This window comes from Paramisgurnus dabryanus, chromosome 24 (assembly GCF_030506205.2).
Source record: "Paramisgurnus dabryanus chromosome 24, PD_genome_1.1, whole genome shotgun sequence".
NCBI lineage: Eukaryota > Metazoa > Chordata > Actinopteri > Cypriniformes > Cobitidae > Paramisgurnus > Paramisgurnus dabryanus.
This window is the reverse complement of record NC_133360.1, coordinates 21,320,322-21,608,679: the sequence shown is the minus strand read 5'-3', so window position 1 is coordinate 21,608,679 and position 288,358 is coordinate 21,320,322. Positions and strand designations below refer to the sequence as shown.

General features: G+C 37.4%; 5 protein-coding genes and 6 long non-coding RNA genes across 14 annotated transcripts; 9 read left to right on the top strand and 2 right to left on the bottom strand.

The window, feature by feature from the left end:
• The first annotated feature begins 4,509 nt into the window (after positions 1–4,509).
• LOC135740906 (uncharacterized) lies at positions 4,510–6,389 on the top strand. The gene is made up of 2 exons (XR_010529302.1): positions 4,510–4,870; positions 5,067–6,389. It is a non-coding gene; the product is annotated as an uncharacterized lncRNA (long non-coding RNA).
• Positions 6,390–44,554: 38,165 nt separating this feature from the next.
• LOC135740896 (uncharacterized) lies at positions 44,555–46,139 on the top strand. Its single transcript, XR_010529289.2, has 2 exons — positions 44,555–44,810; positions 45,279–46,139. It is a non-coding gene; the product is annotated as an uncharacterized lncRNA (long non-coding RNA).
• A 19,368-nt stretch (positions 46,140–65,507) lies between these two features.
• Positions 65,508–66,434, top strand: LOC135740897 (uncharacterized). The gene is made up of 4 exons (XR_010529290.2): positions 65,508–65,713; positions 65,795–65,941; positions 66,031–66,096; positions 66,174–66,434. It is a non-coding gene; the product is annotated as an uncharacterized lncRNA (long non-coding RNA).
• Positions 66,435–74,886: 8,452 nt separating this feature from the next.
• On the bottom strand, positions 74,887–76,239 carry LOC135740899 (uncharacterized). 2 transcript variants are annotated; one of them, XR_010529292.2, is made up of 4 exons: positions 75,608–76,239; positions 75,380–75,526; positions 75,225–75,290; positions 74,887–75,147 (listed from the first exon to the last, which is right to left on the bottom strand). It is a non-coding gene; the product is annotated as an uncharacterized lncRNA (long non-coding RNA). The 2 variants fall into 2 exon arrangements; XR_010529291.2 differs by lacking the exon at positions 75,608–76,239 and having other exon boundaries at positions 75,380–75,601.
• A 36,561-nt stretch (positions 76,240–112,800) lies between these two features.
• LOC135740900 (uncharacterized) lies at positions 112,801–114,221 on the top strand. Its single transcript, XR_010529293.2, has 4 exons — positions 112,801–113,564; positions 113,647–113,794; positions 113,884–113,949; positions 114,024–114,221. It is a non-coding gene; the product is annotated as an uncharacterized lncRNA (long non-coding RNA).
• Positions 114,222–121,647: 7,426 nt separating this feature from the next.
• Positions 121,648–123,048, bottom strand: LOC135740901 (uncharacterized). Of its 2 annotated transcripts, XR_010529294.2 has the most exons (4): positions 122,305–123,048; positions 122,075–122,222; positions 121,920–121,985; positions 121,648–121,845 (listed from the first exon to the last, which is right to left on the bottom strand). It is a non-coding gene; the product is annotated as an uncharacterized lncRNA (long non-coding RNA). The 2 variants fall into 2 exon arrangements; XR_012335905.1 differs by having other exon boundaries at positions 122,075–123,048.
• Positions 123,049–130,530: 7,482 nt separating this feature from the next.
• Positions 130,531–135,462, top strand: LOC135740878 (uncharacterized). Its single transcript, XM_065259428.1, has 3 exons — positions 130,531–130,711; positions 130,805–131,372; positions 133,789–135,462. Exons 1-3 carry the CDS (start codon positions 130,550–130,552, stop codon positions 134,808–134,810), a joined length of 1,752 nt encoding a protein of 583 aa, XP_065115500.1. The 5' UTR covers positions 130,531–130,549; the 3' UTR covers positions 134,811–135,462.
• Positions 135,463–145,058: 9,596 nt separating this feature from the next.
• Positions 145,059–150,643, top strand: LOC135740881 (uncharacterized). The gene is made up of 3 exons (XM_065259434.2): positions 145,059–146,749; positions 146,846–147,284; positions 148,183–150,643. The coding sequence occupies exons 1-3, from the start codon at positions 146,579–146,581 to the stop codon at positions 149,190–149,192; spliced, it is 1,620 nt and encodes a 539-aa protein (XP_065115506.1). The 5' UTR covers positions 145,059–146,578; the 3' UTR covers positions 149,193–150,643.
• A 1,139-nt stretch (positions 150,644–151,782) lies between these two features.
• atpv0e2 (ATPase H+ transporting V0 subunit e2) lies at positions 151,783–153,134 on the top strand. Its single transcript, XM_065259454.1, has 4 exons — positions 151,783–151,999; positions 152,149–152,196; positions 152,437–152,536; positions 152,640–153,134. The coding sequence occupies exons 1-3, from the start codon at positions 151,896–151,898 to the stop codon at positions 152,528–152,530; spliced, it is 246 nt and encodes an 81-aa protein (XP_065115526.1). The 5' UTR covers positions 151,783–151,895; the 3' UTR covers positions 152,531–152,536; positions 152,640–153,134.
• An 811-nt stretch (positions 153,135–153,945) lies between these two features.
• hoga1 (4-hydroxy-2-oxoglutarate aldolase 1) lies at positions 153,946–229,069 on the top strand. Its single transcript, XM_065259446.2, has 8 exons — positions 153,946–154,067; positions 154,463–154,677; positions 155,815–155,943; positions 221,674–221,801; positions 222,504–222,638; positions 224,500–224,596; positions 228,334–228,467; positions 228,739–229,069. Exons 2-8 carry the CDS (start codon positions 154,476–154,478, stop codon positions 228,892–228,894), a joined length of 981 nt encoding a protein of 326 aa, XP_065115518.1. The 5' UTR covers positions 153,946–154,067; positions 154,463–154,475; the 3' UTR covers positions 228,895–229,069.
• A 16,428-nt stretch (positions 229,070–245,497) lies between these two features.
• lcor (ligand dependent nuclear receptor corepressor) lies at positions 245,498–287,888 on the top strand. Of its 2 annotated transcripts, none has more exons than XM_065259427.2 (7): positions 245,498–245,644; positions 275,290–275,355; positions 278,409–278,488; positions 279,011–279,134; positions 281,866–282,204; positions 282,333–282,429; positions 285,711–287,888. In XM_065259427.2, the coding sequence occupies exons 1-7, from the start codon at positions 245,548–245,550 to the stop codon at positions 286,762–286,764; spliced, it is 1,857 nt and encodes a 618-aa protein (XP_065115499.1). In that variant the 5' UTR covers positions 245,498–245,547; the 3' UTR covers positions 286,765–287,888. The 2 variants fall into 2 exon arrangements, with proteins under 2 accessions (XP_065115499.1, XP_065115498.1); XM_065259426.2 differs by having other exon boundaries at positions 281,863–282,204.
• Positions 287,889–288,358: the final 470 nt, after the last annotated feature.

Here is a 288,358-nt window from a genome sequence, read left to right as displayed (position 1 = left end):
ATATTATATATGTAAAGATCGTGTTGCATTAAGATATTTTGCAAATTTCCTACCGTAAATATATCAAAACTTTTATTTTTATGATTTGGACGCAGTTCTAAGGACTTCATTTGGACAACTTTAAAGGCAATTTTCTCAATATTAAAATGTTTGCGTCCTATAGTAACTAGCTATACGCATGCGCTGCTGCGCTAGAAATTATAACGCCATCATGCAATAGATAGACGCATCTCCGCTCACGTCAAGCATAAACGTATGAAAGCACTCGCTCCACCACTGTGTTGAGTTTTTTCGTCTGATGGACTTACCAAACTTTGTTCTGCCGAACGTGTTGCCGCGGAAAAACAGGATGGACATCAAAGCTGTATTTGTACTGTTCTTTCTCGCTACTAGTAAGTAAATTACAGTTCGTTTATTCTTGTGTTTAACTCAGCCAGCACCACACTACAGCCAGGGCCGGATCTAATGGGCATTATGGGCACGTGCCCAGTGGCCCACGCGCAATTCGGGCACAAGCGACGGGAGAAAATAAAATGTAAAACCGAATTGTTAATTCTTTAGATTAGCTATTAAAGCGCAAATAACCCCGCGCTGAATCGAGCGGACTGTGTGTGGCAGTAGTCTTTGTAATGGGGTGACCCTTTTTCTTGTTGGGGTTTTTCTTTTTCGTTCCTGGTGGATGGAGTTGGGCGGAAGTTAAGCTCACGGCCCCTTTAAAAACCGCGGAGTTTTCCTTCCATTTCCTTTTATCCTCTGGCATGGTATGTGGGTTGCGTTCGTTTGTGTCGCAATAATTATTTATCATGCGTTAAGCATTGAGCGCTGATTCAGTGGCGTAGACCTGCATAAGGGGGAAATTCCCTTTACCTCTCGGCTTGGGCCTGTGGAAGTGCAACTGCATAAATTAAGGTACATTATTATACTGATATGGTGCTGCATGTTTTTTTTAGTTGTGCCGTTTAATGATGATTCATTTATATAGTGTGATCAAGGCAGTATTGGTGGTTTGTTCACCGTGTGATCAAGGTAGTGTTGGTGGTTTGTTCACCGTGCTTAACGAGGGTCAGTCAATTGTGCTGCAGGTAAGTTTGTGACTCTTCTAAATCGTTTGCTAACTAAAGATGTAATTTTCCTCTGTGGTTAATGATCAAATTGGGTGAATATTTTATGGAATCTGCCCGCTGTTGCTTTGCTGCTGCGGGGCGTCGTGTTACTGTGATCCGTGGGCTGCGCGCTGGAGATTGGAGAGTGCGCGCTCCAGTCCCATTGACTACTTTAAAAAGACGCATGTTTATATGCGCTGAGCTTTATATGAATGAGTTTTATGCGAGCGTGAGCCAGGGCGAGTGTGTGTTTGAATGACTACCCAGGTAAAAAAGTAGTATACTTTAGTGTATTAGAAATATGATTGAAGTACATGAAGTATAAAACAAGTATGCTTCTACTTGTTGTACTTAATTTAAAGAGTATTTAATATGTACTTTTTAAAAGTATACTTCCAAAAAGATGTAATTAAGTTCAACTTAACAGTCCAAAAAATAAGTATACTAATTTACCAGTAATTCAATTATTTTTAAAATGTACTTTTGGAAAGTATACTTCAAAAAAGATGTAATTAAGTTCAACTTAAGAGTCGAAAAAATAAGTATACTAATTTACCAGTAATTCAATTATCTTTTAAGTGTACTTTTTGAAAGTATACTTCAAAAAATATGTAATTAAGTTCAACTTAAGAGTCCAAAAATAAGTATACTAATTTACCAGAAATTCAATTATCTTTTAATTGTACTTTTTGAAAGTATACTTCAAAAAAAGATGTAATTAAGTTCAACTTAAGAGTCCAGAAAAATAAGTATACTAATTTACCAGTAATTAATTTATTTTTTAAATGTACTTTTTGAAAGTGTACTTTGTTGTCAATGTATTTTAAATTGTATAGAAGTTTATTTTTTTTAAGTGTATTAAATTTGACATACTTAGAGTGACAATTCAATATACTTATGGGAAGTATATTTTTTGGAAATTAATTGTTAATTTACTTTTTTAAAGTGTACTATGATCTCACTTCATTAGAAGTGTGACTTCTGTACACTTTATACGGTACACTCTAAAATAAGTGTATTTTTAGTTGCATATCAGAGTACTTTCATAAAATACGTTAGAATAATAAAATGTATACACTGCATCAAAAGAGCTGTATCCGGACAAATACGGATGGGAAATCCCTGCTAAACTTTAGGTTTGCCAGATAAATGAGGCAGAGTGCTTGGAAACGTACTCAGAAGTAAACTCGTGAAACATCCAGAAACCTTGTGTATAGGAACTGGTGGAAGTTTCCAGGAATCCTCAAAGCTGGATGTGAGGAGTGCTGTTTGTGAGGTGTGAAGGGTTAATGACAGAGGTGCTGTCTCTGTTTTCAAAGCTGGGTGGGAGGTTCGAGGCAGCACATAACATAAAAACTGGATAAAAACATTATATATCTACAAGTGCGTTTACTAAATACATGTATTATTATGCTAATGTGATTTAATTGATAAAGTTTTTTTTATTTAAGAAAATCTGAGCATCACTGAAAATAACTGTCAACATGTTTGTCAACTAAACATGTTTTGTAAACGTTACATTTTATAAAAATATTTTATATTTTTATTATTGATAAAGTATAAAGAACAAATCCGTGTGAAAACGCAGATTATAAAAAGTACATAAAGTGCCAGCAGAGGATCCAAAATAATGAAGAAAAAAAAAACATTTGAAACATCCAATGCATCTTGGAACTCGTAGTCAAATTTACATCTGCAGCATGTGAACGCCAGGGCAAAAGACTTCAATTCCCAGAATGCACCTGCACCCACCCATTCATTCCCACCAATCAGGATCAACGGCATTATTCAAACCGCTACTGAGTGACTCGGTTTTCGTTTTCATGCTAAACAGTATGGCTGAGGTAAGTTTGACTTTCATTCCTCTACATCGCGCAGATCTGTTCCGTATTTGTTCCTATTATGTTCTTCACTGTGATTATTTTTGTCTTTATGCGAGAAGTGTTTTAATTTAAAGCACACACAGGAAACATTAAGAGTATACACTGTGACTGTACACAGTAACTTAACGTTAGTAAGTTCAACATGCGGTTTTTCAGTGAGCAAAGTTACATGCAAAATGCCTGATAAACGAATCAATTCGATGTTTAAAACTTAAATAAAACTGCAAGATTACTTGTGTTGGAGATGTTCAGCTAACTGTAGCAAATGGCTCTTTCTGCTATTTTAAACGATATAGACGATCTCTTGTTGTTTAAAAGCTCATTGCTGTAGTTCTGATGGATGCTGCTTATTTTGCAAGCCTGTTTTAATAGCTTTATTCTGTTTAGTAACCAACTTAAGCCAGCTTCACGTTAAGTTTAAGATAAACTAACGTTAGATGCTGTTGTAAAGAAGCTTGGAGTCAAAATATATTTTAAAGTTGTATGATTGCCTTCTTTTTTAATATGATGTCTATCCATGTTTGTGTTTACAGAGGTCATGTACCATGTGGTCGACCTTGCTGCTGCTGAAGAGGTTTCTGTGTTAAAATGATGTAAGTTTAATCATTAATCTTGTTTTAATTCATGCCCATGTCATGCTGGCTACCAGTCAAATATCGCATACAATTAAAAATACTATTAATCACCTATAAAACCTTAAATGGCCCAGCACCTTCGTATCTTAGAGAATTAATATCAGAATACAATCCAACACGTACACTGCGGTCGCAAAATTCTGGTCTCTTAATTATTCCTAGAATATCAAAAGTGTCTAAGCTCTGAAATGATTTGCCAACTGATGTCTGTGAATCAGACACAGTCAATCACTTTAAATCTAAAGGGACACTTCACCCATTTGTATTAAAGGAATAGTCTACTCATTTTCAATATTAAAATATGTTACTACCTTAACTAAGAATTGTTGATACATCCCTCTATCATCTGTGCGTGCACGTAAGCGCTGGAGTGCGCTGCGACACTTCGATAGCATTTAGCTTAGCCCCATTCATTTAATGGTACCATTTAGAGATAAAGTTAGAAGTGACCAAACACATCAACGTTTTTCCTATTTAAGACAAGTAGTTATACGAGCAAGTTTGGTGGTACAAAATAAAACGTAGCGCTTTTCTAAGCAGATTTAAAAGAGGAACTATATTGTATGGTGGAACAGCACTTTTGTGAGTACTTCGACTCGGCGCAGTAACACCCTCCCTCTCCCATTATGAGAGGAAGAAGGGGAGCGGATTTTTCAGGCGAGTTGAAGTACTCCCAAAAGTGCTATTATGCCATAAAATATAGTTCCTCTTTTAAATCCGCTTAGAAAAGCGCTACGTTTTATTTTGTACCACCAAAATAACTACTCATCTTAAATAGGAAAAACGTTGATGTGTCTGGTCACTTCTAACTTTATCTCTGAGTGGTACCATTGAATGAATGGGGCTAAGCTAAATGCTATCGAAGCGTCGCAGCGCACGCACACAGATGATAGAGGGATGTATCAACAATTCTTAGTTAAGATAATAACATATTTTAATATTGAAAATGAGTAGACTATTCCTTTAAGCCTAGTATCTTTAGAACCCCAGTCATGTTTTTGAATGTTCGTGCATCATTTCCTGAGACAGGAGAAATACAGATTTCAGTGTTGCACTTTCTTCTTTCAATGATGTAAAAATCATCATTTTGCATCATTGAAAGAAGGAAGTCCAATATCTTTGTTGAGGGGGTGAGACTACAAACACCCCTTTTTCAGTCAAATAGGCACCAAATTCGAAATGTATGTTACATTTCCACTACAAATATGAGACACTTTCAATAAAGATTAATGTTTCTACGGGTGAAATGGTCCATTAAAGCAGTGGTTCTCAATCTTGTTCCTGGGGACCCCCTGCTCTGCACATTTTGTATGTCTCTCTAACCTGACACACTTTGCTTAGTTCATGGAGCTCTCATCTAATGAGCTGATGATTAGAGTCAGGTGTGTTAGATAAGGAATACATACAAAATGTGCAGAGCAGGGGGCCCCAGGAACAGGATTGAGAACCACTGCATTAAAGGATAATTCTGCCATTTAACACTTTGAGTCTCATTTCCAAGAGAAGTCAATGGAACTTTACAAAATGCCAAATAAAACACGACAGAAACTGTATTTTGCTACACTACTTGTTTTTAATCATCAACGAAAACCACAAACCACTCGGTTTTAAAAATGAACGTTAAGTGTTGTTTTAATGACATGCTTGTGCATGGCCCTTGACCTCCATTCTGAAGCAGTCAAGAGACGCTTCTAAACAAGTCAAAAAGTCAAGACATGACCCATTGTCAAAATTTCAGTGACCATCACTGTAGTTCATCCAAAACAAACCAGAAATGAGACTCAAAGCGTTTAATACCGGAATTATTCTTTAAGACTTTTTTCTTTAACAAAGCATTCACATATTTTGACTAGTATATTATACTTATCTCGCAAAAGTTAGCTTGTACAGAACAAAGCATTCACATAACTTGTCTAGGTAATTTACTAATGCCGCAATAGCTAGCCTGTCTGGAACCGAGCATATATTAAAACACAACACTGTGTAACACTTGCATTACATGTGAATGGCCCCTACACTAATAGGATTTTGTTTCTCTCTCCCTGTCTCGTCCTCAAACCCGAGGACATTGAGACAAACGGACCAGTTCCGGCTGCCGTGGAGGTCAACACACCACTGATCTACTGGCTGCCCTTCAACGTGATGCCCAGCCGATGCCTGACCACCGACGGAACCCGCTAAATCTCCTTATCCGTTTACATCCCATATATATATGTGTATATCTTTTCCTCCTAGGACTTTTTGTTCCTCCCTGAGGTTTTTCTCCTAGGGGTTTTTCAACCTCGGGGAGTCAACCAACATTGGCTTAACTTAGCACCCTCTTTTATACGAGACATTATTAATTTGCTCGCTTGTAAAGTTTATTCATAGCCGCTGTATTTTGCTACTTATATTGTCTGTTGATTTTTCTATGTTTCCCCTGCTTCTTTTAATGTAAAGCTGCTTTGAAACAACTACAAATTGTGAAAAGCGCTATATAAATAAAATTGAAATGTCTCTTTCCTGTTTTACAGATGCAGTGAGGGAGTGATTTCCCAACATCGAGGTGGCAGAGATCCGGGACCTTCTACGGAGGAAGTGCAACAATGCCAGTTACAAGGCCTCCAGTAGTTCAAATCAGAGCTAGATGTGCATATAGTACAAGTTGTTCGCAATTGTTCTCTTCCCGGCATTTCAAAGAAAGTCGACTGTTTAAGGTTCCCATTTTGCCAATATCTGTTTTGTGTGTTACTTTTGTGTCAATAATAAAGATCCTTTTTTGAAATGCAGTTTGTAATCTGTTTGTGTGCATTTGAACTGAATTTTTATATAATACACTTGTAGTGTAATTGCAATATTCATGCTTAAGTATAACAAAATGGGGATAAAAGTACAAATTAAATATACTTAAAATATAAAAATACACTATAATAATATTGCACTGAAAGTACGTCTTTATGATATTTAGGTTGTAATTGAACTTCACTTTAAAAACATTATTATTGTCATAGTGGGACACTTTAAAAGCACTAAAAATAGTTAGGAAGTGCATTTGTAGAGCACTTGAAATATTACAGAAGCATACTAAATTAACATAGTTTATACTAATTATAAGTATGATAGCAGTATGCAAAAAATGTACTTAAACGCAACTATAATTTGTGCTGCAATGGCTTTTTAAGTGTATTTCCATTAAAATGGCAATACAATGCAATTGTACTGTAAGTGTGCTTAATTACTCATGAATCTTGATTTTCAGGAGTGTATTTTAGTGCACTTGAAGTTTAAAAAAAGTTGTTCCATTTTAGCATACTATTTACACTTGAAGTGTAATCAAATAGGTGTTAAGTTGAAGTTAATACATAATTGAGTACACTTAACTATACTTGGATTTGACGAAAATAGTACAAAATCTAGAAAATATACTTAGTACACTTTTTTAAAGTATATTTTTAATATAATTTTTTTTCACCTGGGTATATTGTGCGTGTTGGAGTGACGATACTGTGCGTGGTTGGGTTATTACATTGTGTGTGCGTTTGAGTGACTATATTATGTGTGTATGGTGAGAGTGGTTTTTGAGTAATCTATTATTGTTACTTTTTCAGCATGAATGTTGTTTTCTTTCGTTTTGTTTCTTTTTGTTTTGTCAACTGTGTGGAATATTGTGAGTATTTGTTATTGAATAAGTTGTTTTGGTATACTGCCAAACTGTACTTGTATTAGTCTTTTTATTTCATTTTTGTTTGCTTGTTGCTTGTGGGTTGCTTGTCAATCGTGTCGAGTTCTGTGAGCGGTTATTAGCACTGCTCTTATCTATTATCAATCCACTTATAAAGGGTATTTGGTTGCTGTGTTCAGGAGGATTTATTTTTACTTTATAATTTGGTTTGGTTATTGTGTGGATTGTGAGTTTGGTTATACAATTGCATGAGGGTGTGAATTTAGGTTAGATTTAATTTATTTGAATTCTTATTTTTTTCTTTCATTTCTCCTCCCCAAATGCTAATTTATCCAATGGGATATTGATATTGGTCCGAGATCCGATTTTACAAGTTACTATTTGTATGACATTAAGAGTGTGTGTGTGCGTGCGTGCGTGAATGTTGTTGTTGTTTTTATAAATTGTGTATTTTTCCCCAAAAATTGTTTTTGGGTTGAAATTATATTTTTATATTTTCTGATAGTAAATAAAGATAGGACAAGCAGAGATGTGTACATTCCATTTGTTTGGAAACCTGTATTTAGGGCATTTATAGAAAAATATTATATTAGGAGGGTTTAGCCTCCGCCCACATCTTCATAGTTTAAGTTCAGAATATCAGACAGTCCATTACTTTTCTTCATCTATCCGGAATTTGTGAATGTCCCGTAAATGACGCGAATCAGTACTGCTCTGACAGCCTGGTAAAGTAATAATTTGTATAAGAAATCATTTGTACTGCGTATGTGTCGAACGGAGCCGTCCGCGCTTGTCCGTAGTTGAGTATGGTTTGGAAGCTGCGCGGAAACGCGCGCATGACACAAAATGCGGAAAGTTTGTCGTATTTGCACTTTTTCCTCTGCATCTGTGCGCAACAGTGCAACACACATCGCCAACAGACAGACAGGTAGGCAGGAGATCTTAACAGGTCGTATTCCAGCTGTGTTTTTCTTGACTTGTGGGGAGGTCAGTGGAGATCAAATGACTTAACTACCAGTACCTCAGTTTTTCAGCTAATTATCCAAAAGACAATTTTTGTCTTGCTAACATGACTCATAATACGTTTTCTAAAGTGTAGATAAAAGCTAAGTGGGAGCGCGAAGCAGAAATTAAAAAAGGAAAATGACATCAGAAACGCAGAAAATGTAAAGTATAAACAGTGGTGTAGTCTACGTGATACGCAGGCATCTGCGCGATCCGATCCGCGTATGAAATCAAATTTCTATAGTGGTGCGAAAGTGACTGGGGAGCAGACTGGTGTGGCCCCACAAGAACCCACAGGCGAGTGACAGCAAAGTACCGCGAGAGCGATTGCAGTTATCATATGGAGAAATCTGCTTTGAATCGCTCTCGCGGTACTTTGACATCGCCAAGAGGTCTGCTTAGCGCCAAATGAAGTCGAACCTGCAGTGTAGCTGCTCACGCAATACTGTAAACAAACCGACCATGTGGAGAAGTGAACGAGTGGAGCAGTGCACAACATAAAATCCGGAGAGTTCACAACACACATGTGAGTAAACAACATTTAAATCATCAATCCAGTTTATTACTTTATCTGGAGGTAAGGCTCCAATAAAATAAAATAAGCCGGTTGATGTTCAGTTCAGACTTGCAAATTAAAGATCATTTTCTTCACTTTGGTTTGGGTGTCTAATATTAGGCTATACGATGGTGTTGTAATAATAATTAAGTAAAAGCCTATTTTCATTTTTAGACAATGGTAGTAGTAAATATGGGCGACATACTGTCAAAATGATTGATGATGACCTTTGACCTCAGGGGAGGGGCTAACCTTTGACCTGCGAGGGAGGGGCTGACCTTTTGACCTGCGAGGGAGGGGCTGACCTTTGACCGGACCACCCACGTCGTGAACCTTTGACCTCCGGGGAGGGGCTAACCTTTGACCGGACCTCCCACGTCGTGAACTTTTGACCGGACCACCCACGTCGTGAACTTTTGACCGGACCTCCCACGTCGCGATGAACTTTCGAACCGACCGCCCACGTTGCTCTAAACTTTTGAACCGACCTCCCGCGCTGCTCAGAACTTTTGAACCGACAGCCCACGTAGCACTGAACTTTTAACCGGACCGCCCACGTTGGGTTGAACTTTTAACCGGACCGCCCACGTCACGTTGACATGTTTACGTCCGGGGTTATCTCTGGGGTACGTTAAATCATGTCCTCCTACGATAAAACAATAAAAACAGTGTTTACACAAGCGGTCTTCATTAAAACACATTCCAGGCTCCCATCATAATTTATATAAGGTGGGGGGCCCCAATACGTCTAATAAAAGCCGGGAAAATCACAGTTACGAAAATCACAAACATGGATAGCCCGTACAGATCGTGCGATACTACGGTGAGTGCTGAAAAACTTTAACTTTTAACATGCGCCATTTTGCAATGCGTGACATCATTATAAGCTGCCTCTCTTCAAATTATTTTGATCAGGGGATGAATAGCTTCATTAAATAAAAATTTTTGGTAAACCATCAAAGAAATTAAGTGTTCTTTCTTTTCTTTTAAACGTCATCCTGGCTTATAAGGCTATATTCATGGTGAGAATAAGCTGTAATTATATAAAGTAAGATTAGAAAATATGTTTTAAATGAACTTTCTCTAATAATCTTAGCACTATGTATGGATACGACTGATTAAAAAACATGCTCAAAAGTATCAACATAATAAAAAAGGTTTCTCACAGCGGCAGATGAAATACAATCTAAAAGAATAAAGAACAACGAATTCTGTCAAGATGAACATTTTGTAGGATTTTCTCTAGAGAGTAAAAATCTATGTGTAATTTTTAAATGTCCTATTCTGCATTTTGTACAGATGACCTGTTTTTCAAAACAGAAATTATGTTTTTTCAAATAAACTGTTCAATACAAAGATATGGTCTTCTGCCACTTACACAGATCGTAGTCCTTAAAGTTGCATTCCTGAGAGATGCTTCCACTCTGAATCGTAAATCGTTATGGCAGTGCCCGGGTGAGGACCGAGATATTTTGTTTTTTAACTCGTAAAGCATGTCCAGTCCTCTTGCGATAGCAGGACAGTGTTTATACAAGGGGCCTGCATTATTGCAGATTGCGTTGCTTTCATCATACTAATAAGTACAGCATAAGTAAAGACAAAAAGATACATATTACAAAACATTACCCGTCTAAAAACTGAGACTTTTAACTTTAGGTTATTAGTATATTAGGTTTAGTATAGTTTTCAGACTTTCAGAAAGAACTCATCAACTTAAAGAATAAAGCACTTATCAATTACATTTATTTTAATCTCAAAAACACATTTTCGTCTAGTATTTATTATTGCACCTGAAATACAAGTACCTGAGACATGCTCACACTCCTTAGCCAAAACACTAAAACTTTTAGTGCTTTTGTATTTAATATAATATTTAATAATATTTGACAAATTACCCCATACAAGACAAACAAATTAGATGCATTCAATGAACACAACATACAAGACAAACAAATTAGATGCATTCATTGAACACAACATACACAATCTTACTTCATTATGTGCTTTGATCCCCTCATGCCTCTGTCTCTGCTGTTCTCAGTTAGTAATGTCTATAAGACAGAAGTTAAAAATCAAACTACTTACACATTTAAATTTAAAGTCTATTAAACTCACACTACTCTTTACCCAGAATAACATGTACTACTTTCGTGGTGACAAAGCGAGGTACATGATTTCTTCAATTTATATAAACACAAGTAAACTTTTTATTGTAAAATAATCAAATAAAAGAGTAAGACTAAAGACATAGGCTAACTGATGATCCTTACATATGAAATACCCGCACAAAATCATCTAGGTATATTCTTAAAGCGACGTTGGTTTTGTTACACCATAATATAAGAAAAATAAATCAGTAAAGATTCACTTTGCTATCATTTCCAACTAATGTTGATGTATTGTGTTGTACGCAAAACATCTGAACTTCAGTCAGCTTTTCGGGGAACTGAGCATTATTTTACTTTTTAAAGATTCCAACATCTAGTTGATTTTGAAAGATTCCGACATCTAGCTGATTTTTAACCTTTACCTATACATGTTGCTTGGTTCACTGTAAACCCGGCATGCTTACCGTTATGTTTACCTTTAAATGACAGAGAATATAATAGCACTTACCCCATAAAAACAAAAAATGTCTTCACAGAAAACAGTAACAAACCATCTGATAAATCGAGTGTTGTAGAACAACGAGTGAAATCTATGTGTTAGTTCAGATTAAAAATACCTCGCTTTATTATATACAGCTCCACAAGGCAAAACAAAGATCTCACGTAGTCCATCATGTTACACCGGCAGTTTGATTATTGTGACTTCTGTGTCCTTTAGTGCGCTAGGGGCATTATGGGAAATGTAGTCATTTTCACAAGGCGAATCGAACGCTGTATTTGTTAAAGGTGCATTGTGATACTTTTAAAAAAAGATCCTTGACAAAAATGCTAAATAATATACATATCTATATTATCAGTGGTGTATAAGGACCTTACATAATGAACTGAATTGTTTTTATTACCTAAGAACGAGCAATTTTCATGGAAGTCACCGTCATAATCAGTAGCCCTAATCGTACAAACTGCTCTACAGAGCATGCTTCTTCCCTACGTTGTCTCAGACGATGACATGTTTGTCGTGCGACAGCTACCATATGGGTTTTAAAATTGAAGTCTTTTGCAATTTACAATCTCACCACTAGATAACGCTAAATTCTACACACACCACCACGTTTCCAAGATGCATTACGATCTAAGCCATCGCACTGGGAGAGAGAGTACATAGTGAGACATATTATTTACCATTTTATTTGTTGTTGTTGACACAATTTAATGTAAAGTCTAAGATTTTATTAATTTATAAAAAATAACATCTTAAAGATAACTATTAGGACTGAAACTAAAAACCAGCGTATTAGCTGTGTACATTATGAAACTGATTTTATTTAATGTGTTTTACAAGTTAAGAAAAATTGAAGAGTTCCACATGAGAAGCAAGAAATCCTTTTCCTACGGGTGTGTAGAGCGAAGAGGATAATAGAGAAAATAAAGAAAAATGTGTTTTACCATGAAAGACCTTTCTTACTGACACTTTAATATTCTATAGCTTCATGACTCACACCGCTGACTACGTGATGGGGGGCGTGCGAATTGCTGTGTTTAGAAGGGACGGGTCAGGATTTATAGGTTTCAAATCAGAGCCTGAAACTTGGAGCTCTCACACCTCAGATACGACGCTCTGGCATGTTCGTATAGCAGCATATTTGAAGGCTACTTTCAGGAATTCTCCAGTAAATTGTTTAAAGCAAAGTTTTTAACACGGTATAACTCAACTGTGCAGGATTCAAGGAGTTGGAGACGCTATTTTTGAGGATGCTGCAAGGACGACCGGAAGCTTAACAAAATCAGGGAGAGACTTGTGGACGAACATTGTGTAAAGTTGTCTACGACACTGGATTCTTGAAAAGAGAGCACAAATGTCACTTGAGCGTGATCACAAACGCAAGACGGCATACGTGTGCGGTCCTCCGGTTTTTAAAGAAATGCTTTCAGAACACTACAGGAGCGCGCTTGTTAATCTTTTGTGTGCGGTAATATCTGCAGACGCGGATGTGTGCTTGCCGCAAAATTACTGCAAAACTGATGCCGAGCGTGTAACCAACCTCAAGAAAAAAAGAGATGTCGTAAAAAATCTGGACAAGTCTTTTGATAAGATGGTTCAAGTGTCTGTTAACGCCGATGAACCGATCAATGTGTTCATCAAAAAAGCCCTGAATGCTATGTATGAATGTAATGATGAGGAGTTTGTCATTGCTGACATCCTCCTCATGTCTGCATATGTAATAGATGTATGTGTTGCCGTAGCGACAAAGAAAGACCAAATCAATGTGCGTGAAATTGTTGAAATTGCTGTTGACTTTATAATCGACAAAGGTCTTGGCGCATGCACAGACTTTCTATTGTATCTAGACAACATCATAACCTTTGGTGATGATTGAAAACAATGCGAGTTCCTGGGACACATCGTACACCTGAAAACACATTCACTTTTTCACGACCTACCTTTAAACATTTGAACATGGTCTTTTAATTTTTCTTTACATTCTTTCCACCTATAGGCTGTTTATTTGATAAGTTCTGGTTTTAGCTCTTAGAAAGTTTCTGATAAATGTCTGTGTGAAATGTTACCACTACATTCGGTCATTTGGACATTTAGACATCTTGTTCATACAAAGTGCGACACTTGTTATGTTATGTAAAAATAAAAGTGACTTGCATCAGTATGAAAAGCTAAATCCCCATGCATGACCTGATACAAATTTGGTGATTTTGTTATTTAGTGATTTTTACATAGACACGCCAGTTACTTTGCATAAACTATATAACTCTATGAAACTTGTGCTTCAATAACTGAATCATCATTTCAAAACTTATCAGGCCCATTTTAAGCACATTACAACATACATTCATTTATTTACCATTCGTAAAACATGCGTAGTTGCAACACTACCATTCAGTTAGACTTTACATTTCTAGACTGTGTTTTTTCTCAAAGGTTGCTTATATTTACAGACAACACACTACACCCAAGTGTATCTTAACAATGGCAAACAGGAATAACAACGTTTGCAAACAAGTGTAGTTAAGCACTTTGATTTTTGACATGATTCAAAGAAAGCAACAGTGAATTCAAAGAAAGCAACAGTGAATCATCAAAACGTTGCTAGTTTTTTAGCTTCCGAAAGTTTACATTTTTACTTGCAAACAAACCAGGAACATTATTCATCTGAACACTTTCTGCTCATGTTAAATTTCTTCTGTATATCTTCTAAAGATAAATATGGTCATTGTCCTTGGGTTTTCTCAGATTTCATAAACCTTTGAAACCTTCTTTGTCTTAATGCCATCAATGTATTTATTACTTATCCGTTATTTGCTATACTGTATGTCATATTTTTGAGTTTACACCATTCATTTTTACAGAAAGTTTCAGAAACTCACATTTACATGGAATTATGATACATTTTACTTTTAATGATCTCCAGGAGTGAGTGCTGGTTTAACAGGGGTAAGCTGTTATCATGCCACAATCCTGAAGGTTTATAAGCCAAACAAGAGTCCTTCAACACATCATATTGATTTCGTTTAACTGAAAAACTGTAAAATTATGTCATAAGTTTTGTCATATGATAATGATATGATGTTTTATCTTTCAGGTGGTTGTTGAAGTATTTTGGCACAACTGTTTATTCCAATCTTTAATCAGCCATACATGACAAGAGTTTTTTGTTTTTGTCTGAAGCGAAATTAAGCATCTAATCTACAACATCACACTGTAAATGTATAAAAAATTATACAAACCATCCTTAACACAATATACTGAAGATGCTGTAAAGTGTTTAATCACATGGTACTGATATCACATGATACATTTTCAAACAAATTCAAAGTTACACTTCACTATGTTCGCATCACAATTTACAAGCACTTAAACACTGTCTGGTTTAGTCTTATTTTTAAGCGCATTGATACCGTTACACTTAGCATGCACCGCACTTAATGTTGAAAGATTACTCAGTACACGTTGTAATGTTTTAATCACTTGGTACTGATTTTACACGTTTTACATTTTCATAACAATTTATACTCTACTTTTCACCGTCTCCACTGTTTCACAATAACAGATTTAGTAAGTATATACTTCACTATGTTGTGGAGTTGTTTTAGTGCCATTTTTAGAGGTAAGCTGCACATTAACTTGAGTACTGTACTTACTGTGAGTACCGTGTTTTTTGGTATCTGTACTTTACTTTATTATTTTCTAGAGAAAAAAAAAATCCTTTAACAACGGTGTTGTTTAATTGTTGTAGCATTTTTGTACGTAGTTCTCTCAATACATTATGCCTCTGAAGCAACCTACTGAATACACTGACTAGTTTGTAGTCAGTTATCTTTGGAATAACGAGCTTGATGAACGATACACACCCTATAGAAATTAAACAAAAACAAGGTCGTTAATAAAGGCATCTCCACTTTTTATTTAAAACTATAAAAGTTACACGATAGAAAAAGTCTTACACTCATTTACATTTGAACGAAAAATATCTTACTTTTCACGTCAATATAACTTAAACAGGTACTTGGGTGTCAAAAGTTGTTACTCTGTTTGAGGTTTGAAAGTCAGCGGATGATTTTTGAACACTAATCGGTGATGTCAAAATAGGCAAAGGTGATTATTTGACACAGTGCCTACCAGTGGTCATACTTAATAAAGTCTACTGCAGTTTTCTGAAAAGATTAAACATTTGTTTCATTCTAAATGTTTGTTTGTTTATATCACAGCCTTCAAAACCTAGCCTTTACCCTGTGTAAAGTATGTAAAGTTTTAATTTATGCTAAAATCTTAAATTGGATATTGTCGGTCTTTCATAGCTACAGATTCTATTATGTTAAGTGTAACGATTTAATTATTTTACCTGCGAGTGACTTATGTCAGGTTCAACAATCACAATAGTTACATTTGGCTTCGCAAAAGAATGCACGCTGTGACATAACGACCCAAAGAGAGCACGTTGCACCTCTCCTTATCAGTTTACACTGGCCTGGTATAGATGCCAGCATTAAATTCAAAACTCTGCTGTTAGCCTAAGACAACCGCACCCAATACCTACACTCACTATTCATACATACTCAAGTTGCTTGCCGGCTTCAAAACCCGACTAAAGACACATCTCTCAACTATACCCAGACCCTGGAATACTAAGCACTTATTTCTATTTCACCTCTCCTTTCCTCACATATTCTTTCCTATCAATAAATAAAAATTGTTTACAATATGTTAAGTTAACTGAGAGTATAGTTTTTAGAACACTTTTGCTCTTTTGTTGATTTCATTGCTACTGTTGCTCCTGCTAAATAATGAAATGTAAATGTTATGTGGTCTAACATGCAAGTATAGATGGTTTCAGCAGTAACAACATAAACAAGCGGCTTCGGGGTCTTCACATAACTTCCGGTAAACTCTGCGAAGATTAAATAACAACAAAGTCCTTTTAAAGTGGTTTATATATATATATATATATAACAAGCAAAATAAACAACACATAGATTACATAGGACCCCAAAACATTATTTTCGACGAGGTATTTCTTTAATGGTTCAGTATCTGCAACTAGTCAAAACAATAAATAAACAGAAAACGGAAGTAAAGTTCGGACCTGACGCTTATTGCGTCACCGCAAGTTCGCCCGATAAAACGGTCTATAGGACTAACTTGAGTTCATTTAAATACTTGTTTAATAGTTACAAATATTTTTCAAATAAAAAACATGATATAAAAGAAAGGTTTTTATATTGTATTAATTTGACAAGATAAAGATTAAAACATGTATGAAAGGGGTTGACTTAATAACCCTATCTATGTTTTGCGTGCCAATGTAATTATTGTGATTGTTGAACCTGACATAAGTCACTCGCAGGTAAAATAATTAAATCGTTACACTTAACATAATAGAATCTGTAGCTATGAAAGACCGACAATATCCAATTTAAGATTTTAGCATAAATTAAAACTTTACATACTTTACACAGGGTAAAGGCTAGGTTTTGAAGGCTGTGATATAAACAAACAAACATTTAGAATGAAACAAATGTTTAATCTTTTCAGAAAACTGCAGTAGACTTTATTAAGTATGACCACTGGTAGGCACTGTGTCAAATAATCACCTTTGCCTATTTTGACATCACCGATTAGTGTTCAAAAATCATCCGCTGACTTTCAAACCTCAAACAGAGTAACAACTTTTGACACCCAAGTACCTGTTTAAGTTATATTGACGTGAAAAGTAAGATATTTTTCGTTCAAATGTAAATGAGTGTAAGACTTTTTCTATCGTGTAACTTTTATAGTTTTAAATAAAAAGTGGAGATGCCTTTATTAACGACCTTGTTTTTGTTTAATTTCTATAGGGTGTGTATCGTTCATCAAGCTCGTTATTCCAAAGATAACTGACTACAAACTAGTCAGTGTATTCAGTAGGTTGCTTCAGAGGCATAATGTATTGAGAGAACTACGTACAAAAATGCTACAACAATTAAACAACACCGTTGTTAAAGGATTTTTTTTTTCTCTAGAAAATAATAAAGTAAAGTACAGATACCAAAAAACACGGTACTCACAGTAAGTACAGTACTCAAGTTAATGTGCAGCTTACCTCTAAAAATGGCACTAAAACAACTCCACAACATAGTGAAGTATATACTTACTAAATCTGTTATTGTGAAACAGTGGAGACGGTGAAAAGTAGAGTATAAATTGTTATGAAAATGTAAAACGTGTAAAATCAGTACCAAGTGATTAAAACATTACAACGTGTACTGAGTAATCTTTCAACATTAAGTGCGGTGCATGCTAAGTGTAACGGTATCAATGCGCTTAAAAATAAGACTAAACCAGACAGTGTTTAAGTGCTTGTAAATTGTGATGCGAACATAGTGAAGTGTAACTTTGAATTTGTTTGAAAATGTATCATGTGATATCAGTACCATGTGATTAAACACTTTACAGCATCTTCAGTATATTGTGTTAAGGATGGTTTGTATAATTTTTTATACATTTACAGTGTGATGTTGTAGATTAGATGCTTAATTTCGCTTCAGACAAAAACAAAAAACTCTTGTCATGTATGGCTGATTAAAGATTGGAATAAACAGTTGTGCCAAAATACTTCAACAACCACCTGAAAGATAAAACATCATATCATTATCATATGACAAAACTTTAAGTGACGATTGTACTAGTTAAACATTATTCGTTTTCTTACTACTGTTTTTACCATTTGAACTGGTCTGTACATAATTTTACAGTTTTTCAGTTAAACGAAATCAATATGATGTGTTGAAGGACTCTTGTTTGGCTTATAAACCTTCAGGATTGTGGCATGATAACAGCTTACCCCTGTTAAACCAGCACTCACTCCTGGAGATCATTAAAAGTAAAATGTATCATAATTCCATGTAAATGTGAGTTTCTGAAACTTTCTGTAAAAATGAATGGTGTAAACTCAAAAATATGACATACAGTATAGCAAATAACGGATAAGTAATAAATACATTGATGGCATTAAGACAAAGAAGGTTTCAAAGGTTTATGAAATCTGAGAAAACCCAAGGACAATGACCATATTTATCTTTAGAAGATATACAGAAGAAATTTAACATGAGCAGATCAAAACTATGAAAACAAAAGATTGTCTAAATAAATACAACAAAGACATAGGTTTGGTGAAAGTGTTCAGATGAATAATGTTCCTGGTTTGTTTGCAAGTAAAAATGTAAACTTTCGGAAGCTAAAAAACTAGCAACGTTTTGATGATTCACTGTTGCTTTCTTTGAATTCACTGTTGCTTTCTTTGAATCATGTCAAAAATCAAAGTGCTTAACTACACTTGTTTGCAAACGTTGTTATTCCTGTTTGCCATTGTTAAGATACACTTGGGTGTAGTGTGTTGTCTGTAAATATAAGCAACCTTTGAGAAAAAACACAGTCTAGAAATGTAAAGTCTAACTGAATGGTAGTGTTGCAACTACGCATGTTTTACGAATGGTAAATAAATGAATGTATGTTGTAATGTGCTTAAAATGGGCCTGATAAGTTTTGAAATGGTGATTCAGTTATTGAAGCACAAGTTTCATAGAGTTATATAGTTTATGCAAAGTAACTGGCGTGTCTATGTAAAAATCACTAAATAACAAAATCACCAAATTTGTATCAGGTCATGCATGGGGATTTAGCTTTTCATACTGATGCAAGTCACTTTTATTTTTACATAACATAACAAGTGTCGCACTTTGTATGAACAAGATGTCTAAATGTCCAAATGACCGAATGTAGTGGTAACATTTCACACAGACATTTATCAGAAACTTTCTAAGAGCTAAAACCAGAACTTATCAAATAAACAGCCTATAGGTGGAAAGAATGTAAAGAAAAATTAAAAGACCATGTTCAAATGTTTAAAGGTAGGTCGTGAAAAAGTGAATGTGTTTTCAGGTGTACGATGTGTCCCAGGAACTCGCATTGTTTTCAATCATCACCAAAGGTTATGATGTTGTCTAGATACAATAGAAAGTCTGTGCATGCGCCAAGACCTTTGTCGAGTATAAAGTCAACAGCAATTTCAACAATTTCACGCACATTGATTTGGTCTTTCTTTGTCGCTACGGCAACACATACATCTATTACATATGCAGACATGAGGAGGATGTCAGCAATGACAAACTCCTCATCATTACATTCATACATAGCATTCAGGGCTTTTTTGATGAACACATTGATCGGTTCATCGGCGTTAACAGACACTTGAACCATCTTATCAAAAGACTTGTCCAGATTTTTTACGACATCTCTTTTTTTCTTGAGGTTGGTTACACGCTCGGCATCAGTTTTGCAGTAATTTTGCGGCAAGCACACATCCGCGTCTGCAGATATTACCGCACACAAAAGATTAACAAGCGCGCTCCTGTAGTGTTCTGAAAGCATTTCTTTAAAAACCGGGGACCGCACACGTATGCCGTCTTGCGTTTGTGATCACGCTCAAGTGACATTTGTGCTCTCTTTTCAAGAATCCAGTGTCGTAGACAACTTTACACAATGTTCGTCCACAAGTCTCTCCCTGATTTTGTTAAGCTTCCGGTCGTCCTTGCAGCATCCTCAAAAATAGCGTCTCCAACTCCTTGAATCCTGCACAGTTGAGTTATACCGTGTTAAAAACTTTGCTTTAAACAATTTACTGGAGAATTCCTGAAAGTAGCCTTCAAATATGCTGCTATACGAACATGCCAGAGCGTCGTATCTGAGGTGTGAGAGCTCCAAGTTTCAGGCTCTGATTTGAAACCTATAAATCCTGACCCGTCCCTTCTAAACACAGCAATTCGCACGCCCCCCATCACGTAGTCAGCGGTGTGAGTCATGAAGCTATAGAATATTAAAGTGTCAGTAAGAAAGGTCTTTCATGGTAAAACACATTTTTCTTTATTTTCTCTATTATCCTCTTCGCTCTACACACCCGTAGGAAAAGGATTTCTTGCTTCTTATGTGGAACTCTTCAATTTTTCTTAACTTGTAAAACACATTAAATAAAATCAGTTTCATAATGTACACAGCTAATACGCTGGTTTTTAGTTTCAGTCCTAATAGTTATCTTTAAGATGTTATTTTTTATAAATTAATAAAATCTTAGACTTTACATTAAATTGTGTCAACAACAACAAATAAAATGGTAAATAATATGTCTCACTATGTACTCTCTCTCCCAGTGCGATGGCTTAGATCGTAATGCATCTTGGAAACGTGGTGGTGTGTGTAGAATTTAGCGTTATCTAGTGGTGAGATTGTAAATTGCAAAAGACTTCAATTTTAAAACCCATATGGTAGCTGTCGCACGACAAACATGTCATCGTCTGAGACAACGTAGGGAAGAAGCATGCTCTGTAGAGCAGTTTGTACGATTAGGGCTACTGATTATGACGGTGACTTCCATGAAAATTGCTCGTTCTTAGGTAATAAAAACAATTCAGTTCATTATGTAAGGTCCTTATACACCACTGATAATATAGATATGTATATTATTTAGCATTTTTGTCAAGGATCTTTTTTTAAAAGTATCACAATGCACCTTTAACAAATACAGCGTTCGATTCGCCTTGTGAAAATGACTACATTTCCCATAATGCCCCTAGCGCACTAAAGGACACAGAAGTCACAATAATCAAACTGCCGGTGTAACATGATGGACTACGTGAGATCTTTGTTTTGCCTTGTGGAGCTGTATATAATAAAGCGAGGTATTTTTAATCTGAACTAACACATAGATTTCACTCGTTGTTCTACAACACTCGATTTATCAGATGGTTTGTTACTGTTTTCTGTGAAGACATTTTTTGTTTTTATGGGGTAAGTGCTATTATATTCTCTGTCATTTAAAGGTAAACATAACGGTAAGCATGCCAGGTTTACAGTGAACCAAGCAACATGTATAGGTAAAGGTTAAAAATCAGCTAGATGTCGGAATCTTTCAAAATCAACTAGATGTTGGAATCTTTAAAAAGTAAAATAATGCTCAGTTCCCCGAAAAGCTGACTGAAGTTCAGATGTTTTGCGTACAACACAATACATCAACATTAGTTGGAAATGATAGCAAAGTGAATCTTTACTGATTTATTTTTCTTATATTATGGTGTAACAAAACCAACGTCGCTTTAAGAATATACCTAGATGATTTTGTGCGGGTATTTCATATGTAAGGATCATCAGTTAGCCTATGTCTTTAGTCTTACTCTTTTATTTGATTATTTTACAATAAAAAGTTTACTTGTGTTTATATAAATTGAAGAAATCATGTACCTCGCTTTGTCACCACGAAAGTAGTACATGTTATTCTGGGTAAAGAGTAGTGTGAGTTTAATAGACTTTAAATTTAAATGTGTAAGTAGTTTGATTTTTAACTTCTGTCTTATAGACATTACTAACTGAGAACAGCAGAGACAGAGGCATGAGGGGATCAAAGCACATAATGAAGTAAGATTGTGTATGTTGTGTTCAATGAATGCATCTAATTTGTTTGTCTTGTATGTTGTGTTCATTGAATGCATCTAATTTGTTTGTCTTGTATGGGGTAATTTGTCAAATATTATTAAATATTATATTAAATACAAAAGCACTAAAAGTTTTAGTGTTTTGGCTAAGGAGTGTGAGCATGTCTCAGGTACTTGTATTTCAGGTGCAATAATAAATACTAGACGAAAATGTGTTTTTGAGATTAAAATAAATGTAATTGATAAGTGCTTTATTCTTTAAGTTGATGAGTTCTTTCTGAAAGTCTGAAAACTATACTAAACCTAATATACTAATAACCCAAAGTTAAAAGTCTCAGTTTTTAGACGGGTAATGTTTTGTAATATGTATCTTTTTGTCTTTACTTATGCTGTACTTCTTAGTATGATGAAAGCAACGCAATCTGCAATAATGCAGGCCCCTTGTATAAACACTGTCCTGCTATCGCAAGAGGACTGGACATGCTTTACGAGTTAAAAAACAAAATATCTCGGTCCTCACCCGGGCACTGCCATAACGATTTACGATTCAGAGTGGAAGCATCTCTCAGGAATGCAACTTTAAGGACTACGATCTGTGTAAGTGGCAGAAGACCATATCTTTGTATTGAACAGTTTATTTGAAAAAACATAATTTCTGTTTTGAAAAACAGGTCATCTGTACAAAATGCAGAATAGGACATTTAAAAATTACACATAGATTTTTACTCTCTAGAGAAAATCCTACAAAATGTTCATCTTGACAGAATTCGTTGTTCTTTATTCTTTTAGATTGTATTTCATCTGCCGCTGTGAGAAACCTTTTTTATTATGTTGATACTTTTGAGCATGTTTTTTAATCAGTCGTATCCATACATAGTGCTAAGATTATTAGAGAAAGTTCATTAAAAACATATTTTCTAATCTTACTTTATATAATTACAGCTTATTCTCACCATGAATATAGCCTTATAAGCCAGGATGACGTTTAAAAGAAAAGAAAGAACACTTAATTTCTTTGATGGTTTACCAAAAATTTTTATTTAATGAAGCTATTCATCCCCTGATCAAAATAATTTGAAGAGAGGCAGCTTATAATGATGTCACGCATTGCAAAATGGCGCATGTTAAAAGTTAAAGTTTTTCAGCACTCACCGTAGTATCGCACGATCTGTACGGGCTATCCATGTTTGTGATTTTCGTAACTGTGATTTTCCCGGCTTTTATTAGACGTATTGGGGCCCCCCACCTTATATAAATTATGATGGGAGCCTGGAATGTGTTTTAATGAAGACCGCTTGTGTAAACACTGTTTTTATTGTTTTATCGTAGGAGGACATGATTTAACGTACCCCAGAGATAACCCCGGACGTAAACATGTCAACGTGACGTGGGCGGTCCGGTTAAAAGTTCAACCCAACGTGGGCGGTCCGGTTAAAAGTTCAGTGCTACGTGGGCTGTCGGTTCAAAAGTTCTGAGCAGCGCGGGAGGTCGGTTCAAAAGTTTAGAGCAACGTGGGCGGTCGGTTCGAAAGTTCATCGCGACGTGGGAGGTCCGGTCAAAAGTTCACGACGTGGGTGGTCCGGTCAAAAGTTCACGACGTGGGAGGTCCGGTCAAAGGTTAGCCCCTCCCCGGAGGTCAAAGGTTCACGACGTGGGTGGTCCGGTCAAAGGTCAGCCCCTCCCTCGCAGGTCAAAAGGTCAGCCCCTCCCTCGCAGGTCAAAGGTTAGCCCCTCCCCTGAGGTCAAAGGTCATCATCAATCATTTTGACAGTATGTCGCCCATATTTACTACTAATGGTAGTGCATTTGTATGAGCATTTAAATATTTGTAAATCAAAATACATCTGATGACAGTTAGAATTTGAAGTATTGAGTATATTTACTCTATATTACAGTAATATATTCTGTATATGACCATATTATGGTGATCCTGGTGTCGTGATGATGGGGCCCTTGAATATTGTTGCCCAGGGTATAACAAAGTGTTAATCTGGCCCTGCTAATGAGGTAATCGGGTGTAAAGGATTAGGAGAACAAAACACAACACAAACAAAACACATCAAGAAATGAAAATTAAGCAAAAATATGAGTTAACTTAAGATGAAGACAACATAAGTAACAAATATGAAATAATAAAGAGACAAAAAATACAAAGCGTAGTCATCATAAGAACATAGAAAACACATCATAAAAACACTTTTACACGTACATGGTTATTTTTAAAAACTGAGAAATTTACCTTCGTTTGTGTCCCTCGTTTACACACAAACGGAGAACTCCCCTCTGAAACCGATTGTTTCTTAAAACTCCAGAGAGTGAATGACAGCGCAGTCTTCTGGCAACAGTGTGTTTTTAAATATTTCATTGCTTTCTGTTAAATTGCTTAAAGTCATGACTTTTTAAAACACACTTGGCATCACATTCATGATTTTATGGTAAAATATTTGTTTTTGCATCAATCCACGAACATTTAAACCATAAACAATGTGCGGTGTGCATGCTTAAACTTGTTAACATGGGCACTGCTCACGATTGCTGTGATAACATGGAATGTCGATGTACAGATTCAGCAAGTATTTGAGAATGCCAAGTTTTCCAAAGACAGGAAAAACGCTAAACCTATAAACGACAAAGTAATCGAATTTATAGTCCTCAAAGACCAACCTTTTTCTATGGTAGAGGATCCGAATTTTCTTCTCTGATGTTTTCATCTCTGCCTTACAATTTGGTTGCCACACACGTTCATAATTTCGACAACAATGAACAACAAAAGTTTCACCACGGACATTTGGACATCTGATTTAAGTCCGGTCAGTATGCTTAGCTTTACGGCTCAGTGGTTGGATGAAACGGTTATTATGAAAATTATAGTATAAAAATATAAACTTATTGGCTATCGGTATCGGCCATTAGGAGGACCTAATTAGAGGTTATCGGTATCTGTCAAATTGTCTCCTATCGTACATCCGTAATGTGAAGAGAGCATTGTGATGCTTTTTGCAAATTGGGACCAGTATTATATTAATAAATTAATGTTGGCTACATTACTCTTACATAGTAGGGTTGCACAATATACCGGAAATCTATCGCCATTGCGATAAGTGTGTATGCAACATACATATTGCAGGGATAACTGCGATAACTTGCATTTATTTTATGTGTCTATCATTTGTGTGTTGCATGCTTAGATTGTCCAAATTACACCAATCAGAAGGTGTTTCCCACACATTTACTTTAATTGGGCAGCTCTTCTAAGTATATTAACAACCGCCCATGTATATCTGGCATATTTTTGTCCGTGATAATGACATTATGCGTGCGAGCACGTTGTCTTTTCCGATTAGTTCGCTGTGCGTTCGCGTGCTCTCTGTTTCTCGATGAATTGGGTGCGCCAATAGACTGTAAAAATATGGGCGTAGTGTCCGTGACGTCACCCATTGGTTTGTGAAGGTCGTTTTTGAATCTTAAAGTAGGCATTGCCTACTTTAGACTGGACCAATGCAAATATCAAAGAGGCTTGTGTTTGTAGTGCTCACTTCATTTGAGGTAAGTCATCATGTTTCAGCCCTGTTAGATTAAATTATAAAGCCTGGATGGTATGAACAGTTTGACCCCATGCTGCGCGCGCACCCGATAGTCATTCAATGTTTACAGACCTTGAAGGGGTCTATAGCGCATGTGCAGTCTCAAGCGTGTCTATGGCGATGAAAACTGACTCTTGTTTATATAAAGTCACGGCCATGCGCTGCTTTTTCTTTCTCACATTTTTATAATATAATAATTAATGAACCATCTTTTTATATCTAAAATGTTTGCTACAAAGATGGTAGCAAATAACCAATGTTAATTTCAAGCCTATTGCACTGAATGAGCAATAAAAGCTCAATTGGCCAAATAACCTTTATCATGACTATGAAACTGCTACAAACACTTTATTCATCATCTCCCTGCTGGGAAAAAACAGCATACCAGCAAGCCCAGCATACATTGTGTTTTGGTGCTGATTTGCTAGTGAACACCAGCTAAACCAGCACCAAACCAGCACTAGCACCAGCATACCATGCCGGTCATACAAGCAAGATCAACATGTTGTGTTTTGGTGCTGGTGACCACCAGCTAAACCAGCATCAAACCAGCATAGACCAGCATAATTCCCATGCTGGTCCATGCTGGTTTGATGCTGTTTTTTTCAGCAGGGATACAGGCTAAACAAATTAAAACATCAGCAATGTACCTTCTACGAGCTTCCTCGATGGATATTTATGACGATTTTGAGTTTGCAGCTGCCTCTGTGTGATGATCTGTAGCACAGGCGCGCACTCGCTCCTAGCGGTTGCATGCGCAGAACAGCAAAACTAATGAAATGCCTCATAAACTACCCAGCTAACACACGACGTACCAGTTACGTAATTTATTGGTCGTTTTTGGTAATTTCATGACTTACCAGCTGGCAACGTAACTGTTACGTCCTAGGGAGGTAATTTCATTACCATTAGAACCAAATCACCACGTCGCCAGTACGGACTCCTTACGTCGCAAGATAACCAAGTACGTCCCAGTTACGTAATAAATTGGTAAAATTTTGGTAATTTCATAACTTACTGGCAACGTAACTGTTACGTCCTAGGGAGGTAATTTCATTACCATTACAGTACCAAATCACCACGTCGCCAGTACGGACTCCTTACGTCGCAAGATAACCAAGTACGTCCCAGTTACGTAATAAATTCGTACTATTTTGGTAATTTCATAACTTACTGGCAACGTAACTGTTACGTCCCAGGGAGGTAATTTCATTACCTTTACAATTATATAAACATTCATTTCCTTTTCTATTTAGGTTAGCTTATTAAAACTGTTCAGTCTCAAAGTTTCCCTTAAATAAGTCAAAATAGCTTAAATACACACGAACTGCCATTTACATGGGAAACATGAAACAGCACGCGCCTCCCGCCCAGCTGAACTTGACCAGAACGCGCGATCGCGCGTGCACAGCAGAACCGCGTGACAGGAGTCAGGACCGGTCGTTTCTCTGAACTGAGACCCGTTTAAATTTCACAATAACTTATTTAAGTTGCTTAAGAGTTATAAACAACATTTTAACATACTTAATAAGGCTCACAGAATCTCGCCCGACAGTATAAACCGCGTTTTATGCTGCACTAACAGGAAGTTCATCTGACAGGAAATTTAGTTTTTTCAGGTAAGACACTACTTCACAAATTCAACAAATAAAACGATATTTATGAAAACGTGTAGATGTTATTTAACCTTTATTTATTTTATTGTCTTTATTTTAAAGTTTTGTGGGACATGTTTGGTGTTTTGGACTGGTGAAGGTTAGTGCAGCGTTACCCTGGCAACCGGAACATGAAGAGGACAATCTCTCACTTTCTCCGTCTGACAAAACGCCTGCACAATTCAGAATTTTAAATTATATGGAGAATCCAGATTTAAATGTTTATTTTAACATATATGCTTATTTAAATGTTTGTAATGTAATGTTCATGTTCAATAAAATGAAGTATTCCATCTCGGAGTCTGTCATTCATATGTTATGGTAAGTCTTTTAGTTATGGGCAAATAAGGACAAAGTTAAATTAGTTAGCCTACTGCAGATGTCCGCCCAAAGAATAATAAATAAAAGATTTAAATTACTAACTGGTTACCAACATAAAACTTTCAATCCATTACGTTGTCACGACGTGCCCACGACAGGCAGATTACGTTGCGAAGTTACGTGCAGGCGACGAATCCAGGAATTTCACTTTTCCGGTCGCCACGACGTAACTCGGTTCGTCGCCACGACGTAAGTTTGGTCATCATATTACGTCGACGTTACGTAACAGTTACGTATTTGTGTTAGCTGGGTAGTTATTCTTTTTCATCGAAATGACCTGCACTTTGCGTTATTCAATATTATTTTCGAATAAATCGTTTTTACAAATTAATAAAACTTCAGAAAAATATATTTGATAGTTTGGTAAAAATATTAAGAATATTTAAATATTACTTTTAGGGGGATTAAGATGACAGACAGGGTGGCTAAAGCCCCCCTAAAAAGGGTCTAGAACCGCCCATTCTTGACATAAAGTACGCTATAAAGTGAGGGGGGAGAGGAAAGTTGGAGTTTTCCGTGTTCGGCTCAGCTGAGGGCTCAACGCTAAAGTGGCTTTATTATCCGTAGGGTTGTGTGAAAATTAATATTAACTGTGTGTTTCTTTTTCGTGTTTAAAGAATTTACCTAATCAAAGCGTAGAATTGTTCATTGTGTTACTGATCTATTGTTAAGTTTCTATTCTATCACCACTCAGTATGTAACCTTTTCTGTAAACCGCTTTTCTGCGGTCGATGATGCTTAGCCCCCTAGGGCAATCACGAAATTACGTACCTTTAGGCACGTATGGGACCAACGTGAAAATGTCACGTTTTGCCGCGTTTGGGCCTGTATATCAAGCAGTGGCTAGAACCGGACCTGTATGGCCGTAATTTCTATAGAGCTGTTAATTTTCTCTACTAAATAATCTGTTTACCTATGTTAAATTTCTTCTTTAACCTTTGTGAGTAAGGAGGGAATGCCATTTTGTTTTGTAAGACTTTTTCTATTGTTTTTGTTTAGAGAGGGAGTCGCTCAAACTGATTTTGCCAAGCGGTTGATGTCCTCAGGGCAACATATTAACCAAACCATAACCAAATCCTAAAATCAGAGGGACATGATAAGTGAAAAACAATAGAAACAGCTAATCCTTCTTTTTGTTTTTTGGGGTTTTCCCCTCCCCAGACCTTTTTGTTTGTGTGCTGCCCACAGATTTTTTTTTCTAACGAAAAAAAACGAAATAATAAAATGCAAGTGGGCTTGCTAAAACGTTAAAGGTGTGTGTGTTTAAATTACTAGTTGCCTTGAGACCTAGTGCCGGCTTTCTCTCCACACCACACGTTTTGTTATACTCTAAAAAAAATGCAAGATTATTTTTAATCCATGTGTTGGATCAAAAAGGAACGATCATAGCCCATTGTGCTATAAGTTTAATTATTAGGTTGTTGCTTACAATTTTATCCATGATATTCCATGACTTGGACAGAAAAATATAAAATTCCATGACTTCAATGTTTGCAATAGGCTTTTTAATATTCCATGATATTCCAGAAATTCAATTTCCCGTGGGAACCCTGTTAAATCTTCAAGAATAAGGTAAGAAGACGACAGTTGAAATGCTGACCGCTTAAAATAGACAATCAAACATAAATCACCGGTAGAGTAGGTTGTTTGTTGAATGTTTTTGGTGCTATTCGGCTGATGTTCTCATTCACTTTTGAGAGAAAAGTGTAAACTATGTGTAAACTATGAGGTTTTAGCATTAACACAAATACTTATTTACCGAGATCATTCAGAAATCAAAGTTTGTACATAAACAACAGAATACGCAGGCTGCAGAAGCAATAGATCAAACTGATACACATTCTCTGCTTTTGATGCGTAAACAATTAATGCATCAGGACCAGGCTCATCACTTAACACTTACAATGATCTTAATATGATCACATTAGAGTTGGTGAATTGTATATGTTAAAACAGGTGAAAAAATGAAATGTGATATTCTGTACTTTTGTCTCATTCACCCTTTAATGTTTAGACATTTCTTGACTTCACAGCTAACAGAGCAATTTTCTCTTTATTGTTAATGTTGAGGCACTGTAGGCACCTACCTACTTTATTCATGCACGTTATTAAATTTTTGTTTTTTATATAATGTATTATAATCTAAAGTACACTCTAAAAATTAATGTGTTAAAAACAACGCAATCACTGTTAGTTTTGGGACAACAAACTAAATGCGTTGTCCCAAAACAGGCATCTCAGGTATATTTTCTAGCAATAGCCAAAAATACTTTGTATGGGTCAAAATTATAGCTTTTTCTTTCATGCCAAAATCATTAGGATATTTTATATGTAAAGATCGTGTTGCATTAAGATATTTTGCAAATTTCCTACCGTAAATACATCAAAACTTTTATTTTTTGCATCATATAGTAACTATACGCCTGCGCGCATGCGCTGTCACAGTCACCTTGAAATGATGACGCCGTCATGCATAGATAGACCCATCTCCGCTAACGTCAAGCATAAACGTATGAAAGCACTTGCTCCACCGCTGTTTACACCGCTGTGTTGAGTTTTTTCGTCTGAGGGACTTACCAAACTTTATCCTGCTGAACGTGTTGCCGCGGAGAAACATAATGGACATCAAAGCTGTATCTGTCCTGTTCTTTCTAGCTAATTGTAAGTAAAGTTATTTAGTTATTACTGGTCTTTACTTTTTTAGGTGCACTGAAGTACTACTAAAGTTAAACTTGACTTTTAATTATTATAGCATAACTTTACAACTTTACTTAACTTACAAATGTACTAGTATTTATGTGTAGTTTTAAAAAGTGTCTTTTTTACCTGGGATCTAATGTATTCTTTCTTAACCTTTTTTTCCATTTTACAATTTGACCATCATGAGGCTCTCCTGAGTTTTGCCAATTGGTTGATGTCCTCAGGGCAACATATTGTGTTGACCCAAGGACAAAATATTTCTAAATAAAACCTAAACCCACCCTAAACCACAACCCTAATAACCAAACCATAAAATCAGAGGGACATGATTAGTGAAAAACAATGATCTAGAAACAGCTAATTCTGGTTGTAAGCTTAAACTTAAAACAAACTGTAAACTTATTTCTTAAATCTGATCAACATCAACATCAACATCTGATCGACAATCAACATCAGGACATCAACCACTTGGCAAAATCATGAGAGCCTTGAGGGCTAACTGTTGATTAAGGGTGGATTATTGTTTTTATTCTTAAAACTATTTAATACTTGCGATAGCTTTACTGTTTTACGTTTGGGGTGTTAACATAGACATATTTTGCATATTTAATTTAAACCCAATTGTTCTTCATCTTTGTACCAGAGTTATTTTCTGTGTTTTGATAGTGTTGATAGTGTTGATAATCTCAGACACTATTATAATGATTACTGCAGTGCTTTTGTCTTACCAAATAAAGTAGGCTACCCTGCAATAACGTGCCTGCGCAGAATGATGCGCCATATTTGATTACTGTCCGTTTAGTGACCCCACCCAATAGTAAGGTACCGGAAACTTAGGCTATACTGTTTGTGAGATTTGGCAACCAGTACGAATAATAAATAACCATTGCCTTATAAGGAAGTGAAACTGCGGTTGGATCTGATCATGTAATCGTTGTTTAAAAATGCTCTCTTTCAGACTTTTGCCTAATTTATTTGAATGGTTTGTTGTTCAGATCATTCCAGCGTCAAATCTTAGTCTTAAAAATGTTCTCACGTCTATTATTTCAACTGGCTAAATTGGCTGGCAGCCCAAAATAGCTGAATGTTAATCTGTATGTAAAGCACATCATAAACCCGCATTTTTATGCGGGTGACGGATATATACGTCATAAAATATTTTAATACGAACGAATATGTGTCGAATGCGAACACAACAACCTAATAAATCATTGCTATTAATTTGGCTTCTATTTATATAAAAACAATATTTTTCACTAAAATATAACGCAGGTGCGCATGCAGTTACGTTTTCCACATTACACTTTGGGGATGAACTGTTGACTAAGGGTGGATTATTTTTTACGCAACAACGCTTATTATTGTACTCATTTTAGTAAGCAATATTATGAACAAGAACTTTACAAGATACTGAACTAGAATTTTGAATGTTTTCAGGATGACTTTGTTAACTCCTAAATTGAATTTTAATAGCCTGCTTAATACTGTTCTGTTGAGATAGCTTTCCTGTTTTACGTTTGGGATGTTAACATAGACCTATTTGGCATATTTAATTTAAACCCAATTGTTCTTCATCTTTGAGTTATTTTTTGTGTTTTGATAGTGTGAATACGGTTGATACTCTCACAAACACGATTACTGCTTTTGTCTTACCGAATGTATAGGCTATCCTGCAATAACCTGCCCGCGCTGAATGATGCGCTTTAATTGATAACTTTCAGTTTAGGTGCTGGACTGGTCACCAAGTGTTGCCAGATATTAGTAAGAAAAACAAACAAAAATAATAGGTCAATCTCTCTAAGTGCACCTGGGATAGAGGAGAGGTGTTTCTGTGTACGGTGAAATGTGAACAAATATAAAATATCACATTAATGGAAGATTGGGAAATGGACAATTGGGCCAGTGTGTTATTATTATTTTTTTTTTTTTTGCCAGTGTGTTAAAGAACAGGGGTTTTCAAACCTGTCCTGGAGGACCGTAATTGCACATTTTGCATGTTTTCCTTTTGTGACACACCTCATTCAGTTATCTTACACACCCAGTTCAGGTCTTGCAGTCTCTACTAATGAGCTTAATATGTAAACCAGTTGTGTCTAATGAGGGAGACATGCAAAATGTGCAGTACTAGTGGTCCTCCAGGACAGGTTTGAAAACCCCTGTTATAGAACAGCGTTTCTCAACCCTGTTCCTGAAGGCAAACCAGAAGTGCACATTTTGGATGTCTTTCACTCATCTTTATTTTCGATATGTTGACTTTATTCTTAAAATATTACAGCTTCATTTCTGTTTTTTTTTTACTTTTTCTCAAAAAAATAGTTTAATCGCACTACAATGACTTTTATATCAACATGTTTTTTTTTTTTTTAGCTTGGCCCTAATCCTCTTTGGTAGATATCCTTATTTTCCCGCTAAGCCTGTACTAATTTACTGATAGGTGTATTTAGGTGTATTTGAATAGCAGGAGTTAGAAAATGTGTTTCGAGTCGATTGGTTGTAGCCTACGATTTCTAGTTCAATCTTAACGAGATCTTATATTATACCAATTATACCCTAACCCGTACCCCAAGTGAAGTTTAAATTTTGAGGACTTGACATAAATACGCTATCGTCATGTAAACAGACTCTAAACATAAAATATTCAATAATAGGCTTAAGGGAACAGGGTTGGGAAACACTGATGTATATGTTCTGTCTGACAGTGACCCCTAGTGACATTAATTGAAATTACTATTCGAAAAACCATATAGATTTATTAGAAATACTATAAACAGAAATACGAACGACAGACAGATATAGTATATACATATTTTTTATTTTAAATAAATTATGTAAACATGTAATTTGCTCTTTTTTTAAATGATCGTTCTTTTATCACATATGCTCCTAAAAATAGGATAGGCCTATATTAATGTCAGGTGGAGAAATCGCTTGAAAAACATACTGTACGCCATGTTACTTGTCAATATAGGTAATTACCACCCGGCTGTATATAAGATATTTGACCAATACATTTAAAAACAAATTTTATTTAACAAGAATCAGTTCATTTTGAAAAATCTGTTTTGAAATGTTATATAATGCAGTTCATGAAAAGTAGTCTCTGTTAACAGTGAACATACGAAAACAGAATCTCCATCAATGCCCCATTTTGCATTTACACTCTAAAAAAATGCAAGATTATATTTAACCATGTGTTGGAACAAAAAGGAACGATCCTCCTAGCCCATTGTGTTGTAATTTTAACTATTGGGTTATTGTTGCTTACAATTTTATCCATGATATTCCATGACTTGGACAAAAAATATAAAATTCCATGACTTCAATGTCTGCAATAGACCTTTTAATATTCCATGATATTCCAGAAATTCCATGACCTGTGGGAACCCTTTTAAATCTTCAAGAATGAGGTCAATTAATTAAGAAGACGACAGTTGAAATGCTGACCGCTTAAAATAGACCATCAAAGATAAATACATGGTAGAGAAGGTTGTTTGTTTAATGTTTTTGGTGCTATTCGACTGATGTTCTCATTCACTTTTGAGAGAAAAGTGTAAACTATGTGTAAACTATGAGTTTTTAGCATTAACACAAATATTTATTTACCGAGATAATTCAGAAATCAAAGTTTGTACATAAACAACAGAATACGCAGACTGCAGAAGCAATAGATCAAACTTATACACATTCTCTGCTTTTGATGCGTAAACAATTAATGTATCAGCACACAGCTCATCAACAATGATCTTAATATGATCACATTAGAGTTGGTGAATTCTATAGCCTATGTTAAAACCCCCTTTAAAAAAATGAAATGTGATATTCTCTACTTTTGTCTCATTCACCTTTTAATGTTTAGACATTTCTTGGCTTCAGCAATTTATTGTTAATGTTGAGGCATTGTATGCACCTTCCTTCTTTATGTATGCACACATTATTACATTTTGGTGTTTTATATAATGTATTGTAATCTAAAGTACACTCTAAAAATTAATGTGTTAAAAACAACGCAATAAGTGTTAGTTTTGGGACAACAAACTAAATGCGTTGTCCCAAAACAGGCGTCTCAGGTATATTTTGTAGCAATAGTCAAAAATACTTTGTATAGGTCAAAATGATAGCTTTTTCTTTCATGCCAAAAAACATTAGGATATTATGTAAAGATCATGTTGCATTAAGATATTTAGCAAATTTCCTACCTTAAATAATATCAAAACTTTTATTTTTGTGATTGGATGTAGTTCTAAGGACTTCATTTGGACAACTTTAAAGGCAATTTTCTCAATATTTAATCATATGGTAACTAGTTATACGCATGCGCTGCTGCGCTGTCATTGACGCCGTCAAGCAAGATTGAGCCGTCTCCGTTCACGTCAAGCATGAACGTATGAAAGCACTCGCTCCACCGCTGTGTGTTGAGTTTGTCGTCTGAGGAAATTACCAAACTTTGTCCTGCCGAACGTGTTGCCGCGGAAAAACAGAATGGACATCAAAGCTGTATTTGTACTTGTCTTTCTCGCTACTTGTAAGTAAAGTACAGTTCGTTTATTCTTGTGTTTAACTCAGCCAGCTCCACACTACAGCCAGGGCCGGATTATCCAATGGGCATTATGGGCACATGCACAGGGGTCCACGCGCAGTTTTGCCCCAAGCGACGGGAGAAAATAAAATGTAAAATCTAATTGTTAATTATTTAGATTAACTATTTAAGCGCAAATAACCCCGCGCTGAATCGAGCGGACTGTGTGTGGCAGTAGTCTAAGTTCAGAATGAGAAAAGCAGAAGCGCTTTTATCAGACAGTCCATTATTTTTCTTCAACTATCCTGAATTTGCATGTACTGTAAATTACGCGCATCAGTGCTGCTCAGACAGCCTGGTAAAGTAATCATTTGTTATAGAAATCATTTGTACTGCGTATGTGTCGAACGGATCTTCCGCACTTGAGTATGCTTGAAGATGCGCGGAAACGCGCGCGCGACACAAAGCAGCAAGAAAACAATTGTCTTTTGGATAATTAGCTGTAAAACTGCCCTTACGAAAATTAACCATGGTTTTACTACAGTTAAAACCAAAAAACCATGGTTACTGTAGTAAAACCATAGTAACTACAAAATAACCATGGTTTTGACAATCATGGTTTTCAAAAACCATAGTTAAACCATAGTTAGTGTAGTAAAACCATGGTTTTGATGATAGTAATCAATACACCAAAAAACCATGGTTACTACACTTTTACCACAATATAACCATGGTTAATTTTCGTAAGGGTGATGCTGCGTTCCAGGCAACCTGTAACCCGTAACTCACGACTTCAAAACCACGACTCTGAACTGGGAGTACATCGATCTAGTACGAGGTCACGGGTGGGAAGTCACGGGTTTGACTGCCGTTCCAGTGCACTTTCACCGGTAGAAGGTTGTAAAAACACGGGTTACTGGCTGCCTGGAACGCATAGGGTCGTGAGTCGTGGTTTTGAGGTCGTAACTCACGAGTTTAAAAACCTGCCTGGAACGCAGCATAAGGTACTGGTAGTTAAGTCATTTGATCTCCACTGACCTCCACACAAGTCAAGATCAACACAGCTGGAACACTACGACTGTGTGAAGAGCTCCTGGCTATCTGTCTGTTGCAACCAACCCATGTGTTGGTCTGTCTGTCTGTTGGCGATGTGTGTTGCACTGTTGCGCACAGATGCAGGAAGGAAAAGAGGGCAAACTTTCAGCGTCTGCCTATGACTCATAATCATTTTAACACTTTGGGGATGAACTTATGACTAAGGGTGGATTATTGTTTTTATGCAACAATGCTTATTATTGTACTCATTTAAGTAAGCAATATTATGAACAAGAACTTTACAAGATACTAAACAAGAACTTTGAATGTTTTCAGGATGACTTTGTTAAAGTCATCCTGAGTTTGAATTCTTGAATTCTTAATACTTCTTAATACTGTTCTATTGACATAGCTTTACTGTTTTACGTTTGGGGTGTTAACATAGACCTATTTGGCATATTTAATTTAAACCCAATTGTTCTTCATCTTTGTACTGGAGATTTTTTCTGTGTTTTGATAGTGTTGATACTGTTGATACTCTCACAGACACTATTATAATGATTACTGCAGTGCTTTTGTCTTACCGAATATAGTAGGCTTGCAATAACCTGCCAGCGCAGAATGATGCGCCATATTTGATTACTGTCAGTTTAATTCAGGGATGGGCATTCCTGGTCCTGGAGGGCCACTGTCCTGCAACTTTTAGCTCCAATCCTAATCAAACACACCTGAATGTCATTTCCAAATCATACTGAAGCCTTTGATTGGGATTTTCAGTTGTGTTTGATTAGGGTTGGAGCTAAACTTTGCAGGACAGTGGCCCTCCAGGACCAGGAATGCCCACCCCTGGTTTAGGTGCTGGTCACCAAGTGTTGCCAGATATTAGTACGAAAAACAAACAAAAATAACAGGCCATAAAGAACAAAGTAAGTTCAAACCTTTTCTTTCAGAAATAAATCAGAGAAAAGAATATAACTTAATGAGTTAATAGTCACGTTCCTCAAATGTCATAATAAAATGTCATCTTCTTTGCAAATCATTTAGTTCTTTTTGTACATTTCTGTAACACCGTTATTTTTAAATGAATGAGTCGTGTAATAAGCTTTTTTGTTTCACTGTAAAATATAAAAGTTATCCTCACATCAACAGTATTAGTGACCATTCGATGATTTTAGTAAATGGGTGCGTTCTTTTATTCCATTTAACTTTACGGGCAAATATGATGATTATATCAAATACAAACCTAACATTATCATCACCATCATATGAATAACATCTTAGCAAAATATCAGTTTCTACAAAATTAACAAAACAAAAACAAAAATCAGTTTTTCTTTATATAATTGAATCTTAGAACACTCAAATAAGTTATTGATGGTCTCAGGGGAAATCATTTAATAAATGTTGTGAACTGAGGACTACAATGTCAACTTAAAATGGTTGCCCTCAACCTTTAATAGTAAGTCTGCATGGGTGAGGTCACAGCAGCGTATACATTTTATTTACGTTTAATGGTATTGCAAATTCTTTATAATTTTTGTAAAAACACATTTTAGAGGTTTCAACAACTTACACCTCCCAGCATATAAACGCGCGAAAATTAAATGTTATTAAGCGGCAACATTCACAAACCAAAGTTGTACCGGAAACTTAGGCTATACTATTTGTGTGATTTGGCAACCAGTACAAATAATAAATAACCATTGCCTAAGACAATAAATCTGTGGTTGGACGGGACCTGATCATGTAATCGTTGTTTAAATATGCTTTATTTCAGACTTTTTTCATGCCTAATTTATTTGAATGGTTTGTTGTTCAGATCATTCCAGCGTCAAATGTCAAATCGTCTTAAAGGGTCTGACTGGGAACAAAATTCGGCCCTGGCAATTTTCTCGTGGAACAGCCCACAACTGGACCGACGACACCCCCCTCCCACCACTTAAATCACCCCCCTAACCCAATGATTTATTGAACATTTATATTAATTTCACAGTAGTTAAAATTCAACCACCCCAAACTCTCTTTGCCATGAACAAAGCTGACACTGTTTTGTCAAAGCACCACAAAAACACTTTACTATTTTTGCACTGATATATGAAGCAATACTTGTGTAGATAACCCCTCTTATCAAACTCTATTGAATACAATAATATGTAAAGTATATTAATGATAGAAAGTGCAGGTCTACAGATTATAAAAGTGACCGGTGTTATAATGGTTTATGTAGCTTTCTTCACTTTCTATTAGATGGAGCAGAAGCAGTAAAAGTGCCTCTCTTTCTATTCCTCTCTTGCAGATTAAAAGAGCTTCATCCACTCATTATGTCAGATTCAAAATTCTACTTGCTATCACTGTGACAGGTGACTTTACATTACAGCTTTGCGTTTTTATATCTTGAGTCAGTGTATAAGGACTGTTTGCCCATTTGAGCTATAATTGCTCGTTTAGTGCAATGGGCTTGACATTAACATTGCTTATTTGCTACCATCTCTTATATCTAAAATGTTTGCTCAGAAAGCAAAGATGATTTATTAATAATATTGATAAAAATACGAAAAAGAAAGTGCATTGTGACTTTCAAAACAAGAGGCAGTTGATACAGCCATATAAACCAGAGGCACGCTTGAGACTGCACATACGCTTTAACGCATTAGCGCCGACTGACTCTGATCATGGACCCGAAGTAATTAAACTGGACAGACCCAGACCCAACTGCTCCTTTAAATATAGACCCGGAAGTGTACGGGTCCTCTGTGAAGACCTCTATGCCTGGCTCACACTACAGGATTTTTAAAATCCTGGCAGATTATGAAATCTGGTTGCAGCACATACATAAAGAGAATCTTGTCAGATATTCTTCTCTCAAATCTTAAACATGCTCACACTACAGGATTTAAAAATCCTAGTGCATCACACACTACAGGATAAGCACTTCACGTCACCTCAGGAGAAGAAGGAATGAAAATTATGACACATTTATTATGATTTCTTTTTAAATATTTACATTTGCTAGCAGCTTTCTATTTGAAACCTAGGCGATTTCTCCTCCTCAGCTCTTGTTTATGGCAACGACATGATATGTGTTATGCAGGCAGTGTTTGAATGCATACTGTAGCTGTGTGCACAATAGCACCAACTCAAGTCTAATCCTCATGCAAGATTTATTAAATTTAAATACATCCATTTAAAAGCATATTTTAAATATAATTGGCTAGCCTATATATCACTATTTTTTGCACATTTAGTAGTTACTATTAAGTGATGTAGGCTGTTTCTATTAATGCTCTGTTTCTTCCTAACAGGAATATTATTGTAGGTTTATTATAAACTCAATAAAGCAGGATTTGATCTGCATGCTAACAAGCTGCCGTAGCAATTGACTCAAATGGTGGTCGAGCAATCTGCAGCGCGATAAGGGTAAAATCTATAAAACTACTGTAAATCCGACCGTGGTCAACAGATTCTGTTGTTTTTAAGATATTTTAGAGAATGTTTATAAAAGAGTGAACAACGTGAATCAAGCAAGGAATTAATTTCGATATTTTAAATAGTCTGTCTGCCCGACGAGCTGCAGTTGTGGCGGAATGAAAGTAGAATGAAACACTTGACTTTCACAAACTGTTTCTCCGGCTGCGCTGTCTACCCGTACTGCAGCTTGTTTTGCGGTCCCGAAAGCTGTCAATCATCTCCGTCTCTCAATGATTGTTGTGAAGGTACTGACGTAATTTTCCGGATTTAAAATCCTAAATATCAAACATGTTTGATAAGATCGGGGCGGCCCCGATTTGCTTGAGAGCATATCGGAAGGTGTAAGTTTAGACTTTTAAACGTCTCACAGTCACATTACATGATAATCCGGGCCGAACTTCGGAGCCGATCAAGGTCCATTGCCCGATTTTCCCTCGGATTCTCGGGAGGGGAAAATCGGGGCATACAACTCTGCTCAAGTTCATGGACACATTGGCCCTCATTTATCAAAAGTGCGTACACCAAATTTCCAGCATACACCTTGCGTACACCCAAAACCACGGTGACTTTGAGATTTATCAATATGGACGTTGGCGTACGGCACGCTCAAATCCTACGCCAGCTCAGGAGGTGGTGTACGCACATTTTGAGTTAGTGCAGAAATGCGCAAAAACTTCCTAACACCACAGAACGTAGCCTACTGACAAACTAAAATATATGATATATTATGACCCACTGTAAAAACATAGTAATTATAGACTTCAGTGTTTATTTTTATGCAACAATGTTCAATGTTTAATTTGTAAGACTTTACCAAAGCATTTGTTTGTATGCATATGTATTCCTTCAGTTGAGAGCCTGTGCGCTTTACCTGATGTTTCAGAACGAGCATGTGAACGGAGCTTAGTGGGAGCGGAGCGTTGAGCGGTGCGGTGTTATTAACGTGCGTGAAGTTGGCCCCCCACCCAACGCAAAACGTCGGCAAAATATGCTCAATCGTTTGTGCTCCGTTTGTGCCGCAAAAATTTTCGTTTGTGCTGCTTTGGTTTTTTAGATATTAAAAGAACATTTATAGGTCATACAGAGGTCACTCAGCCCCCTACATTCTCAAAATTCACCCAAAATAGTCTTAAACGTTTGTGCTTCGTTTGTGCTGGTTTGTGCAGGTAAAATTTTCGTTTGTGCTGCTTCGGTTTTTATCATATTTGACATTGAATTATGGTGATGACGTCACTCAGCCTCCCGCATGCTTCAAGTTCACCCAAAAACTATTCTTTTTCTATTGTGCTACGTTTGTGCTGGTTTGTGCAGGTAAAAATGTCGTTTGTGCTGCTTCGGTTTTTATAATATTTGACATTGAATTATGGTGATGACATCACTCAGCCTTCAAGTTCACCCAACAACTATTCTTTTTCGATTGTGCTACGTTTGTGCTGGTTTGTGCCGGTAAAATATTTGTTTGTGCTGCTTCGGTTTTTATAATATTTGACATTTGAATTATGGTATTGTTAATTTCAATAAAGTCTATAGTCAATAGAGTCTGATGTTATTTCTTTGTTTTTTTTTTTTTTTGCTTAACAATGTTCACACAAGTATAAAGATGGAGAAAGACTTAAACCTTTTCTGAAGGCTTAAAATACTATTTATCTGATTTCTGGTTATCGCCTAGGGGTGACCCCGAATAGTCGAAGATTCGATGATAGGAGAACCCTGATTCGACTACCAATCTCACAGTCGAATCGCCGCAGATGTGTTATGAAATGAGGATCCTTTAATTTTGGCCGTATATGGGTGCACACATTATCTGATTTCACATATAACAGCTTTCTCCCAATATATTAATATACAGCATATTATTATAATTCTGCAAATAATTTGTGAATTATCAGCTTTCAATAAATATTTTTAAAATGCGTTAATAAATCCAGCAACCCCTGTGACCGAGCTATACGTCCATAAGAGGTTCCTATGTTAATAAACCATTGCCTCTTTGTTTTTACATTTAAAAGAAAAAGCTGGAAATTCTGGCTATACTTTCATTCTTTTAATAATTTCTTCATTTTATTTTATTTATAAATCACTCTGGGTTATCTGATGTATCTATTTGGCTTGTGTTTTGTTTTCGTGCACTTGAGGCATTTTGCACATTTGTTCTGCAGTTTGTTACTTCTGACCTTATTTTATTTAAAAAATTGTATTTATTATAAACGTAAATTCTGATCTAATTTAAGTCTGTACATTTTGGATTGCTTTTCGTTGTATAGATTTTGCACTATTGCGTGCTGGCCATGCTTGCGCATGCAATTTAGCCGAACGTGCTAGGTTCTCTGCGTCTGATGTTTAGAAGTTCATCAAACTAAACATTAAAAAACGGATGTTTTCGACGGGTATAAGTTTTTAAAATGTATTTAAAACATAGTGGTTATCTTGTCAAAAGTTAAACTACCAAATAGGCAAGCCATTTCTTTAAATTTCCGTGATGAAACGGAAAATATCTGCACCGAACCTATATTTATGCCTGACACGACTGTCTTTCTTGTGATTTAATATTATGGTGTTCACTTTCAAATGATAGAAAAGAGATTCCTGAAATAAATTTATATCATCAGTTGTTTCTGTATCTAAAGTGAATGGAGATGATCAAAGTGAAAGCAAGCAGGTATTTCTGTGCTAATAACGCGTAGTGTCTATAAAATAATTAATTTCAGTGTTTTTATGAATTGTATATAAAGCTTAGTTTTTATAATTTGCAGTAACAATCACAAATTATTTGTCATTTGTCGTTTTTTTTTTGGTCATGACTGCTTTGACGCGCTTAATCTCCAAATTAAATAAAAACACTGAATTAGCCGAGGTTTCCAAGGCAGGATCACCTTTGTTATATTTTTAGGTTTAGTTATCAAAATGTTTTGTGTGATGTTCTGTAGATCGTCGCTTTAAAATGTTATGAGGAATAATTAAACAAATGTTGCCTTACATTTTACCTTGAAAATATATAAATGCATCGTCAGTTTTGTCGCGTTTATCACTTGAAAGACAGTTTTTGGTCACTTTATCAGAAAGTTGTTTATGTGTGCTGCTTGTGAAAGAAAATAAAAGTTATCAATTTGTACCTGGTCTGACCCCCTCCCAACCATAATCATCACCATAATTCAATATCAAATATTATAAAAACCGAAGCAGCACAAACGAAAATTTTACCTGCACAAACCAGCACAAACGAAGCACAAAAGTTTAAGACTATTTTGGGTAAATTTGGAGCATGTTGGGGGGCTACGTGACCTCAGTATGACCTATAAATGTTCTTTTAATATCTAAAAAACCAAAGCAGCACAAACGAAAATTTTTGCGGCACAAACCAGCACAAACGGAGCACAAACGTTTAAGACTATTTTGGGTGAATTTTGAGAATGTGGGGGGGCTACGTGACCTCAGTATGACCTATAAATGTTCTTTTAATATCTAAAAAACCAAAGCAGCACAAACGAAAATTTTTGCGGCACAAACCAGCACAAACGGAGCACAAACGATTGAGCATATTTTGCCGACGTTTTGCGTTGGGTGGGGGGCCAACTTCACGCACGTCTCCGACGTTACATGTTTGATTCTTTTTAAATCTTTGCCCAAGGCAGGGCAGCGCTTAGTTGATTTTGGTGCTACTGGGTTGCAAAATTCTGTGAATTTTCAAGGCTGGAAACTTTCCATGGGAATATATGGGAATTAACAGAAATAAACTGGAGTTTAAAAATAGCAGAGTTGCCTATTAACAAGGAACTTAAATGAAGTTAAAACAATCTTGCAGAATAATTTGGTTTACAACAACAAGATTTAATGCAATTTCAGTTGAATTTCTCCACTGCACATTCTTCACATGCACACAGCAAACTGCTTACTAAAGGACCATTGAGGCCAGACCCCTGCATGTACTTACATTCTTCCATAACATGCACAGATCGGTTTTTTTTAATCCTGCACACAAAATAATGTCAAAATGACGATCTTTGCATGTATTCACGTAAATCACATAAATTTGTTTGAAACTTTATTGTGCTGTCTGTAAGCTAGTGTGCAACAAAATCATACAATTGTTAAGACAAATACACTGACTAAGAAAACATTAAGGTAAGAAAATGAAAAAAACGTTGTGTCTAAAAATGCCCCCCCCCATACACACACAGTCACTCACCCTGAAAAGAAAAAATCCACCATTTATCACTTTTTTTAATGTTTCATATAACTTGTATTTTCTTGACTCTCTTCTTCAGGTCAGTGTGTTGCTAAAATGGATAAAGTGGAGAAAGCTCAGAGGGTGAAAGAGGGAGATCATTTGTCTTTAAACACCCGTCCTATTGTTTTTGACAGAGCAGGAGATCAGATCATCCTGCATTTTGAAAAAAATGTGATAGCTCACTTTAGAGCAAACGAGAGTCCCTCAATAAAGGATGAAAGGTTCAGAGACAGGCTGAAGTTCAACCAAACGACTGGAATTGTCACCATTGAAAACCTTAACAGTACAGACTCTGGACTTTATGAACTACAGAAGATCATTGGTGGTAAAACATCATGGGAGAATTCCACTGTCACAGTCAATAGTAAGTAAATATTGTTTTATTATTAATGTTATGTTATGTACAACATGTGTGATGGCAGAGAGAAAAACTAGGATTTCAGATAGGCTATTTTTCTACTAAATTGTGTATCTGTTATTTTTGTAAAGTTTAATAACTTGCTCTTTGAGAATCAAATCACTTTCCATTGTGTGCTGAAGTTTTTCCTGGTTCATGATACTGAATTGTACGGAGCCCCTAAGGGGACATGGAGCAAAAATTAGCTGTTTTGCAACAGATAGGGGCGGTTTCCCAGACAGGGATTAGACTAGTCCTAGACTTGAACACTTTTAAGAGCTCTCCAAACTGAAAATAACTTGCACTGACATATCTTAAAATACATCAGTGCCCTCTGTTTTACCTCAAAATGCACACAGGTAATGTTTTTAGTAAGGCATGTTTGTTAAAACTAGTTATATTTCCTAATTAAACTAAGGCCTAGTCCTGGATTAAGCTAATCCTGGTCCGGGTAACCGCCCCATAGTGTAGGCCAGAGTAAGCCAAAATTACATATTTAGGGGTACATGTTAAATATGGTTATAATGTCCTCATTTGTAATGTAATGTAATGCTATAGTTAAGTGTTATGCATATGAGTAAGCCACAAGAGGGCACCAAAGTGTAAGCTATGTAAAACGCGTTTGCGTATATGTGTGTCCTCTGTAAGCCACCGTATTCTTCACCTTATTTTTCACGACAACAAGGGCGGCGCCATTTCGCTCATTTTGTCAACGTTCTTCCGGCCGCATAGACGATGAGCAGCTGAGGCAGTGACTGAAGGCGACGTGTTAAGCTTAAAAAGCTCACTCGAGCGCCTTTATGTTTCTTTCTTATCAATTTTAAGCCAACTGAGGAACACCCTTATCCCAAGTATTGGTTCGACTACGATGTTCCGGTAACTTTAAACCACGCCTGGTGTTGAAAAGGTGGCCAGTTTCAGGTAAGCTATCTTAGCTAACTTTGTGCTCGTTCGCCTAAAGTTAGATTTGTGATGTCCGTTCTACAAATAAACTTAAGATCAGTAACGTTAGTTTATAAAATGCAACTATTTGAATGGTTTTAATTGTCCACCTATATTTTTATATTTACGATAGTAACGTTACAACAGTATATTATGGTACATTGCATTCTTACAGTAGCCCATGTGATTCCTACAAGTTACTGAGATTTCAGAGGCTAGAATGTCAGTTCATTTCTCATTCAGATATTGATAATGACCTTGAAACAACGTATTATTTAACACTGAAGTTAAAGGTTGTGTGTATAATGTTTCTGTCTCTTTTTAATGCATCTCTCTCTCACACACTGTTCTGTTTAAGTATGGGTGCCATTTATATATTAATTCTCATGATGCAAGTTTATTTTAAATACTAACATAAAACTGTTTATGGTTATATTGTTTTCACAGATGCATTGATGTTTAGTGATGCAGTGGACAACTGTGAGGATGATACAATCAACATGTTCCTAAACTGTGATGCAGAAACACAATGGGAGCATCTATCCGTCTCTGACCACAACTACACTTTAAAATCACAACTCAACCTGAAGCAACCTACATCTGATATGGGAAAACAATGGTGCAGTTTCCCTGACAGGGCTTATGCTGGTCCCAGGCTAAAATGCATATTTGAGCTACAATAATTTAAAAACACCTTTTACTGACATACCTCAACATATATTAGTGCCATTGTTTTGTCACAAGATGCGCACCAGTCTTGTTTTTTGTAGGATTTGTTTGTAAAAACTAAAATGTCCTAATATAATTAAATCCTAGTCCTGTAAACCCTGTCCGAGAAACCGCTTCAATGCTTCTGCTTCAATGTGTTGAGCTGGCACAAATGTACATATCTCTACTGAGAAACAACCATCTTTGGTTCAGCTTTACACAGGGTTGATATTGCATCCATTACACAGTCGCCAAGCACTTTACCAGTACATACACCAACAGCTTCCAGATATACGCTTGGGATCAGCTCCTGATGACTCCGATAAAGCTGTGTCTTAATTTATTGCAGGGTGGTCTTGCTTTACCTGTTGTAAAGTTACATTAAACCTTCATATGTGATCAGATGTCATGCAGTGATATTAAACATTTACAGTGTGATCTGATGTTGTGCATTTATATTAAACCTTTACAATGTGATCAGATGTTGTGCAGTTATATTAAACATTTACTATGTGATCAGATGTAACCTGCCATGCAGTTATATAAACCTTTACAATGTGATCAGATGTTGTGCATTTATATTAAATCTTTACAATGTGATCAGATGTTGTGCATTTATATTAAATCTTTACAATGTGATCAGCTGTTACCTGTCATGCAGTTATATTAAACATTTACTATGTGATCAGATGTAACCTGTCATGCAGTTATATAAACCTTTACAGTGTGATCAGATAATATCTGTAAGTAATTTCTTAAACCGTATGTGAGCTTTAGAGATTCCACTTAAAAGGATTTTAGTCTCATGATTTGAAGGAATAAGTGTTGGCAAGTTTGCAAATGAATTCTATCATGGTACCACATAAAAACGAAATAGTTTTTGGACTGGCTAAGGTGCACATTTGCTATAAAAAAGACGAAATCACTGTGTAAATATTGGTAGACATACTTTTAATAATTTTTAATGCTGCTCCATCAACTCCTGACAGGACGAGGTAATTAAATATGCCAGGTTACTTGCCGCGGCCGCTTCATATCGTCTAACCACGAGACGATTGATGGGACAATATAAGACTTTCCAATCGTCGTATGAAGTTTTAACCGTGCTCCTAATTTAGAACATTTACAGCAGTAGCGATATTTGTCATTTCACTAAAGTTATAGTGAACTACAAACAATCTTCTAACCACCAAACTAACCACCGAATGCACTGTGCCATATTAGCAGCGGAAGTCGGTTGACAAAATGCGGAAGAGCGAAGAATTAAAAAGGGGCGTGGCGGAATAAGGTGAATAGGGTGTGTGTGTGAGAGCTGCTCCGACCGTGAGAATGATGTGTCGGCAGCCTGTTAATAAATATACTTAAAGATTAATCTCCATCCTCATCATTTACCTCCGAATGCATCGCTAGCTGCAACAGTAGCACAACCCAACAGTACATTTTGCAAATATTACAGGTAGGCCTAATACATTAATAAAAGATATATTAATACTATATTCTAAAACATAAAAGATAAGGGAAAGCATGTTGTTTTAAGAGATTAGTTCATAGTAATTTTTTAACAAACTTTAATATACTGTATACTTTATGATGCACTGTAAGTCGCTTTGGATAAAAGCCTCAATATTTTCATAAAAATAACAATATTTAATCTGTGTTAAATACATTTAACAACATATGACACTCTTAACCCAATGCAGGGTTTCTAAATTGATGCTTATACATTTTAGTCAAGGAACCTAATGTCAAGTACTGTAGTTTGGTAGTCCAACAATTATCTAAATATGACATAACAAATAACCGATTTAATGATTTTAAACAGATTAATTGTCAGTGCAGTATTGACATACAGCGATGGCCGCGCAAATTGTAATTTCAAGCCCTGCGATAAGTTATTAACATAATTTACAAGTTCCTGTTATTTAAAAGTGCTCACTTTGGTTGACGCCTTCGTTGGAAACTGTAGCGGGACAGGCATCTCTGTCGGCATCCTCTCTGACTTGGGGTGTGTGAGGCGGATGTAGCAGACGATTGCGCGGCTAGGCAATCATTAGCTGAGCTCTCGCCATAAATTACAAAATATCAATTTCTCAGTTACGCCGCCGCCACCCGTGCCTGACTGCGGTCAGGCCACCCTCCACTTTGAAAAAGACAGTCAAACTAGCCCTCACGTTTTTTTTCTGTGTGCACATATATTAGGCATTACGGTAAATGCACGAGAGGAATAATTTCAAAATAAAAGTTTCTCACTTAATCTGTTGATATTTCTGTTGCATTCTGTGTGTATTTTAAATCGTTGCTTGGGTATTATGGGTGGTTTCTAGGCTGTTTCTGTTGCGTTCTGTGTGGTTGCTAGGGTTCTGTAAGTGGTTGCTAGGCTGTTTCTGTTGCATTCTATTTGGTTGCTAGGCTTTTTCTGTTGCATTCTGTGTGTATTTAAATCGTTGCTTGGGTATTATGGGTGGTTTCTAGGCTGTTTCTGTTGCGTTCTGTGTGGTTGCTAGGGTTCTGTAAGTGGTTGCTAGGCTGTTTCTGTTGCATTCTATTTGGTTGCTAGGCTTTTTCTGTTGCATTCTGTGTGTGTTTTAAGTCATTGCTAGGGTATTATGGGTGGTTGCTAGGCGGTTTCTCTTGCATTTTTTGTGGTTGCTAGGCTGTTGCTAGGGTTCTTTAAATTGTTGCTAGGGTATTATGGGTGGTTGCTAGGCTGTTTCTGTTGCATTCTGTGTCTGTTTTAAGTTGTTGCTAGGGTATTATGGGTGGTTGTTAGGCGGTTTCTCTTGCATTTTGTGTTGTTGCTAGGCTGTTGCTAGGGTTCTTTAAGTGGTTGCTAGGCTGTTTCTGTTGCATTCTGTGTGTGTTTTAAGTGGTTGCTAGGGTATTATGGGTGGTTGCTAGGCTGTTTCTGTTGCATTCTGTGTGGTTGCTAGGGTTCTGTAAGTGGTTGCTAGGCTGTTTCTGTTGCATTCTATTTGGTTGCTAGGCTTTTTCTGTTGCATTCTGTGTGCGTTTTAAGTCATTGTTAGGGTATTATGGGTGGTTGCTAGGCGGTTTCTCTTGCATTCTGTGTGGTTGCTAGGCTGTTGCTAGGGTTCTTTAAATTGTTGCTAGGGTATTATGGGTGGTTGCTAGGCTGTTTATGTTGCATTCTGTGTCTATTTTAAGTTGTTGCTAGGGTATTCTGGGTGTTTGCTAGGTGGTTTCTCTTGCATTCTGTGTGGTTGCTAGGCTGTTGCTAAGGTTCTTTAAGTGGTTGCTAGGCTGTTTCTGTTGCATTCTGTGTGTGTTTTAAGTGGTTGCTAGGGTATTATGGGTGGTTGCTAGGCGGTTTCTCTTGCATTCTGTGTGGTTGCTTGGCTGTTGCTATAGTTCTTTAAGTTGTTGCTAGGGTATTATGGGTGGTTGCTAGGCTGTTTATGTTGCATTCTGTATCTGTTTTAAGTTGTTGCTAGGGTATTCTGGGTGGTTGCTAGGCGGTTTCTCTTGCATTCTGTGTGGTTGCTTGGCTGTTCCTAGAGTTCTTTAAGTCATTGCTAGGGTATTATGGGTGGTTGCTAGGCTGTTTCTGTTGCATTCTGTGTCTAAGTCTTTGCTATGGTATTGTGGGTGGTTGCTAGGCTGTTTCTGTTTTATTCTGTGTCTGTTTTAAGTCGTTGCTAGTGTATTATGGGTGGTTGCTAGGCTGTTTCTATTGCATTATGTGTCTGTCTAAGTCGTTGCTAGAGTATTATGCGTGGTTGCTAAGCTGTTTATGTTGCATTCTGTGCGATTGCTATGCTGTTTCTATTGCATTCTGTTTCTGTTTTAAGTCGTTGCTAGGGTTTTATGTGTGGTTGCCAAGCGGTTGCTCTGGCATTCTGTGAGGCTACTTGGCAGTTGCTAGGGTATTATGGGTGGTTGCTAGGCTCTTGTTGTGGCATTCTTGTTGGATGCTATGCTATTGCTCTTGTTTTCTGGGTGATTGCTAGACTGTTGCTAGGGTATAATTAGTGATTGCTATACTGTTGATAGGGTGTTATTGGTTATTGCTAGGCTGTTGTTGAGATATTATGGTGGATTACTGTGAGGTTGCTAGCATATTAAGGGTGGTTGCTGGGCTGTTGTTGTGACATTCTATTTGATTGCTAGGCTGTTGCTAGCCTACGGTATTTAAATTGGTTGATAGGGTATTGTTATGGTTTTCTTGGTGATTGTGAGGTGAGGCTGTGGCTTTCCTAATGATTGATAAACTTTTGCTAGGGTATTTTAGGTGGTTTATAAAATTGCTAGGCTGTAGAGGGTGGTTGACACTGAACTGCTATGCATTTAATAGAGAGTCAGTAAAAGAAAACAACCTGTTTCCACAGAATCATTCCACTTCTATATACTAGTACACCATCTCAGGTTGTCACTCCTGCAGTATCACCACAGTCTGATATGCTGTTTTTAAAATAGAGAGCTCTAAGAAGTCCTATAAACTTGCTGTATTTTCTATACATTTGGTTAGATGTTAAAGGGAAACTACCTGTTTCCACAGAATCATTTCACTTCTGAATGATAGTACACCATCTCAGGTTGTCACTCCTGCAGTATCACCACAGTCTGATATGCTGTTTTTAAAATAGAGAGCTCTAAGAAGTCCTATACACCTGCAGTATTTTCTATACATTCGGTTACATGTTGAAAGGAAACTACCTGTTTCCACAGAATCATTCCATTTCTAAGTGACAATACACCATCTCAGGTTGTCACCACTGCAGTATCATCACAGTCTGATATGCTGTTGTTAAAATATATAGCCCTGAGGTATCATACACACTGTATTTTCTATAAATTCAGTTAGATGTTAAAGGTAAACTACCTGTTTCCACAGAAACATTCCACTTCTAAATGATAGTACACCATCTCAAGTTGTCACTCCTGCAGTATCATCACAGTCTGATATGTTATTGTTTAAATATAGAGCCCTAAGATACCATACACACTCTGTATTTTCTATACATTCAGATAGATGTTAAAGGGAAACTACCAGTTTCCACAGAATCATTCTACTTCTGAATGATAGTACACCATCTTAGGCTGTCACTCCTGCAGTATCATCACAGTCTGATATGCTGTTTTTAAAATATAATGCTCTACGATGTCCAGTAAACTCTGTATTTTCTATACATTTGGTTAGATTTTAAAGGGAATCTATCTGTTTCCACAGAATCATTCCACTTTTAAATGATAGTAAACAATCTCAGGATGTCACCACTGCAGTAACATCACAGTCTGATATACTGTTTTTAAAATAGAGAGCTCTAAGAAGTCTTATACACTTGCAGTATTTTCTATAAATTCAGTTAGATGTTAAAGAGAAACTACCTGTTTCCACAGAATCATTCCACTTCTGAATGACAGTACACCATCTCAGGTTGTCACTCCTGCAGTATCACCACAGTCTGATATGCTGTTTTTAAAATAGAGAGCTCTAAGAAGTCCTATAAACTTGCTGTATTTTCTATACATTTGGTTAGATGTTAAAGGGAAACTACCTGTTTCCACAGAATCATTTCACTTCTGAATGATAGTACACCATCTCAGGTTGTCACTCCTGCAGTATCATCACAGTCTGATATGTTATTGTTTAAATATAGAGCCCTAAGATACCATACACACTCTGTATTTTCTATACATTCAGATAGATGTTAAAAGAGAACTACCTGTTTCCACAGAATTATTTCACTTCTGAATGATAGTACACCATCTCAGGTTGTCACCACTGCAGTATCATCACAGTCTGATATGCTGTTTTTAAAATAGAGAGCTCTAAGTAGTCCTATACACTTGCAGTATTTTCTATACATTCGGTTATATGTTAAAGGGAAACTACCTGTTTCCACAGAATCATTCCATTTCTGAATGATAGTACAACATCTCAGGTTGTCAATCCTGCAGTATCATCACAGTCTGATATGCTGTTTTTAAAATATAGAGCCTTGAGCTATCATATACACTCTGTATTTTCTATACATTTGGTTACATGTTAAAGGGAAACTACCTGTTTCCACAGAATCATTCCACTTCTGAATGATAGTAAACCATCTCAGGTTGTCACTCCTGAAGTATCACCACAGTCTGATATGCTGTTTTTAAAATAGAGAGCTCTAAGAAGTCCTATAAACTTGCTGTATTTTCTATACATTTGGTTAGATGTTAAAGGGAAACTACCTGTTTCCACAGAATCATTCCACTTCTGAATGATAATACACCATCTCAGGTTGTCACTCCTGCAGTATCATTACAGTCTGATATGCTGTTTTCAAAACAGAGAGCTATAAGATATCATATACACTCTGTTTTTTCTATATATTCAGTTAGATGTTAAAGGGAAACTACCTGTTTCCACAAAATCATTCAACTTCTGAATGATAGTACACCATCACAGGTTGTCACCCCTGCAGTATCATCACAGTCTGATATGCTTTTTTTAAAATAGAGAGCTCTAAGGAGTCTAACACATGCAGTATTTTCTATAAATTCAGTTAAATATTAAAGGGAAACTACCTGTTTCCACAGAATCATTCCACTTCTGAATGATAGTACACCATCTCAGGTTGTCAATCCTGCAGTATCATCACAGTCTGATATGCTGTTTTTAAAATATAGAGACTTGAGCTATCATATACACTCTGTATTTTCTATACATTTGGTTACATGTTAAAGGGAAACTACCTGTTTCCACAGAATCATTCCACTTCTGAATGATAGTAAACCATCTCAGGTTGTCACTCCTGAAGTATCACCACAGTCTGATATGCTGTTTTTAAAATAGAGAGCTCTAAGAAGTCCTATAAACTTGCTGTATTTTCTATACATTTGGTTAGATGTTAAAGGGAAACTACCTGTTTCCACAGAATCATTTCACTTCTGAATGATAGTACACCATCTCAGGTTGTCACTCCTGCAGTATCATCACAGTCTGATATGTTATTGTTAAAATATAGAGCCCTAAGATACCATACACATTCTGTATTTTCTATACATTCAGATAGATGATAAAAGAAAACTACCTGTTTCCACAGAATTATTTCACTTCTGAATGATAATACATCATCTCAGGTTGTCACCACTGCAGTATCATCACAGTCTGATATGCTGTTTTTAAAATAGAGAGCTCTAAGGAGTCCTATACACTTGTGGTATTTTCCATACATTTGGTCAATTGTTAAAGGGAAACTACCTGTTTCCACAGAATCATTCCACTTCTAAATGATAGTACACCATCTCAGGTTGTCACCCCTGTAGTATTATCACAGTCTGATATGCGGTTTTTAAATTAGGGGGCTCTAAGATCACATATACATTCTGTATTTTTATAGATTCAGTTAGATATTAAAGGGAAACTACCTGTTTCCACAGAATCATTCCACTTCTGAATGATAATACACCATCTCAGGTTGTCACTCCTGCAGTATCATTACAGTCTGATATGCTGTTTTCAAAACAGAGAGCTATAAGATATCATATACACTCTGTTTTTTCTATATATTCAGTTAGATGTTAAAGGGAAACTACCTGTTTCCACAAAATCATTCAACTTCTGAATGATAGTACACCATCACAGCTTGTCACCCCTGCAGTATCATCACAGTCTGATATGCTTTTTTTAAAATAGAGAGCTCTAAGGAGTCTAACACATGCAGTATTTTCTATAAATTCAGTTAAATATTAAAGGGAAACTACCTGTGTCCACAGAATCATTCCACTTCTGAATGATAGTACACCATCTCAGGTTGTCACCCCTGTAGTATTATCACAGTCTGATAAGCTGTTTTTAAATTAGGGGGCTCTAAGATGTCCAGTAAACTCTGTATTTTCTATTAATTCAGTTGGATGTTGAAGGAAAACTAACTGTTTCCACAGCATCCTTCAACTTCTGAATGATAGTACACCATCGCAGGTTGTCACCCCTGCAGTATCATCACAGTCTGATATGCTGTTTTTAAAATAGAGAGCTCTAAGGAGTCTAACACATGCAGTATTTTCTAAAAATTCAGTTACAAATTAAAGGGAAACTACCTGTTTCCACAGAATCATTCCACTTCTGAATTATAGTACACCACCTCAGGTTGTCACCCCTGTAGTATTATCACAGTCTGATAAGCTGTTTTTAAATTAGGGCGCTCTAAGATGTCCAGTATACTCTGTATTTTCTATTAATTAAGTTGGATGTTGAAGGAAAACTACCTGTTTCCACAGCATCATTCCACTTCTGAATGATAGTACACCATCTCAGGTTGTCACTCCTGCAGTATCATTAGAGTCTGATATGCTGTTTTTAAAACAGAGAGCTCTAAGATGTCATATACACTCTGTTTTTTCTATATATTCAGTTAGATGTTAAAGGGAAACTACCTGTTTCCACAAAATCATTCCACTTCTGAATGATAGTACAACATTTCAGGTTGTCAACCCTGTAGTATTATCACAGTCTGATATGTGGTTTTTAAATTTGGGGGCTTTAAGATCACATATACACTCTGTATTTTTTATAGATTCAGGTAGATGTTAAAGGAAAACTACCTGTTTCCACAGAATCATTCCACTTCTGAATGATAGCACAACAACTCAGGTTGTCACCCCTGTAGTATTATCACAGTCTGATATGCGTTTTTTAAATTAGGGGCCTCTATGATCACATATACACTCTGTATTTTCTATACATTCAGTTAGATGTTAAAGGGAAACTACCTGTTTCTACAAAATCATTCCACTTCTGAATAACAGTACAACACCTCAGGTTGTCACCCCTGCATTATCACCACAGTCTGATATGCTGTTTTTAAAATGGAGAGCTCTAAGGTGTCCAATAAACCCTGTATTTTCTATACATTCAATTAGATGCTAAAGGGAAACTACATGTTTCCACAGAATCATTCCACTTCTGAATGATAGGACACCATCTGAGGTTGTCACTCCTGAAGTATCATAACAGTCTGATATGTTGTTTTTAAATTAGGGGCCTCTAAGATTTCATATACACTCTGCATTTTCTATTCATTCGGTTAGATGTTAAAAGGAAACTACCTGTTTCCACAGAATCATTCCACTTCTGAATTAGTAAGCAAATAGACAGTGTTTTGTAAATTTTTTCCACTTTGGTATCTGTGATGATACTGCAGGAGTGACAACATGAGATGTTCACTTCTGAATAATAGTAGGAATGATTCTGTGGAAACAGGTAGTTTCCCTCTAACATCTAACGGAATGTATAGATAATACAAAGTATATATGACATCTTAGAGCCCCCTAATTTAAAAAACACATATAAGTCTGTATTAATAGTACAACATCTCAGGTGTCACCCTTGTAGTATCATGCAGAAATAGAATGATTCTGTGGAAACAGGTAGTTTTCTTTTAACATCTAACCTAATGTATAGAAAAGACAGAGTGTATATGACATCTTAGAGCTCTCTATTTTAAAAAAAAGCATATCAGACTGTGATGATACTGCAGGAGTGACAACCTGAGATGGTGTACTATCATTCAGAGTTGGAATTATTCTGTGGAAACAGGTAGTTTCCCTTTAACATCTAACTGAATGTATAGATAATACCGTGTGTATATGATACCTCAGGGCTTTATATTTTAACAACAGCATATCAGACTGTGATGATACTGCAGTGGTGACAACCTGAGATGGTGTACTATCATTCAGAATTGAAATAATTCTGTGGAAACAGGTAGTTTTCTTTTAACATCTGACGAAATGTATAGAAAATACAGTTTGTATATGACATCTTAGAGCCCCCTAATTTAAAAACAGCATATCAGACTGTGATGACACTGCAGGAGTGACAACCTGAGATGGGGTACTATCATTCAGAGTTGGAATTATTCTGTGGAAACAGGTAGTTTCCCTTTAACATCTAACTGAATGTATAGATAATACCGTGTGTATATGATACCTCAGGGCTTTATATTTTAACAACAGCATATCAGACTGTGATGATACTGCAGTGGTGACAACCTGAGATGGTGTACTATCATTCAGAATTGAAATAATTCTGTGGAAACAGGTAGTTTTCTTTTAACATCTATCTGAATGTATAGACAATACAGAGTGTGTATGGTATCTTAGGGCTCTATTTTTAAACAATAACATATCAGACTGTGATGATACTGCAGGAGTGACAACCTGAGATGGTGTACTATCATTCAGAAGTGAAATGATTCTGTGGAAACAGGTAGTTTTCTTTTAACATCTAACCGAAGGTATAGACAATACCACAAGTGTATAGGACGGCTTAGAGCTCTCTATTTTAAAAACAGCATATCAGACTGTGATGATACTGCAGTGGTGACAACCTGAGATGGTGTACTGTCATTTAGAAGTGGAATGATTCCATGGAAACAGGTAGTTTCCCTTAAACATGTAACTGAATATATAGAAAATACAGTGTGTATATGATAGCTCAGGGCTCTATATTTTAAAAATAACATATCAGACTATGATGATACAGCAGGAGGGACAACCTGAGATGGTGTACTCTTATTTAGAAGTGGAATGATTTTGTGGAAACAGGTAGTTTCCCTTTAACATGTAACTGAATGTATAGAAAATACAGTGTATATAGGACTTCTTAGAGCTTTCTATTTTAAAAACAGCATATCAGACTGTGATGATACTGCAGTGGTGACAACCTGAGATGGTGTACTATCATTCAGAAGTGGAATGATTCTGTGGAAACAGGTAGTTTCCCTTTAACATCTAACCGAATGTATAGAAAATTCCACAAGTGTATGGGACTTCTTAGAGCTTTCTATTTTAAAAACAGTATATCAGACTGTGATGATACTGCAGGAGGGACAACCTGAGATGGTGTACTATCATTTAGAAGTGGAATGATTCTGTGGAAACAGGTAGTTTCCCTTTAAACATCTATCTGAATGTATAGAAAACACAGTGTGTATATGATAGCTCAGGGCTCTATATTTTAAAAACAACATATCAGACTATGATGATACTGCAGGAGTGACAACCTGAGATGGTGTACTATCATCTAGAAGTGGAATGATTTTGTGGAAACGGGTAGTTTCCCTTTAACATGTAACTGAATGTATAGAAAATACAGTGTGCATATGATACCTCAGGGCTTTATATTTTAAAAACAGCATATCAGACTGTGATGATACTACAGGTGTGACAACCTGAGATGGTGTACTATCATTCAGAAGTGGAATGATTTTGTGGAAACAGGTAGTTTCCCTTTAACATATAGCCGAATGTATAGAAAATACTGCAAGTGTATAGGACTTCTTAGAGCTTTCTATTTTAAAAACAGCATATCAGACTGTGATGATACTGCAGGAGTGACAAAATGAGATGGTGTACTATCATTTAGAAGTGGAATGATTCTGTGGAAACGGGTAGTTTCCCTTTAACATGTAACTGAATGTATAGAAAATACAGTGTGTATGATACCGCAGGGCTATATATTTTAACAACAGCATATCAGACTTTGATGATACTGCAGTGGTGACAACCTGAGATGGTGTACTGTCACTTAGAAATGGAATGATTCTGTGGAAACAGGTAGTTTCCCTTAAACATGTAACCGAATGTATAGAAAATACTGCAAGTGTATAGGACTGCATAGAGCTCTCTATTTTAAAAACAGCATATCATACTGTGACGATACTGCAGTGGTGACAACCTGAGATGGTTTACTATCATTTAGAAGTGGAATGATTCTGTGGAAACAGGTAGTTTCCCTTAAACATGTAACCGAATGTATAGAAAATACTGCAAGTGTATAGGACTTCTTAGAGCTCTCTATTTTAAAAACAGCATATCAGACTATGATGATACTGCAGGAGTGACAACCTGAGATGGTGTACTATCATTCAGAAGTGGAATGATTTTGTGGAAACAGGTAGTTTCCCTTTAACATATAGCCGAATGTATAGAAAATACTGCAAGTGTATAGGACTGCATAGAGCTCTCTATTTTAAAAACAGCATATCAGACTGTGACGATACTGCAGTGGTGACAACCTGAGATGGTTTACTATCATTCAGAAGTGGAATGACTTTGTGGAAACAGGTAATTTCCCTTTAACATCTTAACGAATGTATAGAAAATACTGCAAGTGTATAGGACTTCTTAGAGCTCTCTATTTTAAAAACAGCATATCAGACTATGATGATACTGCAGGAGTGACAACCTGAGATGGTGTACTATCATTCAGAAGTGGAATGATTTTGTGGAAACAGGTAGTTTCCCTTTAACATATAGCCTAATGTATAGAAAATACTGCAAGTGTATAGGACTACTTAGAGCTCTCTATTTTTAAAACAGCATATCAGACTGTGATGATACTGCAGTGGTGACAACCTGAGATGGTTTACTATCATTTAGAAGTGGAATGATTCTGTGGAAACAGGTAGTTTCCCTTTAACATCTAATCTAATATATAAAAATACAGAGTGTATATGATACCTCAGGGCTCTATATTTTAACAACAGCATATCAGACTGTGATGATACTGCAGTGGTGACAACCTGAGATTGTTTACTATCATTTAGAAGTGGAATGATTCTGTGGCAACAGGTAGTTTCCCTTTAACATCTAACCGAATGTATAGAAAATACCACAAGTGTATATGACTTCTTAGAGCTTTCTATTTTAAAAACAGCATATCAGACTGTGATGATACGGCCAGAGTGACAACCTGAGATGGTGTACTATCATTTAGAAGTGGAATGATTCTGTGGCAACAGGTAGTTTCCCTTTAACATCTAACCGAATGTATAGAAAATACCACAAGTGTATATGACTTCTTAAAGCTTTCTATTTTAAAAACAGCATATCAGACTGTGATGATACGGCAGGAGTGACAACCTGAGATGGTGTACTATCATTTAGAAGTGGAATTATTCTGTGGAAACAGGTAGATTTCCTTTAACATCTAACCAAATGTACAGAACATACAGAGTTTACTTGACATCTTAGAGCATTATATTTTAATAACAGCATATCAGACTGTGATGATACTGCAGTGGTGAAAACCTGAGATGGTGTATTATCATTTAGAAGTGGAATGATTCTGTGGAAACAGGTAGTTTCCCTTTAACATCTAACGAATGTATAGAAAATACTGCAAGTGTATCGGACTACTTAGAGCTCTCTATTTTAAAAACAGCATATCAGACTGTGATGATACTACAGGTGTGACATCCTGAGATGGTGTACTATCATTCAGAAGTGGAATGATTTTGTGGAAAGAGGTAGTTTCCCTTTAACATCTAACTAAATATATAGAAAATATTGACTATAGCAATGCTCTGTCAATCCCCTGAACAACCCAAGCAACTAGTAACACTAGCAACCACCCATAATACTGTAGCAACTACCTACCATTCACTCACAGACACTGTATTAAATGCATATCGTTCTGTGTCAACCACCCTGAACAGCCTAGCAATTTTATGAACCACCTAAAATACTCTTGCAAAGAACACCCTAGCAACAGTATAGCAGCCACCCATTATACCCTAGCAACGGTCTAGCAATTACCCAGAAAACAAAAGCAATATCAGCTACCAACCAGAATCATACAACAGGCTAGCAACCCCCCATAATACCCTATTAACTGCCAAGTTACCCCACAGAATGCCAGTGCAACAGTCTAGCAACCACCCATAATACCGTAGCAATTGCCTAGCAACCACACAAAAAGCCAGAGCAACATCCTAGCGACCCTCATATTTCCATAGCAACCACACAGAATACCAGAGCCACAGCCTAGCAATCACCCATAATACCCTAGCAACAGTCTAGCAATCACATGGAAAACCATAGCTATACTCTAGGAACAGCCTAGCAACCACATATAATGCAACAGAAACACCTTAGCAACCACCAATAATACCATTGCAATGACTTAAAACAGACACAGAATGCAACAGAAACAGCCTAGCAAACACCCATAACACCCTAGCAACTACTTAAATCAGACACAGAATGCAACAGTAACAGCCTAGCAAACACCCATAGTACCCTAGCAACAGTCTAGCAATCACATAGAAAACCATAGCTCTACCCTAGCAACTACTTAAAACCCTAACAAAAGCATAGCAACCAACCAGAATGCAACAGAAACCGCCTAGCAACCACACATAATACCCTAGTAACGACTTAAAACACACAGTGAAAGCAACAGAAACAACCTAGCAACCACACATAAGACCCTAGCAACGACTTAAAACATACACAGAATGCAACAGAAACCGCCTAGCAACCACACATAATACCCTAGCAACGACTTAAAATGCTGCATGGGGCGGCAGTGGCCTAGTGGTTCATGTAGGTTGTCTACAAACCGGAAGGTTGGTGGTTCAATCCCCGGCTCCACTGGACCAAGTGTCGAGGTGTCCTTGAGCAAGACACCTAACCCCAGCTGCTCCCGACGAGCTGGCTTGCGCCTTGCATGGCTGACACCGCCGTCGGTGTATGAATGTGTGAGTGAATGGGTGAATGTGAGGCAAAATTGTAAAGCGCTTTGGATGGCCATTGGTCTATGAAAGCGCTATATAAAATGCAGTCCATTTACCATCCATTTACCATAAAACACACACAGAATGCAACAAAAACAGCCTAGCAACCACAAAGAATGCAACAGAAACAACCTAGCAACCACTTAAAGAACCCAAGTAACCACACAGAATGCAACAGAAACAGCCTAGAAACCACCCATAATACCATAGCAACCACTTAAAACACACACAGAATGCAACAGAAACAGCCTAGCAACCACTTAAAGCACCCTAGCAACCACACAGATTGCAACAGAAATCGCCTAGCAACCACCCATGATACCCTAGCAACCACTTAAATCACAGAGAATGCAAGAGAAACTGCCTAGCAACCACCCATAATACCCTAGCAACGACTTAAAACACACAGAGAATGCAAGAGAAACAGCATAGAAACCACCAATAATACCCTAGCAACGACTTACAGTGTGCAACAGAAACAGCCTAGCAACAACTTAAAGAACCCTAGCAACCACACAGAATGCAAGAGAAACAGCCTAGCAACAATCCATAATACCCTAGCAATTACTTAAAAGAGACACAGAATGCAACAGAAACAGCCTAGCAACCACACAGAATGCAACAGAAACAGCCTAGCAACCACTTAAAGAACCCTAGCAACCACACAGAATGAAAGAGAAAAGGCCTAGCAACCACCCATAATACCCTAGCAACGTCTTAAAACAGACACAGAATGCAACAGAAACACCCTAGCAACCACCCAGTATACCCTAGTTACAACTTAAAGAACCCTAGCAACAGTCTAGCAACCACACAGAATGCAAGAGAAACAGCCCAGCAACAACCCATAATACCATAGCAACGACTTAACAGACACAGAATGCAACAGAAACAGCCTAGCAACCACTTAAAGCACCCTAGCAACCACACAGATTGCAACAGAAATCGCCTAGCAACCACCCATGATACCCTAGCAACCACTTAAATCACAGAGAATGCAAGAGAAACTGCCTAGCAACCACCCATAATACCCTAGCAACGACTTAAAACACACAGAGAATGCAAGAGAAACAGCATAGAAACCACCAATAATACCCTGGCAACGACTTACAGTGTGCAACAGAAACAGCCTAGCAACAACTTAAAGAACCCTAGCAACCACACAGAATGCAAGAGAAACAGCCTAGCAACAATCCATAATACCCTAGCAATTACTTAAAAGAGACACAGAATGCAACAGAAACAGCCTAGCAACCACACAGAATGCAACAGAAACAGCCTAGCAACCACTTAAAGAACCCTAGCAACCACACAGAATGAAAGAGAAAAAGCCTAGCAACCACCCATAATACCCTAGCAACGTCTTAAAACAGACACAGAATGCAACAGAAACACCCTAGCAACCACCCAGTATACCCTAGTTACAACTTAAAGAACCCTAGCAACAGTCTAGCAACCACACAGAATGCAAGAGAAACAGCCCAGCAACAACCCATAATACCATAGCAACGACTTAACAGACACAGAATGCAACAGAAACAGCCTAGCAACCACCCATAATACCCTAGCAACGATTTAAAATACACACAGAATGCAACAGAAATATCAACAGATTAAGTGAGAAACTTTTATTTTGAAATTATTCCTCTCGTGCATTTACCGTAATGCCTAATATATGTGCACACAGAAAAAAAACGTGAGGGCTAGTTTGACCGTCTTTTTCAAAGTGGAGGGTGGCCTGACCGCAGTCTAGCACGGTATAACCAGACTCTCGTACGTTCATTTCATTTGTACAGAGAGTCTGGCCACGCTCCATTGCAAAGCGTTACTTCCCTTAAGGAGGGTCCATTGTTGAAGTTTAAAACTAGTGGATCTGCCCAGAGTCACTCAGGATCTGCCAAAGCCAATCGCTAACATGTGGTCGTGACGTATATCATGCAACGAAACCGTCCGGAAACAACAAGTCAGAATAATCAGACAAACAAAACTTAGCAAACCTGGTTCTTGCTCCGGCTTTAACTTCTGTTTATTCGGCAGTTTTGCAACAACGGACCGAATAGCTTTTCTCACATCTTTCTCCGCTGCCATTACTGAACTACAACTCAAACTGACGCACGACCTCAACGTCATCGTTCTTAGCCACCCCCATCTGTTCGCTGATTGGTCCTGCAGATTTTTGCAGGAGAAAACGAAACTATAGAGCCATCCCAGACGTACTGCTGAAGCGAAATGAAAAATAAGCGGAAGCACGTAGGAGGGCGGACCCAGGCTACCGCCACCCCGCCACTGACATTTGGCGCAGCTCCAACACGTGACCGTGACGTCTAACGCATTCAATTCGGCTCTATACTATAGGATTTTGGCCAGACGGCAGGCGAGCGTATACACGTTAGCTCTCATGTCTGTTAGCTAATCAATCAGCAGAAAGTTCAGCTTTCACACCCCATACTGAGCTGCTGGCTAACAACGCTGATGTTGATTACTATCGTTAGCTTGAACTGCTAGCTAAAAAGGGGGATGTAGCATTACGAGGTTGTTTGTAACTCTGAAAAATACATTTTCAGTAGTTCCCTTCATCTTTCCTATTAATGATGGCAGGCACTGAACCAGGTAGTGATTGACAGTTCTGTAATCCAATTGCATTGGGCATTGTCAGATTGACAGCAACCTAGCCCAATTGCGTTTGGCGAATCATATTTCAATCCATAGAGACAGAGTGCAGTTATGCTAATTTGAAAACCACGCCCACCGGGGGAAAACAATCCAACCGTCTCCATTGACTTTGTATTGCGAGAGGCCGCCTCCTTGTCATTTCTGGCTTATAACAAAATGCAGAATAATGTCTAAAAGCTGCTGTGAGACAAGATGTACAGCAAACAAGCCAAAAACCCCAGAAATAAGTTTTTTTTAAGCTGTCGAGCTGTAAAACCCAGCCTTTCAGGAGAAAAAAGTGGATCGCCGACTACGTTTCCCTTTAGTGGGCGCAGTTCTACTAATAGGAGTACTATGAAAAGTTGCCTGTTTTCCACTTTTGTGTCTTTAAACGCTCGTTTTTTGAGGTCGACAGCTTATTTCTGGGCTTGTGCTGCAGGTCATAACACAGAAAGCAGACTGCCAATATACATTTGTGTTAACAAGCTCGAACTATGTTTTTAAAATAAAAAGTATCAGAAAGGAAAAAACTCCCGCACACTATCATATACTTGCAATTTAAAAAAATATTTATTCACAACAACGTTTCGGTCTCACGACCTTCATCAGGTAACAATACCTGATGAAGGTCGTGAGACCGAAACGTTGTTGTGAATAAATATTTTTTTAAATTGCAAGTATATGATAGTGTGCGGGAGTTTTTTCCTTTCTGATACGACCTAATTGTTGGTCTTTTTTCCTACGCACCTATTCACTACAGGTGTGCGATGGAGTTTGTTCATTAAAATAAAAAGTATAAAAGCATACAAACTCCAAAACATACACAAGCATAATGGACAATCTTTATGCCTTACAGCAGGTAAACATTTATGTAATATGGTAAAACTAATAATATACCATGCAGTATAAAATAAGTAGTACTGTAGTACTTAAAGACACACAATTTCAATGTTTACAGTTTTTTTAAATAAACAAGCTGTTTTGATCATGTACATTTAAATTATATTACATTAGGGATGTCTGCAGAATTATTGTGCACAATAACTTATGTCTGCACAATGATTTTTCATAATTCCTTATAATTTTTTTAAGTTTAAGCGTTAAGATTTTACTAGAGAGATGATGTTTCTGTACTACACATAAATTATAAACCATTAAAATCCATTGAGAAATGTAAATGTTATTGTGTTCAGAAAAGCCACAGTTCCCTATTTTAGTACACCCCAAAAACAAGATTAATACGTAAAAGTCCACAAAAAGCCCTCTTTAAAAGAAACATTACACCTTTATGAGACTACATCTTTGATTTATGCAACAACAACAAAAAAATGTTCCGCTACTGTACAGTATAGAGATCTGTTACTCTCTACCCTTCATTGTTGTTATTGCATTGTAAAAGCAGACATGACCAGTAAGTTAACTAATGACCCTTTATCTTTGTCCATTACAGAACCTACAACTGGGGAAAATGAGCCGGGACCTGGGGTGGGACCTGGGGGGGGAACTGTGGTGGGAGCTCTGCTGATGGTAGCTCTGCTGGTGGGATCTCTGGCTTATTACTGCCGTAAGAAAAGTGGCTACAGAAATTGTAGCCCTAGAATTCGCTATGGCAAGTATTAATTACACTCTTAAAAAGAATGGTGCTAAATAAAAAAGTGGTTCACTGGCTCGTAATCATAAAGGGAACTGTGTAGCACTTGTGTAGAACCCTATTGTGCTATATAGAACCATATCTGGTGCTATATCACCCCGTATGGTTCTTCCTAGGTGCTATATAATTTTTTTTTGAGTGTAATGCTCTGTAGATGTCTGTCTACACAAACAGCTAAGTAGTCATTTATTTTATTTTTCTATCCAGTTTGGTTTAAAGGGATAGTTCACTTTAAAATGAAAATTCTGTCATAATTTACTCATCCTCATGTTGTTCTAAACCTGTATGAATTTATTTTTTTCTGATAAACACAAAATATATTTTGAGAAATGATGGTAAACACACAGCAGTAAGTGACCATTGACTTCCATAGGAGGAATAAAAATTTGATGAAATTTAATGTGTACCGTCAACTGTGTGCTTACCATCAATTATCAAAATATTTTCTTCATCATTCATAACAATACGTTCAAAATATTTGTTTTCCTATATGGAAGTCAAAGGTCACTTACTGCTGTGTGTTTACCATCATTTCTCAAAATATCTTTTGTGTTCATCAGAAAAAAATAAATTCATACAGGTTTAGAACATGAGGATGAGTAAATGATGACAGAATTTTCATTTTAAAGTGAACTATCCCTTTAATGATTCACACCTAAGTAGTTGTATGGGGGCAGCATTCGTCAAACTTTTATGACCCCCTCCCCCACCCGGTGACAGTTGCTGTCTGACAGGTCGTTTTTATGACCCCTTTGACAGGGGGGCGGGACCATCAATCAAAATCTGTACAAGTTGTCAACTTTAGACAGAAAGTATTTAATGGTTTTATTGCCGGTCATTTAGAGTGATTGTTTTTCCTGAGTGTGTTTTATGTCAAGCGTATGGTGTCATGTTTAATGACGGCTCGTGTTTCGACATTTGCTGTCTATCACCCCTCCCTTTTCGACCCGTGCGAGTCTCACCACTGCGTGTCACACTACGGGTGTGTTGTTGAATCTAAAGTTTTGCAACAGCATAAGTTTATTTAAAGGGAATCACTAATCACATATATATATATATATATATATATATATATATATATATATATATATATATATATATATATATATATATATATGTAATTAGATGTATCTGGTTAAACTTAAAGGCCGATATTTTCTATCGAACTAGTCTATTTTCTGTTCAGACACAAAGTTTTCTGATGGTGATATTATGTCAGTGTGTGTTTGTGGGGGGGTCGTGTGCTGTAATCTTTGAAAGTTTATGACCGAACCTTTATTGGGGAGCGACAAGAGATCTCCGGCATCAGTTTGGATGGAGCAGAGCTGTTATACTCAAGTCTATTGGTATGTATGTGTTTCGCTGTGTTCGTTTCATTATTTTGTCTGATTATTTAAAAACTAAAAATTCGATCTCTGGTCTTGCAGCGAAATTGTCTAAGCTGGTATTTACTATTCCTGGTAAATCGCGGAGAAGAGTGGAATGAACAAAAAAGTCAGACCGTGACTAGAACCACCAGCAGCGTAACAAGGAAATCTTGGAGCAAAGAGACGCCGAGTGGCTCGTGTTGTCCGGTGTGTATTTATTTAATCCTGTTACAATAGATTTAAACAAACTGGTTTGTTTTAATATTTTCTAATAACATGTGTTATCTGTTTTAAAGGTTTGGATATCAGCGGCAAAGCGAACGTTGCGTGTACTATTGCAAAATATATAGCGGATCTCCACGGTACGTTTATATTGCATAAGAAAAAAGTTGTTTTATTTAGATATTTGTCCTAATAACTTGTTTTTATCTGTTTACAGGTTAGGATACAGAACACAACGCTTTGGACGTATCTTTAAAAAAGAGAAAAATCAGAGACTTTTTGGATTTGTCTGGGACATTTTAAACATTTTGTGGCAAATTGGATTTAAAACGTTTCGGATACTGGATACATGTGTTTGATTTGTCCACAGAGCTTGTTTAAGACGTCTTCACCTCATTTTAGGGTTTATTTTTAATTAAAGGCTTCTTAAAACATGTGTGAAAATGTGTATATTATACAATGAGTATTATATTGACTGCTCTGACAAAAATAAATTATTATTTCAGATTTTAGGTCAATTGACTGCGTGTGTTTTATGTCAAGCGTATGCTGTTATGTTTAATGACGGTTCGTGTGTGACAGCTCGTGTTTTGGCATTCGATGTCAGCTCTCACCCTTCCTCCCTCCTTCTCACAAGCATGCATTCTTTCACAGGGGTGCGTGTTGTAAAGCGAGTAGAGATTTCTAAAACTCAAAGTGGAGTCAAATAATTCCCCATTACGGTATCAAAAAAGTAAAGGTTTATTTTAGATTTAGACAGATCATGAACAATGCTATGATTAAAACTGTTTTTTGTAACATCACAAGTTATTTAATTAAATATTCCGTATACGTGTATAGTTTAAGCAATGACCTGTGCCATATCCTTAGGCGCCGTCAATACTACAATATTTAGACGATAGTCTAAACTAAATAAAATTTTAAACGGTTTCAGGAACTCCGTGAATCTTTTCATAACCTGCTCTATAGTTTCACGCGTATTAAAGATCCGGCGGTGCCTGACAAAGCGCCGGGTGTGTGTTCATATATGCCGTTTTAAATTAACCTTAATAAAATGTAATTCTGTCCACTATGGCAAAATATGAGTTTTTTTTAGATTTAGGGGAATCTTTAACCAAGGCTATGATTAAGACATATGTATACGTGCACCGATGGTGACAGAGAAACTTATAGCTGACGTTAATAAACTTTTTAAATGTTTTTAAGACGTCTACAACTCATTTTAGGGGTTTATTTTTAATTAAACGCTTCTTAAAACATGTGTGAATATGTGGATATTATACAAAGAGTATTATATTGTCTGCTCTGACAAAAATAAATTATTATTTTAGATTTTAGGAAAAATGATTGTGTCTATCTTATAAATACAACTTGATATATACGTTTGTTTTGTCAAGAGACTTTTTAAAGTCACGCAAGAATAAAATCTTTTAGTTGTAATTGGTTAACATTAAATGTACTATTATCTATTTAACTATAAGCTATATTTTTCTGATCAGATATTTTTCTGTTTCTGATGATGGTCTTATAACAGTGTGTGGGGGATGATGATGGCTGTTCACAGCAGGTGGCGGGATGTAAACTAGGGTCTTTTTAAAACTGTAGTGGTAAAAATGTAATAGCACACTGACAAAAATAAAGCATTTGGTTGTAACAAATTATTTAATGAAATATTCAGTATGTGTATAGCGATGAACGGTGTCAAAATCACCGGGGTCCCAACAATACTATAGTCTTTAGACTAAAGGGTATTTATTTTAATATAAATAAAATCTTAATCTTTTCGTGCACAATATTCTGATCAAGCCATTAGATTGTGTTCCAGCGTTTACAATAGAGAACATACGCGGATGCGTGTTCATATACACCGTTAAGAAACTTTAAAACGATTAAAAAATTCATATCTTCGGGGTTTTGTTTTAAATTAATGACATCTTAAAACCAACTGGGAATATGTGTTTATTACACAATAAAATGTAATTCTGGCCGCTCTGACAAAATAAGGGTTTAATTTTAGAATTAGGGAATTCTTTAATCAAGTCCCTGATTAAAACACATGAATGCGCGAACCACAGTTGCCAGAGAACGTACGCTGAGGTGCTCTTATGGCGTTAAGAACCTTTTTATTGTTTAAGACATTTTGACCCCATTTCCTGGTTTTGGTGTCCGCTGTGGATCCCATTCCCAAATCTATGTGTTTATTATACAACAAATGCAATTCTGTCAGCATTTCTAGTTTAGAACGCCTCTGATTTAAACATGCGGGTTTTAAAATGAAACGGCCATGTGACCTTTATGACAAAAGCTATTCGATCTTAATTTTTTGTTTTAACATCCAAAAGTTTTTATACACATTCCATAATTAAACATCTAGGTGTGTATGAGTAAGTTTATATCTAATGTCACACGAGCAGCACCAAATCGCGCTTGTGTCTCTGTGTGTGCATACAGGCTGTTTATGTGGGGGCGTGTTTATGAGCCCGTGTCTTTGCAAGGTGTGTGTGCGTGTGTGTGTGTGTGTGTGTGTGTGTGTGTGTGTTTGCATGTGGGTCTATGATGTCTCTGTTTGTTACTAAAGTTTTGACATTAAGTCTGTGTCCTCATTGACAATAAGTAAGGGTTTTTAGATGTAGGCTTCATTACACAGATACTGATTAAATCATGTTATCCATTATTTGCGATTTAAAGAAACTTAAAAGGTTTAAGACATTTTATCTCACATTGTGGGGTTGTTTTTTAATTAATGTAACCTTAAACCCCTCTGTTATCCATTTAGGGAACAATAAAATGTTAGCAAATATTATTTATCAAAGTTGACGATGTTATAAGCCAGGATGTCACTAACGTGACAACAAACATTTATTTAAAGACAAAACATTTTAACAAATTGCCATGGCTTACAGAGACACACTAGACTTAATAATAAAAATAAAAATATACTATTCGAACATCCTAACCTGATATTAGGTTAGATTAGGTTTAAGGTCAATCAGCGTCTTTAGCTTTACAACTTACAGCACAAAACCCCCCCAATGACAGGATTTTTATGAAGTGAAGCAGACCCTTGGTATGCCTGTGGGGTTAGGTTCAACTAAGGTCAACATCTATCAGTGCATAATAAGCAAACATGAAATTATATTTTACCTATGGTTTGTTAATGATGTTGCTAGGTTCGCGTATTTTTTCTGAAACAAACTTTTCTTTTCAATCTTAGACAGTCTTCATACGTTTGTCTTTCGATAAGTTGTTCATAGTTTTTCTTCGATAGTGTCAACTCATGTCTGAGATTTGTAAATTTTATCATATGTTCTTACATGTGTATTTTCTGAAACAAATTTATGCTTTTCAAACTTAGGTAGTCATCATACTTTTGTCTTTCGATAAGTTGTTCATAGTTTTTTATGTGGTAGTGTCAACTTATGTCTGAGATTTTGTAAATTCATCAGATGTTTCTTACGTGTATATTTTCTTAAACAAACATTTTTTGTTTTTCAAACATAGCTAGGATACACACTTTTGTCGCCTCAAACACTTGATCAAAGTTTTTTCTTCGTTAGTGTCAACTAATGTCTGAGATTTTGTAAATTCATCAGATGTTTCTTACTTGTGTATTTTCTGAAACAAACTTTTCTTTTCAATCTTAGACAGTCTTCATACGTTTGTCTTTCGATAAGTTGTTCATAGTTTTTCTTCGATAGTGTCAATTCATGTCTGAGATTTGTAAATTTCATCATATGTTCTTACATGTGTATTTTCTGAAACAAATTTATGCTTTTCAAACTTAGGTAGTCATCATACTTTTGTCTCTACATACATTTGTTCAAAGTTTCTTGTAGCTAGTGTCAACTGATGTCTGAGATTTTGTAAATTCAACAGATGGTCTTACGTGTGTATTTCTTAAACAAACATGTTGCTGTTCAAACTTAGGCAGAGTTCATACGTTTGTCTTTTCATAAGTTGTTCATAGTTTTTATTTGTTAGTGTCAACTAATGACAGAGATTTTGTAAACTCATCAGATTCAAACAAAACTCATTCATTTCTGTAGTTTATGTAACACCTTGTCAAACTCTTAAAGGTAGTACTAACTGTTTAAAACAACAATGCAAAGTATTTTAGATTTACTTGATAAATCTTTTACATCAAAACAAACTAGGATAGCAATATGGCTGAATCTGTAACAGGTGATACCACCAATAGCGTGTTGTACATAACAAAGTCTGCAAAATAATAAAGATTGATTAGGTTTTTATTTAGTAAACCTTTTAACATAAAGTGTAGAGTCTTTTGTATGTAACAACAAAGATGCGATGAAACAACGCAAAACAAGAGAGGATGCATACATCTACAAATGGGGCAATGTTTGAAATAGTTTCCCCGTATAGCCTCTAAATTCGGGACCAATAGATTAAAGACATTGCCCCATTTGTAGATGTATGCATCCTCTCTTGTTTTGCGTTGTTTCATCGCATCTTTGTTGTTACATACAAAAGACTCTACACTTTATGTTAAAAGGTTTACTAAATAAAAACCTAATCAATCTTTATTATTTTGCAGACTTTGTTATGTACAACACGCTATTGGTGGTATCACCTGTTACAGATTCAGCCATATTGCTATCCTAGTTTGTTTTGATGTAAAAGATTTATCAAGTAAATCTAAAATACTTTGCATTGTTGTTTTAAACAGTTAGTACTACCTTTAAGAGTTTGACAAGGTGTTACATAAACTACAGAAATGAATGAGTTTTGTTTGAATCTGATGAGTTTACAAAATCTCTGTCATTAGTTGACACTAACAAATAAAAACTATGAACAACTTATGAAAAGACAAACGTATGAACTCTGCCTAAGTTTGAACAGCAACATGTTTGTTTAAGAAATACACACGTAAGACCATCTGTTGAATTTACAAAATCTCAGACATCAGTTGACACTAGCTACAAGAAACTTTGAACAAATGTATGTAGAGACAAAAGTATGATGACTACCTAAGTTTGAAAAGCATAAATTTGTTTCAGAAAATACACATGTAAGAACATATGATGAAATTTACAAATCTCAGACATGAATTGACACTATCGAAGAAAAACTATGAACAACTTATCGAAAGACAAACGTATGAAGACTGTCTAAGATTGAAAAGAAAAGTTTGTTTAAGAAAATACACAAGTAAGAAACATCTGATGAATTTACAAAATCTCAGACATTAGTTGACACTAACGAAGAAAAAACTTTGATCAAGTGTTTGAGGCGACAAAAGTGTGTATCCTAGCTATGTTTGAAAAACAAAAAATGTTTGTTTAAGAAAATATACACGTAAGAAACATCTGATGAATTTACAAAATCTCAGACATAAGTTGACACTACCACATAAAAAACTATGAACAACTTATCGAAAGACAAAAGTATGATGACTACCTAAGTTTGAAAAGCATAAATTTGTTTCAGAAAATACACATGTAAGAACATATGATAAAATTTACAAATCTCAGACATGAGTTGACACTATCGAAGAAAAACTATGAACAACTTATCGAAAGACAAACGTATGAAGACTGTCTAAGATTGAAAAGAAAAGTTTGTTTAAGAAAATACACAAGTAAGAAACATCTGATGAATTTACAAAATCTCAGACATTAGTTGACACTAACGAAGAAAAAACTTTGATCAAGTGTTTGAGGCGACAAAAGTGTGTATCCTAACTATGTTTGAAAAAACAAAAAATGTTTGTTTAAGAAAATATACACGTAAGAAACATCTGATGAATTTACAAAATCTCAGACATAAGTTGACACTACCACATAAAAAACTATGAACAACTTATCGAAAGACAAAAGTATGATGACTACCTAAGTTTGAAAAGCATAAATTTGTTTCAGAAAATACACATGTAAGAACATCTGATGAAATTTACAAATCTCAGCCATGAGTTGCCACTAGCGAAGAAAAACTATGAACAACTTATCGAAAGACAAACGTATGAAGACTGTCTAAGATTGAAAAGAATAGTTTGTTTAAGAAAATACACAAGTAAGAAACATCTGATGAATTTACAAAATCTCTGACATTAGTTGTCGCTAGCGAAGAAAAACTATGATCAGGTGTTTGAGGCGACAACATGTGTATCCTAACTAAGTTTGAAAAGAAAAGTTTGTTTCAGAAAAAATACGCGAACCTAGCAACATCATTAACAAACCATAGGTAAAATATAATTTCATGTTTGCTTATTATGCACTGATAGATGTTGACCTTAGTTGAACCTAACCCCACAGGCATACCAAGGGTCTGCTTCACTTCATAAAAATCCTGTCATTGGGGGGGTTTTGTGCTGTAAGTTGTAAAGCTAAAGACGCTGATTGACCTTAAACCTAATCTAACCTAATATCAGGTTAGGATGTTCGAATAGTATATTTTTATTTTTATTATTAAGTCTAGTGTGTCTCTGTAAGCCATGGCAATTTGTTAAAATGTTTTGTCTTTAAATAAATGTTTGTTGTCACGTTAGTGACATCCTGGCTTATAACATCGTCAACTTTGATAAATAATATTTGCTAACATTTTATTGTTCCCTAAATGGATAACAGAGGGGTTTAAGGTTACATTAATTAAAAAACAACCCCACAATGTGAGATAAAATGTCTTAAACCTTTTAAGTTTCTTTAAATCGCAAATAATGGATAACATGATTTAATCAGTATCTGTGTAATGAAGCCTACATCTAAAAACCCTTACTTATTGTCAATGAGGACACAGACTTAATGTCAAAACTTTAGTAACAAACAGAGACATCATAGACCCACATGCAAACACACACACACACACACACACACACACACACACACACACACACACACACACACACACACACACACACACACACACACACACACACACACACACACACGCACACACACCTTGCAAAGACACGGGCTCATAAACACGCCCCCACATAAACAGCCTGTATGCACACACAGAGACACAAGCGCGATTTGGTGCTGCTCGTGTGACATTAGATATAAACTTACTCATACACACCTAGATGTTTAATTATGGAATGTGTATAAAAACTTTTGGATGTTAAAACAAAAAATTAAGATCGAATAGCTTTTGTCATAAAGGTCACATGGCCGTTTCATTTTAAAACCCGCATGTTTAAATCAGAGGCGTTCTAAACTAGAAATGCTGACAGAATTGCATTTGTTGTATAATAAACACATAGATTTGGGAATGGGATCCACAGCGGACACCAAAACCAGGAAATGGGGTCAAAATGTCTTAAACAATAAAAAGGTTCTTAACGCCATAAGAGCACCTCAGCGTACGTTCTCTGGCAACTGTGGTTCGCGCATTCATGTGTTTTAATCAGGGACTTGATTAAAGAATTCCCTAATTCTAAAATTAAACCCTTATTTTGTCAGAGCGGCCAGAATTACATTTTATTGTGTAATAAACACATATTCCCAGTTGGTTTTAAGATGTCATTAATTTAAAACAAAACCCCGAAGATATGAATTTTTTAATCGTTTTAAAGTTTCTTAACGGTGTATATGAACACGCATCCGCGTATGTTCTCTATTGTAAACGCTGGAACACAATCTAATGGCTTGATCAGAATATTGTGCACGAAAAGATTAAGATTTTATTTACATTAAAATAAATACCCTTTAGTCTAAAGACTATAGTATTGTTGGGACCCCGGTGATTTTGACACCGTTCATCGCTATACACATACTGAATATTTCATTAAATAATTTGTTACAACCAAATGCTTTATTTTTGTCAGTGTGCTATTACATTTTTACCACTACAGTTTTAAAAAGACCCTAGTTTACATCCCGCCACCTGCTGTGAACAGCCATCATCATCCCCCACACACTGTTATAAGACCATCATCAGAAACAGAAAAATATCTGATCAGAAAAATATAGCTTATAGTTAAATAGATAATAGTACATTTAATGTTAACCAATTACAACTAAAAGATTTTATTCTTGCGTGACTTTAAAAAGTCTCTTGACAAAACAAACGTATATATCAAGTTGTATTTATAAGATAGACACAATCATTTTTCCTAAAATCTAAAATAATAATTTATTTTTGTCAGAGCAGACAATATAATACTCTTTGTATAATATCCACATATTCACACATGTTTTAAGAAGCGTTTAATTAAAAATAAACCCCTAAAATGAGTTGTAGACGTCTTAAAAACATTTAAAAAGTTTATTAACGTCAGCTATAAGTTTCTCTGTCACCATCGGTGCACGTATACATATGTCTTAATCATAGCCTTGGTTAAAGATTCCCCTAAATCTAAAAAAAACTCATATTTTGCCATAGTGGACAGAATTACATTTTATTAAGGTTAATTTAAAACGGCATATATGAACACACACCCGGCGCTTTGTCAGGCACCGCCGGATCTTTAATACGCGTGAAACTATAGAGCAGGTTATGAAAAGATTCACGGAGTTCCTGAAACCGTTTAAAATTTTATTTAGTTTAGACTATCGTCTAAATATTGTAGTATTGACGGCGCCTAAGGATATGGCACAGGTCATTGCTTAAACTATACACGTATACGGAATATTTAATTAAATAACTTGTGATGTTACAAAAAACAGTTTTAATCATAGCATTGTTCATGATCTGTCTAAATCTAAAATAAACCTTTACTTTTTTGATACCGTAATGGGGAATTATTTGACTCCACTTTGAGTTTTAGAAATCTCTACTCGCTTTACAACACGCACCCCTGTGAAAGAATGCATGCTTGTGAGAAGGAGGGAGGAAGGGTGAGAGCTGACATCGAATGCCAAAACACGAGCTGTCACACACGAACCGTCATTAAACATAACAGCATACGCTTGACATAAAACACACGCAGTCAATTGACCTAAAATCTGAAATAATAATTTATTTTGTCAGAGCAGTCAATATAATACTCATTGTATAATATACACATTTTCACACATGTTTTAAGAAGCCTTTAATTAAAAATAAACCCTAAAATGAGGTGAAGACGTCTTAAACAAGCTCTGTGGACAAATCAAACACATGTATCCAGTATCCGAAACGTTTTAAATCCAATTTGCCACAAAATGTTTAAAATGTCCCAGACAAATCCAAAAAGTCTCTGATTTTTCTCTTTTTTAAAGATACGTCCAAAGCGTTGTGTTCTGTATCCTAACCTGTAAACAGATAAAAACAAGTTATTAGGACAAATATCTAAATAAAACAACTTTTTTCTTATGCAATATAAACGTACCGTGGAGATCCGCTATATATTTTGCAATAGTACACGCAACGTTCGCTTTGCCGCTGATATCCAAACCTTTAAAACAGATAACACATGTTATTAGAAAATATTAAAACAAACCAGTTTGTTTAAATCTATTGTAACAGGATTAAATAAATACACACCGGACAACACGAGCCACTCGGCGTCTCTTTGCTCCAAGATTTCCTTGTTACGCTGCTGGTGGTTCTAGTCACGGTCTGACTTTTTTGTTCATTCCACTCTTCTCCGCGATTTACCAGGAATAGTAAATACCAGCTTAGACAATTTCGCTGCAAGACCAGAGATCGAATTTTTAGTTTTTAAATAATCAGACAAAATAATGAAACGAACACAGCGAAACACATACATACCAATAGACTTGAGTATAACAACTCTGCTCCATCCAAACTGATGCCGGAGATCTCTTGTCGCTCCCCAATAAAGGTTCGGTCATAAACTTTCAAAGATTACAGCACACGACCCCCACACAAACACACACTGACATAATATCACCATCAGAAAACTTTGTGTCTGAACAGAAAATAGACTAGTTCGATAGAAAATATCGGCCTTTAAGTTTAACCAGATACATCTAATTACATATATATATATATATATATATATATATATATATATGTGATTAGTGATTCCCTTTAAATAAACTTATGCTGTTGCAAAACTTTAGATTCAACAACACACCCGTAGTGTGACACGCAGTGGTGAGACTCGCACGGGTCGAAAAGGGAGGGGTGATAGACAGCAAATGTCGAAACACGAGCCGTCATTAAACATGACACCATACGCTTGACATAAAACACACTCAGGAAAAACAATCACTCTAAATGACCGGCAATAAAACCATTAAATACTTTCTGTCTAAAGTTGACAACTTGTACAGATTTTGATTGATGGTCCCGCCCCCCTGTCAAAGGGGTCATAAAAACGACCTGTCAGACAGCAACTGTCACCGGGTGGGGGAGGGGGTCATAAAAGTTTGACGAATGCTGCCCCCATACAACTACTCACCTATCATATGGTAGATTTTTTCAACTGGTCTGTTAGTCTTTTGGTTCATAGATATGGGGAATATGATGTACAAAATACAAAAAAAGATTTTATTTCCTTAACTTTTATTATAAAATATCAAATGCTGTGCTCTTAATCAAAATCTCAGTCAAATGAAACCATTGCATTGTCACCAGCTTTACACATAGAAAAAGAAGCTCGCTGACATGTCAATGAACATATTAAGCTATAATATGAATATCTGTCATTTTTGGTTTGTTAGATAAACATCTGTCTTTAAAGAACTGAACAACATACACATATAAAGTAATGATTGCTGTCACATCTGCCTCCGCTCTTACAGTCACTGGCAAAAGCATTGGCAGTGGCATAGATTTTGTGTTTTGCAAAGTTTGCTGTTTCAGTATTTGTAGACTGTTTTTCCATGTTTGGTATACTGGAAAACAATGATAAGCATATCATATGTTTTATAGGCTTTTATTGGAAAAACATTTAATATATTCACAGAGTCAATATTTACAGTGTTGACCTTTATTCTTCATAACCTCTGCAATTTGCCCTGGCATGCTGGATATTAGCTTCTGGGCCAAATCCTAGTCTGACGGGATATCAGTCTATTCCTTATTAGTGCATGGATTTGATCACAATTTGTGGGATTCTGCTTGTCTACTTGCCTTTTGAGGATTGACCATAGGTACTGTATGAGATTGAGATCCGGGGAGTTGTCTGGCCACAGAACCAGAATTTCAATGTAATGATCTTTGAGACACTTCATTATCACTATTGCCTCATGACATGGTGCTCCACCATGCAATGCATACTTGAAATGTGTCCTCTGCATTACACCCATCCTAGTGAGGAGTGAACACACGCACTGCAAGTCATGAACACACACAGAGCAGTGGGCAGCTATCTGAGTGCCCAGGAAGCAATTAGGATTAGGTGCCTTGCTCAAGACCACCACAGTCGCAACCCAGCAGCCGTAAGACTTGAACCAGCAACTCTCAGGTTACAAGCCTAACTCTCCAACCACTAGGCTACAGCTGCATGGATCATCACCAAAATCCTCCTAGATTGTTGGGAGAAATTTGCTCACGCAGGATGTTTTGAAGCCATTTTTTATTCATGGCAGCGTTTTTGGGCAGAATCATGAGAGAGCCCACTACCTTGGTTAAAAAGCAACCCCACACATCGATGGTCTCAGGATGCTTCACTGTTGACACAACACAGTACTCATGGCATTCACCTTTTCTTCTCTGGGCAGATCGATTTTCCAGATGTCCCAAACCATCGGGATATGATTAGTGAAATGTTATCTAGTCATTTTGTGCCAGGGCCAAAAACAGCGAAATTTGGGTTTTTTGAAAAGTTCATTTTTGGGGGAAATTAAGCTTTTTGCAATTTTTTCACATACATACAGATTACTCTGCACAATAATCTAAAAACATACATGTCAATGAACACCACAACAGCTTAAAGAGTAAACTTTGCCACACACAAAATTAGCTTGAGTGAACTGGAAATGTATATTCATTATGCATTTATAAATGTTGTGTCACTTAGTTTATGATCTCAATTGTGAGGAAAGTATTGTCTGTATTTGTTGAGGAGTGCCCCAGTACACACAATTATAACTTGCCATTTTTGCATAGGTCAGGCTTCAAGGGATGAAACAGAGCTACAGGAAGGTAAGAATCAATCCTATTTGCATTCAGTCTGTCTGTCTTACAAAAGGACAAATCAAGATTTAAAACAGCTAACAACTTACAATCCGTTTTCCTTCTCCAGTCGTTTCCACCGAGGATAGAGATCTACTTAACAGTAAGAAACCATACAGCTGTGTGAACTGTACCTGTGTTTTATTATAAAATCTGTGTGTGTTAATTTGTACAGTAGTCTGTGTATTTTTTTTTTCATGATGCGTTTTGAATATTCACACAGATTGCATTTATAAATGTTGTGTCACTTAGTTATGATCTCAATTGTGAAGAAAGTTTTGTGTGTATTTGTTGAGGAGTGCCCCAGTACACACAATTATAACTTGCCATTTTTGCATAGGTCAGACTTCAAGGGATGAAACAGAGCTACAGGAAGGTAAGAATCAATCCTATTTGCATTCAGTCTGTCTGTCTTACAAAAGGACAAATCAAGATTTAAAACAGCTAACAACTTACAATCCGTTTTCCTTCTCCAGTCGTTTCCACCGAGGATAGAGATCTACTTAACAGTAAGAAACCATACAGCTGTGTGAACTGTACATGTGTTTTATTATAAAATCTGTGTGTGTTAATTTGTACAGTAGTCTGTGTATTTTTTTTTCATGATGCGTTTTGAATATTCACACAGATTGCATTCATAAATGTTGTGTCACTTAGTTTATGATCTCAATTGTGAAGAAAGTTTTGTGTGTATTTGTTGAGAAGTGCCCAGTACACACAATTATAACTTGCCATTTTTGCATAGGTCAGACTTCAAGGGATGAAACAGAGCTACAGGAAGGTAAGAATCAATGTTATTTGCATTCAGTCTGTCTGTCTTGCAATAAGACAAATCAAGATTTAAAACGGCTAACAAATTACAATCAGTTTTCCATCTCCAGTGTTTTGTTATAAAATCTGTGTGCTTTATTTTATACAGTAGCCTGTGTATTTATTTATGATGCGTTTTGAATTTTCACACAGTTTCCACAAAAAACAAAAGAGAGATTTCACAGGGGACAAACTCCGTATTGATGAATGAGGAGGAAAATAACAGCAGTAATGTGTTAAGCCTTGACTGTAATGAATTCCGCGTCATCTGCCCTCACTCACCGGAGATGGAGGAGCTGGAACACGAAGCAACATCGAAAGCTTGAGTCCTGAATGGTCTGGGGGAAAGGATTATAGTGTCCCTGATTCATTACCCACAGTAGATGGCGGTAATAATCTTTGCTCCAAGAAGAAGAAGAAGAGGCACATCCACTTGAGACGCGCGCGCGATCAGCGAAGTCTCGTTTCGTGATGCGAGGCAAAGCGCGATCGGTTTCATCGGGGCATGATTTGGATAATGTGGAGGTGGGTCAAGATGGCGACCGTGTAACACTCATGTGCCGGAGCTCTGCTTTAATCTTATAGTTAAGCTAAGACGGAACGTGTAAAAGGGCATAAAACATTAACATTAAAGCAACACTATGTAGTTTCCATGTAAAAATGACTTACAGCTCCCCCATGTGGTTGAAAAGCAACAGTGCCTGGTATCAGACACTCTTCTGCAGGCAGGGGGAGGGGCGGGGCTGTGTTTCTTACCATCCACCACCACTTTCAGAGTGTGGTTGTAGCAGCTAGGAGGTTGCTCAGGTTGCAGCAACAGTACAATTTGTCCAGTTAAAAGTTGTTCTATCACTGAAATATTTTTAGAGACATTATTTAAAGGTAAAAAAACTACATAGTGTTGCTTTAACGTATTTATTGATCTGAGCAAGTTTTTCTTACTTTTCAACGATTGCGATGGAAGGAGATAAGAATACCAGAGCCTGCCATGCACTCTTACGCGAGGAAATCTCTGGATTCTGCGCTCAAAGGAAATACCTCAGGATTTAAGATTCCCTTACCCGAAACTCCTAAACCACCTTCTAAAAAATCTAAAATGGGTGAAAGAACGGCGTCGGATACCCAGATGGTCTCTAACTCGCACCTGATGGAAGTTTTGGAGAGAGTTGAAAAAATGCAGCTGGAGTTTTTGAATCGTATGGTGTCCATCGAGACTACCGTGAAGGAAAACAGACTCGTTAAACAGTGTGACGGAAGCGATTGAGTTTATGAACAACCAAGTAGAAGAAGTGACAACCAAGGTGAGCTCTTTACAAAACAAAGTGGAATCGCTCGAAAAAGAGAACTGTGTGCTACGTGACAGATGTGAGGAAATGGACACGTATAAACGGAGATGGAATCTGCAAGTGGCCGGCATTCAGGAGCAGAGAGGAGAAGATGTCCGGAAAATCCTAATCGACCTGTTCGGCATAGTTTCACCAGAGATCGCTGACCAGCTCTCACACGCGGTTGACATAGCACATAGACTGGGTCCACGCTCGGTAACTTACCGTGGAATAAAATATCAGACGTAACAGATTTTTGTATTCCGCGTAATGTGCGCGTTTTCAACTTGGCATTCCTACATGTTAGACTGAGTGTGACAGAGAAACGGGAAATAATCCACCAACAAATGAAAGAGTAATTTCTGAAATTTCATAATAAGCACTGAGGTGCAGGTCTCTCTCTCTTTCGCGCGCGCGCTCGCTCTCCCTGTGCTCGTGCCTTCTCTGGCATGCAGAAGTCTCTCCAACTGTGCGCAAGATACTGTGCCGCCAAATAAAGAAAGGAGTTCCCGAACATATTAATGCTGTTCGTTGTTATAAAGTTTAAGTTTACTCGCGTTTATATCAGTGACGCGTGCGCAGCTGTTGCGATGTAGTTTGACGCGATGTTAGCTCACAGTACATCTGTTGGTTTAGAAAGACGACGCAACGGTAAATGTGCAAGTCAAAGCGCGACAAGACCATCTCAAATGATCATCCCCTGATCGCACCATTCATATTTATAATCTCCTTATCTAAAGATCTTATATACATGTATGTTCCCTGTCTGTTTTGTGCATATTCATACGTGTTCGTTTTACATGCTTATGTATGCATAAATACTAAATACAATGCATAGGCTACTATATCTTCAATAGCCTACAAAATAAATAACTGATTAAAAAACCACATTCTGTCTATAAGACTTATCTTTTGTTTACATTAATGCATTTTTACTTTAAAACTAACTTTAACTTCTTATATTTTTAAAACTGTTCTGAGCATTTAGTTAGTGAGTGGCAATTTTCTGCAAATTTGTATATTCCAAAAACTATATAGACATAAAGCTTATAAACATATATACTCTCACACAAGTTGCTGTGTGTGGTTGTTAAATAAAGTGTCTTGTGTTTATGCTGAAGTGGGCTCAGTGATATGTTAATAATGATATTATGGTGTTTTCTGGGTCAAAGAGGGAAAACTCACTGTTGTATGTATTGAAAGAAACTAATGCATTTTGTCATGTAGATTACCTAGATATTACACTTTTTTTTAATGAGACTATAAATTGAGGGTATGGGGGGCCTCCAAAACCTCTCAGCCCCAGGGCCTCACATTAGGTTAAGGCGGCCCTGAGTAGGCTGTATATTTGTATATGAGCCTAGTCATAAAAGAACAGCAGACCGTATGATAGCAGCAGACCTTCTTGAAGCGATACGAATTGAGGTATGTTAAATAATCTGCTAAAGTTATTGTTGTTGATTGTATTATAATGATACATTTATTATTTATAAACGATTGATGCGATATACTGCCATTAATTATAAGTAACCATTGTTTCTAACACTGTTCAACCTTTGCTTTATTTATTTTTATCAATGAGCGAGAGCACTTTGGTAGCAGGATAAAAAAACATTCAAAGAAGAGTTGCAAACCATAGGAGAGTCATCTACAGGAGTCATGCTGTTAAGAAATAACCAATTAAGTCATGGTGTTAATATATTTTTTTTTGTGAACCACAATATTGTCTCTTTCTTTTAAATGACCCTTGGAATTTTAGAAAAGTTACATTGTGTTTGTCTTCATAAAATGCTATGTAGGACACGTTTTGTAGCTGTATGACGACCTATTGTGAATTGTACAGCAGATATTTCATTTAGGATCCATATGATTACACAGTACTTTATGTTTAATGGCCTAAATATGGTTAATATCTAAATGTAACTTAATATAAATTCACAACATCATATATCAGTCAGTCTCTTGTATATAAAAACGGTTTTTAAATAAATATAACTAGTTAAGTGTGACGTCATCATGCGCCGCTTCTGGGTCCAATCGATTTCAAATGCCACAGGAAAACACGCTATATACACTCGTATCATAATGCAAAACTATTTAAACCCATGATCCTTATTTTTTTCTCTCCAATAATAAAAAGCAAGATGACCATGTTATACTTCCCACATTTCATTATTACATACAGTCTCAGACTCTTCTTCATCACAAAATTCACATAAACCTGTTTGATGGTTCTCTATTCTATGTAAATTTAATCCACAGTGTCCAATTCGAAGTCGAGATATGAGAAGACTTCATTCATTCATCAACACAAATGCCGTTTCTCAAGCCGCAAGGTTGCATACGTCATCAAGCCTGGTTTATTTAAGATAACTGAGCATATTTTCACAATCCATAAGCATATTACAACAATTTACGATTAACTAAGAATATTAGTCAATTAATAACTGTTAATATTCTGATTTAGTCGTGATGACGTATGCAGCCTGCAAATGCGACCTTCCGGAGGCTGCAGCCTTCGGATTGAGAAACGGCCAAGGAGTGCGTTCCATTCGCACTTGCCCTCGGGTGACCGTACATAATAGTATATTTACATTCACATTCACATATTACACATTTAAAAGAAAATTTGCTTTGTAAAGTGTGTTATGATGTTTGGCTTCTCCTTTAAGATTTTTTTGTGGTAAAAGTGTAGTAAAACCAAATTTCCTTAAGGGCACTTTAGGTATACATAAATGTGTGTCACTTTGTAAATTTTTTATGTTTAAATGTATACATTTTGAAGACAACGTTACTGCTTTCCATTTTGATGTGTTCGGCTTCCCATATTCGGACGTGCCTTGATGCCTTAACGTTGCCTTAATAATGCGTGATGCCAGCTATTGCTTTGTTATTGCGTGTTTCTGTGACGAGAATCATGTGATATAAGAGGTAAGACGTGAACTTGAGCCCAAATGTTCTGCGCAGGTGCACAATGTATTTTTGCATCCGATTGAGAAAATACTACGATTCACGCGACATGCATAGGCTACTTTTCTCCTGCTGATCGGATCACAGATCGAAGTACACCACCCCCTCAATACGATCCAAATTTGCATCCTATCGTCCTCAATCGTATTGATTAAGGTGCTTATGAAGGCTTTTCAATAAGATTGAGCCAACAACACGATTACAAATGTATTATTTGGTTGCATTATCGCGACTGTCCTACCCAAATGCCTAGATATGACAAACCCACTGGTTTGGTCCGGTTAAGTTTCTGTTTCCAATAATAGGAGGAGCCTTAATGTGTTTCTTAGCTTGAAACAAACAGCAGCTCACAACATCCACTGCAAGTTTGTGATGGTTGTCCTAAAAAGGTTTGATATTTTTTTCTTTATTTAAAATATGAATATTCTGCTTAGATGGCTTGCTGTGGTGATTCAGTGTTTCTAATGTATTTTGACCAGATTAGTGAAATTGTTTATGAAATTATACAAATAAGGAAACATTTATAAAGTAGAGATAAAAGGCTAAACAGATTCAGAAATATACATAAAGCAACTGCTGCAAACTTAAAGTAAGAGGTGAAAATACAGTACTTTTCAGCACCTGCATTTTACACTGTCAGTACCCTTACAAAAAGTACACCTTTGTCCCTAAAATAATACCTCAGAGGTAGATATTGATACCAAATATCTGTGGTACATATAGGATCTTTTTGAAAGAGTACTGCCCCAGTGAAAGCGTGGGGTCATTTTTGAGCATTTTTCTAACTAGTGAATGTTTAGAAGTGTAAAAGTGAATTAGTTTTAGTTTCATTTTGCTCTTTTGCTCTCATTTTGTTTATAGTTGCATGATTTACTATTATTGTGCCACCACTATACAAATGTGCCACTACATAATAATTATAATGAAAACTTTTATAAAAAAAGGATTTACTAACAAACCTGTACGTTTTAAAAAATTTACAAGAGCCTTATATTAGTTTATATCAGTTTATACAACAGCTGTGAATCTTTTCTGTCTAAACCCTATGCTGTGAAAGTTTAAATAAATTATTCTACTTATTTAAAACATTCATAAATAAATGAAATAAATGTATAAAATTCTATATAGCTAGATCAAAATGAATTTAAAACATGATGTTTACTCAAAATCAAAATGAAGACAGACTGTACAACATCTATATTGAGAGAGAGAGAGAGAGAGAGAGAGAACAGATGGTATTAATGCACGTGTTTAATGTCAAGTGTACAAAATCCTGATTGTTCTTATGTATTATTCATAAATAATTCAATATTTATCTATCCTCCTTAGGGAAAAGACAATGAAAACATTAAATGAATTAGCTCATCTGAGAGACTCTGGGTTTGGTCGTCCTCGGCCCAGACATGGACTCAAACTCTTGCACTGGTTTGCCAAAAAGTGAATTTCTTTTAAAAATAATAAAATGTACTCTAAATGTGACCCAGCCCAGGAAGATTACGGTTTTCACCATTATCAAAACGGATATGATACAAGTGGTAATAAACTTTTACCAGAAGTAGATATCCCATACTACGTGGTTGGCAATCTTAATTCACCAGGCTCTGATGAACTTCCTACATATGTCTCAGAATACAAGTCTACATACAGTGATGATGACAGCAATACAGACCGGATCATTATTAGTCTGTATGGTAAAAATTGCATTGAAAACGTTTATGTCACTCAGCACATTGACGAATCAGAATATGATCCAGATGCCACTTACCGGATTTCCAAAGGACTGCTCATGATCATCAGAAGCAAGGATTTAGATGAATTTCTGCGTGAAATGAACTATTCTCAACTTGAAGATGTTTCTGTTAACATAGAAGTGCCACCTGCTCCACCTAAACAAAAGCAATTTTGGGATATGTGTATCATACTTTAAATTTTCCAGTCTACATCTATAACAACAGACCCCAAACATTTACAAATTACAAATGTTTAAATTTACAGTATATTTTGAGAGGGTTTTGTGTATTTTTTGTTATAAATTAGGTATTTTAATTATTTTATTCCAAAGATAAATATTATAAAAAACAAACTTTATGGGGTGGTTTCCCAGCTAGAGATTAGCTTAAGCCAGGACTTGACCTTAGTTTAATTAGAAAATATAACTAGTTTTAACAAACATGCCTTACTAAAAATATTACTTGTGTGCACTTTGAGGCAAAACAAAGGGCATTGATGTATTTAAGAACTGTCAGTGCAAGTTGTTTTTAGTTTGGACAGCTCTTACATTTATTTTAGTCTAGGACTAGTCTAATCCCTGTCCGGGAAACCTCCCCTCTATGTTTTATTTTTTAGGTCACTTTAGTGCATACAACTTTAATATACAATATAAAGTTTGGTTGTGAAATCTGAACTGACAGGCTGCTGAGCATGTACACTGTAAAAAAAATCCGTAGAAATTGCAGCTGGGTTGCCGGTAATTTACCGTAGATTTAAATTTGTGTTATTTTCTGGCAACATTTTGTTCAAAGTTAAATGAACATTTAACATTTACAAGTCTTTGTCTTTACAGAGTAAAACTAAAAAAACAGCATCAAGCAAAACATTCTGGGAAACAAAATCTGAAGCAAAAAACAGAAAAAGGTTGATGATGATTTCTGGTTCCCAGAATGCTTTGTATGAGGCTGTTATTGTATAGTTTTATTCTGTAAAGATAAAGACTTGTAAATATTAAAAATTAATTTAACTTTGAACAAACTCTTGCCAGTAAATAACATAAATTTAAATCTACGGTAAATTACCGGCAACCCAGCTGCAATAACATTGTAATTTCTACTGATTTTTTTTACAGTGTAGGCTATATGTTAATTATTTATGGGTTATTTATTTTAACCCTCAAACGCTCCTTGTTTTCTGTTTAGACTTCTGGCCCTTGGGGTCTATATGACCCCAAAATTGAAAGCATAATTATAAGAAAAATATACATTTTCAATTATACAAATAATATATCATTATTTTGTTTACTTCTCATACAATAAAGCTGTGTTTTGAGAGATTTGAAGTACTTTGTACCTGTTTACCACTAAATTCCTCAACTACACAATTGTCTTGCCTGAAAACTATCAAATTTTTATGAAAATTCACATAAATTATGATCTAAATTTGATTTAAATTGTTTTTAGATATTGATATAGGTGTTAGGTGTTGAATTCAGCCATCAGGTTTGAGAAAAAAAAACATACAATAATTACTGTTTAGGTATTAAATCATTTCGACCAGCAGATGCCCATAAAGACCCATTAATTTTACTGTATGTGGACAACTGCTCAAATCACTACTTTAGTAATACATTTTGTGAATTTATGTTTATATAAACATTAGAAAGGACATTAAAAATAAATATTATTTCAAAATAATGATTTTTTATAGTTTTTGATGCATTTTGAAATGTCTGTTTTTACAAAGTGTGTGTGTGTGTGTGTGTGTGTGTGTGTGTGTGTGTGCGTGCGTGCGTGCGTGCGTGCGTGTGTGTGTGTGTGTGTGTGTGTGTGAGAGTGTACATGTGCGTGCATTAGGTCACACCCCTTTATATCTTTTTTCTGCATTTGTGGCCGATTTAATTTGCCAAATTCTATAACTAATGATGTTTTTTAAAAATGTTGTTTTGGGGTCACATAGACCCCAATGACCGTTTGAGGGTTAAAGATGTTTTAAGGGATAGTAAGTAGGATTTCACCCCATCTAGTGGTCAAATTGTATTTTGCATTCAAACGAATAGTGCTCTCTAGCGCCTCGGTTTTCCAAATGTGTGTTGCAACTACGGTACCTGTTATGTACTCACTGATCTCCTTGTCCGTTTCAGCTGGTTGTGGAAACGCATTGGTAGGTTAGTGCTTTTTGTCCTTCTCTGCTATTATAGTTCATAAATAAAGGGTATGCATTGACGTCACTTTTCCACGTGACCACGCAGGAGCACGCCCTGTTGAGTGGCAAACGTTCAACAAAATGGCTGGTTTTCATAGCGGCTGCTGCGAAAATGCCAGTAAAACGGACTATTATCAGCTTAAATTGAATATAGTTGGACTTAATAGCAGAGGTGGACAATACTTAGTTACATTAGTTACATTTTCCAAGTATCTGTGCTTTATAAGGGTGTTTGTATTGGGAAAATTTTTACTTCACTACATTCTAAAGCATAGAATCATATTGTGTATTCTTTAATATTGCATATTACAATTTATTTAATACCTAATTACTTTAAAATTGTGTACTTTTACTTGAGTAAAAGCATGTGTACTTAAATATTAAATGTAAAACAAAAACTTGTATTTGTATGTACACTGTAAAACCTACACTGTAAAAAGATTCCGTAGAATTTACAGTATTACTGGCAGCTGGATGCCAGTAACTTACTGTAGATTTAAATTTATGTTAATTACCTGCAATAGTTTGTTCAAAGTTAAATGAAAATTAAACATTACCAAGTCTGTATCTTTACAGAATAAAACTAAAATAACAGCCTCAAGCAAAGCATTCTGGGAAATAAAATCTAAAGGAAAAACCCAGAAAAAGGTTAATGAGGATTTTTGGTTCCCAGAATGCTTTGCATGAGGCTGTTATTTTATATTTTTATTCCGTAAGACAAAGACTTGTTAATGTTTAATGTTCATTTAACTTTAAACAAACTGTTGTCAGTAAATAACATAAATTTTAATTTACAGTAAGTTACTGGCATCCAGCTGCCAGTAATACTGTAATTTCTACGGAATCTTTTTACAGTGTAAAAGTTAACTCAACTTAAACCATTTAAGTAAAACGGTTGCATTAGGCTATTTAAGTTTTAAAACACATACATTTGAGTACTGTGAACTTAAACAAATTCAATCCTACGCAGTTATGCACTTATATTTAAGTTCACACTACTTAAATATAAGTGGTTTGAGTTAAGTTAACTGTTAGGTTTTACAGTGTATGTTTTCCAAAGAAAAACACAGATTAAATACAAAATACTTAAAAAAATACTTTTAAGTAGAAAGTAAAACCTCTGCTTGATAGTGACCCTAGCAACTTGTAAAGCCACCTGTGGACTGTGGACATTGGCATGAATGATACATTTTCTTCTCTGTGTTTTTGTCTATAAAACGATAGCTCCGAATTCTTGTTAAATCTGTTATTACAGTCTATCGCACAACAGCTTTTTCCCATTTAGATGCGTTTTCCTCATGATTTCGCTGATTTCACACTTAACACAAATGCTGCCGCTCTGTCTTTTGCCACTCAGTGGGCGTTCTTTCGCTGAAGGTGACGTCATATGCATACCCTCTATATGGCAGAACGAAATGGAAGCCTCCTTGGACTTAGCCGTTCAATGTAAGGAAAGAGACGAAATTCTGAGTTTGCAAAGAAAAGTAAGATCATTGGCAGAGGTCATTTGACACCAATAAGGACATATTTATGAATAAAGACATTCATTTTGATTAATAAAACACTTAAAATCCTACTTACAGTCCCTTTAAATGCTAAAAAAACAATATAGTGACTTTTCTTTAATCTGCATAGGATTGTAAGTTTCATGTCAATTTATCATAAATTTTCTGTAATCAAACTGCAGAGAGAAAGTTACCAACCAACAAAACATTTAAAATTTTGTTTAATTACAGTTCAAAATTGAAGTTCTGTGTTATGAATTTCCTTTGGGGTGGCAAAAAGGGGATGCAGTCTAGGGTGGCGTTTCCTGGACAGAGTATACCCTAGTCCCAGACCAAAATGCATGTTTGAGCTGACTTAATTTGAAAACATCTTGCAAGGACATATTATAACCTATATTAATACCAGTGTTTTGTCTCAAGATGCACACCAGTATTGTTTTTGTAAGTTTTGTTTGTAAAAAAAAATACTTAAATATCCTAATATAATTAAGGCCTAGTCCTGGATTCATCTAACCATATCTGGGAAACTGCCCTAGAAGTTTGAGAACCACTAGTTAAACTGTTGTTGTTTTAATGAAACATGAGGTGGCACTGTGGCACATACTGCAGACTAAACATTAAGGAAAGACAAACCCTGCCCATCCTGAAAACCTGTCAGATATATAATATTTTATAATAACAAAAAAACATTACTATTATTAATTTATTATTATAAATATATTATTTATTATTATAAATATATTATTTATTATTATAAATAATAATTAAAATAACTTCTGGCAAAAGTGAAAGTAAAGCTTTATTTTCCCTCTTGGTTGTTTTAACAAAATTAAAGTCTGTGTCGATTCACAAAAAAAAGGCTGCTCTCTGAGTAGAAACTTAATTTCAATAAGAACTTAACTATTGTTTAAAGTATTGCCTGATCATGTTAAGTATGGAGAACATTCACCATGTTGACGTTATCATGTGAACTATGACGTAATTACAAGCATATGAGGTGCTTTTTACTTGATACAACGCCGCAAGAACTGATGATCACATGTCATATCAAAGTAAGAAAGTATAAGCTTTATTTATATAGCATCACAGACAAAGTGCAAAAACCAGTACACACAAGATTAAAGCAAAATTTTAAACATAAATGCCTGCTAAAAGCTTGTCTAAATAAAATTGTCTTCACTTGCTTTTTAAAAAACTCAACAGATTCAGCCACACATAGCGACAAAGGCAGAGCATAAAGCATAGGGGCAACTGTCCGAAAGAACAGATCGCCCCAAGTTTTAAGACGTGTTTTGGGAACCTTCAGAAGGTTTTGATCTGAAGAACAAAAAGTAAGGGGTCAAACCGTCTGTGATATTCAGGGGTCTGTCCATTTAGTGCTCTAAAAGTAAAAACGAAAATTTTAAAATCAATTCTGAATTTCAGGCGTAAGGCTTGATGATGACACACTTTATTCTTATTGGCCACTGGCCAGACTCTCGGACAATAACAATTATGTGCATTTCAGGTTTATCCTCATTAGTTCCAATATGGTTATAAATTCATGTTTCTATAACCGTAAAAGCTCTGTTCACTAACCTTAATGTGTTTTACCATGCCATTTATTTAAATAATAGTTAAAGAATACAGACATCAATTTATTGGTATATTGAATAATACAGTGGAAAAAAGTATGTGAACCCTTAGGGACGCAATATTTTACGCAGTTTATTTACTGGTTTTCTACAGTGATTTGACATAAAATGTGATCTGATCCTAACCTAGGTCAGAACAATCTGCCTAAAATATTGCGTCTCATCATGGGGGCAGAAAGCTTAATTATCACAAAGTCTAAACAATAAAAAACACACCTATAAAAAACCAAGGGAATGACCATTATGAATTTGACTTTGAAATATAATTGACATGGACTAACCCATCTGTACACACAAAAAAAGCACAAAAAAAATAAATAATTATCTTGTGGATTTGAAATCATAAACCAATACAGCAACAGTAGCAACAGTCACCATGGCAGAAATGATCAATCGGATAACAGCTTTAGTAAAATCACATGAATGAATGAGATCTGTGGAGACAAAAAGATGAAAGAATTACAATACTTATATTACATAATTGTATTTACATTGCATTGAACTTATAGGGATGTTGTTGCTGCAAGTGAAAATATGTGCAGACAGCTTGAAAAAGTTTAAAGTAAAATGTTTAGTTAAACAAATTCTTGTTAAAGCAGGTCAGTTTTTCTTGAAAGTCAACTTTGGACAAATTCATACTGTAGCAATTTCAGTAATTTATACAATTTATTTATTATGATCTTGGTTAGGGCCAAACCATTGGTTCTATATTATAACAGGTTAACCTTAAACATTTTTCCTGTATCATGATTTGTTTTTAGTTTCCCCTAAAAAAACAAATCCCTACACTCTATATTAAAACGGTGCTAAATAGTAGGCTACTAAAAGCTCATACTCATAAGTGGTGCTAAAGCATGAATACATCACTTCTGGTTCAACATAGTACCAGATGGGTCTACACAGGTGCTACATAATGTAGGTGCTGTATATCACTAAAATAGTTCCCCTATTATTACGAGCAAGTGAACCACTTTTAGTGCTTTTTAGTACCATTTTTGTGTTTGTATTGCTCTAAATAGATGTAGCTGGGATTGAATAGATACAGGTGATATAAAACTAACCGGTATGTTGTGGACAGAGTTCCTGAAAGTTGAGCTGTGTTGACAGGTTGCTGACTGGATTGGCAGCCACACAGTAATAAGTATAATCATTTATTTCTTTTATCTCCAGTAGAAGAGAGAGAGAGATGTTGAGGTGAAGACTGCTGGTCTGATTCAATCTCTCATGATCCTTAAACCATGATAGAGTAACATCTGGTCCATTCTCAGCTGAACACATAACTTCACAGGGAATACCTTTGTCTGGATCAACACAGGCAGCTAAAAGAAGATTTTTAAGAGTTTATTCAACATACAAACATTCTGAATATATATTCAGCGTTTCACTTCAGATCCACTCTTGGCCCCAAACCCGTTTTGAAACAAGTTTCCCTGAACACTCCAGTTTATCTTTCATTGGTTTTTCTGTTTAAGACTTTGCCGCAGATCTGGCATGGAGTTGTCTGCTATCTGGAGTGTGTTAATAGCAAAGGTATAGTTCACAGAAAAAAAATTCTGTCATCATTTACTCACCCTCAAGTTGTCCTAAACCTGTATAAGCCTGACTGAGTTTGAGGGCACTTTATTTTAAGATCTGTTGAAATTAAGGACATTTTCTTTTATGAAGAAAATAAAGGGTTTTATTAAAGAAAAGTGAATTTTTGTTTGTAGCCTATATGTTGTCAAATACAGTTCTTAGAAAGATATTCAAAATCTGCAAAAATCAGTATCGGCAGGTCACACGCACAGAAAAATCTAAATCAGATATTAGAAATTGGATAATAGAAATGCACCAATAGCAATATAATAATTTAATAATTTGAGGTTTGAAAGAAATTATTATTTGTACTACTATGCTGTACTACAGAGATTATTTCATTCATGCTGTTCCTATGGCTGTTCCTAGAGTAAACAATTCCTACCAGGTTTACTAAAATGGGGTGTTGTGGTGCAATTAGTCACTCACAGATGTAGCAGGAAAAGTAGTTTGACTCGTGTAACCAGTAAACAATGTTGCGTGTGTGTATTTGTGTGTGTGTGTGTGGTAAAACCCTGTTTGTGTTGCCTCCACCAAGCCTCTCCTCATTTGATTGGAAAACCTGTGTAAAAACCCTTTGTGCACATACTGCCCCCACTGTTGACGGCCCCAAATACATGCACAATAGAAAGTACACATGCATAATGGCTCCTATTTTTTATTTTTTGGTATGCAGGGATGGGCAGCATTTCAGATACATGTATTTAAAATACATATTTGAAATGCAAAATAGTATTTTGTATTTTAAAGCCTTTGGAAAAATGAAATGTAATTTGTTTTTAAATACATTTAAGTTGAGTATTTTTGTATTTTTAAAATACTCAAAATACTTTGAGCCAGTCAACCAGTCAGGGTGCTGTTTTCATACATCAACTAGTTCAGACCAGACACGCCCCATCCCCCCACCCCAACATTCATGCAGGTGAGCCTGCTTGAGCTGCAGCTGCAGGATGTGCTACTTGTTAATTAAAATAGCTTGTCAAATGTGTTTAAAGCATTAAAGTTATGCATGTTAGGGATGGGTGCAGGGTGACCACCTGCTAATAAGCCCAAGGGGGGACAAGGGGTGTGTTTCTGAGGGACAATGTGGGACACTGCCTGATGCAGCGGTGCCCCCACCCCACAGGCAGACTCACACTGATAGTGGTTTACCCATTTCTAGCACATACCACCTTACATGGCATATTAATAATGCCCAATTCCCCTAAACATGTGTAATTGCTGATGTATGCTCATGAATAGGCCAGGTATTTTTTTCTAAATAAAGGTTCATAATATTTTGAACATTTAATAAATTGACAAATGCACTCCACTTACGATTTACTTTAGCTATTTATTTTTATTTATTTTTCATTACAATTTATTCATTTTAAATAAATTATAATATAAAATTATAGGATTAACAGGAATTGTAGTTGCTAAACACCACAGGAAAAGTCTTAACTCATAACTCCAGAGGTTCACGGAACGAGAAGGCGGAGGAAGGATGGTGAACTTGCATGTTTTTAACTGAAGATGGCTGTGCTTCAGAGTCAGACTGAGTCTCCATTTTTCAAATTGGAAAGCGCACATCTAAAAGTTCCTTTCCAGTGTGTCTGGTATGCACGCAGAGGCGTCATGCCCATTCAAACTGAGGGGGCACATGCCCCCTTGGTTTTTTTGAGCCAATAGATTTTGCATCCAACCTCAAAACCAAATAAGCGTCCATTAATCTGTTATTTGACTTTTAATCTGTTTAATATGCACAATATTATAAATTCTGTGCTGCATCCTTGTCACTTTTCGGAGATTTTCGCCGTTTTGATAGTGTTTTGATCATGTTACATTATTTTATTCTGGCGGCAGCTGGCGCTGCAGTCAGCTGTTGCATTTTGCTATCAAACCCGAGTACGGTGATGCAGTTAACCTCTTCTGTGTAGAAAATGTATAAATGTGACGGTCTCGACGTTATATAAGTAGAGATTTCTAGATTCGTCTTTTTGGCACAACGCCAAAGTTCACGGGGGCGCGGAATCACACATGCTCACATATGAGGTAAAATTTTATGCAAACATCCGTTCCTCTAATAATTTTATCTAAACATATTTTTTTTATATCATTATTGAACATTAAATTAATCACGTGGCTGATTGTACAACATAAAATAAACACAAGAAAAACACCCAGTTAACGTAAAGCAGTAATTTAATACAGTGTTAAGATTATATAAAAATATATGTGATTTAAGTTATGAAACTTAACTTTACCAGTTAAAAGGATAACAAATAACAGACTTCATATGAATAATAAAGATAAAAAAATTGATAAGACAAAAAATACCAGTTAGATCCAAAGGTAATATTTTATGTTTGACCATCAGTCACGGGAGGGCAGAGCAGCTGCAATGAGATCGCAGCAAATATCAGTAGGATGTGCCAAGATGAGGCTGCCCTCGACGGTGTTTACGCACCCGCTGATTCACCGGAACTCACATATCCAAAAGGAAATTTTAATATAGGCGCTATCTTTACTAACTGACCACATATTTGAAGTTTAGTCATTTATATCCTCGACTAAACAGCTCTTAAAACTACATTTTATGACACAGAAAGTGTAAAATTTCGAATAGTTTAAATTCATTGCTGTTGACGCGAAATGCATTCTGGGAAACTTGGCTGTCAGAAGTCCGCACAAGTCACCTTCTGATGCATCCTCGATAAAATGGGCAGATCAAGAACACATCCGGGGATTTTGTGTGAACTTGGCTTGATGCTGACTGTTTCTCAATATGCATTCTTCAGCGATCTTGCGTCCTTGTGTCCTCGCTCTACGTCATCATTAACAGTCAAAGTTCAATTCCAATTCTCAAGAACGCAAGTACAGAGGACACATGAAAATACCCGGATGAGTTCTTGATATCGAGGTTGCATCGAGTGTAGACTTGCGCGTTGAAATCTGGGGAGGTCACGCGACCAGCAGGAAGATCGCACACATCTCAATTCTCACAAGTGCGTTCTATGTTCTTGTGACCTTTTAAGTTCATTCTTCCAAGGTCGCCTGGCAAGACCAGTCTCCACGAGAACGCAAGTCCATTCTTTGCGTTCTTAGAATTGAGAAACAGCCTTTGATTTGGAAGAATACTTGGGCCGCGACTGATGACGTTTTACAAGTCCACAAGAACACAAGTACAGACAAGAACGCATATTGAGAAATGGCCACGGTCTCAATTTGACGGACGCATGAATTGGGCTTCAAACGCTTTGCGCGCACGCGCTACATGGTCACCGTAGATGGGTGATATCATATGACAATACATATCGTAGATTGGTAGGCTAGCGATGATATAAATTGTGAATTGATGGAACTTTTTCTAAATTGTTTACATATAGGTCTATCGGGCTAAGCAAACCTGTGCAGCTTTTAGTGGGCAGGAATAATTAAAATGTTGGAGTGGGAGAAAGGGCAAGGGCGAATGAGTTATTGGGTGTGATGTGATTTGTTATTATAACTGTCGCAAACAGAAATTAAAATTAAAATGTCTTTAAGTGTCAATGGCTCTCCTGATTTTGCCAAGTGGTTGATGTCCTCAGGGCAACATTATGTTGACCGTGGGACAAAATTTCAATCAACCAATCAGATTTCAGAAATATGTTTACAGTTTATTTTAAGTTTAAGCTTACAACCAGGATTAGCTGTTTCTAGACCATTGTTTTTTACTTATCATGTACCTCTGATTTTAGGGTTTGGTTAGGGTTGGGGATGGGTTTAGGTTTTATTTAGAAAAATTTTGTCCTTGGGTCAACATAATATGATGCCCTGAGGACATCAACCACTTGGCAAAATCAGTTCGAGCAAGTGTCAATAGTTTTTTAACAGCATCATGAATATTCTTCAGTTCATAATGTTTATTTGACCGAGTATTAATAATATTTGACATAGTATTAACACTTAATGACATTTAAATGACAGTTTTTCCCACAAAGCTAGGTAGTTTCTTAAGTTTGATAATAATTGTTTATTACAGATTTATAACAAGTTGTGTTGTATTGGTTTATGTTACATTGTCATAACAAAGATATCTCAAACAATGTAATCTTTGCAAAAGAAATTACATAATTGAGTGAATGACATAAAATCTTCTTCATGTTCATGACATGTGTCATGTGTCATGTCAGTCTTATGCACACCCCTTCAAGTAAAGTGTTACCAAGGTTTTTCTGTAGTTTTTTATTTCCTACAGGGCAGGGGAAGGCAAGAGGTATATAAAATAAAACAAAAGTTTCTAAGAAGTTGCACACATCTAAATGCTTTTTGACATTCATACTGTATTTGCATTTAAATACATTTTTCCACACAGTATTTTGTATTTGTATTAAAATACATTTTTCCACACAGTATTTTGTATTTGTATTTGAAATACATTTTCATGTATTTATGCCCATCTCTGTTGGTGTGTAACTTCAATTATCCCTTAAAATTATTCAAAGGAGCAAAAAAAGAAATGTGTGTTCAATTTGAATTCACAAATATTTCCATTCTTCAAGGGAATCCAACAGAAATTCTGGGCCCTGTATCCATCTCTTGGCCTTTGGAAAGTTTTCAATAGACATACCCCTAGATGCATCATCAGCTGGATTCAATTTTGTTCCAATGTGTCTCCATTGTACAACATTTATTGCATCCCTGATAACTGTCACTCTATTTGCCACAAATGTGTGAAACCTCTTGGCATCATCGGCAATGTATTTCAATACAGTTCAATACTGTTAGTTCAAAACACTGACTTGCCTAAATCCAGATGAAGTTTGTTCTTGAGCATCTTGTCAATTTTGACTGCTAAGACAGTAGCTGTGAGTTCCAGTCTTGGTATAGTTATTTGGTTTAAGCCTGGAATACATTGCAGGATTTTTCTCTCTTATAAGATCATTAACTTATCACACTGTGCGACATGGATCGTTTAAACTCGGGTACGACAGGCATGTAGACTTTACGATCCTTCAGCGGCTGCGTCACATGTCAGAGCAACGTCACCAGCATGCGCTCATGGTAAACAAATACCAGTACGCAGGTTGTAGCAGCAAACACACCGTGCGGTTATCATGCTGAATTTCGGACACTGTCAGAAAACTATCGTAGGCTATCTTTGGACACAAGACCGGGAAAACTGCTGTCTTTGAACCTCTCTCACTGTACCACCAATGAAAAGCCACGATCAGAGAAATCGTGACGATTATTTTACGATACCAATTTCATTATACCGTCCAATGTTTCTTTTCACAATTCTTGCAACAACAGCTTAGAAGGAAGTATTAGCGGTGCAAGAAATCCCAAAAGGCCATAAATAGAACTGACAATTGACAAAATGCCTTGTCTTGTATGTGTTTTATTACTTAAAGCAATCTTGAAAACAAATGCATCAGACTTGACACACCAATGCAACCCAAGTGCTCTTTCTAAAGGCAGGTTATCTTTATCCAGAATAAGATCTTTGGTTGGTTTTGACAGATGTTTCTCTGGAATACTTGCTAATATCATGCGGCTATTATTAATCCATGTGGATGGCTGGAATTAGGGTTGTGCCCATAGACAATAATACTATCATGTATCAACGATCGTCAGACATATGGCGATAGCAGGCTTTCATGACGATAGTTATTTTTATTACTATCATCATAGTTTCACATTAACATGCAAATTGCATGCTTTTTCTTGCCTAAGAGGGTTTGTGGGCTTCACTTTACACAAGATAGCTTGTAACGTGTCGGCAGTCTCACAGGCTGACAATAGGACAATCTCACTCTCATTTACTTAGAAGTTATTCAGGATGCTATTCAAGATTTTGCATGAAAAGCGAGGTTTGTAATCTTCAGCAAGTTTCCTTAAAGCAAATTTACTACAACTTGGTGTAGAAAATCCACATGCTTCTGTTATACTTTGACCTGATAGAACATAGCCTGAATGTCTGCCATCAGATGTCATCAGAGTCGCATGTTTTTGCCTGAACATGATCAACAAACCCAACAATGTATTGGTAAGATTTGGGCCTTGCAACAATTGAATTCAAAATGAATTCAAGGAAACTCCTTTGAAAACTGCACTACAGTCAAATATGACTGATAGTTCCATTTCAATACGGTTCACTTCGCATTAAGTCAGTAGCTGACGCTATGGGGGGAAAACTTATGTTTACTCCGCAATTGAAGCCTATTGGTTAACGTCTGTAAAAATTACTGACAAATGGCGTTTGAGCCTGCGAGGTTTACGCCCTTTATAAATCCTGGTCGAATGCAAAAACAAAAAAAAATTCTCCTTCAGCGCGATCATCTCGCTGCTCCGAAGAAGCCTTTACCTTTACTTGCCGTTGATTTAAGCCCTGCAGCGGAATCCACGCCCGGCGTTTTCCCCTGCCGCTTTCCGGATCTTTTCTAATAGAGCTGAATTTTTTAGAGCCATTTTCCTCTAAGAGCAGAAGCGCGTTGTTATAATGTCGCTTCTGCATTGTGGCTCCTACAGAGCTCCTTTGCCAATGGAGGATTTCCACTCTGAATGCATCAGCTGCCTGGGTGCCACCCATTGCGAGCGTTTCCCTCTCTCTGTGCTGTGCACCCGCGTCGCCACCTTCAGAGGCACCCCTGCCTAAAAAGCATCGGAGCCGTCAACCTGAAAGATGTCTGGATGATGAGCTCATGCCGGCTCAGCATGCTCCCTCTCCTCGGCGTCAACCTGTTACATTCACCCACGAGGACCAGCGCCCCCTGACGAGCGCCAGCGGCATGGTCTTGTTCGATGGATTGGACGACATGGTGGAGCTGCTGTCATCCGCCTCCGAGCTTCAGAGGATCAGATAGGAGAGATGCACAGTGCTTTTGATCACCCCGCTTTGGAAAAATCAACCGTGGCTCCCCGACCTATAGCGGCTGACAACATCAGCACCGTGGTCGATACTGCTGAAAGACCTCCTCTCTCAAGCGAGTGGTACGATGTAGCATCCACAGCCGGAGTTATGAAACCTACACGTATGGTCTCTGAACGGCGGCCTTCACGTCTTTCAGGACGAGTGCTAAACACTTTAACAGAGGCTCAGGCCCCGTCTACTAGGCGCCTTTATGCTCAAAAATTGTTTATTTTCTCTGACTGGTGCACAGCGAAAAGCTTAAACCCGGAGAACTGTGACGTTGAACACATTCTCTCCTTTCTGTGTTAATAGATGACGGTCGGGCACCCTCAACGCTTAAAGTCTACTCAAGATCATTGTTCTAAATCTCCCCAAAGAAATTGAAACAGAGCGGCCATCGTTCTGAGTCAAAAAGAGACTGCAACAGCAACACCACATTTTAAGTCGCCCATCCAAAAATGCAGTAATTGATGTCTGAACAAAGGTGAAGCTGACTTCTGGCGTGAACACACGGTGAACAGCGCTATTTTTAGCCTTTCATTGATAAAACTAAAGCGTCTGATCTCCATAGTTTCGTTTTGAAAGTGTGTGAAAGTTGCGCAATCCTATTTCATCAATTGCGCTGAAAATTCAATGAAAGCTCTAACATATAAATGTACAAAACACTGTGCAGCATGTATACTTGCTAAACAAGCAGTGGCCTCTGACATAATATTAGTTCGCGTCCATATAAACTCATCATTACTCCCGCTCACGTTTTAATGACAGCAGAGAGACTCGCCCACTGTCTCACAGACCACCCCCTCACAGTATTGAGGACAGAAGCGGTCGAAAGTAGACAAAAGAGACGGATTTAAATACCAGGTGTAAACGTAATGTGTCTCTCTCGTCTACTTGTGATCCGATCGATGAAAACCATCTTAATACCAAGTGTAAACAGCCCCTTACTTAACACCAAAATAGCGCGAGAGCGCACTTCATTAAAAAAAGAGTAGATGGGAGTGGTAATATCTGCGGGTTATTTTCTAAAAAGGCGCAAATTTAATAACACAGGCACAACAGCTGATTCAGACTAGCAATGACTAGCAGTTGAAGAGCGACATGATCTCATTAATTTCAAAGGAAGCTCGGTGACATCCGGCAACACACTCAACAGTGACCGTTGGTGGCGGATGGGTGTGTCCAGTTGAGTGAGAAAGTTGAAAAAACCTTAACTTTATGCAAATGATGAGTGACTTTCTGGATTGACTACCAATGAGAATGAAGCAGTGAAGTTCACGTCATCGTCGTCCATTCGTCGCCAACGGACACTGTCGCGTGTGTTGCCAGATGTCGCCAAACTTCCATTTAAATTCTGGCTAATGTGTAAAGCCTTTAACTGTATTATCAACACAAGGAAGACACAGTTGTAATAAAATGGAGTTTATTAACGAAAAGATAAACAAGAATAAGTAAATATACTACTAAATTATACTAAAATACTAAAGAATAGTAAGGATGGAAACTAAAGTGGAAAGAATAGAAAATACAAGTGACCAACGTTGACTGTCGCTCGTGTAGCCGGAAATCGGCAAGCTTCTATTGAAATCAGCGAGATTGCGTCACTCTGCTACTGCTAGTCGCTGCTAGTCTGAATACAGCTTTAGAAAGAGACCAGTGACAAAGTCACATATAATGTGAATGTACCATAAGAGTGCAACTGCTGCAACGTGACCCTCTTGGAAACGAAAATAACTTTAAGCTTTAAAAATGGGACACTATCCAATATCATTACAAACTGAAAAGTCCCAGTATATTATTTAATATAACTCTGATTAGATTTGGATGAAAGTCATCTACAACCCCAAATCAGAAAAAAGTTGGGACACTGTAGAAATTGTGAGTAAAAAAGGAATGGAATAATTTACAAATCTCATAAACTTATATTTTATTCACAATAGAATATAGATAACATATCAAATGAAGAAAGTGATAGATTTTGAAATGTCATGCCAAATATTGGCTCATTTTGGATTTCATGAGGGCTACACATTCCAAAAAACTTTGGGACAGGTAGCAGTAAGTAATAATTTAAATGTACATATAAGGAACAGCTGGAGGAGGACCAATGTTTAGGAATAGCAATGTTTTCCCATTCTTGTCTAAAACAGGCTTCTAGTTGCTCAACTTTCTTAGGTCTTCTTTGTCGCATCTTCCTCTTTATGATGCGCCAAATGTTTTCTGTGGTTGACAGATCTGGACGGCAAGCTGGCCATTTCAGTACTCAGATCCTTCTTCTACGCAGTCTTGACATTGTAATTGATGCAGTATGTCGTCTGCCATTATCATGTTGGAAAATGCAAGGTCTTCCCTGAAAGAGACGCCATTTGAAGGGGAGCATATGTTGCTCTAAAACTTGGAGAAACCTTTCAGCATTGATGGTGCCATTCCAGATGTGTAAGCTGCCCATGCCACACGCACTCATGCAACCCCAAACCCTCAGAGATGCAGGTTTCTGAAATGAGCATTAATACCAACTTGGGATGTCCTTGTCCTCTTTAGTCCGGAAGAAATTACGTCCCAGTTTTCCCAAAAAAAACTTCAAATTTTGATTCGTCTGACCACAGAACAGTTTTCCACTTTGCCAAAGTCCTTTTTAAATGGGCCTTGGCCCAGGGAAAACGCCTGCGCTTCTGGGTCATGTTTAGATATGGCTTCTTTTTTGACCTATAGAGTTTTAGCTGGCAACGGCGAATGACACGGTGGATTGTGTTCACCGACAATGTTTTCTGGAAGTATTCCAGAGCCCATGTTATGATTTCCATTACAGTAGCATTCCTGTATGTGATGCAGTGCCGTCTAAGGGCCCGAAGATCATGGGCATCAAGTATGGTTTTACAGCCTTGACCCTTACGCACAGAGATTGTCCCAGATTCTCTGAATCTTTGGATGATATTATGCACTGTAGATGATGATGACTTCAAACTCTTTGCAATTTTTTCTCTGAGAAACTCAGAAAACTATTTTTCGCCGCAGCATTGGGGGAATTGGTGATTCTCTGCCAATCTTGACTTCTGACAGACACTGCCACTCTGAGAGGCTTTTTTATACCCAATCATGTTGCCAATTGACCTAATAAGTTGCAAATTAGTCCTTAAGCTGTTCCTTATATGTACATTAAAATTTTCTGGCCTCTTATTGCTACCTGTCCCAACTTTTTTTGGAATGCGTAGCTCTCATGAAATCTAAAATAAGGCAACATTTCAAAATTTCTCACTTTCAACATTTGATATGTTATCTATATTCTATTGTAAATAAAATATATGTTTATGAGATTAGTAAATTATTCCATTCATTTTTTACTCACAATTTCTACAGTGTCCCAACTTTTTCTGATTTGGGGTTGTACAACTAGAATGGCCTAAGGGTGAGTAAAATAAGGGCTAATATTTATTTTTGGGTGAATTTCTTGAAGTGAGAACAGATACTTGCCAGAAGTTTGACACACAGTGAACACTGAGCTTCTCTCAATGACCGGTGATGAAGTAGGTGCTTTATAAAAACAGGAAGAAAAATCCCAAAAATATTAATTATATTAATATAATGATTAACAATTATTAGACTTATAACAATAGTAAAATCGCATGGTTCCCAACTCAAATTGTAACTTGATTGCCAATCGCAAACATTTTGTTATTTGCTAAATAAACCTTTACATATATTCATGTTAAAATAAATATTAAAAACCATATATAATACGTTGCAACATGATCTCACAAAGTTCTGTGGTATAATCACAGAATATTTTGCTCATTTATCCGTGTCATTGTCACGGATCTCTGCATTTTTCTGTGGCCATACCACAGACTTTCTTTTCCATGTCATTGTCACGGATTGGTTACTCAACTGCTTTTTCCTATTTTCAAACCATTGTGACTCCGGTTTAGGTGTTTACGTTAGGATGTCACTTTAAATATTGGTTTATACTATTTTTTCTGATTTATTTTTTTATATTTTCAGATTTTTAATCATGGGTTAGAGTTGGGTTCGGGTAAGGATGTCATTTTATGTAAATCTAACCCTAAACTAAAGCAACAATGGTAAGAAAATAGGACAAAACAGTTGAGTAACCAATCCATGACAATTACATGCAAGAAAGTTTGTGGTACAGCCACGGAAAAATGTGGAGATCTGTGACAATGACACTGAAAAATGGGCGAAATATTCTGTGATTATACCATAGAAATTTGTGGCCTAAATAAAAAAAAATTTAATTATATATTTGTACATAATAAGAAAGTTACTCATACCAAAAAGAAAGCAAAATTGACTGAAATGAGTGATTAGTAGTGTAACTTACCATAAACTGTAACGTTAAATCTTTTGTATTTGGAGGTGGTGTTAATAATTTGAGCTTTATAGAGTCCAGAGTGAACGATTCTGATGTTTCTGATAATGAGAGATCCAGTATGACTTTCCATCTGCAGTTTGTCTTTCATTACTTCCTCATTACTGTCATATATTAAGGTCTTAAACTTGTAAATTTCAGCTATGAGAGTATCTGGATTCTTGCTTCCAAACATCCACAGTATCTGCATATCTTCTTTATTTACAGTAACACCAGTGTATAGAGTAACATTATCTCCTTCAGTCACAAATACATTCTCAATTTTGTCCATCTGAACTCCACACACACCTGAAAAACATCAGATAGTTTATTTTTTACCAGAAACATCACAATACAAACCATTAACAACAGAAAACAGCATGTTAAACTTACCACACAAAATAAGCAAAACTGAAGCAAACATTTTTTGACAAAGGTAGGTATGACAAAGGTACGTATAAGTAATGCTTTAAGGGTTGCGTGTGGGTGAAAAAACCCTCAAACACACAAAGCTTTCACATGCACAAGCAAAAACCACAACTCAGTTCCTGTTTCAAAATACACTGCACTCACATATGCTAGTAAATTACAAACTTCTTGACTTTTTTGGTATATTTCAATTTAATAAAGAGACATATATCTATGTTAAGTCTGGCTTTTACAGAAATATAGCACCATGTTAATGTAAGTATTTACATACATAATGACACAAACTGTTATAATAAACATTGTTAATCTTCAGAGTCAAATGTATATGTGGTATCCAAATATGAATCCACATGAAATGTATATAAATATATATGTCATGATCCTGTTAGCCCTGTATGTCTTTTTGCCTTGTTTCATGTGACATGATCATGGCAGCCCTTATTAGGGCCCAAGAACCGAAGAGCAGGCCAGAATGGCCTGCACCGTGGGTGAAAAGCGCTGTTGTTTTTGCTCAGTTTCTTCTTCTTTTTCTCTGAAATGAATCGCATTTTTTAAGGGCCTACACATGCTCGAAAACTCATGAAACTTTGCACACACGTCAGAAGTGACGAAAATTTACATGTGGTATAGGCGTCAGAAGTGGGTGTGTAGATATTACTCAATAGTGCCACCTGCAAAATTTCAAAAGAACAACCCTCCCGCTACGAAAACGTACAGATACGAAATTTGGTAGGGTCATCTATCACCTCAAGATCTACAAAAAAGTCCCTCGGAACCAAACTCTAAACCCAACAGGATGTCAGCCATTTTGAATTTTTGCTGTGATTTCTGTGCAAATTTTGGCATTTCCAGGCTTCGTACTTTAACAAACTCCTCCTAGAGATTTTATCAGATCATCATTATATTTGGTCAATCTCATCTAAAGGCCTTTGCGATGTTAAATTGGGGAGCTTTTGACTTTTCGTTGGAGGGTCCGTGGCAACCTGAAAAATGTCGCCGTTTTCGCCATGAAACAGGAAGTTGTTATAACTCAGGCTTACAATGTTCAATCTGAACCACGCTTCACATGTTTGATAAGGGTCTTGGCCTGAACACATTTCAATGCCAATATTCGGCTTCAGTCATATCGCCACCTAGAGGCAGCAGGAAATGCCATGTTTTACCCTGTGATTTACTGCTCTTAGAGATTTAATAAAATCATCATCATATCTGGTCAGACTGATCTTAAGCCCTTTGCGGTGATAAATTGCGAAGATTTTGACTTTTTGTTGAAAGGCGTTTCTGTGGCAGCCTGGCAAAGTGTGATATTTCTCCATGAAACACGAAGATGTTGTAATTCAGACATACATTGTCCGATTTGCCCTCGACTTCACACGTTTGATAAGGTCCTGGCCTGAACACATCAACATGGCATAATTCAGTAACATTCATAGCGCCACCTAGAGGCAGCAGGAAATACCATGTTTTACCATGTAACTTACTGCTCTTAGATATTTAACTATATCAACATCATATTTCATCTGTCTAATCTCAAGATCTTGTGTGATGATAAATAGCGACGACCTTGACTTTTCGTTAAAGGGCGTGTCCGTGACGGCCTCTCAAATTAACGCTAAATGAATCGCATTTTTGACAACCTAAACAAGCTAAAAAAGTCATGAAACGTTGCACACGTGTAAAATGTGGTGACATTTTTTTATTTGATATAGGCTTTAAACCTGGTGGTGTAAAAATGGCTCTAGAGCGCCACCTACAAAAATCCCAAAGAGCAGCCCCCCTGCCACGTTAAATGTACAGATACGAAATGTGGTAGGATAATGTATGACCCCAAGACCTATAAAAAAGTCTCTTGGAGCCAAGTTGTTGTAATACATCCTTTTATATGTTTGTTAGACATTTAAAATAAAACATTTTTATGATTGAAAAAGTTTAAATATTTTAGTTCAGGTACTTACTGGTTATCTTTCATCCTGCTTTGAAATCTGTGTCCGTTATGATTGATTGCATGGCGTAACTGCTGCCCCTGTACGGTAACCCCGCCTATTGGTTTATTTGATTGGCCGCTGCTCGGCTTGCGTTAACAGAAAAGCTCGTCTCCTGTTTATATGATTGGCCAGTGGCAATCGCAATCATTTTTGACAAGGTGTTCGATGTAATTCTGCGTTCCAAGAACTGACAAATGGATGACATTAAAATTGCAGTACTTTGATGTCATCCGTGGGTAGGTTCTTGTTGCACTGCATACATAAACTGCGCGTCCTAATGTAACGTATGACACAATGATTTTGATCTTTTTTAACACTTCAGCAGGCAAAAAGCACAGTGAACATATAGTTTATTTCTACAGTATCTAACATTTGATTGTACACAATGATAGTTTTACTTAGTGATACACTCCTGCTACAATGAATATCACGCAAAACCAAATTTAAATAGAAACAATCCATGGTGCTTCTCAAAGCTACGTTATTAAAACTTTAAAATTCAGGAAGAAAAACTTCTGGAAGTTCAGAGCCGGCCCGAGGCATAAGCAAACTAAGCGGCTGCTTAGGGCCCTGTGGCCACCAGGTGCGGGTCACTGTAATAAATGATAAGCCATGTCACAAAAAAGAATGTATCCCTCTGGTGCCTAAAAGAGAAAGAAAAAAAGGATAGAGGAGGAGAAAAAAAAGTTATGTTTGCATGATTATTTACAGTATATTTAATTTGTGCAGCAGCAGCAACCAGTGGTGTGGCAGACCGCAGTTGATCCGTGATCGACCCACAGTTTGGCTCGCATGTGATTCACGGATTAGGGAAGGTTTATCATTTGCACATGTTTCAAATATTAACATTTCAAGTGATTTTAAACAATTCAACCTGCAAAAAGGCGTTAAAGTGAGCAGGTTTCTGCACGCACATGCGGTTAAATGTGTCCGGTCCAGCTCTAGTCAGAGGTGATCCTCACTACGCCCTTCAGAGATCAGAACACTTGATGTATAAACTTTATAGAGAATAACGCTACTGTGTGTCATACTGTAGTCCATTAGCATACATTTGAGGAATAGAGCACTGAAAAACAACGTAATGTTTTTATGCAGCACCGTTTGTAATTCGTCCTCCATCTGTGGTGCGCAGGCGCGCTTAAGTGCACTCAGTAGTGCACACACGTGAAGACGCGTTTCAGCAAAGCAAAAAAAGCAAGCAAACATAATATATTTCTGTTCTTGACAGGGCACATACAAACAAAATGATCTCCAAAGTACTCTTTTTCCAATAAAACATTTGTTTATGTCTTAGGTTTATGTATAGACAGGCTATTAAAACCGCCAGATCTACATATCTTAGCAAGCTTATAAATGAGAATCATAATAACCCTCGTTTCCTCTTTAGCACAGTTGCGAAACTGACTAGAAACAAAGAACAAACAGAAACCAATAGTAAACTTCAACACAATAGTAACGACTTCATGAACTTCTTTTCTAACAAAATTTCGGCTATTAGGGAAAACATCGTAGCTACCCAGGCAGCCACCACTCTACCCATTAGTTCACTTAACACTAGACTACCATACGAACATCTTGATTCATTTAAACCTACTACAATAGATGAGCTCTCTAAACTAGTCACATCATCCAAATCATCGTCCTGTATATTAGACCCCGTTCCCACAAAACTACTTAAAGAAGTATTCCCTGTAGTGTCAACCCCGGTTCTAAATATCTTTAACTCATCGCTAGAAATAGGATACGTTCCAACAGCTTTCAAACTAGCAGTTATTAAACCGCTGATTAAAAAACCACAGCTTGACCAAGGAGAACTTAATAACTTTAGACCAATCTCAAATCTCCCTTTTCTTTCAAAAATATTAGAAAAGGTAGTGGCAAGCCAGTTACGCACATTCTTGACAAATAATAGTACATATGAAAAGTTCCAATCAGGATTCAGGCCCCACCATAGCACAGAGACAGCGTTGCTTAGAGTTACAAATGACCTCCTATTAACATCCGATCGTGGTGAAATCTCAATTCTTATATTACTAGACCTTAGTGCAGCATTTGACACAATAGACCACAGAATCCTACTCAATAGACTAGAAAACTATGTTGGTATCAGTGGTCAGGCGCTAGCCTGGTTTAGGTCATATCTAACCAATCGCTATCACTTTGTTTATGTAAATGAGGAAGAGTCATATCACTCCCTGGTTAAATACGGTGTACCGCAGGGATCAGTTTTAGGTCCTATCCTGTTCTCGTTATACATGTTACCCCTAGGAGACATTATCAGGAAACACAACATAAGTTTTCACTGCTATGCGGATGATACCCAGCTTTACATCTCCTCGCATCCCAGCGAAACACACACGTTTTCTAAGCTAAAAGACTGCATTAGCGATGTTAGTGACTGGATGGCACATAACTTTCTTAAGCTCAACTCCAATAAGACAGAGGTACTTATTATTGAACCAAATCGCTACAAACATAATATGTCAGATTACAAATTGCACATAGATGGCTGTACTGTGGTGCCATCTTCCACGGTTAGGAACTTAGGTGTGATGTTCGACAGCAACTTATCCTTTGATAGTCATATCGCCAACGTCTGCCGCACAGCATTCTTCCATCTTAGAAATATCTCAAAAATACGCCATATACTGTCTACATCTGACGCAGAGAAGCTTATTCATGCTTTTATGACCTCTAGAATAGACTATTGTAACTCGCTACTCGGGGGATGCCATTCAAATCAGGTCAACAAGCTTCAGCTAGTTCAAAACGCTTCTGCAAGGGTACTTACTCGATCTAAGAAGTATGACCACATAAGCCCAATTCTGGCATCTTTACACTGGCTACCAGTTAAATATCGCATCCAATTTAAAATATCATTAATCACCTACAAAGCTTTAAATGGCTTAGCACCCTCATATCTTAGAGAATTACTATCAGAATACAATCCATCACGCACACTACGGTCGCAAAATTCTGGCCTATTGATTATCCCTAGACTATCAAAAGTGTCTAAAAGTGGAAGATCCTTTTCCTACTTAGCCCCTAAGCTCTGGAATGATTTACCAACCGATGTCCGAGAATCAGACACAGTCGATCATTTTAAATCTAGACTTAAAACTTTTCTCTTCAACAAAGCATTCGCATAATTTGTCTAGTAAAGGTTCTTAACTCGCAATAGTTATTTTCACGGAACAAAGCACTCACGGTCATAACACAGACCAACCAAATAAATAAATAAAAACCTTTTCTACATGAACACTTAAAATGAATTGCATTAAATAGTTTGCCACCGTTTGCCACTGAACCTGCATTAACGACGACAGTGGGGCTTTCGGCCTTAGTCAAACGGTTTGGCACGTATGGTCGGGTTGCGATTTTGGTGCTTTCGTGTGTCTTGTGAATAGTATGCCATACAGACCCGTTTGCCACTGAACCTGCATTAACGACGACAGTGGGGCCTCCAGCCTTAGTCAAACGGGTTGGTATGTATGGTCGGGTTGCGTTTTTCACGCTTTCGTGTGTCTTGTGAATAGTATGCCATACATACCCGTTTGCCACTGAACCTGCATTAACGACGACAGTGGGGCCTCCAGCCTTAGTCAAACGGGTTGGCACGTATGGTCGGGTTGCGATTTTGGCGCTATCGTAAGTCTTATGAATAGTATGCCATACAGACCCGTTTGCCACTGAACCTGCATTAACGACGACAGTGGGGCCTCCAGCCTTAGTCAAACGGGTTGGTATGTATGGTCGGGTTGCGTTTTTCGCGCTTTCGTGTGTCTTGTGAATAGTATGCCATACAGACCCGTTTGCCACTGAACCTGCATTAACGACGACAGTGGGGCCTCCAGCCTTAGTCAAACGGGTTGGCACGTATGGTCGGGTTGCGATTTTGGCGCTATCGTAAGTCTTATGAATAGTATGCCATACAGACCCGTTTGCCACTGAACCTGCATTAACGACGACAGTGGGGCCTCCAGCCTTAGTCAAACGGGTTGGCACGTATGGTCGGGTTGCGATTTTGGCGCTATCGTAAGTCTTATGAATAGTATGCCATACAGACCCGTTTGCCACTGAACCTGCATTAACGACGACAGTGGGGCCTCCAGCCTTAGTCAAACGGGTTGGCACGTATGGTCGGGTTGCGATTTTGGCGCTATCGTAAGTCTTATGAATAGTATGCCATACAGACCCGTTTGCCACTGAACCTGCATTAACGACGACAGTGGGGCTTCTGGCCTTAGTCAAACGGGTTAACACGTATGGTCGGGTTGCGATGTTTTTTTTTTTTTTTTTGTTTTTTTTTTTTTTTTGGCGTCTTCTCCTGGTCCTGTAAATGGTATACAATATAGACCCGTTTGCCACTGAACCTGCATTAACGACGACAGTGGGGCTTTAGGCCTTAGTCAAACGGGTCGTCAGGTTTCATTTTCTCTTAAAGATCGGAAGGTGACCCTTATTTACCATATATACCCTCGCATTGGGCCCCCAATTTGCTAAATCCTCAACTGTGGATAACATAATTATGCCGCAATATTTAGTCTGTCTGGAACTAAGCTGAGTTAAACCACATCACTGTGTGACACTTCAATACATATGAACGGCTGCTACGCTAATACGATTTTGTTTTTCTCTCCCTGTCTCGTCCTCGACCCGAGGACGAGACAAACAGACCCAGTCCCGGTAGATGTGAAAGTCGGCACACCTCTGATCTACTGGCCGTCCTTCAACGTTATGCCCAGCTGATACCTGACCAACGATCACCGGCAGAACCGCTTAATCTCCGCTAAATCTCCATTTCCGTTCTCCCAAGGGTTTTTCCCTCCTAGGACTTATTTTTCCTCGGATAAAAGCCCGGGGGTTTTTTTTCTCCTAGGGGGTTTTTCACCCCGGGGAGGCAGCCTTTTTGGGCTTTACCTAGCTTCCTCTTCAATACGTTGCTTTAGTAATACGTGCAATTATAATATTGAGTCATAGCCGCAGCAAATTTAACTGCTCATGCTATCATGTATTCTGTTGTGCTATCTGTCGTTTTCTGTGCTTTTCACTGCTTCTATTTATGTAAAGCTGCTTTGAAACAATTGACTTTTGTGAAAAGCGCTATATAAATAAAATTGAATTGAATTGAATTGAATTGAATTGAAAAATTGAATTGAATTGAATTGAATATAGATTAGGTAGAAACCAGGTCCGTGCTTCTCTTAAAGAGACAGTAAACTCAATTAATCTACTTAAAGGGGACAGAGAATGAAAAACCATTTTTACCTTGTCTTTGTTGAATAATGGTAGTCTACCCACATTCACAAACATACAAAAAGTGCTTGACATGCTAAACATCTCAGAAAACGGCCCAATCTGAAAAACTGATGCTTATGACATCACAGGCTTCTAACTGCCCCTCCACTTTAAAATAATTGGCTACATTTTTTTAAATGGCAGCAAAGTCAGCCAATCAGTAATGAGATTGCAAGTTAAGCCAGTAGGGGGAGCCAAATAGGTGCAAAACCACTTGTTTAAAATCCCCCTCCCTAATACAGCTATCTGAGAGAGGTTTTTAGGAAGCTTCTAAGGCATTACAGACCCAAACATAAAAAATTTTGTCTACATGTCACATCACAGAACAAGGATAAATACTCAGTTCAATCATTCTATGTCACCCTTAAATTGGTCATATTATGAGAATTTTTTTAAGATGTAAAAGAAATCTTTGGTGTCCCCAGAGTGCTTATGTGAAGTTTTAGCTTAAAATACTCCACAGATAATTTAATATAGCATGTTTAAATTGCTAATTTGTAGGCCTGAGCAAAAGTGTGCCGTTTAAAATGCAAATGAGCTGATGAAATGCAAACACTGATAACAATGATGGTGGTTTGTTGTAATAGAAACTCAATTGTGCTGTCAAGTACTTTTTTCTTTCTCTCTTTCTCTCTGCACTATGGCAGTGCTGTGGTTGGATATTGCAGATAAAGGGGATGGCATTATTTATTGTATTCGCCTTGCTACTCATAAAACAGGCAGAATCTGAACGGCCTAATTTTTCACACACTTGCAGAAAATGGCTTACCCAAACAAAGTTACTGGTTTGATCTTTATTACATTTTCTGGGTTGATAGAAGCACTGGGGTCCCAATTATAGCACTTAAACAAGGAAAAAGTCTGATTTTCACGCTATGACCCCTTTAAGTCTGTGTCATTAATGTTAATCAAACAATCCAAGACAACAAGAAAATCACTTCTGTAGCTCTAAAAAATAATAAATATATTTAATTCATACAATAAAGACAGTGTTATGATTCATTTGATTTGATTTCTGAACCTAATGCTAATTTTAGACCTACTTAATGTGCAACTTTGTTCTTTTTATAAATGTTTGTAATTTCTTTCTTTTTTAATAAAACAAACAAATTCTGCTTTGGGCCACTAAGAGGCTCTTGACAGTAGTTATATGGGACCACCATTCGTCAAACTTTTATGACCCCCTCCCCCACCCGCTGACAGGTCGTGTTTTATGACCCCTTGACAGATGGCGTTTTATGACCCCTTGACAGATGGCGTTTTATGACCCCATGACAGATGGTGTTTTGACAGGTTGTGTTTTATGACCCTTAACAGATGGTTTTATGACAGTTTGTGTTTTATGACTCCTTAACAGATGGTGTTTTGACAGTTTGTGTTTTATGACTTCTTTGACAGATAGTGTTTTTGACAGGGGGACGGGCCCATCAATCAAAATCTGTACAAGTTGTCAACTTTAGACAGAAAGTATTTAATGGTTTTATTGCCGGTCATTTAGAGTGATTGTTTTTCCTGAGTGTGTTTTATGTTAAGCGTATGGTGTCATGTTTAATGACGGCTCGTGTTTAGACATATGCTGTTTATTGACATTTGATGTCAGATCTCAACCATCCTCCCTCCTTTGCTCGCCCCGTGAGCTTACTGACTTTCACACCGCGGGTGTGTTGTTGAATCTAAAGTTTTGCAACAGCATAAGTTTATTTAAAGGCAATCACTAATCATATATATATATATATATTAGATGTACCAGGCTACGCTTAAAGCCGATGTTTTCTATCGAGCTATAGTTTCTGATCAGACACAAAGTCTGAACTAAATAAAATTTTAAACGGTTCACGAAGTCCGGGAATCTTTTCATGACCTGGTCTACAGTTTCACGCGTATTAAAGATCCGGCGGTGTCTGACAAAGCGTCGGGTGATTGTTCATATCTGTCATTTAAAATAAAGTTAATAAATGTAATTCTGTCCACTATGGCAAAATAGGAATTTATTTTAGATTTAGACAAATCATGAACAATGCTACGATTAAAACATTTGTTTGTAACATCACAAGTTATTTAATGAAATATTCCGTATACGTGTATAGTTTAAGCAATGATCTGAGCCATAACCTTCGGAGCCGGCAATACTATAATCTTTAGACAAAAGTCTAAACTAAATAAAATTTTTAAACGGTTCAGGAATTCCGTGAATCTTTTCATAACCTGCACTATAGTTTCACGCGTATTAAAGATCCAGCGGTGCCTGACAAAGCGCCGGGTGAGTGTTCATATCTGCCATTTTAAAATAATGTTAATAAATGTAATTCTGTCCACTATGGCAAAATAGGATTTTATTTTAGATTTAGTGGAATCTTTAACCAAGTCTCTGATTAAGACATGTGTATACGTGCACAGATGGTGACAGAGAAACTTATATATGACGTTAATAATCTTTTAAATGTTTTTAAGACGTATTCACCCCATTTTGGGGTTTTATTTTTAATTAAAGGCTTCTTAAAACATGTGTGAATATGTGTGTATTATACAAAGAGTCTTATATTGTCTGCTCTGACAAAAATAAAGTCTTTTTTAGGTTTAGGGGAATTGACTGCGTGTGTCTTATAAATACAACTTGATAATATGTTTGTTTTGTAAAGAGACTTCTTTAAAGTCACGCAAGAATAAAATATTTTAGATGTAACTGGTTAAACTTAAAGCCGATATTTTCTATCGAACTAGTCTATTTTCTGTTCAGACACAAAGTTTTCTGATGCTGATATTATGTCAGTGTGTGTTTGTGTGGGGGTCGTGTGATGTAATCTTTGAAAGTTTATGACCGAACCTTTATTGGGGAGCGACAAGAGATCTCCCGGAATCAGTTTGGATGGAGCAGAGCTGTTATACTCAAGTCTGTTGGTATGTATGTGTTTCGCTGTGTTCGTTCCAGTATTTTGTATGATTTATTTAAAAACTAAAAATTCGATCTCTGGTATTGCAGCGAAATTGTCTAAACTGGTATTAACTATTCCTGGTAAATCGCGGAGAAGAGTGGCCTGAACAAAAAAGTCAGACCGAGACTAGAACCTCCCGCAGCGTAACACGGAAATCTTGGAACAAAAGAGACGCCGACTGGCTCGTGTTGTCCGGTGTGTTTTTATTTAATCCTGTTACAATAGATTTAAACAAACTGGTTTGGTTTAATATTTTCTAATAACATGTGTTATCTGTTTTAAAGGTTTGGATATCAGAGGCAAAGCGAACGTTGTGTGTACTATTGCAAAATATATAGCGGATCTCCACGGTACGTTTATCTTGCATAAGAAAATTGTTTTATTTAGATATTTGTCCTAATAACTTGTTTTTATCTGTTTACAGGTTAGGATACAGACCACGACGCTTTGGACGTATCTTTAAAAAAGATTAAAATCAGAGACTTTTTGGATTTGTCTGGGGACATTTTAAACATTTTGTGGCAAATTGGATTTAAAACATTTCGGATACTGGATACCTAGTTTGATTTGTCCACAGAGCTTGTTTAAGACGTTTTCACCGCATTTTGGGGTTTATTTTTAATTAAAGGCTTCTTAAAACATGTGTGAAAATGTGTATATTATACAATGAGTCTTATATTGTCTGCTCTGACATAAATAAATTTTTATATTAGATTTTAGATCAATTGACTGTGTGTATTTTATGTCAAGCGTATGCTGTTATGTTTAATGACGGATCGTGTGACAGCTTGTGTTTAGGCATTTGATGTCAGATATCACCCTTCCTCCATCCTTTCGCACAAGACCTGCATTCTTTCACAGGGGTGCGTGTTGTAAAGCGATTAAAGATTTCTAAAACTCAATGTTGGTAAAACAATCCCCCATTACGGTGTCAAAAAAAGTAAAATGTTTATTTTAGATTTAGACAAATCATGAACAATGCTACGATTAAAACATTTGTTTGTAACATCACAAGTTATTTAATGAAATATTCCGTATACGTGTATAGTTTAAGCAATGATCTGAGCCATAACCTTCGGAGCCGGCAATACTATAATCTTTAGACGAAAGTCTAAACTAAATAAAATTTTAAACGATTCATGAGTTCCGTGAATCTTTTCATGACCTGCTCTATAGATTCACACGTATTAAAGATCCGACGGTGCCTGACAAAGCGCCGGGTGAGTGTTCATATATGCCGTTTTAAAATAACCTTAATAAATGTAATTCTGTCCACTATGACAAAATAGGATTTTATTTTAGATTTAGGGGAGTCTTTAACCAAGTCTCTGACTAAGACATGTGTATACGTGCACAGATGGTGACAGAGAAACTTATATATGACGTTAATAAACTTTTAAATGTTTTTAAGACGTATACACCCCATTTTGGGGTTTTATTTTTAATTAAAGGCTTCTTAAAACATGTGTTAATATGTGTATATTATACAAAGAGTCTTATAGTGTCTGCTCTGACAAAAATAAATTATTATTTTAGATTTTAGGACAAATGACTGCGTCTATCTTATAAATACAACTTGATATATACGTTTGTTTTGTCAATAGACTTCTTTAAAGTCACGCAAGAATAAAATATTTTAGTTGTAACTGGTTAAACTTAAATGTACTATTATCTATTTAACTATAAGCTATATTTTCTGAGCAGATATTTTTCTGTTTCTGATGCTGGTCTTATAACAGTGTGTGGGAGATGATGGCTGTTCACAGCAGGTGGCGGGTTGTAAACTAGGGTCTTTTTAAAACTGTAGTGGTAAAAAATGTAATAGCACATTGACAAAAATAAAGCATTTGGTTGTAACAAATTATTTAATGAAATATTCAGTATGTGTATAGCGATGAACGGTGTCAAAATCACCGGGGTCCCAACAATACTATAGTCTTTAGACTAAAGGGTATTTATTTTAATATAAATAAAATCTTAATCTTTTCGTGCACAATATTCTGATCACGCCATTAGATTGTGTACCAGCGTTTACAATAGAGAACATACGCGGATGAGTGTTCATATACACCGTTAAGAAACTTTTTTAAACGATTAAAGACATTTTCAAATCATCTTATGGGGTTTGTTTTAAATTAATGACATCTTAAAACCAACAGGGAATATGTGTTTATTACACAATAAAATGTAATTCTGGCCGCTCTGACAAAATAAGGGTTTAATTTTAGATTTAGTGAATTCTTTAATCAAGGCTCTGATTAAAACACATGAATGCGCGAACCACAGTTGCCAGAGAACGTACGCTGAGGCGCTCTTATGGCGTTAAGAACCTTTTTATTGTTTAAGACATTTTGACCCCATTTCCTGGTTTTGTGTCCGCTGTGGATCCCAACCTCTATGTGTTTATTATACAACAAATGCAATTCTGTCAGCATTTCTAATTTAGAACGCCTTTGATTTAAACATGAGGGTTTTAAAATGAACCGGCCATGTGACTTTTATGACAAAAGCTATTCGATCTTAATTTTTTGTTTTAACATCCAAAAGTTTTATACACAGTCCATAATTAAACAACTAGGTGTGTATGAGTAAGATTATATCTAATGTCACACGAGCAGCACCAAATCGCGCATGTGTCTGTGTGTGTGTGTGTGCATCCAGGCTGTTTATGTGTGGGCGTGTTTATGAGCCTGTGTCTTTGCAAGGTGTGTGTGCGTGTGTGTGTGTGTGTGTGTGTGTGTGTGTTTGCATGGGGGTCTATGATGTCTCTGTTTGTTACTAAAGTTTTGATATTAAGTCTGTGTCCTCATTGACAATAAGTAAGGGTTTTTAGATGTAGGCTTTATTACACAGATACTGATTAAATCATGTTATGCATTATTTGCGATTTAAAGAAACTTAAAAGGTTTAAGACATTTTATCTCACATTGTGGTGTTGTTTTTTAATTAATGTAACCTTAAAACCATCTGTTATCCATTTAGGGAACAATAAAATGTTAGCAAATATTATTTATCAAAGTTGACGATGTTATAAGCCAAGATGTCACTAACGTGACAACAAACATTTATTTAAAGACAAAACATTTTAACAAAATTGCCATGGCTTACAGAGACACACTAGACTTAATAATAAAAATAAAAATATACTATCCGAACATCCTAACTTGGTATTAGGTTAGATTAGGTTTTAAGGTCAATCAGCGTCTTTAGCTTTACAACTTACAGCACAAAACCCCCAATGACAGGATTTTTATGAAGTGGAGCAGACCCTTGGTATGCCTGTGGGGTTAGGTACAACTAAGGTCAACAGCTATCAGTGCATAATAAGCAAACATGAAATTATATTTTAACTATGGTGTGTTAATGATGTTGCTAGGTTCGCGTATTTTTTCTGAAACAAACTTTTCTTTTCAAACTTAGTTAGGATACACACGTTTGTCGCCTCAAACACCTGATCAAAGTTTTTCTTCGCTAGCGACAACTAATGTCTGAGATTTTGTAAATTCATCAGATGTTTCTTACTTGTGTATTTTCTTAAACAAACTTTTTCTTTTCAATCTTAGACAGTCTTCATACGTTTGTCTTTCGATAAGTTGATCATAGTTTTTCTTCGCTAGTGTCAACTCATGTATGAGATTTGTAAATTTCATCATATGTTCTTACATGTGTATTTTCTGAAACAAATTTATGCTTTTCAAACTCAGGTAGTCATCATACTTTTGTCTCTACATACATTTGTTCAAAGTTTCTTGTAGCTAGTGTCAACTGATGTCTGAGATTTTGTAAATTCAACAGATGGTCTTACGTGTGTATTTCTTAAACAAACATGTTGCTGTTCAAACTTAGGCACTGTTCATACGTTTGTCTTTTCATAAGTTGTTCATAGTTTTTATTTGTTAGCGTCAACTAATGACAGAGATTTTGTAAACTCATCAGATTCAAACAAAACTCATTCATTTCTGTAGTTTATGTAACACCTTGTCAAACTCTTAAAGGTAGTACTATCTGTTTAAAACAACAATGCAAAGTATTTTAGATTTACTTGATAATCTTTTACATCAAAACAAACTAGGATAGCAATATGTTTGAATCTGTAACAGGTGATACCACCAATAGCGTGTTGTACATAACAAAGTCTGTAAAATAATAAAGATTGATTAGGTTTTTATTTAGTAAACCTTTTAACACAAAGTGTAGAGTCTTTTGTATGTAACAACAAAGATGCGATGAAACAACGCAAAACAAGAGAGGATGCGTTTGTTAAAACACATATAAATTAAGATGCATACATCTACAAATGGGGGCAATGTTTGAAATAGTTTGGCCGTATAGCCTCTAAATTCGGGACCAATAGATTAAAGACATTGCCCCATTTGTAGATGTATGCATCTTAATTTATATGTGTTTTAACAAACGCATCCTCTCTTGTTTTGCGTTGTTTCATCGCATCTTTGTTGTTACATACAAAAGACTCTACACTTTGTGTTAAAAGGTTTACTAAATAAAAACCTAATCAATCTTTATTATTTTACAGACTTTGTTATGTACAACACGCTATTGGTGGTATCACCTGTTACAGATTCAAACATATTGCTATCCTAGTTTGTTTTGATGTAAAAGATTATCAAGTAAATCTAAAATACTTTGCATTGTTGTTTTAAACAGATAGTACTACCTTTAAGAGTTTGACAAGGTGTTACATAAACTACAGAAATGAATGAGTTTTGTTTGAATCTGATGAGTTTACAAAATCTCTGTCATTAGTTGACGCTAACAAATAAAAACTATGAACAACTTATGAAAAGACAAACGTATGAACAGTGCCTAAGTTTGAACAGCAACATGTTTGTTTAAGAAATACACACGTAAGACCATCTGTTGAATTTACAAAATCTCAGACATCAGTTGACACTAGCTACAAGAAACTTTGAACAAATGTATGTAGAGACAAAAGTATGATGACTACCTGAGTTTGAAAAGCATAAATTTGTTTCAGAAAATACACATGTAAGAACATATGATGAAATTTACAAATCTCATACATGAGTTGACACTAGCGAAGAAAAACTATGATCAACTTATCGAAAGACAAACGTATGAAGACTGTCTAAGATTGAAAAGAAAAAGTTTGTTTAAGAAAATACACAAGTAAGAAACATCTGATGAATTTACAAAATCTCAGACATTAGTTGTCGCTAGCGAAGAAAAACTTTGATCAGGTGTTTGAGGCGACAAACGTGTGTATCCTAACTAAGTTTGAAAAGAAAAGTTTGTTTCAGAAAAAATACGCGAACCTAGCAACATCATTAACACACCATAGTTAAAATATAATTTCATGTTTGCTTATTATGCACTGATAGCTGTTGACCTTAGTTGTACCTAACCCCACAGGCATACCAAGGGTCTGCTCCACTTCATAAAAATCCTGTCATTGGGGGTTTTGTGCTGTAAGTTGTAAAGCTAAAGACGCTGATTGACCTTAAAACCTAATCTAACCTAATACCAAGTTAGGATGTTCGGATAGTATATTTTTATTTTTATTATTAAGTCTAGTGTGTCTCTGTAAGCCATGGCAATTTTGTTAAAATGTTTTGTCTTTAAATAAATGTTTGTTGTCACGTTAGTGACATCTTGGCTTATAACATCGTCAACTTTGATAAATAATATTTGCTAACATTTTATTGTTCCCTAAATGGATAACAGATGGTTTTAAGGTTACATTAATTAAAAAACAACACCACAATGTGAGATAAAATGTCTTAAACCTTTTAAGTTTCTTTAAATCGCAAATAATGCATAACATGATTTAATCAGTATCTGTGTAATAAAGCCTACATCTAAAAACCCTTACTTATTGTCAATGAGGACACAGACTTAATATCAAAACTTTAGTAACAAACAGAGACATCATAGACCCCCATGCAAACACACACACACACACACACACACACACACGCACACACACCTTGCAAAGACACAGGCTCATAAACACGCCCACACATAAACAGCCTGGATGCACACACACACACACAGACACATGCGCGATTTGGTGCTGCTCGTGTGACATTAGATATAATCTTACTCATACACACCTAGTTGTTTAATTATGGACTGTGTATAAAACTTTTGGATGTTAAAACAAAAAATTAAGATCGAATAGCTTTTGTCATAAAAGTCACATGGCCGGTTCATTTTAAAACCCTCATGTTTAAATCAAAGGCGTTCTAAATTAGAAATGCTGACAGAATTGCATTTGTTGTATAATAAACACATAGAGGTTGGGATCCACAGCGGACACAAAACCAGGAAATGGGGTCAAAATGTCTTAAACAATAAAAAGGTTCTTAACGCCATAAGAGCGCCTCAGCGTACGTTCTCTGGCAACTGTGGTTCGCGCATTCATGTGTTTTAATCAGAGCCTTGATTAAAGAATTCACTAAATCTAAAATTAAACCCTTATTTTGTCAGAGCGGCCAGAATTACATTTTATTGTGTAATAAACACATATTCCCTGTTGGTTTTAAGATGTCATTAATTTAAAACAAACCCCATAAGATGATTTGAAAATGTCTTTAATCGTTTAAAAAAGTTTCTTAACGGTGTATATGAACACTCATCCGCGTATGTTCTCTATTGTAAACGCTGGTACACAATCTAATGGCGTGATCAGAATATTGTGCACGAAAAGATTAAGATTTTATTTATATTAAAATAAATACCCTTTAGTCTAAAGACTATAGTATTGTTGGGACCCCGGTGATTTTGACACCGTTCATCGCTATACACATACTGAATATTTCATTAAATAATTTGTTACAACCAAATGCTTTATTTTTGTCAATGTGCTATTACATTTTTTACCACTACAGTTTTAAAAAGACCCTAGTTTACAACCCGCCACCTGCTGTGAACAGCCATCATCTCCCACACACTGTTATAAGACCAGCATCAGAAACAGAAAAATATCTGCTCAGAAAATATAGCTTATAGTTAAATAGATAATAGTACATTTAAGTTTAACCAGTTACAACTAAAATATTTTATTCTTGCGTGACTTTAAAGAAGTCTATTGACAAAACAAACGTATATATCAAGTTGTATTTATAAGATAGACGCAGTCATTTGTCCTAAAATCTAAAATAATAATTTATTTTTGTCAGAGCAGACACTATAAGACTCTTTGTATAATATACACATATTAACACATGTTTTAAGAAGCCTTTAATTAAAAATAAAACCCCAAAATGGGGTGTATACGTCTTAAAAACATTTAAAAGTTTATTAACGTCATATATAAGTTTCTCTGTCACCATCTGTGCACGTATACACATGTCTTAGTCAGAGACTTGGTTAAAGACTCCCCTAAATCTAAAATAAAATCCTATTTTGTCATAGTGGACAGAATTACATTTATTAAGGTTATTTTAAAACGGCATATATGAACACTCACCCGGCGCTTTGTCAGGCACCGTCGGATCTTTAATACGTGTGAATCTATAGAGCAGGTCATGAAAAGATTCACGGAACTCATGAATCGTTTAAAATTTTATTTAGTTTAGACTTTCGTCTAAAGATTATAGTATTGCCGGCTCCGAAGGTTATGGCTCAGATCATTGCTTAAACTATACACGTATACGGAATATTTCATTAAATAACTTGTGATGTTACAAACAAATGTTTTAATCGTAGCATTGTTCATGATTTGTCTAAATCTAAAATAAACATTTTACTTTTTTTGACACCGTAATGGGGGATTGTTTTACCAACATTGAGTTTTAGAAATCTTTAATCGCTTTACAACACGCACCCCTGTGAAAGAATGCAGGTCTTGTGCGAAAGGATGGAGGAAGGGTGATATCTGACATCAAATGCCTAAACACAAGCTGTCACACGATCCGTCATTAAACATAACAGCATACGCTTGACATAAAATACACACAGTCAATTGATCTAAAATCTAATATAAAAATTTATTTATGTCAGAGCAGACAATATAAGACTCATTGTATAATATACACATTTTCACACATGTTTTAAGAAGCCTTTAATTAAAAATAAACCCCAAAATGCGGTGAAAACGTCTTAAACAAGCTCTGTGGACAAATCAAACTAGGTATCCAGTATCCGAAATGTTTTAAATCCAATTTGCCACAAAATGTTTAAAATGTCCCCAGACAAATCCAAAAAGTCTCTGATTTTAATCTTTTTTAAAGATACGTCCAAAGCGTCGTGGTCTGTATCCTAACCTGTAAACAGATAAAAACAAGTTATTAGGACAAATATCTAAATAAAACAATTTTCTTATGCAAGATAAACGTACCGTGGAGATCCGCTATATATTTTGCAATAGTACACACAACGTTCGCTTTGCCTCTGATATCCAAACCTTTAAAACAGATAACACATGTTATTAGAAAATATTAAACCAAACCAGTTTGTTTAAATCTATTGTAACAGGATTAAATAAAAACACACCGGACAACACGAGCCAGTCGGCGTCTCTTTTGTTCCAAGATTTCCGTGTTACGCTGCGGGAGGTTCTAGTCTCGGTCTGACTTTTTTGTTCAGGCCACTCTTCTCCGCGATTTACCAGGAATAGTTAATACCAGTTTAGACAATTTCGCTGCAATACCAGAGATCGAATTTTTAGTTTTTAAATAAATCATACAAAATACTGGAACGAACACAGCGAAACACATACATACCAACAGACTTGAGTATAACAGCTCTGCTCCATCCAAACTGATTCCGGGAGATCTCTTGTCGCTCCCCAATAAAGGTTCGGTCATAAACTTTCAAAGATTACATCACACGACCCCCACACAAACACACACTGACATAATATCAGCATCAGAAAACTTTGTGTCTGAACAGAAAATAGACTAGTTCGATAGAAAATATCGGCTTTAAGTTTAACCAGTTACATCTAAAATATTTTATTCTTGCGTGACTTTAAAGAAGTCTCTTTACAAAACAAACATATTATCAAGTTGTATTTATAAGACACACGCAGTCAATTCCCCTAAACCTAAAAAAGACTTTATTTTTGTCAGAGCAGACAATATAAGACTCTTTGTATAATACACACATATTCACACATGTTTTAAGAAGCCTTTAATTAAAAATAAAACCCCAAAATGGGGTGAATACGTCTTAAAAACATTTAAAAGATTATTAACGTCATATATAAGTTTCTCTGTCACCATCTGTGCACGTATACACATGTCTTAATCAGAGACTTGGTTAAAGATTCCACTAAATCTAAAATAAAATCCTATTTTGCCATAGTGGACAGAATTACATTTATTAACATTATTTTAAAATGGCAGATATGAACACTCACCCGGCGCTTTGTCAGGCACCGCTGGATCTTTAATACGCGTGAAACTATAGTGCAGGTTATGAAAAGATTCACGGAATTCCTGAACCGTTTAAAAATTTTATTTAGTTTAGACTTTTGTCTAAAGATTATAGTATTGCCGGCTCCGAAGGTTATGGCTCAGATCATTGCTTAAACTATACACGTATACGGAATATTTCATTAAATAACTTGTGATGTTACAAACAAATGTTTTAATCGTAGCATTGTTCATGATTTGTCTAAATCTAAAATAAATTCCTATTTTGCCATAGTGGACAGAATTACATTTATTAACTTTATTTTAAATGACAGATATGAACAATCACCCGACCCTTTGTCAGACACCGCCGGATCTTTAATACGCGTGAAACTGTAGACCAGGTCATGAAAAGATTCCCGGACTTCGTGAACCGTTTAAAATTTTATTTAGTTCAGACTTTGTGTCTGATCAGAAACTATAGCTCGATAGAAAACATCGGCTTTAAGCGTAGCCTGGTACATCTAATATATATATATATATATGATTAGTGATTGCCTTTAAATAAACTTATGCTGTTGCAAAACTTTAGATTCAACAACACACCCGCGGTGTGAAAGTCAGTAAGCTCACGGGGCGAGCAAAGGAGGGAGGATGGTTGAGATCTGACATCAAATGTCAATAAACAGCATATGTCTAAACACGAGCCGTCATTAAACATGACACCATACGCTTAACATAAAACACACTCAGGAAAAACAATCACTCTAAATGACCGGCAATAAAACCATTAAATACTTTCTGTCTAAAGTTGACAACTTGTACAGATTTTGATTGATGGGCCCGCCCCCCTGTCAAAAACACTATCTGTCAAAGAAGTCATAAAACACAAACTGTCAAAACACCATCTGTTAAGGAGTCATAAAACACAAACTGTCATAAAACCATCTGTTAAGGGTCATAAAACACAACCTGTCAAAACACCATCTGTCATGGGGTCATAAAACGCCATCTGTCAAGGGGTCATAAAACGCCATCTGTCAAGGGGTCATAAAACACGACCTGTCAGCGGGTGGGGGAGGGGGTCATAAAAGTTTGACGAATGGTGGTCCCATATAACTACTCTTGACATTACTGACATTGTCCATAATGATTACTGACATGGAGCATTCAGACAGGTCACAGGACTAAAATCACTGAGAAGCTCTGATAATAATTGCTTTACCCCGCCTCCCTATGTAAAACTAATCCTGTCTGAATAGTACTTTAGATAAGCGATCTTTAAAATAGGGCCTGAAATCTGCGTGAAAGTTTAATATCTTTAACATGAATTCTTAACAGAAGGAATTCTTCTTTGTTGACCTGCTTGTATCTTATGATTGAGTGTCAGCAAGATCTGAGATGATACAGTAGGTGTCAGTTCTGGTGAACTGATATGCAATACCCACATTTTAATTTCGCAATGGTTACAAATGAATAAACTGCCTTTTGAGTATAATATCATATCATATATGCCCAATGCCATGAGTATAATTTCAACTAACTGGCTTGACTTAAAAATATTCGCTTTTTAGTTGATAGATGGAGGCAATTTGTACTGTGTCTGCCGCATCCATTTCGATGAGAAAAAGAAGAGTGGTTAAAAAAAGTGGCTTCTTCATTTGTAATGGTGATAGGCCCGTAAATCTCCAGGATGTGTCGTAAGCATCGGTTAATGAATGTTTGTAGCTTATTGGATGATGCTTTTGTGGTTCTCCAAGTATCTGCCCCACACTGTAAAAAACTGTAATTTTACCGTTTTATTTTACAGATTTTCCACGTTTTTTGAAATATAAATAAAAATGGTAAAACTACAGAAATATACTGCAAATTTACATATTTACTGTAAAATCACATGGAAAAAAACGTCAATGTGTATTCAACTGTAAAAAAAACTGTCATTTTACGAAGTTCTGCCGTTTTATTTTACAGATTTTCCACGTTTTTTTAAATACAGTCAAAAATGGTAAAACTACAGAAATAGACTGCAAATGTACATATCCAATGTAAAATCACATGAAAAACACATCAAGTGCATAACACCCCCATTTTTAAAAAAAATGTTTTAAGACTTTTTTCATAAAAAATTATTTATATACATTATAACATTACAAATGTACACTGAGCTTAATTTATCGACATAGAATGTTGAGGTTTCATAATTTATTTACTGTAATAAATGATTATTTTTTTTGATTAAGATACGTTTATTTTTATATTATTAATAAAATTACTTTTTGCATATGTATGTCATCGCGTGTTTACGTAAAAGAACCGGTGAAACAGTGGTGAATGAGTTTTTGAACCGGTTCGCTGAAGCGTCCAATCATTTTCCATTACTACTGCTATTGACCACATCTCCTTCCACTTATCAAGTAGTTCTGCTCCGTTTAGTTTTTTGTTACGCATTTATTCCCATACTATCGTTTTATAAAATGATATAATAACAAGATGATATTTAAATGACAAATATGAAGATTTTAAATGTTCAAACTGAACGAAGTCCCGCCCAGGCGCAAGGATACTTTACGTTCTTTAAGCACACAGTGAGGCTGCTGCGCGCGTGAATTGCCCAACAACCTTCAGCTTTCCCTTCAATCCTGGATGTCAGGAGAAAATAAACAGGTAAATGTACATCTAATTTGGTCATTACTATATGCTACTTCTATTTAAAATTTAGCACTTGCAATGTTTACCTTTTTAAATCGTTAAACCAGTGTGTGTGTTTTAAACTTGGGCGCTGACCAGTAAATGTAACGTTATTACCGTTAATTTAAAATCTTAATCGTTTGAGGTTTCATTGGACGGTAAGTTAAAGTATAACGTTGGTTTTGTTCTTTTTGTAAGATTTTATCCGAGTCTTAATGTTACTAAATGTAAAAGTTTTGTTACTAAGTAACTAAGTCAACGTTAACTGATTTGTTGAAAAGCAAAAAAGCAACCGTCAGTGAGTCCAAAGGTTCTTTCACTTATTAAAGGACAAGTTCGGTATTTTACACTTAAAGCCCTGTTTTCAGATTGTTTATGGTGAAATAGAACGGTTTCGACTGAAACTTAAACATATGCACCTGCCCCGAGAATTTACGGGTGTTTGTTGTTTCACCTCCCACCTCTATAATGTGTGTATAGGTGCACAGGAACAATCCTTCCTAAAATGCATTAAACTTTCGTTTTCAAAGACATGAAACTCACCAAGTGGTCAGGGGTGCTCTTTGCTCCCCCTACAGGTTAGAAGCGTAATTGTTCATTAGCACTGTCGTAAATACTGCAGCATAGCTGGCTCTGATTGGATTGTAGGTCTGCCGTAAAGCAAGTTTTTGTAGTTTTCACTCGAACTACAGGACCACTACCCGACGGTTGGAAACTTCTTTAGTGCGGTTTTGGCCGATAGAGGGCTGCAAAGAGAATGTGAAAGTAACATTCACCCTGTTTTGAGTGGATGAACCACTGAAACTTTTTTGGAAACGTTATTTTAAGGTAAAAAAAAACTCTTTGGTGTTGCTTTAAGTGTAAAATACAAAACTTGTCCTTTAACAAAATTGCAGACTTTGAATGGATGGAGTAAAACTTGTCAGATCTTTATCCAATTATTATTATTATTATTATAATTATTATAATTATTATTATTATTTCATGTTTCATCGGTTGTCATGATGAGTTATTCTATTCACTGTTCAGTTTTAAAGGGGATGAGAGCTGTTTTAAAGGACAATTTAATAATTACTTGTTTACCAAACTGCTATATTGTTGTAGTTTTAAATGTAGTTGAATTTTAACTTTTAGACATTTTCTTTTTAAAATTTAATACCACTGCAGTTATGAACAATTATTTGTTATATTGTAATATATATAACAGTTTTATTCACTGTAAAAAAAATCCGTAAAAAACTGTAAAATTCCGGCAACTGGGGTGCCGGAAAATACCGTAAAATAACGGCACATTAAATTACAGAAATTTTCTGTATTCTTAATGTTTTGTGTTCAATATGTACAATATGTTCAATAATGAACTTTACTTGAATACAGTGTAAGTTAAGTAAAAACCCTAAAAAGTGTAAACACTGCTGTAATTTAAATAAATTAGCCATAAATGCTAAATGTATTTCAAAAATGTATTAACCATTTGCAAAAATATACCATTAAAAGTTGTTAAAAAATGCAACAATATACAGGCATAAAGATTGTAGGCAGTAGCAACAGTTTGTTCATAACTGTATAACAATTAAACATTCATTACAACTGCAACAATATTATAATATTACAAATATATATTACAATATAACAAATAATTGTTCATAACTGCAGTGGTATTACATTTTAAAAAGAAAATGTCTAAAAGTTAAAATTCAACTACATTTAAAACTACAACAATATAGCAGTTTGGTAAACAAGTAATTATTAAATTGTCCTTTAAAACAGCTCTCATCCCCTTTAAAAGCCAGTTGCGCTGGCGCTATGTCTAATCCCTATTTAGATGACAGACTTTGTAAACTGAAAAACTAAGCGGAGGAAGAAGTTCCCCAGTTTAAGATTAATTTTAAATAATTGTGTTGTTTTTCACTTTTATTGAAATTGTTGTTTTTTTATTCAAACCTTTAAAACCTGTTTTCTTTTAGTCATGGAATTAAAAAAGCAGGCTTTTAATTGCTTTAAATGTATGGTTATCCAATATCATCAAAAACAAATATACAAGTAATTATATAGAAATATAAATAAACAAATAATTTACAAGTATGTAAGAAAAGGTTTGTACTGTAAAAATACTTTATTTGTAACAAACAGGAGATAAAGAATTTACAAACGGCTCTCCGCACGTTTCAGCACTTGGACAGCGTCAGTTTTTTTTAAGCATCACTTAAAAATGTTTCTCATCCCACCATATCCACAGGTACAGAATCATCATATACAATAAATCCGTGAGGTAGCATTTAAAAAAAAAAAATTTAAAACAGATGCATTTGTTTAAACCAAAGCATTTATTTACGTACCAGGCTGCAGGTGAAGCAGCTCTTTGTGCCTTCTAACGTCTCATAATTAGTCCTCATTTATGTCCAAGAGACTCAATAATAATCTTTTACATTCAATCCTTTAATCTTTCATATTTAAAAGCGTTTTTGTGCTGCTGCGCAGTGGGTGATAAGCAAACCCGCGTTGTCGTCCCGTTTATAGGCGCATATTACTAATGCGCTCTTTAAATAACAAAAAACATATTGCGCCATTGACTTCTGTCTTTAGACCAGGTTTTAGTTGGTCAATGCCGTAGTCTATTTTAGTTGCCTCAAAATAGCAACACGCCAACAATGCGCCTGAACACACCTCGTTTTCAGACCAGAACGCCCATGGGCGCAAAAGAGGGCGCAAATGCATTTGCTATTTAAACAACGTGGTGATAAATGTGAAAATGATAATTGCACAGGATGGAAACTAGCAAAAGACACTTGCGTCGCGCATTGCGCCGGGTGTAAGATAAAGCCCATAGTCTTCTTGTCACCCACCAAAACACAAATGCAGACCAAACTCACAAAACTTGCCAGAATTGCAGCTACCACTGGACTTCACATCAACAAAACAAAAAACCAAGGTGATGACCATAAACCACAAAATAGATGCCATAAAAATGGATGGAGAGGGATTAGAAGAGGTGGACACCCTTGCATCCTTCCCAAGCGTTGTTGGGAAGGATGGAGGTAGACAGTGACAAAGACATACAAGCAAGAATAGGGAAGGCAAGATCAGCCTTTCTAACACTTAAGCCAATATGGAACGCAAAATATATTTCCAAAAATACAAAACTTCGCATCTTCAATTCCAATGTTAAATCAGTTAGGCTATAAGATGATTTATTGTGCAAATGTAAATTTAATAGAAAATACAATATAGTAATCAAATAATCAGATAAAATGCAACATTCTTAAACAAAAGATAAAACATACATGATATGGTTTGTATGAACCTTAACCCAAAAACCTTTAGCTTCATACACTAGATAATTGTGACCCTGCCTGTGTTAACCACGGATCTATATAAATGACTGGATTGCGCTTGAACGCATAATGTAACAGCGTGAGGTGAAGCCAGCGCAGAGTTCGAGCGGCCATCTTGGTATACCCAACCGGCAGAGGGCGTCATTGATTTCCATTCAAAATCAAGATATAAATTTACCCGCTTTACAGCGTATCAGTCACCAGGCACGTGCACAGAGAGGGCTCAACCTGTGCAGAACACATGCCCTTTTTGTCCTTACAAGTGTATATAAAAGTGCCCTTTTTTTTTTCGAAAGAATTTGATTAGATTTTTTTCCTTTAATAAATCAATGCTATTGGTTACCCTTTACGTATGTATGTCTGTTTTACAAATATATTTATCAAATAAAAGTTATTAAAAAACAAAATCTTTTTGGATCCGCTCAGACTGTCAGTCAAACCTCTTAACTCCGCCCCCTGATTGCGACGAGCTGAAATTCCACAGCAGAGCAGCTGAACATCTTGCAACGGTAAATACATATCTTGTTGTTTGAGTACAATGACGTCTCATTACGAAAGAAACACTAGTTTGTCTATAACAGCGCATGTTTTATAAATTTGAGCAGGGCCGGTTTAGACGAGATTGGGCGAGAGGGCAAACAGGGAGGCACCAAGGGCTCCAAACTGTGACCAAAATGAGTTTTTGACACAGCGCGAGCAGTTTTCACTGCTGTTCACGCATGTGCAGGACACCCGTGACAACAATACGGAATGCAGGATCGGGTTTTACCGCTTATTTGCATGACGCTTCTCAATCGTTTACCGATGCGTCTACGCAGAGAAGATGCGCCCGCGCGGGTTTAATACATTTAAACATTGCAGAGATGAGAGATAGAGAAAACTTCTAGCCTACATTAACACCAAAAACATTACAGATTAGAAACGCACAGGTAAGGAAAACTGTGGATATCATAGAAGACGAGAAACTTGTAAAGGATACAAGTATGTATATTGCCCTGCCACTCATCTCATTACAATATGCTATCTGGATATGTATGTATCTTATGCCTAGAATTAGCCAAGAGGGGTGTATGATTCTTTAGTTCAGAGAGAGAGAGAAGAATTAAATAAAATTATATAAAAATATTTAATTTCTCATTAAATAAAATGAGAAACGTTGGAAACAACAATGTAATCTTTTCAGATTTACTCAATTGTACAGGAAAATCCATAGTGCAAATGGAATTAATTAGGTATCTTAAAAGTACAAGATTAGATAGTAGAATATAACAATTGACAAAGGTTTAATGTATGTTTTTTTTCTAATAATGCCCTCCTCTCTAAAAAATGCTACACACTCCAGTCCAGTTGGTGGCGGTAATACACCATAAGTTGGCTTGTCAACCGCCAATAAACAGTACAAGAAGAAGAAAAATAATTAAGTCTTCTCTTTCCAATACAGCAGGAGGCGCTCTGTAGCTGTTTAGTCAGACGATAAACATACTAAACAAGGAAAGAAAGGAAGAACTCAAACATGAACCGCTGTGTGTTTACATCAGTTTTATTTTAATGTACTTGTTTATATGTCTTTGTGTATTTTAGTGTTAACAATGAGAGATGAGATGGATGTGACGTGCTGTAAATCAGTAGGAACTGATCTGTCCATGCGGGATATTGATGATTTCATCACAGAAATCTCTCAGTTGAAGAAAGAGGTGGCGTTACTGGAGGCAAAGCTGAGGTCAAGAGGAGATGAAGTAGTGAAGAGAGAGGTTTGTACAGCTTTAACATCCTTTACATGAATCTCACTCTGTCTGTTTGACATAATCAAATCATTAATAATCTTACACTGAGTGTGTTGTCAGGTTTGTTGTGAATCTTCAGTGTGTGTGACTGATGGGAGTCTGGATTCAGTGTGGATGAGCAGCAGAGATCAGAGCCGCACACCACAGCCAGTGCTGGACAAACACACACAGGACTCAGAGCTCAGTCTTACTTTACTCTGTTATACTGAGTCAAAGCCCACAGACGCTCAGGAGGACAATGCAGTGTGTGACAGTAATCAGAGCTCACAGGAGGATCAAACCTCCACAGAGTCTCTGGATTCTGTCTGTAACGCTGGAGAACAGCAGCAGATCCTGAAGATGTGTTCAGTCAAACTCATCGACTGCAGGACCCTGATGATGAAAATAAAAACTGAACCCACAGCTGAAGAACATTGCACAGAGGAAGATGATGAACCCACAGCTGAAGAATATCATGCTGAGGAAGATGAGGAACCCACAGCTGAAGAATATCACACTGAGGAAGATGAGGAAGCCACAGCTGAAGAATATCACTCTGAGGAAGATGAGGAACCCATAGCTGAAGAACACGACACTGAGGAAGATGAGGATTACGATGATGATGATGATGATGATTTTATTCCTTCAGGTATGTTTCCTCATTCATTGTTTTCAGTGCCAAAATTCTAAGGTTAAAAACTACTTAAATGTCCTAAAATAACTAAGCCCTAGTCCTGGATTAATCTAAAACCATGTATGGAAAACTACTTATTTAACTCATTTTATATTTGCCTTATATATTACATACATACTCTATTAAAGGCGGAGTCCATGATGTTTGAAAGCCAATGTTGATATTTGAAATCACCTAAACAAACACGCCCCTACCCCAATAGAATCTGGACCTTCTGTTGATAGACCCGCCCCACACATACGCAACCCGGCATTTGATTTGATTTGATTTGATTCGCTATAAGTGTGTTTTGGTAGTCGGCCCGTCTCCTTTTCCAAAGCGTTTTTCAAACATTGTGGACTCCGCCTTTAACAGTTTAAAATAAATGAAGTAGAAAAAATAGAAACATTTTAAGTTTATAAATTCACATTATTATCACATCATTTGAATAATTCAACGGCTCGTCGTCAGTTATTCCTTACTTACTATATAATCTGAATCACAGCTATTCACTTATTGTCAAAATTACTTTTTCTCAGCAAGAGGACAGCAACTTAGTAAGTAGTAAAGTATGTTGTTTATCACGTTTGATCACCCCTTGCATGTTTAGATAGCATGACTAGTTTGTCTTGTAGCTTACATTTAGAATAGCCAGCACAGCGCACCTTGCCACAGTATAAGGAGGACAACAGCAAGACTAGCGTCATTTCATCGGACTCTTTCCCTTCAGTAACTACTTCATCATACGATCCTTCATTTCTGGGTGTGAAATAGCCCAGGTGAAAAATAATTATATAAAAAATATAATTTAAAAAAGTATATTTTGTACTATTTTTGTCAAATCCAAGTATAGTTAAGTGTATTCAATTATGTATTAACTTCAACTTAAAATCTATTTGACTACACTTCAAGTGTAAATAATATAATGGAACAACTTTTTTTAAAGGTGCAGTGTGTAATTTTTAGAAGGATATCTTGAGAGAAATGCAAAATTATATACAAAACTATATTATCAGGGGGGTGTAAAGACCTTTCATAATGAACCGTTATGTGTTTATTACCTTAGAATGAGACGTTCCAGAGGTTCCCCTTACGTGGAAGTCGCCATTTTGTGCCTCCATGTTTCTACAGAAGCCCTTAATGGGCAAACTTTTTTTACTAACTTGTCTCCGTCAATTACATGTTTTTCCAGTTGCGGGTACCATAGCTTCTCTATGCGTTTCAAAACGAGGGGTGAGCAGTGGACTGAGCCGTTGGTTGCAATTCGCAACCTCACCACTGGATGCAGCTAAAATTTCCACACTGCACCTTTAAACTTCAAGTGCACTAAAATACACTACTGAAAATCAAGATTCATGAGGAATTAAGCACCCTTACAGTACAATTGCATTGTATCGCCATTCTAATGGAAATATACTTAAAAGGCATTGCAGCGCAAATTATAGTTATGTTTAAGTACATTTTGTGCATACACTAAAAGTATACTTTTAAAAAGTACATATTAAATACTCTTTAAATAAAGCACAACAAGTAGAAGTATACTTGTTTTATGTTTCATGTACTTCAATCATATTTTGAATACACTAAAGTATACTACGTTTTTACCTGGGAGTCCATTATATCATCGTTTAGGGCACTGGCGTCGCCATGGTTGATCAGATTGAGGCGATCAAGAGTGAAATTTTACACACAGTGTAAGTGGATGGCAAATGATAAATCGAATCCACAATTTTTTAACAAAGAAATATCTGAAAAGTGTGGCGGTGCATTTGTATTCAGTCCCCTGAGTCAATACTTTGCAAAATCAGCCTTCGCTGCAATTACAGCTGTACGTCTTTTGGGGTTTGTCTCTACCAGCTTTGCACATCTTAAGAGTGTAATTTTTGCCCATTCTTCTTTGCAAAATAGCTCAAGCTTAGCCAGTCGAATTGCTGCAAATGAAGTGCTCTTCCGCCATACAATATAGTTCTCATTTTTTATCCGCTTAAAAAAATCATTGCAAATGTGCCACTATGTTTACTCGTGTAACTACTCATGTAACAGTCTTTAAATAAGGAAAACATGGAAGTGTTTAGTGACTTCTAAGTTCATTCCTGTTTGGATCCTAAGGAATGAATGGGGCTAGGCTAAATGCTAACACATTCACGACGCGCTGTACAAATATTAAGTGCACGCATTGAAAAAAGATATATATGTTTTCATTCCTCTAAGTTAAGGTAAGAACATAATAAAATATTGAAAAACGTTGTTGTTTTCCATATGTTTGTCAATACCCTTGACTTAGATGAATATCAGATCACATTTTATGACAAATTTATTCAGAAAACTATGACATTGCAAAAGGTTCACATAATTTTTCTTGACATTGTATATGCTCTTGTGTTTCTTTCAGATGTGAAGAGTTATTCGTATGGAGAAAGTACATCCTCAACATCATCAAAAAAGCGACCGACAACACAAACTCTTTCCTGCATCATCTGTGGAAAGACATTTAGCTCACAGGGACATTTAGAGAGACATAAGAGAAAACACACAGAACAGAAACTCTTCACCTGCAAGAGATGTAAGATCACCTTTACTACCTTACAAGATAAGAAACTTCATTTAGAAGAAAAGCACAAAGAGAAGACGAAGAAGAAGCACTTTCACTGTGAGAAGTGTGGAAAAAATCTTTTTGCAACAACCTCTAATATAAATGTTCATGTGAAGACACACAGTGATGAAAAGCTTTTCCACTGCAGTGAATGTAACAAATATTTCAGCACCAAAGGAAATCTCATTGCTCATAAGAGAACTCACACCGGAGAAAAACCATACAAGTGTCCTCACTGTGAGAAGAGATTTAGTAATCCATCCTATATTAAGAGACATGTGCGTTTACACACAAATGAGAGACCGTATCAGTGCAGTGAATGTGGAAAAACCTTTAGTGTTTTAGGCTCTTTAAAATCACACCAAAGAACCCACAGTGAGGAGAAACCCTATCAGTGTTCATACTGTGATAAACGTGTCCGCTTTAAATCCCATCTGATATGCCACGAGAGGATTCACACTGGAGAGAAACCTTACCTCTGCTCTCACTGTGGAAAGAGCTTCTCTAATCCAACTGCTTTTGGCTTTCATCAGAGAGTTCACACTGGAGAAAAACCTCATCCCTGTGATGTTTGTGGAAAGAGATTCAGTCAATCTAAACATTTAGTGAGACACCAGAGAATTCATACCCGTGAGAGGCTTTACAAATGCTCTCAGTGTGCCGAGACGTTTGCTCGATCAGATGTTTTGAAAACCCATCAGAGAGTTCATACTGGAGAGAAACCTTACCACTGCTCCATCTGTGGAGAGAGATTCGCTTATTTAGGAAGTTTTCAGAGTCATCAGAAGAAACATGCTGAAGAACAAACTACTGTACAATGAAATCATCATAGCGCTGGTTTTTATCATTTTTGGTGCTTTTCCATTAGGGTTGCACGAAATAAGATCAGAGCAGTCGTCATGTAAAGGGGGATTGGGTTGCAATGACAATTCTTTATTGGTTCACATTGCAAGCTTCATCTGCACTTTAAAAACACAGTTTAAAGGTCCCGTTCTCAAAACGATCTCTATTCGATAGCAGGACTGAAAAGGTTCTTCTCTATGTAAGGTGAAGTTTTAAATTAGCTTTCCTTTATGGGGTGTCGGTTAGAACACACTGAATTCCATTAGTTTCATGCAATAGGGTTTAATTTGTCATTCTTTAGTATTTCACAACACAGCAGTGCACAGAGTTACAGGTCACAAGAGTGTATAGGAGTTTAATGTGTGTTTATGTGTGGTCTACAAAGGAAAGAAATAAAGATATATATTAACAAATGTTTCTTAAATATTATAGCACAGACATTACTTCACAACAGTTGTAAATCTCTCAATAAAACCTCTAAATGAGAATAATTTACAGAAATGAACTTACAGGCGTTATAACTATTACTCAATACTACCACCTGTTGGTCAGAAACGGCAAAACACTGAAACCGAAACTTATTTCTGAGGTAAATTAAACGAACTGAATATAAACCAGATATATTGCTTAGATAAACTTGCAGTGTTTCCTCTAGGATTTTTTCCAGCTGTGGCGGCAGGGGGCGCCCATGATAATTATAAATGTACATTATTTTTTTTTAATGTAGAAAATAGGCTACAGTAAACTAACATGTGCTTTTTATCATTTTCATGCTGTCATTTACTTTTCCTTATATTTATAGCATATTGCTTTTCTATGTTTGATCTAAGCTGTATTTTCTTAAAAAATACGTAAGTTTTATAGCTTCATACGGATCTTTCATTGTAGTTTTAATGTAGTGTGCAAGTTCGTGCTCGGGTTTAGCGTTACAGAGCTGTTGCAAAGTCACGCACAGTACTGTCTGATAATCCGAACCGCTGTGATTGACAGAACACCCGACATCAGCAGCAATTTATTCCACACCCGGGCTGTTTGACATAAAGAGCCCGACCCGGTCACACCGCAAATCGCGCAGTTATAGAAACCTTTATGCTCTTCGCAGACAGATCTTAAACACAAATAAGCACGGGGACATTTAAAAACTGTTACCTGCCGGAATCGAGTCGAATTCTGTTCTTGGATGTTAGACCCGCAGTTTACGCTCGCATATTGAGTCCCGACCTGGATCTACAACGCATATAACACGTTAATATTATTACACCCGTTACATCAAATATTAGAAGTTTCACCCGCGGGTACCCCGACCCTGTTGTTTCGTCTGAAAACAGATGAAACAGTCTCACCGTCTGCCTCCAGTTTTTATTACCAACGTCCTTCTCTTCCACGGGAATAAGTTTCCTTCCAAACAGATTCGACTAATGTCTTGCAGTCCTATATGAGATGTATTCAGTATTTAGCCTTTTGTTTTTGGACAAACATCTTATCATTTAATGTGAAACTTTGTGAGTGTCGATCTAAAGCACAGAAGATTGACTGACAGCTGAGCGGTCAGCAGCGCGCTGCGCTTATAGCCTATATTCTGAATAACTAATGGCCAGATAAGTTGATAATATGAGTACAGTGATTACAAATGAATGTCCAAAAAACTCGTAATATGTTAAATCGAAAGTTTAATCATGTCATTTCTCGCAGCCCCGCGCTGGGTCCGTGTATATGCGCCTGTGAACAGCATACGCGTGATGACCTTGCAACTTAAATTACCCTTAATTTATTGCCAGACAGATAAAAGTAAAATAAAATTCGAATCTGTAAATTGTGTATTTTTATTTATGTAAACTCACAATAAGGAGAAAACCTTGTGCTTATTTAAAATCATTAAAAACACGACGTGATTTCTGCTGCTTTGGTTTAACAGCGCATCACAAAAAAAGAACAGAAACTCAAATACTTTTTTATTCGTTTGTCAATCTGATAATTATAACATATTTCGTGTAGACTTATTTATTTTATTATTATTTCTCAAAACAGAGACGTAGCCTAATCATCATCCGTTGATTTAAATCTATTTGTGCATGAAATTAAACCCATGGGGGAAATTATGATATTTTAGGAGATTTATTTATAAATGAGTGAACAACGCGAATCCAGAAAGGAATTTTTTTCTTTCTTGCTGGGCGGACATTTCGGTATAGCTTTATTTATTTTGCGAGCTTCCGCCGCGGGTTTTGTCTAGAAGGGATACAGAAAATGCCAAAAAGTTTAGGATTAGATTTGGAGGTAGGATTTTTAGGATGAAAACAGCGGCTCTGGCTACATGAGATACACATACATCCTACAATCCTGTGAAAAGTTTTGTTAAGAGGTGGGTTTGGGTGAAGGATTAGGATTAAACAGTCCTCATCCGGCGAGATTTCGTTTGCTGTATCCAGGGCTGGACTGGGACAAAAATTCGGCCCTGGCATTTTGGGCCAAACCGGCCCACACTACATACACTGCAAAAAATTATTTTCAAGAAAAAATGTTTTTAGTATTTTTGTCTTGTTTTCAGTAAAAATATCTAAAAATTCTTAAATTAAGATGTTTTTTCTTGATGAACAAAATGACTTATTTTCTTGGGTCATTTTGCTCATTAATAAAAAGCATCTTATTTTAAGAATGTTTAGATATTTTTACTGAAAACAAGACAAAAATACTAAGAATTTTTTTTCTTGAAAATCTTTTTTTGCAGTGTATATAATTACAAATACCACCCATCTTTGCACACCTTTAAATATGTATAGCAATAGCAACTCCAATTCCATAAAAGCACTAAACCCAATTAATAGCAGGTTGAAAAGAGTGAGAGTTGACACAACAAACACTTCTAGAACGTGTTATTTATTAATGCAATAAAACTTTATAATCCACACTTATGAATCCTAAAACAAGCTTCATGCAATTGGCAAAATTTGCCATTAAATTGCTGACTTTTTACAAAATACAAGTGCTGCTTACAGTAATATTGAAAACTGATTATTACTTCCAGTACTTACAGGAAAGTATTCACTACATTCACTGAACTAAACTAGTGTGATTGCAGTAATTAGCAATGCTGACATCGCGGGCACGCGCGTCGAATTTCTGGGTCGAAGAATCTGTTTCAGCCCACGCAGTACTTTTAAATGTGTGTCATGCAATATCCACTTCTCGCCGCAAGGTTGTAGTATGTTTTTACTAAATACGACAATTAATAGGTCAAGTCCGACCACCGGAAGCGTTTGATATTTTTAACTTTCAACTCGGAGGTGTTTTTAATTCACAGCAACTGTTTAAACATTTGTGTCAGTTTCAACCGGGCGGTGTGCTTCCACTAGCTCTGGTCTCTAGTGAAAGGTAGATGGACCCAAATAAATATCTTTTATCTTGGTCCTGAAACATTTTACTCTGAGTCTATGGTGGAGAAGGTATTTAAATAAACCGCGGAAATTTCGTAGTCGCGTATCTATTAATAGACTACAGTGAACGTTCTGTCAGAATGTCCACTGCAGGTATCGTTCTAAAAACCATGGGTCCGATGCACATTCCAACTAAAGTTTGATGCCCATTCCAACTAAAACAGTAAATGTTTATAATTTATTTTGAAAGTACTAACAAAATTCTACATTCTGTTAAAATTTCATGCAAATATCTGATAAAATGAGAAAGTTACAAGCAAAAACTTGTGAATAAGCAGCATTTCGGTCACACACACATTCCATAGACATCCATATATAACTTTTTCCCCTGATTTCTAGAGTTTTGGGGTTTTTGAAAATTTTGTCATCATACCTACAGTAAAAGAGATTTTTAACATTATTTGTCAAGTGTGTTGTTATAAACAATAAACATATATTTTTTGTAAGCAGATCTCCCGGATTGTTTGATTTTGCTTGAAGAGAAATTATACGTTTTGAAACAGACTATCAACGAAAAATCTACGAATCAGATACACTCTCGTAGTCAAAGAGCAAAGAGTGCAATTATTTTATTGCAGCTTTATCACCATATTTTGTGTTTTTGACTCAGTTTTGTCAAGGGGTTCTATCTACACTTGTGTTTTGAAAGCAGTTCTGCTTACCGCAGGCACTACACTCACTTCTCCCTCGTCTCTCTCCCTCTCCTCACTGACACTTTGCGTGCTGGTGCTGCCAGTGCCACCACCGCACCGCCACCATCATCATCATCACCAGCGACGCGAGTTGAATGTCCTGCTGCCGCAGAAAACCTTTGTGTTATTTTAACACATTTTGCAGCGTCTGCCTGAAGAGCCTGTTTCTTTTTGTCGCGCAGTTTTTCTGCTCCTCCCTTGCGTTTTTTCTCCATCTCTCTCTCTCTATTTTGACACGTGAACTGACTGACGATGCACGCTTGAGACCAAAGCGGCGATTGGGCCAGTTTAATGTCAGTAAAATAAAATAACCAATGGGCTGTTGCTTAAATGTGAGTGGGCCGGTCTATCTAGAAGATGAAGACTGGGCTGGTCAGTCATTGGGCCAGCTTAATGTCGTTTAAAAAAAAATAACCAATTGGCTGCTGCTTAAATGTCAGTGGGCCAGTCTGTCTAGAAAAAAAAAGACGCTAACTGGGCTGCTCAGACAAAGATATTATGAGATGTATCGGCCCAAAAATACGTCGGCCCACCGGGAAACTGCCCGGTTTGCCAGATGGCCAGTCCGCCCCTGGCTGTATCCCTTCTATCCACAACCGCAGGCGTGGCGGGGATGTTTTAGGCGTGGCGGGCCGCCACGGTTGAATGCATATAGCGGAAACACTGTAAAGATCAAATGGCAAGCATTTACAATATTAATGTGATAATCACACATATATACATACAAATCAAACGATGCTTACCAGATATATGCAATAATGACAAGTAATACTGAACATAATTGGCACATTTACACATTGTCAAAAGCCTGCGACAAACGGCTTAAATAACAACAAATACTTATATTTCAGATACAGAATAACATTGAATGAATACTTTACAAACCCTTGAACTAACATTGATTATCTACTGAAAAGACAGATAACTTACTTTTGGTCCAAAACAGTCCATTCCAGTTGAATGGAAGGCAGGCTTGAACAAACGGAGCCTTGGTGGAGGGAGATCAGCCATTTTCTGGGAGGCAGGCTTTGACCTCCATCTGCAGCATTCGTGGCAGGTTCTTTGGTGTATCTTACAGCTTCTCTGCCCTTTAAGATCCACACCTTCCGGCGAAGTTCAGCAAAGACTCGTTCCGGTCCCGGATGACAAAGACGAGTATCATAGTCTTTGATGAGTAGCTGAGTGTAGGGGTGATGGGAATCCAACACAATAGGGTGTACTGTGCTTGGATCAATGCCTTCTATGCGTCTCAAACGTCCCCCTACTCGTATTAGATCGTTGTCTAGATCAAATTCTGGGGAGAGGCAAAGTAGACGGCTGTTGGTAGGGACAGGCTTACCGGCTTTTAATAGCTGATAGTCCTCTGGAAAGCTGTCCATTTGGGCCCTTCTAATTGCAGTCAGCTCTGCTGTTTGGTAAGTATTCGCTGAAGGAGAACCATTTGGATTTGCCGCCCCGTGCAGCTCTTCTGCTACTGTTTTGACTAAGTCCTTCCAGCTGCTAAACTTACTACCATCTGCTGTTGTTGGTACTGAGTTATTAATGCCACAAAATACACTGTGCTTTAATTCTGTGGTATCCTCAGGTACTGGACTGTGGGTTATTGGTGGTGATGGCCAATTACTCTGAGGTTGGAGGAGGAATTCAGGTCCATGGGTCCACCGATTAGGCTCAGTAAGTTCTTTCAGGCTCTTACCACGGGTAAGATCATCCGCAGGGTTCCTGGCAGAGTCAATGTAATGCCATGCTTTAAGGTCAGTTAGTTCTTGAATCTCTGCCACCCTAGTGCCCACAAACACCTTGAAGTGGCAGGATTCAGAATGTAACCAATGGAGGACAGTTGTTGAATCTGTCCAGAAAGTGACCTTCTGAATCTTCAAGGTGAGCTCATTTTCAGTCAGCTTTGTCAGCTGAGCTCCTATAAGAGCGGCACACAACTCAAGCCTGGGAATTGAACACTGCTTACGTGGAGCTACACGTGATCGGGCCAGAAGGAAGGAAAGATGAATACTTCCACATGGATCCTCTGAGCGAAGATACGCTACTGCTCCGTAAGCTTTCTCAGAAGCATCAGTGAAGATATGGATTTCCCTATTGACTTCAGGGTTATCCATGCTGGCTGGCGTATAGCTTCTTGGTAGTGTTACTTGAGGTAGGTATTGAAGTTCAGCTTCCCACACTTTCCAAGCCTTCTGAAGCTCCTCAGGAAGTTGTGAATCGTCCCAGTTCCTATTCTTAGCCCAGAGCTGTTGAACAATGACCTTAGCCCGTGTTGTGAAAGGAAGAATGGCACCAAGGGGGTCATATTGACTTGCTAACACACGATATATGTTCCGCATCATCAAAGCATTGTAAGTGACAGGTCTGTGCTTGTAACACAGATGGTCTAACTCACAGTTCCAATTCAGTCCCAAGGTGGATTCATGTGGGTCAGATTTGTCATGTGAGAGCCACAGCTCTAGCTTGGATGATCTGGCTTCTGATGCCAAATGACTGATAACCTCTTGCACATTGCTGGCCCACTGACGGATGTCAAATCCTCCAGATGCTAACAGCTCCCGAAGTTTGTCCAGTAACTGCCGTGCTTCTTGAGCAGATGGAAAGCTCTGCAGACAGTTATCTACATAGAAACAGTGGTCAACAGAATGCCTCACATCTTCATCTGGTGTGCTGTGCGATGAAACGTGTCTTTGGAGGGCAAAGGATGCACAGCAGGGACTGCACGTAGTTCCAAATGGCAGTACTTGCCATTCATAAACGTCAGGTGGGTTGTCTCGTCTCATGTCACGCCACAGAAAACGCAGGAGGGGCTTATCCTCAGGTAGGAGTAGGACTTGGTGGAACATTCCACGTATATCGCCACTAATAGCTACACAGTGCTCCCTGAAACGCAGTAAAACTCCCAGGAGTGAGGGGCTTAAGGTTGGACCAGGCATCAGAGAATCATTAAGGTTCAGTCCCTTGTATCGGAAAGAGCAATTGAACACAATACGATCCTTGTCATTGTGGTTTACCAGATGGTGTGGGATATACCAGGTCTCCCCCGTCATACTGTTTTCAGCAGGTGTGAGTTTGGTAACTGCGCCATTCTGTACTAACTTCTCAACCTCAGCATTGTACACAGCTGCTTTCTCTGGATTTTGAGCTAGTCGGCGTTCCATACTCCGGAGACTTGGCACCACAGCCTCTTTGGGGGCACAAAAGAAGGGTGAATCCTTTCTGCGCAATAAGGGTGTTGCATAACGTAGGATTCCATTCACCTCCACACGTGTTGTCTTGGTCTCTAGAAGATTTATGGCTTCTTGGTCCTCTCTGGATCTTGTTACCTGCTTTTCACAGCGGAAAGGTAAAACATCAAGCTGCCTTAATCTTTCAACATCTCTTCTGAGTTGGAGTTCGGCAGGGATCAGAAACAGTAAAAGGCACTGTTGTGGCTGTAATTGGTTCTCCAGGATCTTGGCAGGTCCCTGGAGTGTCCATCCAAGCTTCGTCTTTATAGCTGCTGGACCATCAGGCGTACCAATTCGGACTGGTGCGATCGGTGTGATAAGGTGAGTATTATCAGCTCCGATGAGAAGTAAAGGACTTACTCTTCCAAAGGTCTGCAGAGGGATGTCTTTAAGGTACTTATATTTCTCCAGCAAACTCACGGGATACGAGTGATCAGCCAGACCAAGGGTTTTTGCAGTAAATGCTGCATTAATCTTGAAGGTCTTCTGTGGTTGAGTGGCAGGTGATATGTGGAAGTTAACTGAAGTACCACTGATGGTTTTCACCTCTTGTCGGATGGTCCGCAATGCTATGCTTTCAGCCTGGCCTTGTATGTCCAGCTCACGGGCAGCATCAGGAAGGAGAATAGTGCGCTCGGACCCATCATCCATGACAGCGTAAGTGTTAAGTGTCTTGCCTCCATAGCGCAGCAGAACATTTATGACCTTTAGGAGAACACGTCTGTTGTCAGTGGGTCTATCCAAGTACAAGGTCTCAGCGGTTGAGCTAACCAGACAGGAACCCTCACCTGTACTCTTTGTGTTGACTTCATGCAAGATTTGCAAGTGTTTCCCATTACATATGCTACAAGGCTTCTTGAGGGTACACTGAGCTGCCTGGTGTCCACGTCCACAACGCCAGCAGCGATGGTTCGTTCGGATCCAGTCAATCATTTGCTGTTTATCAAAAGACTTAAAGGTAGCACACTGACTGAGATAATGATCATCTTTATCACAGAAAGGGCAGAAGGCTTTAGTTGGGGCTTTGAGCTTCTCCACTTTAACTTGTTTGATTTGGGCCGGTGCTGGAGTGACAGTGTCATCAGTGGCTGAACGGGCAGTAGGTTTGGATTCTCGCCTACGTTCTGTTCTCTGCTCTGTTCTTTGGCTCTTATAACTGATCTGCGACTCGCTGCTTTGACACCAGGCCTCATACTGGAGCCATTCAGAGAATTCACGGAGGTTATACACAGACCCAGGGCGATGGTACATCTGTCTATGAAATCCTGATCTCATTTCTGCAGGTAACTTACTCAACAGTCTCTCGACATGTGACCCACATCGAAGTTCTGCTTCGCCTTCATCTCCAAGAGTCTCCAACATACCAACAAGAGCCCTTATTTGCAGAGCAAACTTATCAAATGCCTCAATATCTCCACGTCGGATATCTGGGGAGTCCATCACTTTGGCGATTTTCTTGAGAGCCAATTTGTGCGGCTGGCCAAACCTTTCGTTCAGAGCAGCCATGGTATCAGAGTACGGAAATGGAGAATTGAGGTAGGAATCTGCCACCAGACGTGCTTCATCTAACTTTAGATGATCTAACAGGATTTGGTACCGGAACAACTCAGTGGCATTTGGTGGTAAAAGGTTCTCAAGCGCTATCTTCAACCGAGTAAACTCGCTAGGGTCTTTAGTACAGAAGTTAGGTATGGTTGGTGTTGGACCTCGGTATGTGGTCTATTGTCCGGCAGGAATTACATTGGTAGTGCAGCGAAGTCTCTGAGGTGACTGCAGCCAAGTAGGATGTTTTGACTGATGATATGCCTGTTTAGGATGATCAAAAGTCTCAATTGTGCGTTTTAAGGATGTTCTTGAATGCCAGTATGGATTAGGAGTGGTGTAAGGACCAGGCGTAGTTTGAAATCCTACTGGATGAGAAGTGAGACTGATGTTTCCAGACTGCCGCAGGAGAGATGGATGCTGGTAAGTATGCCCACCAGATTGAGCAGAATGAACATATGATTTATGAGATGTATCAGCCAAGATATGATCTTTCATTACGTTAAGTTCACCAATCATCTTTCCAATGAGGTCTATCATTCCAGAGTCACTTCGATGATCCACTGTTCTTTCATCTGCTGGGTTGGGCGGATTTAGATAAGCAGACTGCTGATTATGACTGATAGAAAGGCCACCCGTAGAAGTAAAGGGGGGGTGGTATGGCTTCACAGCGGGTGCTGTTATGCTGCTCATCTGGTGCTGTTGGACGAGGCACTGTAGAATACAATGTAGACTCTGGATGGTAAGGTACAGCTTCACGATGCAGGGATAGCCTATGCTGATTAGCATGGAAGGTCTGTGGCAGCGGAGTAGACTGCTGTTCTTCCCATGGTCTGTGATAAGGAGAAAACTGAGGAGGGTATGGTCGTACTGAAGCATAAGTAGCACCTCGTCCATTAATTGTATATCAGGAAAAGTTCTCTCTTCTCAGCGTGAGAAATAGAAGGTTTGGCGTGTGAGCGTGTGAACTGACTGAAATGCGTGTGCGTCAGACTTGAGAGCCTTGTTAATAGAGGAAACAGGGAACATGTAATGATGGTATGTAATGTATATGAAAGTGAAAGGCAATGTATTAAGGAGAAACAGACGGTAATTACTGGGAAACGAAGATTAACATAAAGTGAAATATTTATTGATTGTATTTGAAGTAGAATATAGTTCATTCCAGTGGCGGATGCAGAACGTGACATATGGTAAAAAAAAAAATTATTGGGCTGTCATAGCCTACAAAAAAGAACCTGCACACAGTGACAAATATAAATGAACACAAAAAACCTTATACTTTTTAAAATAGCCTATTAAAACTGTTTAAATAAATTAAATTAAATAAATTAAGCTACTAAATGCTTAAAATGAAGCTTCTAACATCATATTCTCTTCATGCAAATCACTAAAAATATATTTTCGTTTCACATATTTAAGTTAACTTACTAAATAAAGAAAGAAAAACGGGAATTGCTAGAATAATGTTTGACTCTGAGGTTAAACGAAATGACAAATAAATAAACATTTAATATACTTTTTGATGACCATAAGAGCAAGCGGGTAGCCTCCTGAAGAGCGGAGCCGAGGAGCGCGCATATCAGACGTGAACGAAAGGAATAATGGGTTTAATTATGCTTTCACTTCATTTCCTGACAGTTTCACTTGTTAGTTGGGATAGTAATGACTAACAAGATGACACCGAATTACATACAATATAATTACCTAACTAAATCTGAGAGAATGCAAACACATTACAATATTTTTTCCTCCACCCGAGGGGCAGGGCGCAGATACATTTTTGTAGCCCGACAGGAATTCCCCCGGGACTTCGGGGTAGCGATTTTGCGAGCCCTGCATAGGTTTGTTTTGTAGAAAGACTTTCTTTAAAGTGAATTTCGTTTTGTATAAATTGTATCATAATATGAATCAATGTTTAATCAAACAATTGCCTCGATTTAATAAATAAGAAGCAAACCAAGAACGTCTGTGGTGTGGATTGAAGTGAACCCACTTTATTTCCGCAGCCTACATCTTTCTGCTTTTAATGCATTTCTTAAATTAATGTCTCAATTAGACAGTAGGCTTATAGGTTGTTATGATAGGCTATTTGTTGCTAAAAAGCAATAGGCTATATTGTATAAAGTGTATCAGTAAACGTGGCGTGACTTATAGTGCTGAGCTAGAGAGGCTATATCAAACAACATCACTGTGATCAGATGTTTTTTTCTTTTTCTTTTTTTTTCCCGCTGTCATATTTGTTGTGTGTGTATGTTATTGAGAGGAAAGCGCGCAGCACATATTTATAACGTGTTGTTATTCAAAATACGTTTTCCACTTGCTTGCAAAAAAAGTTCTCGGGAATATTTTTCTCTTTAGAACCATAATGTATTGCAACATTCAACTTCTTTTTAATAGTTTTTAAATAGTTATCAGGCTTACTTATAATTTTACTGTTTTTTTTTTGTCTAACTATACAGAGTAGTATTTTTTTTTTTTTTTTTTGATTGGGCGGGCCAGCTGTCAATCTGGGCGGGCTCATAGCTCCGCGCCTGGTTCTTTCTCTTTACACTCCATCGCAGCAGGTGGTGGTATGCACCTATGAAGTTGGCGCGCAAGCCGTCACAAAATCAAAAAACGAAGAAGAAGACGAGTTGAGCTTCTCTATCCAGTACAGTAGGAGGCGCTCTGCAGCTTTTTAGTCCGCAGATAAACACACTAAAGAAAGAAAGAACGAACTCAAACCTGAACCGCTCTGTGTTTACACATTAATTTTATTTTAATGTACTTGTTTTTCTTGTTTTTTTTTTTTTGAGTGTTTTATTGAGTTTAAACATAGTCTTGTCTCTGTGTATTTAGTGTTGAGATGTTAACGATGGAAGATGAGATGGATGTGACGTGCTGTCAATCAGTAGGAACTGATCTGTCCATGCGGGATATTGATGATTTCATCACAGAAATCTCTCAGCTGAAGAAAGAGGTGGCGTTACTGGAGGCAAAGCTGAGTTCAAGAGGAGACGAAGTAGTGAAGAAAGAGGTTTGTACAGCTTAAACGTCCTTTAGTTGAATTACTCTGTCTGTTTGACAACATGAAATCATTGATAATCGTACACTGAGTGTGTTATGTTGTCAGGTTTGTTGTGAATCTTCAGTGTGTGTGACTGATGGGAGTCTGGATTCAGTGTGGATGAGCAGCAGAGATCAGAGCCGCACACCACAGCCACTGCTGGACAAACACACACAGGACTCAGAGCTCAGTCTTACTTTACTCTGTTATACTGAGTCAAAGCCCACAGACGCTCAGGAGGACAATGCAGTGTGTGATCAAGGCTCACAGGAGAATCAAACCTCCACAGAGTCTCTGGATTCTGTCTGTAACGCTGGAGAACAGCAGCAGATCTTGAAGATGTGTTCAGTCAAAGTCATCGACTGCAGGAACATCATGATGAAGATGAAGATGAGAAGAGAAACTACAGCTGAAGAACCTCACACTGAGGAAGATGAGGAACACACAGCTGAAGAACAATACACTGAGGAAGATGAGGATTACGATGATGATTCTATTCCTTCAGGTATGTTTCCTCCTTCAGTGTTTTTCCATATATGAACTTTATGAACTAGATGAGATTTGTAATATAAGTTAATGTTAATACATTTTATACTTTAATGCTTTTAATGCTATTAGTAATGACACTTGGGAGAATTAATAACATGAGTTATAATGGAGATGTAGCATTACTGTTATCATTAGTTTTTGTCATTTTAAAGTCCCAGCCCACAGCACTGGTCAGATGAGATTCTGTTGACGCCATGAACAAAATCTCACATATGTGATGCTGTCTGGGATATCCCATCACATGGTGAAATTTGACCAACTATAGGTTTGTGAAAGCTGGGTTTTCAAATTTTTATTTCTTTCAAAACTTGTCCATAACAAAAGTAATGTTTAGCTTTTCATAGTAGACTTGAAAAATAATAATTGAATGAAAACCCAGTTTTTAAAAAAAAAAGACAATTGAAGAAGATTTAATTATTTACCATTTACCATTATGTATTTAAGTTTGTTGTGCATATATTAGCTGTGTAGTCGAATGGATCATTGTCTACATAATGATCTTTTACATATGGTTTTGAGAACGAGGCGTTAAACCCCACCAAATCATCTTGTTTAAAACCAAACCCATTAGTAATGGCCATAAGACCCATTAGAAGAATATTCTGATTGAATTAACTCTTTCCCTGCCAGCGTTTTTCTTTTAAAAGTTGCCACTCAGTGCCAGCATTTTTCATAATTTTTACAAAAGTTTAATGCCTTCCAGAAAATGTTCTATTTAAAATATATAAACGGGTTTTATTATATTTGGGTTATATATGTCTCGAGTGTCATGCAGCTATAACAGGTCGGCTGTTTCCTGTTTCTGTGTGAATGTAGAAAAAAGATACAGAAGCCAAAAAATATTTCTTTTTCAGATGATAAGAGTGATTCATGTTCACACGGAGAAACGTCCCCAACATCAAAAGAGCGACTGACAGCACCAACGCTTTCCTCCATCACCGGTAAAAAGACTTTCAGACGTATAGAGAGACGTAAGAGAAAACACACAGGGCAGAAACTCTTCCCCTGCACCAGATGTAAGATCACCTTTACTACCTTACAAGAACGGAGACATCATTATTCAAAAGTGCACTTAGTAAAGAAGCACTTTCACTGTGAGAAGTGTGGGAAAAATCTTTTTGCAACAACTTCTAATATAGATGTTCACATGAAGACACACAGTGATGAAAAGCTTTTCCACTGCAGTGAATGTAACAAATATTTCTCCAACAAAGGAAATCTCGTTGCTCATAAGAGAACTCACACAGGAGAAAAACCATACAAGTGTCCCCACTGTGAGAAGAGATTTCGTAATTCAAACTATATTAAGAGACACGTGCGTTTACACACCAATGAGAGACCGTATCAGTGCAGTGAATGTGGAAAAACCTTTAGGGTTTTAGGCTCTTTAAAAACACACCAAAAAACCCACAGTGAGGAGAAACCCTATCAGTGTTCATTCTGTGATAAACGTTTTCATCAGAAAGGTCATCTGATATTTCACGAGAGGATTCACACTGGAGAGAAACCTTACCTCTGCTCTCACTGTGGAAAGAGCTTCTCTAATCCAACTGCCTTTAGCTTTCATCAGAGAGTTCACACTGGAGATAAACCTCATCCCTGTGATGTTTGTGGAAAGAGATTCAGTCAATCTAAACATTTAGTGAGACACCAGAGAATTCATACCCGTGAAAGACTTTACAGATGCTCTCAGTGCGATAAGACATTCGCTCGATCAGATGTTTTGAGAACCCATCAGAGAGTTCATACTGGAGAGAAACCTTACCACTGCTCCATCTGTGGAGAGAGATTCGCTTATTTAGGAAGTTTTCAGAGTCATCAGAAGAAACATTCTGAAGAACAAACTACACCAAATTCATCATAGCATCTTTTATCATTTTTATTCACAGCATCTATCACACCTTGGCATAATTTTGCTTAAACTTAACTTTAATTTTCTTGTATCTGTCTATGGAAGTGAAAGGTGCATTGTGTAACTTAAAAGGATCTCTTGACAGAAATGCAAGAAAAAGTATGTGAACCTTTTGGAATTGCATAGTTTGCTGAATAAAGTTGTCATCAAATGTGATCTAAGTCAAGGGTATCAAACATAATGTGTCTAAAAATAATTACACAAAATATTCTGATCTTTCATGTCTCTATTGAGAACAACAACGAAAAACCATAATGATTGTGGAAAAAGTATGTGAACCTTCTGATCTTAAAAAAGCTAATTGGAGTCTGGAGGTGTGGACTACATCTACTTTGAGTGATAAAAAACCCTCAAATTTTTGGAGTTTGCTCTGCACAAGAAGAACACGCTTGAAAACTGTACACCAGTACAATTCAATATTGTTTCAAATCAATCACAGGAAGTTCAGGATTTATCTGCTGAAAACTTTTAGCTCCTTATTTCCAAACATTAGGTGTCCCTCATTGTCCACTAAAAGTCTAAGCGTCAGGGCATCATTTAAAAAATTTTGTGTAAAATGTTATAATGTTTATAAACAGTGATTAGGTGATCTATGGCCTTGGGTGTGAACTGTTACAAGCCCTACTCCCCATCAGATTAGGCTGCGACAAAATAGAAATGTAACTTGATCAAAATTATTTGTGCCATACATAGGAATGATACATAAATGATGTGGCTTGTTTAGAAGAGCAGTTATATAACTTAATTGCTATCTGACACACGTGTTAAATAAAGCAGACCTTTTTTGATTTGGCTTAATTGGCATGCTTTATTTCAAAGTTAATGGAAGACTTAATTTGTTCCTTATGTGTTTTATTTATGTCCGTAGCAATACGGAAAGCATGCAGTTTATAAAGTTGCCTATTTAAACTCAAATATGATTTCAGCACGTTATTTGTATTATAATACCATCTAGTGGACGAGGGGTACTACTACTGCTTTAGATTTTTTTTCCTAAGTTTTTTCTTTTTTTATTGAACAAAAGGCACAGGGGATACATTATCAAGCACAAAAAAATAAAAAGACAGTGAACTCAAAGTAAAGCAAGGCAGTAGATAAGGATAGTCTACTAAAAAATATAACAATTCACAAAACATTCGTAGTCACTAAATTGCAAAAAAGAATCCAAGTAATTAAGAATTAAATAACATTGGGAATACATAAATAAATAATAATCTTCAAAAGAGTCAGGAAGTAATTTATAATGAAACCATAATTACTTTGAACAACAAAGAAATTTTAGCAGCTGTCTTATTAGCTGATAAACATATATGGGCGGTTTCCCGGACAGGGCTTATCCTAGTCCAAGACTAAAATGCATGTTTGAGCTGCATTCATTTAAAAACACTTTGTCCTGGTTAATTTTAACATATTTCATTGACATTGTTTTGTATTAAGATGCACATCTGTAGTGTAAGGTATTTTTTGTCAAAACTTCTTAAGAGACCGAATATGAATAAGGCCTATTCCTGGATTAACATAAACCCTGTTCGGGAAACCACCCCAGAGAGTCATAAAATAATTTTAAGTAAGTCTAAAATTGGGCTTTACACTTATGACTACTGCTTTAGAAAAAATGTATTCTTTAATTCTTAACTTAATACTTTATAAATGTTTATATGTCCTATCTGTTTACAATAATTTACAAACACAAATCTTAATAAGAGCTCTCATGTAGATTTAGCAGAAACCTTTATCCAAAGCAAAAACTCTGTTTTTTGGTCTGTTTTTTTAAGCGAGTAGCCTACTTCTAAATTGGATGAAGTTTGTTAAAACTTATAATTTACGATTTAACTATTGAATATGAATACTTTTGCCATTATAAACTCCTTAATTGTTTATTATTCATATTATTTCATTTGTAATACTTAATGTTCATAATAATGCTCAGGTTTTAGACTTCATGCGATGTCGTAGGAACTGACAGACAGACGGATGACGTCAAATAACCGCGAGAGCGATTCAAAATTAGACTTCTCCGTATGCCTTCACGAATCGTTCTCGCGGTAGTTTGACGTAATCCTCATGTCGGTTCTTGCAGCGCCACAATTTCTTTTTTTCTGAACATATTTTTTTTTTTTATTGAATCAAACATATTCAACACTGTTTTTAAATTAGCCAGGGGATGAAAGAGAAAAAATAATTAAATAAAAACATGAAAATACTTACATACATTAATACATTTAGCAGCTGTCTTGTTTATCAGATTATAAATAGTATTTAGATATTGCTTCACTTCTAATAGAAAAATACGGAATAATGGTTTATAATCTCCATATTTACATTTATGTATATTAAACTTTGCCAACAAAAGTAGCATATTAATCAAATAATATTCCTTATGTAAGGAGATATCATAAGAGAAAAAAACAAATAAAATATTTTCAAAACAAATTGCAGCGCCACATTGCTAGCTATGTTGCTATTGAGTGTGACGTATAGTGTATTCACTTTAAACGACAGCTTTTTCAACCAATTAGCGTGCGGGATCGGAATCAAACCCCTCCAATCAGGAAGAGGTAGGCGTGTACGAGAGATTAGTGCGGAATCGCGCTGTATACTTCATTGATAATCTGATTTCTGGATTGTTTTTTTTATAAACGCACTGTTGTCACAATGGTTTACCACTCGCTGGCGTTACCCATGATCTGCTTTACCACGCTGTGGGGTTTGGTGGGAATTGTTGCCCCGTTTTTGGTACCGAAAGGACCGAACAGAGGGTAAGAAATGATGCTAGAAGAGGCCGAGCCCGTTTATTCAAGCTGATGCATCTCTAAACGCTTTCATTCTGTTACAATGTTTCGGTTTTATTTTGATTCATGTTATTGTACCTGATGTGATTTGTGATTGTAATGTTTTATTATTACAGTGTCATCATAACCAGTTTGGTGCTGACTGCGGTTTGCTGCTATTTATTGTGAGTATAAATAATAATAATATGATAATATACAAAACATTTACATAAGCATATCACACACTTTCATCTATTCTTAAACGTCAATCTGTACTATGATTATTGACCCTTTATAATCATTAACATATATATATATATATACTGTTTGTGGATGTTAATTCTTGTTTACTTACTATGCAATACTAAAACGTGATTTATTAAAGTGTTTATTATTGTGTTTGTGTCTCTAATATGTGATTTTAGCTGGTTAATAGCCATACTGGCTCAAGTAAACCCTCTGTTTGGACCTCAGCTCAAGAATGAGACCATCTGGTATCTCCGATACTTTTGGGAGTAAATAGAGGTAAATTCATGCATTGTACTGTGTATTTGTTAAAACTGGATTTAATTATGATAATTAAGTGATTGTTGTGATTTACATACATTCTTATTTTCATGTTGTACAGGTGCATCGTTTTCCAGTTCCAGTTGGACCATTTATTTCATCAGGCATTTATCTTAAAATCAGTGAAAGTGAAGTGAAAACCAAACTGGAAGATTTATGTGTGTCCTGAAATTAATATTTATTTTAATGTATAGAGCAATTCTATTCAGTCAAACAAAGTCTGAATATAGTAATTGTAAAATACAACACATCTTATAATACATATGAACAAAAAAATGTCAAAGTGATGTTCTTGTAATGTGCATTGCATTTAAAGAAACATACCTGTCAAGTAAAGGGTAATGTTAGTCAATTTTTATTGTGTATAATGGTCCTCACTTGCCTCTGTGACATACTTTATTCAGGTGTGTTTATTGTATGTTAAAAGTATTTATTTATTGTCACTTTTGTTTGCAAATGTGATTGATGTTCTGTTTTTTGTCATTGTATGTATGAAAGTTGTTGTATATCTAAATGAAAGACTAAGAAAATAAAACAGCCTACTTATGCTTTCATATACTAATATATTTTATTGTACTGCGGCATAATAACTATCAGTGATATCTAAGCATATTGTGAATCCCTACTGAAAAATCCAGCTAAAACCAGCATAAGCTGGTGAGCTGGTCTCACAGCTTGGTTTTAGCTGGTGTAGCAAGGTCTAGCTGTGTTTCGCTCACTTTTGACCCACCTGCTTTGTGAGGCTGGTAGGACCAGCTTAAACCAGCTAGAACCAGCTCCCAGCGTATGCTGGCCTTAGCTGGATTTTTCAGTAGGGGTAACTATTCGCAGTGCAATCTATTATAATATCTATTAGCAGCTCAAATACTTTATTATTGCTCAAAGACACAGGAAAAGCTTTAGTTAGGGATGATGTCATTGGTATACTAAAGCATAAAGGCATATATGTGCTATCTATCGGTATAAATATTAAAACAAACTTTCTAACAGATTTTGACTATTTTAAAACTGTACTTTTGATCAGCAGAATTTCTAAAGTTTTATCAGTGTTTAGTTACAAAGTTAAACCAGCCACTATGGCTTTCCTCATTAATATCAATGACGTAATGACGTGAATATAATCATGAATATTTACGACGTAACCCACGTTCGGCTGGTAGCCCCTCCTTGTTTGTTGAACAGCAGATTGATTAATAATCAATATTAAAGCCACAACTTAATTAATATTAATCCTAGTACGAGCGGACCTACACTGTAGTAGGATTTGTAATTGAGTTCATGCGCATGCGCGTGGAGCACGCTCCTTCAGTTGTCATAACGGAAGCACGGACGCGGTTCTCTGCAAAAATAAATCATAATCTACTTGGATAGTCTGCTTCATAGACACGCGATGTTTAGTGAGCTGTAACACTGTTTCTGTTTTTTTAATAGTTTTCAAACAGACTTCATAAAGCTTCTGTAAAGTTATTTGGACTTCTGCAGCAACCAGGTTGAGTATGCAAAACAAGCTGCATTCACTATACTACATATCAATCTGTTTATTTTATTTAAGCATGTGATTTATTTAAAGGCTATACAAACATGTCTGTGCAAGAGTAGCTTAGAAAATAAAACAAAAGTTTTGGCAACGTAATGCTTTCACTTGCAGGCAAATATGACACAATTATAATTTATATACGTTAGCATTTATATACCACTTTTATACTCATTTAATTGATTATGAAGAACTAGTTTTATTAAAAATAATGTTTTCAAAGTTTTCCCAAATCTGTCAAAGATTTTTCAAATATTTTGTCAATATTTAGAGTTGATTATTGTGTTGATCATTAACCACAAGGTATAGCACGAAACAGAAGTTTTTTTCCATATACTTTCTCTCTACAGGCGAATAACAACCATGTTTGCAATCCGAAAAGTTAGTCATATATGCAGAAGATCAGCAGTTTTCCCATGGAGAGGTTTAAGTCAAAAAACTGTACAGAGACTGGACATCAGTGGGATTTACCCTCCTATTGCCACTCCATTTACTCACAGTGAAGATGTGGACTATCAAAGACTCAATGACAATCTTAAGAAATATGCTAACATACCTTTCAGAGGTGAGACTACATTCAATTTAAAACATTTCAGTAATCAAAAAGGCAAAGCAATAGAGTTTGTAAAAAATGCAATGCCATGTTTAAAGAAATGTGTGTGTGTGTGTGTGTGTGTGTGTGTGTGTGTGTGTGTGTGTGTGTGTGTGTGTGTGTGTGTGTGTGTGTGTGTGTGTGTGTGTGTGTGTGTGTGTGTGTGTGTGTGTGTGTGTGTATGTGGCATATTTGCTGTATCGTGTATTTTTAGTGTAACCCATATTTATGTTGACAATAGTTAACAGATGTAACTGAGGCGATAAACCTCAAGTCATGTTGCAGGTTAAAGTCCACTTTACGCCATTCAGAATGTGCCACCTAGTGGACATTTAAAAACATTACATCTTATTTGAGATTAAAATTAAAATTTTATTAAATTTTGATCCTTTGCAAAAAAAAAAACAAAAAAAAAACAAAGCACATAAATCACCAGGAAATTATCAAAATGAGTATATATATATTTTTTAACATTTAAGTGTGATGTTAATTGTTCTGTGTCCATATGGTTCAATTAAATGGGTTAAATTTCAAAATTTGCATACATTCTCTTTTTGAGGACCAAAATTTCTGGTTTTATTTCATTTTGAAAGAATATTTGGGGGATAATTGCAAAAATATCAATGTGGTGTAACCGGTCTGTGTCAGTTGGTGTAACCAGTATTTTTTTCATTAAAATATAAATATATTCATAAAAAATGTGGAATAAAATATAATCAACTAGTTTAGTGTAATATGATTTTTTAACATACATTTTTACATCATTTGTCAAAGATTATTTAGAAAACAGAGCTGTTTTCAGCATATGTCAGGACAGATATTACAAAAACGCATTAAAATGTACATTAAGAAATAACTAATAAAATTATATTTTAATTATATTTTTTGCTGATTACGCTTACATGCAATGAAGGTGGATAAAACATTTAATATTTCTCAATTGGTGGTTACACCATGCGACATTTTCAGGTCCATTCAGTCTTAACTTTTTTTAAAATGGAATTTTTTTATTGAATAAAATTTACACTGTGCATTTTTATTGTATATATTTTTATATTATATATATTGAAGTAGGATTTAGACATTTTATAACTTTGATTTTCCACGCAGGTCTTGTAGTACAGGGCTCAAATGGGGAGTATCCATACCTGTCACCCGAGGAAAGGGTTGAGGTGGTGAGGAAAGTAAAACAGGCCTTGCCAAAAGACAAGTTAGTCATGGCTGGATCTGGCTGTGAATGTAAGTCACGTATGTCTTGGTCTTCAGCAGTTTTTGTATTTACTATTATTCACTGTTGATAAATATTAACATTTTGTTACGATTATCATCTGAGCTGGACCCTAGATCTTGTGGTCTTGTTCATAAGACCTCATATAAAAGTGGCATGGGTCTTGGTTTATATATGAAGTGGGTTTGTATCTTTTTGAGGAATCGTATAATGGGTCCAATAATATTAACAGCGAACTTAGTTTTTTTTATGGATATTTATTAATTTATTGGAATCAAGCTGGTATGTTGCTCTTTATGCTAGATGAACATTTAGTTAAATGTCTCTATATATCATGGCATATATATATACTAGATAGAAAAGTTTGAAGACAAACTTTATGTTGGCTTGACAAAGCCTAGCCTGAATGTTTAAAACAGATTGAGAGAAATTTAAAACAAGTTTAGTTTAGTATTATAACTTTCCGTAAACATGATACCAAAAGTTACCATGTTAGCATGTTTAGCACTAAGTTAGCATGATGCTAACATTAATTAGCATGAAGCTAGCATGATGATAACATGAATTAGCATGAAGCTAACATGATGCTAACATGAATTAGCATGAAGCTAACATGAATTAGCATGAAGCTAACATGATGCTAACATGAAATAACATGAAGCTAACATGATGCTAACATGAATTAACATGAAGCTAGCATGATGCTAACATGAATTAGCATGAAGCTAGCATGATGCTTACATGAATTAACATGAAGCTAACATGATGCTAACATGAATTAGCATGAAGCTAGCATGATGCTAACATGAATTAGCATGAAGCTAGCATGACTTAGCATGAAGCTAGCATGATGCTAACATGAATTAGCATAAAGCTAACATGAATTAGCATGAAGCTAGCATGATGCTAACATGAATTAGCATGAAGCTAGCATGATGCTAACATGAATTAGTATGAAGCTAGCATGATGCTAACATGAATTAGCATGAAGCTAGCATGATGCTAACATGAATAAGCATGAAGCTAGCATGATGCTAACATGAATTAGCATGAAGCTAGCATGATGCTAGCATGATTAGCATGAAGCTAGCATGATGTTAGCATGATTAGCAGGAAGCTAACATCATGTTAGCATGATTAGCATGAAGCTAACATGATGCTAACATGAATTAGCATGAAGCTAACATGAATTAGCATGAAGCTAGCACGACGCTAACATGAATTAGCATGAAGCTAGCACGACGCTAACATGAATTAGCATGAAGCTAGCACGATGCTAACATGAATTAGCATGAAGCTAGCATGATGCTAACATGAATTAGCATGAAGTTAGCATGATGCTAACATGAATTAGCATGAAGCTAGCATGATGTTAACATGAATTAGCATGAAGCTAACATGATGCTAACATGAATTAGCATGAAGTTAGCACGATGCTAACATGAATTAGCATGAAGCTAGCACGATGCTAACATGAATTAGCATGAAGCTAGCACGATGATAACATGAATTAGCATGAAGCTAGCACGATGCTAACATGAATTAGCATGAAGCTAGCACGATGCTAACATGAATTAGCATGAAGCTAGCACGATGCTAACATGAATTAGCATGAAGCTAGCACGATGCTAACATGAATTAGCATGAAGCTAGCACGATGCTAACATGAATTAGCATGAAGCTAGCACGATGCTAACATGAATTAGCATGAAGCTAGCACGAAGCTAACATGAATTAGCATGAAGCTAGCACGATGCTAACATGAATTAGCATGAAGCTAGCACGATGCTAACATGAATTAGCATGAAGCTAGCACGAAGCTAACATGAATTACCATGAAGCTAGCACGATGCTAACATGAATTAGCATGAAGCTAGCACGATGTTAACATGAATTAACATGAAGCTAGCACGATGCTAACATGAATTAGCATGAAGCTAGCACGATGCTAACATGAATTAGCATGAAGCTAGCACGAAGCTAACATGAATTAGCATGAAGCTAGCACGATGTTAATATGAATTAGCATGAAGCTAGCACGATGCTAACATGAATTAACATGAAGCTAGCATGATGCTAACATGATTTAGCATGAAGTTAGCAAGATTTATTATGAAATTAGCATAAAGCTAGCACGAAACTAGCATGAAGCTAGTATGACTTAGCATGGAGCTAGCATAAGGCTAACATGACCAAAAGACCCAACCCCCATGTCTCTATGATGTTCGGATCCAGAGATATAAGGCTTTGTTTATTATGTTGCTAGGGTGCTCATATTTGGTTGTTAGGGGCGTGGCTTAATACCTCAATAAGAATCCAAAGAGACTGATTGGATGTCTGAGTAAAATAAGCCCACCCCCATGTCTCTGTGACACTGTGATGCAAAGATATCCATCTGGGCATTTTATAATGGCAGTCTATGGAAGATGTTGCTAGGGTGCCCAAAATGGTTGCTAGGGGCGTGGCTTAATAGCTCTGGGGTGATCCTAAGAGACTGATTGGATGACTGAGTAAAATGAGCCCACCCCCATGTCTCTACGACACTCTAAAGTGAAGATATTCCATCTGGGACGCTTTTATTCCCTTATATGGGCATGTTCCCTGCCCCATTATAAGTCAATGGGGAAATTTGGGTGGCCCTTACGCCCCAGGGGTGAAACTTACACCCCAATGTGAGGCATGTTCTTACAGAGCCTGCCAGCCTCTTCAAATGTGGTAACCCAGAAGTTTCTACAAATTTCTCGCTCGCAGCTATGACCCGTCAAAGTTTGTCGCAATGTTAAGTCAATGGAAAATTTGGGGTGTTTGAGCGCCCCGTTTAGGAATTCGGTAGGTCCCATCAGTTAGAAAAGATATAGCATAAATCTACGTACCAGTCTTAAAACTTTTGTAAAATTTTGTGGGTGTAGCTTGAAAGCTCTAGGAGGAGTTACAGTTAGAAAAAGTGTGGACCAGAAGAATAATAATAACTAGATAGGTACATTTCCTGAAGAAAATGTGAGTGGTGCTTGCCGTGGCAAAATTCTGGGGACCATATATGATTATACTCCAAGCCAAAAGTTAAACGATCCAACTCCCGTGTCTGTACGATGTTCTGATGTGGAGATATAAGGCTGTGTTTATCCGGTTGCTAGGGTACTGTATCTGGTTGCTAGGGAAAAATTTGGCATCCCATAATGATTACACTCTGAGTCCCGAGTCATACGGTCCAACCCCCGTGTCTCAACGATGTTCTGATGCAGAGATATAAGGCTTTGTTTATTCGGTTGCTAGGGTACTGTATTTGGTTGCTAGGGAAAAATTTGACATCCCATAGTGATTACCCTCCGAGTCATGAGTCAAACGGTCCAACCCCCGTGTCTCTACGATGTTCTGATGCGGAGATATAAGGCTTTGTTTACTCTGTTGCTAGGGTACTGTATTTGGTTGCTTGGGAAAAAATTGGCATCCCATAGTGATTACCCGCCGAGTCACGAGTCAAACGGTCCAACCCCCATGTCTCTACGATGTTCTGATGCGGAGATATAAGGCTTTGTTTACTCTGTTGCTAGGGAACTGTATTTGGTTGCTAGGGAAAAAATTGGCATCCCATAATGATTACACTCTGAGTCACGAGTCAAACGGTCCAACCCCCATGTCTCTACGATGTTCTAATGCGGAGATATAAGGCTTTGTTTACTCTGTTGCTAGGGTACTGTATTTGGTTGCTAGGGAAAAAAATTGGCATCCCATAATGATTACACTCCGAGTCACGAGTCAAACGGTCCAACCCCCGTGTCTCTACGATGTTCGGATGCTGAGATATAACTGTTTGAATTTTATGTTGCTAGGGTGCTGAAAAGTGGTTGCTAGGGGCGTGGCTTAGTAAGTTTTCAAGGATCCTGAGAAACTGATTGGATGCCTGAGTAAAATGAGCCCACCCCCATGTCTCTATGACACTCTGGTGCAAAGTTATCCATCTGGGCATTTTATAATGGCAGTCTATGGGAGATGTTGCTAGGGTGGCCAAAATTGTTGCTAGGGGCGTGGCTTAATAGCTCTTAGATGATCCTGAGAGACTGATTGGATGCCGGAGTGAAATGAGCCCACCCACTTGTCTGTAGGACATTGTAAAGCGAAGATATCCCAGCTGGAACTTTTTTATTTCCTTATATGGGCATGTTTCCTGCCCCATTATAAGTCAATGGGGCACTTTTGGGTGCCTCTTACACCCCAGGGGTACAACTTACACCCCAATGTGATGTATGTTCTTACAGAGCCTACCACCCTCTTCAAATAATGTAACCCACATGTTTCTACAAAATCCCTGAGCGGAGCTATGACCCGTCAAAGTTTGGCGCAATGTTAAGTCAATGGGATTTTTCGGGTGGTTTTTCGCCCCCCTTTCGGAAATCCTGCACCCGATCGCTTATAAAAGTCATAGCACACCTCTCCTCAATAAGCCGGTCAATTTGAGCCCTCTTTCATGGGTCTACGACAAACCGTGCGGGACGAGTTACGCGCCGAAAAAGTGTGCAGACATAAGAATAAGATATAACTAGATAGGTACATTTCCTGAAGAAAATGTGAGTGGTGCTTGCCGTGGCGAGTTTCGTGGGACAATTTATGATTATACTCCAAGCCAAAAGTCAAACGATCCAACCCCCGTGTCTCTACGATGTTCTGATGCGGAGATATAAGGCTTTGTTTACTCTGTTGCTAGGGTACTGTATTTGGTTGCTAGGGAAAAAAATGGCATCCACTAGTGATTACCCTCCGAGTCACGAGTCAAACGGTCCAACCCCCGTGTCTCTACGATGTTCTGATATGGAGATATAAGGCTTTGTTTACTCTGTTGCTAGGGTACTGTATTTGGTTGCTAGGGAAAAAAATTGCATCCACTAGTGATTACCCTCCGAGTCATGAGTCAAACGGTCCAACCCCCGTGTCTCTACGATGTTCTGATGCGGAGATATAAGGCTTTGTTTACTCTGTTGCTAGGGTACTGTATTTGGTTGCTAGGGGCGTGGCTTGGGAGTGGCCAATGATGAGCCCAGTGATTACACTCCGAGTCACAAGTAAAACGGTCCAACCCCCGTGTCTCTACGATGTTCTGATGTGGAGATATAAGGCTTTGTTTACTCTGTTGCTAGGGTACTGTATTTGGTTGCTAGGGGCGTGGCTTGGGAGTGGCCAATGATGTGCCCAGTGATTACACTCCGAGTCACAAGTAAAACGGTCCAAACCCCGTGTCTCTACGATGTTCTGATGCGGAGATATAAGGCTTTGTTTATTCGGTTGCTAGGGTGCTCAAATTTGGTTGCTAGGGGCGTGGCTTGGGAGTTGCCAATGATGTGCCCAATTGTTACACCCCTAGTCACAAGTAAAACGGTCCAACCCCAGTGTCTCTACAATTTTCTGATGCAGAGATATGAGGCTTTGTTTATTCCGTTGCTAGGGTACTAAGTTTGGTTGCTAGGGAGAAAATTGGCATCCCATAATGATCACACTTCAAGCCACAAGTAAAACGGTCCAACCCCAGTGTCTCTACAATTTTCTGATGCAGAGATATGAGGCTTTGTTTATTCCGTTGCTAGGGTACTAAGTTTGGTTGCTAGGGAGAAAATTGGCATCCCATAATGATCACACTTCAAGCCACAAGTAAAACGGTCCAACCCCCGTGTCTCTATGATGTTCTGAAGCGGAGATATAAGGCTTTGTTTATTCCGTTGCTAGGGTACTAAGTTTGGTTGCTAGGGAGAAAATTGGCATCCCATAATGATTACACTTCAAGCCACAAGTAAAACGGTCCAACCCCTGTGTCTCTACGATGTTCAGATCCAGAGATATAAGGCTTTGTTTATTATGTTGCTAGGGTCTTCATTTTCTGTTGCTAGGGGCGTGGCTTAATACCTCAATAAGAATCCTAAGAGACTGATTGGATGCCTGAGTAAAATGAGCCCACCCCTATGTCTCTATGACACTCTGGTGCAAAGATATCCATCTGGGCTTTTTATAATGGTAGTCTATGGGAGATGTTGCTAGGGTACCCAAAATTGTTGCTAGGGGCGTGGCTTAATAGCTCTGGGGTGATCCTAAGAGACTGATTGGATGCTTGAGTAAAATGAGCCCACCCCCATGTCTCTAAGACACTCTAAAGTGAAGATATTCCATCTGGGACGCTTTTATTCCCTTTTATGGGCATGTTTCCTGCCCCATTATAAGTCAATGGGAAATTTTGGGGGCCTCTTACACCCCAGGGGTACAGCTTACACCCCATTGTGAGGTATGTTCTTACACAGCCTGTCAGCCTCCTTAAATGTGGTAAGCCACAAGTTTCTACAAGTTTCTCACTCGCAGCTATGACCCGTCAAAGTTTGTCTCAATGTTAAGTCAATGGAAATTTTGGGGTGTTTCAGCGCCCCGTTTAGGAATTCGGAAGGTCCCATCAGTTAGAAAAGATATAGCACACCTCGTCAGATCAGACCGAAAGTCTGTCCAAAGTTTGATGGCTGTAGCTTGAAAGCTCTAGGACGAGTTAGAGTTAGAAATTTTAGTCTCAGAAGAAAAAGAATAACTAGATATTAAAGTTTGAAGACAAACTTTATGTTGGCTTGAAAAAGCGTAGCTTGAACGTTTAAAACGGTTTGACAGAAGTTTAGTTTAGTAGGCTATCTGGCTGTTAGAATGTTTAAGTATGAAGGTAGCATGATTAGCATGAAGTTAGCATGATTAACATGAAGCTAACATGATGCTAGCATGATTAGCATGAAGCTAGCATGATGCTAGCATGATTAGCATGAAGCTAGCATGATGTTAGCATGATTAGCATGAAGCTAGCATGATGTTAGCATGATTAGCATGAAGCTAGCATGATGCTAGCATGATTAGCATGATGCTAGCATGATTAGCATGAAGCTAGCATGATGCTAACATGATTAGCATGAAGCTAGCATGATGCTAGCATGATTAGCATGAAGCTAGCATGATTAGCATGAAGCTAGCATGATTAGCATGAAGCTAGCATGAAGCTAGCTAGCATGAAGCTAACATGATGCTAGCATGATGCTAGCATGAAGCTAGCATGATGTTAGCATGATTAGCATGAAGTTAGCATGATGTTAGCATGATTAGCATGAAGCTAGCATGATGGTAGCATGATCAGCATGAAGCTAGCATGATGCTAGCATGATCAGCATGAAGCTAGCATGATGCTAGCATGATTAGCATGAAGCTAGCATGATGCTAGCATGATTAGCATGAAGCTAGCATGATGCTAGCATGATTAGCATGAAGCTAGCATGATGTTAGCATGATTAGCATGAAGCTAGCATGATGTTAGCATGATTAGCATGAAGCTAGCATGATGCTAGCATGATTAGCATGAAGCTAGCATGGTGCTAGCATGATTAGCATGAAGCTAGCATGGTGCTAGCATGATTAGCATGAAGCTAACATGATGTTAGCATGATAAGCACGAAGCTAGCATGATTAGCATGAAGCTAGCATGATTAGCACGAAGCTAGCATGATGCTAGCATGATTAGCACAAAGCTAGCATGAAGCTAGCATGATTAGCATGAAGCTAGCATGAAGCTAGCAGGATTAGCATGAAGCTAGCACGATTAGCATGAAGCCAGCATGATGCTAACATGATTAGCATGAAGCTAGCATGATGCTAACATGATTAGCATGAAGCTAGCATAATGTTAGCATGATTAGCATGAAGCTAGCATGATGCTAGCATGATTAGCATGAAGCTAGTATGATGCTAGCATGATTCGCATGAAGCTAACATGATGTTAGCATGATAAGCATGAAGCTAGCATGATGCTAATATGATTAGCACGAAGCTAGCATGATTAGCATGAAGCTAGCATGATTAGCATGAAGCTAACATGAAGTTAGCAGGATTAGCATGAAGCTAGCATGATTAGCATGAAGCTAGCATGATGCTAGCATGATTAGCATGAAGCTAGCATGATGCTAGCATGATTAGCATGAAGCTAGCATGATGCTAGCATGATTAGCACGAAGCTAGCATGATACTAGCATGATTAACACGAAGCTAGCATGATTCTAGCATGATTAGCATGAAGCTAGCATGATGTTAGCATGAAGCTAGCATGATGTTAGCATGATTAGCATGAAGCTAGCATGAGGCTAGCATAATTAGCATGAAGTAAGCATAGGTTAGCATGATTAACATGAAGCTAACATGATTTAACGTGAAGTTAACATGATTATCCTGATGCTAGCATGATTAGCATGATGCTAGCATGATTAGCATGAAGCTAGCACTATTTAGTGTGCAGCTAACAAGATTTAACATGAAGTTAGCATGATTTAGCATGAAGTTAGCAAGATTTATCATGAAATTAGCATAAAGCTAGCATGAAACTAGCATGAAGCTAGTATGACATAGCATGGAGCTAGCATGACGCTAACATGACCCAAAGACCCAACCCCCATGTCTCTATGATGTTCAGATCCAGAGATATAATGCTTTGTTTATTATGTTGCTAGGGTCTTCATATTTTGTTGCTAGGGGCGTGGCTTAATACCTCAATAAGAATCCTAAGAGACTGATTGGATGCCTGAGTAAAATGAGCCCACCCCTATGTCTCTATGACACTCTGGTGCAAAGATATGCATCTGGGCTTTTTACAATGGTAGTCTATGGGAGATGTTGCTAGGGTACCCAAAATTGTTGCTAGGGGCGTGGCTTAATAGCTCTGTGGTGATCCTAAGAGACTGATTGGTTGCCTGAGTAAAATGAGCCCAACCCCATGTCTCTGCGACACTCTAAAGTGAAGATATTCCATCTGGGACGTTTTTATTCCCTTTTATGGGCATGTTTCCTGCCCCATTATAAGTCAATGGGAAATTTTGGGGGCCTCTTACACCCCAGGGGTACAGCTTACACCCCATTGTGAGGTATGTTCTTACACAGCCTGTCAGCCTCCTTAAATATGATAAGCCACAAGTTTCTACAAGTTTCTACAAGTTTCTCACTCACAGCTATGACCCGTCAAAGTTTGTCTCCATGTTAAGTCAATGGAAATTTTGGGGTGTTCGAGCCCCCCGTTTAGGAATTTGGAAGGTCCCATCAGTTAGAAAAGATATAGCACACTAAGTCAGACCAGTCTGAAGGTCTGTGGAAAATTTGGTGCATGTAGCTTGAAAGCCCTAGGACGAGTTAGTGTTTATAATTTGGGGTAGAATAATAAGATATAAGTTTAATAGCAATAACAATATATTGGCTTTTTCAAAGCCAACATAATAATAATAATAAGTTTAAGTGCAACAACAGTATGTTGGCTTTCTCAAGCCAACATAATAATAATAATAATAACTAGATATTAAAGTTTGAAGACAAACTTTATGTTGGCTTGAAAAAGCGTAGCCTGAACGTTTAAAACGGTTTGACAGAAGTTTAGTTTAGTAGGCTGTCTGGCAGTTAGTATGTTTAAGTATAAAGGTAGCATGATTAGCATGAAGCTAGCATGATGTTAGCATGATTAGTATGAAGCTAGCATGATGTTAGCATGATTAGCATGAAGCTAGCATGATGCTAGCATTATTAGCATGAAGCTAGCATGATGCTAGCATGATTAGCATGAAACTAGCATGATGCTAGCATGATTAGCATGAAACTAGCATGATGCTAGCATGATTAGCATGAAGCTAGCATGATGCTAGCATGAAGCTAGCATGATGCTAGCATGATTAACATGAAGCTAGCATGATGCTATCATGATTAGCATGAAGCTAGCATGATGCTAGCATGATTAGCATGAAGCTAGCATGATGTTAGCATGATTAGCATGAAGCTAGCATGATGTTAGCATGATTAGCATGAAGCTAGCATGATTAGCATGAATCTAACATGATTAGCATGAATCTAACATGATGGTAGCATGATTAGCATGAAGCTAGCATGATGCTAACATGATTAGCATGAAGCTAGCATGATGCTAGCATAATTAGCATGAAGCTAGCATGATGTTAGCATGATTAGCATGAAGCTAGCATGATGCTAGCATGATGCTAACATGATTAGCATGAAGCTAGCATGATGCTAGCATGATTAGCATGAAGCTAGCATGATGCTAGCATGATTAGCATGAAGCTAGCATTATGCTAGCATGATTAGCATGAAGCTAGCATGATGCTAGCATGATTAGCATGAAGCTAGCATGATGTTAGCATGATTAGCATGAAGTTAGCATGATGTTAGCATGATTAGCATGAAGCTAGCATGATGCTAGCATGATTAGCATGAAGGTAGCATGATGCTAGCATGATTAGCATGAAGCTAGCATGATGTTAGCATGATTAGCATGAAGTTAGCATGATGCTAGCATGATTAGCATGAAGCTAGCATGATGTTAGCATGATTAGCATGAAGCTAGCATGATGTTAGCATGATTAGCATGAAGCTAGCATGATGTTAGCATGATTAGCATGAAGCTAGCATGATGCTAGCATGATTAGCATGAAGCTAGGATGATTTAGTATGAAGCTAGCATGATGTTAGCATGATTAGCATGAAGCTAGCATGATGCTAGCATGATTAGCATGAAGCTAGCATGACTTAGCATGATGTTAGCATGATTTAGCATGAAGTTAGAAAGATTTATTATGCAATTAGCATAAAGCTAGCATGAAACTAGCATGAAGCTAGTATGACTGAGCATGGAGCTAGCATGAAGCTAACATGACCCAAAGACCCAACCCCCATGTCTCTATGATGTTCAGATCCAGAGATATAAGGTTTCGTTTATTATGTTGCTAGGGTGCTCATATTTGGTTGCTAGGGGCGTGGCTTAATACCTCAATAAGAATCCTAAGAGACTGATTGGATTCCTGAGTAAAATGAGCCCACCCCTATGTCTCTATGACACTCTGGTGCAAAGATATCCATCTGGGCTTTTTATAATGGTAGTCTATGGGAGATGTTGCTAGGGTACCCAAAATTGTTGCTAGGGGCGTGGCTTAATAGCTTTGGGGTGATCCTAAGAGACTGATTGGATGCCTGAGTATAATGAGCCCACCCCCATGTCTCTACGACATTCTAAAGTGAAGATATTCCATGAAGTTAGCATGAGAATAGCATGATTAGCATGAAGCTGGCATGATTTAACGTGAAGCTAGCATGATTAGCATGATGCTAGCATGATTAGCATTAAGCTAGCACTATTTAGCGTGCAGCTAACACGATTTAACATGAAGTTAACATGATTTAGCATGAAGTTAGCAAGATTTATTATGAAATTAGCATAAAGCTAGCATGAAACTAGCATGAAGCTAGTATGACTTAGCATGGAGCTAGCATGAAGCTAACATGACCCAAAGACCCAACCCCCATGTCTCTAAGATGTTCAGATCCAGAGATATAAGGCTTTGTTTATTATGTTGCTAGGGTGCTCAAATTGGTTGCTAGGGGCGTGGTTTAATACCTCAGTAGGAATCCTAAGAGACTGATTGGATGCCTGAGTAAAATGAGCCCACCCCTATGTCTCTATGACACTCTGGTGCAAAGATATCCATCTGGGCTTTTTATAATGGTAGTCTATGGGAGATGTTGCTAGGGTACCCAAAATTGTTGCTAGGGGCGTGGCTTAATAGCTCTGGGGCGATCCTAAGAGACCTATTGGATGACTGAGTAAAATGAGCCCACCCCCATCTCTCTACGACACTCTAAAGTGAAGATATTCCATCTGGGACGCTTTTACTCCCTTATATGGGCATGTTTCCTGCCCCATTATAAGTCAATGGGAAATTTTGGGGGCCTCTTACACCCCAGGGGTACAGCTTACACCTTAACGTGATGTATGTTCTTACAGAGCCTGTCAGCCTCCTTAAATGTGGTAAGCCACAAGTTTCTACAAGTTTCTCACTCGCAGCTATGGCCCGTCAAAGTTTGTCTCCATGTTAAGTAAATGGGAAATTTGGGGTGTTTGAGCGCCCCGTTTAGGAATTCGGAAGGTCCCATCAGTTAGAAAAGATATAGCACACTAAGTCAGACCAGTCTGAAGGTCCGTGGAAAATTTGGTGCATGTAGCTTGAAAGCTCTAGGACGAGTTAGTGTCAGAAATTTTGGGGTGCTAAGAAGAATAATAATAACTAGATAGAAAAGTTTGAAGACAAACTTTATGTTGGCTTGACAAAGCCTAGCCTGAACGTTTAAAACAGATTGAGAGAAATTTAAAACAAGTTTAGTTTAGTATTATAACTTTCCGTAAACATGATACCAAAAGTTACCATGTTAGCATGTTTAGCACTAAGTTAGCATGATGTTAACATGAATTAGCATGAAGCTAGCATGATGTTAACATGAATTAGCATGAAGCTAGCATGATGCTAACATAAATTAGCATGACGCTAACATGAATTAGCATGAAGCTAACATGATGCTAACATGAATTAGCATGAAGCTAGCATGATGCTAACATGAATTAGCATGAAGCTAGCATGATGCTAACATGACTTAGCATGAAGCTAACATGAATTAGCATGAAGCTAGCATGATGCTAACATGAATTAACATGAAGCTAGCATGATGCTAACATGAATTAGCATGAAGCTAGCATGATGCTAACTTGAATTAGCATGAAGCTAACATGAATTAGCATGAAGCTAACATGATGCTAACATGAATTAACATGAAGCTAGCATGATGCTAACATGAATTAACATGAAGCTAGCATGATGCTAACATGAATTAGCATGAAGCTAGCATGATGCTAACATGAATTAGCATGAAGCTAGCATGATGCTTACATGAATTAGCATGAAGCTAGCATGATGTTAGCATGAAGCTAGCATGATGCTAACATGAATTAGCATGAAGCTAGCATGATGCTAGCATGATTAGCATGAAGCTAGCATGATGCTAGCATGATTAGCAGGAAGCTAGCATGATGTTAGCATGATTAGCATGAAGCTAACATGAATTAGCATGAAGCTAGCACGATGCTAACATGAATTAGCATGAAGCTAGCACGATGCTAACATGAATTAGCATGAAGCTAGCACGATGCTAACATGAATTAGCATGAAGCTAGCATGATGCTAACATGAATTAGCATGAAGCTAGCATGATGCTAACATGAATTAGCATGAAGCTAGCATGATGCTAGCATGATTAGCATGAAGCTAGCATGATGCTAGCATGATTAGCAGGAAGCTAGCATGATGTTAGCATGATTAGCATGAAGCTAACATGAATTAGCATGAAGCTAGCACGATGCTAACATGAATTAGCATGAAGCTAGCACGATGCTAACATGAATTAGCATGAAGCTAGCATGATGCTAACATGACTTAGCATGAAGCTAACATGAATTAGCATGAAGCTAACATGATGCTAACATGAATTAGCATGAAGCTAGCATGATGTTAGCATGAAGCTAGCATGATGCTAACATGAATTAGCATGAAGCTAGCATGATGCTAGCATGATTAGCATGAAGCTAGCATGATGCTAGCATGATTAGCAGGAAGCTAGCATGATGTTAGCATGATTAGCATGAAGCTAACATGAATTAGCATGAAGCTAGCACGATGCTAACATGAATTAGCATGAAGCTAGCACGATGCTAACATGAATTAGCATGAAGCTAGCACGATGCTAACATGAATTAGCATGAAGCTAGCATGATGCTAACATGAATTAGCATGAAGCTAGCATGATGCTAACATGAATTAGCATGAAGCTAGCATGATGCTAGCATGATTAGCATGAAGCTAGCATGATGCTAGCATGATTAGCAGGAAGCTAGCATGATGTTAGCATGATTAGCATGAAGCTAACATGAATTAGCATGAAGCTAGCACGATGCTAACATGAATTAGCATGAAGCTAGCACGATGCTAACATGAATTAGCATGAAGCTAGCATGATGCTAACATGACTTAGCATGAAGCTAACATGAATTAGCATGAAGCTAACATGATGCTAACATGAATTAGCATGAAGCTAGCATGATGCTAACATGAATTAACATGAAGCTAGCATGATGCTAACATGAATTAGCATGAAGCTAGCATGATGCTAACTTGAATTAACATGAAGCTAACATGATGCTAGCATGATTAGCATGAAGCTAGCATGATGCTAGCATGATTAGCAGGAAGCTAGCATGATGTTAGCATGATTAGCATGAAGCTAGCATGATGCTAACATGAATTAGCATGAAGCTAGCATGATGCTAACATGAATTAGCATGAAGCTAGCATGATGCTAGCATGATTAGCATGAAGCTAGCATGATGCTAGCATGATTAGCAGGAAGCTAGCATGATGTTAGCATGATTAGCATGAAGCTAACATGAATTAGCATGAAGCTAGCACGATGCTAACAAGAATTAGCATGAAGCTAGCACGATGCTAACATGAATTAGCATGAAGCTAGCACGATGCTAACATGAATTAGCATGAAGCTAGCACGATGCTAACATGAATTAGCATGAAGCTAGCACGATGCTAACATGAATTAGCATGAAGCTAGCACGATGCTAACATGAATTAGCATGAAGCTAGCACGATGCTAACATGAATTAGCATGAAGCTAGCATGAAGCTAACATGAATTAGCATGAAGCTAGCACTATGCTAACATAAATTAGCATGAAGCTAGCATGAAGCTAACATGAATTAGCATGACGTTAGCATGATGCTAACATGAATTAGTATGAAGCTAGCATGATGCTAACATGATTAGCATGAAATGAGCAAGATTTATTATGAAATTAGCATAAAGCTAGCACGAAACTAGCATGAAGCTAGTATGACTTAGCATGGAGCTAGCATAAGGCTAACATGACCAAAAGACCCAACCCCCATGTCTCTATGATGTTCGGATCCAGAGATATAAGGCTTTGTTTATTATGTTGCTAGGGTGCTCATATTTGGTTGCTAGGGGCGTGGCTTAATACCTCAATAAGAATCCTCCGAGACTGATTGGATGCCTGAGTAAAATGAGCCCACCCCTATGTCTCTGTGACACTGTGCTGCAAAGATATCCATCTGGGCATTTTATAATGGCAGTCTATGGGATATGTTGCTAGGGTGCCCAAAAATGGTTGCTAGGGGCGTGGCTTAATAGCTATGGGGCGATCCTGAGAGACTGATTGGATGCCTGACTAAATTGAGCCCACCCCCATGTCTCTACGACACTCTAAAGTGAAGATATTCCATCTGGGACGCTTTTATTCCCTTATATGGACATGTTCCCTGCCCCATTATAAGTCAATGGGGAAATTTGGGTGCCCCTTACACCCCAGGGGTGAAACTTACACCCCAATGTGAGGCATGTTCTTACAGAGCCTGCCAGCCTCTTCAAATGTGGTAACCCAGAAGTTTCTACAAATTTCTCGCTCGCAGCTATGACCCGTCAAAGTTTGTCGCAATGTTAAGTCAATGGAAAATTTGGGGTGTTTGAGCGCCCCGTTTAGGAATTCGGTAGGTCCCATCAGTTAGAAAAGTCATAGCACGCTAAGTCAGACCAGTCTGAAGACTTTTGGAAAGTTTGGTGAATGTAGCTTGAAAGCTCTAGGAGGAGTTACAGTCAAAAATTTTGGGGATCAGAATAATAATAATAATAATAACTAGATAGAAAAGTTTGAAGACAAACTTTATGTTGGCTTGACAAAGCCTAGCCTGAACGTTTAAAACAGATTGAGAGAAATTTAAAACAAGTTTAGTTTAGTATTATAACTTTCCGTAAACATGATACCAAAAGTTACCATGTTAGCATGTTTAGCACTAAGTTAGCATGATGCTAACATGAATTTGCATGAAGCTAGCATGATGTTAACATGAATTAGCATGAAGCTAGCATGATGCTAACATGAATTAGCATGAAGCTAACATGAATTAGCATGAAGCTAACATGATGCTAACATGAATTAGCATGAAGCTAACATGAATTAGCATGAAGCTAGCATGATGCTAACATGAATTAGCATGAAGCTAGCATGATGCTAACATGAATTAGCATTAAGCTAACATGAATTAGCATGAAGCTAACATGATGCTAACATGAATTAGCATGAAGCTAGCATGATGCTAACATGAATTAACATGAAGCTAGCATGATGCTAACATGAATTAGCATGAAGCTAGCATGATGCTAACTTGAATTAGCATGAAGCTAACATGAATAAACATGAAGCTAACATGATGTTAACATGAATTAGCATGAAGCTAGCATGATGCTAACATGAATTAGCATGAAGCTAGCATGATGCTAACATGAATTAGCATGAAGCTAGCATGATGCTAACATGAATTAGCATGAAGCTAGCATGATGCTAACATGAATTAGCATGAAGCTAACATGATGCTAACATGAATTAGCATGAAGCTAACATGATGCTAACATGAATTAGCATGAAGCTAGCATGATGCTTACATGAATTAGCATGAAGCTAGCATGATGTTAACATGAATTAGCATGAAGCTAGCATGATGCTAACATGAATAAGCATGAAGCTAGCATGATGCTAACATGAATTAGCATGAAGCTAGCATGATGCTAACATGAATTAGGATGAAGCTAGCATGATGCTAACATGAATTAGCATGAAGCTAGCATGATGCTAACATGAATTAGCATGAAGCTAGCATGATGCTAACATGAATTAGCATGAAGCTAGCATGATGTTAGCATGATTAGCAGGAAGCTAGCATGATGCTAGCATTATTAGCATGAAGCTAACATGAATTAGCATGAAGCTAGCACGACGTTAACATGAATTAGCATGAAGCTAGCACGACGGTAACATGAATTAGCATGAAGTTAGCACGATGTTAACATGAATTAGCATGAAGCTAGCACGATGCTAACATGAATTAGCAAGAAGCTAGCACGATGCTAACATGAATTAGCATGAAGCTAGCACGATGCTAACATGAATTAGCATGAAGCTAGCACGATGCTAACATGAATTAGCATGAAGCTAGCACGAAGCTAACATGAATTAGCATGAAGCTAGCACGATGCTAACATGAATTAGCATGAAGCTAGCACGATGCTAACATGAATTAGCATGAAGCTAGCACGATGCTAACATGAATTAGCATGAAGCTAGCTCGATGCTAACATGAATTAGCATGAAGTTAGCACGATGCTAACATGAATTAGCATGAAGCTAGCACGATGCTAACATGAATTAGCATGAAGCTAGCACGATGCTAACATGAATTAGCATGAAGCTAGCACGATGCTAACATGAATTAGCATGAAGTTAGCACGATGCTAACATGAATTAGCATGAAGCTAGCACGATGCTAACATAAATTAGCATGAAGCTAGCATGAAGCTAACATGAATTAGCATGAAGTTAACATGATGCTAACATGAATTAGTATGAAGCTAGCATGATGCTAACATGATTAGCATGAAGTTAGCAAGATTTATTATGAAATTAGCATAAAGCTAGCACGAAACTAGCATGAAGCTACTATGACTTAGCATGGAGCTAGCAAAAGGCTAACATGACCAAAAGACCCAACCCCCATGTCTCTATGATGTTCGGATCCAGAGATATAAGGCTTTGTTTATTATGTTGCTAGGGTGCTCATATTTGGTTGCTAGGGGCGTGGCTTAATACCTCAATAAGAATCCTCCGAGACTGATTGGATGCCTGAGTAAAATGAGCCCACCCCCATGTCTCTGTGACACTGTGCTGCAAAGATATCCATCTGGGCATTTTATAATGGCAGTCTATGGGATATGTTGCTAGGGTGCCCAAAAATGGTTGCTAGGGGCGTGGCTTAATAGCTATGGGGCGATCCTGAGAGACTGATTGGATGCCTGACTAAATTGAGCCCACCCCCATGTCTCTACGACACTCTAAAGTGAAGATATTCCATCTGGGACGCTTTTATTCCCTTATATGGGCATGTTCCCTGCCCCATTATAAGTCAATGGGGAAATTTGGGTGCCCCTTACACCCCAAGGGTGAAACTTACACCCCAATGTGATGTATGTTCTTACAGAGCCTGCCAGCCTCTTCAAATGTGGTAACCCACAAGTTTCTACAAATTTCTCGCTTGCAGCTATGACCCGTCAAAGTTTGTCGCAATGTTAAGTCAATGGAAAATTTGAGGTGTTTGAGCGCCCCGTTTAGGAATTCGGTAGGTCCCATAAGTTAGAAAAGTCATAGCAACAATCTACGTACCAGTCTTAAAAGTTTTGTAAAGTTTTGTGGGTGTAGCTTGAAAGCTCTAGGAGGAGTTACTGTGAGAAAAAGTTTGTACCAGAAGAATAATAATAATAATAATAACTAGATAGAAAAGTTTGTTGACAAACTTTATGTTGGCTTGACAAAGCGTAGCCTGAACTTTTGAAACGGTTTGACAGAAGTTTAGTTTAAAAGGCTATCTGGCTGTTAGTATGTTTAACCCTTAAACAGGCAATGTGCACCACGGGATACGCTCTCTTCAGTGTCTTGTTTGGGGCATAAAAAAGATTTTTCAATCAAATCCTTATATCACTTATCAAACCTTGGTCTGTCTTGAATATGTGGGTAACATTATTTGCTTCAAGTTTTTTTTTATCAATTGGTCAGCCTGACCTAAATCCAACATGGCCACCGGTTTTGCAGGACAGTCAGATTTTGTTGTAAGTAAATGAATATTAATCTTACTTTTCTTCTTTAAAAAAAATATTAATACTGCTAATATTAATTGTGAACATTGTCTTGAGGTGCTAAAGAAGAAAATTTGGTTATATGTTGTTTATTTTGTTATTTAGCACATTTTGAAATATACGTATCCCCTGAGATACATTGCCTGATTAGGGTATAAAAAAGGGATTAACCACAATATTGCCTATCTTTGTATTTTGAGTTAAAAAATGTAATAAATGATCAAATTTGCAGGTTAAACTGATATTCGTATATTTATGTGACTAGATCTTAGCAATTTAACTGGATATTTTCTTTCACGGCTTCACAACAGCTAATTTTATGGTATAAGGAATAATAGGGAATATGAGTTATAGAGCTGATACCAATGAATTCTTCAGATTTTGAGAAAAGTGATGAAGATGAATTTTTTTGTGACAGTGCAGTGGTGTATTAGAACCAAGAAATTTAGGTAATTTTCCTCATACCAGGCATGCATTCCTCTAAATTGCAGCCAATAAGAGGCCTCTGATTGAAACACATATAGACCCATATAGTTTACATTGAGGGGTAGGTCAGGTAGTATGCAAAATTAATCAATTCTTAAATAATTTACCAAACTATTATCATCTAAAAAAAATATATTTTTTGCAGATGGAGCAGAAAAAGCACCAACGAAGCCAATGAAGACATTCAAAAACTGCTCATTCTTAGTTAGGCCTACTTACATTTAGTTGTGTTATTTACATGCATTATTACTAGTAAACCTGTTGTTTACACTTTTTAAAATCGATGAAAAAATATGTATGGCATGTTTTAGAGCAAGAGAGGATTTCAGAATCACATAATTTTTGCTGCAAATAAAAAATACATTTTGATGACTTAATCCTTTTTTTATACCTTAATAGGGCAATGTATCCTGGGAGATACAACTCATAAAATCCTGAATATATCAAATATTTAAAAAATTCCAATGAATATCTTTTACATAAGTCCAGATGATACAAAAAATGTCATGAAATGATTTTTTGCTCAACATTTTCCACTCTTGCCTGTTTAAGGGTTAAGTATGAAGCTAGCATGATTAAGCATGAAGCTAGCATGATTAGCATGAAGCTAACATGATGTTAGCATGATTAGCATGAAGCTAACATGATGTTAGCATGATTAGCATGAAGCTAACATGATTAACATGAAGCTAGCATGATGTTAGCATGATTAGCATGAAGCTAGCATGATGTTAGCATGAAGCTACCATGATGTTATCATGATTAGCATGAAGCTAGCATGATGCTAGCATGAATTAGCATGAAGCTAGCATGATGTTAGCATGATTAGCATGAAGCTAGCATGATAATAGCATGATTAGCATGAAGCTAGCATGATGTTAGCATGATTAGCATGAAGCTAGCATGATGTTAGCATGAAGCTAACATGATGCTAACATGATTAGCATGAAGCTAACATGATGCTAACATGATTAGCATGAAGCTAGCATGATGCTAACATGAATTAGCATGAAGCTAGCATGATGCTAACATGAATTAGCATGAAGCTAGCATGATGCTAACATGAATTAGCATGAAGCTAGCATGATGCTAACATGAATTAGCATGAAGCTAGCATGATGCTAACATGAATTAGCATGAAGCTAACATGAATTAGCATGAAGTTAGCATGAAGCTAGCATGATGTTAACATGAATTAGTATGAAGCTAGCATGAAGCTAACATGAATTAGCATGAAGCTAACATGATGCTAACATGAATTAGCATGAAGCTAGCATGATGCTAACATGACTTAACATGAAGTTAGCATGAAGTTAACATGATCTAGCATGAAGCTAGCATGATGCTAACATTAATTAGCATGAAACTAGCATGATGCTAACATTAATTAGCATGAATGTAACATGATGCTAACATTAATTAGCATGAAGCTAGCATGATGCTAACAATAATTAGCATGAAGCTAGCATGATGCTAACATTAATTAGCATGAAGCTAGCATGATGCTAACATTAATTAACATGAAGCTAGCATGATGCTAACATTAATTAGCACAAAGCTAGCATGATGCTAACATTAATTAGCATGAAGCTAGCATGATGCTAACATGATTTACCATGAAGTTAGCAAGATTTATTATGAAATTAGCATAAAGCTAGCATGAAGCTAGTATGACTTAGCATGAAGCTAGCATGAAGCTAACATGAGCAAAAGACCCAACCCCTGTGTCTCTATGATGTTCGGATCCAGAGATATAAGGCTTTGTTTATTATGTTGCTAGGGTGCTTATATTTGGTTGCTAGGGGCGTGGCTTAATAGCTCAATAAGAATCCTAAGAGACTGATTGGATGCCTTAGTAAAATAAGCCCACCCCCATGTCTCTATGACACTGTGCTGCAAAGATATCCATCTGGGCTTTTTATAATGGTAGTCTATGGGAGATGTTGCTAGGGTGCCCAAAATTGTTGCTAGGGGCGTGGCTTAATAGCTCTGGGGTGATCCTAAGAGACTGATTGGATGCTTGAGTAAAATGAGCCCACCCCCATGTCTCTAAGACACTCTAAAGTGAAGATATTCCATCTGGGACGCTTTTATTCCCTTTTATGGGCATGTTTCCTGCCCCATTATAAGTCAATGGGAAATTTTGGGGGCCTCTTACACCCCAGGGGTACAGCTTACACCCCATTGTGAGGTATGTTCTTACACAGCCTGTCAGCCTCCTTAAATGTGGTAAGCCACAAGTTTCTACAAGTTTCTCACTCGCAGCTATGACCCGTCAAAGTTTGTCCAATGTTAAGTCAATGGGACTTTCGGAATTTTGATGTCCCGTTTTAGGAATTCTATAAGTCGGATCCCTCTGAAAAGATATAGCCCGCTTCGTCAGACCAGTTTGAATGTCCGTGGAAAATTTGGTGGATGTAGCTTGAAAGCTGTAGGACGAGTTAGCTGCAGAAAAATAGTCTCAGAAGAATAATAATAATAATAATAATAAGTTTAAATGCAATATCAGTATGTTGGCTTTGTCAAGCCAACATAATAAGCTTAGATCGAAGAACAGTATGTTGGCTTTGTCAAGCCAACATAATAACTAGATAGAAAAGTTTGAAGACAAACTTTATGTTGGCTTGACAAAGCCTAGCCTGAACGTTTAAAACAGATTGAGAGAAATTTAAAACAAGTTTAGTTTAGTATTATAACTTTCCGTAAACATGATACCAAAAGTTACCATGTTAGCATGTTTAGCACTAAGTTAGCATGATGTTAACATGAATTAGCATGAAGCTAGCATGATGTTAACATGAATTAGCATGAAGCTAACATGATGCTAACATGAATTAGCATGAAGCTAACATGAATTAGCATGAAGCTAGCATGATGCTAACATGAATTAGCATGAAGCTAGCATGATGCTAACATGAATTAGCATGAAGCTAACATGAATTAGCATGAAGCTAACATGATGCTAACATGAATTAGCATGAAGCTAGCATGATGCTAACATGAATTAACATGAAGCTAGCATGATGCTAACATGAATTAGCATGAAGCTAGCATGATGCTAACTTGAATTAGCATGAAGCTAACATGAATTAGCATGAAGCTAACATGATGCTAACATGAATTAACATGAAGCTAGCATGATGCTAACATGAATTAACATGAAGCTAGCATGATGCTAACATGAATTAGCATGAAGCTAACATGATGCTAACATGAATTAGCATGAAGCTAGCATGATGCTAACATGAATTAGCATGAAGCTAGCATGATGTTAGCATGAAGCTAGCATGATGTTAGCATGAAGCTAGCATGATGCTAACATGAATTAGCATGAAGCTAGCATGATGCTAACATTAATTAGCATGAAGCTAGCATGATGCTAACATGAATTAGCATGAAGCTAGCATGATGCTAGCATGATTAGCATGAAGCTAGCATAATGCTAGCATGATTAGCAGGAAGCTAGCATGATGTTAGCATGATTAGCATGAAGCTAACATGAATTAGCATGAAGCTAGCACGATGCTAACATGAATTAGCATGAAGCTAGCACGATGCTAACATGAATTAGCATGAAGCTAGCACGATGCTAACATGAATTAGCATGAAGCTAGCACGAAGCTAACATAAATTAGCATGAAGCTAGCACAATGCTAACATGAATTAGCATGAAGCTAGCACGATGCTAACAAGAATTAGCATGAAGCTAGCACGATGCTAATATGAATTAGCATGAAGCTAGCACGATGTTAACATGAATTAGCATGAAGCTAGCACGATGCTAACATGAATTAGCATGAAGCTAGCACGATGCTAACATGAATTAGCATGAAGCTAGCACGATGCTAACATGAATTAGCATGAAGCTAGCACGATGCTAACATGAATTAGCATGAAGCTAGCACGATGCTAACATGAATTAGCATGAAGCTAGCATGAAGCTAACATGAATTAGCATGAAGCTAGCACTATGCTAACATAAATTAGCATGAAGCTAGCATGAAGCTAACATGAATTAACATGAAGTTAGCATGATGCTAACATGAATTAGTATGAAGCTAGCATGATGCTAACATGATTAGCATGAAGTTAGCAAGATTTATTATGAAATTAGCATAAAGCTAGCACGAAACTAGCATGAAGCTAGTATGACTTAGCATGGAGCTAGCATAAGGCTAACATGACCAAAAGACCCAACCCCCGTGTCTCTATGATGTTCGGATCCAGAGATATAAGGCTTTGTTTATTATGTTGCTAGGGTGCTCATATTTGGTTGCTAGGGGCGTGGCTTAATACCTCAATAAGAATCCTCCGAGACTGATTGGATGCCTGAGTAAAATGAGCCCACCCCTATGTCTCTGTGACACTGTGCTGCAAAGATATCCATCTGGGCATTTTATAATGGCAGTCTATGGGATATGTTGCTAGGGTGCCCAAAAATGGTTGCTAGGGGCGTGGCTTAATAGCTATGGGGCGATCCTGAGAGACTGATTGGATGCCTGACTAAATTGAGCCCACCCCCATGTCTCTACGACACTCTAAAGTGAAGATATTCCATCTGGGACGCTTTTATTCCCTTATATGGACATGTTCCCTGCCCCATTATAAGTCAATGGGGAAATTTGGGTGCCCGTTACACCCCAGGGGTGAAACTTACACCCCAATGTGAGGCATGTTCTTACAGAGCCTGCCAGCCTCTTCAAATGTGGTAACCCAGAAGTTTCTACAAATTTCTCGCTCGCAGCTATGACCCGTCAAAGTTTGTCGCAATGTTAAGTCAATGGAAAATTTGGGGTGTTTGAGCGCCCCGTTTAGGAATTCGGTAGGTCCCATCAGTTAGAAAAGTCATAGCACGCTAAGTCAGACCAGTCTGAAGACTTTTGGAAAGTTTGGTGAATGTAGCTTGAAAGCTCTAGGAGGAGTTACAGTCAAAAATTTTGGGGATCAGAAGAATAATAATAATAATAATAACTAGATAGGTACATTTCCTGAAGAAAATGTGAGTGGTGCTTGCCGTGGCAAATTTCTGGGGACCATATATGATTATACTCCAAGCCAAAAGTAAAACGATCCAACTCCCGTGTCTCTACGATGTTCTGATGCGGACATATAAGGCTGTGTTTATCCGGTTGCTAGGGTACTGTATTTCGTTGCTAGGGAAAAAATTGCCATCCACTAGTGATTACCCTCCGAGTCACAAGTCAAACGGTCCAACCCCCATGTCTGTACAATGTTCTGATGCGGAGATATAAGGCTTTGTTTACTCTGTTGCTAGGGTACTGTATTTGGTTGCTAGGGAAAAAATTGGCATCCCATAATGATTACACTCCGAGTCACGAGTCAAACGGTCCAACCCCCGTATCTCTACGATGTTCTGATCCTGAGACATAAGGCTTTGTTTACTCTGTTGCTAGGGTACTGTATTTGGTTGCTAGGGAAAAAAATGGCATCCACTAGTGATTACCCTCCGAGTCACGAGTCAAACGGTCCAACCCCCGTGTCTCTACGATGTTCTGATGCGGAGATATAAGGCTTTGTTTACTCTGTTGCTAGGGTATTGTATTTGGTTGCTAGGGAAAAAAATTGCATCCACTAGTGATTACCCTCCGAGTCATGAGTCAAACGGTCCAACCCCCGTGTCTCTACGATGTTCTGATGCGGAGATATAAGGCTTTGTTTACTCTGTTGCTAGGGTACTGTATTTGGTTGCTAGGGAAAAAAATGGCATCCACTAGTGATTACCCTCCGAGTCACGAGTCAAACGGTCCAACCCCCGTGTCTCTACGATGTTCTGATGCGGAGATATAAGGCTTTGTTTACTCTGTTGCTAGGGTATTGTATTTGGTTGCTAGGGAAAAAAATTGCATCCACTAGTGATTACCCTCCGAGTCATGAGTCAAACGGTCCAACCCCCGTGTCTCTACGATGTTCTGATGCGGAGATATAAGGCTTTGTTTACTCTGTTGCTAGGGTACTGTATTTGGTTGCTAGGGAAAAAATTGGCATCCACTAGTGATTACACTCCGAGTCACGAGTCAAACGGTCCAACCCCCGTGTCTCTACGATGTTCTGATGCGGAGATATAAGGCTTTGTTTACTCTGTTGCTAGGGTACTGTATTTGGTTGCTAGGGGCGTGCCTTGGGAGTGGCCAATGATGTGCCCAGTGATTACACTCCGAGTCACAAGTAAAACGGTCCAACCCCCGTGTCTCTACGATGTTCTGATGCGGAGATATAAGGCTTTGTTTACTCTGTTGCTAGGGTACTGTATTTGGTTGCTAGGGGCGTGGCTTGGGAGAGGCCAATTATGTGCCCAGTGATTACACTCCGAGTCACAAGTAAAACGGTCCAACCCCCGTGTCTCTACGATGTTCTGATGCGGAGATATAAGGCTTTGTTTACTCTGTTGCTAGGGTACTGTATTTGGTTGCTAGGGGCGTGGCTTGGGAGAGGCCAATGATGTGCCCAGTGATTACACTCCGAGTCACAAGTAAAACGGTCCAACCCCCGTGTCTCTACGATGTTCTGATGCGGAGATATAAGGCTTTGTTTACTCTGTTGCTAGGGTACTGTATTTGGTTGCTAGGGGCGTGGCTTGGGAGAGGCCAATTATGTGCCCAGTGATTACACTCCGAGTCACAAGTAAAACGGTCCAACCCCCGTGTCTCTACGATGTTCTGATGCGGAGATATAAGGCTTTGTTTACTCTGTTGCTAGGGTACTGTATTTGGTTGCTAGGGGCGTGGCTTGGGAGTGGCCAATGATGTGCCCAGTGATTACACTCCGAGTCACAAGTAAAACGGTCCAAACCCCGTGTCTCTACGATGTTCTGATGCGGAGATATAAGGCTTTGTTTATTCGGTTGCTAGGGTACTGTATTTGGTTGCTAGGGGCGTGGCTTGGGAGTGGCCAATTATGTGCCCAGTGATTACACTCCGAGTCACAAGTAAAACGGTCCAACCCCCGTGTCTCTACGATGTTCTGATGCGGAGATATAAGGCTTTGTTTACTCTGTTGCTAGGGTACTGTATTTGGTTGCTAGGGGCGTGGCTTGGGAGTGACCAATGATGTGCCCAGTGATTACACCCCTAGTCACAAGTAAAACGGTCCAACCCCCGTGTCTCTACGATGTTCTGATGCGGAGATATAACTGTTTGTATTTTATGTTGCTAGGGTGCTCAAAAGTGGTTGCTAGGGGCGTGGCTTAGTAAGTCTGTAAGGATCCTGAGAGACTGATTGGATGCCTGAGTAAAATGAGCCCACCCCCATGTCTCTATGACACTGTGGTGCAAAGATATCCATCCGGGCATTTTATAATGGCAGTCTATGGTATAGGTTGCTAGGGTGCCCAAAATGGTTGCTATGGTAACCTTACACCCCATTGTGGGGGACGTCCTGACAGAGTTTAGCACCCTCTTCAAATTTAGTAACCCACATGTTTCTATGACATCCTGGCTCGGACCTATGACCCGTCAAAATTTTTGCAATGGTAAGTCTATGGGATTTTGCCCCATTGACTTTTCATTGGGGCACTTTTGGGCACCTCTTACACCCCAGGGGTACAACTTACACCCCATTGTGATCCATGTTCTTACAGAGCCTACCACCCTCTTCAAATGTTGTAACCCACATGTTTCTACAAAATCCTCGAGCGGAGCTATGACTCGTCAAAGTTGGGCGCAATGTAAAGTCAATGGGATTTTTTGGGTGGTTTTTCGCCCCCCTTTCGGAAATCCTGCACCCGATCGCTTATAAAAGTCATAGCACACCTCTCCTCAATAAGCCGGTCGATTTGAGCCCTAATTTATGGGTCTACGACAAAGCGTGCGGGACGAGTTACGCGCCGAAAAAGTGTCCAGAAAAAGAAGAATAATAATAATAACTAGATAGGTACATTTCCTGAAGAAAATGTGAGTGGTGCTTGCCGTGGCAAAATTCAAGGGACAATTTATGATTATACTCCATGCCAAAAGTAAAACGGTCCAACCCCCGTGTCTCTACGATGTTCTGATGCAGAGATATAAGGCTTTGTTTACTCTGTTGCTAGGGTACTGTATTTGGTTGCTAGGGAAAAAAATGGCATCCACTAGTGATTACCCTCCGAGTCACGAGTCAAACGGTCCAAACCCCGTGTCTCTACGATGTTCTGATGCGGAGATATAAGGCTTTGTTTACTCTGTTGCTAGGGTCCTGCATTTGGTTGCTAGGGAAAAAAATGGCACCCACTAGTGATTACCCTCCGAGTCACGAGTCAAACGGTCCAACCCCGTGTCTCTACGATGTTCTGATGCGGAGATATAAGGCTTTGTTTACTCTGTTGCTAGGGTACTGTATTTGGTTGCTAGGGAAAAAAATGGCATCCACTAGTGATTACCCTCCGAGTCACGAGTCAAACGGTCCAACCCCCGTGTCTCTACGATGTTCTGATGCGGAGATATAAGGCTTTGTTTACTCTGTTGCTAGGGTACTGTATTTGGTTGCTAGGGAAAAAAATTGCATCCACTAGTGATTACCCTCCGAGTCATGAGTCAAACGGTCCAACCCCCGTGTCTCTACGATGTTCTGGTGCGGAGATATAAGGCTTTGTTTACTCTGTTGCTAGGGTACTGTATTTGGTTGCTAGGGAAAAAAATGGCATCCACTTGTGATTACCCTCCGAGTCACGAGTCAAACGGTCCAAACCCCATGTCTCTACGATGTTCTGATGCGGAGATATAAGGCTTTGTTTACTCTGTTGCTAGGGTACTGTATTTGGTTGCTAGGGAAAAAAATGGCATCCACTAGTGATTACCCTCCGAGTCATGAGTCAAACGGTCCAACCCCCATGTCTCTACGATGTTCTGATGTGGAGATATAAGGCTTTGTTTACTCTGTTGCTAGGGTACTGTATTTGGTTGCTAGGGGCGTGGCTTGGAAGTGGCCAATGATGTGCCCAGTGATTACACTCCGAGTCACAAGTAAAACGGTCCAACCCCCGTGTCTCTACGATGTTCTGATGCGGAGATATAAGGCTTTGTTTACTCTGTTGCTAGGGTACTGTATTTGGTTGCTAGGGGCGTGGCTTGGGAGTGGCCAATTATGTGCCCAGTGATTACACTCCGAGTCACAAGTAAAACGGTCCAACCCCCGTGTCTCTACGATGTTCTGATGCGGAGATATAAGGCTTTATTTACTCTGTTGCTAGGGTACTGTATTTGGTTGCTAGGGGCGTGGCTTGGGAGTGGCCAATGATGTGCCCAGTGATTACACTCCGAGTCACAAGTAAAACGGTCCAACCCCCGTGTCTCTACGATGTTCTGATGCGGAGATATAAGGCTTTGTTTACTCTGTTGCTAGGGTACTGTATTTGGTTGCTAGGGGCGTGGCTTGGGAGTGGCCAATTATGTGCCCAGTGATTACACTCCGAGTCACAAGTAAAACGGTCCAAACCCCGTGTCTCTACGATGTTCTGATGCGGAGATATAAGGCTTTGTTTATTCGGTTGCTAGGGTGCTCAAATTTGGTTGCTAGGGGCGTGGCTTAGTAAGTCTGTAAGGATCCTGAGAGACTGATTGGATGCCTGAGTAAAATGAGCCCACCCCCATGTCTCTATGACACTGTGGTGCAAAGATATCCATCCGGGCATTTTATAATGGCAGTCTATGGTATAGGTTGCTAGGGTGCCCAAAATGGTTGCTATGGTAACCTTACACCCCATTGTGGGGGACGTCCTGACAGAGTCTAGCACCCTCTTCAAATGTAGTAACCCACATGTTTCTATGAAATCCTGGCTCGGACCTATGACCCATCAAAATTTTTGCAATGGTAAGTCTATGGGATTTTGCCCCATTGACTTTTCATTGGGGCACTTTTGGGCACCTCTTACACCCCAGGGGTACAACTAACACCCCATTGTGATCCATGTTCTTACAGAGCCTACCACCCTCTTCAAATGTTGTAACCCACATGTTTCTACAAAATCCTCGAGCGGAGCTATGACTCGTCAAAGTTGGGCGCAATGTTAAGTCAATGGGATTTTTTGGGTGGTTTTTCGCCCCCCTTCCGGAAATCCTGCACCCGATCGCTTATAAAAGTCATAGCACACCTCTCCTCAATAAGCCGGTCGATTTGAGCCCTAATTTATGGGTCTACGACAAAGCGTGCGGGACGAGTTACGCGCCGAAAAAGTGTCCAGAAAAAGAAGAATAATAATAATAATAACTAGATAGGTACATTTCCTGAAGAAAATGTGAGTGGTGCTTGCCGTGGCAAAATTCTGGAGATCATATATGATTAAACTCCAAGCCAAAAGTAAAACGATCCAACTCCCGTGTCTCTACGATGTTCTGATGTGGAGATATAAGGCTGTGTTTATCCGGTTGCTAGGGTACTGTATTTGGTTGCTAGGGAAAAAAATGGCATCCACTAGTGATTACCCTCCGAGTCACGAGTCAAACGATCCAACCCACATGTCTCTACGATGTTCTGATGCGAAGATATAAGGCTTTGTTTATTCGGTTGCTAGGGTACTGTATTTGGTTGCTAGGGAGAAAATTGGCATCCACTAGTGATTACACTCTGAGTCACGAGTCAAACGGTCCAACCCCCATGTCTCTACGATGTTCTGATGCGGAGATATAAGGCTTTGTTTACTCTGTTGCTAGGGTACTGTATTTGGTTGCTAGGGAAAAAAATGACATCCACTAGTGATTACCCTCCGAGTCACGAGTCAAACGGTCCAAACCCCGTGTCTCTACGATGTTCTGATGCGGAGATATAAGGCTTTGTTTACTCTGTTGCTAGGGTACTGTATTTGGTTGCTAGGGGAAAAAATGGCATCCACTAGTGATTACCCTCCGAGTCACGAGTCAAACGGTCAAACCCCCATGTCTCTACGATGTTCTGATGTGGAGATATAAGGCTTTGTTTACTCTGTTGCTAGGGTACTGTATTTGGTTGCTAGGGGCGTGGCTTGGGAGTGGCCAATGATGTGCCCAGTGATTACACTCCGAGTCACAAGTAAAACTGTCCAACCCCCGTGTCTCTACGATGTTCTGATGCGGAGATATAAGGCTTTGTTTACTCTGTTGCTAGGGTACTGTATTTGGTTGCTAGGGGCGTGGCTTGGGAGTGGCCAATGATGTGCCCAGTGATTACACTCCGAGTCACAAGTAAAACGGTCCAAACCCCGTGTCTCTACGATGTTCTGATGCGGAGATATAAGGCTTTGTTTATTCGGTTGCTAGGGTGCTCAAATTTGGTTGCTAGGGGTGTGGCTTGGGAGTGGCCAATGATGTGCCCAATTGTTACACCCCTAGTCACAAGTAAAACGGTCCAACCCCCGTGTCTCTACGATGTTCTGATGCCGAGATATAACTGTTTGTATTTTATGTTGCTAGGGTGCTCAAAAGTGGTTGCTAGGGGCGTGGCTTAGTAAGTCTGTAAGGATCCTGAGAGACTGATTGGATGCCTGAGTAAAATGAGCCCACCCCCATGTCTCTATGACACTGTGGTGCAAAGATATCCATCCGGGCATTTTATAATGGCAGTCTATGGTATAGGTTGCTAGGGTGCCCAAAATGGTTGCTATGGTAACCTTACACCCCATTGTGGGGGACGTCCTGACAGAGTCTAGCACCCTCTTCAATTTTAGTAACCCACATGTTTCTATGAAATCCTCACTTGGACCTGTGACCTGTCAAATTTTTTTGGCAATGTTAGTCTATGGGATTTTCGCCCCATTGACTTTCCATTAGGGCACTTTTGGGCACCTCTTACACCCCAGGGGTACAACTTACACCCCAATGTGATGTATGTTCTTACAGAGGTTACCACCCTCTTCAAATGTTGTAACCCACATGTTTCTACAAAATCCTAGAGTGGAGCTATGACCTGCCAAAGTTCGACGCAATGTAAAGTCAATGGGACGTTTTCGGGAGGTTTTTCGCGCCCCTTTCGGAAATCATGCACCCGATCGCTTATAAAAGTCATAGCACACCTCTCCTCAATAATCCGGTCGATTTGAGCCCTCTTTCATGGCACTACGCCAAACCGTGCAAGACGAGTTACGCGCCGAAAAAGTGTCCAGAAAAAGAAGAATAATAATAATAATATCTTTGAGCAATAATAATAGTGATGCCTTGCATAAATGCAAGCACCACTAATAATAATAAGTATGCAAGATAGTAATAGTGATGCTTTGCATAAATGCAAGCACCACTAATAAGCTTAGATCGAAGAACAGTATGTTGGCTTTGTCAAGCCAACATAATAATAATAAGCTTAGATCGAAGAACAGTATGTTGGCTTTGTCAAGCCAACATAATAAGATATGTTTAAAAGCAATAACAATATGTTGGCTTTTTCAAGCCAACATAATAATAAGTTTAAGTGCAACAACAGTATGTTGGCTTTCTCAAGCCAACATAATAATAATAATAAGTTTAAATACAATATCAGTATGTTGGCTTTGTCAAGCCAACATAATAATAATATCCCTGAGCAATAGTAATAGTGATGCTTTGCATAAATGCAAGCACCACTAATAATAATAACTAGATAGGTACATTTCCTGAAGAAAATGTGAAGTGGTGCTTGCCGTGGCAAATTTCGGGGAACAATATATGATTATACTTTAAGTCACGAGTCAAACGGTCCAACCCCCGTGTCTCTACGATGTTCTGATGCGGAGATATAAGGCTTTGTTTACTCTGTTGCTAGGGTACTGTATTTGGTTGCTAGGGAAAAAATTGGTATCCCATAATGATTACACTCTGATTCACGAGTCAAACGGTCCAACCCCTGTGTCTCTACGATGTTCTGATGCGGAGATATAAGGGTTTGTTTACTCTGTTGCTAGGGTACTGTATTTGGTTGCTAGGGAAAAAATTGGCATCCCATAATGATTACACTCTGAGTCACGAGTCAAACGGTCCAACCCCCGTGTCTCTACGATGTTCTGATGCGGAGATATAAGACTTTGTTTACTCTGTTGCTAGGGTACTGTATTTGGTTGCTAGGGAAAAAATTGGCATCCCATAATGATTACACTCCGAGTCACGAGTCAAACGGTCCAACCCCCGTGTCTCTACGATGTTCTGATGCGGAGATATAAGGCTTTGTTTACTCTGTTGCTAGGGTACTGTATTTGGTTGCTAGGGAAAAAATTGGCATCCCATAATGATTAACCTCTGAGTCACGAGTCAAACGGTCCAACCCCCGTGTCTCTACGATGTTCTGATGCGGAGATATAAGGCTTTGTTTACTCTGTTGCTAGGGTACTGTATTTGGTTGCTAGGGAAAAAAATGGCATCCCATAATGATTACACTCTGAGTTACGAGTCAAACGGTCCAACCCCTGTGTCTCTACGATGTTCTGATGCGGAGATATAAGGGTTTGTTTACTCTGTTGCTAAGGTACTGTATTTGGTTGCTAGGGAAAAAATTGGCATCCCATAATGATTACACTCTGAGTCATGAGTCAAACGGTCCAACCCCCGTGTCTCTACGATGTTCTGATGCGGAGATATAAGGCTTTGTTTACTCTGTTGCTAGGGTACTGTATTTGGTTGCTAGGGAAAAAATTGGCATCCCATAATGATTACACTCTGAGTCACTAGTCAAACGGTCCAACCCCCGTGTCTCTATGATGTTCTGATGCAGAGATATAACTGTTTGAATTTTATGTTGCTAGGCGGCTCAAAAGTGGTTGCTAGGGGCGTGGCTTAAAAGCTTTGGGAATATCCTGATAGACTGATTGGATGTCTGAGTAAAATGAGCCCACCCCCTTGTCTTTACGACATTGTAAAGCAAAGATATCCCATCTGGAACTTTTTTATTCCCTTATATGGGCATGTTTCCTGCCCCATTATAAGTCAATGGGAAAATTCGGGTGCCTCTTACACCCCAGGGGTACAACTTACACCCCATTGTGGTCCATGTTCTTACAGAGTCTACCACTCTCTTCAAATAATGTAACCCACATGTTTCTAAGGAATCCTCACTCGGACCTATGACCCGTCAAAGTTTTTGCAATGTTAAGTCTATGGGATTTTCCCCCATTGACTTTTCATTGGGGCACTTTTGGGCACCTCTTACACCCCAGGGGTACAACTTACAACCCATTGTGATCCATGTTCTTACAGAGCCTACCACCCTCTTCAAATGTTGTAACCCACATGTTTCTACAAAATTCTCGAGCGGAGCTATGACTCGTCAAAGTTGGGCGCAATGTTAAGTCAATGGGATTTTTCGGGTGGTTTTTCGCCCCCCTTTCGGAAATCCTGCACCCGATCGCTTATAAAAGTCATAGCACACCTCTCCTCAATAAGCCGGTCGATTTGAGCCCTATTTCATGGGTCTACGACAAACCGTGCGGGACGAGTTACGCGCCGAAAAAAGTGTCCAGAAAAAGAAGAATAATAACTAGATAGGTACATTTCCTGAAGAAAATGTGAAGTGGTGCTTGCCGTGGCAAATTTCGGGGGACAATATATGATTATACTCCAAGCCAAAAGTAAAACAATTCAACCCACATGTCTCTACGATATTCTAATGCGAAGATATAAGGCTTTGTTTATTCGGTTGCTAGGGTACTGTATTTGGTTGCTAGGGAGAAAATTGGCATCCACTAGTGATTACACTCCGAGTCACAAGTCAAACGGTCCAAACCCCGTGTCTCTACGATGTTCTGATGCGGAGATATAAGGGTTTGTTTACTCTGTTGCTAGGGTACTGTATTTGGTTGCTAGGGAAAAAATGGCATCCACTAGTGATTACCCTCCGAGTCATGAGTCAAACGGTCCAACCCCCGTGTCTCTACGATGTTCTGATGCAGAGATATAAGGCTTTGTTTAGTCTGTTGCTAGGGTACTGTATTTGGTTGCTAAGGAAAAAAATGGAATCCACTAGTGATTACCCTCCGAGTCACGAGTCAAACGATCCAACCCCCGTGTCTCTACGATGTTCTGATGCGGAGATATAAGGCTTTGTTTACTCTGTTGCTAGGGTACTGTATTTGGTTGCTAGGGAAAAAATAGGCATCCCATAATGATTACACTCCGAGTCACGAGTCAAACGGTCCAACCCCCGTGTCTCTACGATGTTCTGATGCGGAGATAATGAAGCTAGCATGATTAGCATGAAGCTAACATGAAGCTAGCATGATTAACATTAAGCATGATTAACATTAGCATGATTACCATGAAGTTAGCATGAAGCTAGCATGATTACCATGAAGTTAACATGAAGCTAGCATGATTAGCATGAAGCTAGCATGAAGCTAGCATGAAGCTAACATGATTAGCATGAAGTTAGCATGAAGCTAGCATGATGCTAGCATGATTTGCATGATGCTACCACGATTAGCATGAAGCTAGCATGAAGCTACCATGATTAGCATGAAGCTAGCATGAAGCTAGCATGATTAGCATGAAGCTAGCATGATGCTAACATGATTAGCATGAAGCTAGCATGATGCTAGCATGAAGCTAGCATGATTAGCATGAAGCTAGCATGAAGCTAGCATGATTAGCATGAAGTTAGCATGATGCTAGCATGATGCTAACATGAAGTTAGCATTATTAGCATGAAGCTAACATGATTAGCATGAAGCTAGCATGATGCTAGTATGATTAGCATGAAGCTAGCATGATGTTAACATGATTAGCATGAAGCTAGCATGATTAGCATGATGCTAACATGAAGCTAGCATGATTAGCATGAAGCTAACATGATTAGCATGAAGCTAGCATGATGCTAGCATGATTAGCATGAAGCTAGCATGATGGTAGCATGATTAGCATGAAGCTAGCATGAAGCTAGCATGATTTGCATGAAGCTAGCATGATGCTAGCATGATTAGCATGAAGCTAGCATGATGCTAGCATGATTAGCATGAAGCTAGCATGATTAGCATGAAGCTAGCATGATGCTAGCATGATTAGCATGAAGCTAACATGATTAGCATGAAGCTAGCATGATGTTAGCATGATTAGCATGAAGCTAGCATGATGGTAGCATGATTAGCATGAAGCTAGCATGAAGCTAGCATGATTTGCATGAAGCTAGCATGATTAGCGTGAAGCTAGCATGAAGCTAGAATGATTAGCATGAAGCAAACATGATTAGCATGAAGCTAGCATGATGTTAGCATGATTAACATGAAGCTAGCATGATTAGCATGATGCTAACATGAAGCTAGCATGATTAACATGAAGCTAACATGATTAGCATGAAGCTAGCATGATGCTAACATGAATTAGCATGAAGCTAGCATGATGCTAACATGAATTAGCATGAAGCTAGCATGAATTAGCATAAAGCTACCATTATGCTAACATGAATTAGCATGAAGCTAACATGAATTAGCATGAAGTTAGCATGATGCTAACATGAATTAACATAAAGCTAGCATGAAGCTAACATGAATTAGCATAAAGCTAGCATGATGTTAACATGAATTAGCATGAAGCTAGCACGATGCTAACATGAATTAGCATGAAGCTAGCACGATGCTAACATGAATTAGCATGAAGCTAGCACGATGTTAACATGAATTAGCATGAAGCTAGCACAATGCTAAAATGAAGAAGCATGAAGCTAGCATTATGTTAACATGAATTAGCATGAAGCTGGCATGATGCTAACATAAATTAGCATGAAGCTAGCATGATGCTAACATAAATAAGCATCAAGCTAGCATGATGCTGACATTATTTAGCATGAAGTTAGCAAGATATATTATGAAATTAGCATAAAGCTAGCATGAAACTAGCATGAAGCTAGTATGACCTAGCATGAAGCTAGCATGAAGCTAACAAGACCCAAACACCCAACCCCCATGTCTCTATGATGTTCGGATCCAGAGATATAAGGCTTTGTTTATTCCGTTGCTAGGGTGTTCATATTTGGTTGCTAGGGGCGTGGCTTAACACCTCTTGGCATTAACTAGTGATTACCCTTCGAGTCATGAATAAAACGGTCCAACCCCCGTGTCTCTACGATGTTCTGATGCGGAGATATAAGGCTTTGTTTATTCAGTTGCTAGGGTGCTCAAATTTGGTTGCTAGGGGCGTGGCTTGGGAGTGGCCAATGATGTGCCCAATTGTTACACGCCTAGTCACAAGTAAAACGGTCCAACCCCCGTGTCTCTACGATGTTCTGATGCCGAGATATAACTGTTTGAATTTTATGTTGCTAGGGTGCTCAAAAGTGGTTGCTAGGGGCGTGGCTTAGTAAGTCTTTAAGGATCCTGAGAGACTGATTGGATACTTGAGTAAAATGAGCCCACCCCCATGTCTCTATGACACTGTGGTGCAAAGATATCCATCTGGGCATTTTATAATGGCACTCTATGGGAGATGTTGCTAGGGTGCCCAAAATTGTTGCTAGGGGCGTGGCTTAATAGCTCTGGGATGATCCTGAGAGACTGATTGGATGCCCGAGTAAAATGAGCCCACCCACTTATCTCTACGACACTGTAAAGCAAAGATATCCCATCTGGAACGGTTTTATTCCCTTATATGGGCGTGTTCCCTGCCCCATTATAAGTCAATGGGAAATTTTGGGGGCCTCTTACACCCCAGGGGTACAACTTACACCCCATTGTGATCCATGTTCTTACAGAGTCTACCACCCTCTTCAAATTTAGTAACCCACATGTTTCTAAGGAATCCTCACTCGTACCTATAACCCGTCAAAATTTTTGCAATGGTAAGTCTATGGGATTTTGCCCCATTGACTTTTCATTGGGCATTTTTGGGCACCTCTTACACCCCAGGGGTACAACTTACACCCCACTGTGATCCATGTTTTTACAGAGCCTACCACCCTCTTCAAAAGTTGTAACCCACATGTTTCAACAAAATCCTTGAGAGGAGCTATGACTCGTCAAAGTTGGGCGCAATGTTAAGTCAATGGGATTTTTCGGGTGGTTTTTCGCCCCCCTTTCAGAAATCCTGCACCCGATCGCTTATAAAAGTCATAGCACACCTCTCCTCAATAATCCGGTCGATTTGAGCCCTCTTTCATGGGACTACGTTAAACCGTGCGGGACGAGTTACGCGCCGAAAAAGTGTCCAGAAAAAGAAGAATAATAATAATAATAACTAGATAGGTACATTTCCTGAAGAAAATGTGAGTGGTGCTTGCCGTGGCGAGTTTCGTGGGACAATTTATGATTATACTCCAAGCCAAAAGTCAAACGATCCAACCCCCGTGTCTCTACGATGTTCTGATGCGGAGATATAAGGCTTTGTTTACTCTGTTGCTAGGGTACTGTATTTGGTTGCTAGGGAAAAAAATGGCATCCACTAGTGATTACCCTCCGAGTCACGAGTCAAACGGTCCAACCCCCGTGTCTCTACGATGTTCTGATATGGAGATATAAGGCTTTGTTTACTCTGTTGCTAGGGTACTGTATTTGGTTGCTAGGGAAAAAAATTGCATCCACTAGTGATTACCCTCCGAGTCATGAGTCAAACGGTCCAACCCCCGTGTCTCTACGATGTTCTGATGCGGAGATATAAGGCTTTGTTTACTCTGTTGCTAGGGTACTGTATTTGGTTGCTAGGGGCGTGGCTTGGGAGTGGCCAATGATGAGCCCAGTGATTACACTCCGAGTCACAAGTAAAACGGTCCAACCCCCGTGTCTCTACGATGTTCTGATGTGGAGATATAAGGCTTTGTTTACTCTGTTGCTAGGGTACTGTATTTGGTTGCTAGGGGCGTGGCTTGGGAGTGGCCAATGATGTGCCCAGTGATTACACTCCGAGTCACAAGTAAAACGGTCCAAACCCCGTGTCTCTACGATGTTCTGATGCGGAGATATAAGGCTTTGTTTATTCGGTTGCTAGGGTGCTCAAATTTGGTTGCTAGGGGCGTGGCTTGGGAGTTGCCAATGATGTGCCCAATTGTTACACCCCTAGTCACAAGTAAAACGGTCCAACCCCAGTGTCTCTACAATTTTCTGATGCAGAGATATGAGGCTTTGTTTATTCCGTTGCTAGGGTACTAAGTTTGGTTGCTAGGGAGAAAATTGGCATCCCATAATGATCACACTTCAAGCCACAAGTAAAACGGTCCAACCCCAGTGTCTCTACAATTTTCTGATGCAGAGATATGAGGCTTTGTTTATTCCGTTGCTAGGGTACTAAGTTTGGTTGCTAGGGAGAAAATTGGCATCCCATAATGATCACACTTCAAGCCACAAGTAAAACGGTCCAACCCCCGTGTCTCTATGATGTTCTGAAGCGGAGATATAAGGCTTTGTTTATTCCGTTGCTAGGGTACTAAGTTTGGTTGCTAGGGAGAAAATTGGCATCCCATAATGATTACACTTCAAGCCACAAGTAAAACGGTCCAACCCCTGTGTCTCTACGATGTTCAGATCCAGAGATATAAGGCTTTGTTTATTATGTTGCTAGGGTCTTCATTTTCTGTTGCTAGGGGCGTGGCTTAATACCTCAATAAGAATCCTAAGAGACTGATTGGATGCCTGAGTAAAATGAGCCCACCCCTATGTCTCTATGACACTCTGGTGCAAAGATATCCATCTGGGCTTTTTATAATGGTAGTCTATGGGAGATGTTGCTAGGGTACCCAAAATTGTTGCTAGGGGCGTGGCTTAATAGCTCTGGGGTGATCCTAAGAGACTGATTGGATGCTTGAGTAAAATGAGCCCACCCCCATGTCTCTAAGACACTCTAAAGTGAAGATATTCCATCTGGGACGCTTTTATTCCCTTTTATGGGCATGTTTCCTGCCCCATTATAAGTCAATGGGAAATTTTGGGGGCCTCTTACACCCCAGGGGTACAGCTTACACCCCATTGTGAGGTATGTTCTTACACAGCCTGTCAGCCTCCTTAAATGTGGTAAGCCACAAGTTTCTACAAGTTTCTCACTCGCAGCTATGACCCGTCAAAGTTTGTCTCAATGTTAAGTCAATGGAAATTTTGGGGTGTTTCAGCGCCCCGTTTAGGAATTCGGAAGGTCCCATCAGTTAGAAAAGATATAGCACACCTCGTCAGATCAGACCGAAAGTCTGTCCAAAGTTTGATGGCTGTAGCTTGAAAGCTCTAGGACGAGTTAGAGTTAGAAATTTTAGTCTCAGAAGAAAAAGAATAACTAGATATTAAAGTTTGAAGACAAACTTTATGTTGGCTTGAAAAAGCGTAGCTTGAACGTTTAAAACGGTTTGACAGAAGTTTAGTTTAGTAGGCTATCTGGCTGTTAGAATGTTTAAGTATGAAGGTAGCATGATTAGCATGAAGTTAGCATGATTAACATGAAGCTAACATGATGCTAGCATGATTAGCATGAAGCTAGCATGATGCTAGCATGATTAGCATGAAGCTAGCATGATGTTAGCATGATTAGCATGAAGCTAGCATGATGTTAGCATGATTAGCATGAAGCTAGCATGATGCTAGCATGATTAGCATGATGCTAGCATGATTAGCATGAAGCTAGCATGATGCTAACATGATTAGCATGAAGCTAGCATGATGCTAGCATGATTAGCATGAAGCTAGCATGATTAGCATGAAGCTAGCATGATTAGCATGAAGCTAGCATGAAGCTAGCTAGCATGAAGCTAACATGATGCTAGCATGATGCTAGCATGAAGCTAGCATGATGTTAGCATGATTAGCATGAAGTTAGCATGATGTTAGCATGATTAGCATGAAGCTAGCATGATGGTAGCATGATCAGCATGAAGCTAGCATGATGCTAGCATGATCAGCATGAAGCTAGCATGATGCTAGCATGATTAGCATGAAGCTAGCATGATGCTAGCATGATTAGCATGAAGCTAGCATGATGCTAGCATGATTAGCATGAAGCTAGCATGATGTTAGCATGATTAGCATGAAGCTAGCATGATGTTAGCATGATTAGCATGAAGCTAGCATGATGCTAGCATGATTAGCATGAAGCTAGCATGGTGCTAGCATGATTAGCATGAAGCTAGCATGGTGCTAGCATGATTAGCATGAAGCTAACATGATGTTAGCATGATAAGCACGAAGCTAGCATGATTAGCATGAAGCTAGCATGATTAGCACGAAGCTAGCATGATGCTAGCATGATTAGCACAAAGCTAGCATGAAGCTAGCATGATTAGCATGAAGCTAGCATGAAGCTAGCAGGATTAGCATGAAGCTAGCACGATTAGCATGAAGCCAGCATGATGCTAACATGATTAGCATGAAGCTAGCATGATGCTAACATGATTAGCATGAAGCTAGCATAATGTTAGCATGATTAGCATGAAGCTAGCATGATGCTAGCATGATTAGCATGAAGCTAGTATGATGCTAGCATGATTCGCATGAAGCTAACATGATGTTAGCATGATAAGCATGAAGCTAGCATGATGCTAATATGATTAGCACGAAGCTAGCATGATTAGCATGAAGCTAGCATGATTAGCATGAAGCTAACATGAAGTTAGCAGGATTAGCATGAAGCTAGCATGATTAGCATGAAGCTAGCATGATGCTAGCATGATTAGCATGAAGCTAGCATGATGCTAGCATGATTAGCATGAAGCTAGCATGATGCTAGCATGATTAGCACGAAGCTAGCATGATACTAGCATGATTAACACGAAGCTAGCATGATTCTAGCATGATTAGCATGAAGCTAGCATGATGTTAGCATGAAGCTAGCATGATGTTAGCATGATTAGCATGAAGCTAGCATGAGGCTAGCATAATTAGCATGAAGTAAGCATAGGTTAGCATGATTAACATGAAGCTAACATGATTTAACGTGAAGTTAACATGATTATCCTGATGCTAGCATGATTAGCATGATGCTAGCATGATTAGCATGAAGCTAGCACTATTTAGTGTGCAGCTAACAAGATTTAACATGAAGTTAGCATGATTTAGCATGAAGTTAGCAAGATTTATCATGAAATTAGCATAAAGCTAGCATGAAACTAGCATGAAGCTAGTATGACATAGCATGGAGCTAGCATGACGCTAACATGACCCAAAGACCCAACCCCCATGTCTCTATGATGTTCAGATCCAGAGATATAATGCTTTGTTTATTATGTTGCTAGGGTCTTCATATTTTGTTGCTAGGGGCGTGGCTTAATACCTCAATAAGAATCCTAAGAGACTGATTGGATGCCTGAGTAAAATGAGCCCACCCCTATGTCTCTATGACACTCTGGTGCAAAGATATGCATCTGGGCTTTTTACAATGGTAGTCTATGGGAGATGTTGCTAGGGTACCCAAAATTGTTGCTAGGGGCGTGGCTTAATAGCTCTGTGGTGATCCTAAGAGACTGATTGGTTGCCTGAGTAAAATGAGCCCAACCCCATGTCTCTGCGACACTCTAAAGTGAAGATATTCCATCTGGGACGTTTTTATTCCCTTTTATGGGCATGTTTCCTGCCCCATTATAAGTCAATGGGAAATTTTGGGGGCCTCTTACACCCCAGGGGTACAGCTTACACCCCATTGTGAGGTATGTTCTTACACAGCCTGTCAGCCTCCTTAAATATGATAAGCCACAAGTTTCTACAAGTTTCTACAAGTTTCTCACTCACAGCTATGACCCGTCAAAGTTTGTCTCCATGTTAAGTCAATGGAAATTTTGGGGTGTTCGAGCCCCCCGTTTAGGAATTTGGAAGGTCCCATCAGTTAGAAAAGATATAGCACACTAAGTCAGACCAGTCTGAAGGTCTGTGGAAAATTTGGTGCATGTAGCTTGAAAGCCCTAGGACGAGTTAGTGTTTATAATTTGGGGTAGAATAATAAGATATAAGTTTAATAGCAATAACAATATATTGGCTTTTTCAAAGCCAACATAATAATAATAATAAGTTTAAGTGCAACAACAGTATGTTGGCTTTCTCAAGCCAACATAATAATAATAATAATAACTAGATATTAAAGTTTGAAGACAAACTTTATGTTGGCTTGAAAAAGCGTAGCCTGAACGTTTAAAACGGTTTGACAGAAGTTTAGTTTAGTAGGCTGTCTGGCAGTTAGTATGTTTAAGTATAAAGGTAGCATGATTAGCATGAAGCTAGCATGATGTTAGCATGATTAGTATGAAGCTAGCATGATGTTAGCATGATTAGCATGAAGCTAGCATGATGCTAGCATTATTAGCATGAAGCTAGCATGATGCTAGCATGATTAGCATGAAACTAGCATGATGCTAGCATGATTAGCATGAAACTAGCATGATGCTAGCATGATTAGCATGAAGCTAGCATGATGCTAGCATGAAGCTAGCATGATGCTAGCATGATGCTAGCATGAAGCTAGCATGATGCTAGCATGATTAACATGAAGCTAGCATGATGCTAGCATGATTAGCATGAAGCTAGCATGATGTTAGCATGATTAGCATGAAGCTAGCATGATGTTAGCATGATTAGCATGAAGCTAGCATGATTAGCATGAATCTAACATGATTAGCATGAATCTAACATGATGGTAGCATGATTAGCATGAAGCTAGCATGATGCTAACATGATTAGCATGAAGCTAGCATGATGCTAGCATAATTAGCATGAAGCTAGCATGATGTTAGCATGATTAGCATGAAGCTAGCATGATGCTAGCATGATGCTAACATGATTAGCATGAAGCTAGCATGATGCTAGCATGATTAGCATGAAGCTAGCATGATGCTAGCATGATTAGCATGAAGCTAGCATTATGCTAGCATGATTAGCATGAAGCTAGCATGATGCTAGCATGATTAGCATGAAGCTAGCATGATGTTAGCATGATTAGCATGAAGTTAGCATGATGTTAGCATGATTAGCATGAAGCTAGCATGATGCTAGCATGATTAGCATGAAGGTAGCATGATGCTAGCATGATTAGCATGAAGCTAGCATGATGTTAGCATGATTAGCATGAAGTTAGCATGATGCTAGCATGATTAGCATGAAGCTAGCATGATGTTAGCATGATTAGCATGAAGCTAGCATGATGTTAGCATGATTAGCATGAAGCTAGCATGATGTTAGCATGATTAGCATGAAGCTAGCATGATGCTAGCATGATTAGCATGAAGCTAGGATGATTTAGTATGAAGCTAGCATGATGTTAGCATGATTAGCATGAAGCTAGCATGATGCTAGCATGATTAGCATGAAGCTAGCATGACTTAGCATGATGTTAGCATGATTTAGCATGAAGTTAGAAAGATTTATTATGCAATTAGCATAAAGCTAGCATGAAACTAGCATGAAGCTAGTATGACTGAGCATGGAGCTAGCATGAAGCTAACATGACCCAAAGACCCAACCCCCATGTCTCTATGATGTTCAGATCCAGAGATATAAGGTTTCGTTTATTATGTTGCTAGGGTGCTCATATTTGGTTGCTAGGGGCGTGGCTTAATACCTCAATAAGAATCCTAAGAGACTGATTGGATTCCTGAGTAAAATGAGCCCACCCCTATGTCTCTATGACACTCTGGTGCAAAGATATCCATCTGGGCTTTTTATAATGGTAGTCTATGGGAGATGTTGCTAGGGTACCCAAAATTGTTGCTAGGGGCGTGGCTTAATAGCTTTGGGGTGATCCTAAGAGACTGATTGGATGCCTGAGTATAATGAGCCCACCCCCATGTCTCTACGACATTCTAAAGTGAAGATATTCCATGAAGTTAGCATGAGAATAGCATGATTAGCATGAAGCTGGCATGATTTAACGTGAAGCTAGCATGATTAGCATGATGCTAGCATGATTAGCATTAAGCTAGCACTATTTAGCGTGCAGCTAACACGATTTAACATGAAGTTAACATGATTTAGCATGAAGTTAGCAAGATTTATTATGAAATTAGCATAAAGCTAGCATGAAACTAGCATGAAGCTAGTATGACTTAGCATGGAGCTAGCATGAAGCTAACATGACCCAAAGACCCAACCCCCATGTCTCTAAGATGTTCAGATCCAGAGATATAAGGCTTTGTTTATTATGTTGCTAGGGTGCTCAAATTGGTTGCTAGGGGCGTGGTTTAATACCTCAGTAGGAATCCTAAGAGACTGATTGGATGCCTGAGTAAAATGAGCCCACCCCTATGTCTCTATGACACTCTGGTGCAAAGATATCCATCTGGGCTTTTTATAATGGTAGTCTATGGGAGATGTTGCTAGGGTACCCAAAATTGTTGCTAGGGGCGTGGCTTAATAGCTCTGGGGCGATCCTAAGAGACCTATTGGATGACTGAGTAAAATGAGCCCACCCCCATCTCTCTACGACACTCTAAAGTGAAGATATTCCATCTGGGACGCTTTTACTCCCTTATATGGGCATGTTTCCTGCCCCATTATAAGTCAATGGGAAATTTTGGGGGCCTCTTACACCCCAGGGGTACAGCTTACACCTTAACGTGATGTATGTTCTTACAGAGCCTGTCAGCCTCCTTAAATGTGGTAAGCCACAAGTTTCTACAAGTTTCTCACTCGCAGCTATGGCCCGTCAAAGTTTGTCTCCATGTTAAGTAAATGGGAAATTTGGGGTGTTTGAGCGCCCCGTTTAGGAATTCGGAAGGTCCCATCAGTTAGAAAAGATATAGCACACTAAGTCAGACCAGTCTGAAGGTCCGTGGAAAATTTGGTGCATGTAGCTTGAAAGCTCTAGGACGAGTTAGTGTCAGAAATTTTGGGGTGCTAAGAAGAATAATAATAATAAGATATGTTTAAAAGCAATAACAATATGTTGGCTTTTTCAAGCCAACATAATAATAAGTTTAAGTGCAACAACAGTATGTTGGCTTTCTCAAGCCAACATAATAATAATAATAAGTTTAAATACAATATCAGTATGTTGGCTTTGTCAAGCCAACATAATAATAATATCCCTGAGCAATAGTAATAGTGATGCTTTGCATAAATGCAAGCACCACTAATAATAATAACTAGATAGGTACATTTCCTGAAGAAAATGTGAAGTGGTGCTTGCCGTGGCAAATTTCGGGGAACAATATATGATTATACTTTAAGTCACGAGTCAAACGGTCCAACCCCCGTGTCTCTACGATGTTCTGATGCGGAGATATAAGGCTTTGTTTACTCTGTTGCTAGGGTACTGTATTTGGTTGCTAGGGAAAAAATTGGTATCCCATAATGATTACACTCTGATTCACGAGTCAAACGGTCCAACCCCTGTGTCTCTACGATGTTCTGATGCGGAGATATAAGGGTTTGTTTACTCTGTTGCTAGGGTACTGTATTTGGTTGCTAGGGAAAAAATTGGCATCCCATAATGATTACACTCTGAGTCACGAGTCAAACGGTCCAACCCCCGTGTCTCTACGATGTTCTGATGCGGAGATATAAGACTTTGTTTACTCTGTTGCTAGGGTACTGTATTTGGTTGCTAGGGAAAAAATTGGCATCCCATAATGATTACACTCCGAGTCACGAGTCAAACGGTCCAACCCCCGTGTCTCTACGATGTTCTGATGCGGAGATATAAGGCTTTGTTTACTCTGTTGCTAGGGTACTGTATTTGGTTGCTAGGGAAAAAATTGGCATCCCATAATGATTACACTCTGAGTCACTAGTCAAACGGTCCAACCCCCGTGTCTCTACGATGTTCTGATGCTGAGATATAAGGCTTTGTTTACTCTGTTGCTAGGGTACTGTATTTGGTTGCTAGGGAAAAAAATGGCATCCCATAATGATTACACTCTGATTCACGAGTCAAACGGTCCAACCCCTGTGTCTCTACGATGTTCTGATGCGGAGATATAAGGCTTTGTTTACTCTGTTGCTAGGGTACTGTATTTGGTTGCTAGGGAAAAAATTGGCATCCCATAATGATTAACCTCTGAGTCACGAGTCAAACGGTCCAACCCCCGTGTCTCTACGATGTTCTGATGCGGAGATATAAGGCTTTGTTTACTCTGTTGCTAGGGTACTGTATTTGGTTGCTAGGGAAAAAATTGGCATCCCATAATGATTACACTCTGAGTTACGAGTCAAACGGTCCAACCCCTGTGTCTCTACGATGTTCTGATGCGGAGATATAAGGGTTTGTTTACTCTGTTGCTAAGGTACTGTATTTGGTTGCTAGGGAAAAAATTGGCATCCCATAATGATTACACTCTGAGTCATGAGTCAAACGGTCCAACCCCCGTGTCTCTACGATGTTCTGATGCGGAGATATAAGGCTTTGTTTACTCTGTTGCTAGGGTACTGTATTTGGTTGCTAGGGAAAAAATTGGCATCCCATAATGATTACACTCTGAGTCACTAGTCAAACGGTCCAACCCCCGTGTCTCTATGATGTTCTGATGCAGAGATATAACTGTTTGAATTTTATGTTGCTAGGCGGCTCAAAAGTGGTTGCTAGGGGCGTGGCTTAAAAGCTTTGGGAATATCCTGATAGACTGATTGGATGTCTGAGTAAAATGAGCCCACCCCCTTGTCTTTACGACATTGTAAAGCAAAGATATCCCATCTGGAACTTTTTTATTCCCTTATATGGGCATGTTTCCTGCCCCATTATAAGTCAATGGGAAAATTCGGGTGCCTCTTACACCCCAGGGGTACAACTTACACCCCATTGTGGTCCATGTTCTTACAGAGTCTACCACTCTCTTCAAATAATGTAACCCACATGTTTCTAAGGAATCCTCACTCGGACCTATGACCCGTCAAAGTTTTTGCAATGTTAAGTCTATGGGATTTTCCCCCATTGACTTTTCATTGGGGCACTTTTGGGCACCTCTTACACCCCAGGGGTACAACTTACAACCCATTGTGATCCATGTTCTTACAGAGCCTACCACCCTCTTCAAATGTTGTAACCCACATGTTTCTACAAAATTCTCGAGCGGAGCTATGACTCGTCAAAGTTGGGCGCAATGTTAAGTCAATGGGATTTTTCGGGTGGTTTTTCGCCCCCCTTTCGGAAATCCTGCACCCGATCGCTTATAAAAGTCATAGCACACCTCTCCTCAATAAGCCGGTCGATTTGAGCCCTATTTCATGGGTCTACGACAAACCGTGCGGGACGAGTTACGCGCCGAAAAAAGTGTCCAGAAAAAGAAGAATAATAACTAGATAGGTACATTTCCTGAAGAAAATGTGAAGTGGTGCTTGCCGTGGCAAATTTCGGGGGACAATATATGATTATACTCCAAGCCAAAAGTAAAACAATTCAACCCACATGTCTCTACGATATTCTAATGCGAAGATATAAGGCTTTGTTTATTCGGTTGCTAGGGTACTGTATTTGGTTGCTAGGGAGAAAATTGGCATCCACTAGTGATTACACTCCGAGTCACAAGTCAAACGGTCCAAACCCCGTGTCTCTACGATGTTCTGATGCGGAGATATAAGGGTTTGTTTACTCTGTTGCTAGGGTACTGTATTTGGTTGCTAGGGAAAAAATGGCATCCACTAGTGATTACCCTCCGAGTCATGAGTCAAACGGTCCAACCCCCGTGTCTCTACGATGTTCTGATGCAGAGATATAAGGCTTTGTTTAGTCTGTTGCTAGGGTACTGTATTTGGTTGCTAAGGAAAAAAATGGAATCCACTAGTGATTACCCTCCGAGTCACGAGTCAAACGATCCAACCCCCGTGTCTCTACGATGTTCTGATGCGGAGATATAAGGCTTTGTTTACTCTGTTGCTAGGGTACTGTATTTGGTTGCTAGGGAAAAAATAGGCATCCCATAATGATTACACTCCGAGTCACGAGTCAAACGGTCCAACCCCCGTGTCTCTACGATGTTCTGATGCGGAGATAATGAAGCTAGCATGATTAGCATGAAGCTAACATGAAGCTAGCATGATTAACATTAAGCATGATTAACATTAGCATGATTACCATGAAGTTAGCATGAAGCTAGCATGATTACCATGAAGTTAACATGAAGCTAGCATGATTAGCATGAAGCTAGCATGAAGCTAGCATGAAGCTAACATGATTAGCATGAAGTTAGCATGAAGCTAGCATGATGCTAGCATGATTTGCATGATGCTACCACGATTAGCATGAAGCTAGCATGAAGCTACCATGATTAGCATGAAGCTAGCATGAAGCTAGCATGATTAGCATGAAGCTAGCATGATGCTAACATGATTAGCATGAAGCTAGCATGATGCTAGCATGAAGCTAGCATGATTAGCATGAAGCTAGCATGAAGCTAGCATGATTAGCATGAAGTTAGCATGATGCTAGCATGATGCTAACATGAAGTTAGCATTATTAGCATGAAGCTAACATGATTAGCATGAAGCTAGCATGATGCTAGTATGATTAGCATGAAGCTAGCATGATGTTAACATGATTAGCATGAAGCTAGCATGATTAGCATGATGCTAACATGAAGCTAGCATGATTAGCATGAAGCTAACATGATTAGCATGAAGCTAGCATGATGCTAGCATGATTAGCATGAAGCTAGCATGATGGTAGCATGATTAGCATGAAGCTAGCATGAAGCTAGCATGATTTGCATGAAGCTAGCATGATGCTAGCATGATTAGCATGAAGCTAGCATGATGCTAGCATGATTAGCATGAAGCTAGCATGATTAGCATGAAGCTAGCATGATGCTAGCATGATTAGCATGAAGCTAACATGATTAGCATGAAGCTAGCATGATGTTAGCATGATTAGCATGAAGCTAGCATGATGGTAGCATGATTAGCATGAAGCTAGCATGAAGCTAGCATGATTTGCATGAAGCTAGCATGATTAGCGTGAAGCTAGCATGAAGCTAGAATGATTAGCATGAAGCAAACATGATTAGCATGAAGCTAGCATGATGTTAGCATGATTAACATGAAGCTAGCATGATTAGCATGATGCTAACATGAAGCTAGCATGATTAACATGAAGCTAACATGATTAGCATGAAGCTAGCATGATGCTAACATGAATTAGCATGAAGCTAGCATGATGCTAACATGAATTAGCATGAAGCTAGCATGAATTAGCATAAAGCTACCATTATGCTAACATGAATTAGCATGAAGCTAACATGAATTAGCATGAAGTTAGCATGATGCTAACATGAATTAACATAAAGCTAGCATGAAGCTAACATGAATTAGCATAAAGCTAGCATGATGTTAACATGAATTAGCATGAAGCTAGCACGATGCTAACATGAATTAGCATGAAGCTAGCACGATGCTAACATGAATTAGCATGAAGCTAGCACGATGTTAACATGAATTAGCATGAAGCTAGCACAATGCTAAAATGAAGAAGCATGAAGCTAGCATTATGTTAACATGAATTAGCATGAAGCTGGCATGATGCTAACATAAATTAGCATGAAGCTAGCATGATGCTAACATAAATAAGCATCAAGCTAGCATGATGCTGACATTATTTAGCATGAAGTTAGCAAGATATATTATGAAATTAGCATAAAGCTAGCATGAAACTAGCATGAAGCTAGTATGACCTAGCATGAAGCTAGCATGAAGCTAACAAGACCCAAACACCCAACCCCCATGTCTCTATGATGTTCGGATCCAGAGATATAAGGCTTTGTTTATTCCGTTGCTAGGGTGTTCATATTTGGTTGCTAGGGGCGTGGCTTAACACCTCTTGGCATTAACTAGTGATTACCCTTCGAGTCATGAATAAAACGGTCCAACCCCCGTGTCTCTACGATGTTCTGATGCGGAGATATAAGGCTTTGTTTATTCAGTTGCTAGGGTGCTCAAATTTGGTTGCTAGGGGCGTGGCTTGGGAGTGGCCAATGATGTGCCCAATTGTTACACGCCTAGTCACAAGTAAAACGGTCCAACCCCCGTGTCTCTACGATGTTCTGATGCCGAGATATAACTGTTTGAATTTTATGTTGCTAGGGTGCTCAAAAGTGGTTGCTAGGGGCGTGGCTTAGTAAGTCTTTAAGGATCCTGAGAGACTGATTGGATACTTGAGTAAAATGAGCCCACCCCCATGTCTCTATGACACTGTGGTGCAAAGATATCCATCTGGGCATTTTATAATGGCACTCTATGGGAGATGTTGCTAGGGTGCCCAAAATTGTTGCTAGGGGCGTGGCTTAATAGCTCTGGGATGATCCTGAGAGACTGATTGGATGCCCGAGTAAAATGAGCCCACCCACTTATCTCTACGACACTGTAAAGCAAAGATATCCCATCTGGAACGGTTTTATTCCCTTATATGGGCGTGTTCCCTGCCCCATTATAAGTCAATGGGAAATTTTGGGGGCCTCTTACACCCCAGGGGTACAACTTACACCCCATTGTGATCCATGTTCTTACAGAGTCTACCACCCTCTTCAAATTTAGTAACCCACATGTTTCTAAGGAATCCTCACTCGTACCTATAACCCGTCAAAATTTTTGCAATGGTAAGTCTATGGGATTTTGCCCCATTGACTTTTCATTGGGCATTTTTGGGCACCTCTTACACCCCAGGGGTACAACTTACACCCCACTGTGATCCATGTTTTTACAGAGCCTACCACCCTCTTCAAAAGTTGTAACCCACATGTTTCAACAAAATCCTTGAGAGGAGCTATGACTCGTCAAAGTTGGGCGCAATGTTAAGTCAATGGGATTTTTCGGGTGGTTTTTCGCCCCCCTTTCAGAAATCCTGCACCCGATCGCTTATAAAAGTCATAGCACACCTCTCCTCAATAATCCGGTCGATTTGAGCCCTCTTTCATGGGACTACGTTAAACCGTGCGGGACGAGTTACGCGCCGAAAAAGTGTCCAGAAAAAGAAGAATAATAATAATAACTAGATAGGTACATTTCCTGAAGAAAATGTGAGTGGTGCTTGCCGTGGCAAATTTCGGGGGACAATATATGATTATACTCCAAGCCAAAAGTAAAACAATTCAACCCACATGTCTCTACGATATTCTGATGCGAAGATATAAGGCTTTGTTTATTCGGTTGCTAGGGTACTGTATTTGGTTGCTAGGGAGAAAATTGGCATCCACTAGTGATTACACTCCGAGTCACGAGTCAAACGGTCAAACCCCCGTGTCTCTACGATGTTCTGATGCGGAGATATAAGGCTTTGTTTACTCTGTTGCTAGGGTACTGTATTTGGTTGCTAGGGAAAAAATTGGCATCCACTAGTGATTACACTCCGAGATACGAGTCAAACGGTCCAACCCCCGTGTCTCTGCGATGTTCTGATGTGGAGATAAAAGGCTTTGTTTACTCTGTTGCTAGGGTAATGTATTTGGTTGCTAGGGAGAAAATTGGCATCCACTAGTGATTACACTCCGAGTCACGAGTCAAACGGTCCAAACCCCGTGTCTCTACGATGTTCTGATGCGGAGATATAAGGGTTTGTTTACTCTGTTGCTAGGGTACTGTATTTGGTTGCTAGGGAAAAATTGGCATCCACTAGTGATTACCCTCCGAGTCATGAGTCAAACGGTCCAACCCCCGTGTTTCTACGATGTTCTGATGCGGAGATATAAGGCTTTCTTTACTCTGTTGCTAGGGTACTGTATTTGGTTGCTAAGGAAAAAAATGGCATCCACTAGTGATTACACTCTCAGTCACGAGTCAAACGGTCCAACCCCCGTGTCTCTACGATGTTCTGATGCGGAGATATAAGGTTTTGTTTACTCTGTTGCTAGGGTACTGTATTTGGTTGCTAGGGAAAAAAATGGCATCCACTAGTGATTACCCTCCGAGTCACGAGTCAAACGGTCCAACCCCCGTGTCTCTACGATGTTCTGATGCGGAGATATAAGGCTTTGTTTACTCTGTTGCTAGGGTACTGTATTTGGTTGCTAGGGAAAAAAATTGCATCCACTAGTGATTACCCTCCGAGTCATGAGTCAAACGGTCCAACCCCCGTGTCTCTACGATGTTCTGATGCGGAGATATAAGGCTTTGTTTACTCTGTTGCTAGGGTACTGTATTTGGTTGCTAGGGAAAAAAATGGCATCCACTAGTGATTACCCTCCGAGTCACGAGTCAAACGGTCCAAACCCCATGTCTCTACGATGTTCTGATGCGGAGATATAAGGCTTTGTTTACTCTGTTGCTAGGGTACTGTATTTGGTTGCTAGGGAAAAAATGGCATCCACTAGTGATTACCCTCCGAGTCACGAGTCAAACGGTCCAAACCCCGTGTCTCTACGATGTTCTGATGCGGAGATATAAGGCTTTGTTTACTCTGTTGCTAGGGTACTGTATTTGGTTGCTAGGGAAAAAAATGGCATCCACTAGTGATTACCCTCCGAGTCACGAGTCAAACGGTCCAACCCCCGTGTCTCTACGATGTTCTGATGCGGAGATATAAGGCTTTGTTTACTCTGTTGCTAGGGTACTGTATTTGGTTGCTAGGGAAAAAAATTGCATCCACTAGTGATTACCCTCCGAGTCATGAGTCAAACGGTCCAACCCCCGTGTCTCTACGATGTTCTGATGCGGAGATATAAGGCTTTGTTTACTCTGTTGCTAGGGTACTGTATTTGGTTGCTAGGGGAAAAAATGGCATCCACTAGTGATTACCCTCCGAGTCACGAGTCAAACGGTCCAAACCCCATGTCTCTACGATGTTCTGATGCGGAGATATAAGGCTTTGTTTACTCTGTTGCTAGGGTACTGTATTTGGTTGCTAGGGAAAAAATGGCATCCACTAGTGATTACCCTCCGAGTCATGAGTCAAACGGTCCAACCCCCATGTCTCTACGATGTTCTGATGTGGAGATATAAGGCTTTGTTTACTCTGTTGCTAGGGTACTGTATTTGGTTGCTAGGGGCGTGGCTTGAGAGTGGCCAATGATGTGCCCAGTGATTACACTCCGAGTCACAAGTAAAACGGTCCAACCCCCGTGTCTCTACGATGTTCTGATGCGGAGATATAAGGCTTTGTTTACTCTGTTGCTAGGGTACTGTATTTGGTTGCTAGGGGCGTGGCTTGGGAGTGGCCAATTATGTGCCCAGTGATTACACTCCGAGTCACAAGTAAAACGGTCCAACCCCCGTGTCTCTACGATGTTCTGATGCGGAGATATAAGGTTTTGTTTACTCTGTTGCTAGGGTACTGTATTTGGTTGCTAGGGGCGTGGCTTGGGAGTGGCCAATGATGTGCCCAGTGATTACACTCCGAGTCACAAGTAAAACGGTCCAAACCCCGTGTCTCTACGATGTTCTGATGCGGAGATATAAGGCTTTGTTTATTCGGTTGCTAGGGTGCTCAAATTTGGTTGCTAGGGGCGTGGCTTGGGAGTGGCCAATGATGTGCCCAATTGTTACACCCCTAGTCACAAGTAAAACGGTCCAACCCCCGTGTCTCTACGATGTTCTGATGCCGAGATATAACTGTTTGTATTTTATGTTGCTAGGGTGCTCAAAAGTGGTTGATAGGGGCGTGGCTTAGTAAGTCTGTAAGGATCCTGAGAGACTGATTGGATGCCTGAGTAAAATGAGCCCACCCCCATGTCTCTATGACACTGTGGTGCAAAGATATCCATCCAGGCATTTTATAATGGCAGTCTATGGTATAGGTTGCTAGGGTGCCCAAAATGGTTGCTATGGTAACCTTACACCCCATTGTGGGTGACGTCCTGACAGAGTCTAGCACCCTCTTCAAATTTAGTAACCCACATGTTTCTATGAAATCCTGGCTCGGACCTATGACCCGTCAAAATTTTTGCAATGGTAAGTCTATGGGATTTTGCCCCATTGACTTTTCATTGGGGCACTTTTGGGCACCTCTTACACCCCAGGGGTACAACTTACACCCCATTGTGATCCATGTTCTTAAAGAGCCTACCACCCTCTTCAAATGTTATAACCCACATGTTTCTACAAAATCCTCGAGCGGAGCTATGACTCGTCAAAGTTGGGCGCAATGTTAAGTCAATGGGATTTTTTGGGTGGTTTTTCGCCCCCCTTTCGGAAATCCTGCACCCGATCGCTTATAAAAGTCATAGCAGTCCTCTCCTCAATAAGCCGGTCGATTTGAGCCCTAATTTATGGGTCTACGACAAAGCGTGCGGGACGAGTTACGCGCCAAAAAAGTGTCCAGAAAAAGAAGAATAATAATAATAATAAGTATGCAAGATAGTAATAGTGATGCTTTGCATAAATGCAAGCACCACTAATAACTAGATAGGTACATTTCCTGAAGAAAATGTGAAGTGGTGCTTGCCGTGGCAAAATTCTCGGGACAATATATGATTATACTCCAACCCAAAAGTAAAACGTTCCAACCCACTATCCACTAGTGATTACACTCAGAGTCACAAGTCAAACGGTCCAACCCCCGTGTCTCTACGATGTTCTGATGCGGAGATATAAGGGTTTGTTTACACTGTTGCTAGGGTACTGTATTTGGTTGCTAGGGAAAAAATTGGCATCCACTAGTGATTACATGCCGAGTCACGAGTAAAACGGTCCAACCCCCGTGTCTCTACGATGTTCTGATGCAGAGATATAAGGCTTTGTTTACACTGTTGCTAGGGTACTGTATTTGGTTGCTAGGGAAAAAAATTGGCATCCACTAGTGATTACATGCCGAGTCACGAGTAAAACGGTCCAACCCCCGTGTCTCTACGATGTTCTGATGCTGAGTTATAAGGCTTTGTTTACACTGTTGCTAGGGTACTGCATTTGGTTGCTAGGGAAAAAATTGGCATCCACTAGTGATTACATGCCGAGTCACGGGTAAAACGGTCCAACCCCCGTGTCTCTACGATGTTCTGATGCGGAGATATAAGGCTTTGTTTATTCGGTTGCTAGGGTACTGTATTTGGTTGCTAGGGAGAAAATTGGCATCCACTAGTGATTACACTCCGAGTCACGAGTCAAACGGTCAAACCCCCGTGTCTCTACGATGTTCTGATGCGGAGATATAAGGCTTTGTTTACTCTGTTGCTAGGGTACTGTATTTGGTTGCTAGGGAAAAAATTGGCATCCACTAGTGATTACACTCCGAGATACGAGTCAAACGGTCCAACCCCCGTGTCTCTGCGATGTTCTGATGTGGAGATAAAAGGCTTTGTTTACTCTGTTGCTAGGGTAATGTATTTGGTTGCTAGGGAGAAAATTGGCATCCACTAGTGATTACACTCCGAGTCACGAGTCAAACGGTCCAAACCCCGTGTCTCTACGATGTTCTGATGCGGAGATATAAGGGTTTGTTTACTCTGTTGCTAGGGTACTGTATTTGGTTGCTAGGGAAAAAATGGCATCCACTAGTGATTTCCCTCCGAGTAATGAGTCAAACGGTCCAACCCCCGTGTCTCTACGATGTTCTGATGCGGAGATATAAGGCTTTGTTTACTCTGTTGCTAGGGTACTGTATTTGGTTGCTAGGGGCGTGGCTTGGGAGTGGCCAATGATGTGCCCAGTGATTACACTCCGAGTCACAAGTAAAACGGTCCAACCCCCGTGTCTCTACGATGTTCTGATGCGGAGATATAAGGCTTTGTTTACTCTGTTGCTAGGGTACTGTATTTGGTTGCTAGGGGCGTGGCTTGGGAGTGGCCAATGATGTGCCCAGTGATTACACTCCGAGTCACAAGTAAAACGGTCCAACCCCCGTGTCTCTACGATGTTCTGATGCGGAGATATAAGGCTTTGTTTACTCTGTTGCTAGGGTACTGTATTTGGTTGCTAGGGGCGTGGCTTGGGAGTGGCCAATGATGTGCCCAGTGATTACACTCCGAGTCACAAGTAAAACGGTCCAAACCCCGTGTCTCTACGATGTTCTGATGCGGAGATATAACTGTTTGTATTTTATGTTGCTAGGGTGCTCAAAAGTGGTTGCTAGGGGCGTGGCTTAGTAAGTCTGTAAGGATCCTGAGAGACTGATTGGATGCCTGAGTAAAATGAGCCCACCCCCATGTCTCTATGACACTGTGGTGCAAAGATATCCATCCGGGCATTTTATAATGGCAGTCTATGGTATAGGTTGCTAGGGTGCCCAAAATGGTTGCTATGGTAACCTTACACCCCATTGTGGGGGACGTCCTGACAGAGTCTAGCACCCTCTTCAAATTTAGTAACCCACATGTTTCTATGAAATCCTGGCTCGGACCTATGACCCGTCAAAATTTTTGCAATGGTAAGTCTATGGGGTTTTGCCCCATTGACTTTTCATTGGGGCACATTTGGGCACCTCTTACACCCCAGGGGTACAACTTACACCCCATTGTGATCCATGTTCTTAAAGAGCCTACCACCCTCTTCAAATGTTATAACCCACATGTTTCTACAAAATCCTCGAGCGGAGCTATGACTCGTCAAAGTTGGGCGCAATGTTAAGTCAATGGGATTTTTTGGGTGGTTTTTCGCCCCCCTTTCGGAAATCCTGCACCCGATCGCTTATAAAAGTCATAGCAGTCCTCTCCTCAATAAGCCGGTCGATTTGAGCCCTAATTTATGGGTCTACGACAAAGCGTGCGGGACGAGTTACGCGCCAAAAAAGTGTCCAGAAAAAGAAGAATAATAATAATAACTAGATAGAAAAGTTTGAAGACAAACTTTATGTTGGCTTGACAAAGCCTAGCCTGAACGTTTAAAACAGATTGAGAGAAATTTAAAACAAGTTTAGTTTAGTATTATAACTTTCCGTAAACATGATACCAAAAGTTACCATGTTAGCATGTTTAGCACTAAGTTAGCATGATGCTAACATGAATTTGCATGAAGCTAGCATGATGTTAACATGAATTAGCATGAAGCTAGCATGAATTAGCATGAAGCTAACATGATGCTAACATGAATTAGCATGAAGCTAACATGAATTAGCTTGAAGCTAGCATGATGCTAACATGAATTAGCATGAAGCTAGCATGATGCTAACATGAATTAGCATTAAGCTAACATGAATTAGCATGAAGCTAACATGATGCTAACATGAATTAGCATGAAGCTAGCATGATGCTAACATGAATTAACATGAAGCTAGCATGATGCTAACATGAATTAGCATGAAGCTAGCATGATGCTAACTTGAATTAGCATGAAGCTAACATGAATAAACATGAAGCTAGCATGATGTTAACATGAATTAGCATGAAGCTAGCATGATGCTAACATGAATTAGCATGAAGCTAGCATGATGCTAACATGAATTAGCATGAAGCTAGCATGATGCTAACATGAATTAGCATGAAGCTAGCATGATGCTAACATGAATTAGCATGAAGCTAACATGATGCTAACATGAATTAGCATGAAGCTAGCATGATGCTAACATGAATTAGCATGAAGCTAGCATGATGCTTACATGAATTAGCATGAAGCTAGCATGATGCTAACATGAATTAGCATGAAGCTAGCATGATGCTAACATGAATTAGGATGAAGCTAGCATGATGCTAACATGAATTAGCATGAAGCTAGCATGATGCTAACATGAATTAGCATGAAGCTAGCATGATGCTAACAAGAATTAGCATGAAGCTAGCATGATGTTAGCATGATTAGCAGGAAGCTAGCATGATGCTAGCATTATTAGCATGAAGCTAACATGAATTAGCATGAAGCTAGCACGACGTTAACATGAATTAGCATGAAGCTAGCACGACGGTAACATGAATTAGCATGAAGTTAGCACGATGTTAACATGAATTAGCATGAAGCTAGCACGATGCTAACATGAATTAGCAAGAAGCTAGCACGATGCTAACATGAATTAGCATGAAGCTAGCACGATGCTAACATGAATTAGCATGAAGCTAGCACGATGCTAACATGAATTAGCATGAAGCTAGCACGAAGCTAACATGAATTAGCATGAAGCTAGCACGATGCTAACATGAATTAGCATGAAGCTAGCACGATGCTAACATGAATTAGCATGAAGCTAGCACGATGCTAACATGAATTAGCATGAAGCTAGCTCGATGCTAACATGAATTAGCATGAAGTTAGCACGATGCTAACATGAATTAGCATGAAGCTAGCACGATGCTAACATGAATTAGCATGAAGCTAGCACGATGCTAACATGAATTAGCATGAAGCTAGCACGATGCTAACATGAATTAGCATGAAGTTAGCACGATGCTAACATGAATTAGCATGAAGCTAGCACGATGTTAACATAAATTAGCATGAAGCTAGCATGAAGCTAACATGAATTAACATGAAGTTAACATGATGTTAACATGAATTAGTATGAAGCTAGCATGATGCTAACATGATTAGCATGAAGTTAGCAAGATTTATTATGAAATTAGCATAAAGCTAGCACGAAACTAGCATGAAGCTACTATGACTTAGCATGGAGCTAGCATAAGGCTAACATGACCAAAAGACCCAAACCCCATGTCTCTATGATGTTCGGATCCAGAGATATAAGGCTTTGTTTATTATGTTGCTAGGGTGCTCATATTTGGTTGCTAGGGGCGTGGCTTAATACCTCAATAAGAATCCTCCGAGACTGATTGGATGCCTGAGTAAAATGAGCCCACCCCCATGTCTCTGTGACACTGTGCTGCAAAGATATCCATCTGGGCATTTTATAATGGCAGTCTATGGGATATGTTGCTAGGGTGCCCAAAAATGGTTGCTAGGGGCGTGGCTTAATAGCTATGGGGCGATCCTGAGAGACTGATTGGATGCCTGACTAAATTGAGCCCACCCCCATGTCTCTACGACACTCTAAAGTGAAGATATTCCATCTGGGACGCTTTTATTCCCTTATATGGGCATGTTCCCTGCCCCATTATAAGTCAATGGGGAAATTTGGGTGCCCCTTACACCCCAAGGGTGAAACTTACACCCCAATGTGATGTATGTTCTTACAGAGCCTGCCAGCCTCTTCAAATGTGGTAACCCACAAGTTTCTACAAATTTCTCGCTTGCAGCTATGACCCGTCAAAGTTTGTCGCAATGTTAAGTCAATGGAAAATTTGAGGTGTTTGAGCGCCCCGTTTAGGAATTCGGTAGGTCCCATAAGTTAGAAAAGTCATAGCAACAATCTACGTACCAGTCTTAAAAGTTTTGTAAAGTTTTGTGGGTGTAGCTTGAAAGCTCTAGGAGGAGTTACTGTGAGAAAAAGTTTGTACCAGAAGAATAATAATAATAATAATAATAAGCTTAGATCGAAGAACAGTATGTTGGCTTTGTCAAGCCAACATAATAAGTATGCAAGATAGTAATAGTGATGCTTTGCATAAATGCAAGCACCACTAATAATAATAATAAGTATGCAAGATAGTAATAGTGATGCTTTGCATAAATGCAAGCACCACTAATAATAATAATAAGTATGCAAGATAGTAATAGTGATGCTTTGCATAAATGCAAGCACCACTAACTAGATAGGTACATTTCCTGAAGAAAATGTGAGTGGTGCTTGCCGTGGCAAATTTCAGGGGACAATTTATGATTATACTCCAAGCCAAAAGTAAAATGGTCCAACCCCCGTGTCTCTATGATGTTCTGATGTGGAGATATAAGGCTTTGTTTACTCTGTTGCTAGGGTACTGTATTTGGTTGCTAGGGAAAAAAATGGCACCCACTAGTGATTACATGCCGAGTCACAAGTAAAATGGTCCAACCCCCGTGTCTCTACGATGTTCTGAAGCAGAGATATAAGGCTTTGTTTAGTCTGTTGCTAGGGTACTGTATTTGGTTGCTAGGGAAAAAAATGGCATCCACTAGTGATTACCCTCCGAGTCACGAGTCAAACGGTCCAAACCCCGTGTCTCTATGATGTTCTGATGCGGAGATATAAGGCTTTGTTTACTCTGTTGCTAGGGTACTATATTGGGTTGCTAGGGGCGTGGCTTGGGAGTGGCCAATGATGTCGCAAATTATTACGCTCTGAGTCACAAGTAAAATGGTCCAACCCCCGTGTCTCTACGATGTTCTGATGCGGAGATATAAGGCTTTGTTTACTCTGTTGCTAGGGTACTGTATTTGGTTGCTAGGGAAAAAAATGGCATCCACTAGTGATTACCCTCCGAGTCACGAGTCAAACGGTCCAAACCCCATGTCTCTACGATGTTCTGATGCGGAGATATAAGGCTTTGTTTACTCTGTTGCTAGGGTACTATATTTGGTTGCTAGGGGCGTGGCTTGGGAGTGGCCAATGATGTCGCAAGTTATTACGCTCTGAGTCACAAGTAAAATGGTCCAACCCCCATGTCTCTACGATGTTCTGATGCGGAGAAATAAGGGTTTGTTTATTTGGTTGCTAGGGTGCTCCAATTTGGTTGCTAGGGGCGTGGCTTGGAAGTGGCCAATGATGCGGCCAGTGATTACCCTCCGAGTCACGAGTAAAACGGTCCAACCCCCGTGATTCTATGATGTTCTGATGCAGAGATATAAGGCTTTGTTTATTCGGTTGCTAGGGTGCTCATATTTGGTTGCTAGGGGCGTGGCTTGAGAGTGGCCAATGATGTCGCAAGTTATTACGCTCTGAGTCACAAGTAAAATGGTCCAACCCCCGTGTCTCTACGATGTTCTGATGCGGAGAAATAAGGATTTGTTTATTCGGTTGCTAGGGTGCTCCAATTTGGTTGCTAGGGGCGTGGCTTGGGAGTGGCCAATGATGTCGCAAGTTATTACGCTCTGAGTCACAAGTAAAATGGTCCAACCCCCGTGTCTCTACGATGTTCTGATGCGGAGAAATAAGGATTTGTTTATTCGGTTGCTAGGGTGCTCCAATTTGGTTGCTAGGGGCGTGGCTTGGGCGTGGCCAATGATGCGGCCAGTGATTACCCTCCAAGTCATGAGTAAAACGGTCCAACCCCCATGATTCTACGATGTTCTGATGTCAAGATATAACTGTTTGAATTTTATGTTGCTAGGGTGCTTAAAAGTGGTTGCTAGGGGCGTGGCTTAATAGCTCTGGGACTATCCTGGTAAATTGATTGGATGTCTGAGTAAAATGAGCCCACCCCCATGTCTCTACGATATTGTAAAGCGAAGATATCCCATCTGGAACTTTTTTATTCCCTTATATGGGCATGTTTCCTGCCCCATTATAAGTCAATGGGAATTTTCGGGTGCCTCTTACACCCCAGGGGTACAGCTTACACCCCAATGTGATGTATGTTCTTACAGAGTCTATCACCCTCTTCAAATGTTGTAACCTACATGTTTCTACAAAATCCTCAAGCGGAGCTATGACCCGTCAAAGTTCGGCCCAATGTTAAGTCAATGGGATTTTTCGGGTGGTTTTTCGCCCCCCTTTCGAAAATCCTGCACCCGATCGCTTATAAAAGTCATAGCACACCTCTCCTTAATAATCCGGTCGATTTGAGCCCTCTTTCATGGGACTGTGGCAAACCGTGCGGGACGAGTTACGCACCGAAAAAGTGTGCAGACATAAGAATAATAAGATATAATAATAAGTATGAGCAATAATAATAGTGATGCTTTGCATAAATGCAAGCACCACTAACTAGATAGGTACATTTCCTGAAGAAAATGTGAGTGGTGCTTGCCGTGGCAAATTTCAGGGGACAATTTATGATTATACTCCAAGCCAAAAGTAAAACGGTCCAACCCCCATGTCTCTACGATGTTCTGAAGCAGAGATATAAGGATTTGTTTACTCTGTTGCTAGGGTACTGTATTTGGTTGCTAGGGGAAAAATGGCATCCACTAGTGATTACCCTCCGAGTCACGAGTCAAACGCTCCAACCCCCATGTCTTTACGATGTTCTGATGCGGAGTTATAAGGCTTTGTTTACTCTGTTGCTAGGGTACTGTATTTGGTTGCTAGGGAAAAAAATGGCATCCACTAGTGATTACCCGCCGAGTCACGAGTCAAACGGTCCAACCCCCGTGTCTCTACGATGTTCTGATGCGGAGATATAAGGCTTTGTTTACTCTGTTGCTAGGGTACTGTATTTGGTTGCTAGGGGAAAAATTGGCATCCCATAATGATTACACTCTGAGTCACGAGTCAAACGGTCCAACCCCCGTGTCTCTACGATGTTCTGATGCCGAGATATAACTGTTTGAATTTTATGTTGCTAGGGTGCTCAAAAGTGGTTGCTAGGGGCGTGGCTTAATACCTATTTAAGGATCCTGAGAGACTGGTTGGATGCCTGAGTAAAATGAGCCCACCCCCATGTCTCTATGACACTGTGGTGCAAAGATATCCATCTGGGCATTTTATAATGGCAGTCTATGGGAGATGTTGCTAGGGTGCCCAAAATTGTTGCTAGGGGCGTGGCTTAATAGCTCTGGGATGATCCTGAGAGACTGATTGGATGCCCGAGTAAAATGAGCCCACCCACTTTTCTCTACGACACTGTAATACAAAGATATCCCATCTGGAACTGTTTTATTCCCTTATATGGGCATGTTTCCTGCCCCATTATAAGTCAATGGGAATTTTCGGGTGCCTCTTACACCCCAGGGGTACAACTTACACCCCAATGTCATGTATGTTCTTACATAGCCTTCCACCCTCTTAAAATTGAGTAACCCACATGTTTCTACGAAATCCTCGTTCGGACCTATGACCTGACAAAGTTTTCCGCAATGTTAGTCTATGGGATTTTGCCCCATTGACTTTTCATTGGGCATTTTTGGGCACCTCTTACACCCCAGGGGTACAACTTACACCCCATTGTGATGTATGTTCTTACAGAGTCTACCACCCTCTTCAAATGTTGTAACCCACATGTTTCTACAAAATCTTCGAGCGGAGCTATGACTCGTCAAAGTTGGGCCCAATGTTAAGTCAATGGGATTTTTCGGGTGGTTTTTCGCCCCCCTTTCAGAAATCGTGCACCCGATCGCTTATAAAAGTCATAGCACACCTCTCCTCAATAATTCGGTCGATTTGAGCCCTCTTTCATGGGACTACGTGAAACCGTGCGGGACGAGTTACGCGCCGAAAAAGTGTCCAGAAAAAGAAGAATAATAACTAGATAGGTACATTTCCTGAAGAAAATGTGAGTGGTGCTTGCCGTGGCAAAATTCTGGGGACCATATATGATTATACTCCAAGCCAAAAGTAAAACGATCCAACTCCCGTGTCTCTACGATGTTCTGATGCCGAGATATAAGGCTTTGTTTACTCTGTTGCTAGGGTACTGTATTTGGTTGCTAGGGAAAAAAATTGCATCCCATAGTGATTACACTCTGAGTCACGAGTCAAATGGTCCAACCCCCGTGTCTCTACGATGTTCTGATGCGGAGATATAAGGCTTTGTTTACTCTGTTGCTAGGGTACTGTATTTGGTTGCTAGGGAAAAAATTGGCATCCCATAGTGATTACACGCCGAGTCATGAGTCAAACGGTCCAACGCCCGTGTCTCTACGATGTTCTGATGCCGAGATATAAGGCTTTGTTTACTCTGTTGCTAGGGTACTGAATTTGGTTGCTAGGTAAAAATTGGCATCCCATAGTGATTACACTCTGAGTCACGAGTCAAATGGTCCAACACCTGTGTTTCTACGATGTGCTGATGCGGAGATATAAGGCTTTGTTTACTCTGTTGCTAGGGTACTGTATTTGGTTGCTATGGAAAAAAATTGCATCCCATAGTGATTACACTCTGAGTCACAAGTCAAATGGTCCAACCCCCGTGTCTCTACGATGTTCTGATGCGGAGATATAAGGCTTTGTTTACTCTGTTGCTAGGGTACTGTATTTGGTTGCTAGGGAAAAAATTTGCATCCCATAGTGATTACACTCTGAGTCACGAGTCAAATGGTCCAACCCCCGTGTCTCTACGATGTTCTGATGCGGAGATATAAGGCTTTGTTTACTCTGTTGCTAGGGTACTGTATTTGGTTGCTAGGGAAAAAATAGGCATCCCATAGTGATTACACACCGAGTCATAAGTCAAACGGTCCAACCCCCGTGTCTCTACGATGTTCTGATGCCGAGATATAAGGCTTTGTTTACTCTGTTGCTAGGGTACTGTATTTGGTTGCTAGGGAAAAAATTGGCATCCCATAGTGATTACACTCTGAGTCACAAGTCAAATGGTCCAACCCCCGTGTCTCTACGATGTTCTGATGCGGAGATATAAGGCTTTGTTTACTCTGTTGCTAGGGTACTGTATTTGGTTGCTAGGGAAAAAATTGGCATCCCATAGTGATTACACTCTGAGTCACGAGTCAAACGGTCCAACCCCCGTGTCTCTACGATGTTCTGATGCGGAGATATAAGGCTTTGTTTACTCTGTTGCTAGGGTACTGTATTTGGTTGCTAGGGAAAAAATTGTCATCCCATAATGATTACACTCCGAGTCACGAGTCAAACGGTCCAACCCCCGTGTCTCTACGATGTTCTGATGCGGAGATATAAGGCTTTGTTTACTCTGTTGCTAGGGTACTGTATTTGGTTGCTAGGGAAAAAATTGGCAACCCATAATGATTACACTCCGAGTCACAAGTCAAACGGTCCAACCCCCGTGTCTCTACGATGTTCTGATGCGGAGATATAAGGCTTTGTTTACTCTGTTGCTAGGGTACTGTATTTGGTTGCTAGGGAAAAAATTGGCATCCCATAATGATTACACTCTGAGTCATGAGTCAAACGGTCCAACCCCCGTGTCTCTACGATGTTCAGATGCCGAGATATAACTGTTTCAATTTTGTGTTGCTAGGGTGCTCAAAAGTGGTTGCTAGGGGCGTGGCTTATACCTATGTAAGTATCCTGAGAGACTGATTGGATGCCTGAGTAAAATGAGCCCACCCCCATGTCTCTATGACACTGTGGTGCAAAGATATCCATCTGGGCATTTTATAATGGCAGTCTATGGGAGATGTTGCTAGGGTGCCCAAAATTGTTGCTAGGGGCGTGGCTTAATAGCTCTGGGATGATCCTGAGAGACTGATTGGATGCCCGAGTAAAATGAGCCCACCCACTTATCTCTACGACACTGTAAAGCAAAGATATCCCATCTGGAACTGTTTTATTCCCTTATATGGACATGTTTCCTGCCCCATTATAAGTCAATGGGAATTTTCGGGTGCCTCTTACACCCCAGGGGTACAACTTACACCCCATTGTGATGTATGTTCTTACAGAGTCTACCCCCCTCTTCAAATGTTATAACCCACATGTTTCTACAAAATCCTCCAGCGGAGCTATGACCCGTCAAAGTTGGGCGCAATGTTAAGTCAATGGGATTTTTCGGGTGGTTTTTCGCCCCCCTTTCGGAAATCCTGCACCCGATCGCTTATAAAAGTCATAGCAGACGTGTCCTCAACAAGCCGGTCGTTTTGAGCCCTGTTTCATTGGTCTACGACAAACCGTGCGGGACGAGTTACGCGCCGAAAAAGTGTCCAGATATAAGAATAAATAAATAAATAATAATAAGTATGAGCAATAATAATAGTGATGCCTTGCATAAATGCAAGCACCACTAATAAGTATGAGCAATAGTAATAGTGATGCCTTGCATAAATGCAAGCACCACTAATAATAATAATAATAATAATAAGCTTAGATCGAAGAACAGTATGTTGGCTTTGTCAAGCCAACATAAATATACGGATGGGATAGAAAAATACAAACCATAGGAAGTAAATAATTTCACCACTAGGAGGCACTATATCTTCACTTATTGGGGATTACTTGTACTAATAAAATGAATGGACGTACAGATCAGGGCCTATTCTTGGTTTGGGTCTTACAAGGTCTTACTTCAAAAAGAAAACTGCCATATATAATGAGAGCAACTCTATCTGAGCCTGTATAATCTTTCTCTATTCTCTGTCTATTCTTGTAGCCACCAGAGCTACGATCCAAATGAGCCAAAAAATGTCCGATGCAGGGGCTGACTGTGTGTTAGTGGTAACACCGTGTTTTTACCGCGGTCGAATGGACAGCCGTGCTCTAATAAGCCATTTCACTCAGGTAGTCATAATATGACCCAGTTTGTGATTTACTAAAATCTTCCTACATAATGTAAAGATCATCCTGTGAGAATTAGGGCTGTCAAAAGATTTATCGCGATTAATCGCATATAAAATAAAAGTTTGTGTTGGCATAAAATATATGCATGTGTATTGTGTGTAATTATTATGTATATCTTAACACACACATTCGTTTCAAGAAATTTAAAAAACATATTATTTATGTTTTTTTTTTTTAATTTATATATAAAATACAAATCAAAAATCTAAATGTATTTATTTTTATTTATATCATGTAAATGTAAATTTTTCTTAAATCCGTACATGCATGTGTGTGTATTTATACAAAATAATTACACACAGTGCACACACATATATTATGCAAAAACAAACTTTTTTTTGTATGCGATTAATCTTTTGACAGCGGTAGTAAAAATATAACCTTTCAGATTTAATATAAAAAATTAATTCACACTTTGATCTTGCAATTAGATTATGAGACTTTAACCTGGATTTCACAGACAGTGTCACATTGTGATGTATCTACAACAATAAATACTACCCATATGGGTTCTTTAAAATGTTATGCATATGATTATAGAAAGAATATGGTTGTAAGAATACAATGAAATCAATTTTTGTGATAATATGCAACTTTCATTGTTGTTTATTAAAATGCATTATTGCATTTGTCAATCCCAAGGTGGCAGATTCCAGTTCTGTTCCAGTTGTTTTATATAGTGTACCAGCAAACACTGGTCTCGACCTGCCTGTGGACGCAATCATTCAACTTTCCCAGCATCCAAATATTGTCGGCCTCAAAGACAGTGGTGGAGATGTAAGAGTTAATATAATGTATTATTATTTATTCACTTGTGAAATACGCATAAATATACACAAATGTAAACATATTGGCATGTTTATTATGTTTATAAATTATGTTTAATTTTGGTGTTTACTGACCTTCATGTTATCGCAGGTCTATCTTTTGATTAAATAGTCCTTTAATTTTCAAATTGTGGCATTTTTAGATATAGTCTGTCACAAAAGTAACACATTTCTAATTTCAAGCATTTAGTTTTCACTATTCTGCTATTCCAGTTTAATATGGAGAATCGACTGTATGTGCATTTTTATCCAATTCCCCCAAAAAGCATAAGTGATAGCTTTGTGGCCGTATAAAAACGTTGCTTTGTTTGTCTGAGAATTCCGACACAAAAACGTTGGCATGAGTTTAGAGAAGGCCAGCTGTCTTTTAACAGTGGCAGATGGAGAAAGTCTTTAGTAAAGTTGTTTTTGATTTCCTTTTCGGTGGTGCCAACGGCGCAGAAATTACACAAGTAATGTTCTTTATCTCCGTGTGGGGCATGTTATTGTAGACGTCCCAGGGAAAAAAAGTGTACAAAATACACTTTTTACACTATTTTCATGCACTAATTTTTTACAGTGTCTTTGTTAGAGTGTAGTTCTATATTTAAGTACTGAGTAGGCCTAGTAATGATCAATAACATGTATTTACTATAGGGTTAGAATTAGGGTTTGATTTAGGGTTAGTCGCATATAATTATACGTAGGCCAAGGTATGGTCCACTTTTTATGCGTATGCAAAGGTCCATGTACAGTGCGCCTGACGCAATTTTCGTCATCAGAAGAGTGTGCACATACTGTACGTGGATTTTTGAAACATTGTAGGTTAGTTGCATATAATTATACGTAGGCCAAGGTATGGTCCACTTTTAACACGTATGCAAAGGTCCATGTACAGTGCGCTTGACGCAATTTTCGTCATTAGAAGAGTGTGCACGTACTGTACGTGGATTTTTGAAAAATTGTAGGGTAGGTCGCCCATGTGTGTACTTGAAAATGTAGTTGCATATAATTATACGTAGGCCAAGGTATGGTCCACTTTTTACGCGTATGCAAAGTCAAGTCAAGTCAAAATTTATTTATATAGCACCATTTATACAGCCAAGCTGACCAATGTGCTTTACAAAACAATAAAATATCACACAATAAATTAAACAAGGAAAATGAAGAAACAGGTTACAGATAATTAAAAGCAACTGAGTAAAAATATGTTTTCCAAAGGTCCATGTACAGTGCGCCTGATGCAATTTTCGTCATTAGAAGAGTGTGCACATACTGTACGTGGATTTTTGAAACCTTGTAGGGTAGGTTGCCCATGTGTGTACTGGAGAATGTAGTATGAAGCCCAGGAGATGCATTGCATTTTGTCGCAGTGCGCATGCGTAGAAACCCCTGCGTATACACATACGAGTCAAATAAACTACTGTGCGCGTATGTTCACGTAATACAAACTCTTTAGGTGCAAAGTTGTACTTTTTGAAAAGGGAACAAAATGTAATTTTTAATAAATTTAAGTATACTTTATTTTTACCTGAGATACTTTGAACTTAGTGGGGAATTAAGATTTTATGCTGATGGAAGTCTGTTAATTTTCTCTGAATGGCCCGGTTCTTCCCTCTTTAATACTCCACAATATTAAAGTAAATAAACATTGACTCGAGTTAAAATGTTATCACTGCAGTCAAGCCAAAGTTTTCCAGAGTAATTTACAACTACATTTATAATTATTATTTGTATAAGTACTGGATAATAACGTTAATTGTATTTTTTTTCATGTTTTCTGTCTTTATTTTCACTTTTTTTTATACATTTTAATGTTTGATAATTGATAGATCACAAGAATAGCTCTGATTGTGCACAAAACCAGATCACAGGATTTCAAGGTGCTTGCAGGATCAGCTGGGTTTCTCATGGCTGCATACTCTGTAGGTGAGAATAAAGTCATATTTTTTCCACTTTTGTACCTTTTTATTTTAAACATTTCTATATTGAATATTTTAATATCTTCTATTTGATATTTGTTTCTTTTTGGTGACCATCGAGAAAAAAACCAGAGTAGAGCAAGGGTTTTCAAACTTTTTGTCAGCCAAACCCCCTGATCTAAATAATTTACTTTTATACACCTGAGCTTTTAAGTATTTTAAGTAAGTAAATATTTCAATAACTGAAAACCAATTTTTCCACATTTGAAAATATACGTTTTTTTATCCGCTTTTAAGTTTTTATCAGTAGTATTTTACATAGTTATTGTTATCATGACCTGTTATTGGACCTTCATCTGGTAGTTTTCTTTTATTGCTACATAAAACGTATCCATTCTCAGTTTTCTGATATATGGTAGGGTTGTGTAATGGTCACATGGCATGCATATTATATATGAAGAGTTTGGTTCCAAAACGCAATAATTCCCTTTTTGACTAATTTCGGTTTAAATGTGTTTTCTATACCAAGAAGGTGACAAGATGAAAGCCACTATTTTCTGTTACAAACTTTCACATAGCATATAATAACATTAAAAATTCAAATCCATAATTAGATTTTCAAAGATTTATTATAAAAACTGATTATTTTGATGCTGTCGGGAGAATAAGCAACAGCCAGCATTTTTCCGTTGCTCGAGTGCCTGAGTGGCTTACGTTTCTTCCCCGCCACAGAAAACCACCACAGGTTTATCAGTGCCATCAAAATTACTATTTTGTTTTTGTTTGTTTGTTGATCACGAAGTACAAAGTAAATTAGGAAAACTAGGATTTTGTATGTATTCAAAGCGCCACCATTATTGTTTACAATGCGTGGAATGGTGCGCTGTGATTGGTTAAGCGAATTTATTGCATTCTGCAGAGAATGAGGACTGACGTTTATCGCGTTTTTGGAAAAAAGGGAGAAAAGATGACAGAATAACACGGCGGGTATCGGATTTTGCGTAAAATGAAGAATTTACTTTTTAATAATGACCTGATACAACACTGATTTTGGTGGTAACTAATTATAAAAAAAGGCGTTTATCGCGTCTTGAAACCAAACTCTTTAGATTTATTAATTAATTTATTTATTTATTTATTAGTAAGGGTTTTATTTCGATTTTTATTTTAAAATTGTTTACATTTTATGATTTAATTGTAATCATTGTTTTTCATCAACTCACAAACCCCCTGCAATTCTCTCGTGAACCGCTAGGGGTTGCGTTTTGGGAAAAAAGGGAGAAAAGATGACAGAATAACACGACGGGTATCGGATTTTGCATAAAATGAAGAATTTACTTTTTAATACTGACCTGAACCAATACTGATTTTGGTGGTAACTAATTATTTAAAAAAGGCGTTTATCGCGTCTTGAAACCAAACTCTTTAGATTTATTTATTTATTTATTTTTTATTAGTAAGGGTTTTATTTCGATTTTTATTTTAAAATTGTTTACATTTTATGATTTAATTGTAATCATTGTTTTTCATCAACTCACAAACCCCCTGCAATTCTCTCGTGAACCGCTAGGGGTTGCGTTTTGGGAAAAAAGGGAGAAAAGATGACAGAATAACACGACGGGTATCGGATTTTGCATAAAATGAAGAATTTACTTTTTAATAATGACCTGATACAACACTGATTTTGGTGGTAACTAATTATAAAAAAAGGCGTTTATCGCGTCTTGAAACCAAACTCTTTAGATTTATTTATTTATTTATTTTTTATTAGTAAGGGTTTTATTTCGATTTTTATTTTAAAATTGTTTACATTTTATGATTTAATTGTAATCATTGTCCTTCATCAACTCACGAACCCCCTGCAATTCTCTTGTGAACCGCTAGGGGTTGCGTTTTGGGAAAAAAGGGAGAAAAGATGACAGAATAACACGGCGGGTATCGGATTTTGCGTAAAATTAAGAATTAACTTTTTAATACTGACCTGATACAACACTGATTTTGGTGGTAACTAATTATTTAAAAAAAGGCGTTTATCGCGTTTTGGAACCAAACTATTTATTTATTTGTTTATTTATTTATTAGTAAGGGTTTTATTTCGATTTTTATTTTAAAATTGTTTACATTTTATGATTTAATTGTAATCATTGTTTTTCATCAACTCACAAACCCTCTGCAATTCTCTCGTGAACCGCTAGGGGTTGCGTTTTGGGAAAAAAGTGAGAAGAGATGACAGAATAACACAATTCGGGTATCGGATTTTGCGTAAAATGAAGAATTTACTTTTTAATACTGACCAGATCCAACACTGATTTTGGTGGTAACTAATTATTAAAAAAGGCTTTTATCGCGTTTTGGAACCAAACGATTTATTTATTTGTTTATTTATTAGTAAGGGTTTTATTTAGATTTTTATTTTAAAATTGTTTACATTTTATGATTTAATTGTAATCATTGTTTTTCATCAACTCACAAACCCTCTGCAATTCTCTCGTGAACCGCTAGGGGTTGCGTTTTGGGAAAAAAGTGAGAAGAGATGACAGAATAACACAATTCGGGTATCGGATTTTGCGTAAAATGAAGAATTTACTTTTTAATACTGACCTGATACAACACTGATTTTGGTGGTAACTAATTATTTAAAAAAAGGCGTTTATCGCGTTTTGGAACCAAACTATTTATTTATTTGTTTATTTATTTATTAGTAAGGGTTTTATTTTGATTTTTATTTTAAAATTGTTTACATTTTATGATTTAATTGTAATAATTGTTTTTCATCAACTCACAAACTCCCTGCAATTCTCTCGTGAACCGCTAGGGGTTGCGTTTTGGGAAAATTGGAGAAAAGATGACAGAATAACACGGCGGGTATCGGATTTTGCGTAAAATGAAGAATTTACTTTTTAATACTGACCAGATCCAACACTGATTTTGGTGGTAACTAATCATTAAAAAAGGCTTTTATCACGTTTTGGAACCAAGCTATTTATTTATTTGTTTATTTATTAGTAAGGGTTTTATTTAGATTTTTATTTTAAAATTTTTTACATTTTATGATTTAATTGTAATCATTGTTTTTCATCAACTCACAAACCCTCTGCAATTCTCTCGTGAACCGCTAGGGGTTCCCGAACCCCAGTTTGGGAAACCCTGCTGTAGAATATATGCAGAGCCTTTTTATGATGATGTGGTTTGATATGAAGAGCTCAGATACAAAACCCTCTTAAGTGCGTCTGATGTTTTTTGTAAATAAGCCTTTTTTTTCAGACCCTTAATGGATTTTGCAGACAAACCGGTATTTCTGAATGGCCTGAGGATGGGATTAAGCGAATTGATGAATGTATAATACATGCTGAGAGCATTCGGTTGATATCATTATCTCATTTTTGACGGAGGTGGCGTTTAGAGGCTTTTGCATCTGAGTTCCTTTATCTTGTTCGGAAACACTGTTGATCAAATGTCACATTTTGGGTGAGACTTTCTACAAAGCCTGTTAATCCATAAACAAAATCAAATATATCTCTCGGTTGCAAATATAGAATAACGGGGGTGGTGAGTTCCATAGCCATTTTTAGTTGGATGGGAGGAGCCAACCTGTCAATCAAACTCGAGCAGTCTATACTTTGTCAAAAACCCAGCAGCATTTTCAATTCAACTACACCTGCTTCAAATTTCCCTATGGTCAAACCTTAATTTTAATATTCATTGCACCTATGCGATATTTAAGGTCAAATGTTTTTGTTATAGGGGCGGTGGGAGGCGTGTGCGCCCTAGCAAATGTGCTGGGTCAGCAGGTGTGCGAGCTGGCACAGCTGTGCGTTTCAGGACGCTGGGACGAGGCCAGAGAGCTCCAGTATCGCCTCATCGAACCCAACACAGCAGTGAGCATCACGTCACCATGGCAACATGGCACATTTATACAACAGCTACATTTACTGCTATGTAGGCATGATAAACATTGGAAGCAACCCTTCCCCCAAAGAGCTGTCGAACAAAGGCCATGAGAAAATGGGGTGCAAATATGCTTTAGAAAAATATTTATATATAACTGATTTTTAAGAGTTTGCTGACATGTTTTTGTGCATTTTTTCTTTAACTAATGTCACTGTAGTTGTTAAAATGCAATGTCCCCTTTCCCTTTTTTTTTTATAGGTAACTCGACAGTATGGTGTGCCGGCTTTGAAACAAGCCATGGAGTGGTTTGGATATCACGGTGGTTTGTGTCGGTCCCCCCTACAGCCTTTATCACAGACAGATTTAGCAATGCTTCGAGTAAAATTTACCTCTAATGGTTGGTTGAAAACTTAAGCCAACAATATTAAGGACCAAAAACTTAAAATTGAAAACCCAATTTTTATAAAAAAAAAAAATGATTGAAAGATAATTCTCAAACCTTCTTAACGTTTGGTTTACTAAATGTTTTTTTTTTTTGCTATGTGCTTGGATATGAATCATGGGTATCACTTTACAATACGATATTTGTTATCATGAACTAAATATATATATATATATATATATATATATATATATATATATATATATTTATATATATATATATATATATATATATATACATATATATATATATATATATATATATATATATATATATATATATATATATACATATATATATATATACATATATATATATATACATATATATATATATATATATATATATATATATATATATATATATATATACATATAAATATTTGTATATTTACTTAATATATTTACTAATTCATCCTTGTTGTAAAGTGTTACAAAAGAATCCCATATTAGATGAATCCCTTTAATGTCAAGTGCAACCACAAGTGGGCGCCCTAACCCACCAGGAAACTCTGTTATGATTGTTTGATGAGGTGCAAACCTGCTATCACCTTTATAAAAGGATAAAAGCATTGGTATATGAGTCATGCTGAGCCAAAGAGTAGATTGTCGGAGGGTGTGAAAAAAAACTATCTTCTGACTTCTCACTGGGAGCAAAATGACACGAAACTTTAGTCGAATAGCTGTCATTATCATCTCTCTTTACCTCATTTTCAGGCTATTTAGAGTGCTGTCACTTTGACATTACATTTCTTACCTATAAAGTTCTTGTCTGTCCTTGTTGCCAAACCTTAGATTAACATTTCTTTCTTTTCACCGCTCCATACATTTCTGCGGTATAAATGTGCACGTTTGTTTGTAGTTTTCTTGTTACCTTTTCAGTCAGGAATTTATTGGTTAGAAGACATGCTTTAAATGTAAATGTAATTTTGACCCATATTGGTCTCAGTCTAAAATATTTGATACGTAAAGTTTAGTGACCAACATACATACTTTACTTTGTATCATTTTATATGAGGTGTCTTAACTAACCTTAAAGGGGACATATCATGAAAATCAGACTTGCTATAATTGGGGCCCCAGTGCTTTTATCAAACTAGAAAATGTGAAAAAGATCGAACCCGTAACTTAGTTTTGTAAACCATTCTCTTCAAGCATGTGAAAAAATAGTTTATTGAAATTTGGCTCCCCTTGTGATGTCAGAAGGGGATAATACTGCTCCTTAATTGAACCATGGCACTGCCATTTAGTGCAGAGATCAACTCATTTGCATTTCAAAGGACACACCCAAAAATTGCACTTTTTGCTCACACCTACAAAGTGGCATTTTAACATGCTATAATAAATGATCTATCTGATATTTTGAACTAAAACTTCACATACGTACTCTGGGGGACACCAAAGATTTATTTGACATCTTAGAAATGTCTTGTGAAATGTCGCCTGTAAAGTATTACTCCATTTTCTTAAAAAAAATCCTGATAATTTACTCACCCTCATGTCATCCAAAATGTTCAGACATCAACATTTTGGATTTTTTTAAGAAAACGGAGTAATCCTTTAACCCTAAACCAAACTCTAAACCTACTCTGGACAACACACATGCACACAATAAATAAAATGAATTAACTCTTTCCCCGCCAGCCATTTTTTAAAAAGTTGTCTGCCGGCATTTTTTTGTCATTTTCACAAAAATGTCACAAAATGCCTTACAGGAAATTTTTCTTCTAAAAATGTATAAACATACAAATATGTGAAATGAAAGAACAGACCCTCTGCTTTCAAACAATCAAACAAAAAAACAAACAAAACGAAAAAAGAAACTTTCATCCTATCTTTATTTTTTTATCTGCTTATAAACTCCTAAATATGCGTATTTTCCTAAAAATTATAAATAATATTTTAGCAAAAAGCTGAAAGAATTGCATTTTTGTCAAGGAATTTTAATAGAGATCATAATTAGAACGATTATCAAAACATACACAGAGTTAAAAATTATTCAAAAATTTTTTGCTTTAATTATTATTATTTTTTTTATAAATTTATGGTAGGAAATTTACAAAATATCTTTTTGGGACATGATCTTTACTTAATATCCTAATGATATTTTTGGCATAAAAAACAATAATTTTGAACCCAAATGTATTGTTGGCTATTGCTACAAATAAACCTGTGCTACTTATGAATTGCTTTGTGGTCCAGGGTCACAAACATTTTTATTTTCTTATGTAAGTACATAGTAATTTAAGACACCTAATATAAAGTGGGACCCAATAGAGAAAATATGTTATTTGTATCTTTAACTACTGTAACTGTAACTTAAATTTAAACATTAATTTTGTATATTTTGTGTTCTCTGAATCAATTTGGCTAACTGAGAATCCACAGAGTAATTCAATTGATTGATTGAACCAATACGGTCCTAATGAAATGCATTTATCATTTAATTTAAGTTTTTTGACAGATTTTTTTAATGCAAAAACATGTGTTTATTTGGGTTAGACAGCATCCACATGTCTGAATAGACTACTTGACTACAATATAAAATACAATATAGCTGTATGAGGACTGAATAATGTGTCAAAATATTTGATATTAAAAAATAAACAAGATAAAATGTATAGGAGTTAAGTTGCTTTAGATAAAAGTGTATATTATATTATATTATTTATATTTGATCACTATATTGCTAAACAAAAAGTCTTATTCTGGCATTGTGGCCTAAGACTTTTGCCCAGTACTGTTTAAGCAATTGTTTTCCTGTAAACTGCTTATGCAGAAATTTACGCCCTTCATCAAGGGTGTCTCAAACACATAAGAGAGGACACACGCATACGCTGAGTGTCTTCTCTTATTAAATATATTTTTCTTGTAGTAAACTCCCATAAGTTCACTTAAGAAAGACTTGCAGTTTAGTGTAAACCGTAAGGTAGAATAATGTACAGATTGTGAATTGGATCTCTTTAATGTATACATCTATTAAGAAAACAGCCTCGTTTCTTTGTCAGTGTACAACTGCCTTACATTTTGTTTGCTAACCTTGAAGGCTCATTCAATGAGGAGGAGCTCTACTGCCACAGTTTGTGATTTTGGACACAGGTTATATATTTCATTTAAAGCATTTAATTTCCGAAAATCGGATTTAATTTAATTAAAGCCGAAAGTCATAGCCAGTATATCTTGTCAATCAAAAGAGAACCAAAAGATACAAGTAAATAAAAAAAAACACATCACAAATTCAATATTAATGGGCATAAATAACATTAAGACAATGTAATCTTCACAATTTAGTTATTCTAGAATATAATCTTTATAATAGAATTTAGCTATTCTAAAGACCTGCTTTGACCAACAGCCAATCAGAGCAAAGCCCAACATTATTATTCATGACCCTTTCAAATAAGGTAATAATAGACCATTCAATTCTAAAGGCAAATCTTAGGGTTGTAAATGGTTAAACCATCTCTGGATAATGTTTGCACTTAATAAAGCCACATACCTTTTAGATATCAGAGAACAATTTAACATATTATGTCAATGCATTTTTTGGCACCTTTAAATTGAGCCAAATATGAAAATTCCCTCATAATTTACTCACCAAGACTAAGCCTCCCCTTGATGCCGGGCCAGGATTTTACTAGCATTTAATATACAATTATTTTTTGTGTTCAACTGAAGAAAGGAAGTCATTTACATCTGGGATGGCGTGAGGATGAGTAATTCTGAGAGAATTTTCATATTTGTGTGACTTATTTCTTTCATATATTAGATCATGTTTGTAACTCAAAAGATAAAATTAGCCATTCAGTTTTAGTGCCTGAACAAAGAAAATATTTTATATCACACTTTGAATGTCAGGTGAAGGCAGAACGGTTCTGAATATTTCAATATTTTGCCATGGCAACAGACCATATGATTAGAAAACAGGTTAAACTGTTGCAGCATTTCACATGCTGCAGCATCATGAGGTGATGCAAATTATGGTGACTAAAAATGTCCCACTGTCAACAGAGCTGGTAGATAGGTTATAGTCCATTTTAAACAACCCGAAGCAAGCTTTGTGGTAATATGAAGGCGTGAAAGGAGAATGGCAATCGAGAAAGGATGTGTACTTTAAATTAATTCTTAAAATAGAAATAAAGGAATGTTGTCACTGGGACGTTACCGAGAGGCAACCTTCCGATCTCTCTGGCCATTTCTCAATGTCAAGGATACTTCCTTGGCAGGACTAGTCTTCTTTTTGTATCTCATCCCTTTTTTAAGCCTTAAAATTCTGCATAATTAAGGGCGTGGCCACTTGAGTGACAGGTGAACTGCCACTGCTGTCACAACCAAGCGAGCGAACGGGCGTCGTCCATCTTTTTTTACACTCTATGGTCACAACAATCGAGCTAGGCAGGCGTGGTTTCAGCAACCAGCCACCTCAGCTTCACCCACGTCCCTCCTCTTTATCCATTTTTGGTTATTTGCGAGTGATGTGTGGTGACGCGTGGCCAAGATGGCGACGACAGGCACCACCTACTTTAAAGGATAATTCCTGTATTTAACACTTTGAGTCTCATTTCTGGTTTGTTTTGGATGAACTACAGTGATGGACACTGAAATTTTGACAATGGGTCGTGTCTTGAGTTTTTGACTCGTTTAGAAGCGTCTCTTGACTGCTTCAGAATGGAAGTCAATGACCATGCACAAACATGTCATTAAAACAACACTTAACGTTCATTTTCAAAACTGTACTACTCACCGAGTGGTTCGTGGTGTTCGTTGATGATTAAAAACAAATATATTGGCGCAATGTATGATTTCAATCCGTGTTTTTTGCTATAGTGGAACTATTTTTTCAGATACCTCACAACCGCGTATATACTTCCGCTCTATATTTGAGTCTGAAGCGTTAGCACACTCCCGACCACTTGATGGCGACAACCACTTTGCCATACAAGTACGCTCGGTGTCTAGCGTATAGACAGTCACAATCGAGCTCAACTTCAAACCAAAAGCTGGTCACTGAGCTATCAAATATGGGAAAAATATCTTCTGAGAGAAACCGATCGAAAAAACTACAACCACATGTAAACAGACCCTTTTCTGTTTCCCGGCGGCGGAGTGATATATCAGCGAGCAATGAGTCTTCCAAGAGAAGTCAATGGAATTTTACAAAATGCCAAATAAAACACGACAGAAACTGTATTTCGCTACACAACTTGTTTTTAATCATCAATGAACACCACAAACCACTCGGTGAGTAGCACAGTTTTGAAAATGAACGTTAAGTGTTGTTTTAATGACATGTTTGTGCATGGCCATTGACTTCCATTCTGAAGCAGTCAAGAGACGCTTCTAAACGAGTCAAAAAGTCAAGACATGACCCATTGTCAAAATTTCTGTGTCCATCACTGTAGTTCATCCAAAACAAACCAGAAATGAGACTCAAAGTGTTAAATACCGGAATTATCCTTTAAGCTTCAAAAAGCTCTTTACAAACCTATGGGTGACGTCACTGACACTACGTCCACAGTCTATGGACAGTACCTTTTAAAAAGGTACATATATGTACCTTTAAGGAACAAGTATACATCTGTAAGGTACTAATATGTGTACCTTTTAGGTTACCAATATGCACCTATTAGGTACAAAAGTGTACTTTTTGAAAAGGTACCACCCCAGTGCCAATTTTTGTACCTTAAGTTTTTCTGAGAGTGTACTGTAAGTGATCCGTTTCCATTATAATTACATTATTTATTAAATAAAACACACATGGTAATGGCTTTCGAGGAGATTTACTTATAATATAGCAAGAACTCTCAGTCTCTTGAAATTGTAAATTAAAGATACATTCAGTAAAGAAAATTAATTCTGATTACAATTCAAAGCCTATTAGGGAAATAAGAGATCAAACTAAATAAGGAAATTAAGTTAAGTTACTTAATCAAACTTGATTGTATTCATATAAAAGTATTATTAAAAAGCTATAGACAGACACGGTTGCTTTTTCTAGTAATTTTATAAGAAAATAAGTGACAGCAAAGATTGACGAAGGTGTACTAGCAATTTCGGTCTCATTAAAGTGTAAACCTGCTTGTATTATGCATATACACTATAAACTCTTGTTAACTTAGCCTACAAAGAGTTTACATTTTAAGAATAGTCCTATAGATTATTATATTTTTCACATTTTCTTAATTAAGAGAGCATGCGGTGTGGCAAAAAAAAAAAAATATATATATATCACGTCACGTCGTCCATCTTTTTTTTTACAGTCTATGATTGTAATTCAATTGCATGGCTTCCCAAATACTGTTCTGCTAGTGTACATTTCTGTTTCCAAAAAGAGATGACCTCCCAATGCCAGGTCGATTTTTTAACCTGCTTGATTATTTATCTGATTACGTAATTTGCGGCAACAAAACTCCATGTACAGAATTCCACAGAAATCAAAAATCCATCCTCTACAGACTTTTGTTCGACGATGTCTTTGCCAAATCCCTAACAAATTATCAAGATATTTTACAAAAAGTTATTCTACTTTTAAAGGGGGGGTGCATGATCTCTGAAAGCCAATGTTGATATCTGAAATATCTTAAACAAACACGCCCCTACCCCAATCGAATCTGGACCCTCTTTTGATAGACCCGCCCCACAAGTACGTAACCCAGGCAACAATGTCGATTAGTAGACACGCCCCTTACTGCTGATTGGCTACAAATGTGTTTTGGTAGTCGGCTCGATTCCCTTTTCGAAAGTGTTTTTCAAAAATCACGCCTTTAAATGTCATTTGGATATCGTGTATCATCATGGGTGATACACAATATCATGTTAGTTCATGTTTGGGATGATTTTTGTACATTAACCCTTTAAGGCTGGTTGACTTACACTGAATTACTTAAAGGGATAGTTCACCCAAAAATGAAATTCTGTCATCATTTACTTATCCTCAAGTTGTTACAAACCTGTAAGCATTTCTTTGTTTTTCTTAACACAGAGAAATATATTTGTAATCAAGCAGGAAACGGGAGCACCATTGACTTCCATAGTATTTAAAATACTATGGAAGTCAATGGTGCTCAAAAACAAACATTTCTCAAAATATCTTCAGCAGAACAAAAAAAATGTATACAGGTTTGTAACAACTTAAGGGTGAACTATCCCTTTAACAGCCAACCGTTATATATCGTGGTGTCTCTTCATGTGCTAGTAGTACATATTTCTCCATGTTACTGATACTTATATCTGTAAGTTGAATCCTAAAGCATGCAAACTTGTAGTTATCCAAAATAAACATGATTTGCATCAAAAACATGCATTAAAAATGTATATTCTGTCTGCCTGCGCCTTGTGGTACGTTTGCAAACACCATACAGTATCACTCCTCAGGCGTTCGTGTGAGGATTTAGGAGTGCAGAGGAGGGAGGGGGATTTTGCTTTTTTGCCAGCTAATGGTTTACTAAATTTGGCTCTCCATCTGTTGGCTCTTACAGATCTACCTATTCCCTAATCTAGGAAGAGATTCTTAGGCAGGAGACTTTGTAGGGAAATGGGGAAGAAGGTTGTAGACAACATGGTTGTTTGTATGATATGGAGGAATATACACTTAGTAACTTACAAAATTAACTATTTTTAAGGTATAGCAAATTTATTTCAATTAATACCTATATTGCTTTTAAATTGTGTTTTCGGAGAGTACAATCTGTGCTATGATCGTCATTAAAGCGTATTCCCGCTGACAGTCGCCAGATAATTAGGACTTACCGGAGCTAAATTTGTGAGGATTTTGTATCAGTCCGTGGCTTTGATGCTCAACCAGAATTTGCAAATGAGGCAATTATTTTTAAGTGTGCATTTTTGGGTGAAGCTGTCAACATTGCACATCATTATGTACGTTTGCTTAACTTGAAAAGTGATCATTTGAATAAAGCTGTTTGTGCGGTGTATAACGGTGTCAGACTTGATTTCAAAGATGCCACATTAATTCAGTCATCTATTTACATTAAAAAAATAATTTTTGATTTAAGTCGTCATCATTATGCATTTGTTTGTCCTGTGTTTATTATATCATAAACACAAAAGCAAGTCCACTTATTCGATGTAGAGAAGGCAGAAAGGTTTTGCTATGGCAATTAGCAGTACAGACTTTAAGACCTGAGTTTCTTTGATTAATTTTAACTTAATAAGATTCCTGCTGTTTCACTTCCAATTAATTTAACTTACACTTTCTCTTGAATATATTTACATGTGCTTTAATGCTTAAAAGCTATTTTTGCAATTGTGTTTATGATATTAACAATGCAGAATTATTGTTTTCACCCCCGCATTGTCTTATATCAGGTATCCAGACCACGGAGAGTATGCTTAAGGTATTTCTTGACTTTTTAATGAATTATTAAAGCGGACAGAGAATGAAAAACCATTTTTACCTTGTCTTTGTTGAATAATGGTAGTCTACCCGCATTCACAAACATACAAAAAGTGCTAGACATGCTAAACAGAAATTCCTCTTTTAGAAATGTCAGCCAGAAAACGGCCCAATCTGAAAAACTGATGCTTATGACATCACAGGCATCTCACTGCCCCTCCACTTTAAAATAATTGGCTACATTTTTTGAGTGGCAGCAAAGTCAGCCAATCAGTAATGAGATTGCAAGTTAAGCCAGTAGGGGGCGCCAAATAGGTGCAAAACCACTTGTTTAAAATCCACCACCCTAATAGAGCTATCTGAGAGAGGTTTTTAGGAAGCTTCTAAGGCATTACAGACCCCAACAAAAACTTTTTTTGTCTACATTTCACATCACAGAACAAGGATAAATACCCCGTTCAATCATTCTATGTCACCTTTAAAGGCTTTATTGTGATTGGTTGAGAAATGTTCCACGGATGTTGATTATTTTTCGATAAATGCACACCTGACCTGTCAAATGTCTTAAAAATGGGCACCAGAGCAATGTTTGAGGTAACCGTGGTATAAGAGGAATAATTGTCCTTTGAATTATTTGAAAATTTATTTATAAAATAAAATTTTCAAAGGCCCGTCATCAATTATTCTTTACTTAATGTATTTGATAAAATATCATTAAACTGGGGGCCACCTGGCCCCATCTCCAGCTTAGGAACCACTGATTTAAGTTAACCTAACTTATGGCTTGACTTGTCCATATTGGTTAAAACAACCTGGCATTATTTTACACTGCTTTCATATTTCTAAATTCAACATTTCTAGAAGAATTCTGTTTTTACAGTGGGGCGAGCCCCTGCAACCCAATACAACACCTGCTCCTTTATTAAAGCATCCTTTATTATAACAAAAACCCTTTGGTTGTGAATGTGTATCCAATTACATGAGTGCTCAGTCTGTAAGCAATTCTTAAGACTCAAGATTCAAAATAAAACCTCTGATTCATTGAAAGATCATAAAAATTAACTTGTAAATGTACGCTGGTTATAAGGTGGTTATAGTTTCTCACAGCGACGCCATAGAAGAACAATTTTAGGTTTGGGAAACAGTAATGTTTTTCAGCTGTTAAAGGATGTTCTTCTATGGCATGAAACACTTGTCTGAAGCAGAAAGGTTTATTAGATGTTAAAGGTTCATTATGGAACCAATAGAGACCAACAATCCTCCAAAAATTAACGACCTCATAAGTCATTTGTGCAAGCACGTTATTACGACGTAAAGTGACATTTTAAGGCATTCGTGTGCTCTAGCGGCAGTAGCTTATAAATACAATTTGTTGTTACGTTTTAAGGTTTTTTGCCTTATACATCAGATTAGACACATTTAATTTTATGAATTTGTTAATGTAAACGGTTTCATAAACATTTATGGTTTTAAAGATATTTTGGAGCATCTAACCCCACCCTCACCCTTACCCTAAACCCAACCACTTCTCAACCATATAAAACACAACAAGCAAGTAAAAGTACAGTCAGGTATTTATTGCATAAAACAATATGAAAGTATTACAAACCATTCACGTTGCAAACCTTGCGAACTGCATCTTTTGCATCTTTTCTTGGAATCTACACTTGGAATATTTTAAGTTCATTTTTAAAACGTTGTGACTGTTTTGTATGCTGTTTTATATTATATATAAATAAATGGGTACGTTATTTGCTTTAAATGCCTGAAAAGTGTAATGTGTAATAAAATACATTTAATCTTGGTGGTTTAAATTGAAAATCTTATCCCAGTACATGTCATCATAGCAAAATTATACCCCGAAATATCATTTTATACCCTAATATATTAAATTTCACCTGCTGCCGTTAGAGGCGCTTATTTACTAAATGCATCCATTGGTCGTATTTGGTGAAATGGACAAACGACCAAAGCAATCGTATGGGTTGGAGGATATGTTGACCCAAAAATTATTTATGTGTTGGACCCGCCAGAAAAAAGGTACTGTGCCCTTTCTGTCGCTGGGGTGGGACCTTCAAAAGTTTATTTTTGTACCTTTATGGGAGGGGAGCACATTAAAATGTTGTACCTTATTACAGTACAGTATTATAGCCTAATGACCTATTGTGTACCTTAACTCTTTCACCGCCAGTGTTTTTAAAAAAAGTTGCCTGCCAGCGCCAGCGTTTTTCATGTTTAATGCCTTCCAGAAAATGTTCTTCTTTAAATATATAAACATACAATATACCAAATGAAAGAACAGACCCTCTGCTTTCAAACCCAAAAAAAAGTTTCATCCTACCTTCAGTGGTTCTTTTATAATCAGCTTTTGAATATGGGTAGGTTTCTGCAAAAACACCACATTTTGAGCAAAAAGCAGAGATAATTCAATTTTTGTGACGGACTTTTCATAGAGATCCCATTCAGAGCCATATTTAAAACAGACACGGACATGCAGCCGCTTGCCATAGGGCAATACTTCTGGGTTTAAAAAGTTGCAGAAGGCGGATAATAGCGGTATTGTGGAAAGACTGAAAATCTCGTCATTGGCGGGGAAGCGTTTTCTCTTAATTGACGAGATATCTTGTCAATGGCGGTGAAAGAATTAAGGAGCAATTTTGTGCCAGTTCAAGTTTAGTGGTAAAAAAAAAGTTAACTATACCTTTAAAGTGCACCCATTTCATTGCTAAAAAAACTTTATTTTGTGTATTTGACATAATAGAATGTGTTTGCGTGATTTATTGTCAAAAAAACACATTATTTCTGTAGCTCCAGATATACTGCTCTCCTCAAACGCACTGATTTTGTACAAAACTCATCGGTCTGAAAAGCGCTGTGTCTCTGATTGGCCAGCTAATCTGTACGTTGTGATTGGCCTGATGTATATAAATGTGACGCTCCTTACCATGTTTGAAGGATTCACTCACAATGCAATGCTAACAGGAGTTATCTTACAGGCTGTGAGTCCAAGCGGAAGGAATTATGATAATGTAGATCTTGTCTACATCACCAATCCCAGGAAGTAAACTGTTGCCTACAATCCGTGTGTTTGTTGAAGTAAAAAAAAACAGATTTACGTTGGAGACGATAACTTGCGTCATTTACTTGGGGTATGTACTTTTTGCATATTGTTAACATGTACTAATACACACTTACACACCAAAGGAAATTTAAAATCGTGAATCGGACAATAGTTGCTCTTTAAAGGTACACAATAGGTCCTTAATGTACAGTAATATCCCCAAAAAGTGCAACGTTGAATTATGTTCAGTATAGGCCTACTTGTAAAAGTACAGAGCGGAACCTAAGGGTACCAGCCCTGTGACAGAGAAGGTACAATTTTAAAACTTTATTTTCTGACAGTGTATTGATTGTTTCTTTGTGTTACTTTAAAATACATTTACTCAAAATGCGATAAACTATGATTTTCTTTTCCATGCAATTCAGCACAGCACATGGAAAGTTAAAGCAACCACTTTTGTCATCATTAAACACAAAAGTTGCAAAAGCTGATACATAATCCTTTGTATTGGCCCCATAACACACATATTGTGCTTACAATTTCCCATGAAACACTGTCTGTGAAGTCCCTCCCCCACAGCATGGTATTTGAACGTCAGATTATCCCTAAATGCTTTGAGCAGCGAGCATGAGACCGGGCTAAAGAACGCATTAGACAGAGAAGAGTTAATAATGTAGGCCTTGTGCGCGAGTCAACTAGTAATTTGATGTACATTTCAAATGTTTCTTACCAAAGGTCATTCAGTCGCATTAAAAAGATGCTGAACCAATCAACAGGTCAGCAGCTTGGTCTCCATGGGAACGCAATACAAAATCGGTTTATTGCGTTGGTCTTTATAAACATTTAACAAAACTGTTTCTGTTACAGTTTACCGTACCATTCCCAAAATGGGGTATTCAGATGAGTTGTGAGTGACTGCTTTGTGTTTGCCCATGGGACTGATGCCTTTTGTTTATGCCATACTGCAAAGAAGACCTTGAGGGTATGGAGTCCTGGTACATATAGCGCCTCTGTTTGTGTGTATAGCTGTTTGTAAAGACGCTTGTAGATGATTCTCTGTAACGTGATCATTTTGTCTCACTTTAGTTTCGGTGATAGAGACTTGGAATTGTATACCCATCTTGACTAAATGTCAAAAAAGTTTCTTTTTCATATATTTACAGACTTTAAATGGTACTGTATAATTGCTATTTATAGCTGTAATTGACTTAATTATATTCTTATGATATTTATCTTTGTTAGGAAGTAATTTTGTCTATAAGATGATTTAAAACTACACCCACGTGTGTAGTAATAGATAGGAATTAAATTGATAGTAATTGAGGTTAATGAAGGTTTGACTTAAATGTAGCCACCGCTATAGCAAATAGAAATTTGGCAACTCAGACTTGCATACATCCATTTTCTTTTTTTTGTTCATTTATTCATGTTCTCATTCATACAATGCACAGTTTTATGACATTTACACAGCCAGTGATGTCTTTTATACAATGATAAATAAATACCACCTGCGGTGTATTTAAAGACCTTGTAATTGTGTTGCAGATAATTAAGTCGCCTGTGCTTCGATACATCAACATCTTTGCTAGTGCCCCTTATTTGTGTTCATTACTGATTCATGATTCATAGCGAGCTGGGAATCGAGATGAGATGCCGCCTGTGTAGGTGTGCCGTCTACATACTTGTTGCACTTGAATTTTTAAGTTTAATCAACTTGAAATTACAATTCATTTCAACTTTCTTTGCTAGTGAGAAGTTGCTAAAATGAAGTTTAATTAGCTTAAGTTATTCCTTGTGCCTTGTTCCAATTCACTACCCTTTCGTGTTGTTAGCGGCCAAAAATGGACACTTAAATCAACGGCTGTAAAAATGTATCAGATTAATATTTTTTCACATTTTTTTGCATAAATCTGTTAATCAAGCTCAGTACTGATCAAAACTACCAAATGTTTCCAAAAATTTCATGATTTTAACACTTTATTGCCAAGCTCATAAGTGATGCCACTGATTTGAGAAAAAAAACCACAAAATCACTGATTTTCAAAATAAAGTGATTGTGGACTGGATTTTTTTTTCACCTTTTTCACAGTCTTGGGCATGCCAAAGATTAGTAAAAACATTGGCTTTGATGGATTTTTAGTTTTTGTGCAGCATCAGATTTAATTTTTTTCTCCCTCATTTCTGGTTTGTGGCCATTTTTGCCCCATTGACTTCCATTATAACAATGTTTTTTGATCACAGAGCCATGACACCTTATTATCATGCATTCTTGATTCTTTGTGGCTTTTCCTTTTGCAAAGAGGTAAAATGTCATTTTTACTGTTGATCACCATGTGGCACCATTAACCCTTTAGTAGCCTGTGCAAAAAACTGAGTTATATGGACTATAACAGCATATGAGAGAGAGAGAGAGAGAGAGAGAGAGAGAGAGAGAGAGAGAGAGAGAGAGAGAGAGAGAGAGAGAGAGAGAGAGAGAGAGAGAGAGAGAGAGAGAGAGAGAGAGACATTTTTACAACAGTTTAATTTAGTGGCCATTTTAACAACATGTAAGGGTAGTAAATATGCCCAAGTTTTTGAAAAATTTCAAAGCGTTTTCTTAAAATATGTGTAAATATAAGATTTGTCACCAAAAATCATTTGCTGAAACACAGAGAAAGTTGTGGCCAAATTAAGACAAAAAAAAAAATAACAAAAATGGCCAAAAATGGCCCCAACAACACATAAGGGTTATTTTAACTTAATTTTTATAATTTAAGGCAACTCCTTACAAGAAAGTTTAAATTCATTTTGTTAATTATTAAATGTAAGTAATTTAAGTTTAGCAATAAAGTTTAACAATGGTGATATGGTAAATTTAGCTTTTTTATAGCTGCATTGAAAATGAATGATTCATTCAATTTGCCCAAGTTGGTGGTTGCATACAGTGAAAATATCTCAATTAGAATATAAATTTAAATATAATATCTAAATTTAAAAATAAAATATATTTAAATATATAGACCCCTTCAATGTTTGTAAACATTGAACGCCTAGGTTGGGTGTGCGACTGCGCGCGTAGCATGGGGTCAGCAAAATGGCGCGGCTAATAAAAACTGATCATACAATACAGGCTTTCTAATTTAATCTAACAGGGCTGATAAATGATGACTTCCCTGAAATGAAGTGAGCACTACAAACACAAGCCCCTTTGATCTTTGCATTGTGAAAGTCTGCACGTTTATTTGCTTGCAACCACATATGTCGCATATTTTTTTAATGGATGAGATCCTGCAGGAATCCTGAAAAACTTAACTGCAGAGCTGGTGCAATTTTCACAGCCCACGACGTAGGTGACAATACTCTTTGGATTCAACCAAACAATACACAACTCAACTTGATAGAATCACTTTTTTGACTCCGACATGCGCAGTGCGAACAGCGAATTCTCCTGTGACGTGAATCGTGAAGGGGTCTATTAGTTCAACTTAATTATTGTCCTAGTCACCTTAGCAAAATTTAATTGAGTTTATCGGAATGAAAATGAGTTAAATTTACTATTATCTATAATCATGTTAGTTCTACTTAAATTAAAAAATTAAGTTTTTATACTACAGCAACAACACACATGTGCGAGGTAACCATAACTAACACTCAACTGAAACTAAAGCTGATAAACATTTGCAAAGTAAATGCTTTCAAAGCAACACATTTACACTTACAGTGTAATGCTTTCTGATCAAAACAATACTTAAAAAATTATACACGTCAATGAGACTCACAAGCAAATGCTCTACTTGTCTGCACAGTGGTAACAGCGTACAACAATAACAACTTGCTAAGCATTAATAAGTGCCCCTCTTTTGTTATCTTAATTAAAAAGGCATAAAATAACCCTTTGATATTTCTCAGTATTCAGTCTCACGCAAAGCATGCTGGGAACTGGAAATCCCTGCACACTTTGAGCAGTTTTGCTTAAATACAACACAAATTTTTCAGTTTACGTGTTGATTTAAAACACGCGTGATACGCCAAGAAACCCCTTAATATTTTTCATTAAAACCAAAACAATATGGTAATGAATTAAATGCGCACATTTTAATTAGGGTCAGAATCTTTTTTTTAAGTACAGGCCTTTCCAGATGGTAAAAAAGGTTGCTATAAATATATGTTTTTGTTTCAAATGTTACAAAATGTTTAACCACATAAAAGTAAATTAATAACATGTGTTATTTATGTGTGATTAAATAATTTACTTGAATAGGTCTATGGGTATTCTGGCATGCCATTTTGCAATGCTACACAATCTTAAAAAAAAATTTCACTTGCCTTTCTTTTCGTTTGCCATCCTAATACAGTTTCCACAACATACAAGGACATTTGTGTCAACCTTTACAAAACCAGATGTCAGTGACTCAATTTTCCCTTCTCAATTCATTTATTTACCTTACCTTAACTACACTTTTTCTTTTATATTGTCAGATTAAAAACATGACAAAGAAATTTCTAGTTTACTACATGACTGGAATCACCTTAAGCTCAAAGTTATTTGATACTGCGCTTTTAGAAACAAGTGCAGTAAATAGCATCAGTTGCCTAAAAAATTAGGTCTTCAACAGGGGGCACACACTGGTATTATTGGTATTTATTATTTATAAATATTGATCGAATTTCTTTTTCTTTTTTTATTAAGCATCAAACTAAAATCCATTCACAAACAATTAAAATTACGATAAAAAAGGGTAAAAAAGGAAAATCACAACATTATAATAATACATATTATTATTATTATTATATATGTGGTAAAATATTAACACTTTTATATTGGATTATTATATGACTCTATTAAAAGGGTTACCATATTTGATTTCATATATTTAATCATAAAATATTAATATAAAAAATCAATCATATTTAGTAGCCCAGACTGTCTTTTAAATAATTTCATATGCGTAGTGTCTGATTTTGTTTAGGTAATTTTGGCTCGTCTATAAAAGGATTGTATGAAGGATTCTTAGGACATGATCGTTGAATCCTTTGGAGAAAAATACACTAAAGCAATCAGAAGACCATAGGCTGAATAATATTTGGAAATGGGAGGGACATGCTGCATTGAAGACCTCCACACTCGTGCCCAACCCACAGCGAGAGAGGGATGAGTATTGATGACGTCGGCAATGGGAAGCTCCCTGCAGAAGGTGCGCGGCTGCGCGCCCGCGGGAGGGGCCGATAGAAAATGGCGAGTCTGTGCAGAAGGCAGCAATGCACGATCGAGAGGCGCGGCTTTCGGCAGGAACTTGACTCGTGGCGGCATAAACTCATTCACTGTGTAGGTAAGCTCGTTTAACCTAACATGCATAAGTGCACGGTAACCCTTCAGATGTTGGTCAAATGTCTGTATTTGGTTTAAATCTGTTGCCTTCCGCAGCGGCGTTTTTGTCTCGCAGCGATTTTTTTCGATAGCCGCTCGCGCCCGCTGGACGTTATCAAAAATTGCAGTTATGAGTTTAGTTACGCGCCTGTCATTTTAACGAATATTGCTATGGGTGCGCGCGCGTGTGTTGACATCTTTATGTGGTTGTTCGTTTATTTACCAGACATCGTTTCGTTAAGTTGCAATTTTTTAGGAAATTTTGGGCGATGTTTATTTATTGTAAGCAGGGCGTGTTACGTGTACAGGGGAATTGTACATCGGCCAATCAAAGGCGTTCGTTTTGCCAGTGTGCGCGCTCCCTGTTTTATTGTAGGCTACTGTATTATTTGGGGATGGGGGAGGGCTGTGCGCGTCCCCGCCCCGCTGTCATGCTGATGTTCTACTGTGCGCGTTCTTCTCCCTCCCCTCAAATGATCGGCGCTGGGGGAGCGCGCATTGCTGCAATGGGGAAATGTCAGAAAATAATTTTGTATTTTAGGGGAAGGTGGGGGGTTGACAAAGAAAATGACACTGCGCATATTGGCTAGTTGTTATCGAGGCCTGGGGGTCTCGTTACATGAAACACTTTTGTGTAATGTCTTTATTTAAAGAGCTTATGTGGAAAAATAAACGCTGATTTTGTAGTCCGTTTGATATTTTGCGATATCAATCGAATATGAAGCAAGCGGACGTAAATGAAGAGTGAACAACGAAATGATCTTGCTTGAATTCGGACTCGAGAGCACACAAGTGTCATTTTATATTTTGTTTACTAGTTTCCCATTTCCAAAAATCTTCCAAAAATTGTTTCTTGCCCATCCCCCGTTAAATCGGACACCATTCATTAGCTTTGTTTAATCGCCTCAACTCGCCCTATTTTATTTTATTGGGAGATTGTTGAGTTACCTCGAGTTTTATTTTTTAGTTTTCAAACCTCGTTTTGTTTTTATCTTTTTTATGTCAGACAGCAAACCCTTTGCTTTTAGCATCTGCTGCAGCTTTTTTGTGTAGCCTAGGTTGAATGTTGCTCTTTCTGTAGACCGCTATAATGTACATTTCAACAAATAGTCACAAAAAGTCTATAATGCTGAATAAATGATATAAGTTGTGGCATACAGAAGTGAATCACTAGGGACTCACTGGTAAAGCTTTTACCCTTGATCTTCTGTTTGAACAACATGTCAAACAATTTCATGCTCTGCATTATATTATGTATGATATACTTAAATCTATTTTGAATATGAACACGAGTGTTTTTATTGTCAGATATGGCATAAGTCATTGATATCTGCCCTTTGAATTCAGTAATCCCCTCTTGCTGTGGTCCCATCTGTATCAAAGGCCAGTTTCAGGAAGTAAAGGCATCGAGTTGGGTTGGGTGTGCACACATATTGGGTTCAATGCACGTTTCTGTATCAAAATATGACTGATGATTGACATTGAGTTTCTTGTGTTAATAAATATATATATGTGATATTTTAAAGTTAAGCGATATAAAAGAGTCATTTTTTTCAATTTCGCATTCCAATAGTGAATAAAACAGTTTTTTGAGGATTATTTAATTGCACATCTCTTTAAATAATTTTGGTGCGTACATTTTAAATCACAACCATATAGTTTAATCTCTTGTGTCTTGTATATAAGACTGTGCAGATGTTTTTTAAATGCCTGTCTAAGAAAGCTAAAGAATCTTGGAAATATTCCAAGTTGGAAACTTAAGGAATTTAGGGAAATGATTTGTTAATTTCAGATAATTTATAAAAACTGTATCGCATACAAACATTAGATTCCTCAATATCTGACTTATCTTCATCAGTTCCCATTTATCCCCTTGTAATATCCATGGAAAGTTTCCAAAATTTCCATAATTTTGCAACCCTTTAAGAAATAATTTTTTTAATGTGTTATACAGGCTGAATAATTTGGGATTGGTCTTTTGAAATTCGTAATGACAGGCAGCTAAGCTTTATTATGCAACTCTTCATATAGCTTTTTTGCACATAAAGACACAACAAACGTATACATTTCTTAAGTCATTTCTGAAATGTAAAAGTTGATTCACAGCAAAACCAAGATTTTGCTGTCTTGTTCTGTTGATAACACTCAAGGAACGGTCATAAATCATTTCCTTAAACTTTTTCAGGGGTCAAAGTTTCAAAATTTGAACTTCATGCTCTCCTGCATACCTATGTTGCAAGTTAACTAACCAATGCTTAAGAATTAAATATGTGCAAACCAGTTAATTTGAGGCTAAAATTACATCATTTGTAAAAAAAATTTAGTTTGTTTAATATATGTAATTGCATTCAGTGTTTACATAGACTATTATGTATATTAATTGTTGAATAGGTAATGCTGGATGTTATGAAATCGCTATACTTTGGAGCTATATAAAATTTCTCCTTTCTTCTTCCTAAGTCTTTTAAACTCTCACAATTTAGCTTCATATGTATGGGTTCTTCATTTAGTTAAGTAATGATGTTTTTCATCTAGAAATTATCTTGTTCTTTAACCCTATCTTAGACCAAATAGGTCAGATAGTTTGGCTCTCCTGTATTATTCGCTCCTTTCCTAAGGATTTGTCGGCGCACATTTGGTGTCATGCATGAGAGAGTCACAAATTCAAACAAAACTGAAGGTCAGAGCTGCTTGCTGTGAGAACCATTACCATCAGGAAAAATGTCACTTTTTATTTCTGTCTCAAGTCATCATCTACCTCCCCCTCTCTCATCGAAAGCTTCCTTATGCATCCTTCATTTTACTCTCTTCATCACAGATCAGCAACAATCTTATGGCCAATTATGTCCCTTGAAACCTCTCATTTAAGTACAGTGCTATTTTGGATTTTCTTTGACATTTAACACATTTTATACATTCCAATGTCACAGTCACCAGTCAGTGCATAGGCTACATATCACAGTCGTTCCCAAGATTATTTTTTGTTATAATTGCACACTTTGCTTCATGTGGTTTGAAAATGTTTCGGCATGTATTCGGAGTGACTTTAAAACGTTTCTAGCAGCTCTTCAACATCCACCCCCAAGTGAAGAGGTTGTTAAAGAAGCGTCTAAAGCTATCTGACGACAGTTTCCAGCAGATTTAATTGGCATGTAGGCTGCAAGAATGTGCATTGATTCAAGTTGCATTCTTTTTGACCATTGCGAAAAATCATAAAATATATATAAAAAAATTCATTACAAATTGATCTTTTTTTTCTTGTTAAAAGAGTAAGACTGCATACTTGTTGTGTAGGAAAAAGCTAAAGGTTTTCATAAATAATCAAGTAGTTTACGCATTTGACGAACCCAGTGCGACAGCGCATTTAATATAGGATTGCACAATATAAAGTTTTAGCATTGACACCACAATGCGCGAATCTGCAGTAGTCACATTGCAGAACATGCAAAGCTTTTTTTCAAAAGTAAAATCACACAGCTATATAGAAAAAAAAAGCTAAATATCGCAATGTCAATCCACCAACCTCCAATATCATGCAAAATCTGACTTTTTCCATGTTTAAGTGCTATAATTGGGTCCCCAGTGCTTCTATCAACCTAGAAAATGTGAAAAAGATCAACCAGTAACTTAGTTTTGGTAAACCATACTCTGCAAGCCTGTAAAAAAATAGCTCATTGAAATTTGGCTCCCCTTGTGATGTCAGAAGGGGATAACATCGCCCCTTAATCTGCACTATCCAAACACGGCACTGCCATTTAGTGCAGTGATCAGCTCATTTGCATTTTAAAGGACACGCCCAAAAAACGGCACTTTTTTGCTCACACCTACAAAGTGGCAATTTTAACATGCATAATAAATTATCTATATGATATTTTGAGATATAACTTCACATACGTACTCTGGGGACACGAAACTGATATACCTGGTATATCAGCTAATAAATTTTGTCTTAATTTGGGTGGTCAGTTTGCATATGATATTCATTCTGCATCTAATTTAGCTAAACCATGAAAATTTGATCGAATTTAAGTCATTTTCAAGTATTTTTGGGAAATAGATTTTAAAACAAACATAAAAGCAATAGGCTATAAGGGAAGAAAGAATCACAGCATGAAAATGATAAAATACATGTTAATTTATATTCTGTACATTTAACCACCATGTGCGCTTGTAAAACTGTGGTGTTAAATGTAATGCAGTCAAAAATTTGGGTGCACCTAACTTTTGTGCTGGTGCACCTAAGAAAAAAAGTTAGGCGCACCAGTGCAACCAGTGCAAAAAGTTAGTGTAGAGTCCTGAAGATTTATTTGACCCCTTTAAGGTAATTTAAGGAATCAAACCCATGACCTTTGAGATACTATTGCAATGATCAACAAACCGAACTACAGATGCGTTAAATACGCATTTTACTTTGATATGGTTTGGATGCAGTATCAAATGCGTTTAACTTTTAATTTCACATTAAATATTAAGCAATTCACTGAAATATACATTTCTGCTGGAGAGATTTCTGATGAAGGCTTAGTAGAGTTTATTAATAGTGTAAATGTCTCACTACTGCACAACCAAGGAACTAATTTGTTCTTTTCACAGATGACACAAAAATCCTATTGATTCTCCTTGAACAGATAATACAAGGTTTTCACTACATTTACATAGAAGCATTGAAGTGTCTATGTAAGACCCTTATAAAAAGGTAGCACTATATAATGTCACAGATATAATACTTTTCATTTCTGCCGGATTTTGCTCAAAGTCAAGAGTTAAGAACGCACGGCATTTAAATATGTCATGTTTCTGTGCCGAAAAATATTCTGACATCTGGGTAGTCTGTCATAGCCGTGCATTAAAACCCCAGGAATTCCCATTCTGTCAAACGGCATATAGATTACATTTGTAGCTTATCCCCATTCTGACTTCAACATTGGACTGATTTAATGTAAATCATGTTCAGTACATTTGTGGCCATGTACGTTGCAGAGGTGGGAATTAAATGGCAATGTTTAAAAAATGCTCACGATACAAGTTTACATCAACGTCAAGATCTATTTGCATCTATTTATCTTATTCTAAGTCAGGATTTAATTTGGTTTGCGTTGACCTAAAGCCACACTTGTTCTTAATACTCACAATTATGATTTTTGGTTCCCCAAAAATATAATTGTAAAACATTTAACAAAAACCTTTAAGGTTTATTTGAGATACTGTAACAGTAAATGTGAAATTATGGCACTTGCTCATTTTCCTCCTCTCTGTATTACCGCACTGCAGTTCACTTCGGTTTTTAGCTGAATGAATTCCTGTAAATCCAAATGTGTCAAAATCTGCCATATGGTTTCGCAGTTTTTTTTATGTCTTCCTCTCATGTGATACGCTGTGATTTGTTTGCCATTAAACCCCCCTCATTCGCTGTGACCGATATGGGCTTAGATTATGAGCTCAACATGGGATTCCCTGAAAGCATGCATGGGGATTTAAAGGAAATGTTAGAAAGCTGATGTGGTTTGCTTTTTAATGTGGAACAAACATTTTTTTTAGTACTAGCCTAATACTTTAGGTAAGTTTTGCATCTCATGTATGCTGGGCACAATATAGCCTATATTCAGACATTGCAGCGTATTGTGCATATTTTTTGTAATGCATTATTTGTCTTGTTTATTATAATTAGATTTTTAACATTTGATTTAGTTTTTTGTTGCTGTGGTTTTTATGGTCAGAAAACATTTTTGAAAAAATTATTATAGTCATTTTAGTGGGTCCATCCGACATGGCAATTCATACGTATTTTTACGTTAATTCGTATTAAGTTGCGTTTACACCAGCCACAGTAGAGGCGGCAAAAAAGCGCTATTCGCGCGTAGTTGGACGCTTGAACATTTGAGTTCACTCGCTTCATTTGCGGGGGTGAAAGCCGTGCGTGAAATTCTAGTCATTCGAAAATTCACGCGGAAATTCGTGTCATGGCAGGGGCTTCTGCGACTCCGCTGAGACTCCGCTCGCTTCCTGTAATCACGTTACTACTACAGCAAGGTCCTGATTGGTTAACGCAGCGCGGAAATCCACCTAAGTTCAGATTTTTAAACTCTTGTGTTCCCGCGGCAACGCTCAATTTGCGCAGAACACGCCGCAGGATAATAATCCACGTGTAATTGCATCTTTGCATTGACTTAACAAGTAAATCACCGGTGCTTGTCGCCTCTACCGTGGCTGGTGTAAACGCAGCATAAATTTGTATGACCCTATTCGTACATTTTTTTTTGTACTACGATTTGCTTTTGACGTTGGGGTAGGGGCAGGTTTTTGTTCTTGTTATTTTTTATGATACTCGTATTCAAATCAATTTCATACGAATTAGTCCAGTGGTTCTCAATCTGGAGTCGTGTCCCTTGGGGGGGCTGCGAGATGGTACCAGGAGCCCCAGTTTTATAAAATACATAAATTCTGAGTAATTTAACCTCATACAAATAATGCTACTAACCAACAGAACTACGTTGTATAATTCTGTATAATATATGTTTTGTTTAATTAAATTTGTAAGTTTTACAATGTTTTATGTCATACGTTTCCTTAGGGTTTGGGGGGGCGCAAAAGGATGCATCGTACACAAGGGTGCTGCACGCCGAAAAAACTTGAATTAGAGAACCACTGAATTAGCCCAGTTTTAAAACACGTACAAATTCTCATGAGATCATGCCGGTCAATCTGTCCTCACCTAAACTTAAAATTCATCAGCCAATTGGCATCAAGTAATCTATACAAGATGCAGAATGGGACATTCAAAAATGACACATACATTTTTACTCTCAGGAGAAAATCCTTCAAAGTGTTTATCTTGTCAGAAATTCATTGTCCATTACCTCAAAACCTTTTTTTATTCTGTTGATACTTTTGAAAAAGTTTTTAATCAAGTGAATCCAAACTTGCAAGATTTTTAGAGGATTTTAAACATCTTTTCTAGTCTAACTTTATTTAATTACACTTTGTTTTCACCATGAATATAGCCTTAGAAGCTGGCATGGCATTTAAAAGAAAAGAAAGAAAAGTAAAAAAACTCCATCAAGTGAACGTATTAATTATTTTATCTTTATGTAGTGCTGTATTAATGGATTCCATATGATTGTAACAATTTAATTTTGAGCTTTGCTATTGCATTTGTGTGTATATTTAGTTCTTTATCTGTGCTATATGTTTCATTACAGTTTTGCATCCATGTGTAAATCACATAACAGCCCTTTAGCCAGCTGAAATCTCATATCAATTACATGACCCTGTGTTTCCTGAAAATGATTTTATACACTGGTGATCTGGCGATTATTGTCCTCAGGGTCTTTGTGCTATTAAATGAAGATTAATCCGCGAGTCCTGATGTGTAGCACCATTGTTAAATAGCTGGCACTAATTCAATTTTTATGATTTGGAAAACCCTGAATTATTATGAAACAATTTCTCTCTCTTAATTTGAATATTATTGGTTTAAAATGGCAAGTGTTTTAGGGATTTGCGTACAGTTCCTTGCAGTGCTTATTATCTCTTCAGTCGAGTTATTACTTTTTGTCCGTGTTTTTCAAACTCTTACCAAGCCAGACCGAATGTTATTAAAAACTCCATAGCCTATGGTAATATTTGCATTGAAATATGAAGTATACATTTTTTTTTTTTTGAGTTTAAACTATGTAAAACCTTTACTCATAAATCATATGAAAACTCACAAAACTATAGACTTGTGATATAATGCTATGTGTAGAAGTAGGACATTTGTGTGGTTGCTGGGTACATCTTGGCTTTCTTTGCATTCTTCAATTTCCTAATCTTTTTGAGTTGATATATCAGGTTTGGCACCTTTATTGGAAAGCTCATTTTGTGGGAGTGTTTTTGAATAGAGTATCACACCACCTGCATGGCACAAGATGTAGAGCACACTTTTAGTAATAAACGGTACTGGGCTTTGAATGGGTCCTAATATTTGCTATTTAGCTACAGATATGTACATTTGAGGTACTGATATGTTTCTTTGAGGTATTGGGTACAAATGCGTACCCTTTGAAAGGCAACTGCCCCAGCTTTTGTTGTTGAATTATCCCACTAAAATAAAATAGGTGAATTTATTAACTTACTGGAGGACTTGTAAAATATGATCTACGACTGTTAAAAAAACAACTTTTTAAAATACACAGTTTTCAATCTACCACTTATTTTCCAGCAGTCTGATGAAACCAGTTATATTTAATTTATAGGCAGATTAAATTCGCAGTGAAAATGCACTAACTGATTTAATCTTGATTCATTAAAGAGTGGCAAAACTCTCAAGAATTTTAACACAATTATATTTGTACACTAAAATGTATCATGTGAGAACCTGTAAAGAGAAAACCTTGTTAATTTTTCAAATTGACATTAAGCGACTTTAGCTTCTGTAATTAAAGTCGCAGAGAAAATTGTAAATTGGCATTTACAGCAAAATACAAAGACAGACACAAATGCGTAATGCATATTTATAATAAATCTTAAATTCAAATGAGCAGTACAACCACAAGCAGATGGTGAAAACTTCCCAAACATGTCAAATAAATGTTAAAATTGAAAAGCATGTTTATGATATAGACCTACCTGTTGCAAAACTAACTGTGTACCCTGATAAGACAAAGCCTTGTTTCTGAAAATTTTCAATCTTTAACATAGGCTACATTAAACAGTATTAAAAATAGATAAAATAATACATCACACTGTAAAAAATGACTTTCTTACTTAGCATTTTTGTCTTGTTTTCAGTAGAAATATAAAAAAATTCTTACATTTAAGATGATGATTCTTGATGAGCAAAATGACCTAAGAAAATAATTCTAGTTTTTAGACAAAAGATATACAATTTAAGTGAATTTGTGATTAAAACAAGCAAAAATATCTGCTAATGGGGCGAGAACCCAAAAACAAAATTTTCACCCAATTGGCAGATAATTTTGATTGTTTTAAGCACAAATTCACTGAAATTGTATAGTTTTTGTCTAAAAAGTAGACTTTTTTTCTTACGTCCTTTTGCTCATCATGAAAAAACGAAATTTTTTACATATTTCAACTAAAAACAAGACAAAAATACTAAGTAAGAAAGTCATTTTTGCAGTGCATATAACAGACAATGTAAGTATGAATATACGTGCAGTCAGAGAAGATACCTGAAGATCACAGACAGTTTCTTGCGATGCAGATTATAAATGTGACAAGTGCTATAAATGGTCTGTTTTAATAGGTCTCTTTTTATTAGACAAACACTTTTATTGCTGCTAATGTCTTTCATGTCTAAGGTGTTGTATTAACAGAGTTTCAAAACTATCTCTCCAGTGGTGCATGCTTTAGTGATAATAAATTCATTAAAATAGTTTTCTCGCAGATTGCTTGTTGTAGACCTGTGATGCCATTCACCAGTTGAATTAATGCTTTACAACTTTTAATAGATTATAGTTGAGAAATTGCGGCACCTTTATGTGTAACCCACTGCCCGTTCAAACTGAGAGAAAAAGAGAGTACATGGTAGTGAAGATTATGAAAGACAGTTTGAAAGACAAACATGTTTATATGATATTAGTTAATGTGTGGATTCACTTAATATTTCAACCTACAAGTGCTCCTGTATAGCTTAGTGGTAGAGCATTGCGTTAGCAGCATTGCAAAAGGTTATGGGTTTGAACCCACACGTTGATAAAATCTACATCTTGTAATGCACTGTAAGTCGCCTTGGATAAAAGTGTCTTCAAATGCATAAATGTAAATGATGTAAAATGTATAAATGTATGCATAAAAGTTTTGCTGCAGAGCTGCAGAAATGTTTAAAACTTGCCGAAATTCAAGCCTTGATACATTTATAATTGAGAAGGGATGTTTTTAAACATTAATTTAAGGAATGTTATGTTAGGATGATATAGGATAGATCGTTATGGATCGATACATCGATTTTATTTTTAATGACCTGATGCATCGATGCCACGCATAAAAATTTATCTGAGGTACCTTTTATTAGTAGTTTTGTTAGTTTGTTGTTGTAAACGTTCTAGTGATGCACCGATGTATCGGCCGCCGATATTTATCGGCCGATTTTTTTATGAATTTGAAACCATCGGCAATAGCACGAGAAAGGCAGATACCGATTGTTTATTAATTAACTGCATAAAGAAATCCATTATATGTAAAAAATGAGTTAATGTTGTTAATAAAAGAAATGCTGAATAGCAAAAACCACATTTGAAGGTTATCATGCTGTCTTATTATATTTGTTTTAGCTTAATTTGTGCCTCTCTTATTTTGTTGGTCAGTTGAATGTTAATTGGATCCAATCCATGTTCAGTAAAAATAATTTGATGCAGAAATAAACTAGCTAATAGACCAACTGTATAGTATGGAATACAAGTGTTTAATATCGGTATCGGACCAAAAAATCCTATCGGTGCATTCCTAAAATGTTCCTATTGGGACGGAGGTTGTACATTTTCAAATTGTTTAATTAAATGTTTATGTTATTTATTTTGGTTGCATTTGTAAGTAAAAATGTAACTGCTCAACTAGGCACGTAATATAAAAATATTTGATCGTAACCGCATCGAAAAGTGCTAGATGTATCGTAAAAAAGCATCGCCGGTCGAGAAAATCGATTGTTTATCGAATCACAATGAACTGTCCGATTTACACCTCTAATAATAGGGAGGGAAAGCATTAGGGCTGCAAGATTAGGGTTGCAAAGAGTGGGACGTTTCCAATAAATTTCCGGAAATTTTCCATGGGAACTTAATATGGGGAATTTTGGAAATGTTCCAAATTAAATCGAAATGAGATTTTATGGGAATTATTTGGAAATTTTGGAAAATGTCTATAACTATATGATATAGAAACATTAATAAACAGTTTGTATGGTTATAAGCAGACATGCATGCAATGTAATACAAATTTGGAAGAATCCTGATATTTACGCTCATCAAAAAATTCCTCAGAAATCATACTAATATTAATACAATTTTTGATTGAATAAATGCAGGCTTGATGAGCATAAGAGACAATAAAAGCATAAAAATATGAATGTGTCCAAACCTTTGGGTGGTACAGTAATTCTGTATGATAACAGAAACTGGCTAGGAGAATGTAGAAGAAAGCACATTACAGTTTGAGCTAGCTATGTGATAGCTAATCTCATAAATTTTCAATGAAATAGTGCTAGCTTACATTTAGATATCTGATTTACTGGCTTCAAGAAATTTTCTGTGCATGTTATGGGAGAATGCAAGTACATGCAGGGGGTGTGGCCTCAATGGCCCTTCAGTAAGCAGTGTGCTGTTTGCATGTGATTTGGGAATGTGCAGGGTAGAAATTCAACTAAAATTGCATTAAATCTTGTCGTTTTATACAAAATTATGCTGCAAGATTTTTTTTAACTACATTTAGTGTTCCCTGTTATAGAAAGTTTTTCAAATTCCCAGTTTATTCCCATTAATTCCTGGTAATTCCCTAGCCTTAAAAATTCGAATTTTTAAACCCTATGCAAGATACATTTTCTTTTTGAAATATCTCAAATGTGTGTATCGCAATACACATACTGCAATTGTTTGCAATAATAACTAAATTATTTTAATACTAGTTACATCAAAGATAGAAGAGAGACTGGTGAGATAGAGAAAGTGATGATTTCTTTTTCCATAGACAATGTCAAACATCTAAATTATGTTTATTAATGTTTATTGAAATTTATTTATCATACTTAAAGCTTTATCATATTGCAAATTGTATATCACATCATATGCGCCGTTTGATACCATTGTATCCACATAGATCATAACATGGTGGATTGAAAGTTGTATGATACAACGAGGTAAAGTGTAGTAGCACGATAACAACACAATGCCACAACAAACAGCACTGCAATGCTTTTAAATGCATTTTTGGCCTTCAAGTGTCATTAGTTTTGTTTCATGACATATAGGCCTATAAGCACTAAGAATGTTTTCATAGCATCTCTAATGCATTTTTGCAAATTAAATTTTATTCATAGTTGCTTCGCTCATTCGTATTTGTTTATGAATTCACACTTAAGTACATCAAAGTCTGAATCTGTCACTATTTAAAACACTTACAGCTGTGGTTCTCAAACTTTTTCAGCGTGCGGCCCCCATTGAATACGGTGCATCCTTTTGTGCCCCCCCCAGAAGAAAATGTATGACATAAAACATTGTAAAATGTAACATTTTAATTAAATAAAACTAGGGCTGTCAAAAGATTAATCGTGATTAATCACATCTAAAATAAAAGTTTGTGTTTACATAACATATGTGTGTGTAGTGTGTATAATTAATATTTATATATAAAAACACACACAGTCATGTATATATTTAAGAAAAATTGGTTATATTTATATATAAAAAATTTATATTTCTATATAATATAAATTATATAAATGTTTATACAGTATATAAATGCAAATATTTCTTAAATATACACATGAATGTGTGTGTATTTATATATACATAATACTTATACACATTACACACACATATGTTATGTAAACACAAACTTTTATTTTAGATGTGATTAATCACGATTAATCTTTTGACAGCCCTAAATAAAACATATTAAATTATTCGATGTAGTGCTGTTGGTTACTTGCATTATTTTTCTGAGATTTAAATACATTTAAAAAAACATTTTTTTTTCATTTATCAAAATATTATCAGTAAAAATTTGTGTGCACAAATACTGTGTTTTACTTTGTTGATAAACTGTTTAATTTAAGACATGTAAATGGTTAGTTTTACTTTTCTTCTTGTGTGTTCATTTTTTGCAAAACTCTATTTCCGCTATTTATTAATATTTTAGCTAGATCCCATAACCTTTATAGATAAACAGCCAGGCAGATCTAAAGAGAAACTTGGGTTAAAAACAGCGTCAATGCTGAATGTGAAGTCCTCAACTAATAACATGCACATAGCGCAAGATGATACAAGGCCAAACCTTTTTGTTTAGGGCTTTCTATATCTGATTGTAGTTTCTGTAAGCTATTAAAAAAGAGGGGAAAAGCATTCATTCAAAGACTTTTACTAGAGATGTACTACAGATGTTATGTGGGTTTACTTGGAGCCCTCCACATCACTTTGGCATGTGCCAGCATTAAAAATAAACCATTTGGCGATTTCACAAACGCAGTGCACCTTTCAAACAGAGTATTGTTGTATATTGATCTAAACCTTCTTCAAAATAAAGAGTTTTGAAAGCACAGTAAATGAATGGGGAATACAATGTACAGTATGGATGGCTCTGCCATATGATGTTTTTTTTTTGGAAAACATAAATCTAAAAATAATCTTCTTTACAGGAGACACAAATCCAGAGCTCTACTTTAACCTAATGCTGTACATTTTGTACTTTTGATTCACTAATCACCACCATCAAAAGCTTAAAATTGCCTGTTGTAGTTCTTTTCACAATGAATAGTGCCCATACGATATGTGCGTTGGGGCTTGGTGACCTAAAAGGTCCTGCCGTCGAATGCCAACATCCTGGTGTGCCCCTCTTTATTGTCGTTGCTATATTTTTGTAACGTTATCCAATTCAAACACAATCTAGGTCAAGAGGGGTCCAAATGACATTGATTGACCTGTTATTCAAATGGGACATCTGCGGTCGAACTTTTCTTGTTGGCATTAAAGATGACCTGTTATTCAAATGGGACATCTGCGGTCGAAATTTTCTTGTTGGGATTAAAGATAGCAAAATTTTATTGATGCTGAACGCATGTTTTTTATGTGGTTTGTGTGCAGGAGCTTGCTTTTGTGGATTTGCTTTTGTATTTCCGGAATTTCGAAAATCTTTCAGGTAATAAGAAAAAATCTGATAAAGAAGACAAAGGTTGCTTTTATGTTCGTTTTAAAGATACGGGGCATAATCTTGTTGATCTTCTGTTTACTAGGTTAGACCAGCATGCTATTCGGTCTTGATTTTGGATAATAGTTAAAGGAATAGTTCACCCAAAAATAAAAAATTTGGCATTTACGCATCATCATGTTTTTACAAACCTGTATTTATGTCTTTGTTCTGTTAAACAAAGGAAGCTATTTTGAGAAATGTTTGTAACCAAATTCTTTCTGAGCACCATTGACTTTCATGGTAGTAGAAGTCAGTGGTGCTTTTGTTTTCTTCTTGATTACAAATATCTTACTTTGTGTTCAGCAGAACGAAGAAATTTATACAGGTTTGTAACAACATAAGGGTGATGACAAAATTTTCAGTTTTGAAAAACTATCTTTTAAGGTCAGATGACTTTTCTGTTATTTTTAATGAAGGTCTAACTTTATGAAAAACATTGAATTCTTCAGAAATGATTTCTATAGAGTTTTAGAGATTGGTAATAATAATTATATGAAAAACATGAACCTTGATTAGTGATACACTTTATAACCCACGCCGAAAAATATATGATACTTGACCCCTTTAAGAATTTGATTGCTGATTGGCTAATTAATAGAAGTGGTAGGATTTGGACAAAATTGCTGATTGGCTGATTATAAGATGTCATTCTGCAAAGTCAGTCAGTTCTAATAGAGCTGAATAATGATTAATCGCAACTAATCATTTGCAGAATAAAAGTTTTTGTGCTGTGTATAATAATTCTGTACAAATAAATAGACACACATATTTTAATAAAAATATATATTTATATATAAATATGAATATTTAATATATAAAAATATTTTTTCTAAAAATTAAACATGCATGTGTGTGTATTTTTTCCACAGAATTAGAGCTGTCAATAGATTAATCGTGATTAATCGCATTTAAAAAAAGTTTGTGTTTGCATAATATGTGTGTATTGTGTGCAATTATTATGTATATAAAAATACACATGTACATGTATTTATTTGGGAAACAATTTATTTATGTATCATTTTTAAAAAGATATAAAATATAAAATAAATAAATACATATTTTTTTTAAATATACAATTTAAGTGAATTTGTCCATAAAACAAGCAAAATTATCTGCCAATGGGGTGAGAAATTTTTGCCTAAATTAAGTGTTTAAGAAAAAGGAAAACTTATCTTTAGATTTTTTTTCTTACCCCATTGACAGATATTTTTGCTTGTTTTAAGCACAAATTCACTTAAATTGTATATTTTTGTCTATAAACTAGACTTATTTTCTTAGGTCATTTTGCTGATCACGAAAAAACATCTTAATGTAAGATGTAACATCTTAATGTATGTGTATATATATATATACAAATTTGTGCTTAAAACAAGCAAAAATATCTGTCAATAGGGTAAGAAAAAAATCTAAAGATAAGTTTTCTTTTTTTCTTAAACACTTAATTTCGGCAAAATTTTCTCACCCCATTGACAGATAATTTTGCTTGTGTTAGGACAAATTCACTTAAATTTTATTTATTTTTTTGCTCTAAAAACTAGACTTATTTTCTTAGGTCATTTTGCTCATCAAGAAAATACATCTTGATTTAAGAATTTCTAGATATTTGCACTGAAAACAAGACAAAAGTCATTTTTTGCTGTGTGCATGTGTATTTGTATTAATATATACAAAATAATTACACACAATGCACACACATCATGCAAAAACAAACTTTTATTTTGAATGCGATTAATCACGATTAATTTTTTGACAGCCTTATACAGAATTATTATACACAGTACACACATATATGATGTACACAAAAACGTTTATTTTGCAAATGATTAGATGCGATTAATCGTTATGCAGCCCGATTCTAAAAATAGAATACATTTTTTTAAGTTATTTTAAAAAGATATTTGGTGTAAATAACATCTTACTTGACATTTTATTGATTAAAAGTATTGTTTTCATAACATATCAGGCATTTGCCACTCTTCTCTCTAGATATCAGCATCAGCCATTAAAAACCTATTGGTCTTAATACCTGATAGTCTATAGTGTCCACCCGTTCTTTGCAATATTTTCCTTAATTAACCCATAGCAGTATGCTTTTAATCCAAAGACTTCCTATAGCATTCTTAAGGAACATTCTTCTGTTGGTTTCTTCATCAGATGCTACTTCACATCATTTGAGAATCCTAATTAGCCATTCATCTAGAAAGAATGATTTGAATGAGGGCTCCTTTTCGTTTGGAAAATCAAAAGCCAGACAAGATCAATTTTTTTAAAGCAACTTTTCAATTGCAAATGCAAGCACGTTATATATAGTCTATAAAATGATTGACACGCAGCGGAAGACAAAGGGATGGAGGAAAGGCTAATTAAGAGAAGTATAGTGATCTCACACAGTGTCTCTAAGCAACGTGCAAACCCTCCTTTACGCCCCGAGGTTAGGAAACAAATGTCTGTCGAATAAGTGTCTGGTGCTACAAACTTCCCAAAGCTATTCTGCCTTCAATAATAAAATATGTGCACCTTGTGACCTCATAATTACTTTTATTCTGTACTACTTCAAATTAATTAGTTTGACAGAAGCGTCGATGGAGGGCGTTAAATTGCGAAAGTAGTCAAAATGACTCTCGCATACACTATTTATATCGTTAATCTTTTACAGGTGATGTGTCACTCTTATTTGTTTTTACAATGTAATGAGTATAAGGGAAAGTTTTTTTATTGAGATGCTTGCCATTTTTTAATGGGAAAATTGAAGTATGTGTTTTGTGAAATTTGTGTGTGCTTTTCCAATGACACTACCAAAAGATTACAAACTAGTTTTTTTAAAGGTGCCATGTTAAAATTGCCAACTTGTAGGTGTCAGTAAAAATGTGCCATATTTGGTTGTGTCTTTTAAAATGCGAATGAGTTGATATCTACACTAAATGGCAGTGCCGTGGTTGGATTGTGCAGATTAAGGGCGCACTCACATTATCCAAACCAAACCGCGCTCGGGCGCGTTTGACCCCCAAAGCCTGGTTTGTTTGACTAGTGTGATCGCTTCGTTCCGCGCCCGGGCGCGGATTGTTTAATCGCGCCGCGGCCGGGTTGCAGAGGTGGGCCGGAGCGCGGTTCACTTGGGCTCAGGCGCGGAAGGCTGTGGTGTGAGCGCAATCGCGCCTGAGCGCGATTCAAAAGGTGAAGACGTCAGTTGCGCGACCACTCACCTTCATCTGCCTCCGTTAAAACCTTTTGATGCGCGCAGCGGGGTTACGTGAATGTCCGAGCTGCGCACGTGACAGATGAACTAAGCAATATGATGACATGTGAGAGGGCTGTCTGTAATCGCGCACCAAACGACTCTGAATAAAAAAACACAGACTTATCATTACGGTGGGTTCCAGTGTTAAGAGAGCGCTTTACTTCCTGCTTTTTCAAAACAATCGCATCTTAATGACGAAAGCGCGCCCGGACTCGGATCGATAAGAAGTACAGTGTGAGTGCGTGCACCTGGGGGAGTAGGGAGGGGTGGCAATCGCGCCCAGGCATGGTTTGGTTTGGTTGGGATAATGTGAGTGCGCCCTAAGGGGCGGTATTATCCCCTTCTGACATCACAATTTCAATGACCTATTTTTTGCATGCTTGCATAGAATGGTTTACCAAAACTAAGTTACTGGGTTGATCTTTTTCAAATTTTCTAGGTTGATAGAAGCACCAATTATAGCACTTAAACACGAAAAAGTACAATTTTCATGAATGTCCTCTTTAAACAAAAACAAAGGGACTCGCCACAGACCACCCCCACAGAAATTTAGGAAAGAAGCTTTTGAAAGTGAACAAAAGAGACATGATGTGTTTCTCTTGTCCACTTGTGATCCGGTCGACCAAAGCACATCTTAATACCAGGTATAAACAGCATCTTAATGTGGGCGATGCCCATTTAAATCCAGCTTGCAACCTTAATTTTATATCTCTTAATTTATTTTTCAAAAAATGTGACACAAGGCCAAAAATGAAAAGAAGCCATTTGTACTTCGTAGAAATACTGTTAAGCAAAGAGAAAAGCGCCATAAACATTAATTTTGCCTCCATTCTGTTCCTTTTTTGTAAATATTTGAAGCAAGGTCATGTGTAGGCAATGCCTTTGTGTTGGTGTTTACTGGTTCTTTGGTACTTAATTGGATCTGCCTAAATGCGTTCATTGGAGCATAGGTTAGTTATAGAGCACTTTAAGCAATAAATAACTTCATTCCACTGATATAAAGCCGTTATGCAATATACGTGCTATTCATTTGGCATTTATACGTGTGTAAGACTTATCCATTGTTGGACAGCTGTGTGTCTCTGTATTTTTTTATCCAGCATAGGTGAATCTCACGGCAGCTGTACATGTAGTCTGATTTTCTTGGTAGTCTCAGTCATCTTGACATCTGTTGTACTTCACTAACAATATGATCATCTTAAGCAATAAATCATTTCAATAAATTTTTTTTGTTCCTTAAATTTGTTTTACACTTAGATGTTATGCCAAAGTCATAGAGATAGTAAATTAACCAATCGTTGTTAACTTTGAACTTTACAGTGCTTTGATGTGCAGCAGTCAGATTTAGCAAGTGGGTGATTCTCACGAAAACTTGGTTTTAAAAATGTCAAGCATGAAAATGTAAAAATTGCTTAAATGTACTTTTTTTTCCCACCAGACATTGAAAAACAAAGTCTGGAGTAAATGGGAACATTAATTTAAACACTTTTGCTTATCATTTAACACTTTTTGTAACATAATTTAAAAAATTAGTCCTAAAAAAATCTCATTACCGCAACAGTCAGAAAACATCAACACTGACATATTTTCAAAATGACATGAGAAACCTGAAAGAACATAATTTGGAGATTCTGCACATGCATTTAAAATCAAAGTATTATGCTTCTATTAATTAAATTAACATTTAATAAGCATCTGTTGCGGTAATGATGATCAAAATGTCGTGTAAGCATTCTGACAAGACAATATTTCAAATTAACTGTAAAAAAATGATCTTACCTGGTAGCCATCTTGAAGTAACTGGTCCATGTGCTTGGTCACTCAAAATCAAACTTTATTAAAATTCTGTATGTGTGCTTAAACTGTTCTCAAAAAGTGTTGCGGAGGATGAGAACATCAGGCATGGACACATCATTTTCCTAATTTTTCTTCATTATTATTATTATACATGAATATTCAGTAAATATTTTTTCTGTCATCTAAAGTAGTCTAGCAAAACATCCATTTATTTTTTTTCTAAATATTTTTGTGTTAATTTGATTAAAATACAACATAACGCATGTTCAAACACAGCCGGACACATTGCGGTAAGGAGAATTTCAGCAGAAAATGAGATAAAATTGACAAATTATAAATTCTTATGTTGAAATCACACATTGTGCAAGGTAGAACACAGTATTGTGTTAATTCTGATTCTTTTTAATATTACTATATTACACATTTTATAGCTAAAATCATTTGTGCCGTGGTGTTTCAATGGTTTCGTGAGAATCACCCAAGTACTGCGAGGTGTTAGATCCATGTACATACAGCTCTGGAAAAAAGTAAATACCACTTCAAGATTATTTTCAGTTTCTGAAAATTTTCTATATAGAAGTATGCGTTAAAGTAAGCATTTTTGTTACATACCGATAACATTTCTGCCAAATTCCTAACAAAAATAATGTTGAAAACTATAAAACAGACGAGCTAACAAAAACATGCAATGTTTTTAGATCTTGAATACTTCAAGGAAAACAAGTTTATATTCATTTTTTAAACCGCACAATACTAATGTATTTTAGGAATAGTTCAAAAATAAATATTTGATGGAATAACCTTGATTTTTAATAACGTCTTTCATGTGTCCTGTCATGCTCTCAGTCTTTTACATTGCTGTTTGGTGACTTTGTCACTCCTGAGGTTTCCTTTTGTTGGAATTCAACAAATACTTGACTGAAATTGTCACAATACATCTAGAAAAGATGATTCAAGGCAAAACTGAAGTGGTCTCTTAATTATTTCCAGAGCTGTATGTCTGGTAAACATTTTTAGTACTTAATTTATTTATAAATATATAAATATTATGCAAAACAAACGTTTATTTAGTTTTACCATTTTCTCTTTGTCTTACTATTGTCTTTTTGATTAACCGTAGGGCAGTGCGGGGCTCAAAGTAAGTTTTTTTTTTTTTCTTTTTTTTTTTTTTGCTTTGGCTCTTATCACTCAAAAAATATTTAAGTTAGGTATCTGCTATAAATGGACACTTAAAGTTTGTTTGTGGGACTTACCGTTTTCGTACAATTACACTGAAAGTGACAGGAGTGCAAATGTGACAACTTACCCCATAGGTGGGGGTAATTCATTGTAACAAACTGGGGGTTTGTTGTAACACCTGCTAGAAAATTTAGTTTAAGCACAAATAAATCAATAGACTTCTGTCAGTATACTAAAGGTGGGTATTGTTTGTATATCTGCCTCTAATAGATAGATATCCGCAAATTCATTTATCCATGATCCTTCATCTAACCCTCCTTTTTTATGCATCAATGAAATTTATATTTTGAAAGGGCTGCACATTTAAGACAAAAAAATCATAATAGTCAGTTATTACCTCTGATATTGTATTAACAGTTATCATTTTGATTCATAGTATTTACATTGTTTTCATTTCATTATCATTGTATACCTGAGTTTGTATTTTAACACCGTGTGACAACTAACCCCGCTGTGTAAAAATGTTTGCAATCCCAGCTATCTGTTACTAGGAGTTGCTGATATGTTTCAAAATGTTATGTTTTAGGTAGCAAGACAGTAATTAAAATAATATAAGGTTGGATTTGTTGACTTTCACACGCAACTCAGAAAATGAAAATGTACTTTTATGCCTCCAAAACAATCTTTGTTCAATATCTTTAACAAAACGCATCAAAACTTTTCTTCTTACAGTAAGACAAAAAGACCAAAAGCACAGATTGCTCGGCCCTGTGTAAATATGTATAGTAGCCGTATTACAATTAACCCCGCGCTAGTTTGTGCCCCGCTTACCCCTAATTACATTTGTTATATTGGGCAGTCGGTCATATTGCCTTCTTAACTCTTTCCCCCGGCATTGAGTTAACTCGTCATTAAAGGACAAGTTCGGTATTTTACACTTAAAGCCCTGTTTTCAGATTGTTTATGATGAAATAGAATGGTTTTGACTGAAATTTCGACAAATGCGGCTGCCCCGAGAATTTTTGGGTGTTTGTGTTTCAGCTCCTACCTTTACAATGGGTTTAATGGTGCACTGGAACAATCCTTCCTAAAATGCATTAAACTTTCGTTTACAAAGACGTGAAACTCACCGAGTGGTCAGGGGTGTTCACTGATATGCTCACACAAAAATCGCTGCAAAAGATGCTTTCCAACAGCTGTTTTAGCATTCGTTGTTAACTTGTGGACCTATTTTTCCAATCGCCTCACACCCGTACATTCTTCCGCTGAGAGCTTGAATAATAGACACTCCAGCCCAGGTGGTGGCGCTAATCCGTCATTGCCAATTGCAAGAATAGAAACAAAGTTCCCGGCGCGGAGTAATACCGTACCTCACAGCACAACTAATACTAGTCAATGGAGTTGGCAAAAACTACGATAAAACCTGTTGGAATGCGTCTTTTGCAGCAATTTTTGTGTGAGCATACCAGTGAACATCCCTGACCACTCGGTGAGTTTCATGTCTTTGTAAACGAAAGTTTAATGCATTTTAGGAAGGATTGTTCCTGTGCACCTATGCACCCATTGTAAAGGTAGGAGCTGAAACACAAACACCCAAAAATTCTCGGGGTAGCCGCATATGTCGAAATTTCAGTCAAAACCGTTCTATTTCATCATAAACAATCTGAAAACAGGGCTTTAAGTGTAAAATACCGAACTTGTCCTTTAAGAGAAAATGCTTCCCTGTCAATGACGAGTTTTTACAGCAATCCATATTTCCGCTATTATTCACTTGGTGGCACTTTTACCGGAACACTAAAGCATTCACTGATCCAAAAACTGTGTATGTTTTGATCATCGTTCTGAATCTGATCTCTTAACAAAAGATTCAAAAAATTCAATTATTTTTAAAGAATCTAGCCATATTTGAGAGGTAATAAAAGAGAACTAATTAAGATAGGATAAAACTTTTTTTAAAAGCAAAGGTTCTGTTCTTTCCTTTGATTTATTGTATGTTTATATATTTAAAGAAGAATTTTTTCTGGAAAGCATTAAACTTTTGTGAAAATCATAAAAAATGATGCCGCTGGCTGGCAACTTAAAAAAAAATGTTGGTGGGGAAAGAGTTAATATCGGTATTGGCACCGGCCATTAAAAAAAACAGATCGGTTGACAACTAATGTGTACTGCGTTGCATCTAGTATTGAAGACAAAATTGATAAATTAAAATGAATAAGTTGAAGAAATGTTTTGATTAATGATCGACCATTTAACAATAACAAATGTTATAATTTTCACACATTTTCGGTTTGTCTCTCATTTACTGTAATTACATTTGTGTTATGTCTGCCACATATTGAATATACTGCTTCCTTAATATCCATATCGGCATCGGCTATAGAAAAAACGCACATATCGGTCCACAACTAGTTTTGATTTGCTGTAATACCTTTAAACTTTTTTAAACCAAGTCCTTAAATTTAGTAGATTAATTAATTACCTGTTTGTGAAAGCAAGCAGCACTTTTACTATTATACAAATACAAATTGCCCCATAATGTTTGTGCTTTAGGGATGAATAATATGTGTAATTTATATTTTTAGCTACTTTCTTAAAAATTTTTGTTACTATTTATTCTCTAGGAGATATTAGAAATGAAATTGAAATGAAAAACTGTATTTTGTTTAGGAAAATTATGGTATTTTTTTTTTTTTACAAATGCTCTTAGAGCTTTACTTTTTTTTTAAGAGCACCAATTATCCGATTTACAATTTTACATTTCCTTTGGTGTGTATTAGTAAATGTTAATGATATGCAAAAGGTACAAATCCCAAAGTAAACGATGACGCAAGTTATCGTCTCCAATGTAAATCTCTTTTCTTGGACTACAACAAACACACAGACTGTAGGCAACAGTTTACTTCCTTTGATTGGTAATGTAGTAAAGACAGACATTATCATAATTCCTCCCGCTTTGGACTCACAGCCTGTAAGTTAACTCCTGTTAGCATTGCATTGTGAGCAAATCCTTAAAACATGGTAAGGAGTGTTACATTTCTGTGTACAACATACAGATTAGCTGGCCAATCAGAGACACAGCACTTTTGAAATCAATGAGTTTTGTAATTGAATCGGTGCGTTTCAGAAAGAGAGGGAAAAAAACACATTGTATTATACCAAATTCACAAAATAATGTGCTTGGGGTACACTCACTAGGTATCCCAAGAGGCAGGGTGACGTTGTGTATTTTTACCCGTATTTTTTTTACCCTTTCCCAAGCCACATCTCAACCGAGATAAGTGTCTGCTTAATCCAGATTAAGTTATGCAGTAGACCACAACACCAACTAAACGTAGATAAATTTAACAAGGATGTCTACATCTGTTCTAAGCTAAGTCACCTACGTATTTGAACGTTATTTTTAACATCTCTAACGTAACGTTAGCCTGACATTAGAAAACGTTGGAGTTAGCTTCTAGCTGCGTTGTACATGTCACTTAGCTTGATTAACGTATCTGTAAATAACCGAGATAACAAATAATATTATGATAATGTAAATACTGTAGCACCAAAATAACGGAGGGGGACTCGTGGTAAAGATAGTAAAAAGTCTTGTATGCAACTTAGACCTGTACATATTTAATTTGATCACGAGATGTGGTTTATCACGTTAACACTGTGACCTGTAAGTTTTTACCTGGAGCTGAAGCTTTTCAATGACCTTCTCAACAATAAAATTATTAATATAGCCCTCAAATTCATAGTTAAGGCCCTTTTGGTGACTTCGACATGATATATAGTCTTTCTGGCTCCAAAAATCATCAATTGCCTCCTGTGAAATGTCTCTTACTGTGACAGCTGCCATAGCGCCTGTCACCAAATGTTGATTGTTTGTCGAGTGAGTGGAGGGGGCGTGGCTTAGCCATAGGTCAATTAACAACATGACTCAACTTCAAACTATCCAATCATTTCTCAATAGATGAATTCCTTTGTTCATTTCAGAAGCCGTTTTACTCGGATATACGTCACCACTGGTAAAGTAAGACAAACGCTACTTCCGTTTCATGGCGACTTTAACAGGCCTTGACACTTTACGTTTTTGAAGTTTTATTTTCTTATTAGCTTTTAACTGCGCTTTAAACACAGCACATACCTTGCACTGTTCAACTAAGTGTTTCATTGTATGTAAAAGGTCTATTATAAATACCAAAACCTGCAGGTTCTCAATTGTTAGTGCTCTATTTTCTTTTACCTGGCATGTTTCCGAAGATTTAGTCAGTTGAATTCCTAATCATTTCCTTGGATAATTAAATAATTGGATAATTAATTAGTTGTCCTGCTTTTTGGCACATGGCGCAGTGGATAAATCATTGGCCCCGACAGCTCAGCGTGATTCCTCCTGTGTGTCGCCATGCTGAATTTTAGCCGACAGCTTCCTGTCAGAGAATTGTCAGGAAAACATTGCTGTGTTTTTTTTCTCTAAACTTAGAGAACACCCCTCAGGGTTACAAAAGGCAGCTTCTTTATTTATTTGAATTGCTCTTTGAAAGAGCAGTAGTGTGGCTTTTTTAGTGGGTTAACTCCTTAACCCAACAAAGAGGAATGACCCAGTTTCTTCCGCCCCTCCCCAAATTGAACATGCTTGAAATTGGATAAATGCAGCTGATACGTAAAAAACCTCTCGCTTTTTAAAAAAAACAATGGATGGGTTCCAGGAGGGGCTGGTTTTGAATGCATTTGTTTTTTGCATGTCCATTGAATTGCTTAGGCTACTGTACATATCCGAATCTACCCATACCTCCTTATTTTGGAAAAAATGAGATTCTTCTGCTGTGATTTAACCAAGATTAATGTGTGTATGTCCTGGTGTAAGTGTGTGTAGGTCAATTAGATTCATTAACTTCCGAGAACTCGAAATCTAGTTTGCTTCGACACTGCGTCTTGTTTTGGTTGCCTTTAGCCATGCTGTCACGCTACTGGCACTCTCGTGGAATGACCCTACCAAATAGAGATGGTTGTAGTTGACACAGATTTCCCCTGAAGTACAACCCCAACCCCCTTTCTACCCACTTTGCATGAAAGATGTTAAGGATTGGGGGAGGGAGTGGGTTTAATTTAGGGTTAAGATAAACCATGGGGAGGCTAGCGTGCACTGTCTCTAATATGCTGATTTTAAAGATTTAATGAAGGCATTGTTTTCCCCGGAGAGAGAAAGCTGGGTTTTTTCCTTTCCTTTTATGGAAGATGATATTGATCTTCTGGGCGGTACTCGGTTTCTTAAAATGTTACAGTTGAGTCAGGAAATACAGATGACCGCTTTAAGACGAACTGACATTTCTTAACACAGATTTAAATTCATAATTAATCCATAATTATATATAGTTCATGTTTTTTACATCAGATTTAATATATATATGTGTATGAAAACTTTCTCAAAACACATCTTAGAGATGGTGTCCTTCAACCATCTCAGACATCTCGACTCTGTACATTTTACAGTATATATATATATTTACAATATATCGATCTTATCTACTGGTTAGAGACATGGGGGCTTGTTGCCCAGTGAAAGTAAATTATTCATACATCCACTACACTATATATAGACTATTAATGGTCACCAGGAAGTTCAAACAAAAAGCTGCTGATGCAACCCTCCCCGGTGTCAAATTGATTAGCCCGTTCACGCAGCCCTCCATGGGAGATCTCCCCGCCCTGTTTGTGCTGTTGTTCTTTTAATTTTCTGTACGTATGCAGTCCATACATTCCTTGTTTTCTGGGATTTAGGGGGTAGTGTTGTATGAATGTTAGTTTTGTTTGTTTGAATGAGTCGTTCTGTTCTGAAATCCCACATGGTTCCTCAGTCCCTCCTTCAACGTCAGCGCCTCTTGCATGAAAATTTGCAAGAAGACATTCAGTACTGTACCACACAGTGGTTTTTTACATTTTTTAGCGTGAGGGTCCCCCTTGTGTAGGATCCACCCCATTTGCCCTCCAAGAAAATTCATGACAAATTCATGACAAATTATAATTTGAATTTTAAATAAAAAAAACATATAAAATGATACAAAGTAGTCATTTTCATTGTTAGTTAATTTTTTCTTAATTTTGATTTCACAGAATTTATGATAAATTAATATATTTCATAAAAAGTCATAATACTGGGGCCCCGTCACTATCTGGGGACCCCCAATTTTAGAACCACTACATACATAATGACAAACAAGTTATGACTAATATTTAAATACTTCATAGGGGTGTGACACTTACTCCACGAGACGAGACTCAAAGATTTTTACGCATTTTAAGAAATCCTCAATGGTAAAATATATGAATGAGAAATTGAAATCACATAATTTTGAAATGTTTTAACCAATCTAGGACTGTCCCTAACAATAATTTTGCTAATCTCATATCGTACTTCTCGACTCTATACAATCTGTACAATATATCAATCTTATCTACACATAGATATTTTTTGGTAATAAAAATAGACTTAAGTAAACAGTAACCTTTAAATGACATAATAAAGATGATGCAATAATAACCGGTTCAAATAAAGTATCAAAACCATAACAAAACTAAAACATTAATATACAGCCCAGGGTTTCCCGCAAAAAAATTTGTTAGTTAAGGTGGTCGGGTTGTGCTAGTGGGCGGGGCAGAGGGTGTGGCAATCAAAGGGGCAGGGAGTATGCGGCATAAAATGTTTTTATTTAAAACACTCAAATAAAACAGCGAAATTATTATAATAATAATTATTATTTTTTTGGATTACCTAGTTAAGGCGGTAGGGTTTCCAAGCTTAGGTGGGCCGCCTGAACTGAAACGTGCTGCGGGAAACCCTGCAGCCAAGGAAAAAATTAGGAGACCACTTCAGTGTTGCCTCTAATCATCATTTCTAGATGTATTGTGACCATTTCATTCCAGTGTCTGTTGAATTTCAAAAAAAAAAAAAAAATGGTAAATCTAAAAAAAGCAGAGGACGCCAGCAGACTCACGATTGTTGTTTTTACTTTCCCTTTAGATTGAGAAAAACATTTACCTTTGGCCAAACGGTGTTTAAATCTTACTTACTTATTCATTTAGCTGACGTTTTTATCCAAAGCGACTTACAATTGCTATATATGTCAGGGGTCGCACCACACGCCTCTGGAGCAACTAGGGGTTAAAGACCGCGGTATACTTTTTTTCCGCGTCCGCGTCCGGCTCGCGCGCGCACGCGTCCGCGCAGCTTTTCGAGTATACTCCCCGCGGCTACACGCGGATGGCCGTGTTCGACACTATACGCAATACAAATGATTTCTTATTCAAATTATTAGTCTAACAGGCTGTCAGGGCAGCACTGATTTGGCAACATTTACAGTACATTAAAACATTAGGATAGGAGAAGAAAAGTAACTCATCCACCATTGCAAACACAGTTTAGAACAAACAACAAGACAACAAAGAACAGGAATCAAACAAACATGCTCCAGAGCTTTCTGTTCTTGGAAGAAGTAAAAGTTAAAGAAGAAAAACGATAGTGTGTGTGCAAATGCTGTCTATTTCCTTTGTATAATTGTTTATAGTGGAGTGCACTGTCTAAATATTTTCACGCGCATGCGCTGTTGTACGCGGACTGTAGGCGCACTGTCCGCGAGGTCTCAAATTTTGGGCTGCTCGCGGACGGTCCGCACGGCCGGCCGCGGACCCTCTTGATGACGAAAATTAAGTCATGCGGACGGCGCGCATACGCGGACGTCCCTAGTATACTTTCGGCTTGTGTCTTGCTCAGGGACACAATGGTATGTCACAGTGGATTCGAACCCAGGTCTCTTACACCAAAGGTGTGTGTCTTATCCACTGCCCCATCACCACCCCTAAATATTTAAATATTAAATATCCATTTAAATATTTAATATTTGTATGTTTACAATAGAAATGATACAGCCACTGTCATTCTTAAGCAATAACATTCACACATTAAATCATGTAAACTCGACTTTAAACTGCTGAGACACTTTACATGTAAAAGATCAACAGACAAACACATCACATCTCAGACATTTTCCAAACGAACATTATAGGAAACCCAAAAGACTATATGGAATATAATGCATGCACTGTAAAAGGCTTTGCAAAAAAAAATTTTTTAAGTTAAAGTGTTTTTCAAAATCTTAATAAAATACCTTATAGCCATCTCCTTTTCACTCTTTTTAATTACCACTGATCGCTGTGTATCAACATCATTATCTACAACAGCTTAAATACGGCTGCAGTTATCGCTGTAATGCAATGTGTTTAACAAACTGGAATGTTGCTACTGTTTGAAGTGTTCATTTTTGGTTTCAAAGCTTTCTTTGTAGCCAACAATTTGGAATGCAGCATTTGAGACAGAGCGCAGTGCGAACAGCTGATAAATAGTGAATCACACTAAGCCCTTGTGTTTTTGCTTCTGCCAAAAAACACTGCATATCTGAAGGACAAAAACTAAGAGAGTCTCTTTTCATCATTAAAGTGCATTGCTGAAGAAACTAAAAAATTACTTTTTAGAAAATGCCGTTATGTTAAGTTTAATGTGTGGTCAGGGTCACACTTATACATCATTTTGTTTTTTTAAAACAGTCTAGAAGCTTGTCATTGTCATGTCATACATAGCAGTGCACTACATAGTGAAATTATACCTAAACGTTTATCTAGGACCATGGTGCTACATACAGAAACTGAACTACACTTTACAATGCGTGGAATGGTGTGCTGTGATTGGTTGAGCGGATTTATTGCAAGGAGGACTGATGTTTTTTCGCAGTTTGAAAAAAAGGGAGAAAAGATGACAGAGGAACACGGCAGATATCGGATTTTGCGTAAAATGAAGAATTGACTCTTTAATACTGACCTGATACAATACTGATTTTGGTGGTAATTCATCAAAAAAATGCATTTATCGCATTTTGGAACCAAACTCTTCATATGTTTTCATTTATATTTAAAAATATTTATAAGCTTGTATTGCTGTTTTTCAATCAATTTTGAATTGTACATGCACCAAAATAAAAAAAATTGATAGTTTTATTAGTGGATGGTTTAAAAAAATATATTTTCTAGTAACCATCAGTAAGTGTGTAGTACTTAAAAAATCTGTACTTTGTAAAAAAATAAATTAAAAAATAAAATGCTGAAGTCATACAAGGCCTAATCTAAATAAATGCGCTTAAACATCTTCATAAATACAGTACTATTATAAAAGCGTAAAAGGAGCTTAATTTTCTTCACATTTGTCAATTAAAATTCTTTTCATCACTACTGTAAGTCATTCACTGAATATAATAATCTTTATTTTTTTTAAAGCTTCATTCATATGTAACTGCCGTTGATTCAGGATTTGGAGATAATTAAACTAAGTTGCAGTATTTTATTGGGCATTCATTTAGTTTATAAAACTGAAAGCAGTTTGTGCTTGTGTGGGTGGATGTGTGATTCTGTACATACAGACCTTCCATACAGCTCATAAGAATGAACCTTTGTTTTCTCCACAGGGTTTGAAAGCATTCTGGAGGGGCTGTTTGGACCAGGACTAGTTAAAGATCTTACCCTCTTTCAAGGTCAGTGCTACATTTTGTTAGTTTTCAAAGACGCATGAGAAGACCAATACAAATGAAAGTGAATAAAAAGGGCCAAGCTTGATTACTCTAATTAAAATCAATTTTGCAATATGGCTCTCATATAGCTGGTATATGTAAAAGCCTCTAAATTAACTTGATCTTTACATTCTTGACATAATACCAAACATTTTTGCTGCTACAAGATAATATAATGTACACATCAAGGACAGAATATTTAACAGAAGAGGAGATGAGTCAATTTGCCAGGTGTGGATAAAAAAGATGTTAAATCACACAAGGTCTTTCCGTGGCTTTTCACCAAAATAAAAGCAAAAAAGTAAAAAAAAATATTTAAAGGGACACTTTTACCAGCTCCAGCAGAGTTAAACATTTTAAATTTTTTTAAAGTTTTGGAATCCATTCAGCTGATCTCCCAAGTTTGGCGCTAGCACTTTTAGGATAGCTTAGCATAATCTATTGAATCGGATTAGACTATTAGCATCACGCCTACAAAAAATAACAAAAGAAACTCTACAAAAGAGATTCGATATTTTTTCATTTAAAATGTGACTCTTCTATAGTTACATTGTGTACTAAGACCGACAGAAAATTAAAATTGTGATTTTCTAGGCCGATATGGCTAGGAACTATACTTTCATTCTGGCGGAATAATCAAGGACTTTGCCGAAAATAGTCCCCTTAGTAACTCTCAATGGCAGGGGACTATTTTCGAGCAGTGCGTAATATCATTGCTAATTTACTAAACAAAATGGGCAAAATATGACCTAAGGTTGAGTGCGCCACTAGTAAATATTTTGAAAATTGCTTAAAGCTGACCAAAATTAAAAACTTATGTTGGTAATCCCCCAAAAAAGAGCTGGCAACATGGTGTTATATTGTTCAGGTGTGATAACATTTATAGCTGTGTTCATCAATGGTCATTAATGGTAAAAGTTTTAACTAAAAAAATAATTTGCATAAATATATTTTTATCTGTGTAGATGTGAAGTTGAATTCCTTCATACACAAGTATGTCTGAGATATTCATAATTTAGATCTATAACTTTAAAATTGTTACCAGGATTGATGTACAGATCAATACAGATACTGGTTGCTTATTTTATTTTAATTTATTTCATAATGAACACTCTTTAACTAATGTTAATAAAAACATAAAAATTAGATAAAAGCTAGGGGTGCGACGAGATCTCTCAAGATTAAATGTGTTTTGCGAGATTACATGTGTCTCGCGAGATTTCTTGTGCAGGTGCTGGCTGTTTCTCAAATAAAAGACTGCATCCTTCGGAGGTCACATTTTTAAACTGCATTTACTTCATCACTGTCTTATTAGAGACTATTAACAATTATAAAGTTTACTAATTATTTAGTTAATCGCAACTTGTTGTAATATGCTCACGACTTGCGAATGTAATGCTCAGTTAATGATCTGAAATAATCCTTGATGAGGTATGCAGCCTGCATATGCGACCTCCGAAGGATGCAGCTTTCTGTTTGACCCTTTTACAGTGCATGCATTATATTTGTCTTTTACTGCGTTTGCTTTTTTGTTTAGGTTTCCAATAATGTTCGTTTGGGAGCACGTGTGAAGTCTGAGACGCATTGTTTTTGTCTGTTGATCAGTGTCAGATGTGTCTCAGCAGATTAAGCCCTCACTCAGAGTTTACATGATTTATGTGTGCATGTTCTTGCTCAAAAAATGACAGTAGTTGTATCATTTCTAGTGTAAAGAAATGGACCTATATTAAATATTAATATGGATTTAAACATTGTTTGGCTAAAAATAAGCGTTTCTCTACGTGAAAGTGAAGACAGCGTCTGCGAGACGAGTCCTCTATCGCCCCCTGCAGGCATTTGTTATAATACATACATAATGCTTTTTATTTATAGGCCACAAAATGTTGTTTAATGTAACTTGGTTTTAATACTTTATTTGAACCAATTATTATTGCATCTTCGTTATTATGTAATTTTAAATGCTACTGCTCACTTGGGTCTAGTTTTATTACCCCAAAATAACAAATTACTTCAATATCAGTTAGCAAAATAATTGTTAGGGCCAGTCCTTGATTAGTTTAAACATTTAAAAATAATGTGATTTCCGTTTCTTATTCATTTATTTTATCATTGAGGGTTTTTTTTTAAAGTGCAAAAATATTGTTTCGTCTCGTTCTCGTGAACCCAATCTCGTGTTTCGTCTCGTCTCGTGGATTAAGTGTCTCGTCACACCCCTAATAAAAGCTAAAATGAAAAAACACAGTGAAAATAAATAATTATCATGAATTATTTTGTTTTCAAAATAGCATATTATAAAACAATTATTTTAAGTTAAAGTTAATTAATTATTTTTAAGTTATTTTCAAAAAAAGAATCCAAGTAAGAATCCAGTAAGAATCCAACCCATTGTGTTGTAATTTAACCTATACTGGGTTGTTTTAACTGAAAGTGCTGGCTTGTTTTAACCCATTATAAACCCAGCGCGTGAGTTTGTCTCTTTTGACCTAACATTTTTAGTGTATTTCAGTGCAGATAAATGTATAGAAAGACTAAAAAATAAATATTGCAGTATAATTTTTTGTGTTATTGTGCCCCATTGCACGAGGGCAAGTTTTTAAGTACGTTTTTTAAAAACAGACATAGCATATTTAAAATACTAGTCTGAAGTCGAATTTAATTGTAGAGCACATTTCATACGCAACAATTATACAGACTTTTGATTAATGTCTTCACACCATCCGACCTTCTGCCACTACTGTCAGTTGCTTAGAAACAATGGAGTAAGATGTAATTCTGTTTCCTCAAGTGGAGGAGGTCTCCTGTTTTGATTTCTGTCTTGTTTTGTCCCTCCCCCACCTTCTTTAAATCCAGAATGAAATATATATATATATATATATAACACATTTAAAATGACACTTGGGTTGCATCCAAAATAAATGTCAATGCAGTGAAAAGAATAGCATGTTTGTGTCATATGAAAGTCTTGCTGGTTTGGAAAAGGATACCCACTCATTAAATCTTAATTCATTGTTTTGCAGATTGTGAGCCAGAGGGAGTGTCCGATTGGTCATTTAATGAAAATTGTCTATTTTGCTGCTTAAGACGTGAAAAAGTGAAGGTAATTACTTTCAGATTTTTATTATCTGTGCATTTTGGCAAACAACACATTAAGATGCCTTCAATATGCCATTTTCACCTGAAGCAGTGCAATGCTGTTAACTTTAAGCATCTTACATTTATTCGTAGTGGCTGATTTTGCAGAAAAGAGAGTGGATCATTTTAAGGTTTTAGCATCATCGTTATACTGTCTGAGCTTTTACTTGGAAACATTGCAAGACATGTTGTCTTAAGGCACAGTTTTTACATTTTTACCTGAGCTTTTCAATCTGACCTTGTAAAGTCATTTTGCTTTTAATGAGAGAAATCATATTAAATGGCATTCAGCTATTTATCAATTTGATGCAATCAACATCTATAATAAACATACGCCTTAAAAAGGATTTAAATGCTTTTAAACTGGATTCCACTCATTTCAGAGGGAAAAAATATATTGTATACATTTCGAAATGAAGCATTTTGCGCTATAAATCAAATAGCTTCTGTTTGATTTAATAGATTTGTATCATTTTATTCTTTAAAGGAGAACTTTGGTTTGAACAACCAAGTGTTATCAGAAACTGACAGCTTCAAGCAAGAGGAGTCCAATATTAACAAGCTTGAGAAGCAAGCAGAGGACTTCCTCAATGTTGTCTTCTACAGAAAGGGTAAGAAAATGAATTAATGTGAAATATATGGAATATATCCCATACAGAACTCTGATATATTGCCCTATATGAACGTATGTGTTTTAGATGTAGGGAAGAGCGGGGCACAACCTAACGCTTTTTGGTTTTGGCTCAATCATTCAAAAAATATTTGAGTTTGATTAATTATATTTTTACTCAAGCAACACACACATCTCTGCTACAAATGAACATTTGAAGTTTCTAGTTCTTACCATTAGTGATGCACCGATGTATCGGCCGCCGATATTTATCGGCCGATTTTTGATAAATTTGGCAATAGCACGAGAAAGGCCGATACCGATTGTTTATTAATTAACTGCATAAAGAAATCCATTATATGTAAAAAAAAAAAATTAGTTAATGTTGTTAATAAAATAAATGCTGAATAGCAAAAACCACCTTTTAAGGTTGTCATGCTGTCTTATCATATTTGTTTTAGCTTAATTTGTGCCTCTCTTGTTATGTTGGTCAGTTTAATGTTAATTAGATCCGTGTTCAGTAAAAATAATTTGATTCAGAAATAAACTAACTAAAAGACCAACTGTATAGGATTGTATACAAGTGTTTAATATTGGCATCGGTATCGGCCAGAAGTTGTCTGTTTAAATCGGTATCGGTATCGGCCCAAAAAAATCCTATTGGTGCATCACTACTTAACATTCTTGGACAATTACACCAAACGTGACAGAAGTGCAAACGTTACAACTTACCCCATAGGTGGGGTTAATTGTAACAGGCAGGGGGTTTATTTGTAACACTTGCTAAATATTAAGTTTGCAGACAAATATTTCAATACTATTTTGTCTATATACCTAAAGTGGATATTGTTTATATATCTGTCTATAATAGACGGGTATCCACGTTACAATTAACCCTGCTGGGTCAAAACATTTTCAAGCACACCAAAAAAGTTGCTAAGAGCTGCAGACATATTTCAAAACGATGCTATGTTTTAGTCAACAAGACACTGATTAATATGACACAGCATTGGATTTGGTATCTTACACACCCAACTTAGAAACCGAAAAAAAAAACATATGATGAAAAAATGTACTTACATGTCACCAAAACACTCGTTCATCAGTAACTCTCTGGAAAAACATTATACATTTCCAATAATTTGCGGGATATTGTCTTTTGGCAGTGTGAAAAAAATACCATAAATACAAAACACTCAACCTTGTGCAACAATGTAAACAGGACGACGTTAGTTCTTGCACCGCGCACCACTACTTCTAATAGATAGAAACAAAAAAGGAATAAAAATAAACAAAATATTTAAAAAATGCATTAAGTGAAAGTTTTTTTTCCGAATAATTTTTAGTAAATTTACATTTTGAGGGCGTTAGACTGAAACAGCATAGATGATTAAAATAAATTAAAATGTTTCTAATTAATATTTAATTAGTTATTTTTAAGAGATTTGAAAAATAACCTTAAAAGGTGCTGTGTGTAAATTCTAGCGGCATCTACTGGTAAGGTTGCGAATTGCAACCAACAGCTCAGTCCACTGCTCACCCCACGCTTTTGAAACGCAAAAAAACGCTACGTTAGCCGTCACCGGAAAAACGTCATCGTTGGAGACAACTTAGTACAAAAGTTTATCCGTTAAGGGCTTCTGTAGAAACATGGTGGCACAAAATGGCGACTTCCACTTAAGGGGACCCTCTGTGTACGTAGATAAAAACGTCTCATAAAAACATAACGGTTCATTATGCAAGGTCTTTATACACCCCTGATAATATAGCTTTGTATATTATTTTGCATTTCTGTCAAGAGATCCTTTTAAAAATTACACAATGCACCTTTAAAAGACTCTTAAACTAGAAGTTTAATTACTTTTTATGACTATCGAAATGTCATTTCAAATAAATATTCACAAAAAGCAGACAATATATACAGTGGAAAAAATTATTCATTTAATTTACTCAATTTTTTAAGATAAGTGGCTGCGATCAATTTATTTAAGCTACATTTAAAGTTTATTTTTTCTAAATTTTTTGTTTAAATGTAGCTTAAATAAATGGATTGCAACCACTTACCTTAAAAAATGGAGTAAATTGAATGAATCATTTTTTTCAGTGTATATAATGGATATTCATATATATAAATTGTTTTGAAGATCACATTTGTTTCCTTATGGATCATGTTTTGGTGAAGGAAGCAAAGCTAAGGAATCGCTGGACTTTACTACCCTATGGGAAATGTTTAAGAGCACATCTGCCAAATCCATCGGCTTTGATTTTAACAATGGCAGCATGGCAACAAAGTGCTTGCGCAACAGGTCCCTATATAAAATGCATTAAAGGGAAGAACTGATAAGAGAAGTTCCTGTAGTCAAATATTAACTTGCATTGTATGTGTATTACTTGGCTGCTCAATAACGATTTTGCAAAATACATAAGAGAACTGTTTAAATATGTGTGAACTGTGAGGCATAGACAAGAACATCTGAAATACTTTCTAGTTTTGTTTTAGGCCTTGAAAGTATTTGTTTTTTAATATCTGGCACAATTAATAAAATAAAAATAACCTCAAATTCTTGTAGCTTCTTAAGTGTCATAAAAAAACGATTTCTCCAAAGAACATGAATGACATTTTTACTATTGGAACCTGAATTCTCTTAACTATTGGTTGCCATTAATGAAAAATGTAACACAGAAAACGCATTCGTTGGCTCATTACATCATACTTAATTTTTCACCAGCAGACCTCCCAAGATTTACAGACCCCCACATTCCTCTAGTGGCTCGTGAGATCATGCAGCGAATGATCCGACAATTCGCTGCGGAATATACCTCAAAAACCAGCTCAACTCAGGACGTACCCAATCCCCAGTCCCAGCCCAACGGCACCAAGGACCAAAGCCTGCCGAAAGCGCCCTCGCTGGAGCCGGACGCCTCCACACCCGCTCCCGTCTGTGGCGGCGCCGGTACCGGCCCAGCTGCCTCCGCACAGAATCCCGTCCTCAGCAAGCTTCTCATGGCAGACCAAGACTCCCCGCTGGACCTCACCATCAAGAAACCAGAGACCGAACCCAGCGAACAAGGTGAGACTTTCAGAATCTTACATTTGCATTTTTACTGACTATGACGCTTAAAACATAATAGTAACTTTTGTAAGTACTGTCCAGCTTAATTAAATTTGATTAAATGCTTTTGCTTACTCTATTTACAGATGGAGTCCTTGACCTCTCAACTAAGAAGAACCACAGTCATGGTAGTGTCTCACTTAAAAGCTCTCATGGTTTCTCAATCGTGCCCACAATTAAGGGGTAAGAATAATCTTTTTTTTTTTTTTATTGGTACGGCATAGGTCAACTCCTGTTGCGTCAAACACATGGTTTCTATTTACAAAGCCTATTAGTGGTAACCATTAACATATGTGCTGGCGAATTAAAATCTTTAAGAGAGTCTGCTTTTGTGTCATTAGATATAAATTACAATATTGACTGCTGAAGAACCATAACATGATTCTTCAGCCAAAAGATAAGCATTGTCTCTAATCTGTAATTATTTTAGCTTCACTAGCCATCACGTCTCTCTAAAACCACCAGGCAATAGCCATCATTTCACCGTCTAGGTTAACTAATACCTGATATAGTCTAGCTTTGAGTAACCCACTTTTCACTAAAGTAAACTTGAATTTTATTACATATATTTTTCAAAATAACTTGCGAGATGATATTACATAATGTAAGCAGAGTCAGCATTTATTTATTTATTTTTATTTATTTATTTTTTAGGTTATGGTTAAAGGGATAGTTCGGCCAAAAATGATATTAAACCCATGATTTACTCACCCCCAAGCTGTCCGAGTTGCATATGTCCATCGTTTTTCAGACAAACACATTTTCGGATATTTTAGAAAATGTTTTAGATCTTTCAGTTGATTAAATGTAATGTTACGGGGTCCACGACCTTCAAGTCCAAAAAAAGTGCGTCCATCCTTCACAAATTAAATCCAAACGGCTCCAGGATGATAAACAAAGGTCTTCTGAGGGTAATCCGCACTGTGTTGTTGTAGAAATATCCATATTTAAAACTTTATTTAACGAAAATAAATACCTTCCGGTAGCGCCGCCATCTTAGACTCCTCTGTATTCAGGAGAGAGTATTAGCGTAGTGTACGCACTTTTCTTAGTGACGTATGACAAATTCGGAGGGCGGGGCACAGAGCAGCAGCAGAGTAGCCTCCGTAGGCTGCGTAAGCTCTCATCCTGAATGCGGACGCGACTAAGATGGCGGCGCTACCGGAAGGTATTTATTTTCGTTAATAAAGTTTTAAATATGGATATTTCTACAAAAACACCGCGTGGATTACCCTCAGAAGACCTTTGTTTATCATCCTGGAGCCGTTTGGATTTAATTTGTGAAGGATGGACACTTTTTTTGGACTTGAAGGTCGTGGACTATGGATGGGCCCCGTAACATTACATTTAATCAACTGAAAGATCTAAAACATTTTCTAAAATATCCGAAAATGTGTTTGTCTGAAAAATGATGGACATATGCAACTCTGACTGCTTGGGGGTGAGTAAATCATGGGTTTAATATCATTTTTGGCCGAACTCTCCCTTTAAACGCCTATTACATATTCACTGGCAGCCCAAAGTTTGCCTTGACGTCCGGGATGTGTTCGGACATTTTTTTAATGCAAAATTGCTTGCTGGGAATGTGCAATAGACTGTTTTTGGGGTTTATTTATAATTAGACACTAGCCACATTAATTACCACGAATTTACCAGAATTACTTTACCCGTAAATACAAAAATGTGCTGTTCACACACGCAGTGTCGCTTTGTCTTTTTACCAGTAAGATATCATTCACACATCACTACCAAAATACCGGTAAACTAATAAGAAAGCGAAAGTTACTTCTAAACTGCCGCGCGGCTAGCTCCGTGTTTGTAAATGATGGCGGGTTATGAATTCATATCCTCAATTCGTATTTTGTTGCTTACACGTAGGCTTCACAGAAAGTGTGCGAAAGACGTGGTTAAAAACGTCTGTTTTAAAAAACTTGGTGAATTGAACGTTAACTTCAGGTGTGCTTAACTTTAAGCTCGACTTTAGTAAGAGAAGTCAGTAAACAGTGCGGGGGTTTACGTGTCATCTGTATCAAAACTTTGGCCCGAAGCTGTCAGCGCAGTCTGACATCGTCCGTTCTAAATGCTGCTAATCCTATTTTACGTTCACACATAGCATTTACCTATAAATTACTTGTAATCTTACAACCATTTTTACTTGTAAATTAGCAGCACTGATTTACCAGAAAGGTTCTGTTCACACATGATCTGTTTACTGCAATTTACCAGTTAATTACCAGTAAAGACTGTATGTGTGAAAGGGGCTACTATCTATATATAATGTAAGCAAGCAGTGAGATGCACAAACATAGATTGCATCTGTTATAATCGATAATGCTGTCCACATTATAAGCCGTACTGGCTTGCAATGAACATTGGGTAAGATATTTGTTGTGCAGTGTAGACAACAACATTAAATAACGAGATTATGATGTTTATGAACAGCCATTATGCTTGCGCTGAACTCTGCACGTCAACAGTTGCATGAATCTATGTAATCTTATTTATCATTATCCAATACTAGGGGTAAAACTCTTATAGACACTGGGGACAGAATTTTACTGTAAAAATTTGGGCAGCTGCAATGACTCATGTCAGTTGCATAGTTTAATGCATATATAGGTGACGCTTTTGGTTGCTTTGTTTGTGCGGAATTGTATTTTTGGATAAACTATTCTTTTACCGTACTTTCCGGACTATAAACCGCACTGGAGTTTAAGCCTCATCATTCAAAAATGCGTCATTAAGACCGTATAGTCACAGTGGACTATACGTTGCGTTTATTTCGAAAATTATTTCACAAAATCCAAGCCGAAGAACAGACATTTTATCTGGAAAGGCAAGTTATTCAATTAAACAATAGCGAACAGAACAGCAGGCTGAATATATGTCTGTACGTTAAAGTAATATTATCAGTTATTTAAACGATAAACCATAGCATACAGAACTTACCTGGAAAGTTGAATAGGCTAAATTAACCAAACAAGCCAACTACCGTGAAGTTCGCATACTCGTCATTCCACATTACAGAATCCATTGAATTACATAATTACAGAAGCACCCTATGGCGGACTCTCGCGGCTGTAGACGGTAATGTTGTCTCTTGCCTCATAAATGCCAAAATTAATTCATGATTACTTACAAGGCGCACCTGATTGTAAGACCAGCCAAGTTATGAAAAAAATGCGGCTTATAGACCGAAAAATACGGTAAGCATCAGGGTCACAGTGGATCATGGACCTATTGCACTATTTAAACCATCAACACTGCCCTAGACTGTTTCCTTTCCTCCATTGGTGTACCACTTATAGTTTTCTACCAATGCATATTTGTTTTCTCGACCATGTAATGCTTTTAAGAAATGTGCAATTTCTTAGAGACATGCATTTACGTTCTTTGAAGTACACAACTATATTCATATACTACATCCACATATATAAACACACATCTTTTTATCTATAATTTAGGCGTTCCCAGAGAGCTGATCACAACTATCGGGATGTTGATGATGAAGATGGCTTGCCACCGAGAAGCTTGCATGATGGAATAAGGGAGAATTGTATTAGTTCCGGATCCCTTAAACCACCATTGGCCCGCTCGCTCCTCATTAAAGAGGAACTGCTGAGCCAGAAACACCGTCTTATTGGCCAACCAACTGCTCTTTCACTGGCTAGCCTTGAGTCTGTAGGTCTCCTCAACAGCCAAGCCCAGTCCCTTCTTTCACGTGATGGAACCTGGGGAAAATCCCATTTGGATGGCCTCCTGAAGCTTAAACAAGTTAGCGGGAACCTTAGTGACCTAAACGACCTGCCTCATTTCCAGGAGAACCATGGTGTGTTCACCAAAGGCACAAAATCCATTGATGTCGGTTCCATCACGGTAAAGAAAGAACCGGGGCATTCCCCTCCGGTGGACTTGAAGATTCCGCAAGTTCGAAGCATGGACCTGTCATGGGAATCCCATGGGAATTCCTCGGATCTCTACAGTTACGGCTCCATCGCTATGGGCAATGTGCACTCGGAAAACGCGCTCAGCAGGAAGCTGAGAGCCATCTTGCCAAAGCAGAATCGTAGAGCCCTTGGAGGTCTCCTTGATGGAGGGGCCATAGGTGAGTACTGGGGCGCAGATATCGAACAACCAAGTTTGGGTCCCCAGTACCCGACATCAGATCCCGAGGGAGATCCAACAGGTTCCAAGCAACCCCGAAAGAAAAGGGGAAGGTATCGCCAGTACAATACCGAGATACTAGAAGAAGCCATTGCTGTGGTGATGGGTGGGAAGATGAGCGTTTCGAAGGCGCAAAACATCTACGGTATTCCCCACAGTACCTTGGAGTACAAGGTGAAAGAGAGGATGGGCACATTGAAGAACCCACCAAAGAAAAAGCTTAAACTGATGATGAGGGCCGAGGGGCAGGACTCCGGGATCACAGCCGAAACCGAAACCACATCGACGCCCGCTACCACACCCATTGCGACAAAAGTGGATGTCTTTCAGGCGACAGGAGACAAAGTCGAGTAGATTACACAGAACACCTCATAAACTGGAAGCGTTGACAAAAAAACTATAATGATTTGGAATTAAGGATGGGGCTTTAATTGTGCCAATTTACTTGCAGTATCTGGGTGAGCACAACTGCAGGAATACATGGGAGGATTTAAGCGTGACAACTTGGGATAAAAAAACGAATTGGCAGTTATCTTAGTGGTCACGTTGACACCGCATTTGTTGAAGTTTTTTACAAAACATTAAGCAACAAATGCGTACAAAAGCCATAAGAGAGTCATGACAGAGACATTTTATTAGAGAAAGCAAGCAGATAAACCCTTCATTCGCCCCTTCATCTGAACTTTTTGAGCTGCACCATTAGTGCTTTGGACGGCATGCAATTTTGAGAAATGAGAAGTGGGGTTTGGAGGGTACCTTGCTTGCGATGATTTGACCCTTCACAATCTTCTTTGATTGGTTCATGAAATAAGTCTTTAAACTAATTTAGTTCAAATGGATTTGACAAGGATTCTCACCAGGGATCTTTCGCTAGGGCCCCGTTTTTCTATTAACAGGTAAAAAAAATTTATTTCAACTCTCCATCGTTTCCTCCTTTTATATTCAGCGCCATTGATACAGACTAAGAATTAGACTTGTCCATTTAAAAAAAAAGAGAGAGAGATGAAGCTTATGATTAGTCATTCAGGGATGCATGTTTGTGATGTTTAAAAAACGTTTTTTTTACGTTTCTGTAACTAAACTTTCTTTAACTCTAGCGCTTTCTTTTGCACTACACTTTCAGTCTGGCGCTCGCCAGAGCCTAAATCTGGCAATTAGACCTGATTACCTCGACATTGCTTGCATTACACCATTACTGTTCTGTCTGGCATACCACATAATACTCATTCTACAATACCTTTTTTTCTCTTGGCGAGAGTCTCTTTCTCTCTCTCGTGAATGGATTTCTACACCCGTGAAGGGACAATGCCGACTTGAACCACGCAGAACAGGAAGGTGTTTTCAATTCACATCTTTCTACTTAAATTATTAGAGGGAGGGCGCCTACAGTCAATTTCGGGCTGTTTTTCGCCATTCCCTCATCGCTGCTTATAGTCAGTCACTGACGTGTATATTTATAAAAAGAAGAGCATTTTTGCCGAGGGTTGGTTTCGGGGAGGGTTGGGTGGGGGTAAATATATAGGGTAGGGTAGGGTTATGACTATATTATAAAATTAGCATACAGAGAGCAGAGAGCCAATTCTTGTCTCTGAATAGTTTTTTCCTCATGTAAAACTCAGGGCAACTGAGACAAATATAGCGATCATGTTTTTAGAGAAACAATGCAGACCTTACTTGAAGTGGAACCTGTGACCCGTCCTCATTCAGTGAGTTGGGTCAGAGGCAGGGCTTTATACCGGGCGTAAGTTGGGTAGAGCTGAGCCATGGATTGTGGATATTGGTGGGATTTTATCATTCGAAACAGCCAGTTGGGACCTCTCGAAAAATAGCACTTTGGTTTAAAATAAAGCGATTACGTTTGGATGCGTTTCAAAGTAGCTTTTGCAGTAGCAGACAAGATCAAACGGGAAATGTTTTGACACCTCCCACCGTCCTGCAGCTTAGACCC

Bases quoted from the DNA above. Each gene is read 5' to 3' on its own strand.
- LOC135740878 (XM_065259428.1), top strand. From the start codon at position 130,550: ATGAGAGATGAGATGGATGTGACGTGCTGTAAATCAGTAGGAACTGAT. The intron at 130,712-130,804 runs GTTTGTACAGCT...GTGTGTTGTCAG, and splicing joins ATGAAGTAGTGAAGAGAGAG to GTTTGTTGTGAATCTTCAGT. The intron at 131,373-133,788 runs GTATGTTTCCTC...TGTTTCTTTCAG, and splicing joins TGATGATTTTATTCCTTCAG to ATGTGAAGAGTTATTCGTAT.
- LOC135740881 (XM_065259434.2), top strand. From the start codon at position 146,579: ATGTTAACGATGGAAGATGAGATGGATGTGACGTGCTGTCAATCAGTA. The intron at 146,750-146,845 runs GTTTGTACAGCT...TTATGTTGTCAG, and splicing joins ACGAAGTAGTGAAGAAAGAG to GTTTGTTGTGAATCTTCAGT. The intron at 147,285-148,182 runs GTATGTTTCCTC...TTTCTTTTTCAG, and splicing joins TGATGATTCTATTCCTTCAG to ATGATAAGAGTGATTCATGT.
- atpv0e2 (XM_065259454.1), top strand. From the start codon at position 151,896: ATGGTTTACCACTCGCTGGCGTTACCCATGATCTGCTTTACCACGCTG. The intron at 152,000-152,148 runs GTAAGAAATGAT...TTATTATTACAG, and splicing joins CCGAAAGGACCGAACAGAGG to TGTCATCATAACCAGTTTGG. The intron at 152,197-152,436 runs GTGAGTATAAAT...ATGTGATTTTAG, and splicing joins GCGGTTTGCTGCTATTTATT to CTGGTTAATAGCCATACTGG.
- hoga1 (XM_065259446.2), top strand. From the start codon at position 154,476: ATGTTTGCAATCCGAAAAGTTAGTCATATATGCAGAAGATCAGCAGTT. The intron at 222,639-224,499 runs GTAAGAGTTAAT...GATAATTGATAG, and splicing joins TCAAAGACAGTGGTGGAGAT to ATCACAAGAATAGCTCTGAT. The intron at 224,597-228,333 runs GTGAGAATAAAG...TTTTTGTTATAG, and splicing joins CATGGCTGCATACTCTGTAG to GGGCGGTGGGAGGCGTGTGC.
- lcor (XM_065259426.2), top strand. From the start codon at position 245,548: ATGGCGAGTCTGTGCAGAAGGCAGCAATGCACGATCGAGAGGCGCGGC. The intron at 279,135-281,862 runs GTAAGAAAATGA...ATTTTTCACCAG, and splicing joins TGTTGTCTTCTACAGAAAGG to CAGACCTCCCAAGATTTACA. The intron at 282,430-285,710 runs GTAAGAATAATC...TCTATAATTTAG, and splicing joins ATCGTGCCCACAATTAAGGG to GCGTTCCCAGAGAGCTGATC.